At 44.5% G+C, this 288,358-nt stretch overlaps 3 protein-coding genes across 8 annotated transcripts; all 3 read right to left on the reverse strand.

Annotated features, from left to right (window-relative positions):
• Positions 1-200: 200 nt before the first annotated feature.
• CHST13 (carbohydrate sulfotransferase 13) lies at positions 201-69,165 on the reverse strand. 2 transcript variants are annotated; one of them, XM_005288417.4, is made up of 3 exons: positions 68,866-69,165; positions 12,168-12,250; positions 201-2,718 (listed from the first exon to the last, which is right to left on the reverse strand). In XM_005288417.4, exons 1-3 carry the CDS (start codon positions 68,957-68,959, stop codon positions 1,873-1,875), a joined length of 1,023 nt encoding a protein of 340 aa, XP_005288474.1. In that variant the 5' UTR covers positions 68,960-69,165; the 3' UTR covers positions 201-1,872. The 2 variants fall into 2 exon arrangements, with proteins under 2 accessions (XP_005288474.1, XP_065406982.1); XM_065550910.1 differs by lacking the exon at positions 68,866-69,165 and adding an exon at positions 37,436-37,585.
• Positions 69,166-95,143: 25,978 nt separating this feature from the next.
• Positions 95,144-178,273, reverse strand: LOC101953297 (uncharacterized). 4 transcript variants are annotated; one of them, XM_008168020.4, is made up of 33 exons: positions 178,081-178,273; positions 177,335-177,400; positions 176,699-176,799; positions 175,860-175,979; positions 173,726-173,835; positions 172,410-172,532; positions 171,491-171,567; positions 169,412-169,629; positions 167,876-168,041; positions 165,730-165,936; positions 164,888-165,049; positions 156,731-156,811; positions 153,351-153,513; positions 150,969-151,043; positions 149,123-149,275; positions 148,669-148,774; positions 134,626-134,731; positions 133,155-133,360; positions 132,265-132,353; positions 129,550-129,624; positions 128,854-128,986; positions 127,824-127,972; positions 125,030-125,198; positions 124,221-124,282; positions 123,407-123,499; positions 122,715-122,775; positions 117,599-117,636; positions 114,302-114,324; positions 108,793-108,867; positions 107,691-107,833; positions 99,815-99,959; positions 98,510-98,656; positions 95,144-96,323 (listed from the first exon to the last, which is right to left on the reverse strand). In XM_008168020.4, exons 1-33 carry the CDS (start codon positions 178,155-178,157, stop codon positions 96,134-96,136), a joined length of 3,909 nt encoding a protein of 1,302 aa, XP_008166242.3. In that variant the 5' UTR covers positions 178,158-178,273; the 3' UTR covers positions 95,144-96,133. The 4 variants fall into 4 exon arrangements, with proteins under 4 accessions (XP_008166242.3, XP_065406983.1, XP_065406984.1 ...); XM_065550911.1 differs by lacking the exon at positions 149,123-149,275; XM_065550912.1 differs by lacking the exons at positions 167,876-168,041; positions 169,412-169,629 and having other exon boundaries at positions 148,669-148,780.
• Positions 178,274-188,678: 10,405 nt separating this feature from the next.
• TXNRD3 (thioredoxin reductase 3) lies at positions 188,679-217,295 on the reverse strand. Of its 2 annotated transcripts, none has more exons than XM_005288415.5 (16): positions 216,955-217,295; positions 207,880-207,940; positions 206,298-206,407; positions 205,515-205,631; positions 203,330-203,402; positions 201,939-202,058; positions 200,900-201,042; positions 198,905-199,020; positions 198,563-198,788; positions 198,182-198,274; positions 197,578-197,654; positions 195,944-196,100; positions 195,590-195,697; positions 192,031-192,126; positions 190,409-190,543; positions 188,679-190,032 (listed from the first exon to the last, which is right to left on the reverse strand). In XM_005288415.5, exons 1-16 carry the CDS (start codon positions 217,075-217,077, stop codon positions 189,970-189,972), a joined length of 1,818 nt encoding a protein of 605 aa, XP_005288472.1. In that variant the 5' UTR covers positions 217,078-217,295; the 3' UTR covers positions 188,679-189,969. The 2 variants fall into 2 exon arrangements, with proteins under 2 accessions (XP_005288472.1, XP_065406986.1); XM_065550914.1 differs by lacking the exon at positions 216,955-217,295 and adding an exon at positions 211,628-211,801.
• Between the last annotated feature and the right edge of the window lie 71,063 nt (positions 217,296-288,358).

The following is a 288,358-nucleotide window of genomic DNA, read 5'->3' on the forward strand; positions in this document are numbered from 1 at the left end:
AGTTCCGAGACTTCAGATGATCATGAGAACTTTTCCAGTGCTCATCCAAACCCAACTACCAAACTTGATGAGAGTGTCCCAGAGTTGGATTTCACTTTGGCCTTACAGAGTGTGATAACCAAGGACGGGACGTCAGCATTTTAGGAACAGTTCAAAGGCAGAGGGCAAAAGAAGTTGAGAAATAACAAGCTGAAAAATACTCAGTGAAAATATTTGTTTTAAAATGACTAAGTCTGAGCACAATGGAGTTTTATAAAAACCTTGCCACTGTATTGCACTAAATCAAGTATTCACAATAGAATCAGCAGACACACTGTACAGTAATTCTGCTATCAGCACGTTTACTTACAGAGGAGATGCTCTATATGCAGAACCAAAGCTGAATTTAACAGAGTAAAGACTGAAGTGCTGTTTTGTCTAAGGAAATCCATCTATCTGGACTGGTTGGAATTTAAAATCCTAGGTTTTCTTATTTCTTCTTCAAGTAATGAATTGTCCAAAGCCAGCCAGCCAACAACTTTCCAGAGGTGACCCTGTTTCTGTTTTGTTCTCATACACACAAACACAGACTCTCTCTCTCTTCCCCCCACACTTTCCAGAAGTCTGCGTCATCTTTTCATAACTATAGTTATCTCCCATTTCTATAGTGCATCCCCTCCCAAAGTGCTTTACAAACAAACTGATACACAAACTATGCCTGGGAATTGTTTGATCCAGCAGTGAAATGCAGCCACCTCTGGAGTGAGAAGCAGCAGCTGTTTAACAGCATACAGCTACACCGTATGGCAGGAGGTGAAGAAGCATATTCGGTAGGCCACATTTAAGCAGCCAAACTGGAATTTGGCCAAGACACAAGGATTATTACTATTGAACATTTATATTGTGGTAGTCCTTAGAGGGCAACCAGACTATACAGCACCTAACACAATGGGACCTCAAACAGATGGAAAATAAAACAGTCTCTGCCCCAAAGAGCAGTTGACACCTACTCTCACACACAAGGGTCATGGGGTCTTTAATTACCATATTTGATCAGGACACACACACACACACACACACACACACACACACACACACACACACAATCTAGGCCAAATCTTCTGCTGGTGGCAATCAGTGCAGTTCCACTGAAATCAATACAGCTTCATCGATTTACAATTATGAATCTGTCCTTCTCTTTCTATACATACATAAAACAAAGTATTTAAAATCCCAACTGAGCGCGAGTGGAGAAGCGATAAAAACAGGCTTTGCCACAGAGAAATACTAGATCACAAGAAGACATCGATGGCTCACATTCCCCCTTCCTCAATCAATGGGAAAGGGGGCAGCTTGGGGGAAGGGAGAAGAACAAAGAAAACAATACACATTAAATTATTGCTTTTCTCATCATCCTCTGCAAAATTCTGACAGTCCTCTTCCCCGTGCCCATCAAAGGTTGAGATCCCTCTTGTGATAGGGCTGCAAACAACCCAGTTAATGGGACAGGCCGTGAAGGGAGCCTACCCCAATAAGCAGCCTTCCCGAGATTCAGATCTGCAGTGAATTCTCTTAGCATCTAAAGGAAACACAAAAGTTGAACGTTTAAACAATAGCAGCCTGCTTCTGTGAACAATCAACTGCAGGCACTGGAATGGGCTAAGGGTGCTTCGGCCCAAGCGTTCCACGTGCTAATCAACAAGGCAGCCTCTCGCCACATGGTCAGTCCCAATGAGGGCGTCAGCATGTGATGCACGTGCTTGAGGTGGAATGGAGAGGCAGAGAGGAAAGGAATTAACCAAACAGCGAGGATGTGGGGGAAGGTGGGAGGTGCCTTGAGTAGCTAAGAACGGGTGAGGCCCCCAGTTCTCTAGGGCCCCCCTACCACCACCCTCATCGGAGGCGCAGGTATGATGGGATGGAGTAGTTGAAGAGCAAGTAATCCATTTTGTATAAATTAAAGAGTTTCCTTTGGTAGAAGGGGCTGATGTCCTCAAAAAACTGGGCTGTCATGTCGTCTGTGGTCCTGGTGGTCTTGGAGGAAGAGGGGAACTTGACACTGGCGTCGGCCCCTACCAGCTGCAGGACATAGTTGGCGTCCTCGGCCAGTGTCTCGTACTTGCCCACCACATCGTAGTGAATGATACAGGGGTGGCACAGCGAGTGCACCCGCTCCCAGTGCTCGTTGAAGGGCTCCTCGTGTTGTGTGCGCGGGTCCAGCAGGTAGTAGACGAACTCCTCGAAGCGCACGTCATCACCACGCTCCAGGGCTTCGTTGCTGGGCTCCTGCCGGTGCCGACGGATGATCTTAGTGCCGTAGCGCTTGTGGAAGGCCGTGTTGTAGTGGCGGGTGAACTTGTTGCGGTAGGCCGAGACCAGGCGCTCGAAGGGTTCCCGCACAAAGATGAACTTGAGGTAGTTGCGCAGGCGATGGTTGATCTCGGGAGTGCTGTACTCGGAGAGGGTGCGCAGGTTGGACGAGACATGGGCCTCATTGGCTGGGATTTCCAGAGGGTCCCGATACTTGCCCTGTCCAGTCAGAACCATCATGACTCGCTTCCAGTTGGTGCAGGCCACCTTGGGCACGTAGCAGTAGAGCAGCCCATGCACATCATCCACCACCAGGTGGCGCAAGTCATCAGGCGTCAGGAGGCGCCGCTTGCGGGTGTAGCGGCTGCAAACGCTGCTCAGCAGGTCCCGCCTCTGCTGGTGAGTGGCCTGCAGTGATGACTGCTCGAACTGGGGAGAGATAAGAGGGAAATCGTCATTGCCCGACTGAACTTAACATGGAGTTGGGCTCCAGCCAGACACACTGAGTTCAGACACGGGAATCAGGGCATGAAGTCCATGTTCCCTCCCTGCTGTGGTGTAACATGCGTTCCCCTTCCCAGCATTGGGTGCTGCTTCTAGGCTATGGAGTTAACCTGTGTGGGCTTTTTGCCTTAGTTCTGAGCTTCGATTGCTGTGAGGCACTTGACACTTAGATCCAGTGGGGAAAAGGGAGGAGGGTGGAAGCAAATAGAGAGTGAGAGAACGCACGGGCTTGTAAAAAATGGAGCAAAGTGAAATTCTAATTTTAAAATTGCTATAATATATACATACTGAGTATAGTCTGGCCACTTGTGCTAGCACAGATTAAGGGGTCAGGAGGGAGGTTCCTAGTACAAGGAATTGGCTTCCCTTTGGCTAGGGGAAAATTAAATTGAACTGAGTCACCCATAAAGGAAAAAGCATGAATGTAGAGGGGAGATCTGTAAAGGCCCAAGGGGCAGCCAGGTAGACGTCCATTGAAAGTCAAAGGGAACTGGACACACAACCCTCACTCGTGTCCTTGGAAATCTCTCCTTGAAATTTGGGGGCAGGGGAGTTTGGAGGAAGCTTCATGGACTCAACCACCAGCCTTGCTTAGGAGCCTGCCTACGCAGCCTCCTGTGGGATGGGGTCTGGGGATATTCTCAGGGCTGGGGGCAGGCTGGGTGAAGGTGAGCAGCTGGGGTTCCCAGGGGAGTCTCCAACACATGGCTTAGCTCCCATGTTAGGGGCAGTTCTGGAGTCAGATTCAAGGGCGTGTTTTCGGAGAGGTGTTGGGAGCAGCAGGGAACTGGGAGGGAGAATGAGCTGTTTCCAAGTCCCATGCTCTCTGGATGGCAGAGTCAGGAGCCCTGCATCACCCAGCTTTGTCAGCACTCCTTAGGCTGGAGCCTGTAGGGTCAGAACATCGTTGGGTTTCGTGGGAGGGGCAATTATGGCTCCGGGAGCGGAAGAACATTCGGTCTCTAGCACCCCTGGGATTGAACGTGCACGCCTTGCAGGGACGAGGGCCTGCATGGGCTGTGGCTGGAAGGGAGCGTGACCCGTAGAGCGGCTCGGACTGAAGGCACAAACCATTCTGAGGCCTGCCCTATGCCTAATACAGGAAGCGAAGAGGGGGCCTTTGGCACTTGCCCTGCAGAGGGGATAGGCAAAGGAACAGCCCCCTTGAGGGCCTCCTGCAGTGCAGAGGGGAGCGAAGAAACTCCATACAGAGATGGGAAGGCAGGGGGTGATGAGAGGCTGTTGTCGCAGAGCCAGACAGCATCAACCTTGCTGCTAAAGCCATTTGCTGGGCTGCCTGCTGAGATATTGGCTTGGCAACACCCACGGCTCCCCCTGACCAGAGGGGTGGGGGTGGGGGGGTTAGACCTGCATTGGCCTCAGTTCTCCCCTCTCACAATTATTCTCCTGGGGTCAGCAGACAAGGAGAGCAGATGCCCCTGAGTCGTTTCAACGCCCCCATCCCTTTTCTATGAGGCCAGCTCAGCATCTGTAACTGGAGTGGTCCCATCGGCAGCATGACATGATTGTGATCACACCTGTCTTGAGATGCCTCCAGGAACCCAAACACCCTCCCCCATTCCCCTCACTTTGCATTCCTTTCTGCCTGAGCTGTCTGCAGAGCCAAGGCTTGGCAGCGGTCAGCTACGTGGCCCCAGGCTGGGCTGGGCAGGGCAAGTTCATTAACGGGAGGCTCAGGTTCCTATTCGAGTTCTTCCCCCACCATTGCACAAAGCAGCTGCCATGCATGGTAGGGACGTGTCTCTCCTCCTCCTCCAGTGCCACATTCCCCAACACAGCCCCGCTCTGCAGCAGGATGCAGGCAGAAGGCTCAGGTTTCAACCCAGGAGTGCTTCATTTACATTTTCTCTCATATCCCTCAAGTCTTTGTATCCTCCTCTCCTCCCCCACCAGCTCTACTGCTTTGCTAAAAGCCAAACAGAGATGTCTCTGGACCGAAATCCCAGCTACAGACCCCCCCAAAACTTTGGGTAAGATCAGATCCAACTGTAAACCCTAGAGCTGGGGAAGTTTGGATCGCTGAGCTCTGTAGCAGGAATTCACTTCTCACACTGTAATGTCTCAAACCACTAGAACCATGCGATTTCAAAGGGAAACCACTGCCAGGAAGCTATCAGGAGGAGATCCCCGTCCCTCTCCTGCCCACCCGCTCCCATCAATGCTGGCCGAGAGGCAGAAGACAACTGCTGTGGCTTTTCCATACCACTCAGGGCTGGCCTTATAAGGGAAACTTCCAGGCTGGTCCCAGAGTGTTACCAACCCAGACTACGATGACAGTTAAGTAACTACCACTCCCACCGCTAAAAGAAAAGAAACCTGCTTTTGTGCAGCTGTCGCTTTACCACGATGATGGCTCCCATGTTGCAAGCCGAGGGGGTCTTCCACTTCAGACTCTGCTCCTCCAGACAGGCACCCCGCTGTCCGGGAAAATAGCTGCTCACTGTCCTATTTCTGGAGCCTGGGATTCACTTTGTTTCCCTTCACATCCCTCTGTTCCTGCACCTTTCACCACCCAAACCACAGAGGGATGGATCTTCCGCAGGACTGGGAACAACCCCCATGGCTTGGCATTTGAATTGGCCTCCCTCTGAGCATCCCTTACAGTTTAAACTGCTCAGCCTTGTCTACAAGGCCCTACAGAGCTCCTTGCTGGCCTACTTCTCTGACCTGATTGCTTATCGCACCACCTGCCTCCCCTCCTCCTCCCCACCAATAATGCCTCAGAGTCTTAGTTTTTTTCTCCCACAACCATCTCCTGCCCTTTTCTCCATGCCACCCCCACGCAAGGAATACCCTTCCAGTTACTGCTCTCCAAGCCACCACAGGGGTCGACCTGCACAGGTGTGACAGTGCTCTGGCAAACTGATCCTTTTCTCCTGCGGGTGTCCCACGGGGAGAGCAGGGGATGCGGCAGGCCAGGCCTGAGGTGCAGGGGAGCTGGATGGGGACCCCAGACTACAATAACAGGAACAACTGGAAGTCAGGCTTGAGGTGCTTCAGCTAAGATGGGGGGAACAACCCCTGGACTGGACTAGGAGGGTGCTGTAGGTCAGGACGGAGGTGCATTGGCAAAGTTGTGCAGGGAAAGCTTACACAATGACCCTTCCATTTGATAAACACATGCCCCGTATTCTTTCTGGGTCTCCAGGTGTTTTCCCCAATATTTGTGGACCTTAAAAACTCAATAATAATAATAATAAAAAAGGTTGCCCTAAAAACATTCCCATCCCTGTAATCAGGTTCTGGCTGGATGCTCCTTCAGTAGCCAGCAAGACTGGGATCATTATTCTGTCAGCCCGGCTCACCACGCATGGAGAGAGTTCCCGCCTCATGAGGTAAGGTGCAACCAGACCTTTGCCTTCCTCACATTCTTGCTCCTGAAGCTTCCTGACAGCTGTCGGCCATTGTTACATCACCCTCCCTCCCCCAGGAGCCCGTTTGCTTAGCCCAGGCTGCCTGCATGGACCCCAGCCAGCCTGTCAGTCCCTGTAAGGCTCACCTCAAGCTCCTTCTTAGACTGGACAGGCAAAGCTGTGGGTGCTTTGCTAGCTGGGAGCTTTCTAAACACAGCACTTGGGACCCTGGGACCCAATACAAACCTTCCATCCCGTTGACGCTTTGCATTCAGGCTCCTACATTGAAACCCACTGATTCATCGCTACAAGTTGCACTGTGCGGGAGGAAGCTTTCACTGGAAAGAGCTCACCCCCACAGCAGGCCCATAACCTTTGTAGATGTTTATGTGGGTACCATATAGGCAACTGAAACCACATTGTGCAGTCTATATGGTTTTATAAAAATATGCTAATGGGTGAATATAATGTAACTGGAATATGCTTCATGCAAAAGGTCTCTTGTAAGGTATCATTACAAAGCTTATAATCTACTGAGTGTGATCATCCTATTTGTATAAATGTACCACTCTTGTATCTAGGACTAGAGATATGAAATATAACTCTGAGGGCCTATTGTAATTATGCAAAGTGTGGGCCATTAATGGTGGTTTGGAATCTTAATGGCTCCCATCAACCAGGACAATTGACTGGGGCTCTGTTTGCAAGCAAGCCTTCCTGTGAGTCAGGCTGGGAGGAACGAAGGGGCCTCCTGCCGGTCCCTGCGAGGGCAGCAGTCAGGCAGCCTTCGGCGGCATGCCTGAGGGAGGTCCACCGGTCCCGCGGATTTGGCAGCAATTCAGCGGTAGGTACACCAAAGCCACAGGACTGGCAGACCTCCCGCAGGCATGCCGCCGAAGGCTGCCTGCCTGCTTGCCGTGCTTGGGGAGGCAAAAAAGCCGCCCCTGACAGTGACATGTGATCATGTCACATGAACTGGAATCCATCTTTAACCTGGTGCTTTTCCAGTGGGGGAGGGGGGGTGGAAACCCAGAGAGAGACAAAGGATTCCCGTCTTATGCAAAAGATATATAAAGGGGTGGAAGAGAACAAAGAGGGAGAGAAGCTATCATGAAGAATCCCCTAGCTACCACCTGAGCTGGAACAAGAGCTGTACCAGGGGAAAGAATTGTGTCCAGGCCTGGAAGGTGTCCAGTCTGAGAAAAAACTTACTGAAGCATCTCTGAGGGTGAGATTATCTGTATTCAGTTTGATTAGACATAGATTTGCACATTTTATTTTATTTTGCTTGGTGACTTACTTTGTTCTGTCTGTTACTACTTGGAACCACTTAAATCCTACTTTCTGTATTTAATAATATCACTTTTTACTTATTAATTAACTCAGAGTATGTATTAATACCTAGGGGAGCAAACAACTGTGCATATCTTTCTATCAGTGTTATAGAGGGCGAACAATTTATGAGTAAAACGGATTTATTTGGGTTTAAACCCAATTGGGAGTTGGGCATCCGAGTGCTAAAGACAAGCACACTTTTGCGAGCTGTTTTCAGGTAAACCTGCAGCTTTGGGGCAAGTAATTCAGACCCTGGGTCTGTGTTGAGGCAGACGGGAGTGTCTGGCTCAGCAAGACAGGGTGCTGGAGTCCTGAGCTGGCAGGGAAAACAGGAGCAGGGGTAGTCTTGGCACATCAGGTAGCAGCTCCCAAGAGGGTTTCTGTGATCCAACCCGTCACACACACGCAACATCTCTGTTCAAAAACATAGTCAGCAGGACCCATACTCATTGTAAATGGAAGCAGGGCTAAAATAAAATATCCGTTCTCTGCTATTAACTCATTTTTTTCTCCCAACAGGGAAATACCCCAGATCCTGAGCGGGTATAAACTGTCATAGCTCCTCTGACACCAATGGAGCTATGACAATTTACACCAACTGAGGTTCTGCCCCATTGTACCTGGCTGGCTACGTGGAAGTCACGCCATTAGCATCTTGTTTGTGGTGTTACAGATATGGCCAAAGAGGCATTTTTATTCTTAGGCCTGGATTTCAGATACTTCCTGAAAACAATCACCCTCTGGTTTGAAATTTCTCTTGTGTGGTCTCAGCTCAGAGGGTTGTTTTTTTTTTGTTGTTTTTTCCTTCATCCGTAGCCATTTCTGTGAGTGAAAACAGTACAGAGTGTTTCATGCTATAAGACAGTTAGTCAAGTGGGTTTTTTTGTACTTGCTCAAAACCATGGGGGATGGAGGGATGGCTAAAAGTATGCATGCACAGCCCCAAAGAAATGCAGCTGCATTTCACCAGTTACCCAATGGAGAAAGTGCACGTCTTGTATTTCTCTCAGTGCAAAACTGCTCCCTTCATTTCCTTCTTTTTAAAAACCAATGACATTAAGTATCAGTTTTTCAAAACCCCAACTACATTCCTGGAGCAGTAGGTCTGAGACTTTGAATGCACCAGAGCCAAGACATTCCACATTTACCACTTCTCCAGAGCAAATGTAATGCAGCCACATTAAGGCATAAAAGCCATTACATGGGCATAAGAGGGACTCATTACAGTTGTCATGGGAACCATTAACTGCCTTTCCTGGAGTTGTGTTCATGTTCATTCTCAACAATAATGCTGCACAATGAGGTTGTGGGGGGTGAATTTGATTTCAGAGGGATGAGTTTTAGGCTGGCCCCGCACACACCTCAGAGATCAACATGGTGAGGATAACATGGATAGTTCTTTCTAGATCTCTGATGCCTCCAGGCCTCTGGTCCCTCCATGGCTGCTAGCAGTTTGCCAGCCACGTGACAGAGTATAACCTGTAGAGTATAACCAGGAACTCTGGCCCGGAGCAGACTTGTGAGTAGGGGCTGATACCTATGATATCCCGAGTGGCACTACTGCCCCGTTACAATGCGTTTATGGCATGTTTGGGAGTTGGTGAGGTGAGCTGGTGTCATGCCATCACGACCCAGTGTCATGGTGATGCAGAGTCACTGCACCATAAACCCAGTTGGGGGCATGTTAATGGGCTAGTTGGCTGGGCGGTTGGCAAACCAGGACTCTCCTAGAGAACAGGGGGGCTGAGTGGAGACCCCTGCTGGGGATTATGACATTCAGGGGAAATTGACATGTCATTGCCCCTCTCTGACACTCAGAATGCTATGCCTGGGCATTATGGGGAGGAAGGTCAATGGAAAAACACCACAGCGAGCAGCAGATCTCTGCTCAGCAGTGCTGATGCAGAAGTTGGTCCCTCAGTTTCTGGGTCAGCGGTGGCTAACAGCATCTCCACGGACCCCCAAGTGACACCCCCAAAAGTCAACGGCTGGGTAGCTGTGTCAGGCTCTGGAGAGAACTGGGGCCAGCCCTCCTCATTTGTGGAAAAGTTCAGGGAACCCTTGAGGGTGCGGTAGATCCCACAGGATTCCCCCCCAAGGCCTTCCCTCAGCCCCCTCATCAAAACACTGTCCCTCTCTGCTCTGTGCTGTTGCTCCTGGCTCATGGGGGGAGGGGAGGGGCGTACTGTCCTCTCATTCTTGAGCCTTTTACCTGGATTGCTAACAAAAGATGAAAACGCCTCAAAGCATGCAAGCCCCTGACAGTAACCATCAAGCACCCAAACTTGGGAGAATGGAGAAGCCTGTGCTTACCACCCCTGCTATCTTGGGCCACTGGGATTCTGTGCTGGCTGCAGGAGCATGTCAGAAGCCTGCCTGTGTCCTCTCCCTCCCCTTGCCGGCAGCCAGGAAACCTGGGCTGTGCAGTGAAAGGACCGCGCTCCATTCATTCTCCCCCTCTGCGAACCATCTGTAAAGTCAACAGTGCTCAGACAGGAACCCAAAGGGGAGGCATGTGCTGAATGCTGAGCTGGTCTCTGGCAGCGTCTGCTACTGATGTGCTTGCCAGCCACTCAGAAGGCTGGGAGCCCAGAGCCCATGTCCAAGAGGGCAAGAAGCAGACCAAGAGCTCTGGTGAGGAAGAGGCTGAGAGTGGCCCTGCGTTTTCTGGGATTGTTGGGGAGATGGGTCCCGTCAAGGTTTCAGAAACGGCAGTTGGTGTCCGCACGTCTTCTGTCATGATACATGGGTCTGGCCTTCCAGCCACACGGTTAAAGGCGACAGCACATGCCTGGTTTCCAGTGAGATGCTGGCCATCTGAATGGGAGGTCAGGTGGGCGCTTTCTTTTAAAGAATGCTTTGACTGCAACAGACATAGTGTTAAGCAAGACAAGGCTGTTATCCTGCATTTATTTTTCCCTGTTCTAACTCGTGAGGCTCTCATAGCACTTTACAAGAGTGAAAGAATTAAGGGCTGGAGCACCCACGGGGAAAAAATGGTGGGTGCTGAGCACCCACCGGCAACCCCCCAGCAGCTCTCACCTACCAGCAGGCCCCGCAAATCAGTGCCTCCCTCTCCCTCCCTGCGCCTCCCACCCACCATGATCAGCTGTTTTGCGGCATTCAGGAGGCTCTCGGACGGAGGGGGCAGGAATAAGGACACAGCCCTCTCTGGGGAGGGGGTTGGACTAGGCAGGAAGAGACGGGGCGGGGTGGAGCGGGCACAGGGCTTTAGGGGAAAGGGTGGAGTGGGGGCGGGGCCTGGGGCAGAGCCGGAGGTCGAGCACTCCTCATCACTTTGGAAAGTCGGCGTCTGTGAGGCGTGGTATAGTTGATCATCTAATCTGGTGTCTTGCTGGGACTAGGGCTTGGGTGGAGATGAGACAGCTACAACACAATCCACAGATGACTGTGGTTTACTAAGGGCGTGTCTACACGTACAGTGCTGCAGCTGCGCCACTGCAGCATATCTGGTGAAGATGCTCTATGCCTCCAGGAGAGAGCTCTCCCGTTGGCATAATAAAACCACCCCCGTGAGCGACAGAAGCTGCGTCGGAAGGAGAAGCTCTCCCACTGACATAGGGCTATCCACACCGGCGCTTATGTCAGTGTAACTTATATCATTCAGGGGGATGGTTTATTCACACCCCTGAGGGATATAAATTCTGCTGACATAAGCTGTAGTGTAGACGTAGCCTGAGGGTATGTCTATACTACCCGCCGGATCGGCAGGTAGCGATCAATCCAACGGGGGTCGATTTATCGCGTCTAGTCTAGACGCGATAAATCGATCCCCGAGCGCTCTCCCATCGACCCCTCTACTCCACCGCCCCGAGAGGCACAGGCAGAGTCGACGAGGGAGTGGCAGCAGTCGACTCACTGCAGTGAAGACACCGCGGTGAGTAAGTCTAAGTACATCGACTTCAGCTACATTATTCATGTAGCTGAAGTTGCGTGACTTAGGTCGATCCCGCCCCCCAGTGTAGACCAGGCCTTAGACTGTAGACTCTGTTCTGTCTGTACAGCACCTAGCACAATGGTGCCCTGTTCAGTTATTATCTTGGAAAACATGGCTGGGGTGATCTCAAGATGGTCAGGAACACAACCCCATACTTGGGGTGTCCAACTGCCAGAAACTGGGAGTGGACAACTGGGGATGGATCACTCAAAACTGCCTTGTCCTGTTCATTCCCTCTGATGCACCTGGCACTGCACGCTGTCAGAGACGGGATACTGGGCTAGATGGACCATTGGTCTGACCCAGTATAGCCATTCACATGTTCAGCTGGGGAAGATTTTACCCATCTTCTGTGCTGTAGAATTTGCTTTGAAATCCTCAGTTAGAGCACCATTGTTGGATCCTCAACTACTGTACCTCAGCCTGGCTGTGCCAGGCCAAAGGCTAATGAAACTGCTTGACACAAGTAGCAGCAGGGGTCTGGAGTACTTTTTATCACTGATAATTATCTAGAAGGTTGTGACCTTTTTCAGACGCCACCCTTGACACCTCAAGGTCAGGTCATTACTGCAAAGCAGCCTGTGTGAGGCTGCAATTTTAGGATACACAAAAATGTCATTAAATAATGGGTCAATTCCCACCAAACCCCGCCAGATTCCCCACCACCACTTTTCAGATCCTTCATTTTCCTCTTCACGTTCACCCACCTGGTCACTGTCGTAAAGTGCCTGGAGTGGACTTCGGCCTGACTTCCCGTGCCAGCTGGTCCCCAGGATCCTATCCTCTGCAGCTGGAGAAGAAAGCAGAGCATTTTACTTCCCTTGCTACTACCTCTCGGGTGCTCTCTTGAGATGTTATGACGGAGAGAAAAGAGCTCCCAGGACGAGAGTCTAGGTTAAATAGGAGTTGGTGTCACCTTCTATTTAGACCCACTCAGCTTCTTACACTGAACTAGCAACTTGTCCCCTTCCACCACTTGCCAAGCTATCTGTCACCCTGGGTGTGACGCCTTGAGAAAGGTGGTCACCTCTGGGTTAAGATTTACTGGATTCAAGTCCCACATCACATACTCAAAGGTGTCAATGCGCTTCTTGCTGCTGCCCACATGTGAGATTTCTAAATGCAGATCATAGAATATCAGAGTTGGAAGGGACCTCAAGAGGTCATCTAGTCCAACCCCCTGCTCAAAGCAGGACCAATTCCCAGCTAAATCATCCCAGCCAGGGCTTTGTCAAGCCGGGCCTTAAAAAAGATCCGGGTCTGTATATGGCCCTACACACCACATAAAAGTTCTGGAGCCAGCGGATGGTTAAATACATTATACATGACATCATAACAGCCCTAGGGTGTCTTGGAAAAGTGTACTGAGCACCCCATTGTACTAGACATCTTGCAGGCATTCATAAAATTCAGACCGATATGTGATTTTTAAATTGTTGGTGTCCCATATAACACATCGGGAAACTGAGGCAATAGGTGCTCGGGATTTAGGAAAATCAAGCCGTAAGTGACATGCCCACATTGAATCAGTGAGAGAGTAAGGAATAGACCTAGAAGTCTGAGTTCAAACTCATGGCCTTATAAACACGAATCACTCTCTCTCACACACGCATACACCCTGCTCTTTCTCTGAGATTTAAAAGAGCCTGGTCAGGTTAATAAGTGTATTTTGTATTACAACTTTCCTTATCCCTGTTCTTTGTAACATCTGAATTCCTGAAAGTTTTCAGAACTAACATTCTTAAATTTACTTGTCAGGACTAATGCTGTGTTTGTTTGTTTTAATTTTCTGTATTTCACTACCTTTGGACTGCAAGCCTAATCAGTTTCATTTTATTTTGTTTCTTCTCGTCAGTTTCATTTTCTGGCTCTCCATACTAGCAAACTGTGGCAATGTTTGAACTGCAAACGCTTCATGGGTCATGTTTAAAATCAAAGAAAATACTATTTACATGGAATGCAAGAAAATGCATCTATCTTCAAAATATTTCTGCCAATAAAACAAAACCGAAGTTCGGGGTACAAACATTTCATGCATGTCCTTTTAAAATAATAAAACCACAAATAAAAGGCAACTGCATTTCACAACTTCAATTGCAACTGCCGAGTAACTTGACCCACGTGGACATGAGAAATGCCACTGCCTACTGGGCTGGATCAATGAGGGAAATTACTCAACAGGAGGTAACAGAGAGCAATCCCAACCGTTTTATCTGACAAAAGGGTGTAATAGCATTTGTGCTAGGCAGTAACAAGGGGAAAGACTAAGGTATACATTTCCAGGCTCAGGTCACTTGCTAATTAATAGGGAAGTTGTCAAGATACTTAACCGTTATAAATTTGTTGTCTTACTTGCTGTTTTTAAAAAACTGCTCTAGTGTTTGAAACAAAAGAACCTCCTGATCAGTTTTTATTTCTCTCTGTACTACATAGATACACTCCTTTTGTACTGGAGGGGTGTTTAAACTGGTGTCAGACTCCAGGATAGATCCTACTCGTCTGCTGTGTTATTCCAGTTTCCAAGGCAAGTGGAGATACTGAGGAAAAGTTTTCATTTACGAGAACAATGATGTTTCTAGCCCTTAGAGTTTTTCACAACATTCCAAATGTGACTTGATGCAGTGCTGTCTGCCTGAGTCTGCTGACAGCCTGAAGCAATAGCTATCAAGGAAGAGTGAGATACCTTGTATATGTCGGATTATGTTAACTCTGGAACCTAATGGCAACAATTTAAACATGCACATGGTTAACCATTTAAACTGCTGGTTGGTCTAGCAGAAACATCCAGCTCATGCATTTATCCACAGCCGCTGGATGCAGGGCAGCTATGAGCTGCGCTCCTTCAGGCCCCGTCAGTTTAAAAAACTGCCCTGCTGTAAGTGGTGGCACCCCAGAGCGCGGCCCTATTTCCCCCTCCCTCATCTGGCTTCTAGGCTGCCCCACTCCCTGCCTGGGTGACAAAGATTAAACGTGGGGAGCAGGGAAAGCTTCCCTTGGGTGTTCTCCTCTCTGGTCACTAGGGGACATGGTAATTGTTGCTCATCCTCCCCCTCTCTGATCCCTGCTCAGTGCAGTAGGGAGGCAGAGATAGCGTTCAGGGAGAGGGGGAGCAAGATGGAGCTGATCAGGAGACTGGAGAGAAAGGAGAAAGTCTGCTCCGCACAACAACGTCCCTGCTCAGGCCTGGGAAGGAAAAAAGGAAGAAGGCGGATCAGGAGTAGTGGGGGAGGTCTAGGAGATCTATCCTCTTAAATTCAAGTCACCCCCACCCCGGGACAGAAGAGAGGAGGAGGGAGAAAGGCAGGGGAGACCAAAAGGCAGATAAAAAGAGAGAGAAGCAGAAAAAGGAAGGAGGGGGGGAAGGTAGCAAGAGGTGCCTCTGGGGCAGGGGGTGTCCTGCATCACTGTATTCCTAACACAGGAGCATATCTGGCCCTGGGTAACCCCAGTGATGTCAAGGGGAGTTGCTCTGGCTTACGTTGGGACTGAAAGTGGCCTTTAAAACATTTAGTTACTGATAGAGATGGATTCAAACCAGAATCTTGATTCCAAATCCCCTCAGATGTTTTGGTGGGGAGGGGAGATAAATGAGAGGTAACAGTTCAGATTAGAATCCCACCCCTACCTCCTGCACACAAAAAAACCCACACACACAACCCCAAACTGTCAGGGGCCTGCTTTCCAGTTCTGGACGAGACATGTGAAAATCTCCCTGGCTCACCTGATGTGATGAGATTTCTGCCTCTTTTGGTCAAAATCTCCCAAGATTTGGATGCCACTGAATAAATACCCCGTGTTGATTCAGCCTGAATCCCAAACAGCCTGATACCAACTCTTGATGCAAGCCCAGTAAATGGGGCTGCTCATGTGAAAACGGGTGACAGGATCGAGCCTGAAAGGACATCACTGCGCACTCCGCTATGCACTAAGTCCTGCACCTGGGCTAGCCCTAGCTTTGTGACCTCCCACCACATAGCCCTTGGTAATACTGCAAGTTGGTCCTCTCCATAAGATGAGGACACCCCAAAAAGTTCAGCAGCCCAACATTGCAGGATGCAGGTTATAATTGCTGCAGGGACATTTTAAAATGCAAAGAGAACATGTCACATGGAGGTTAAAGCATGAAAAGAATTCTGCTAATATTAGGGTTTGTAAATATACCTGTTTTCAGCAAGCTAATCTGGGGTCTAAGACACGCATCTGTAGTCCTTTTGAAACATAGCATTAAAAAAAAAAAAAAAAAAAGACCACACTTTAAGATCTGAGCACAAACCACTGCTAAATCCACATACACATAGGAAATGACACTTCCGGCAGCATTAGATGATCAAGGGGTTACTCAACAGGAGATAACAGGCAGTGGTGCTAGGTTCCTCCATCCAATGTAACCGTTACCCCGCAAGTGGGTGTAACAACATCTGTGGTGAGGAGAGCCGAGGGACGGGCCTGAGGCATGCAGTGCCATGCTGCGACACTTGCCCAAGGGGCTAAGAGTTTGCATTGCCAGGCTGAGTCGAAAGGCAAATGGTCCTGGTCCTTTTAAAAATCCATTATTTAAAACCTTGTTGTTACAACAAAGAAATAATAATTTTTAAAAAGTGAAAATCTGAAACTGCAAGTCTGTTTCCCAATGAGAGTTTTAAATCCCTTGTTATTGTAGGGCTGCTTTGAGTACTAAGCCACTCACACTGGCTTGTTGTTAGCTGTGTTGCCAACTCTCATGATTTTGTCAAGAGCCTCATGATAACTGTTTTCCTTAAAGTCCCAGCTCCTGGAATCAAGTGGCTATGTGATGATGTCAGTCTTCATTCTTAAAGAGAAAGTACGTTTCTAGCCTCATGACTGTGGAGAAAGCTTCAAAATGTGACCCCAGTGCACCCTAAAGGCTCAAAAAGCAGTAGGCAAAGAAAAAAACACACCAAATCTATTATTTGTCTATAATCTCCTGATTTTAAAGCCAACCTCATGATTTTAGTTGAGCCTGACTCATGATTTTTGAACATTTGGGGTTGGCAATACTGTTGTCGGGGTCCCCGGCGATTGTGATTGTGCGGGATGCACGGTGGTTGCTTGTGAGCACTGGGATGGCCAGCACTGCCTTTAATTCAAAACAGCATGGAGGGATTTGCTTTGGAAAAGAACGTGCTCACAAACAGTCACATGTCTAGCTGCAGGAAATAACTGTACCACCAAAGACTGACTGCTGAGGTTGACCTGGGGCCCTCGAGTACACAGGGCTCAGTTTAGTAAGCTGGAGGCAAGGGGGCTTTAGCAGCGGTATAAGGACCCCAGTGAATAGCATTGGTACAGGGTCCTGTGGGTCATATGAAGAGCCGGCTCTGGGGGCTATGTGCTCAGCCGGTAAGAGCCCCCGCCCCGGCACAGGAGGCACTTTTGAGCAGAACAGCAGCATGTTGCAGGCCAGCCAGAGGGGTGCGTGGGGAGTGGAAGGAGTTGCGGGCAGGGCAGATCCAGCAATTCGGTGCTCCCGCGGCCGGGCCATTGGAGCCTGAGAGGGGTTGGTTTTAAGTGCTACGGGTAAGTTTGAAGGCAACAGCAGCAAAGCCATGGAAGCAGAGCTGCAACTTAGACCAAGGACTTCCCTATCCTGCACTGTGTGCCGCAGTGCCCCCCGGAAAGCCCCTGAATAGAGCAGCTGCAAGCTGTCTCCCCTTTGTCCCTGCACCAGAGCAAGATCTGGCCCAGAATACCCCCCTTCCATAGATATCGATACCTGCAACAGCCCGGTCAGCTTGGCCACGGGGCACGCACTGTGTACACTTAAAAACGGCTGTTGCAATGCTGATGGAGGGGCCTTAGAGCTCTGAGCTGCCAACGGGCAGCAGCCAGGTTGCAACATTTCGTAGCTCTCGGCTGGTTTAGTTTTCACAAGCGATTACGCCATCCCCTGGACTAGTCCCTTGCCAAACTTTCACGGTTGACATCCGAGCCAATTCAGGTTTTACAAGCACACGCACCACAGGAAGCATCCTACCCCAGAAAACTTTTGTTTGCTTTACACTAATTCCCTAGAAGAAAAGTAGATGAGCGTCCCGGCTGGGACAGTAACGCATCTGAGTCCCAGCTCGCAGCCATGTTTAAAGCAGAGTTTGAAACCCGCGCCCAATGGGGCCGAAGCACCGACACAACCGCAAGTGACCTCGCTCGCTGGCCCAGCAGTCCCCAGCAGGACAGGAGCTTTGAAGTAATATGGCTGCTGAACAGTAATGAGGGGGTGCGTTCTCTTGGAGGCGGGATCGGAGCTGCAAAATCAGAGGCAGGTGGCAATGTTTAACAACTCACACAGTAGCAGATGAAGATGTGCTCAACGGGACATAGGCCTCGTAGTCGGAAGGAGCCTCGGTGCAGCAGCAAGGCAGAGCATAGGTGATGGCACCATGCATTGAAACTTCATGGAACACTCATTCTACTTGACAACAGAGGTCACTGAATCTAGTTTACTCTACATGGGTTCCACAGTGTATTTGTGTAACAAAGAACCCCCTGCTCCTCTGGCCTTGGGTCTGCCACCCGCACTCCCAACTACAGCTCTGATGAAGCCCCTTGCTCCTGAGCTGCAGCACCCCCCCGCTATCCTATTCTTGGAACCAACTCCCTCCAACAGCTCTGTTCATGTACTTCACTCTCACCCTATGGCCCCCAGTCCTGAACCTCCCTACAGACAGCTCCTCCCACACAAGCCAAAGCAGACAATGGCTCAGACTGCAAAAGCAGAGCTATAAAGTGGCTTCCTATTGAACGCTGGCTAAACTGCACGGACTGAGCCTTGAACTGGAAACCAAGTATATGGCTGGAGGGGGAGAAAGTCTCAGGTTTTTATTCAAACCTGTTTCTTCCATTAGGTTGGGAATGAACCATGAATTAGAGGAGGGGGCCGGTGGGGAATTATATTTCTGAACATTTATTGTTACCTTGGCTTCACTTCAAGAGACGGAGTGGAAGAAAACGCCCCCATGGTTCTGCTGGGTATCTTATAGTGGCTAAGTTGCCAGGCAGGAGGTACCCTTGCTATGGGCTCTGGGCTCTAAGAGGTTGAGGAAGGGGACAGAACCAACAGGTAATGGAATAGCCGACAGTGGGGGAAACAGGGTAGGTTCATGGATCCCTCTCCATTTTGGGATCACAGCCACAAGTACAGCGGATGCTCCATCACGCAGGCTGTTCCAAGATCATAACGTTTTGGCTCCAGTTCTGACTTTAGAGCCCGTTAGTGACTTTCCCAGAGTCCACATCCAGCCCCCTCCACACATGGAAATCCCAGAAAGGTTTTGCACAGCCACAGTTGTTTCCATACACCGGAATACAGTTTAGCCAGCTAGATCCAGTTCCTGTAGGGAAGAAACCTCATACTTCTGCACTGCCCCACCCCATTTCTCAGACCACTAAGAAAACAATGAGGGTGACCAGTGAGGATGAGACCAAGATGCAAAGTTGGAATCCAGTGCCAAACTTTAAGGGCCAGGGGCAGGAGGGGGCGTGTTTGGATTGGTTACAAAGTTCAAAGGCTTATCTTTGCCATAGACTGGGAAAGGGGGACAGAAGAGACACAGCGGGTGTGTGATTGGGAGAGATGGGAAGGGGCAGAGAAAACACTTGTCAAGAAACCAGAGGTAATCAGTACCCATCACGTGATCAGAGACAAGAAGGAAACAGGTACTTTTTATATATGCATCCGAAGAAGTGGGCTGTAGTCCACGAAAGCTTATGCTCTAATAAATTTGTTAGTCTCTAAGGTGCCACAAGTACTCCTGTTCTTCTTTTTGCAGGTACTTTTTAGAGTTTTCTGTGCTGCTGTTGCTTTCAATCTTCCCTGTGGAGCTTGAAAAACAAATCAACCAACCAACCCACACTCCAAATTCTACTAATATTCCATCGAACACAGAAGCTATTATCCTGCAGCAGCTTGATAGCAATAACTGTTCTCGGTCTGGGGTTCAGCTGTTTCACTTCACTCTTTTTGGAAAAGTAGAAGGAAATCAATTTAACAGGGAAGTTCTAGGCTTATTAGGCAATAAAGTGGGCAGAAGTATTACAGGACGCAGATGTCCCAGGGAATGCTTTGAAAAACAAGATGTTTAGAAAACAGGGGTGGCTGCTATCAAATCCTATTTTCTGCACTGCAGAAGAGTGTGTGAGAGGGAAAGCCCTGTTTCAGGCATCCTGTCTTGATTCTATTCCTCCACACGCAGGAGAACCATGGGAGGTTTGTTGAGTCAAACAGTACAATGAGACAAAACAGAAATTGTGGTACCCAAACTGCAGTGAACTGGTCAGATTCTGCTCTGAGTTACGCTGGTGTCAATTTGGAGCAGCTCTGATTAGCATGTTTATTGTGGTAGCGCGTAGGGGCCCCACCAAGATAAGGGCCCCATTGTGCTTGGGACTATATGAACACAGTAACAGAGAAGCCCTGCCCCAGAGAGCTTACAATCTCGGCAGACAAGATAAATCTTTTCCTCCACCCTGTGTCTAAATACACAAGCAGATAACTTCAGGGGAGTTATTCTGGGTTTACCTCAGTGTCACTCAGAGCGGAATTTGGCCCAATGTCCCCTAGAGATTCCCAGGAGACATCTGAAGTCCTTCCATATTGCATTGAAACACCCGATCCTGTTCACTGTCCGAGAGTGCATACTGGAGTCGACAGACCACTGGTCTGATCCACTATGGCAATCCCTATGCTATTCTGATAAACTGGAGAGCACTCTGTGTTTCTTAATAAGGCAAGTCACAGAAAAGGCTGGCCCCTCCACAGCTGCTGAACAGAGCCCAGTATAGCATAAAGCCTTGTTGACATCATTGTGAAATATTCCCAGTGCAAGAATGAGAGGACCCTGGATCAATTTAAATGACAAGTTTAAAGATGAATCAAGAGGAGAACTTATTTTTGTGGCATATAATTAACCTGTGGAACTCACTGGTGCAGGATGTAATGGTGTGAAATAATTCAGTAAGTTAAAAAAAGAATTAAGTATTTATGTGAATAAGAACAGCTTCCACAGTGAGACTAGCCAAGGAAAAAGATATTAAGAGTGTTATCAACCCCCATGCTTCAGGGCAGAAGCTGATCACTAGCTTGGTCAGGAAGAAATCTTCCACCCCACCCTCCTTGTTGCCCAGTCACATCATGGGAGCTGTACAACATCCTTTTGAAGCAGCAAGGGATTTTTTCTTCCTGCTGATCATGCTTGTTGACCACAGAGGGGGCGTTACATACGCTTTTATCTATGTATTTTGCCTCCTCCATCTAGCAGTACAGAGGGCAGTCACTGCAGAGTGGGCAAACTCTTCCAAACACCAAGGGTCTGTGGGGCTCTGATACCACCCTGTAACTAGGTAACGATACCAGCAGCAGGATACCAGACTAGATAGATTATTAGATAAGTGCCCTGGTCTGGCAATTCTTGCTCTGTGGAATATGTAGGAAGCATTGCAGCCATATTCCATAGGCATTCTGAAACCGCCACATGAGGCAGTGACAAGGTTCCAGGAGCACACAAGGAATTCGGCCCTTGCACAGGAGAGAATGAATTGGCGTGAGGGGCTGGGCTGTACACGAAGCATGAACTGCAGTCTGGAGCCAAGCGGCGGGAATTTAAACAGCGAGTGCAATGCTAAAATGAACACACGAACTGGGGCAGCTGTCCCCCACGTAGGAGCTGGAACCCCCTACTGCTCAGGGCAGGCCAGGGGCACCCACAGGAAATACTGGGCCACAGTCAAGAGAAGAACATCTGCACCCTCTGTCCGATGTCAACGGGCAGCCGACACAGAGCGAGCAGGGAAAAGCTGCTCCATGCGTCGATTGAGGGCCTGCAGCCAGGGCCTACTGTTCAGCTGGAGGAGGAGCTAGGAGCTTTCAGTGCTGAAACAAAAGGCATGGCAAGCAGCCCTCCAATGGCGCCATTTCCCCCTGCTCCCTCAGCATCTGTTTTACAGAGTGAGTCCATGTGCTCCAGGGAAACGATCCAAGGAGAGGGAAAGAGGTTGATGATTCTCCAGAATCCCAGGCCAAGACCATTGAGAGCAGCAGATGACATCATGGCCGTCGGCAGCAACAGGCTTTCCCTGCACTGCGGTGACGCTGCAGAGACAAACCACTACTCGCATCAGGGAGACAGATTCTAAGGGTCCATGGGAAGCGGAGTAATAATATCTAATGGGGGCACTGTGAGGATTTGCTAGCTAGTACTTTGAAGAGGAAGGGCTAGATAAGTATTATTGTAATGAACTGGCTGGTGACCCACTACCTTGTACGAGACAGAATGAGAACTGCTCAGAACTCCCTAGGTACTATCTGTATCATCAATGAGAACAAGAGCTTAGTACAATTCAGAAGAAAGACTGGCCATTTACATGGGTAATGACAACATGCAGTTGTACTAGTGAGGATAAAAACACAAGGGATGTACATTTTCAGGCTTCAGGGCAAGAGCTATCCATTGATGAGGGTTAAGAGAAAACCAATAGGAGGGAGGCACCATTGTCCACCATGGGGTTTCTTGCACCTCTCTGAAGCATTGGGCACTGACCTCTATTAAAGACAGGGAAGTGGGCTAGACAGAGCACTTGTCTGAGGCAGCAAGACCATGTCTAGGTGGTACCCAAGCTACGTGTGTACATGGTACCTCCTCTATAACCAGCTGAATTCTTATAGTTGCTTCTATGAGTCTGTTGTCTATGGTGAAGTTTGAGTAAAGAATATTGTAACCTGCACAGTTTACATGGGGCCATTCTATTAACTGAAAAACAGGAACAAGACACCTAGCTTTCTGGTGACTGTATCTTCAATACCTATCCACACCCTACTGGTTTCCAGTCTATCTGCCTTTTCTATAGCATTGTTAACATCTCTGCCAGTCTCAGACACCCATTTCCTACCCTTTCCTCTTCAGTCCACTGAAGTCCCAGTCTATTTAACAGCACGAAAAGGCCAGGGAATCGACCTACTTCTGCTTGCACCCAACCCAACTTAATTTACCCCCACTTGGCCTGCTACCACAATTCACTAACCCCTTTGCACTCCTACAGTGCCAGGCCACTGAGGAGAAAGTAGGAAAAGACACAGGACAGAAAACACAGAAAAGACTTTTTCCACAGCAAACCCAGGACCAAGCCACACCACAAAAGAGGGCTGTCAGAGTTCTGAAGATGCAGATGGCGTTTTTGGAAACACAGATTGGAATCGTACCTAAATAAAGCTAGACGTTGGCAGACGAGGCTGATATGGGCTGTGCAGAACCAACACCAGTGGTGATTCAGACCCAGATTCTGTTTTATCTCAGCAGCCAACGTTCAGATTAAAGGTTTCATTTTGGCTCCCAGGGGAGGAGATATAGGCTTGTGGTTAACAGAGGGGATGTGTGACTCAGAGGCCAGCAAACCGGCTTAGGACCCAGGAGACCTGGGTTCTATTCATGGCTCTGACCCTGGCTTACTGGGTGACCTTAGACAAGTCACTTCTCCCCCTGTGCCCCAGTTTCCCCATCTGTAAACTTGCCTCCTTTGAAGAGCACTTAGCGGCCTACAGGCGAAAAACACTATATCAGACCTAGGGGGTATTAATTATTATTATGCACAGTAGTAAGAATCTGGAAAACTGGGTTCTCTTCCCAGCACTGCCACTGACATCTCTGGGCAGGTCACTGAAGACCTGATTCTCAAAGGTGCTGAGCACCCGCCGTCCCCATAGAACTTGTGAGCCCTCAGCACCTTCAATGTCTGTTTGCCTCGGTTTCCCCATTAGTAAAATGGGAATAAACGATATTTACCTCCTATCCAGGGGTGTGCAGACTGGTTAATGTCTGAACAGTGCTAAGTGTTCTGCCACAGGAACCAATGCCTTCAGTGCTTAGAAAACGGGCATTCTCTCTCTCTCTCTCTCTCTCTCTCTCACACACACACACACACACACTCTCTCTCTCTAAAGGGTTAATCCTGGTAGAAGCACTGATCTCCATATTGTTGCCTAATACACACCCCCTTTATCCCTCATTTCCTGTTGTGTCTATGCAAGACCTAAAACGAGAAGAAATGATAGCTCTTCCTGGAAGTCAGAAATTATGGCCTTGGGCATTAATTACGGTCTGTGACTCCTGGAGGCGGAGAGTCTGAAAGGTGATTGGGAGGAACTGCTTGTATTGTAGGAAGACACCACTTTTATGGCAAGCCTCAAGTCACCCTTTCTGGGGACAGCTTCTCTCTTTTCTTTGTCAACATTTTGAACAAGATTCAAAAAAGAGACAAAAGGAAAAACCACTGAAGAAAACCCACAGCAGGCCAGCCTTCATTCTGGAGACCTGCATTCCGAAGCATGTTTGGGTACCAAGTAAAATGAATTTAACTTCTCTGTGCCTGGCCCTAACATGCAAATAAAAGCTACTACCTAGAGTGATCAATGTTGGTCCAAGACTGGAACAGGAAGGGTCTGAAGGTCAGGATTGAGGTGCATCAGCAGAGCTGCGCTGGACAGGAACAGCAATGTGACACAGCTGTTTCCAAAGCAGCCCTCAAATTTTGTGACATACACAAGAATTCTTCGCACTTTCCATTCACAGCTCTCAATGTGCGTTATCAAGGTGAGCGAGCATTTTCACTTCATTTTTCAGACAGGAAAACTGAGGTACAAGGATTAATTGACTTGCCTGAAACCACACAGCATGTCAGGGGCACAACTGGGACTAGAACCTAGATCTCTTTGTCATCCTTGATGGCCATTGGTTTCTCCAAATTTTGCTGCTACTCCCCCCACCCCCCCCGAAATATGAGCAAGTTTGGGGGGGGCGTGGTTTTGGTGGATAAGTGACTTCCAAATAGAAACCAGCCCTGATTACAAGAATAAAAGCACCAGCCCACTAAAGCAACTTCCTTGTTAACAAAGTAACCGCAACAATAAAATGGAAACATAGAACCCTGTGATCCAATTTAAGAAAGGAGACGGGACCATAGTATTCAATGGGGAGAGGGGGGAGAGATCTGCAGCTGTTGCTTAGTGATTGTCCCATTTTCAATTCTAAGATCCAAGAGGAATTAAAACTGGAAAAATATTTCTGCACAGCAGAGTGAAAAATCCAGACATTTTGCAGTTTGAGCTCAGTTTTCCTTCTCGGTTTTTGAATGATGGCTGGAATGATGATGATGTTCCAGTTGATGTCTGGAAGCTGTGACGCTGTATGGAAAGAGCATGGCAGCAACAGCATCCTCCCAGGGCGATGGTCCGTGCATGCATAATGGATATTCTATACAGCCATGATCTGCCTAGAGGGGTGGAGCATAGGCACTGGGGTGAGGGTGGGGTGTAATAGACAATAGACAAATAGACAAAACAGGTCACCCAGGGGGAGGGATAGCTCAGTGGTTTGAGCATTGGCCTGCTAAACCCAGGGTTGTGAGTTCAATCCTTGAGGGGGCCATTTAGGGATCTGAGGCAAAAATCTGTCTGGGGATTAGTCCTGCTTTGAGCAGGCGGTTAGACTAGATGACCTCCTGAGGTCCCTTCCAACCCTGATATTCTAGGAAAAACATTACACAGAGCGAGGACTAAAAACTTAAGAGGTCCTGGCCCCAGCTCTGCGCTCTAATCAGTAGCTCTATATCTATCTATACCCAAAATCTTTTTGTTTGTTTAGAGATACTCTTAAGCAGCAGATAAATTGGGGAAGTGGAAGAGTAGCATTCACTGAAGCGCCACCTACAAGCCGAGCTCCTCCCCACTCAATGCACCCAAACAAGCCACCAATCACAGTACATTGTGCTGATCTTCATAATATAATTGACCCTTTCCTTTCTTGTGTGCTTTGATCAGCAGTGAAAAAGGGTAACATTTCTGGCATTTAAATTGCCATCGTTAGTCTTCAGAGTTTAGACCTCATTGGGATTAATAAAAGCCGTTCACATCTCTCAGAAATATTGTTTCAGGCTGTCTGCAAACTTGTTCACACTTCACTGCATAGGTTCATAGCGGGTTCACTCTTGGGAAGATTATCTCCACAACCACAAGGACTAGAGCCCTGGGCCCGGATTCTCAGAAGTGCTGAGCGCCCTCAGTCACACCTGTAGTCAATGGGAGATGCACCTCAGCTGCATTTTTAATTTCTAAATGAAAATGTAGATTTTGGAACACAAGCTAGCCACCTCCTGAAAACTGATGTGCTCGCCCACTTTGACTCTTGCTATTAAACTTCAGGTTGATAATTTAGTGATTCTAAAGAGCCGGTAATATAAAAAGGCATTTGCTTATTAAATTAAAAATTTCCATAAATCCACTGTCTCATTTGCTTGGGTTGTTAAATTCACACAGTCTTTGCAGCTTTGTAAACACAAACACAACAGTCTCTCTCTGGTGCAGGAGACCCAGGAAGTGAAACTGACTGGAAATAGGAAGTGAAATTGACTGGGTTTCATTGAAGGTTTTCCTGTAACACTGAGTCCACTGGCTCAGAGCCTCCTCCTAGGAAATGCATTTTCCCCCACATTAAACTGCAGGATTTCACCGACATGCAAGTGCTCATGTGCAACAGTCTGAAATTAGCCACTCTTCCTTCTTGCACAATCCTGATTTGCATCCTTCCAAACAGGCTTCTCTGTTCTCCAAGCAAGGGCTTGGGACAAAATGCATTGAAGCTCCTCACAGCTGTGGCTCACCACCCAGATGTCTGAGTACTGATAAGAGTTTGCAAACTTTGTTTACCTCCAAACCAGAACAGTTTAGTTCTTGCCATTAACATGTCTGGCGTCACTAAGTAGCCTCATGACAAGATGCACTTGAGATAAGAGTCGTACGTTGCAGCTGGATTTTATACACAGAGGAATCATTTTATGGCCAATGACACGTCAACATTTGTACTTGCACATGCTAAGGTAGGAGTAATCAACCCTCAGTCTTCAGGGTATAACTTAACACCCACAGGGAGCCCCCACGGAAAGCACTGCTCAGCTGGCCAAGTGTGTTACTGAAGGGGGACTGGACACTGCTGCAGATGGGATACGCATGACTGTGAATGGACTTTGTAGAAATAAATCCCCGCTCACCAACTGGGGAAAAGACCCAGTGCAATATCAGCCGGATTTTCCTCTCTCTAGAGCTGAGCACAAAGCCTCACAATACAGCAAAACCCCAGATCCAGACATTCCTCAACACAGGGGAAGCACGGATCTGGACCCAAACTTTCCAGCTGGTCCCCATCTCAATAATGGGCTACGCCAAAATGCCAGATCCAAAACCCCCAAAACTTTAGGGGAGTTGGGAACAAAGTACAAACTCTGGCTCTGACACATCTCTAATATTTACAGTATGCATGTTAGTTGCTCCAAACTGACAACCTCCGTGGCTATAGCTGGCAGTCCGGAAATGCCAAGGTTTTAACTACTAATGGAACTCCCCGCCCTCTTCTCCCAGCAGCCCCTCTGTACTGTGTTTTCCCAAACTATGGCTGGATCAATCTGTCCCAAATGGGATCAGTTCATTGGAACATCAAAGCCCTGTCACAGAGACTCAAGGCAAAACCTGAGTGTGATGAGCTGTCCGCCCCACACAAAGGCCTGAATAGGTTAAAACAGGCTGATTAACCTATAGGTTGCACCTGGAGGGGAGCCAAGGGTAAGGCCTAAAAGCTGATGAAGCCCAGCTCAGGGAGGAGCGGGGATAGGCTTATAGATAGGAAGTTGGTGGTACGAGAGGGGCTGCAGTGAGGAGCTCTGCACTCACTCTCTAGAGAGGAAGGAGAAGTTCTAGGACAGCAAACCCAGGAATCCTGCCTGGGACTACAGACTCAGGCAAGAAGCCGAGAGGGGGCAGTAGCCACGGGAGCAGTGATAAATGCAGAGGTGGGCCGAAGATAGTGAAAAAAGGTAGGAAAGAGCCGAGGGAAACAGCAACAAGGTGGGAGCTTGAGCAGACTGGTTGCTGGGCATAAGGTCCCTGGGCTGTAACCTGAAGTAGTGGGTGGGTAGTGGGTTCCCCAACTGGGAAAGTGGCACAGGCTGGGCAGAGGATCAGAAGACTGCCTGAGACAGTTTGTCCAATGGGGCTTTGTTACCCTGCATAGTAATCCCTGTGATGCTGAGGATGGGGCCTCTCCCTCCTCACTCAGCTGACAGAGAATTTGCATACTGCGGTATCCTGCCTGGGAGGTGCCTTGGGTTGGGATATCATACTGATCAGCAACAGGCTACGGTAAACTGCAGGGAGACAGGGATGCGGTGCCAGTTTGCTGTGGCTACAGGCAGCTCCTCAACGATCATCATCAGATATTCCGTCCACTGACAACCAGGCCAGCAATATATACATTGCTTTTACTTATTCCTTCACTCCGCAGACCATGATTCGTTAAAGGGAGGTCGCTCTGCATTTCTGTCCACTGAGGTATATGTAGAAGCACCAGCTGCCTTCAAGAGGAGACTTTCCCAATGCTCCAAGTATTGGCTCACAAGCTCGGGGTAGGAGAATAACCCTCTGTTCGTCATGAGCCTGACTGGCAATCCTGCCATTTCCTGCAATGAGTGTGAAGGGACAAACCAGAGAGCGATGTGGAGCCAAATGCAGCCCTGGTGCAAACAGATGCATTTCCCATTGACTTTAATGCAAGTTGCTCCTGTTTACTCCAGGGCACAGTTTGGTCCTAGGTTACCAGGCTAACCTGTGCAGAGACTTCCAAAGGAATGAAATATCCCTCCAGTATATCACACATTATAATAAGCCAGCCCAACAGAGTAGGATGCCAGAAGTGCATTGCTACAGACATGCACCACGGGATAGACTGGGCACAACTGAGGCTATGAAACCCAGAACCACAGGAAGCACTTCAGGGCTTGGATTTCGTCCCAGTCTTGGTTCCATGAGCCATCTGTATAGAGACAAACCCAGCTAGAGGCATAGACCAGTGCACTCTTAAATGAGGGAAGGGGGAACAGAATGGTTTGGAATCTGAACCCAGATATGGATCCAAATTCTGCAGCTGGCCCGATCTCTACAATGGACCAGATGGAAAACTCTATACACAACTCCTCTCCCCCCACCCCCAAAGCACCCCTCCAAATTCTGGGGCTGGTTTCCCTCTCTACTTCGGGGTGCTCTGAGGTCCACTGTTGGCTTTGATGCAAATCCAGGTGAAAGCACATTCATTTTGACTGATATTTGCTGTGAGAACCTAACTCTCAAATTGAAGCTCAGGGTGGGTGGACATAGACAGTAGGACCTCCTCTCCATATAAACAAACAAATGTGATTTTAATGGATCCCTCTGAAGTGACCAGTTGAGTCATGAATCCCAGGTTTTGGCACGGAACCTAAAACCCTCAGACCTGACCTTCATCTTGTTCCTAGGTGCATGAAGTCCACCCCCCGCCCCATCTCATTCTCTCTCTGCATCAAACTCCTTTCTAATAAACATGGGTTCATGCCACAAAATTCCAAGTGGGTTTTAAACACATCCAGAGTCCATCAACGCTTGGATATGGGGGGCCTGGTTCAGCACGATGGGGAGAAAAGGCCATTTGCAAAATTCAGATTTGCTTTGCAAACACTCCCAAATTCCCAGGTATTTGGGCCATTTGAGGCCAGCAGACCTCTGGTTTCTGCTGCTTAAAGCACAGGAAATCCAGCAACTCCCCAGCCAGCCAGGCACTGACCTACATCACCCTTGAATACAATCTTTCTACTTAATCTCTGCTGTTCCCTTCCTCCAGATGTATTTCTCTCCTTCTACCACAGGCTGTTTTCTTTGCTGCTAGTGAACTAGACGGCCCTGCGTGTTTGTGGCCTGACAAAGCATGGAACAGACGCTCTGTTCTGAGCAGAGTCTGGAATGGGGGATCTGACACATTCACGCCCCAGACCGAACACCTAGCCTCAGCCATCCAATGGGAGCCTGTCAGCTGGCATGGGCCTCATCTGGCACTGCTTTCCCAAGGGGCCCTCCCAATTGCATTGACAAGGGGAAAAAAACCAGTGACACTGCAAGGCAGTGCTTTAGTTCTGTGAGCAGGACACGGGCGGTAGGGAAATCTATTGGTTTGACTTTGTCAAGTGTTTTCAGGTGAGTTTGGCTTTCAGATTTCTCTGTGAATAGGCCAGGCAGTGCTGCCAAGTCAGGCACTAGATGAGTTTCCCCACCTGTAGCAATACCAGAGCAGCTCAATCCTGGCCTAAAGTCCTCCCCTCATCTCCTCCCTTGTCCTGGAGCTCCTTACCAGCTCTACTGATGGATCTCAATTCTGACCTGCAGCAAGCCTTGCTATCCCAAGTCTACTCCCTTGAGCCCCAGCTCTGCCACTCATTCCAGTCCCGGAATGCTTGTCCTGTGTAGCAGGAAGGCTAGGAAGTTGGTAAGGGATGGTGTCTGTTGCTAGGGCGTGGCAGGAGGTTTAGGCAGACTGAAGAAGGCTCAGGATTGGGCAGCGGGAAATCAGGATACAGCTTAGAAAGGGAAGTTCATAGAATCATAGAAGATTAGGGTTGGAAGAAGCCTCAGGAGATCATCTACTCCAACCCCCTGCTCAAAGCAGGACCAACACCAACTGAATCATCCCAGCCAGGGCTTTGTCAAGCTGGGCCTTAAAAACCTCTAAGGATGGAGATTCCACTACCTCCCGAGATAACCCAGTCCAGTGAAATAGTTCTTCCTAATATCTAACCAAGATCTCCCCCCACTGCAACTTGAGACCATTGCTCCTTGTTCTGTCATCTGCCACCACTGAGAACAGCCGAGCTCCATCCTCTTTGGAACCCCCTTTCAGGTAGTTGAAGGCTGCTATCAAATCCCCCCTCATTCTTCTCTTCTGCAGACTAAACAAGCCCAGTTCCCTCAGCCTCTCCTCATAAGTCATGTGCCCCAGCCCCCTGATCATTTTCATTGCCCTCCGCTGGACTCTCTCCAATTTGTCCACATCCTTTCTGTAGTAGGGGGCCCAAAACTGGACACAATATTCCAGATGTGGCCTCATCAATGCTGAATAGAGGAGAATAATCACTTCCCTCAAACTGCTGGCAATGTTCCTACTAATGCAGCCCACTATGCCGTTAGCCTTCTTGGCAACAAGGGCACACTGCTGACTCATATCCAGCTTCTCGTCCACTGTAATCCCCAGGTCCTTTTCTGCAGAACTGCTGAAGTTGCCTATCTATGTACGTAATCATGTTTTTTGAAGCCCTGCGGTAATCAGAAATTAGAGGATTTTTTTAAAGCATCCTCTCAAAAATAACGTAACCTGATCATTTATAGCCTTACAAAAAGGGGGCACAGTGGGAAAGCCCAGGTGATAATTTACATTAGCTGATAACAGGCAGTCTTGCAACCAGTATCCCGAGGCACCTCTTTCCACAAAGTATTCACCACCAGATGGAGCAGAAGGAGCCTAGCCATTCACCACTAAAGGCTTTAAGGACATCCAGGCTGCCCAGAGAGGATAGCAGAGTTCTCGGGCACAGGACCAGAGGCCTCACCAGAGGCAGCAAAACAGTGCCAAGGAGAATGGAGGGTGATGAGCAGAGGAGTCCAAGAGAAACCAAGAGGCACTTAGGCATTTCAGATGGTGGTGCTGTGGGGGACACAAACACGGGCACTAGACTGAGAAACCCACGAATCCCATTCCCTGCTGTAATCCAGATTGGGAGCTGAACCCAGGGCTCTGGAGCTGAAAGGCCCCACTGCACCTCCCCAGCCCCCCTCCTAACTGGCCCTTTAGAGTACCAATGAATTAGACACGTGCCATTCAAGCCTCCTGCCCTAAATCACACCAGAGGGGGTCCAGCAGCCTGGTCTAATTCTCACCATCTTGCCTCTTCCACAGGAAAATGTGAGCAAGAGTCAAAGTGGCCTTGTCATCCAAACCACTGAGCTCTGCCCTGATACAGCCTTCTGAGTAGCAGCTTCCAGCAACACTTCAGACGAAGCCCCTGCCAACCCTGGCTAGGGAACAGAGCTGGCACCTACCACCACCATGGACACAAACACTCTTCTGAAAAAAATAAGGAGCCAGCGTCCCCGTCTGACAGCATGTCTTGTCTGAACACTTCCCCGCCCCGTTAATCCATAGGCTGAGCCATCTCACCTCAGCCCTGGGCTCCCATTTCCCTCCCTCAGCCTAGCGTGAGTCTGGAGTGACTCCATGGACTGGGAGCGTAACCATGGCATCAAACTAGTGAGGTCTGAATCCAGCCCCCTCTCGTCACCTTTCTGGGAGATGTCTTTCTCCAAGGCCTGGCAGTCTAGGCTGCTCAGCATCTTGGAAAAATCAAGCTATTATTGTTCTGTGGTCCATTGGTTAGAGGAAAGTGGGGGTTAGGAGATCCCGAGTTTATTCCCGGGGAGTCTGCCGCTGACTCCCTAGGAGACCTCAGACAAGTCACTTCCCTTCTCTGGGAGTTAGTTTGCTGACTTCTAAAAACCAGGGATCCTGGTCTTCACTCACCAACCGGAGATTTAAGGATGAAAGCTCTGTATAAATGCAAAGCATTATTCTTTTTTTACAGCATGTCAATCCACTTGGAAATGTTTTTGATGAAAATTGAAGTATGCCCTGGGCTTTGGTTATCTGCCATATACTCCAGTGTGCTAAAACCATCTATCTAAAACCAGCCTTCACTCTGGAGTCTAGTCACTAGTAAAGCCTTGTCTGGACACTCAAGGTGTACTGGTTTCACCCGAATGTGGACAGTTATACCCGTATAAAGGGAATAAGCTATTCTGGTATGAAGCACTTTTATACCACTATAACGGCATCCACACAAGGAGGTAGTAACGGCTTATACTGGCCTAGCATTTCCCCCTTTCCAGCATAGCTCTGTTGGTTAGGGCTGTGAAGAGGTGTGATCCTTGACTGACAGAGCTGTGCTGACAAAAGTACCTAGAGTAAACAACTGTACCAGCAAAACTGTGCTTTTACCGGACTGGCTTGTTTCATTTGTGGCGGGTGGCTTTACGAGAGTGGTACAAAGTGCAGCTTCGCAAGCCCAGCTGGGTCCGCACTAGTGTAGTACATCTGTCAGTATCGAACACTAGTGTTGCTACACTGGTAAAGCGCTCCTAGCAGAGACAGAGCCTCGTATTGCTATTTCCACAGGGGAAGGGGAATAAGCATGGTACAAGGCACTTTTATACGGACACACTGCGTCCACGGTAGGGGTTGTACTGGTATAACTATGTTGGGAAAAGAAAATCATCCCCCTATCTGACGTAGTTCTACGCGTACAACCATCTGTCTGTAGACCAGGCCTCAATCACACAGGCCTCAGTCTTCACCAAAGGGGAAACGTTGATAATGCTCCAGCCAGAGGCTTGTGTGTTCCTAGGGTGACCAGATTGCAAGAGTGAAATATCAGGACACCCTGGGGAAAGGGGTGGGGAGATAAGAGCCACAGGTGACCGGAGCCATGGGAGACGGGGGGCGCACAGCCCTAGGAAGCTGCAAGAGGGGTGTATAACCCCTGCTGCAGCCTGTGCCAGAAGCTACCAGGCAAGGACTCATGGCCCCAGCTCCAGCCCCCAGGAGAAGCCACGGGGCCGGGGCACAGGGTCCCGGCTCCAGCCCCCAGCTGAAGCCGCAGGACAGGGGTGCAGGATCCTGGTTGCAAAGTCAGACCCAGTTGCAGGGCAGGGGAGCGAAGGGTCCCAGTTCTAGCTCCAGCCGCAGTCACAGTAGGGAGGCCCCCAGTCCTTCCTTCAGCCCCAGCTTCAGCCACTGACAGCTGAAACAAAGTAGCACTTAACAGCCTGCCACATATTTACAGCCAGTGGGTCGGAACGTGGCGCAGTAAAGTGGCATACTCCATATCCACAAAGTCAAACATATCCTTCGGTGCTGCTACTCTCTTAGCAGAACTGCTGAAATGACTGAATGTCTTCATCACCAGAGTCTCAATGTCAACTTGCAGGGTATTGCTAGCACGTTTTGTTTGTTTAAATTCTGGTACACTGATTGTCGCTTTCCATAATTCACGTTTGCATTATCAGTGCAGTAGGAAGACACTTTGTTCAGGTCTAGTTTGTGTGTCGCAAGTTTTTCAAGTAATGTGTTGCTTATTGCCTCTGCAGTCTCTTCACTTCGCTCATAGAAGTCGAACAGTTTAGCTTGGACCCCATGTTCGGGTGTCCAGTATCTCAGCGATAAGGGGAAAGTTTTCACATTGCCCTTGTCAGATGCACCTGTGGCAACTGAGAAATAGGGATCGTCTGGCTTGCTGGGGTCTTTGGAAAATTCTGTTGAGAGCGGGTTTGAATCTGGTGCAATGCTAAGCCTGGTCACAAAGAGCTGGCAGGTGACAGGTGAAGTGTGACTTTTGTTCCCAGCCTCAAGGAAAGGGCAGCTCTTTCCAGTACCGGGTTTACAATGGTGACTCAGTGGCACCAGACCCACACTCAGAAGGTGCCCTGGCATGGCCCGCTCCACTTCTGCTGCGCCCCCAGACCCCACCAAGCCCGCTGGCTCCTCTCCACCCCCTCCCCCCTCCGCTTGATGCGCAGGGGCCGGGACACTCCGTGCAGAGCCCACTCCTGTCCCTGCAGCAGCAGCAGCCGGAGCATGCTCCACGACATTCCCAATGCGTGGGCACTCCCAGGTGCTGGCATGAGGCCCCTGGCGGCAGTGTGGGGGCGAGCACCAAGGATGGGGCAAGGTTCAAATGTGCACACAGCAGGCAGCCTCCCCCGTCCTGGAGCAAGTGAGACAGGCAGCAGTGGCACGAGCCTGGAAGCTTTGCACCCAGCAGCAGTCCATGTTTGGGGGAGGGCTGTCCCTCTCCCCCAGCTGCCTCACACAGCCTGCCCCCCCATGGGCTCTGTCCCCTGCTTCATGGGCTCCAGTGACCCCCACACCAATGGGCCCTGTCCCCCCAGGCAGCGCCCTCTGTAGGCCCCACATTTTCGCAGGCTCCAGCCCCCTACATTCATGGGCTCCAACGGTCCCCTCCCAGGGCTCCTCCCTTCCTGAGTTCCATTCCCCGCTTGCTGGGCCCCTGGGAATCCCCGCCCCGGTTGAGGAGGTCTGTGCTTTTCACACTGTCCCCTCTTGGAGCTCTCTCCCCGTCCCCCTCCCTCAGCTTTATTCCTCCCGGACCTATTTCTTCCCTTGGACATCGGCTGGTGTCATTGTGAGGCCAGTGGAGTGGGCTGGGGCTCCTTTCCGGAGCTGTCCATCCGTCCCAGCACGTCAGGGCGTTCGGGTGTGAGTCAGTCAGGTGTGGTGGTCGCCATGTGTGTCCCCAGAGAGGTGGTGAATCCGGATCCATACAGAACAACTTGCCTCCTGCATGGCATGCAGTGTGTGGTGGTTTTGTTTGGCTCCTCTCTGCCCCCTGCTCTGGCCAGATCCCAGTGCAGCTCTAGCTCCGGACAGTCTCGTGCCCGCCACCTCTAGGGCCCCGCCTGTCTTCTCAGAGCCAAGCCGCCTGGAACCGGTGCAGGCCAGTGGGGGGAAGGGAGTGTGTGGGGCGGCTTGGCTGGGCCCCTCCAGGCAAGTGGGTCCTGAAGAAGCCAGGCAGGGGCAGGCCCTGGCCTGGCTGATCACGCTGCTCCCAAGAGTGATTCCCTGCCCCGGGCCATACTGCTTGCTCAGCCCAGCTGATACTCACATTGGGGACCTGCCGGCCGCTTCTCAGGTAAGCATTGCCGGGACCCACCCCTGAACCCCCTCCCCCACCCTCAGTTGAGGAGGTGAGCAACAGGCTGGGCTGGGCCGGCCAGGGGCAATGAGGCATGCATGACATGGCATGGCCAGAGGCACACTGGTCCGCCTGGCCCTGTGCTACCAGCAGTCCCCTTCCTGTTGGGGGTGGGCCCATGCCACGCCACACAGCTCCCTTGCCCAGCGCCCCCTGGATCCACTATGCCCAGAGGGCCCCCCACACACAACTGTTCCACCACAAGTGCACACCACCACTTCTACCCAGCGCGCTCCTGCCCACAGCTCCACCACAGCTCCCCAGCACCCCACACAGAACCCCCCACTTGCTGGTTTCCCAATACACACAGATTTCTCCTCCCTCCCTACTGGTGCCCTTCCCCACAGCCCCACCACCACAACTACACAATGCCCCACACAGACCTCCCCCACTGCCCAGCACCCACCACAGATCTCCAAGACACTCACTCCATCATGCCCTCCCCCCTTCCCTGGCCACACTCACCGCCCTGCTGTGAGTCTCTGGCTCCTAGGGTCAGAGCAATGGGGGGGCGGGAGGTCTCCGACTCTCCACGTGCTGCGCCCGCCACAAGCGCGAGTTCCATGGCTCCCATTGGCCGGGAAAAGTGCCAATGGGAGCTGCCGGAGTGGGGCTTGCAGTTGGGAGCAGCGTGCAGAGCCTCCTGCCCCCCCAGCCCTAAGAGCCAGAGGGACCTCCCAGGGCTGGAGGTGGGAGGTCCCAGTGGTGCAGTTCCTAGGGTAGGGTTGGGGGGGCGGAGGGGGAGGGAAGGCGCAGCAGCTGTCTGCACGCAGCATACGCCTGCAAGCCCCACCCCCGCAGCACCCATTGGCCACGATGGAGCGCTCATGGCGGGTGCAGCATGCGGAGATCCCCCTCGCCACCTCTGTGCCTAGGGGCCGCAGGCTCCTGCTAGCTGCTTCCCCAGTTGGAGCTGCCCCATGTAAGCGCCGCCAGCCCGGGACCCCAGGTACATGCAAGCCAGTACACAGAGGGGCCCGCACCGAAATGTCGGGACAAATGGCGTCCTGACTGATGTACGGTCGGGACGCGGGACAAATAACTTAATATCAGGACGCCTGGTCACCCTACGTGTCCTGATTTAAAGTTGTTCTGTGTGGTTAAAATAAAATAAACGCAGAAATTAAACCAACAGAGTGAGTTGGACTTGGCAGAGTCAGACACAGCCAATAGCACACGGGTGCTGGAAGGGCTAGATCGGATACATTTTCCACGGCTACATAACCCAGTGCCTTTCCCTAGCTCAGTTGAAAAGGCCAAGCAAAACAACAACACCCCTTCTCAGTATTTACATACCGTTCAGTTGACAAAAGAAAGGCAATTTCAGGGAAGTCGCCCACACAAGTGAAGATAAGGCAGCCTGTGCGATCAGACCCAAGCTTGGAGGATAACAGAACGGTGCACAATGGGGCTTCCGCTTGAGTGATCTACCCCAGTAAGGTACACTGCACCTGTGTGAGCTCTGTACTACACTGTCGCAGCACATCTCTAATGGGCACAGTCTAGCCACAATGGTGTAAAACCTCCCGGATACAGACAGGACACACACGCACACTTTAACACCAGAGACATTGATGGTTTTTACCATCTGTTTCCTGACTAAGCTTCTACAGGCTTCTAGCCTTTCCCAATCTCTGCACCCCTGTGACACCACAGCAGGAAGCCCCAGATACAGAGGCAGATTAAGGTTTTGTGGGGCCCCAGGCAAATGGGGGCCCCTCCTCACCCCTTCCACCTGCAGTCCCCACAGCGCTCTTGCCAGGGAAATGGGGTCAGGGTATGGGGGCCTGCCCCGCTCTGCCCGGCGCTCCTGTCAGGGAGAGGGATCGGGCATGGGCAGACGGAGTGGGTCAGGGTGTGGGGGTGCCCTTTTTCCAGGGCCCCTGGGCATGGGCCCCATTGGCCCAGTGGCTAATCCGCCACTGCCCAGATACATAGTTTTGTCTAAAAGAGCATTTAAAACATCTTTTGCCACAATCACAGCATATGGTTTCTTTCTCCCCCCCCCCCCTTCAAAAGACCCTCAGGAAGTTTTTTTAGTCACAAGGTGGCCAACGACATTGGAGATGCTCTTCAGAGGAGAACTCTCTAAGCCCTGGAATCACAGGTGCTGGAACTAGGGGTGCTGGCTCCTGCACCCCCTGGCTTGAAGTGGTTTCCATGATATCCAGGGTTTACAGTTTTGTTCAATGGCTCCCAGCACCCCCACTGTACAAACTGTTCCAGCGCCCCTGCCTGGAACTCCAGCAATACTCACACTGCCACCCACATTCAGCTGCTGCTACCCTGGACCTCTTACCAAGAGGAATCCCAGAATATCCTTCCTCACTCATTAGCATGGGCTTGTCAGAAGAACTGCCATGGGAACTGGTTTATAGTTTGACCCCTCCAGCATCTGAGAAGGACCTGGTTGCACACAGCTGGGTGAACCTGCTTCCCCCTGGAAGAAAGGAAAGGGAGCAATTTTCTGACCCCTCCCATCACATACAATTGTTGACATCCCCCCGGGACAGGCCCATCTGTAGCATCTTGGTCCTGCTAGTGAAGGCAGGGGGCTGGACTCTATGACCTTTCAAGGTCCCTTCCAATTCTAGGAGATGGGATATCTCCATTTATTTTTTATTTATTTATTTTGGGCTGGGCCTGTGTAACAAACGTTCACTCCTCTAAGCTTAAACAATTCTTAAGACACTGTAGCTGCAATGCCCACCTTGACTGCTCCATTACAGATAGGACCTGCCTTAGAATCCTGGGCAGGGCTCATGAGATGAACTTTAGGGGGACTTGGGAGTTGCCATTCCACCCTGAACACCGCTGATCACTGGAGTGGGGAGAACAGCAGAGCAATCTTCCTATGGGTTTCTAGAAGGGGCCTCTCCAGCCACTTAGTCCATCCGCCTGCACGGCGCAGGATTTTCCACTGCACTAGAAACCAAACAGGGGGATTTCACATCAGACTTCGAGTCTTCCCACCATGGCTTGGCTGCACAAGAGATTCACAACTGATTGGATCTTGTGTGTCTGCCATTTGCATGCTATCTTGTGTCCCAACAGCAGCGTCTCTCTCAGGTGAGAGAGGCCAGAGAGCCTCCCCTCTCCGAGAACTGACCCTAGCAGTTCTCAGCTGGAAGTTGCTCCCTGCAGTTTTTACAAGATCTTTATTTACTGCATCAAGGCAGAAAGGGCACGTGAAGCCTCTGATTATGTTTGATTTTAAAGCCAAAGCAAACATCACCTCGGCTGCCCCCTGGAACCCACGGTAAAATAAGACAGTTACCTTGAAACTCGTTGTGACACTGCACTTTATATAATTTTATAAAAATATGCTAATAAGTGTAAATATAATGTAACTGAAATGTGCTTTATGCAAAAGGTTTTTTGTAAGGTATTACAAAGTTTATAATTTACTAAGTGTGGTTATTTTATTTGTATAAATGTATTACTTTTGTATTAAAAACTAAAAATATAACTTTAAGGGCCTATTGTAATTATGCAAAGTGTGGGCCATTAATGGTGGTTTAAAATTTTGATGACTTTTGTTAATCAGAACAGTTAATTGTAGATGGCTTTGTTTTACTGCAAGTTTTTTTTGTAGGTGTGTGTGCTGGCAAGTGGGTAATGAAGTTTTACAGTGACATGTGATTATGTTACCTAAACTAAAATTTATTTTTAACCTAGTGCTTTTTTATTGAGAAGGAGGTGGGAACCCAGAGAGGGACAACAAATTTTTGCCTGATGCAAAAAATATATAAGTGGGTAAAACAAAACAATGAAAGCAGCCATTATTAAAAATTCCCTAGCTACCACCTAAGCTAAAACAAGGGCTGTACCAGGGGAAAGGATTGTGCCCAGACTAGAAAGGCATTTAGTCTGTGTAAAAAAAAAAAAAAAAAACTTATTAAAACATTTTTAAGGGTAAGATTTTATCTGTATTTAGTTTTATTACTGTATTAGGCTTAAACTGGCGTGTTTTATTTTATTTGGTAATTTACTTTGTTTTGTTTGTTACTACTTGAAACCACTTTAATAAGTAAAAAGTAATTTTGTTAAATACAAAAAGTAAAATTAATTAAACCAAACTATGCATTAATACCTGGGGGGGGAGGGAGGAGGGGGACGACAAACAGCAGTGCATCTCTCTCTATCAGTGTTAGAGAGGGCAAACAATTTATAAGTTTACCCTGTATAAGCTTTATCCAGGGTAAAATGGATTTATTTGGGGTTTGGACCCCATTGGGAGTTGGGCATCTAAGTGTTAAAAACAAAACACTTCTTAAGTTGCTTTCAGTTAAGGCTGCAGCTTTGGGGTATGTGGTTCAGACCCTGGGTCTGTGCTGAAGCAGACTGGCGTGTCTGGCTCAACAAAACGAGGTGTTAAAATCCCAAACTGGCAAGGAAAAAGATGCAGGGGCAGAAGTAGTCTTGGCACATCAGTTGGCAGTCCCCCTGGGGGCTTCTGTAATCCAACCCGTCACACTCATGTTCTTGGGCCAGAGAGCAGAAAGAGATTTGTGGTAGTTTGCAATGGTTTTCTTTCCCTTTAAGTCATATTAAGGGCACAGTTATGCACACGCCCTGCTAAAGCAGCAGCACTCGCCTCTGCGTATCTCCCAAATACTAATTACCATACCGAGGCTTCTCTTGAGTTCCAGGGCTGGGTGAAGTGCCTGGGTTCCCCTGTGGATAATGAAAGTCTTTCTAGCCAAAAAGCACACTTTGAAGGTTTGGATGAGTCATAGTTTTACATGGGATTATCCAACCAATTGCACTGAGTTAATCAGGAAAAAGCACTAACTCCTCCAGGGATGTGCAGAAGAGGAGAAAGCAGCAGTTCTAGGAGAGCAGGGCTGCCTAGGAGGATGGGGAGAAAAGGGAATATGCATAGGACAGGCTACTCTACAACAGGTTAATCTACAACCTCCTAAGGGCTTGTCTAGGAAACACTGATGGGAACCGCTGCCTGCATGGTTGCGTGCACATTAGGGTGACTTGACAGCAAGTGTGAAAAATCGGGATGGGGGTGGGGTGTAATAGGCATCTATACAAGACAAAGCCCCGAATATCCGGACTGTCCCTATAAAATCGGGACATCTGGTCACCGTAGCACAAATCCTGGTACTGGCTGGATTCCAGCCAGACAGGCAGCGGATTCTGCCAGAAGCAGCAGCATTACCGGCGAACATCCGGGGAGGGAAGTGCAAAACTTTTGGAGATTGAAATTATCTACCCCAAAATACCAGCATCCACCTGCACCTGGGATGCTGAACCCATGACTTCAACCAGCCTTTTGGATGGAATGTAAAAGTTACCGAAGACTTGCCTTGCCACAGTTAATGGTCCCAACGCATTGTTTGAAAGAGCCAGAGTCCGGGCCAAACTCCTGTAGGAGTCATTATGTCTGTTTAACTTAACTTCCCCTGCAGATGCAGTAGGAGAAGATATTCTTCACTTCCCCTCCCCTAAATCCCTGGTGCACATAGATACACAGCTGCCACTTTCCACCCAAGAGATAGCTGCATTCCAGCAGTGAACAAACGAACTCTATACACACAGTGGTCTCGATTTACCCCTGAATCCCGAGAGGGGACGGCTGAGCTTTAGGGAAGATTCACAGGAGGGAGGCCAGGGAGTGTATGCTCCACTGTGCTTCCTTGGGATGGGAGGAGGGTGGGGGATTGCCAGCTTTTAACTGAGTTTGGGCTCCAAAGGCATTTGCAATCATAAATCAGCACATCTCTCAGAGACTCTGGCTATACACCATTTCCAGGCAGCACCACCCACTTCTGTGGATCTGGACATAATCATGGCACTGTACACTTTGCAGGCTGGCGCATATGAAAGGTTCACGCCAGGGAATTGCTGTGAGCTATACAGTCAGAAATCAGACACTGAGACAGAAGGACATTAAATACCCAAGCCCACACTTAAGTCACCTCAGGGTTGTGGGTTAAAGTGGAAAAAAAACAAAACGTAAACCCAAGCCAGTTAAGGAAGCTGCTCCATCCTTCTCTTGCTCTGCTATAAGGAAGAGAAAATAAGAGTGGATGAGGCAGGTTGCACCACAAAGCGTCTGCCCTTGCCTGTGAATCTCTTTCCCATCTGGGTGCATTTTTGGAATCTGCCTCTATTCTATTTTACAGGGGCACCACCAATTTTAAAAACATCACTGCTGTCTGAAGGTTAATGCCCATCTATGTTAAAAAGTATCACCAAAGGAGAAGCGGAATGGATAGAGACCAAAGGATTACAAAGGTGTTTGTCTCCATATATTCCAGTTAGTTTACTCTGGGCCGGATCCAACACCCTTCAAAGCCCCCCATTGACTTCAATGGGCATTGGATCAAGCCTACTGTGCATCTGGCAGCGCTCTGGGAATGAACGGTCAGTTTCAGTGTGTCCCTTGCAGAGACAGTTTGCTCACTTCTCCCTGAGTGAAGGGGGGAATGGACTGGTATTTGGGGCCTAAGGAGAGGGTGCCGAGGATCTGCAACTCTCATTGGTAACAATAAAAACTGCTGCTCCTGTTTGGATCAGGCCCCTCCTGAACACAGTTTGCATTAGGCACCAGGTAAATGCCCCAGAGTTTAAGAGCGCAATCTTAAAAGCACAAAGCCCAGGGCCTGTCTGGGAAGTGTGGCCCTTTAAGCCTGATACTTGATCTGAAGGTTCCCCTCCCCTCCACCCTGATGGAAACACCCTGGTTAATACCCTTGTCACTCAGACTGGGAATTTTCCAGCTAATGCCAGACAATAAAACTGCAGACAAGGTGCATTCACTCCCACACTCATTGCCACCAGCTCTGGGTTTCTTTGCCCGAAGTCGGCTCAATACAAACAGATAGACTTGAACAGGAAAATGCCTTCCCCAGGCGCCCAGATGCTGTGGCAACCTTTGTGAGGGAGGGACAGCGGCCCTGCCCAGCCAGGACACAGTGACGGGAGCCTGCTGAACAGCACAGATGTGAAAGGCTAATGGAGGATGCCGCTGTGAATGCAGGGCCTGTGGGCCCCCCCAGCCGCCCGACACTTTGGACAGGCCTCTCCTCTCCCTCCCACTACTCCCGCAGGCAGAACGCTTCAGCTGGAGGTCAGTTCAGATCCTTCACCCTCATTATCTCACATTGTGTCCAATACAACTGCCTTCTCTATCTTCCTGACACCCACCTCACCCCCGCAGCTCCACTCCAAATGCTGCAACTAAGATGCCTGTCACTGCCTCCTGTACTTGCCTCTCCCTAGCTTGTCAGATTCAGACTTCTGAGCCTCACCTTTCAGGCTCGTCACAACTTCCCTGTGTGCCGTTGTATCTGATCACATCGCCTCTGTCCCCTTCCCTCCACCCCAAGGCCAGCCTCTAATCCCAGTTTGCCTGCTTCTTCCACGAGCGCCTCCAGGCTTCCTTTCCATGCTGCCCCTCATGTCTCCCAAACGAAGTCACTGCCCTGTCTTTCTTCATATCCCTCCTCCGGGCTCATTTCTACCACAATGGTGCCGACCGATAAGATCGCTGCTAGGGATTGTCTAATATTTCTCTGACCTATGTAAGAACACGGCCTCTCTTTCCCCTCCTCCTGATTGTTTGTTATGTTCACTTTGCAGCATCTTGTCTTAATTAGACTGCAAGATCTTTGGAGCACATTTATTCTGTGTCTGTGCCATGGAGGTCCCCACTGATCGGGGCCTCTAGTTGCGAATATAAATAAATCTAGTAATATTGAAATAACGAGATAGCTGTGTGTACGTGTTGGGTGGGGCTAATGAACCGCAATTGCCAACTCTGGGCTGGCCACCCTCCCTTCATCGTGAATTAGTGTGAGCGCTCCATATTGTTCCACAGCAGTGCAACGGCCAGAGGACGCCGAGAGCTTGGTGGGAATCAAAACAGAACTGGACATTTACATGGATAAAGAATACCGCCAGAGTTGCAATAATATATATATATATATATATATATATATATATATATATATATGTATATGTATATATATATGTATATGTATATGTATATGTATATGTATATGTATATGTATATGTATATGTATATGTATATGTATATGTATATGTATATGTATATGTATATGTATGTATGTATATATCTTTCATGCTTCAGGGCATGACCCTAAGAGCAAGGGGCTCACTGGTCTGCAGTAATGAGTTTCAGCTGGCCTGACCAGTTCAGACCAGTACTCCAATTCACTGATGTCACGATCTGCAGGTAAAAGGTGTCATTAATTTTCCAATGACACACTGGATATTAATATCATTGTGAGAGGCATGTATTAATGCTCTACGTGGCCTTATGGATGTTCTCTGATATTATGTTTTAAAGTCTGCATTTGAGCAAAGAAGAAAACAGATCTGCCCAGAGCTTGAATACAAATAAGTAGGGATGACCAGTGACAACGGGATTGCAATTTACATATGTAGTAAACAGAACCATCAAAGCTCCCAAGGGAAGTCAGCATTTCCAGATCTGAAGGACTGTGTATTTGCTTGACTGGCCTGCCTGGATGTCAGGCAAAGACAAAGAAAAGGACATTTACACCCAAGGTGAACAAAGCCACCAGGAGAGCAAGTGTGGAAAGAGGACCACTTAATCTCGATGGGGGTTGGAGAGGAGACCCCACGAAACCTTCCTGCTTCTTGAAGCAAGGTCAATGAACTTTGAGATATGCTTTTCAAAGGTTCACTGGACTATAAAGGGAAGGGCAGAGAATGCCTAAGTTATCCATCTCTAGAGACACACAAGGGACCAGAGCTCTTGCAAACTGAGAAAGATGGGTCTTTCAACCAAGAAGGGGCTGAAGTCTCTGGAAACTGAACATAGGTGAGAAACCTGCTGAAACAAAGATATTTCACCTAGGAAGGCAAGGGACATCAGCACCGTGTCCTTCTGTGGAAGGTCCTGAATGAGGAAAAGTCAGCCATGGCTGGAAAGAAGAATGACCGAGGAGAGAAACCATCTTGAACAAAGCCTGTCTCTTGCTAGATAAAGTTTTAGACTTCTAGATGAGTGTTTTGCCTTTTATTTGCTTGTAACCCTTCCAAACTTTATCCTTTAACTTGACATCACTTACCCTATGTCCTGTTGAGAAATGTGTTTTATTTTTACTATAAACCAACTAAGTGCTGTGTTTGCACGGAAGGGTGTGTTTACCCCAGTTAAGTTAATAACTGTGAGGTGCTTTTGTCTCTTTAAATGAACAAATGAACTTTATTGTTTCTCTGAAATGTCCAGCAGAGGGCTGGACACTTCAGGGCACATGGTTTGGGGAAAATTGGGAACGGGAACTGTGTTGGGCTAACCCTGCTGGTTGTAACCAAGGCTGGTGGAAGCCAGAGTTGGTCTGTAGAGAGGCTGCTGGCGTCAGAGCTGCTGAACCAGGGCTGGCTGCATATCCCACAGACTTGCATGCTTGTTGCTGATTGAGAGTATCCCAGGCTGGGAGCTACAGTAGCAAAGCACTGAGAGGCACCCAGGGTTGCAGGGCAAGCAGTGACAACCCTTTAATGGTCTGGATTGCACCCCTCGAACTCCATGACACTGTCCTCTTGGGATTTCCTGGATTTTCCACTGAGGCATGTGAGACAGCATGCTGGAGTAGCTGGAACACTAGTCGGAATTGGTCAGGCTGCTCCTAATTCTCCTTACAGTGAAAACTCTACTTCAAGTAAAGTTCTGGAGGGTGGGAAGGGATAAAATGACTTCACCAGAAGAGAGTCCCAACCTTCACAGTTATTTGAGTTTTTATTCCAAATCAAAACACTAACAAACTAGGGGAAAGTCTGTCTGAACCAGAGATGGCCTTGTTCCAAAAAAACACGCACACCTGAAAACTAGGCATCATTTCGGCTGACAGGCCTTAGGCATCATACAATAGAGGAAGAGGTGCCTCACCAGCCCAAGTTCCTACCTTTTGCTTGCACCTTTTAGTGGGAACCTGTGGTAGCATGTCCTCATCTCATGAGCGCCTCCTGGTCTCTAGTCACAGCATTGCACAGGGTTCTTTTCTCTAGTGCCCCCCTACGAGGCTCTCCCTGTCCTGCATCTTCTCCCAACTCCCCTTGTGGGTGTTCTGTGGCTTGGCCCTCCAGCCAACCACCCAGAAGTCTAAACCCCTTCCAGGGTAGCACAAACAAGTCCAAATAAAATAGGGTTACCATATTTAACAAATAAAAAAAGAGGACCCTCCACGGGGCCCTGGCCCCGCCCATTTCCCACCCCACAGCCCTGCCCCAACTCCGCCCCTTCCCCGCCCTAACTCCGCCCCCTCCTCCCTCCCACTCCCAGCCATGCGAAAAGGGCTGCCCGAGCGCTACCAGCTTCACGGTTTGCCGGGCAGCCTCCAGACCCTGCGCCCCCGGCTGGCGCTTCCCCAGCGCAGCTGGAGCCCGGGAGGGGAAGCGCCCAGCCGGGGGCGCAGGGTCTGGAGGCTGCCCGGCAAACCATGAAGCCGGTAGCGCTTGGGCTTCGGGCAGCCCCTATGCCTCCGGACCCTGCGCCCCCGGCCGGGCACTTCCCCTCCCGGGCTCCAGCGGTGCAGGGTCCGGAGGCATGGGGGCTGCCTGAAGCCCATAGCGCTCGGGCAGCTCAGCTCTTAAACAGAGACGAAGAGTCAGGGGAGGAGCAGAGCCACCGCGGGAGAGGAAGTGCCCGGCCGGCATTTTCCCGGACATGTTCGGCTTTTTGGCAATTCCCCCCGGATGGGGGTTTGATTGCCGAAAAGCCGGACATGTCCGGGAAAAACCAGACGTATGGTAACCCTAAATAAAGGTAGAAACAAATTTTCAAACTAACAGCCCCTCCCCTCCTCAGGCTTCACTGCCCTTCCCTGGTTAGCCCTATCTCAGGACTCCACTACAGTTTCTCTCCAACTGAGCGCCCTCAGGTCTACTTCGCTCCAGCTCCTCCAGTTAATCACCCCCAGCTGTGAAGCCTGATTAACTGGGGTTCAGTCCATTGCCTTGCAGGTGCTGGGGGTTAAGCCCCATCACAGAGCCAGAAATACAGACCATGTTTTTTAGACAAGTTAGTTGTGCAACTGCTCATATGGTGACCACCATGAGCCATCTGACCATGCAATTACCAGGCATGCAGTTGTAATAGTGGTGTGTGCAAATCAGGTATCTGTCTGTGTGTGCATTTTGCCCACCAAACTGATATCAACATCTGGCTTGCAGCTCCTTGTGCATTCTCTGCTGGCTTGGCAGCTAATAGTTAACACTGGAGCAAATGCTATTCCCAAAGCTGGGACGCTATCTATCGCTGATAGTTTTGCAGCCAATTCTTTCCCACACATACCATATACAATCACTAACCCTCAGACTGCCTGCTAAGGCTCCACTGACTTGAACTGCTCTGAGTTTTAGAGGGCTGCCATTAAGATTTTTTCAAAATGTGGTGTTACTAATATACAACTTTAGATTCTTGATACTGAATGAGGTTTGTACCTTTAAATGTGCTTGTTTATTTCTGCTGCTTGTTTACAGTTTGCAGGTCATTCACCTTGGGCAATGAAACTGGCCTTACTTTTGTGTTGGTCAATTTCACTCCTCAGCCTTCCCTCCTGCCCAACCTCCGACAGAGTGACCTGACCTCTGAGAGCCCCAATCAAACCAGCCAGTTTTCAGGCTTTAACCAGATTTCTAAGGGTTAAGCAATAAGGACCCCTGAGTCAGTCCAGCTACTAGCAGCCACTAGCCCCAGAAGGAGCTGAGACTTATGAAGATCTGGCTGCCAGAAGACATTACATAACAACATTGAAATTCTACGCTGCCGGAGATCCCATGGTCTTTTTTAGCCTTTCCATTAACAAGGAGAAGAGGAGATTAAAGCCAGGAACCAAGAACTTCCACATGTTCTAAAAACCTCCTCAAGAAAGGTTTATCCTACCTTAACTCCTACCTGTTTGCAAACCTTAGCTTGGGTTTATTTTCCTACTGGTAACTTATATTCAGATTCCAACTTGTCAACTCTCGCACCATCTCAGTGCTGTATGCATCAGGTGCTGGGATCTGGAGCACATGGCCCCAGTTTGGTGGCCCTCTCCCTTCCTAAGGATGAGCAGCAGTGAGTCAGGGTTTTTAAGGTGAGAACATTTTTTCCTCCATTTTCTCAAGCCAATTCAAGAATCAGCCAAAGAATCTCCAGCCAAATGGCCTAATAGGGCCACAGCTTGAGCTTTAGCTCACAATAAATTGGGCAAAGAAGGAGAATGGGTCCTTGTCAGGGAAGCTGGATCTTATTTGCCAACAGCCCAGGATCATTCCTGTGGCTGAAGACAGGAACCAAAGCTAACGGAGACTGATGTGGACAGAGGCAAGTGCTAGCTGGCTCTTTCACCTACCCAATACTTAGCATGCAGCGTCAGAAGCTTGGATCCCTTAGTGCCGTGTTGAAGAAGGATTTAACACTGAACCCGGGCATCTGGGTGAGCTGTGCTCCATTAGGGTCCCCACCCCCATTCTGTCACATGGATCTGACTTGGTTCACAGGACACAGATTACCCTGGGAATACCACACTTGCCAAATGGTTAATTTCTCCTGCAAACCCAGAAAGAGGCCTTCCAAGCATGGTGTCCCAACACTACCACCCCAGTCAGTCATTCTCCTGGCCCTGGATCGCCGCAGCAGCATATGGATGAGCGCTGTGATGCAAGTCTAAACTACGAGCGTTCCCATTCAATTGTCAATAAACCCTTTCCAGGCCACTGCTTTGCAGGAACTGTACTGGCAGTGCTCAGCCGGTCAATGCTGAGGGTGAGACAGGCTGGCAGATCGAGATCTGTCTAGCAGCACCCAGCCTGGAGGCCAGAGAGCAGATTTTCAAATGAGGAGGCTGGCATCCCACTCACAGTCACAGGCCAAGATTCTTCTGTGCACATGCAGAATGTTTAGGCGATCCATAATCATATGGACTCCCAATCGCTGGGGCTTGTGTATGCAGGCACACAGCTGCACTAAGCCCTTGGGCCCAGACTTTCCAGGCAACTGTGCCAACCTGTCAGATTAAGAGCCCAGCTGTACCAGCCAGTGGCCGCTGCCTCCTGTTCCACTGTGCTCCAAGCCCTAGCCTTGGGATTGCTGTGTGGGAACCCAGGATAGTGGAGGGTGCTGAGGGTTGGGATTGGGCATTCTTGCGGAACGCTGGCCAGGGAGCTTGCACAGTGCCGGCTTGTCCTTAGATTTGGCTCAGACCAGTGCTTTTGGTCGCTCATTTTCAGGCACACTACACTAACGCTCAAAAAATGCAAGCAAGAAAGAAACATCCCAGATGATGTATTGCTCACAGACCCCAGCCTCCCTCAGAGGGATGTATATGCCTGGCTGGTATGTTTCTAGCAGCCGGGCCAGCTCCACATCTGGGACTGATAAAATCACAACGCAGGATATAGGAACCAGATCATGGAAAAGGTAGACTCAGCAAATCCTTTCTGATAGCACTAGTTTACTAGTAGTTACTCCTGTTTTCCCTTTGTTCATCTCTGGGATTCTCAGTGCTTCATCAGCTAGAAGCCCAGTTCAGCTCTCTGATTAGGTTATTTCCTTTTAACATACGATGTAGTTAACCTGTGGAACCCATTGCCACTAGATACAGAGTTAAAGAGCTTAGATTTAAAAAAGGATTGAAGATTTATATGACTAGCCACAGTTGTATTAGCTGGGATAAAAATTTAAGAATATTAGGGCATAAACAAATCATGAACTGCCTGGTGAAAGTAGGAATTCCCCCTCGTGAGAAAGTTATTGCATAATTATCCATCATGGAGTTTCATGTGCCTTCCTCTTAAGGAGGTGGCACGAGATGCTGTCTGAGACAAGGTACCAGGCGAGATGGAGCACTGGTCTGATCCAGTATGACCAAGTTCCCCTTCACTTATGAAGCAGCACAGATATCCCAGACTTCCCAGCCAGCATTTCCTCGGAGTATCGGAGAATGGGTCTGGGCAGAGTTCAAGCATTTCCAAGGTGCCTATCAATGAGACACCATGTACGCAAGTATCCATCCCACTTGGCGGTCTGAACAGCTGCAATATTTGCCTCCACAGCTACTGCACTATCAGCATTAAGCATACTATCCTGTTTAGCTCTCTGGGACACTTGGTCTACAGGAGGCGCTACAAAAGGTCAGTTTCCTTTTGCAGGGAGGGAGAGCAGGTTAATGGCTAGTTCAGGGGCCTGGGAGTCAGGAACCATGGATTCTCTTCCCAGTTGACTCTGGGTATCTAGACCTGCACCTGTTGAAGTTGTTGGCAAGACTCCTACCAACGCCTGACTTCCAAGTATCCTCTGTCACAGATCTAGTCAAGCTCCCCACGCCCAACTCTATTCACCAGAGTGCTATGAGGAGATTCAAATACTGAATCCCAAGTGCCCTTCGCCTGCTGGGGCGAGGCAGAATTTAGGCCCTGTTCCTGGCTTTGAGTCTCTAGGCATTCACTCCAGGCATGGGCCTCTTGTCTGACACCCTTCATGGCAGAGGGAACTCCAGGGTCCATTTGCCTAGGCCCTGAAACTAGTGCCGTCTCCCCACAAGCCTCCCAGCAGTTCTTGCACGTTCCCCAGAATCCGACTGAAGGTGTGCACCTTCTGGTTTACAGTTCACCTCTTCGGGGGTATGTGATAGTGAAAGCCAACAGACTCACTGACAGACTTTTCACAGGATTCTAAACACCTTTCTTCTTTACTCAGTAGCCTGAGAAATACACCTAACAATACACATACCTATACACATTTCCCTGTCTCAGGTTCCTCACCATTCCGGAGAGTTCTTTGGGATTGGGCAGAGGCCTCTGGGGTATCTAGGATCCTTCCTCTACAGCTCATGACTTCTCTTCCAAATCATGGAGTCTTTCCAGCTCTGCTAGTTTTCTCTGACTGGCCCGCATTTAAATAGGATCCCCTGCTGCAAAAGCATGCCCATTTCTTTCCTTCTCCTGCCCCAAGCTTCCTGTCCTGTCTCCATGAGACTCTCAGTTTAAATGTCCCCCTGCCAGAACCCGGTTCCTTTGTTCTGCTGCTGCTGTTTTTCTACTCTTTACTTCATCAGCATCCCGCAGACAAGCGGGAGGACCGAGCTTCTTCCAGCTCTAGCCAACCTCCTTATCATACCAATTGTTCAACGACTGTGCTCTGGACCAGAGTTGGCAACTCTCCATTGTATTTGGTCGGGGGGAAACTACTTTCAGCCTTGACAGCAAATGGCGGAGACCACATCCACCTAGATGCATTCCATGAGGTAACAATTTTCATAACATCAACCAGAGTCCCTAAATAGTACAGTCGGATCCCCCAAATTGTCACACCCTTCAACCTCCCTGAAGTCCAAGGGAGATAAGTATGTTCAGTACCTCCCAGAGCCAGGAGTGATCAGGCCCTAGTCTTCAAGATGCTACTACCATGCATAGTTGCTTACTACCATAAATAGACCCATTAGCTTCTATAGGACTCTACCTAGCAAGTACTATGCTTGGGAGCAAGTATGTGCAAGACTGGGTCCTTAATCTTTTTGTGCCTCTATTTTCTCATCTGCAGCAGGGGCATACTATGCAGGTGTCACTGCTACCCATGGAGAGGTGTTCACAATTTCATGCACTTCAGCTGCTGATTTAGAGGAAAGGACAATGAGCATGGGGGAGAGGGGTGTTATTGAAAATCTGCTGAGCACTAATTAGTTCAAGCTAATTTCCCGAATCCCCACCTCGCAGGAAGTCCACCTTGACACAGGACCTAGACACAGAAACACCCACCGTGAACAGTTCCAAATAAATATCATCTTTGACCCTCATGTCAGTGTCACCCTGCTTCCTGCAGGGTCAATAATTCATTAAATAGGGAAGCTAAGTAACATCTGGTCAGAGATCAGAGCTGGATCCTGTTTCATACTTGTGGTGGGGCTGAAAATCCATGCAGTTTGCAGAGCGTCTGGAGAGAGACAACTCACGTGGAGCTGCCTGCAAGGGACAGGCACGGAGACAAGGGAACGCAGCAATCCCTTTCAGCCCAAGTCCCTCTGCAAGAGCAGAACTAGGAAAGAGCCCAGGAAGCATCCAGAAGATGCAGGCAAATTAGTCAGGTGGCGCCATTCACAACGTGAGGAACAAGCCGCAAAGACTGTACGGCCAACAGCCAGTGCCTGAATCTCGGTCACTTTGCAGTTACTTCTGCGATTATTTACACTAGTGCAAAGGGCCTGTAAAATGCTACCAAATCAAACCGGTAACATTTCACACACGCTTTGCACTCACCTTGCCCTGGAGCAGGTGACCACACAAGGGACAGGACAATAGAGATTCAGACCTTCAAAAGAGGAGGAGGAGGATCTTTAGATTTTTAACTCTACCAAACCATCTATCCCGGACTGTCCAGGGAAAAGAATTCCAGCATAAAAGAACAAGGGATGCGTGAAAGCACCTTAGTGTGGAACGTGTGTATGACTGGGATGGATACAGGACTAACAGATCCTGGCTAAGAATACACAGATCGTAAGGAGTCTGTGAATATCAGGTCCCATCAGTAGGAGCGTACCAAGCATTTTAGTATGTCATATCAGCCCCAAAACGTTGAACACAATTTGCATTTCCAAGCACAGTCAGAACATAGAGTAACTAATGTTGCCCCTTTTTAACCAGAGCAGCTTGTCAAAATTCAGCACCCTGGGGACATCCCAGTTGAGAGTAAAAAAATTGATGGAGATGGAGTCTAGTATCGTCTTTGATGCAGCCTTCTTTATTTACAGATTTATTTGGGCATAAGCTTTCGTGGGTTAAAAAAAAAACCCACTTCTTCAGATGCATGGGGTGAAAATTACAGATACAGGCATAAATATACTGACACATGAAGAGAAGGGAGTTACCTTACAAGTGGAGAACCAATGTTGACAAGGCCAATTCAATCAGGTAACTCCCTTCTCTTCATGCATCCGAAGAAGTGGGCTGTAGTCAACGAAAGCTTATGCTCTAATAAATTTGTTAGTCTCTAAGGTGCCACAAGTACTCCTGTTCTTCCCTTCTCTTCATGTGTCAGTATATTTATGCCTGCATCTGTAATTTTCACCCCATGCATCTGAAGAAGTGGGTGGGGTTTTTTTTTTTAAACCCACGAAAGCTTATGCCCAAATAAATCTGTTAGTCTTTAAGGTGGCACCGGACTCCTCGTTGTTTTTGTGGATACAGACTAACACGGCTACCCCTCGGAATCTCAAAGAGGTCTGTGATGGATGCAGTCTCCAGTATCTCTCAGCTTATCATAATTTATGCATGTGAGCACAACACCGGAACCTGTCGTTGGCAGCATGGTTTTCGGTGGTTTCAAAAGGTAGCTTGAGGAAGCAGCTACGCAAAGCACAAAACAACTAACATAGCGAGTGATCTCCAAGCTCACTGTGCGCTACAGCACAGCTGTGCTAGGTACAGAAAAGCATCTCCAGGACATGCCAAAAGGTCTTGCGCGAAGCTATATTAAACAGGTGCAATGAAACTAAAAAATAATAGCACAGGGGGAGTGATCAAAGGGCGGAGAGCTACGTCTTCAGTGGAGATCTGTCAAATTGATGAGTCAAAGAGATTCAAGAGAGATGGATCAGCTAGTAAGAAAGAGAGGCGATTCCAGATCATCAGAGCCTAAGACAGCAAGGTTCTTGCATTGAGGGGCAACATTGTGTGAAAAGGCTGGTATTAGGGGAGGGGTAGGAGGAGTAGGGGAGCAGAGAGACACACACAAGGGAGCACACAGCTGGAAACTAGAACTGTTTTAAAAACCAAGCAGGAAGGCCGCACTTTATCTTAGATTTGACCTGAGCCGGGGAACCAACGTAGCTATGTCAAGATGTGGGTGTTGTGGTTGTGCTTTTTTGCACGGATAAGGTGGCGGCAGTAGTATATTCCAGGTCAGCAGTAAATGCAGTGGTAAAAGCTCTCTTCTTATTCAAGACAAATTAACCATATAACCATATAAAATGCCAAAGCACTGGAGAGCTATAGGACAGCGATCGGCAACCTTTGGCCCTTGGCCCACGCCGCTTCCCGCAGCCCCTATTGGCCTGGAGCGGCAAACCGCGGCCAGTGGGAACCACGATCGACCGAACCTGCGCACGCGGCAGGTAAACAAACTGGCCTGGCCCACCAGGGTGCTTACCCTGGCAGGTCACACGCCAAAGGCTGCCGATCCCTGCTATAGGAAATACAAGTGGCTTCCAGGCCAATGACGGGCAGTCAATACCACACTTCAGGAACTGCCTTTATGGCTTAGGCTGTCAGTGGTTTTCCTACATAAACAAAAATCCCAAAGGTTTCATGTACACTCTAGGGCCTCCTGTAACAAGCCTGTGGGCCACAAACAGGAGACACCAACCAGTCTCCGACATCAGTTCTTTTGGCTCCACATATACAGGCCTTCATCCTTTGAGCTAAGAGCGAATCTCTGTTCCCTATAGTAACCATTAGGGGTATTTTATCCTCAGTGAAACCCCAGTAACTAGAGGGCAACAGAGCTGCATAACTTGAGCAGGGCTGGCATTCTATTCAATGGAGGGAAAGCAAGGCAGTTCTTAAGCACATAGATCCAAGTTCAGAATTCAGCAGATCTTAGACATATTCCAAGAGTCAGTTGGCCAGCAAGCCTTCAAAATGCCTGAGTTGTAAATGATTGCCAGAGCAGCGTGAGCAAAGAAAAGCTTTAATCTTCCCCCAAACCTTACACCAAAGCATAGGTCTAAAAGCCACGGGCAACAGAACCTGTGGCAAGAGCACTGGTGGAGTGAAAACAAACTACAGTATTTGCAACACTAAGAAAGAAACGGTGACAGAAAACTGAGGGTTCACTCTACTCAACGTACTGGTCAGCAAGTACAAAGACATACCCTGTCCCTCAGGCTGTGGTTCTGTCAGTCTGCACTAGTTAAGGAGAGATGGCTGTTGATGTAGGTAGACTGGAGCCCCCCAAGGAAAAGGCAAGTTGCTGGTGATTCAACAGAGCGACAGTGCTCTAGCACATTGCTAGATGGTGCTGTGCTTCTGGAGCTTCCAGCCTGCAGAGGAGTGTAAAACAGAGGCCCCTCTCGTTTGTGGTCTACCTCAAAGTGTCTTGACTAAACTCCACTGGGGTAAAGGTGTCAACCTCAGTGTCTTGACTAAACTCCACTTTGGATAATCACATACTGTCAGTCAGAACTCCCCCTGCCTGCATGCAGTATTCTTCAGCACTTCCTCTACTGTTCAAATGGCTGCTGCTCCCTTGCCCAGAAGCGGCTGCATTCCAGGGGTAGATGATACGAGTTGAGCTGCTTATGTAAAGTCTGTAAATACCTCAATGCTTGCAAAAGGGGCCACTTCACTCATTAAGTTATGATCATATTCATACCAACTCTTAATGGTGGTCTCCAAGGAATGGGAGATTCAGCACATGTAATTTATGACACAAAATGAACTGAAGTTTTGAGTCAGGGGTTTCTTCAGAGTTCTTATTTCACTAAACACCTTTAGATGTGGCCCTGACTCTTCTCAGACATGCTAGACAACCTCCTCATTGCATTCATCTGCCTTCCCAAAATCATATTAAAGTTGCATTAGCTTTGTTCCCTAGGTTGTTAATATTTTTTTTTAGAGCAATGCATCAACATTATTCCACAGCCTGGCAGATTTCCAATAAATCACAGGGAAGGAGATGAGTTCAGCTGACCAATGGCCACCCAGGACTTTCATTAGCTCCCAACTAGGGAGACCGGACATCTCAATAAAATCAGGACCGTCCCAATATTTGGTGTTTGTCCCGCGTCCTGACCGATCTTTGGTTGGGATGCAATTTGTCCCGATATTTCGCTCCGCCGGCAGCACTGTTTTTTGTTGTTGCTCCGCTGGTAACACTCGGCTTTTTTTTTTGCTCTGTCGGCAGACCCTCCCCCATGCCCCCCATGTGTCCCGATATTTTCCTCTCATCTGGTCACCCTACTCCCAACAGACAGGCTCTCAGCTCTCTTGCATATCTGCCTAACCTCAGGCTTTACGCCCGAGACTTGCCTGAATGGAGGGTATTTCATTGGAGGCTACAGGATCACTACCAGGAAAGTGATATTAGACAGAAGACAGGGAGTCCAGGCAGGCCATAAAGGAGACAATGCTAGAGGTCTTGATTCCCACCACTGGCCTTTTTCCTCTAGAGCACAACGTTGGCTATTCTCCCCATTCAAAATAGATTTGATGGGTATTTGCTCTTTCAAGTGGGACAGAGAAAACTGGGCAGGCAAGAAGCAAATGTCAAGAAAATGTGGTCCATTTTAGGCAGCTCCGTGCTGTACCTCCAAGGACTTCGGTGAAAGCAGGTATTTAGAAGGAGGTGAATAAACAAGAATCCACAACAGGCTCGCCGTGGGATCATCTCCAGCTTAGCGAGAGTTCTACACAGAGTGTTCCACAAGCAGAGCCGACAGGGCATGCACAAACCAGCCAATCTAAAGAATGGAGGTGTGAGAAGTAAACAGTTTAAAACCCTGCAGCTTTCCCAAGATACTCCCTCCCAAGAGGCAGCGGGGATATTGACCGTCAAAGGGTTAGCTGTACTTAATACACGGGGACTTGGAAAGGGGGGAACATTGCAGAATGGAGGGGAAAATACATCAGTATCAAGTTATCCTAACTAAACATGGGATCAAACCAAAGCCTCTGAGACAGACAGGTATCTGGACCTCACTTTCATAGCAATATACTCTCTAAAGATAACAGATTATGATGCCCACAGTCAGCCTCCCTTTCCAGGGTGGGAGTGTGCACTAGTGGCTAGATCAGAGGCTTGGGAGTCAAGAACCCTGGTTTCAGAGTAGCAGCCGTGTTAGTCTGTGTCCGCAAAAAGAAGAACAGGAGTACTTGTGGCACCTTAGAGACTAACAAATTTATTAGAGCATAAGCTTTCGTGGACTACAGCCCACTTCTTCGGATGCGTGGGCTGTAGTCCACGAAAGATTATGCTCTAATAAATTTGTTAGTCTCTAAGAACCCTGGGTTTTATTTCCAGCTGACTCCAAGCCCTCTCCTGTACCCACTGAAGTCAATGGCAATGATTTCAATGCAAGTGGAATTGGCCTTGATTCTGCAAAGTGTTGAATGCCCTCAACTCCTAAGGAAGTCAGTGGGAAATAAATTGGGCAAATCCCTCCATGGCTTGTGGGGATAATACTTCCCTATCTGCAGGGTCGTTGTAACAATGAACATTGGCACAGTGCTTTGATATCCGCCATCAAAAGGCCCTTTCCAAAAGAAGTTAAATTATTATTACTAGCTAGTTTCTGGTTCTGTGCCATAGTACAGCAAACTGAAACCAAGGTTCACCTCTCCAGGGTGAACTGCAAATGAGAGAGACTGGTTAAGGGACCCTCCAGGTACCATATAAATGTATGATTAAGCTGCAATATATCAAATAAGAAGTTATAGACTCTCCCTTCCCACACACAAGAGCACATTACCTGTGTTCTGTGTTGCCAACCTTTGCACTGCCGATCTCCTACAGCCCTGTCTGTGCCAGGTCTCATGCCTCCTGGGTTAAATGTGTGTATTGTCCCCATACAGAGTAGACTGTAAGATCCTTAGGAGAGGGACCACATCATAGAGTGTGCATGTCACTTTGCAAACACAGGAAGGAGCAGCAGAAGTAATAAAATGAATCTGGCACTAAACTGCATTTTAAAGAGAGAATTTTTTTCACATCTACAAGTGTGTGTGCGCCCAACTTGCTGATACACGTGTGCAGGCTGGGGCTGCAAATCTCAATTCACACATGCATCCAGGGTTGGGTACACACAAAATCTCTCCCATTGGTGTGCCATGACTATTATTGTGCACACCACCCAAACCAATTTTGTACGTCGGCCCTTTCTATGTGCAAACCATGGCAATTGCATGCACAAATCACACCAATAACTGTTCACCTATATTATCTGAAAATCTGGTCTAATATTTTATTTTAATTTTGTAAAAATTCCAACAGCAAGAAGAATGTCAGCCCTGCCTTGGTGTGTGTTTAAAATGCACAAGCTGATGGCTGTCAGGGGACAACTTAAGAACAGCTACTGTAGTTCACAGCATGTGGCATCTTTTGCATGCTATGAATGGAACAAGAGTTGGACCCCAGACATAAAGTTCAAGGGCCTGGTTTTTCCTGTCTTGCTTGGTATGCAGTCATCTACACCTGGGCAAAATGAGAGGCTAACCCTGCCATTCTGATCTGTAAGAATTTCTCACCCACTTTCCACCAGTGAATATGCTTACACAGAGTGCAAAGCATGGGCGAACAGGCTGCCAGGCTGCCGGTGCAAATCTGAATTTCAGCTCTGGTCTTGTCTAGACTAAGGAACAAATAACACGTGACAGATGTGTAGCCCTGTTGCTCAATGCAGTACCGGAAGGCACTCAGAATATGACCTAAACTGCAATAAAAAACCCACAGCAGCAAGGCTGAGAGTCTGGGTAACTGCTCAGGCTGGAACCGGGGCTTCAAGAACCTCCCCCCTCACCAGGTTACAGAGCCCAGGCTCCAGCCCAAGCCTGAACAGCTACACTGCTATTTTTTGCCCTGTAGCACAAGCCCCGTGAGCCTGCAACAGTTGCCCCAGACTCTCTGTCGTGGGTCTTTTTTGCCGTGGAGACATAACCTCAGATACTACAGTGACGAGCACAGTATAAGAACCTACATAGAATAGAAATTTGCACTGATGTAACTACATTGATCTATTTCAGAGTAGCAGCCGTGTTAGTCTGTATCCACAAAAAGAACAGGAGTACTTGTGGCACCCTAGAGACTAACAAATTTATTAGAGCATAAGCTTTCGTGGGCTACAGCCCACTTCGTCCACGAACGCTTATGCTCTAATAAATTTGTTAGTCTCTAAGGTGCCACAAGTACTCCTGTTCTTTACATTGATCTAGTTACACTGGTGCAAATCCCAAATATAGACACTGCACCAGTGACTTACCCCGGCATTTGGGTAAGTATGTCAGTGCAAACCCGGTCCTACACTGCTGCAGCACATCTAAATAGCGTAGCTCTGACGGTGCAAAAGCTTCAGCGTACACAAGGACCCATGTTTAGTGGTGGTTCACAGCTGACCTTGTGATTTGGGCCGATCTCTAACTGCAGATGTTCAGTGAGACCTGCCATCAGATTGGCTGATGGTCCGTAAGCGCATTTTAATGAGAGGAATATGGGCATCTGTCCAGATGGGTCTAAAACAGAGTCAAGCAAATAAAAGCCCCCATTATAAAAAGCTTGATAACAAGTTCTGGGGAGTGTTGTGCTTGCAGTGGGATTAAAACAGAGTTGTAATGCTTAAAATATTCATGGCAAATAGCAGCCAGGTAAGACAATTCATCACATGATAAATTCCAGCTCCCGTAACAGGTTCTGGGACTTCCTTCAGGGGAATTCTCCAAGCAGCAGCTGATGGAAAAGTGGTTTTAGTAATTTGGTTTTACAAACGAGACTCAGATTATTTGTCCATCAAGAGAGTATTCAGTTGCCAGCCTCAGACTGGCTGGCAGGACTGTGTTCTGGACTAGTGCGTGGTTCTGCCTGAACTGGCCCAGCCTGTTGTCCTCACTGGATTATTCAGAAGCTCTTCCAAAAGCTGCGTTCAGTGCTGCCCCTGCTTGGGGTGTATTTCAGAGTCTGGTCTTTGTCAAATGAAAGTGATGGGGGCGGGAGGAAGGGAACCATGAAGCTCAGCCTTCTCTGCAGGGAGGGTGGCTTGAAAATTTTCCATCACACCTGGTTTTTGACAGAAAATTGGTTGTTTTACTAAATGAAACTTTTCACTAGAGTCTCCGCCTGCTGCGGAAAATGTGGACTTTTCATCAAAAAAACAAAAAATCAAAAAAAACCTTTTCAGTTTCGGGGTTTTCTTTCTTATGTCACATGAATGATTTTTTCCCCCCTTCTTTTGAAAAAAATTGTTTTTTAATCAAAAATGCTGAAGTTGAAAAAGTTTCCACTAAAACAACTCCATTTTCCAAGCAGCTCTGCTCTTAGGGCCTATCGTCTACCTTGCATGCTACAAACTCCCATTGACTTCATGGGTGGCATTGAACCCATCCTGCTACCAAGACATAAGCAGGAATTACAGAATCAGTGCCCAGATCTGTCCCCCAAGAGGGTTCCTTTTCTCTGGTTGAGCTTCCCGCTGTGTGGCTGGTAAGACAGCCATTTTCTCAAGACTCCCCAACTATGTGAAACTCCATAGATTTAAAGGTGAGCAGGGACCATTTGTGGTCACTTAGTCTGGCCTCCGGCAACGTTTCACTTGTGTTAGAAGTGAAGGCTAGAAGTGGTATGCCAGGGAGGGTTCTGCCTTCCTGTTTGTTTCATGTACTTCACTCATCAGCATAGCCTTGGGGAACGTCATCAGATTAAAGACACACGTTGACAAATTTTCCATACTGGCTCCATAGAGTGGCCAAATGACGACTGGTGCCCAGAGGGTATATCGATTGCGTGGCACAGCTCTCCTCACGACAACTCATACCATTTAGCCCAAAGACTACTTCAATCGTTGTGATCTCGGCACATGTCCCAGCTATCGGAGCTGCATCATCACACACACGACTACACCATCCAAAATAGGACTCTCCTACTTTGCTGCCCCAAATATAGAGCTCTCTCCCAAACCACCTCCTCACTCTCCCTTACTCTAACCCTTGCCCTCATCAGAAAACAGCTGGGAGAAGGTACTGTGTGATTTGAAAGTCAGTAAATTTGGGCTCTGGCCAATCAATACCAGAAGTGAAACAGTCATAGACCCCCTCGCTGGGAATGCCCTGCCTCCAGCCCCCCTCACCATTAGGCATGAAGGCTGCTACCTTGCTGGACCTCCACAGATGCAGTAATACAAGAGGGATGAGGCTGTTTCATAGAGACCCAGGGGCCCAACCTAAGTAAAAAGCGTGAACTAGCCAGCAGACATCATTAATGGGATGTAGCCCAACGCAGGGTGCACTGCATGAACCAAACCCTGGGATGAAAAAGGCCTGGATCAATACGGCAAAGTCCCCAGGATCACCATCTTCGGTCTCTTTTCTGCAGATTCAGAATAAACTTCCAGACAAGCTAAATCCCACTCTTGCCTTCTCTCAAATCTCTTGCAATCATCAGAGACCATCAGGAACTGCACAAACCCAGGAGGGACTAGAAAGCATTCCACATGAAAGGACTGTCCCTCAGGAACATATGGACTTCATTACAGATCCATGTTCGAGTGCAGAGCCAGCCAGTGAGTCCACAAGAGTAGGTCACAGATTCTACGTTACACGCCTTCCTTTCAACACAATCAAATGCAAGCGGTGTGTGGGAATTGGCATTCCAGACGGTGCTATCTAATGCCTCTGCTGACATACTGGCCTATTGTTTTAACACAGTGCACTAGTATATTGCCTCTTACAGCTCCGTTACTGCCTCTCAGATTTCGTACAGCTGAAAACCAGAAAGTGAGCTGAAAAAACTCACACAGCTCATCTGTAATGAAAGCAAATGGATAAAAGCCCTGGAGGGTCCCTTATATTTTCACACCAGTGCCTGTCACGTCGCACAAACTAGAAGGAAGTCAGATCAGCACCGTTATCTGGAAAGATTTAGAATTGGGTCCGTCAGCTGCTAACAAGCTCTGATCAAGCAAGCCCTCTGTGCACAGAATCCCAATTGGCTCCAACGGGACTTCCAAGCACAGAGAGTTTGCAGGACCAGGTTCAATACATAGGTGAGTACCCAACCAGGTAAGAGAAGGCACAGCATGCGTCTCTTGATGCTACTTGGGATTTCACTCGCATTCATTTGCTAGTGGATAGCAAAGACAAGAAAAGGTCAGCACTGCATTGTTTTAAAACATAAGACAATGATGCAATCCCAAGTCTACATTTGAGGTAACTACAACACAATTCATTTCCCTGAATTATTATAATTAAAAACTAGGAAGGAAACTCGGATCTTATTGAAGTCAATGGGAGTTTTACCATTATTTCAACAGCATCAGGATTTTATCCTAAATCTTTGAATGAAAAATAAACTTTTTTTAAAAAATGCAGAGGAACTGTTGTCTAGGTAGGGTTGCCAATAGTCGCTTATTAGCAGGGACAACCCTTATTTCTTCATCTCTGTACAATAAGATCGGGAGTTGTAGAGTTCTGCAAAAAGCAATAAGAAATACCCCAGGAGAATGTAGGTGAGTACTGCTCATTATTTTTAATAAAACAAATAAAATAAAATAATAATAATATCGGGAGGCGGGTGAGGTGGGGTGCTAAGAAAACAGTCCTTTATTTTTGAAATACAATGTTGGCAACCCTTGTCTAGTGGTTTGAGCAGACTTGGGAGGGGTGGGGGTTGGGAATGGGATCCATAAATCCTATTCTTAGCTCTGCTAAGGCTCCACTCCTGCAAATACTTACACACATGCTTAACTTTAAGTACATGAGTAGCCCCATTTAAACCTAATCCCAGATGCAGTTGCAGATTTTGGGCCCAACTCTGCGTGGTCTTGGACAAGTCACTTAACAGCTCCGTGCCTCAGTTTCCCCCAGCTGCAAGACTGGTGTAATAATATTTACTTATGTCACAGGGATGATGTAAAATATTATTTAAATAATTATCATGAAGCACTTTGAGCACCTCACCTGAAAAGCACTGGGGAAGAGCACAGTATTAATTTGTCATCAAGACATTTTTAAAAATATGAATTAAAACATTTTCCCCACTCCCGCAGTCTTAGTGGCCAGGCCTGCAGTAGGGAATTTTAGGGCGGGAAATTCCCACTGGTGCTACCACTAGTACAGCTGCACTGCTGGGCATTTTCCCACTGGGGACAAATCCAGAGTTGACTATGACAGCTCACTCTGGTCAAGTTTTTCAAAAGTTACTACCAATTTTGGGTGCCTAACTTGAGACACCTTACAATGGCCTGGTTTTCAGAGGGCAGCTGCTCAGTACTCTTTAAAAATTAGCCCCCTTTAAGGCACCTCAAGTTGGGGACACAAAAATGGCTGCCCCCAACATCATAGTCACCTTTGAAAATCTTGGCTTGAGTGACCTAGCGAGCGTACTGTCCTTTAGAGCCACTTTGCTCAAAGGAGATCGTGGGTTTATTAACTATGTACAAGGTAGAGGTGGGCCTGGATCCAAACTCTCCTGAATTTTGGGATCCTCCACATCGAGATCCAAATTTGGTGGCTTGGGCTGATATCTCACACAGCATAAACGCCACACTCACAAGGAGTCACAGCTGGGGTGAACAGCACTGGGAATTAGTTCTAAAGTCACACCGCTCCCATGCCTTGAAAGCAGAAAACAAAAACTGAGTTCTTCTGTGACGAAAAGCACAACAGGTACGAGCAGGAAATAGGCTCATCTTATAGCTCCTGTGTCTTGATGAATCACTCAAATGAATGGCTGTTCTGTAGGATTTCAATATTTTCCAGAATGGAATTCCTCTCCAGCCTCTTTTCCCACAAAATCTGCTTCCCATCAAGCTAGGATGCCTCTTACAGTTGGTAATACAGGAAGGAAAAAGTGGTTGCATCTTCCTGACACTGAGCTGGAGTGGGGATTGTGATCAACTCTGCCACACCTGGGCTGCTTCTGCAGGTCTAACATGAGAAAAAAGTTTTAATGGCTGCAATGTCAACAGCTGGGGCCAGGTGCATGCGGGGAGCAAGACAGGGCCCTTTTTCATGGGCACGTTTCAGAACAGAAGTTTTAAAGGAATGTCAGCTACCCTGCAAGTTGAACTTTCCGTTTCTTTTCTTAGGCATTTATTTCACAACCAGCTGCAAATGTTCATGGCCTATACAGTGTCAGAGCGTGTGCAACATCAGGGCCCCTTCTGCCATTCCTTTTATTAACATTCAGGTCATTAGGGGATGTAATTGTGAATGCAATTCAAGGCTTTATAGGAGATGCAGTACCTAGGACACCAGACATTAGGGTTACCATCCGTCCGGGTTTCCCCGGACATGTCCGGCTTTTTTAGCTTTAAATGGCCGTCCGGGGGGGATTTCTAATAAGGTAGAAATGTCCGGGATTTCCCCTTTCCCCTCATGCAGAGTGCAGCGCGGCTGATTGGACGTCTGGGCCTGATTGAAAGCCGCTCGCAGCCACTGGGGCCTCTAGCAGCCAGAGTCCCTCCCTCTCCCCCGCTCCCTCCTCCCCCGCAGAGCAGCGCCTTATTTGTTTGGCTGCACGTGGAGCCTGCAGCTCTCCCTCGGCCTGGTGGGGGGGGGCAGGCAAGGGACGGGGTTAGATTGGTCGGGGGTTCTGGGGGGGCTGTCAGGAGAAGGGGGTGTAGAGAGCGGTTGGGGCAGTCAGGGAGCAGGGAGACTTAGATAGGGGGTGAGGTCCTGGGGGCAATTGGGGGGGGGCAGGTAGGGGGATTCTGAGGGGGGCGGGAAGTCGGAGGGGGCGGGGCTAGGGTGGCACCCCGTGTCCTCTTTTTTGATTGTTGAAATATGGTAACCCTACCAGACATAGAACTTAGTTGCTATTCTAGTGGAAAGAAATAGCTTTCCCTGAGCTTGCTGGGTGCCAAAAAAGTCATGAGCTATATGCTGTTGTGCACAGGCAGCAAGTCCTAGTAAGGTCAGCAGGACCTGTGTGCATGGATCAAGGGTGGTATAAGGCCCTGGTGTTGGCACTCAAAGGCACCTTTGGAGGTTCAACAACTCACACCAACAGCTGGACTGAAAAGAACGCTAGAAAATGCAGGTTCCTCTGCAGTTTTGGGTACTGAAGGGCTGTTTAACCTAGGGCAGAAAGACATAACAAGAACCAATGGCAAATTCAAATTAGAACTAAGGCCCCAATTTTGCAACAGCAAGGGAGATTAACCACGGGAACAAACTCCCAAGGGAAGTGGTTGATTCTCTACCTCTGGATGTCTTCAGATCAAGACTGGATGCCTTTCTAGAACAGCGGTTTAATCAGACAAAGGTATTGGTCTCAATACAAGGGAAAGTGGATGAAGTTTAGTGGCCTATGACATACAGGAGCTCGGAATAGATGCTAACACTCCCTTCTGGCATTAAATGCTATGACTGTATGAATACAGCACTTTGAATACATTAGCTGAAGCAAACCCCAATCCTGCAAGGCACCGAACACCCTGAACCGCCACTGGAGTCAAGTAAACAAGCGTGCAAGAGTCAAATGCACAGAGGAAAATCCTGACTGTTTTGCAGCCAGAGGGGGTTGGTAGTAGTTACATATGCATTTCACTACGACTCCATAGCCCAGTGGACCTTCACCACTCGACAGACACCAAAGGCAGAAATTGAAATGTCTTATGCACAAGGGGCCTGTTGGTTTCTCCACTCACTTATACCAGTGTAACCGCGTTGGCTTCAATGGAGCTATTCCTGATGTACAACAATTAGAGGAGAATCAGGCCCCGCAGAGTCATATGTCCCTTACAAAGCTTTCTTCAGAGACTTGTCTCTTTTACATAGGAAATATTCAAATTCATGTGGGATGGAGCAGGCATTTGTTTAACCACTTTGGAGACTGCAGATGTCACACAAAACCTAAAACATTCCTCAGCCTGGCAGTGCGGAAAATGCCAGCATGGTGAAGGTTAATACAAATTTTAAAGTTATATCCTCAAATTCACAGATTCCCCTGCAGGACTGTTCGATCAGCTAGCCTCACTCCTCCCCTGGTTTTGCTGACGTTTCAGTCCTCACAGAGACAGAGGCCACCACAGTGCGTCATTCACTCCCCGTTTCTTCCTCTGTTCAAGCAGTCCTAGCTCTCTGTACCGCATTCAACGGCCTGGTATAGTCTAGTATTCCCTTCCTCCCACGTCCCCAAATTTCCCAGTGGTGGTAGCAATGGCTGGATGTTCAGTGTACACAAGGTGCCTGTGGCCACCAGCGTTTCAGCACTGTGTCCTCTAGACTTGTTCTGAGTGGGGTTAAATGGCACAATGGTAAAAACCCAAGCACCCACTGGAGCCTACTCCACACTAGCACTCCCACTGTTGCTACCACAGGGGAAGCTGCAGCAGGGTTAGCTCTGATGGGAAATGTTGGGTGGACAAAGCTCATGGAGACACAGCCAATGAGGCACAAGCTCAGCAAAAGCTGGAGGAGAAAAATAGAGGATCAGATTCTGATGTTGGTTATACCAGGGTCAATCCAAGACCTCACTGGACAGACACCAACGTAACTGAGATCAGAGTCTAGCTCAGAGAGTGTGTTATATTCCCACGATAATCGTTTATTTAAAGAGGTTTTACAAAGAGTTACATCTGCAATTTTGTAATTCTGGCTAAAATCAAATGTGTTACCAAGTTTAATATCAGATGCATCCTCTCTCCATGACAAAGACTAAGGCCTAGATCCTGCCCTCAGTCAGACACATGTAAATCTGGAGTGACTCCGCCAAAGTCAGTGAGTTACGCTGGCTTTACACTGATGTAACTGCAAGTAGGATTCGGCCATACAAGCCTGATTCTGCTTCCACTGAGCACAACGGGGATTTTGCCTTTGCCTTCTACAGAAACAAGTTTGATCCCTGTGTCCTGCACTAGCAAGGGGGATGGATTGTGGTCAGAGGCCTTGTCTACATGGAAACTGGAAATGAAATAACCAAATGCAGCAGGAGAGACAAAAAAGCAAATACAGTACAGGACAGTACTGTGTTAAACGTAAACTATGAAAAAAAATAAAGGGAAAACAACATTTTTCTTCTGCATAGTAAAGTTTCAAAGCTGTGGTAATTCAATGTTCAGTTGTAAAACTTTTGAAAGAACCATAATGTTTTGTTCAGAGTTACGGACATTTCAGAGTTACGAACAACCTCTATTCCCGAGGTGTTGGTAACTCTGAGGTTCTACTATATTTTAGTATAAGTCTGTGCATCACACTAACTTTGAAATAAGAGTGCCCTATTTCTATATGACTTGTTATTTCAGTGCAAACTGCTCCACACAGAGGTATATTTAAAGGTGGGAATTTTACTGATTTAGTTATTTCTCTTCCATGCAGATCAAGCCCTTTAAGGGCTTTTCTACATCCAATAAGATGATCATTTGTCTCCCTCAGCCTCTCACAATTTTAAGCCTTGATTCCGGCTCAAATGATGGCAGAATCTATATGTGCCTTGAGCACTGATCCATCAGTTACAATTTACACACTTTAGGTTTCATGTGAAATACAATCTGAAGAACCTAGTTTAGCAACAATGGAAAAAGCAGTTGATTGCTCTAAGGTGACTTGTGGGACTACTTGCTCTGCAATGCTTTTTTGTAATACTAGAATACTTACTCTGTAATACTTTTTTGTAATAATAGAAACACACAACTTAAAGAAGAACAGGAGTACTTGTGGCACCTTAGAGACTAACAAATTTATTAGAGCATAAGCTTTCGTGGACTACAGCCCACTTAAAGAGCCACTAAAAAAATAAAAGACAATCACACTTCTGTCTGAAATTGTTTACCTACTATTGCTACAAATAACACCTAAAATCTAGGTGATAAATCTCAATTTTATCTCAACTAAGAGAAAACAGTATTTTTCAGCTTGTTTGCTTTCTCCATTTGACAGCACTCAATCTACATAGGGAAAGGGAGCTGCAAAACCACAACTGAGGAAAGACACTGAGGGGCAGCTGTAATGCTGGAAACTACCCTTAACTCATGATTTCAGATGACGCGTGTGTCCCTGTGATTCATTCAATAGTCAGGAGCGATGATCATTTATACCAGCTGAGGATTTGCCCCTAAATCTTTACCTGCAAAGAAACTTCATTTTATATGAAATATGCTCATCTAGGAGACCTCTCAAAAATGATACCTTTTCTGAATTAAGGGCATGTTCCTTGCATTGAGGGTACTTAATTTCCAACAAACTCAGCAGGAGGCACTCAGCATCTCACCAGCATGGGTTCCTGATATGCAATTTAATTATCTCATTCCAATGCAGTTGTAGTGATTCTGTCACTGAGTTTGATTGCCTGAACCAGCAAACGCTTTTGCTCATGTTTAACTTTAACCCTGTGAGCAATCCCGTTCAGATCAAGACTGGGACTACTCATAGGATTAAAGTTAAGCATGTGCATAAGTGTCTTCAGGATCAGGGCCCATGAAGGCATCCTCCTATTTTAAAACTACAGTAAAATCATATAACAGACCAGATTCTCCTCTCAATTACACCAGTGAAATTCCAGTGAAGTTAATATAAAATTTGGCCCTCTCTCTGTTGGATGCATAGATACTTAACGGATCCATTGCAGCATTTTTCTACTGAATGTTCCAAATCTCAAAAACATACCGCAGATATTAGTTTTAAAATATACATTATTAATAGAAAACTGAATGTAATTTTCTAGGACTGCACAGCTCATTTAGTAAACTTCTAAAAGTAAGCATAACAAACACACACAAACCTAATACATTTTCAAATCAGACATTATTTGGCTAACAAGTTCTGTATTTTTATTTTCAAGAAAAGAGTATTCATGTGATGGATTAACTACTATAAAATGGAGATTACATCTCATTTAGTCCAGAGTGGTAAAACTCTCCTAACTTCTTTCCAACAAGTATTTTGAATTTGAGGATATAACTTTAAAAAGCACCACTGATTAATCTCCGCTGTTATCAGAAGACATCCGTGCATTGTTAAACTATGGGAATTACCGAATAATATCTCTTTGGAAATAGGAAGCAATTCCTTTTTCAAGAAAAGAGCAGAAAGCAGGCAGTGAAACTTCTCACCCTTTTAGTACAACACTGTTTATTTTCTAGTTCTGCCAGTATAGAATCTTCTCCCCAAGCACAATGTATTACTGACAGCAGACATTAAAGATATTCCTTTCCATAGTGGGACAACAATTTAACTGGATTTTTTGATACACTTCAATGGGTCTGGATGTGACATATGACATCTGTCTGAGACCTGTTCCATTCTTTCACCTTTGTTAGTCTGTTTCACAGCATTAAAGACATTTTAATTCCAATACCGAGTGCAGACTTTAGATTGGTGTGTTCCTTGACTTCATCAAATCTACTCTACTACAGGCAACCATCTGGGGACAGATGCAAAAAAAGTTGTTTTTTTAAAATGGACATTTGACTCTGTGAAATTCTTATATAACAACACTCATTGCATTTTATTTCCCCTTACAAACAAGATACAAAGTGACGGTAAATGATTTCAGCTGAAAAATACGTAAACGCCAAGTCTATTCCCCAGGGAGTTTTCACTGCTTCAACATAAGCAGGACTTTCTGGTAAGCTGGCATTTGCTAACCGCACATACGGTCTCTATACATCTGGCCCTCAGCACACAACGAAGTGCATAAACCTAACCGCACCTAGCTGAACGTCTGAAACAAAGGGCTCAATTCCGATTTCAGAGCCAGCGAGTAGTTTCGCTGATTTCGAGGCAGTTACTCCGGATTTAGGGTCCGACTCTCCTTGAAGTCGGGGGAGTCTTTCCATTGATTTCAGCGAGAGTCGGATCCCCCAAACCTGCCTATGGCCCCGAGCCGGGCATTTTGCTCTCTTTAATACGCAGATGGCTCTTTGCTACAGAGCCGCTGAAACTTGGGCAAATGCAGCAGCGCGCACACACCTTTGCAGGGCACAGGTCCGATCATTCCCCGGGCGAGGGAAAGGGGGGGACGGGACTCCCGCAGAAGTGGCAGCGCCGGGAGAACGGGCAGAGAGCGGGCAGGCTGGGGTCTGTGCCCGTGTCACTCACCTGGGTTCAGGCTGCTTTGGAAGTAGAAAATCACCAGGAGGAAAGAGCCCAGACAAGTGGCCAGGACCATCCGCTGCACGCGGCTTTTCCTCATCCTCGCGCCGGGCAAAGCCCGCTACGGGGGGTCCCCTCGGGGCAGCGGGCGGCCAGCGAGCTGCTCTTGCTGCCGCGGCTGCAGCAGGGCATGGCCCGGGGTGCGCTGGAGCCCGAGCCCGATCCCCGCCTGACTCTCCGCAGCGACCGCCGCTGCCCCAGGGCAAAGGGGAACCTCTCTCCACACACACACACACACACACACACACCGGGCTCTACTAACCCGCCCCCGGCGGGGGGGGGGGCAGGCGCACACATCTGGGAAAGCCCTGCTCCTTGCAAGCCCCCGCCCCGCTCCCTTCTCACCAGCCGCTTTTGGCAAGGGGCCTGCCCGCAGTCGGGGGTTTCCCAGCCCGGGAGGCGCGCTCGCCCGGCTCGGTTAGGGAAGCCGCTGGCAGCGCCCCCCCCGCGTGCTGCATGGACCCGTCCGACTGAGTTACAGACTCGCCCGAAGTTGCTGGGCTGGGACTGGCCGCGCTCCAGCTGGAGGCTCTGCGGGGAAGCGGCACGTGGAAGGGACAGAACCGCTGGCCCACGCCCGTCGCCGGCCTGACGCTGTGCAGTGATTGCCCCGGCTGGGGGATGAATTTGGCCCCACGCGTGTTTTGTTCAAAGAGATCCGTTTGGCAGAACCTCAGTGTCCCTGCGCGGCTGCAGCTCTCAGAGCGGGGTCCTGGCACAGACCTCACCTCGCTCTCCACCTTTGGCGTCGGTTCAGCGTTTCATTCAGCTCAGAAATCTCACCCGTTTGCCGGGCTGGTCTCACTGGGTTGTACAACTCCAGCAGCAGGGCCAAACGCCCCCGGTGCTTTCCTATAGCATCTAGTGCAATGGGCCCCGAATCTCAGTTCGGGCCTAAAAGTGCCATTGTAACACAAATAACAACAATCAGACAATTGAAGGCTGGTCAGTTTTACCTACTAGTCACCTGGGAGTGGAAACAAGGCTGTAGTTTCTGAGCTGCAAACAATGCAGAGGAAAGTCCTGATGAACCTCCAGCCCCTTCCCTCCCTCCCCCCCCCCCCCCAGAATTGCTGTTGTCATTAAATCACAATTGTTTCCAATAATATTAAACATTTAAACCATTCCCCCCCCCCATACATGGGCCTAAAATACCTGGGGGGCCAACAAAGAGCTATAAATAAGTCCAGTGGCTTAAGAGTTTTCTAATTGCATTCCTCAACCTGTGAAATACCCATAAGAATGGACATACTGCGTCAGACCAAAGGTCCCTCTAGCCCAGTATCCTGTCTTCCGACAGTGGCCCATGCCAGGTACCCCAGAGGGAATGAACAGAGCAGGCAATCAAGTGATCCATCCCCTGTCGCCCACAAGCGGCTTTCAGATTTTGTGTCTTCATATTTCCTAGTTTAAAGTTAGCCTTATGGAAATATCCTGTAGAATTTAACAGAGAATGAGACTCTTTTCTGTGGAGTCACTAAATCAACTTATGGAGTTCTATAGAAGAGATATAATTCTCTATTAAATTCGATAAGTTTTTAGAAAAATTTCTATAATAGTCTATTGCTTTCATCTGTATTAGAGGGGAATACACAGAGAACTTTTTCCTTTCTCCTTTTCCTTAAGATTGTTGATCAAAGTAATATTACAAACACGGATAGATGCAGTGATGTTGTAGCCTTGTCAGTACCAGGATATTAGAGAGACAAGGTGAGTGAGGTAATATCTTTTATTGAACCAACTTCTGCTGGTGAGAGAGATAAGCTTTTGAGCTTACGCAGAGCTCAAAAGCTTGTCTCTCTCACCAACAGAAGTTGGTCCAATAAAAGATATTACCTCACCCCTATTGTCTCTCTAAACATGGATACAGAAATAAAACACAGGATTTTTCTTTCCAAACAAGGGGCAAATGAGAACAAATTAAAGAGTGAAAGGCTTAGAATAATTTATTTTTCTGTTGGGAAGCATGAAAAACAGCAGTTACTGGCCTTGAGCAGGCATTTGTTAGGAATAATAATAGGTGATTTCAGTACCAGGCAAACTGGTTGGAACTATAGTAAAGAACAAAATTGTCAGACACATAGATGAACATAATTTGTTGGGGAAGAGTCAACATGGTTTTTGTAAAGGGAAATCATGCCTCACCAATCTACTAGAATTCTTTGAAGGGGTCAACAAGCATGTGGACAAAGGGGATTCAGTACTTAGATTTTCAGAAAGACTTTGACAAGGTCCCTCACCAAAGGCTCTTAAGCAAAGTAAGCTGTCATGGGATAAGAGGGAAGGTCCTCTCATGGACTGGTAACAGGTTAAAAGACAGGAAACAAAGGGTAGGAATAAATGGTCAGTTTTCAGAATGGAGAGAGGTAAATAGTGGTGTCCCTCAGGGGTCTGTACTGGGACCAGTCCTATTCAACATATTCATAAATGATCTGGGGAAAGGGGTAAACAGTGAGGTGGCAAAATTTGCAGATGATACAAAATTGCTCAAGATAGTTAAGTCCCAGGCAGACTGCAAAGAGCTACAAAAGGATCTCTCAAAACTGGGTGACTGGGCAACAAAATGGCACATGAAATTCAATGTTGATAAATGCAAAGTAATGCACAGTGGAAAACATAATCCCAATAAAAGACATGGTACACCCACATCTTGAATACTACGTGCAGATGTGGTCACCCCATCTCAAAAAAGATATATTGGAGTTGGAAAAGGTTCAGAAAAGGGCAACAAAAATGATTAGGGGTATGGAATGGCTGCCATATGAGGAGAGATTAATAAGACTGGGACTTTTCAGCTTGGAAAAAAGATGACTAAGAGGTATGAATTATATGATATGATATGATATGATATGATATGATATGATATAACAGAGGTCTATAAAATCTTGACTGGTGTGGAGACAGTAAATAAGGAAGTGTAATTTACTCCTCATAACACAAGAATAGGGGTCACCAAATGAAATTAATAGGCACCAGGTTTAAAACAAACAAAAGGAAGTATTTTTTTCACACAACACACTGTGGAACTCCTTGCCAGAGGATGTTGTGAAGGCCAAGACTATAACAGCGTTCAAAAAAGAACTAGATAAGTTCATGAAGGATAGAGCCATCAATGGCTATTAGCCAGGATGGACAGGGATGGTGTCCCTAGCATCTATTTGCCAGAACCTGGGAATGGGCAACAGATCACTTGATGATTACCTGTTCTGTTCATTCCCCGGGGCACCTGGCATTGGCCACTGTCAGAAGACAGGATACTGGGCTAGATGGACCTTTGGTCTGACCCAGTATGGCCATTCTTATGTTCTTATGAGTTTTTTCATATTTATTAAGGCTAATACAGTAGTCATTGTGATCCCAATCCTGCACTATCCATTAAAATTTTGCCCCAATAAGGAATGATTTGGCCCACTTATTACTAATCATTTTATATAGTGCTGTGGTTTAAATAAATGTTAATCTTTGAAGCAAAATTAAGAAGAGTAGATACATCCTCTAGTCCAGTTCCCTTTGAGTAAAATTCTCCTCTTAGTTACAGCAGTGTACATCTGGAGCAATTCTACTTACTTCATTAGAGTTATTCCAGATTTGCTGAGGTTGGACTGGGATCAGAATCTGACCCTGCATTTACATTTATATCAAAGTGTGATCACTCAGTTTACATATTTCATGAGAACAAATCACACACCACAGTCTAGATCGCAAATGTATTACAGCTAACAGTAGACTATGCAGAATTTGCTGTGAAATTGAGTACAATCAGCTACACAAGAAGTCATGAGTAACTATCTTGAACTCAATGGTGTGAAAGTGATGCAGGATTGTACCTTGCAGCACAATACAGTGGAGGCAGCACTCTTAGCCCCTGCATTGGGGTGGGTTGAGCATTCTTTAAAGCAACCAAACAGCAACCTTACTTCTCCATTTCATTAAAGAGATGTACTGACAAGCTCTGAATGGGAGGCTTGTCCAGTTCTTGGGCTGAAGGAAGATGCAGAATCCATGGAATCAGGGCAAGAGAGAAAATTACTAAACAGCTGATCATGATTTATTACCTGAAGAACACTTACCTATGACAGACTGAAATTCTAGATTCTAATTGAAAAGCCCCATTATACACCCTGGAGTCAGTGGGCCAAATCTTGTTCACTCTTTTCACCTGACTGCACTCATTGGGATCAATGGGATTACTCATGTGAGTAAACAGAGCAGGATTCGGTCGATCATCAAAGTTCAAAGCTCCAATACCATCATCAATCAAATGTTCTGAGTGGTTTATTTTTAAACTCTGCTAGTTCATTTTGGGGCATTCCTTTGAAATATGTCATTGCAATATGAATGACCAGCTAGATAGACTGAAAAAGTGTTAAACACACATTTTTTCTTAAGATTATTTTTCTGCTCCCCTGCAAGAATATAAATCCTTTCATGTGTCTCTGGTTATTAAATACTTACTATTAAAAACTAGGGTACAGCTATAACATCTGTCAAACTAACGCTGGTTTGTAAACTGACGTGTGTACACAGTGGGTCTGATTCTGCTTTCACTTATATCACCGTAATTCAGGAGTAACATCACTAAGTAAATGGGTTTACATTGGCACAAAACTGGGGTAAAGCAGAGCAGAATCTGGCTCCAGAACTGAACTTGTTACATGGTGACTTGTGCTAGCACTTTTCAGTGCTAGTGTCAGGCAGGCGAGAGAGGCACAACACAAATAATATGATGATTGTGACCCTGATGTGCTTTCACTGCGTTCAGTGGCACTGTCTTGTCCCCAGTGAACAAGGCGTTAACCTCAGCTAATCTTAACAGCTAACCTAATAGATTAGGCTTCTGGTGTCCTGAGAGCAATGCCTACCAATACTCTCTCACTGTGTCCTTGAATTCCCCCATCAGTCTGTATCCATTTTTTGTCTTATCTTATACTTAGATTGCAACCCCCTTGGGGCAAGGACCATCTCTTTGTTCATTGTTTGTACAGTGCCTAGCACAATGGGGTCCTGGTCCATGACTGGGCACTACAACAATACAAATAATAATCATCAGCTCTAGGAGGGGCTCAAGGATCCACTCTCCTTGCACAGGAGCTCCCGGAAAGGACTATAAACCAGCTAATTGGGGAGAGTGGCTGAGGCACCATCCCAGGCCAATAGGAATTGGTTGGGGAAGGGTTTGGGGGTTTATGTTAATGTGTTCTGATTTCTGTTTCTTTTAGGAAAACCCCTTGCTTACTGCACTGTTTTTGTTTCTGCAGAGTCTTTCCACCATCTTAGGGTTCCATAGATGGGGGAGAGGCTAAGGACACTTGTTAGTTATTAAAAGGCAGTTAGTTGGTCACTGAGTATAAAGTTACAGAAAAATGAACATTTGAAGCAATCAAACCAAACTCCTCAAGATCCTTAAACTTTGCAAGGGAAAAGAGGTGGGGTTTGAAAATTCAGTCCATATCCAACATTTTTAGCCTGAGCCCTAGTTTTAAGTACAAAGGACCAGCTTTTCAAAGCTGTTTAGGCTGTCTCATGGAATTTTCAGAAGCATCTCAGACTTTTGAAAATGCCATGAGGCGGCTACTTGCATCTTGAGTAGTGGTAAGCAAAGTGTTTTGGCCTCAACTCTTTTTTTTTGCTGAAAAATGAAAATTCTGGTTACTGAAACATTTTGTGGATTTGTGTCTAATTTGCTGTGTTGTTTTGGTAACCCCATCCCAGCCTCCCCATAAAAAAAAACAACATAAATCAACCCACCAAAACCACACACCCAAAAATTCCACACCCAAAAATGTTTTGGTTTAGACATTTTTGAAAAAAAAAATTAATTTTCAGAATCAAAATTATTTTTCTTAGATTTTATTTCAGTTTTAAGAAGGTTAAAAAACCTCAATAATTAAACAAAATGTTTTGCTCAATCCACAACTTTAAAAAAAAATTCAGTTTGCAAAAAAAAAAAAAAATCAGGTTGTGTGACCTGAAATGAAATTTTGTTTTCTTTTTGATTTTTTGGTTCAGCCACTGTACTGGAAAAATCAATTATTTGCAAGTGGGAATCTTCAAGTGCCTAAATACCTTTGAAAATCTGGCCCTAAGCTCACAGGAGTTAATGAAACAATCAAACCCTTAGCACTTACTAGATTTTTAAAAAGTTGCAAAGCTAAAAATCAGGCTAGGTAGGATCTGTTGGCTTATGCTATATTTCATGCCCAAAAGGTTGGGCAATGGAATATTTGTGGTCATATCATATATTTATGATTGCACTTTACATGTCTTGAGGTCAATACGCTGTTAAGAGCCTAAGGGTTAGATGAGATAAGGGTAAGAAAGCTGTTAAGATGTGATATGCTAGGTACTTAGATTTAATTGTAAACGAACTCTGCACCCACTGTAAAGTCATTCGGTCCATCTGCCCTAGGAGCATGTTTGTCACTTCCTGAGTGCCTTGATCCTGAAAAATGCTCAGTCCCCCACTGATCCAAGGGAAGTGTGTATGCTCAGCACCCCTTGAAAGGAAAAGTGTGCTCCAAGGAAAGATAATAAATGTATAACACGGGGTCTCGCACAGGTGTCCGTACCTTGCTGTCTCCATGTTTCTATCAATCTTCTATCTACAGCTCCCATTGCCACAATATCTGAGCACCTCACAATCTTTAATATATTTATCCTCCTGTGATGAAGGGTGGTGCTATTATTCCCATTGTACCAATGGGGAACTGATGTGCAGAGAGGCTAAGAGACTTGCCCAAGGTCACACAGGAAGTCTGTGGCAGAACAAGAAACTGAACCTGGGTTTTTCAATCCCTAAACTACCGCCATAACCACTGAGCCATCCCTCCTTTTCCAAATGGGATTGGAAGTCCCAGCTAGATTGGCCCCTGTGTGGAAAGGACAGGGAATTATTGACCTATGATCTATAGACATATATTACATATTAATACAAAATCTATCTGATGGCTGTTCAGTGTCCTATGTGAAATGAGTTTACTGGTCTCAGCCCAGCTCTTAATGGATGTATGTCTGCACCACAAAACCCACCACTGCATTAGGCACTAATTCATTGTTGCCAGGCTCATCAGAGGCACCGAACACTGAATATGGCCAGGTGATTAGAGGTGATCTCTCTAGTTCAGGGCTGAGGCCCAGTGGCCAAGTAATGCAGAAGGAAGCTTGCGCTGCTCCTTGCCTGGGTTGGGTCTGTTCTATGGCTGAGCAAGCAGGTCCTCATGTCTGCCGAAAATGCAGTGCCTGCAGTCCATTGCCTGCTGGAGATGCTTCATGTGAATTATAGAAACTCATCACTAACCCTTCCTCTGCGTGCTCCTTTGAAAAGGCTCCTTCAGTCCCTTATCACAGAGTGAAATGAAGTCTAAACCCTGGGTTCAAGGATGAGCTGACTGCAGATTAAATAATCATTCATTTTATTTGAAATTGGTTAGGGATCTGCAATTGATGCGTCCACAATGTCCCTCAGGACCCCGTCCCCCTGCTGTCGTGGAAAGCAACCTTTCAGGACCATGTTTTGATTTCACACCAAGTTGCTTGATTCTTGCTCAGCTAGGGCAATGTAAACGGCTTTCACTACGCATTGGCAACAGCGCCACCTGCTGAAATCCAAGCATCAATGCACTCTGTGCCTGTCTTAAGATGAGGGAGTCTTATAAATAGCTATTAAATGGCTTGATGTGATACCCACTGTGTTATACTGATACAGTTCAGGCTTTATTCTCAGCCTAGTACCTGGGGAACTACTCATTGTGTGTCTGTACATATCCGAATTAAGAGCACTTGCTTTGGATTTTAGGCTTATTTTTCTTATTGACTTGAATGAATCACATGACTAAAAGCTGGGCATCTGCTTGTCTCTTAATATGTTGCATTTACCTAGAGATCTTCAGCCAGAAGTGCTTCAGGTACTGGCAACTGCAGGAACCACTTCATCCATTTCTGAAATTCTGCCACTTCTGGGGTGGGATGTGGCAGCCATCTCACACGGAACTGCAGGGCGGCACAACAGCGTAGGGGGGAAGTGAAGTAGAGTCTTATATCCACATCAAAGTGCTGGGAGGATTTAATAAGGCAGAATGTAATTACCAAGAAAGGCACACTTCTACTGACAGTGGGGAATCACGTGGAATGTAAGTTCAAATGGCAAAAATGTGGGGGTTTGAGGGAAGAACTGAAATATGTTCTTTCTGCAAAGTTTAAAGTTAACTAGGGTCCTCTACCTGTGAATAAATGAATGCAGACACCTGAATTTGACTTCAGCAATGAATTACTTTCCTCCCCAACCTCACTTTGTGCACATTCCCATAACTAAAGGCAATCAGAACCCCAGTTACCTACACCCTAAATACAATGATTTATTAAAAAAAAATACACGGTGTATGTCCTGTGAAAAAAAAGCCCCAATTCTGCCACATGTACAAATTTAGGGTGGGCCTGATTCTGCAAACTCTATCAGGTGTAGCGCAATCATGAACAGATGTAGTACTCAGTGTCTGGAGTAGTTCCACTGAAATCAATGGGCCTGATTCTCCATTTTCTAGCACTTGCTATAATCACTTTCACCAGTGCAGAGTGGGTATAAACATGACCATTCTGCTATGATTAGGGTTACCATTCGTCCGGATTTACCCGGACATGTCCTCCTTTTTGTGCTAAAAATAGCGTCCGGGGGGAATTTGTAAAGCACTCACAATGTCCGGGATTTCCCCCCGGCAGAGCAGAGCGAGCGGCTGGGAGGGCTGCAGGGAAGTCCCGGGCTGGACTCAGGAGCAGCTGTAGAGGAGCTGGATCCGCCCTGCATTCTGAGCTGGCAGCTCCCTTGCAGCCCAGTCCGGCAGCACTGTGCAGGGCCAGGGACCGGGTTTTGTTGTGCAGGGCCAGGGACCGGGTTTTGTTGTGCTGGGGAGCTCAGCCACGGCTCGGCTGCACAGAGCCCAACACTCTGTTCTGAGCAGCAGGGTAAGGAGGTCAGGGGGCAGGAAGGTTCTGGAGGTGGCAGTCAAGAAACGGGGGGGCTTTTTGGGGGGAGTGGAGAAAGTTTTGGGCAGTCAGGGTACAGGTAGGGGGTAGGGTCCTGGGGGGCAGTTGGGGGGGGTCTTAGGAGGGGGCAGTTAGGGGACAAGGAACAGGGAGTCTTAGGTAGGGGGTGGGGTTCTGGAGGGCAGTTAGGAGCAGGGGTCCCAGGAGGGGGCAGTCAGGGGACAAGGAGCAGGGGGGGAGTGTTTGGGAGTTCTGGGGGGGGCTGTCAGGTGGCAGGGGTGGGGAGATGGATCGGAGCAGTCAGGGGACAGGGAGCAGAGGGGTTTAGATGGGTTGGGAGTTCTGGGGGGGGGCTGTCAGGGGGTGGGGAGTGGTTGGATGGGGCGTGGGAGTGCCAGGGGTCTGTCTGGGGGTGGGGGGGTGGATAAGGGTTGGGGCAGTCAGGGGACAAGAGGCAGGGAGGCTTAGATAGGGAGTGGAGTCCTGGGGGGCAGTTAGGGGCAGGGGTCCCAGGAGGGGGCAGTCAGGGGACAAGGAACGGGGGGAGGGTTGGGGGTTCTGGGGGGGGCGGGAAGTGGGAGGGGCAGGGGCGGGGCTAGGGCGGGGCTCCTCCCGTCCTCTTTTTTTCTTGCTGAAATATGGTAACCCTAGCTATGATAGTATTTTAAAACCTACTTTGCACTGATGTAAATGACTTCACAAAGTTCGGGGCAATGGAGAATCAAGCCCAATAAGGAGTGGTAAGTGTTATAGGATTGGGCCCTATGGCAGGACTAGGAAGGATCAAGAGTTAAGGTTACCAAGGCCCGGCTTTCCTCTGGAAAGATAACCCACTAATTATAAACATAAACAAGGCAATGGGATGCTGCATGTGTGTCTTCTAAATCTAGGGCCAAATTCTGCAACCTTTACTCACACTGAGTAGCCCCTTACTCATTGAGTAATCCCATTGACCTCAGTCAGACAATTTATGAAGTAAGATGCCAATCCAGCAAAGACCGACCAATGTGCTTATCCTTACATCATGTGCATAGTCCTGTTAGCTTTGATTGTGGGATGACACAAAATGCATAAGGTTAAGCAGGTGCATACGTCTTTGCAGGTTTGAGGCCTAAGGTAGTAATGCTTGGTAGGGCTAAGAGAATCTGGTGCTTCAGTGAAGAGAGATTGCACCCTTGCCATTTTCAAGTCTTGCTGCCATTTCAGTTTAGGACTACAAAATCCTAAATATATACCACTAATGAGGGCTCCCAGAGATCCCTTTACAATTAGCTCTTGGAAAATACCTGTGGAGACAGTTTGTCATAAGGAGACTGAAAGTTTGGGCTCATTCTTCCCATCAGGGACATGCTGGACTTTTCAAAACTAGATTTCAGGAATTCATTCCTTCAGTCATATCTGCCTCTGAACTTCTTTACTGAAGCAATTTAAAAATACTGTAAAAATAAAACCCAGCAGCTGCCTTCTTTTAAAAGCAGGGGCAGTGGGGGAGCCAATCCAAACGGCAGGCTCTGGGAACCTCTTGCTGCCTGCAGTGCTCAGTCTGCTGGAAATACAGCGGCTATGTTGAAAACAATAGCGAAACCATTTTGTTCAGCTGATGGCAACTGGGGATTGTGTTTGCTTTTTGTAGTGGGGATTTATATTTGTATAGGGTTCCACGGTATCATAGGGAAGAAGCTGATGACATCTGATTTACAGATTTACGTACAGAAGGACATGACAGATGCATAACGGAAAACTAATTGCCCTGGCCAGGGCCGGCTCTAACTTTTTTGCCGCCCCAGGCCAAAAAGAAGAGAGCCGCCCTGCCGTACACCCCCCCCACGAGCGCCGCCGAAATCCCCGCTCCCCCAGCGCCACGCCGCCTGAAGCCCCCGCCCCTCCTCTGAGCGCCGCACCGCGCCAGCCCCCGCCCCCCCCAAGTCCCCGCCTCCCCGAGCACCACGCCGCCCAAAGCCCTGCCCCCCTCCGAGTACCACGCCGCCCGAAGCCCCGCCCCCCCTCCGAGCACCGCGCTACCCGAAGCCCCGCCCCCCTCTGAGCACCGCGCCGCCCGAAGCCCCTGCCCCCCCTCCGAGCACCATGCCGCCCGAAGCCCCCGCCCCCCTCTGAGCACCGAGTCGCCCGAAGCCTCGCCCCCCCAGCACCACGCCGCCTGAAGCCCCCACCCCCCTCCGAGCACTGCACCGCCCGAAGCCCCCGCCCCCCCTCAGAGCACCACGCCGCCCGAAGCCCCCGCCCCCACTCCGAGCGCCGCGCCGCCGAATCCAAAAAAAAAAATAAAATCGAGCGCCGCCCTACCCCAAAGTGTCGCCCCAAGCACTTGCTTGGTCGACTGGTGCCTGGAGCTGGCCCTGGCCCTGGCTCTCAGAGCACACTGGCAAAACCGGGACATACAGATATGCAGCTGCAACAGTGGGAACTCTGGCAGAGAAAGACATCAGGAGTTTTTACATCTGTGTCACATAGGCCTGCATTGAGCTGAGCTAGATGACACAGTGGCCATTATGCCCAAGCTCCTGTTTCCACTACACTTTCCCCGGCTGCTACCATTGCCTGCCCCAGTGGTGAATTACAGGTCTGATTGTTCCATGCACATAAACAAGGCTTGGGAGAAAAACAGCCCCCCTATTTTTTTTAAAAATTCTCTCTGGTGGTGGGAATTACTAGCCCAATTTTCCCAGTAATTCTCATATCCCCCAATGGTCTTGTCTACACTAGGAAAGGCGGTCCCCATATTCCCGCACCACTGCAGCTCCACTGGGAGTAACAATGGGGTAAGCCCTTGTGAGACAGGGCTCAAGAGCTTTACCACTATGTCATGAACACTCACTCAGAGCAGGTAAAACGCCTGACCTCTGTAGCAAGTGTCTAACTGGTAGTTTCACTCTGTTGCAGCTGCGCCATGACTGGCTGTTGCTGGAATATGAGTACTATTAGTTTTTACTAAAAACAACTCTTACCCGTCCTGTCCCTTTCAAATTCTTCCTGTCTTGCAGTGCAAATTCCAATGACCAACACAGTGTTCCTACATGGGTGGGTGAGTGGGGGTTGGTACATCTATATGCATACACTCCAATCCACACACCTCTACACTTCATGGCAGGAGGAATATTAAAGGCCCAGATCTGTAAATTGTAGGACAGATAAAATGACCTGAATTTATTTGAAGCTTTGCAACATCATCTCACAACGCAATGCAGAGCCAGCTCCATCACCACACACTGAGGCAGCATTGAAAAGCTGGAGTCACAATGTGATAATTCAGGACATGGGACAAATTTTAAAAGTTTTGGCAGCCCTGGAAGAGGGAGGGGAGGGTCCTTCTTGTCTTTGTAGGACCTGGGAGAGATTGCCCTTCTCCCCTTGACGCTCCTGAATCTCAGGGATCCCCAAAAGAGAAGGATATCACTGCCCTCCATTGGGAAGCCCATCAGCATGGGTTTGGGATTAAAATAATTGTCTCCATTTGTCAAGGCTGGATCCCCACTTTGAACTTTAGGGTACAAATGTAGGGGCCTGCATGAAAAACTTCTAAGCTTAACTACCAGCTTAGCTCTGGTTCGGCTGCCACCATTTCAATGGATTCCCTTCCTGGGAAGCCTTGAAAAACCTTCACCAAATCCCTGGTGAAAACAAATCCAAACCCCTTGGATCTTAAAACAAGGAGAAATTAACCATTCCCCCTCCTTCCTCCCACCAACTCCTGGTGAATCAAGATCCAAAACCCTTGGATCTTAAAACAAGGAAAAATCAATCAGGTTCTTAAAAAGAAGGCTTTTAATTAAAGAAAAAGGTAAAAATCATCTCTGTAAAATCAGTATGGAAATTAACCTTACAGGGTAATCAAACTTAAAGAGCTCAGAGGACTCCCCTCTAGTCTCAGGTTCAAAGTACAGCAAACAAAGATAAACACTCTAGTAAAAGGTACATTTACAAGTTGAGAAAAACAAAGGAAAACTAACACGCCTTGCCTGGCTATTTACTTACAAGTTTGAAATAGGAGAGACTTGTTTAGAAAGATGTGGAGAACCTGTATTGATGTCTGGTCCCTCTCAGTCCCGAGAACGAACACACTCCCAAACAAAGAACACAAACAACAGCCTTCCCCCCCCAAGATTTGAAAGTATCTTGTCCCCTTATTGGTCCTTTAGGTCAGATGTCAGCCAGGTTACCTGAGCTTCTTAACCCTTTACAGGGAAAAGGATTTTGGAGTCTCTGGCCAGGAGGGATTTTTATAGTACTGTACACAGGACAGCTATTACCCTTCCCTTTATAGTTATGACACCATTTTCCAAAGAAAAATAGCCACCTCCCCATCTCAACAACCAGGGCCCCAGTACACTCATCACTGTGATACACACCAGGACCAGAACGCATGTCACCATGACAACCACACAGGCAATAGCACATCCAGCACCATGGTACCCACCATGGCCACAGCAGGCCTGTCAGCCTCAGTGCCTGCCAGCCCCAGACTATCTAGGTTCTTATACTGTGCCCATCACTGTGGTATCTGATGCTATCCAACTGGACCAGAGCACATGTAGCATGAGGCCAAACCTTCATGTATCAGACCAGCTGTTGTTTTTGTAATGCAAATGGTGTACTTGTATTTAGTTGCTTTGGTGGAGCGGGAAGCAGGAAGTGGTGGGCCCTATCCAGATACCACAGACTGCATCCATAAGGACACACGTGGATATTGGTGAATGAACTGACCATGCTCATCTATAACCAAGAAGGAGGGGTCTGGAGCGCCTCCCTACACATGCTCCCTTAACTGCTGGAGCAAGGCTCCACTTTTGTCTCTGACCACGTGGAAGCCACCATGTTCCAGAGAGCCATTCAAGTGGATGTTACGCTGGTCACATAACTATGTCCATAACATCGTGGAAGCTAAACTTTGTTTCGTTGCAAACTGAGGAACACATTATGTTGAGAAATGCACAAACAGACAAAACACAATGTGCGGGCAAGCATTAGTCAAAACAGAAGAGGAAAAAGCACATGACACACGCACAGCCAGGAACATGCATGTGTGTCCCATGCTACACAGAACACCCTCCCCCACATGCTTACTCAGATCAGGATGGGTTTGACACTAGAACTGCATTAAAATGCCATTCCTGTTCTATTCCATCTAACTTCTCAGACAGTGTCCATCACTGACAGCGGCCCCCCTATGCTTCCATTTTCAGTGGCAGACCCAGTTCCTCGTGCTCCTGTATTACATTCCAGATCACAGCTCCCCGCCTCCCACAAAGATCATGTCTCAAATTGCTTTTGAATAAGCCTCTCTACTGGCAACACGCCAGCAGAGACATCCTTAACTGTACGCGTGTGATTTAATAAGTTACACGGTCAAAGCAATTTTCCCCCAACAGAATCCAGCTGGCTCAGGAAGTAGAGATGCCATGTGTGCTGTAGTATGGGGTATTCTAGTGATGCGAGTGTTGGATAGCAGTAGTGTGAACAAAAGCCAGCCTGCCTCTTGGATACACGGTTAGCTTCTAGGAAATCAGCACATGCACAGATAGATCTTTGTTTTCTGCAAAATAGCATAACAGACAAGATGTCCCCAGGTACGAAAGCCAAGGCACAGGCAGGACAGAAGCAGCCAACATGTGTCATCTTGACATGTATCCTTAAGAACCCCAGTAAAGGGGTTTTATTCTAGTCTAGTTAGGTTTTTACACTGCACTTAGCACCGTAGTTACTCAACTCCTTCCAGTGATGCATTAAGTAATGTGACTAAATCTGTCACATGTTAGTGCTCTCATCCTCTCCCCAGGGGGAGAGGTGTGGGCAGTAGAGTGTCTCATTTGAGGTCCATGTCAAAAAAAGGCATCTTGTACATGGAGAGGAAGGTGGTGAGGTTTGTCATGGTCCCTAGTTCCTGGAGGAATTCATTCCCCCATAGTCTTGGGCCAGACCCTGAGAAAGCTCCTGAAAGATGGGAATCGCTAAGGAACAGTGAGCAAACCCAAACCAGGTCAGAGGTTTGAGCTGGTTTGGGTGCCTATCTGAAGCTTAGGCACTCTTTGTGAGGGGCCTAGGCCCAACCAGTTGAATCTCGCTACCTGCCTCCCTACCTTTGCTCTGGAGAATTCCTCCTCTAGCCTAGCACCCTCTTTTCATCAGCGGGAGTCTATACCAGGAAGGATCCCAATGCCTCCTCACCCTACTCTCTGCTGGCAGCAGGAGTCTTCCCTCAGTGATCTTTCCTAGGTCCAGATCCTGAAGTCTTTGCTCCATTTATCTTCAGTCCTTGCTCTCCTTGACCTTTCAATAGGACTTTTGTCTGACAAAGGCTTTGGACCATAATTATTTTAGAAATAGTTACTCTGACCTACGGCCATTTAACCTATTATCTCCTATCAGAGCACTTCACAAATAATGAATGTACAGACATGTTATACCCCATTTTCAGGGAACTGAGTTACAAAGAGATTACATGCCTTGCCCAAGATTACACAGGAAATCTGTGGCAGAGCCTATTACTTGAACACAGATCTTCTGCAACTACATCAGTACATTAAACACAAGAGCATCCTTTCTCCTTTAGCACCTGTCAACCAGGAATGACACTTAATAAGCAAGTCCATGGTGCCACTCAGTACCATGGGGAATGGGATGCTACTGTAGCAAATAGCAAAAAGGCATGATTGCATCTGAATTCAGGGTCACTGACAACAAACTTTCATCACCTACCTGATGGGCAGTGACTGGATCCTGGAGAGTATCATTAATAGTAACACATTTAGTGAATTAATGCCTCTTTGCTGGGACCCTTCTGTGGGAATTACTGGGACTTCATCTGCAGGTCCTGATCTTGAAATTGCTAGAGCTGCAGTTAGGTCCATACACAGATTCCCAACATTCTGGGAACATTTTGCTATCACTAAGCACGTCCGAGGTCTCCTTAACTAATGATCATCTGATGTGACAGCTACTTGCCTCTTTTCCTTTGACCACAGCCATTCTGGGGGGGTCAAAGGACAGTGTAGAAATATGGATTATGTGCAAAGCCAGGTCCTGCGGTGCAAACAAGTGATCTACTGCACATTGCCAGAAGAACGGCTGGTGTGCGCTACAGCACCACAGCAACCCCCTAGGGGGCAACAATGACAGCTCTGAGGAGACCACAACCAAAGCACGCCGGTGTGGGGTTGTCTGCTGCCTCTTCTGCACCTACTATACAGATACATTCAAATCTCCAAGGCTTCCAGTCTAGTTTAGTGTGACTAGACAGCAAGTGTGAAAAATCAGGATGGGGGTGGGGGGGTAATAGGCACCTATATAAGACAAAGTTCCAAATATCGGGACTGTCCCTATAAAATCGGGACATCTGGTCATCCTTTTGTATTCATATGGCAGCCAGAATCAGAAGAAGGCAGTTGGCACCTTGCAGGATCCCAATATAGGGACAGCACAGAAAGGGAGTTGAAACATTTTGGTCCTGCCCAATGCTAGCAGGTAACATCTGCACAGCTGCTTTGCCAGTGCTGACACAGCTAACAGGATTCCAGCATGTTTGGACAAGGGAATTCTCTCTTTCAAGCCCAGAATAGTGGTTTGAGTTAAAAGAGTCCATAGAAGGGAAAGAGGCCTCTGAGGTGAAACCGTAAGCTTTGTCTAAATGATACATGACTTAAGCACACTGCTTTGAAATGATTTGGCTCCAGCTGGATATGACTAAAAGAGAGAGAGCGTTTGCCCCCCAAAGTGCGACTCCTTCATTCATTCATGTGCAAGCTCAGAATTGTTAGTTTAGAACATACAATTTAAGAGCCAGATATTCAGCTGGTGTAAATTGCTGCATGACTACGCCCATTTACACAGCTGAGAGTCTGGCCAGGGAAATCTATCTATACACACACATTTGCTGAAAAGGAAATCTGTTAATAACATGTCTGAAGGGAGTTCTCCTCATGGAAAACAAGCAGCAGATTATTCTAAACTGTATTTTGTTTCTTTGTACATTTATAGAGCAATAAAGAAGAGCCTAGTATCTCTTAGGAGGAGTTGGTAGAACCACATATAGTTAAGGTTGACCAAACCTTTGCAACCGTGTTTTCAGTTGTTTATAACTTTGCCAAAACTGTAATGATCTAGGCTGAAATTTTCCAAGCCAGGTGTTTGCCTCGGGCTTTTTTTTTTTTCTGAAAAGTTTCAGCTAAAATGTTTCGTGTTTCTGAAAACAAAAGCGGGGGGTGGGAGGGAGGAAGTTGTTTTGCCCATATTAAAAAGTTTTTACAACCATTTCAATTAGAAGCTCTAGTGTCTCCTTGCTTTGGAGCAAGGTCTTGAAAACTGGCAGGGAAGTGGGCTGTGTGTTAGGTATTCACCTTTTGCTGTATCCATGAGAAACCATCCAATTTTTTTTTTAAAGCATGCCATCATGTAATTAAAGACCTCTAATACATATACACAAAGGGGATGAATTAAGCTTGCTCAAGCAACCTTAATTCTGGCATTCCCTAACTCCTGAGTGTTTGACTTTGCAACCTTTTAATCTAGATTTTGTATACAATTTTCCACTTACACACACACACACACACACACACACACACACACACACACACACACACACACACACACACAGTAAACTGTAATATTCAAGAACAATATGGAGAGCTAAGAAAGACATTCAGACAACCTTGAATGTCTCTGATGTTTTGCTAGTTTGTGTCACTACCTGGAGATTGTGTCTACAAGCCTTTTGAGACTGCTAAGAAGGAGTTAACTCGCACCTCAGATATTTGTCTAGCTAGGATGTGGGTCAGGGGAAGGAGCTAACTACAAAGACCCTCTCCTGGGATGCAGGAAAGGAATCTCAGTGGCTATTCTGGGTGATTACACACTGATCTCAAGGCCCACCGTGGCCAGGCACAATGGAGGACTGGCACTGACTGCTCATCGCCCACTGGAATAGCCTGGTAATAGCATGAAATTATGTTCTGGCTTCATGTAGCATGACTGGATAGATTCCATCAGCTCTAGCTCCTATACAGGCTTGGACATTAGAAAGCATTTTATCTAGAGAAGGCATGCTGGCCCAGCTCTTAGCAAAAATTGTCCTTGTGCTCTTTAACTTCCACCAGAGATGCGGAGTTGGAATAGCTCAGCCAGAGGACAGCGCTTCTCATGATTCAGCTGTTTAGAACTGCAATGTTGGGAATAGGTATAAGGTTCTTGATCTCAGGTCCTGTCAGGGATTTAATCTCACAGCATTCTAGCAATGAGCAAGGGAAAATTACCCCTTGACGGGATGTATACATGTCTCTGTGTGGAGGGGGTGGGGGGAGTTTGTGATATGTAAAATAGGTGTAAAGAGATAGTAATTGATTAGGTTGATCATGACTAAGTCTACCAGTGTATTGTGTTTTCCAAACTGCTCCATTCCCTGAAGCTCTCTTCGCTGTCATGTGCGTATCCATCTGCAGTGGTTCTGGATACAAAAGGGAGAGACTGAAACAACCGATTTAACAGATGAAAGCCCCACCCAAACCGTCTGATCCTGAGAATGGCCGCTCAAGTCATCTCCACCCCCTGCCTCCCCTGCATTAAGTGGATAAGTAGAGGAGTGCTGTGGAAATCCCACTGAGGGTAGTATGAGTGCAGAGAGACAGGGGTGAGTCAGCAGCTCCAGAGCCCTCTCTTAATCAGGGTAAAGATCCAGAATGATCTTTGCTCCACTGTCATGGTCACTGACCCCCAGCCACAGAGACTTCGGTTGGGCTTTTCATGGGGATGGAAAACACATTCATAGAACCTACCCAGTACTTTTGTGGGAGAGGGTGAATCCTCCCCCATTGCTCCATATTCTACTCCTCAAAGCTACCAGCAGACTGACCCATCTTCCACAGCATATCTCCCTTGCTTGTGGGTCAACTACAGAACAATTCAAGGTGCTGCCCCATCTCTTTTCAGAGCCTGTGAGCGCCTTGTCTCCTTAGCAGGCTAAGCCACTGGCAGTGTAACAAACCCATCCTTTAAATATGGAGATTGCAATGGTACATGCAAGAGGAAGCCACTGAACGACCGAGGTGCTAAAGGAGCACTCACGGAAGATAAGGCCATTGCAGAGAAGCTAAGTGGACTCTTTGCATCTGTCTTCAGTGCAGAGGATGTGAGGGAGATTCCCACAACTGAGCCATTCTTTTTGGTGACACATCTGGTGAACTGGCCCAGATTGAGGTATCAGTAGAGGAGGTTTTGGAACAAATTGATAAATTTAACAGTAATAAGTCACCAGGACCAGATGGTATTCACTCAAGAGTTCTGGAGGAACTCCTAGCTGAAATCACAAAACTACTAAGTGTGGTATGTAACCTATTGCTTTGATTTTAATAGGGCTGGCATTAGATTTGCTGGGCCTGGGGCCAAAGCTGAAGCCCATGTCCCACCGCCTAGGTGGCTTCAGCCCTGGATAGCAGGGCTCAGGTTACATGCCCCTGCCTGGGGCTGAAGCCCTTTGGCTTTGCCCTCCCCCCCCCCACGTCTGGAGAGGTGTGGCTTGGGCTTTAGGCCCCTCAACTCAGAGCGGCTGGCAAGCTCAGGCTTCAGTCCCACTCCTGGGGTCGTGTTGTAATTTTTGTTGCCAGAAGGAAGTCGTGGTGCAATGAAGTTTGAGAACCGCTGGTTTAGATTAAGGCCCAAGAGGCAATCCTGGTTAGAGGCTGATAAGCCTAACTACAGTACCCGGCAAATTGGTTGAAACTATAGCAAGGAACAGGATTATCAGCCACCTAGATAAACATGATATGTTGGGGAAGAATCAACACGGCTTCTGTAAAGAGAAATCAATTAGAATTCTTTGAGGGTGTCAACAAGCATGTGGACAAGGATGATCCGGTGGATATAGTGTACTTGGACGTTCACAAAGCCTTTGACAAGGTCCCTCATCTAATACTCTTAAGCAGTCATGGGATAAAAGGGACGGACCCCTCATGGATCAGTAACTGGTTAAAAGATAGGAAACAAAGGGAAGGAATAAATGGTCAGTTTTCACAGTGAAGAGAGGTAAATAGGGGGTCCTCCAAGGATCTGCACTGGGGCCAGTGCTGTTCAACACATTAATAGGAGCTGGGAAAAGGGGGTAAACAGTGAGGTGACAAAGGTTGCAGATGATACAAAATTACTCAAGTTAGGTAAATCCAAAGTAGACTGCAAAGAGTTACGAAGGGATCTCACAAAACTGGATGACTGGGCGACAAAATGACAGATGAAATTCAGTGTTGATAAATGCAAAGTAATGCGCATTGGAAAACATAATTCCAGCTATGCATACAAAATGATGAGGTTTAAATTAGCTGTTACCACTCAAGAGAAAGATCTTGGAGTCATCATGGCTAGTTCTCTGAAAACATCTGATCAGCATGCAATGGCAGTCAAAAGAGTGAACAGAATGTTAGGAACCATTAGGAAAGGGATAGAAAATAAGACAAAAAGTATCTTAATGCCACTATATACATCCATGGTACGCCCGCACCTTGAATACTGTGTGAAGTTCTGGTCACCCGATCTCAAAAAAATATATATTGGGGGGAAAAGTACAGAGAAGGGCAACAAAAATGATTAAGGGTATGGAATGGCTGCCATATGAGGAGAGATTAATAAGACTGGGACTTTTCAGCTTGGAAAAGAGACGACTAAGAGGTATGATATGATTATGATATGATAGAGGTCTATTAAATCATGACTGGTGTGGAGAAAGTAAATAAGGAAGTGTTATTTACTCCTTCTCATAACACAAGAGCTAGGGGTCACCAAATTAAATTAATAGGAAAATCAGTAATATTTGGGTACAAATCAGGCTGCAAAAGAAGCATGGCACTTTGCAAAATGTTTTCGTTTTGCTGCAGAGTTAAGCGGGCCTGGCTGCACTCAGGCAGGGCTGCCCAGAGTGGGGGGCAAGTGGGGCAAATTGTCCCAGGCCCCGGGCCCTGCAGGGACCCAGCGAGCCCTGGCCGAGAATCCCTTTCCTGGCTAGAGGTGGCGGGGGGCCCTTCAGTGGCACTTCGGTGGCGGAGGGCCCTTCAGTCGCTCCGGGTCTTCGGTGGCAGGCGGCCCTTCAGTGCCGCTGAAGACACGGAGCGAATGAAGGACCCGCCGCCGCCGAAGACTCAGAGCGCCGCCCGGTGAGTACAAGCGCTGCTCCCCCGCTTTGCCCCAGGCCCCCTGAATCCTCTGGGCGGCCCTGCACTCAGGCCTAGCTAGAAAAGCTTTCTGTCCACTCCAGTTGCAGAGACAATTAGTATGGTAGAAACCAGATAGATAGGGGAATCCTGATGGAGACCTGAAATACTTTAAAAACAACACACCTTTTGGAGATCCCATATCAATAAAAGAAAAATGCAGCTAAGCCTGCAGACTGCAGGCAGGGAAAGCTCCCATTGGCTCCCATAACAGGTTTGAATTCCCACATTGATGATTTTAAATTACATTAAACAAAATATTTGAAAAAAAATAACCATTTCCTCCTTTACTTACCCACCAGAGTTTTGGGTTCCCCCTCAATGGGCGAAACTCTTGCACAGACGTGCCCACAAGAACGCCTCTGGCAGCAAAATGGCTCAACAACTTTTCGCTGGAAGAAAACCACCCAGAGTGACCAGCCCCTGAAAAGCAGCTTCAAGCAAAGGAAGAAAGAGAGTCTGAACCTTCTCCAGACACAAAAGATGTCATTCTGATGCTCTGGTGATTGGTGCCATAGAAATACCCTGGATGGAGAGAGATGCTATAGTGATATTCTGAATTATAGGTGAAGCTTGCGATAGAGCTTGTAAAAGGGAGATCATTGACAGCACAGGAGACAGAGTCTCCCTACTCTCAGTTCTGTTGCCCAGCATCACTGCAGCTGACAGCAGCAATTGCAGGGAAAGTCCTGCCCAGCCTTTGCAGCTCCGGGATGGAAGTTGCCCAGTGTAAATGGAACCTTAATTTAATTTGGCTGCCAAACTCTAATAAGTCTCTACTGAGCATGTGCAAACTGTGATTTTTCAGAGGCCAAATTTGGGCACTTTTTCATGGGAACAGCAAAAGGCGCAACCCTAACACCAGGAAGACCCCCACCCCTGCCACGTTTCAAGTCCCTGATCCAAAGCATGGAGGCACTAGAGCTTCTAAAACAATTTCTTACAACTAATTCATTAACATGGGCAAAGCAACATATTTCCCCCTAATCTTGTTCTCAGAAATGGCTGAACCATTTTTGCTGAAATTTTCCAAAAATTTCAGCCAGAGGTAGACACTCAGCATGGAAAATTTCAGCCCAAATGATTAAAGTTTGGCAGAGTTATAAGCAACTGAAGCTGGATTCTTATAATGGGAAGTGTTGGAAAACTTCACCTATAGATAGAGCTACCCGTGCCACCTATAATACACATGATGCCGAGGCACTCTGGTGGGCACGTTAGAAAGGCAGCCAGACAGACGTTACTAACATGCAAAGCAGCGTATGAAATTCAGGAAATGCATCGCCGCACATGGATTTAGATGTTAGTGATCTATCCTCTCCTGCATAAACATAGATCTCTGAATTGAAGTTTTAACCCTTCTGATAGCTTTTACTCTGTGATTTTTAGCTATACATATGCATTCTGCGACACCCCCCCTCAGATAGAGAGAATATAATTGTAAAGCATTTCATAATGCTTAATAAAGGTTCAATGAATGGTGTCCTGATACTCAGTCTCAGCAAAGACAGCAGGACTGAATAGCAGGGGGCTGGTAGGTCAGAAGAGAGGTGCTTTGGCAGAGCTGTGTGTGGAGGCAGAGGGCACAGGAACGGAGTAGTAGGGGACGCTGAGGTGGATTGGTAGAGCTGTTTAGGGCCTGGGACTGGAACCGAAGGTAATGCACAGATAGGGATAGGGAAACACAGCAGAGATGGTGGTGCCCAAAAATGAATATGAACGTATGCTGCAGTCTCCAGTTCATTGGCAGAGCGGTGCAGCAGCTTGCACTTGGAAAAGCAGGGGGTGGAGCAAGTCAAGAACATGGTGCATTACAATAGCCGCATAGGGGTACACACCCTGCCCACATTGCAGCTGGCTTTAGCCATAGGGGTACACACCCTGCCCACACTGCAGCTGGCTTTAGCCATAGGGGTACACACCCTGCCCACACTGCAGCTGGCTTTAGCCATAGGGGTACACACCCTGCCCACATTGCAGCTGGCTTTAGCCATAGGGGTACACACCCTGCCCACACTGCAGCTGGCTTTAGCCATAGGTCTCGGGCCTTCCGTTTTATGAGCAAGAAATACACTCACAATATAAAATCTAAAATAAATTAAGCAGTGAGAATTTCCGACTGCTCTCTGGGTTAAATGGTTTTGCTGTCCTGAAGGGTCATGGTCTTGAACTGCCAGCCAAGCACCTCCCACATGCAAAACAACTGCCCCAAAGGAAGAAGTGCTTTACCAAAGCAATGGCGATTCAGAAATCCACATGCCTTTATCAGGCTCGGGGTCCCATTTTCACATTATGCTCATCGTCAGTGAAAGCAAAAGAAAACCAGACATGAAAATGGAACTCTGATCACACGTGCAGCAGAACTTCCTGCAGCCAACTCTGTGCATGAGCAGAGAGATGAAGCAATCCAAACGGAGAAAAAGGTCTGCAGTGGCCAGCGGCGGCTCCAGGCACCAGTGCTCCAAGCGCGTGCCTGGGGCGGCAAGCCCCAGGCAGGAGGTCCGCCGGTCCCACGGATTCGGTGGCAATTCAGCGGCGGGTACGCCAAAGCCGCGGGACTGACGGACCTCCCGCTGGCATGCTGCCGAATCCGCGGGACCAGGGACCTCCCACAGGCATGCCGCCAAAGGCAGCCTGCCTGCCATGCTTGGGGTGGCAAAAAAGCTAGAGTCGCTCCTGGCAGTGGCGATTGTCATTTTCGCTTAGTAAAGGGAATATTTGATGCTGCATAGATAAAAACCAAAAGGGTTTTAATGACCCGGTATAAGAAGACTGGATTCAGAGAAGAGGCACTGTTGCCAGGCAACCTAATACCATAGAGACTGGAAGTTTATGGGGCTTGTTATGGCAAGACAGGTGCAGCCAAGTATGGATTGAATCTTGAGAGATGTGAGAACCTGCCACTCAATGCCCTGTGGGTAGCCATGGATTAATTTTCACTATAGTCCCTTGCAGGGCCGGCTCCAGCCCAAATGGCGAAGAAAAATAAAAAATAAAAAATAAAGCTGCGATCGGTGGCACTTCGGCGACGCTGCTTCATTCTTCAGTGGCAATTTGGCGCCCGGTCCCTCCCTCCAAGAGGGACTGAGGAACCCCCTGCTGAATTGCCGCCGAAGACCCGGATGTGCCGCCCCTTTCCATTGGCCGCCCCAAGCACCTGCTTCCTTTGCTGGTGCCTGGAGCTGGCCCTGGTTCCTTGCTTAGAATAAGTTTCTTTTTGAAAAACCCTCTATCACAGGGGTAGTTATCGTAACCTTGGCTCATAGCCTCATTAAACCACATTCTAATCATCCTCTTTCAAACACCGAGGCCCTGTCCATAACACTGCTGAATCTGTTGTAGACGCAACTGTATGTAAACATAGCTGGGTTCTAGATAGATTTTCTTCTGAGAAGCATCCTATAACCATATTGGAAAATCACATTATACCTTACCTACTGTGATGAAGTGAGCATTTTTGGTAAGATTTTTTCTGAAGCCTATGAGTGCCTCAGTTTCCCCTATACTTTGAACGGTTACCCAGTTGGGGAAAGGACTAAGTTTGGTCTCAGGGCAGGCTGAGGGCTTGGCTACACTTACAGCGCTGCAGTGTCACTGGTGCAACTGCCCCTTTGCAGTGCTTCAGTCAAGGTGTTGAAGGAAGAAGCCCTCTCATCGACACAGGGTTGTCTGCACTCAGGGTCAGGTTGGTATGACTGCATTGCTCAGAGGTGTGGATTTTTCACAGCCCTGAGCAATGCAGTTATACCGATGTACATTTGTAAGGTAGACCAGGTCTAAGAGATAGTTGTGTGTGCATTGCCTAGCTGTCTCAGTAATCTGAATGGGTCATTAAAAAGGACCAGCCTTGGCTGACTTATATCAATGGAAAATCCAAGAAGACAATGGCAAACCCAAGCACCAGGACATTGACACCAACAATGCTGAGGGCAGAGGATGTCCCTGCCTCTCAGCAAGGAAGCTGAGCAGATACTCCCAGCTCGAGAATGAAGGACTGAGAGGTCTGAGGTGGAGGGATAAGAGTTGGCTTCTGGAAGAAGCTGGGGGCTTTCTCACCTGGGAACCGACTAAGGAAGGAAGTCAAAGAGAGAGACACAGTGCCAGAAAAAGGAGTTCACTACAGCTTGGCAGGTGGCTTGCTCTGGAATGAACAGAATGGCCTGTGCTTTACCCTTCATGTCTCTGTTAACTTAAGGACTTCCTATGCTGTGTTCCAGTTGACTAACAACCCCTACCTACTATTCTGGAAACACTGTTTGAGTGTCCCTGCAAATACTGCGTGAAGAGCATTAACCCCTGAATAGTCTCCACCAGTCTATCTCAGTTGGACTCGCTGAACAGAGCTCAGGGTGTGAAGCAAGAGTTCTGAAGCCCCAGAGGTTCAATCTTGGGAGGCGGTGTGGTCTATGCTGAAGGGAAAGTGAGACCCCTTGGGGGTCTGGAAAATCAAAGGGGTTCCTCCAAGACACTGTTTGAAGTTGGGGACATAGCACTGATCCTGTGGATCTCCGACACCTACCACATGGACTAATCTATGGTCCTATCCTATAGCAATTCATTTGTTTGTTCCCTGACACGGGGGACTGTACTGGCTTGTAGAGTATACAGTACCAAACCATGTTTTAAACATGTTTCTGCACTGTGCTACAGCCCTGCTAATGTCCAGTGCTACAGCATGACTTGGACACACAAGTAAAACAGTTTGATCGTGGCTACACTGCAAGATCAAACCACGTTTTAACTCTGTCAGGGATCCCAAATGCTATGTCGTGGATCCCAATTACAACACATTGGGATCCACGACATAGCAGAATAGATGGGAACTGGTGGAAATAATTGAACTTGTAATCCCCTTTTGCAAGAGCCTTGATTTAGCAGGACTCTTGGAGAGTAACAGACATAACATGGTTAGCTTAGCCTAATGATGAGAACCAATCCTGCTTGTCTGTTCACTACTGTAGCATAATTAGCTGGTATGAAAAGGCTGATATTGTAAAGAAATAAAAGCTGGGTGTGAAAATGAAAGACAAAACCAGGGTGAAACCTTTGATATTTTCTATTCTCTTAATTTATTACTTTTACACAGTTTACTGGAGTGATTGGACCTCTGACTTGGGTAGTTTCTGGCAACTAATGGGTGGTTGGACTGAGGGCTTGAGTTCTCGGGCAGGACTACATAAAACCTGTTGGCTTCAGTGAACAAAAAACAATTTGGGGTTGGGGGTGAATTTCAGTTCATCTGTTTTGCAGCCCTCAGTGTTGGGTTCACCCTGGCTCTCCACACTAAAATTTTACTTCAGATGTCTTCAAGGAGGGGGCAAGAGCTAGTGGACGTTACCAGCCTTCCAGAGTCTCCACATGGTGGGTTCTGGGCCATTCTCCCCTTCCCAAGATCTTTAGATGGAGGCAAACCCTGTCAAGTAGTTCTGGGCCAACTGAGTCACCTCAGGTCTCAGATGGTGAGTAGTGTAGGGCTACCTGGCATCCTTCAGAAGCCTTTTTGGTATTGGGAAGCACAGCAAGCCTGCTTGCCGGCTCCTCAGATGACATCTGGTGGGAAGAGAGGACCATCTAGCTCCTCCTCAAAGATGTTTGTTGGGGGAGTAAAGGCCCACTCCCTCAGAAAGATGGCTGCAGGTTAAGGGAGAGTGGTATGCAGTTGTTGGAAGGCCCAGCCCAGTCCCAGGTTCACATGAAATGGTCTCGAGGTCAGTGCACACCCTTGAGAGCTTTGCTCTGGTAATGAAACCAGAAAAGTTGGATTTTGGCATAAACATTTTCCATGACCCTGCTCCCTGGTTCTCAGCCTACCTGGTAATTAACAACTAGGAAATGCTATCCCCTTTGGCTATTATTGCTCATTGAATATTCACTTTGGTACTAACAAATATCAACTATGAAGTATTAATACAAGATTAAAGAGAGTAAACAGATAACAATATAGCTTGAAAAAAAATATCACATTACATAATGTGATCTGCAGGACTAGAAAAGTGGTCTTGTTATGGTGTTAGCCAACCCTGGAAATGCCTTCATAAAGCGAGAGGGTGTCGCATTGCTGCAGGAGGCTGAGACTGCTTGTGCACACTGTGGGGCAGAGTTTGAAGCATCCTTTCTTTTTGTTTGGGGAATCGGACACTCAGTAACCTGTCTTCCAGTGGGCTGCTTACAGGCGGGGTAGAGGATATTGAAGGAGTCTCAGCATTCACCAAGATGTACCTCCTTAAAAGAAAAACAGAAGACAGAGTCATCTCCAAGTGATTGATATTAAGGTAAAGGTACATGTCAATCTTTCTAAATGCTAATACTGTAGGTACTATGCTTGGAGGAGGTGGGCACTCTATATTCATTTATTCATGCTCTATGATCGTCCAGTTGCGGAAAGGGCAGTTGTTGTTAACTATATGAAGCTAAGTCAAAAGGGGCTGTTAGGAAAACAAGCAGGAAATCAGATAATGACTAGAGGTAAGATACCTCTGAGGAAAATGTGGGGGATGCAGGGCAGAAGGCTAGGTGTGTGGGGGGGTTCAGGGGTCAGGGCAGAGGGCTGGGGTGTGTGGGGGTGCAGGGCAGAAGGGTGGGTGGGAGGGGAGGTCAGGGCAGAGGGCTGGGGTGTGTGGGGGTGCAGGGCAGAAGGCTGGGTATGTGTGTGGGAGGTTCAGGGGTCAGGGCAGAGGGCTGGGGTGCTCGGCTCATGGGGGTGCTCCCAGCCCCCTGCCCTGAGCGGCTCAGGGCAGGGGGCTGGAAGGGATATGCCCTGTTCCACCCCCTTCCCCAAAGCCCCGACCCTACCTCTTCTCTGCCTCCTCTATGGAGCAGGGAGCACACTGCCACTCCTCCCCCTCCCCCTCGCAAGGGCCATCAGCTGATCAGTGCAGGGAAGGAGAGGAGGAAGGGCATGAAAGCAGCACGCTGGGGGAAGAAGCAGGGGTGAGGGGGAAGCTTGGCTGCCGCAGGACCAAGCTTCTGCCTCCTGCCCCCGCAGGGGAGAGCGGTGGGCGGGGGGTTGAGTGGGGCTGGGGGCCGGGACCGCAGCAGGCAGCAGCGTGCCACTCAAAATCGGCTTGCGTGCCGCGTTTGGCACGCGTGCTGTAGGTTGCCGAGCCCTGTCCTATGCTATGTGGTTTTCCTACTGTTAAGAATAAACGATACTTTATTTTGAAGAGGCTGACTGGTCACAGGATACCACTGCTCACAGCTCCCGAGAAGCAGAACTGCAGATACTGAAACTAACTCTGGCCTGTGGGGGTAATCATGGTTAGCACACAGAGGTCTGCAGCTGAGGTCCTGGTGTAAGAAAGGGAGAATCACAGGGTTTCACCCCTCAAAAGGTGACAGCTTGAGGCTCATCACTTGTGGAGGTGCATTCAGAGAGATGCAGCTAGCCCTGTAATCATGACACTATGCATGCTCTTCAAGGGCTCTTGAATAAGCCAGGCAGTCGTATCAGAATTATACTAATAGCTTGACATAGTTATCAAACAACAGCTTCCTTTACTACACCAGAGTGAGCTTCTCAAATATCTCTGGAGGATCAAGACAAAGCAGACTCTCTCCTTTTAGGCAACCTTCCGCATCACTGCTTTACAAACAGCCACAACAAAGTGTTGGGCAGGAGGAGACACCAACCTGGTGTCTATACAACACACACATTCTGAAAATATCTTGATCAGAGTTGTCTTTGTTGGGCACTTCTCGGCCACCTTTGTTCTGTGCCCACTGCAACATTCATAAGTGCAGGCAGCCACCACCTGTATGTCCAACAGTTTGGGCTGCTGTCTACTTACCATAAAGGCCTGTTCTCTGCTCTGAGAGTCACTGTTCAAAGGGGTGGGATTTCCAAACTTGGGCTCTGCATGTCTCTGCTCCAGGATTGGTCCTGCTTTGAGCAGAGGGTTGGACTAGATGACCTCCTGAGGTCCCTTCCAACCCGGATATTCTATGATTCTATGATATGTATAGTGCTGGCTGAAATGACCTATTCTCACTTCATGACACCTGGTAACTTAGCAGATAATTCCCTGGATTGCTTTGTAAACACTGGTCATTTCTGCTAGGAAGTGCAGCTTTCTGTGCTGCTGTTATTATACCTTAGATAAAATTGTGAATTTGCCCCAAATAAATTCCTTTTTTTTGCTGAGAAATCTGACTCTTACTTTTGAAATAAAATAAAATAAAATTCAGGGTGAACATGAGAACCCTTTTACTATTTTACACATTTATTAAATGCAATTTTTGCCTTTCCTGGGTTTTTGCCAGCAGTGAGACTGCTGTACGCATCTTTACCGAGGGAACAATGGGATCAGACTGTAGCCAGTGAGTGAAGCTTGATGGGAGTAGGAAAAGCTGGGGGAACAAGAGTGATTATTCATCATGGGTTGGCAGACACAGAGGGCTTCTCTACTTACCCTTTGCTAGGGATTGATTTTGTTGGCTGCAGATTTCTCTCTACAAGGAGGCTGCTTGCTTTGCCTTCTTTAAACAAGTCCAGCATCGTCCTTGGGTAACGCAGTTTTCCCTCCAAGTCATGGGTGGTCACAGGTCCCCAGGCTAGTCTATAACATCACATTAGATTAATTTCAAATAATGGGAGTAAAAGAAGATTAAAAAACAAGATGAAAACACGAGTTATGAAGGCATACTTAAGAACCAAAAAATACAGGGTCTAGATGGAAATCTCAGTTCAGGGGAGGCCATCACTCCCCTAAGAAACCAATCTCAAATGGAAAACTGTTGGCTTAGGATTTAAACTTCTCCAAAAATCAGAGTCTGTGGCTGCCTGATATTGTGCAGTGACACTGCTCTGCCCTGGAAGTGCCACTGGAAGAGGCAGCCTTTGCTTCCAGCCCAGGGCTGGAACGCAACGTTCGGAATCTTCCTCCTCTGGCAGAAAGGAACGGAAACATTGTCCCTAAATTGCACACGGAGCAGCTAATGCACAGAGGTGAAGTGACTTGCCCATGACCACATGGTGAGTCGCTGGTAGACCAAGGAACAGAACCCAGGTGTCCTGATTCCCAGTCCCCTCTTTAGCAGCTAGCCCATGTTCCTTCCCCTTCCTATAGAAAAAAAAACTCCCAGTGAAACTTTTGTGCCATAAAAGGCAGTGCGCTGCAAGAGCTCCTGGATCACTTGTCAAACTGCGGAATCTCTCCTACAACCAGCAAGAGGCGAAAAGTGCTGCAGAGGCAGCAAGCTCGGCTCTTGAACAGCGTTGGGAGAGAGAGTTTCATGATGCACCGCGGTTACTCCTTTCTTGATCAAAGTGCAGTGTTGCTGAGTTCTAAAGGGATTCCTGCCCAGTTCCCCTCAGCGGGGAGGCTGCCTGTTGGAGGCTTGAGTGTGGGGAGAGGGTTTAAAGGAATCACTCATAAAAACCAGAGACTTTATTGGAAGAGGGAAATGCAGAGGGGGGAAAAAAACAGTCCTCCAGTGCTTGCACTGTCCCATTCAAACCCTTGGCTTGCATCCAGAACTCATCTCATTGGTCTTCTGAAAAACAAAAAATCACTGAATGCTGAGAGGATGGTGCTGCTGCTCCCCACATGTTCAAATCAATCTACTACAAAGCTAATGAGACTCAGAAAAGGCCTTTACTTTTTACATTTGGCCTGTGAAGCATTAATGTTTCCCGCTGAGTAGTTCACTTGCAAAGGAAGAGTGAGTTGGCTCAGAACTCGGATTTCTCGGCGTGTACTGAATGTTCTGTTTACCTGTAAGGAAACTCCCTGGAAAAGTTGATGGGGGCCTCCTGCATCACAGCGCACGGATGGGAAAGGACATGGGACTTCTTGTGAGGCTGCATCCAAGCAGCAAGCTCTGTTTCAAAGAGGTTTTCAGAAATCTGCAAATTCTGATCTAGAGAATGGGAAGAGAAAGCTAGAAGGCTCTTAATGTATTTTTATATACAGAAATGAACTCAGACAGATATCTAAACAACTGCATCTCACTTGCATGGGTCTGTATGACTGGGAGTGATAGAGACACTAAACTCCAAGCATTTGGGGAAACTTTAAATCACTCAGCATTTTATTGCATTCTTTTCACTTAACACATTTTTTATTTAGTTTATTAAGCCCCTCTCTAGCACTCTATACCCTTATGTATAGAAAGGCTCATTGCATTTATTAAAAAATACTGCTTACATGCAGTGTTTTACATAGAGGGCCAGATTCCGAGGTGATGCATAAAGGAGCATACATTACATGTCAGGAAGAAGGTGTAATTGAATTTAAGGGAGCCCAGGTTGGTGTCACATTCCAAGGGGCCAGAAGACAGGAGTGTAATAGAAGCATCTTCCCGAGGGTGTAATAAAGGTGAGAATTAAAATAACTACCCTGTATTTTAACTTACAGCCTCTTCTGGCTCCTTACTATTTACGTTAAGCCAATTTAGACTCCTTTGGACTCACTTCCTGATATGTAACTTGGGTGACCAGATGTCCCAATTTTATAGGGACAGTCCCGATTTTTGGGCCTTTTTCTTATATAGGCTCCTACTACCCCCCACCCCTGTCCCGATTTTTCTCATTTGCTGTCTGGTTACCCTATATATAACAGGTTTCAGAGTAGCAGCCGTGTTAGTCTGTATCCGCAAAAAGAAGAACAGGACTACTGGTGGCACCTTAGAGACTAACAAATTTATTAGAGCATAAGCTTTCGTGGACTACAGCATCCGAAGAAGTGGGCTGTAGTCCACGAAAGCTTATGCTCTAATAAATTTGTTAGTCTCTAAGGTGCCACAAGTACTCCTGTTCTTCTTTTTGCCTATATATAACCTAAACTACCTATTCTAGTCTCTCTCTAGTCTGTTCCATATAGATTCTCAGGCAAAGCACATTAGCAGGTATCTGAGCTCCCTTCCAGAGTAAAGGGTAAATCTTACCCAGCACCTCTGAATTTGGCCTATTCTTTTGCGGGAATCACTGCAGCAACACAGTATCTATGGGAGTATGGATTACATGATTTTGGCAGTGTATTCTTTTATTCAAACACATCCCTAACCGAAACACCTGCCTCGACGGCTCTCTTCTCCATACTTTAATATTATCTTAATTAAGGAAGAGTGTGACGCTTGTTTGATAAATCTTCTTTATCTGGCATTCATAAACTGAATTATTTGGAGATTGAAACTATTTCCTTTAAATTTGCAAACAGCAATAGGCTGAGCTAAAGGAAATTGTGGGACAGTGGTATTCTGTCTTCTATGAAAGAAGTCCACTTACCTGCCTGTTAGGGCTAAGAGAGAATTTAAAGTGGAGGATCTTACAGTGAAAGACACATTGAGTTCTCTCTCACACAGGTCTTGCCTGCAGTAGAAATGCTGTTACCCGTTCCGGGCTGCTGGAACAATTTTTATAGTGGGGGTGCTGAGAGGCATTGAACCAAACTGTAATGGATATACATGGACACCACTTCAAGCCAGGGAGTGTGGCAGCACCCCCAGCACCAGCATCTATGTACCCATTATTCCCAAAAGGTAGCACTTCCCCACAGGTGCTAGCACAAATAGACAAGAGCTCGTGTAGGCTGTTTTTATCACAGTGTCCTGTAACCCTGCCCAGAGCATTGCCTCTTGGGAATAGTCAGTAAGGACATTTCTAGCAGAGATGCTGCCATGGGCACTTTACATTAGTTTAGATTAAGGAAAATATTATTTTGCACTGAAAGAATGTGCTTTTCTCTTTGCCAATAGTCATTGAATATAAGAGGTAAAACCAGCAACCTAAAGAGCTACAAACCAAGTCTAAAATGTGCCCCAAAATCCAAACAAACCTACACTGCTTCAGCCTTTTATTTGCCCATGTGAAAGAGCTGCCACCCCCACAGCACTGATGGTTTGGCCAAAGTAATAGTTACAGCTAATCCATCTAAAGGCCTATTCAATAGATGGCAGCCAATCAGTCAAGAGCCTGAGAAATGACATCAGAAGATATACACTTGAGGTCACAATCAGAATTAAATCTTCAGTGCAGGGTATATTTTTTCTCTTGATGTCATTAGGCTGCTGATTGGTTAGCCTGCTTTCAATGATCTTTCGATATAGAACTGTTCGGATTGGTTATTAAGGATTACTCTCAGCTGGCTTTAGACCCAAGAAGGGATTTATAGAATCTAATATTAGTAGTATGTATTTAAAGATGGATTTTTGTAAAATCTCAGTAAATATACTTTTAATTTTTCTGATTAATTATATCCCCTGTGGTGCTGTGGCTAGAACTGAGTGAATGATTCCTTGGGAATAATTTACTTGATACATGTAACTTCTTTTTCTGCTTGAGGACAATTTACAAGCAGACCATGATTCCCTCAGATTTGTTTTTAACTTAAATTTACCGCACAACGTTTATTTGTTTTTTCTCTATGGACTGATCAAAAACAGTTCGCTGCAAGTATTGGCTACTCAATATTCCACTGAGCCGTGATTGGTCACAAAAGTCCCATAGTCACAGAAGTCCCATTGCTTTGTTTCTGTTCCTTGGTTATAACTCCTATATGCAAAAGAAAGAGTGAGGAAGCCACTGGAGCTTTGGAGTAGATAAATAGGACCAGGGAATGTTTTGAAACATTAAACCTTTCCCTTCCGGATCAGCCAGACCTTGCCCAAGGCATCATTCCTAGAAAAAACAGGCTACTGTAAAATTTATCGGATGGCTTCTGAGGTGACAATTTTTTTTTCTTATCACATTCACACAAAGCCATTGAGTCTGTGATTCTAGCTGTGAAGGAGGCAGTTCGCTGACAGTATGGCTCATGTGCCAGGAATCTGGCCATGAGTTTGGGGAACACTAACTGTTGTGTCAAACAGTAAGACATCCAAAATAAAATATACTAGGCATATTGCATTTATTGATTTGTAATTTTCACCACAATGTTTACCCAGACTAACTGCAGATGCTTGCACTGCACTACATGCAAAGGGTGAAGTCAGATCTTTTAATTGTCTCTGCACCAGGGCTCTGGTGAAGGGTTTTGCCAGTTTAAAACAATCTGCAATTATTTTAGTGTGAAAATCACTTTCTTTGAGTATTCATGCAAATAATACTCAATCGTGTGTGTGCTCACAGAATCACAGAACTGTAGGGCTGGAGGGATCATTGGCCTGCTAAACCCAGGGTTGTGAGTTCAATCCTTGAGGGGGCCACTTAGGGATCTGGGGCAAAATCAGTACTTGGTCCTGCTAGTGAAGGCAGGGGGCTGGACTCGATGACCTTCCAAGGTCCCTTCCAGTTCTAGGAGAAGGGATATCTCTATTAATTATTATTATTAAATCATCAAGTCCAGCTGCTTGCGCTGCAGCAGGACCAAGTAAATCTAGACCGTCCCTGACAGGTGTTTGTCCAATCTGTTTTTAAAAACCTTCAATGATGGAGATTCCACAACCTCCTTTGGAAGTCTATTCCAGATCCTAACTACCCTTATAGTTAAAAAGTGTTTCCTAAAATCTACCTATATCGCCTTTGCTTCAGATTAAGCCCATAACTTTTTGTCATACCTTCACTGGGCATGAAGAACAATTGATCACTATCCTTTATAACAGTCCTTAAAATATTTGAAGGCTTATCAGGTCCTCCCTTCAGTCTTCTTTTCTTAAGACTAAGCATCCCCAGGTTTTTTTTTAACCTTTCCTCATAAGTCAGGTTTTCTAAACGTTTGATCATTTTGGTTGCTCTTCTCTGGACTCTATCCAGTTTGTCCACATCTTTGCTGAAATATGGCACCCAGAACTGGACACAGTACTCCGTCTGAGGCCTTACCAGTCCTGAGTAGAGTGGGACAATTGCCCATGTCTTACACATGACACCCCTTTTAATACAGAGTTAATGGAAAGCAAAGACAAAAGGGCAGAGGTAAAAGCAAAGGTGAAGTGAATTTTTTTTAAAGGCTGAGCATCTACACAGAAAAGAAAAACAATGTGCTATTGCTTGAGAACCAGAAAATGAGACTGAGTAGAAATGAGAATGAAACAGACCAACCTAGTTTCACACTTCAAACTGAACTGAATGCAAAGTAGTAAACAGCATAAACGGTGCAAAGCAAATTTGAGTTTTAAAGTTCCTTCCATTTTAATAATCTAAGATGTTGTTATTTAACATAGGTAAGGAATTCAAATAAGTGAGTTTTAAGTTGACCGGGTCCCTTTAATTATATTACATTCTGACACAGCCAAAGGGTGTCTGTGGGCCAAAACATCTGTGGTGTTGAAAGTCTGACTGTTCTTTCCCTTTGGGAATAAAACCTTTTTATTGTTACATAATCTTATTTGGATTATTTTTGGACATGCATCAGACAGGTACTGTAATTATGTTATTAAGGGTGAGTCAGTCAATGTTTTGTTGATTTTAAAAATCCATAATTTACAGTCTTTGATCCTACAAAAGCTCACTCTGGTTAGTTGTCCTTATGACCCAGATTTTTCAAAGGTATTCAGGCATTGCTGCACTCAGTCTTGCAATGCCTAACTGATTTAGGAGCCTAAGTCTTATTTTCAAAAGGGATTTTAGGCACTTCAGAGCCTAAACTGCTTCATTTAACTGTAAAGCACCAGGCACAGCTATGGCAGAACTAAAACATCATTATAAAAGAGCAATACTGTAGAAATAACAGATCATTATATCTATAAAGTAACAAACCAAGGTTTTTCCCGTCCCCCAACAGTTAATCTAGGAAATTTATTCTACTGATTCATCCACCAGTGGTAACTTGAAAAGTGCTGTGACACGCAAGCAATAAAAGATCCAAACCCGCGCTCTGTACAGTAATTACAGAACTAGAGACAGATCCTCAGCTCTGCCAGGATTTGCTCCATTCTAAAAGCAGAACTTGTGCATAACCCACATACTTAAGGCTACCCTGGGAAGAGACGCCCTTACCAAATAAACCAAGTCGGCGAGTTTTTGGGCAGTAGTGGATATTTACTTCTGACTCCGTGATTTGGCTTTTATACAGCACAGATTAGGTAAGAAAGAGGAGCACAAACAGTAGAGCCAGTAAAACTCGGCTGTTTCATTCTGCAAAAACTCACTCAACATTTTCTTGGGTTTTAATCCATGTGGGTTAACAATTGCTCCCACTCCCCAGATTTAGAGCTGAGTGTGGGGTTCAAAGAAAGCCAAAAGCTTACAGTAAAGCTCAGCTTCGCCTATTCCCATATCGAAACCAGGCAAAATTGCAAATTTCACCTAGTTTTGATGTCAAACCATAAATCAATCCCGGTTTGTTCACAAGGTTTGTGAATTCTAAATTAAACTTTTTTTTTTTTTGCATGATGCTGGCCTGAATTTTGAGCAGGCAACAGAACCAGGCAAGTTTAATGCGGTTTTGCATGTCATTTGGGAAGATTTATTACATTCCTACTAGTACTATTTCCATGCCAAAACCACATGGGATGAAGAGAAGGGAGAGAATGAGTGAAACTGTTCTGGAACAAGGTGACATGAGCCTCGCATACAGAAGATTTAGCTTATCCTTTAAAGTGGCAGCACAAAGGCTGGTAGGCTTCAAATGAGATATACACGTTGTGTTTTGGTTGGCCAACACATTGCTCGGCCAACACATTGCTCTCTGCTCTGCCTGCTGCTGGATGTCTTCATGTGGATAGGTAGATTATTAAAATACAGTACTCAACAGTCCTGTCCTTGGAGCACTTGACAGAGCAGAATTCTTTTGTATGTTTCAATACACTGATTGAGCCTAATAACAAAGCAGAGTGGAAGGATAATGCTATGTGCCTGTGACGAGAGACCCAGTAAACGCAAAATGCCTGGGATAAGGAATCCAGTACTCTAGACTGGCAATTGTACGTTGTTGTCTTTGTTTCAGGACAACTGAAATCATTTGCAGACTCAGAAGTGTATATTATTTATTTTTAAGGTATCTTTCTGGTAGGGAAGTTTGTGCCAATTATTTGCTACTACAGTGCTGGTTTAAATGACATGTTTTAGAGCAGTATAGACAATACATCAGCTGGACAAGGCAGGAGTTGCGGCACAGAATGTCTGAATCAGAAGCTCCAAAAAAAATTATTTTAGAACTTACTATTCACCACAAAAGGAGAGAAACTACTTATTTTCCTTAGTAATAAGCTGTGTTGTCAGCCTGGACAGTAGTAAAAATAACTAAAATACTACAAAAAAGGAAAGGGTGTGTGTCTAAGTGTAACTATCACTGCCCCACCCAGTACAATGGAAAAGAAATTAACTGGGCGGACCTACTTTTCAGTAGCAACTCAGAATGACTACAGCTTTATATCTGTGCCTCGGGATATACATATTTTTTGTAGGTGATCACAAGAACGGCGGGAGAATCAGATGCCACATGAAAGAAGTAAGATGAGACAATGCACACAGAAAAAAATAGAAACATTTTTTTGTATAAGAAATTTATCTTCATGTCTTTCTAGAAAAGATTCAGCATGATTTCTGAACCGGAAGGGCACAGTGTAAATAGCAGAGATGGGTTCAGACAGGAACTTCTGATCTAAGGCACCACCCAAACTTTGGGGAAGTTGGGGAATCAGAGATGAATGTTGCAACTTGGGCTTTTCTCTGAATTGTGAGGATGTTTGGATTTGGATCAGATGACTCTGCTCCATCTCTAATAATATGGGGAATGAACATCCCACTTTTATAGGGGCGTCCTGATGTCCTGGCCTATTGAAACCATTGTTTCATTTGAATTCACAATGCAGCCTGTCTGCTACCCGAGTCTCCAAAGCAACTCCCTTCTCTTGCACTGTTGTCCTTCCATAAAAAAGGAACTCAGGGCCCTCTTGCCTCTGTATGTGGCCTACATGATATCTTTCCCTGTTAAAATTTGCTTTCTTAGATCTTCAGTGGAGATTGTTGGGTTGCTTCAAATCACCCGAGAATCAAATATACGGTTCCCAGACTCCACTGCACACCAGTGCATGGGCTATACACTAGAGAAGAGCTGTGCTTGGGCCTAGCACAGAGGCCGTTGGGTTTCAAGTTCTTCTTTAAGGTAGGAAGTGGATTCTGAGACTTTTCAGAGTGGAAAGGAGAAGGTCAATGGTGGAGAAAGGGAAAAGCTGGTAGACTACAAAAAAACGAGATCTGGAGAAGCACAGTGGGAGGTTACATCTGAGTATCTACCACCACAATAAAGCACCCCAACACTATCTTTTCCTGTCAAGCCCCCTTTATATGCTCCTTAGCAACAAGTGTCCCAGAACGGACTCCCCTCCTACATTTCAAACCTTCCCACTCATCCAGATGACTGTCAGAAAAGTGAATGTAGGGCTGGCTGTGTACAGTAACTCTGGTGACTTCACCCTTATTGGAGAACTTGGTGCTAGTTCCAGGCAGTCGTTTTACAAATTCCAGGGGTTTGCTTTGCTCCACACTTGAAATTAAGATTTTCAAAAAGTTAGTGCAGGCTTAGAAAAATGTCACCCATCATTTGATCAAGCCATAAACATGATGCCTAACACTATCTGTTTCAATTAGAGACATACCTATGAAAAGAGGCATATTTTGGGTGCTGATTTCTCCTTATTCACAAGTCCTTTCCCTACCTACGCTTGTCCCATGTGTAAATATTACATGTTATTGGGAATAAAAAGGCTTACATTGCTGGGAAGTGGCTGGGCGAGCACAGAACCAGTGGCTTGTTGGAAAGTGGAGATGCTGCAATTTCTGGAGCTCCAGTATTGCTCGCTTCTTCTTTGCATGCTCAGTCCTTTCATTTTCTTTTCTTCTCCAAGTCTCCAATCTGGAGATAAGACAGAGACACATGCTGTTTTCAGCTAGGATGCTTGTACACCTGATCTTATCTTCTCAATTCTCCCAGCCTGTTCATAATAACAAGGGGCTAGGATTAGATTAGTGAATTTCAGTCTCCTTACAGACACTATGACAGGACCACATGCTGAGAGAGCCATTGCCTTTTCTGCTTCTGCTACACCTACATCACAAAAATGAGGTGTTAGAATCTGGATGTTCCTCTGTCTACAGGCTATGATCAGGAAGGATGGGTCTTGTTGTTCGAGTACAGGACTAGAAGTTAGAAGAGCTGGGGTCTATTTCCATCTCTGCCACCAACTCTCTATGCGATCTTGGGCAAATCACATAGGGCGCAATTTTCAAAAGCAGAGTCTAATTTGTTCCAAGCAAGACAACTGCAGCCCTCATTGACTTCAGCTGAAGTTGTAGGTGCTCAGCATCTCTGAAAGTCCGGCCCCAGTTGGCTAAAGTTGGGCATCCAAGATTAAAGGTCACGTTTGAAAATTTGAGACCTAACTCATCCGTACTACCTCAGGTCCCCAAACAGCGAAAATAATGCTGGCCTATCTCACAGGGGTGCTGCAATGCCAATGGTATGGTTTGAGATCCTCAGATGCTAGAGTAAAACAAGGTATTTTCACCCCTGGAGGATTCTGTTTAATGACTGGCCCAGTATCCTGAAAAGGATGAATTTTGGTAGCTATGAAAATAAATTTGGTCACAAAGGGACAAATTATTTTACTAAACATCACTACTGGCCTCAGAGTTCTCCAGTATTCAGCAAAAACCTGTTCCTCTTAGCATTAACTTTAGGCAGAAGTTCTCTGAGGTAGGGACTATATGTTTTGTTATGTGTTTGTACAGCACCTAGCACATTCTGGGTATTACAACAAAAAACAGAAGCAGCATTAGATACTGTAACATGGCTTAAGGTTCAAAATACTGCACCTCACTAGGGCTTTATCACTCCAGCTCACGTTGTTACTATCTTTCTGTTGATACATTTTCTTCCTCAGAAAGGTCCTAGGGAGAAAAATTCAGCATGACTCAACTGAGAGTTATAATCAAGACACCGACAATTATTTTTAATATAGAAACGTAGAGAGTATATTTGAGTCATTTTGTTTGTTTAAGCAATTGACAGAATTAGGATGCACTAAGAGAAATGTTCTTTTAAAAAAGTTTTTATTTTTTACTTCTCAAATAAAACAAACCTAATTTTCTCTCTCTCATAAGGATCCCTCTCTCTTTATTTATGTTCATTTTGGAATGGCAGCCTTATTAAGTTAGTGAAAAAGACAGCATATGATGTTTTATAAAAAACCCCATAGCCACTCACTCACCTTTTTACTTCGTTAATTTCCAAAGTTGCTTCTTCTTCCTGGTTGCACGATGTCACTTGAGGCAGTACTACTATAAGCTCATGACGTGGACAGGCCATTCTAGGTCTCTTTACAACCCTGCTCCCCCAATCTGACCCGAATCATCATTAATGTTTTACCTTACCCGGGGCTCTCAAACTATTAATAGCTCAGCAGAGACAGTGTGCGCCGACAGGTTTTGAGAATGAAAATTGGGTGTTCAAGTGATTAAAATAAAATCTGATCATCTAACAAGGTCTTGTTGAAAGGTGGCACAGTAGCTTGTGCAAGCAGCAATTCAATGGCCGAGCTGGCAGATCAAACCTTTACAAAGGTTCAACAAAAGCCGTTTTCATCTCCAGCTCCCCTGCACTCAAAGGCAGGGTAGAGCTGCCCTGTATTATTTGTCAACTTTATATACACATAGTCACCACTGTTACCATTTGATTCAAGCAGAGGGAACAAAGTGTGAAGACCTTGTCTCTCAGGAAACTGTTCAGGTTTGTGAGGAGATAAGCATGCTCAGTAAGAGCATTTTGGAATTGAAGGTAACAGAGTAAATGGCACTAAACAGAACTGGTTCTTTAAAGTGTGAGTGCTCCTTTTAGCGGTACAGAGCCTATGGAGCTAGGGAAGCTAGTTTTTATCTTGCTTTACAGATTATCTGCTAAATGATCAGCTATATGTTGATGGCAAGATTTTTATACCAAGAGATGATATAAGAGGCAGATAAAAGCTTGGTTTTCAGATCCTCAGAGTTTGGAGTAATGCCTGTTAGAAAGGTTTCAGAGTAGCAGCTGTGTTAGTCTGTATCCGCAAAAAGAACAGGAGTACTTGTGGCACCTTACAGACTAACAAATTTATTTGAGCATAAGCTTTCGTGGGCTACAGCCCACTTCTTCAGATGCATAGAATGGGACATATATTGAGGAGATATATATATATACATACAGAGAGCATGAAAAGGTGGGAGTTGTCTTACCAACTCTGAGAGGCCAATTAGTAAGAGCTCTGCACATAAATGGTTAGAAAGGAGCATAAACACTGCCAAATTAAGTGCAAGAATGTAATAAGAAAAGCCAAAGAGGAGTATGAAGAACGGCTAGTCCAAAACTCCAAAGGTAATAACAAAATGTTTTTTAAGTACATCAGAAGCAGGAAGCCTGCTAAACAACCAGTGGGGCCCCTTGATGATCGAGATACAAAAGGAGCGCTTAAAGACGATGAAGTCATTGCAGAGAAACTAAATGGATTCTTTGCTTCAGTCTTCACGGCTGAGGATGTTAGGGAGATTCCCAAACCTGAGCTGGCTTTTGTAGGTGACAAATCTGAGGAACTGTCATGGACTGAAGTGTCATGAGAAGAGGTTTTGGAATTAATTGATAAACTTAACATTAACAAGTCACCGGGACCAGATGGCATTCACCCAAGAATTCTGAAAGAACTCAAATGTGAAGTTGCAGAACTGTTAACTAAGGTTTGTAACCTGTCCCTTAAATCAGCTTCTGTACCCAATGACTGGAAGTTAGCTAATGTAACGCCAATATTTAAAAAGGGCTCTAGAGGTGATCCCGGCAATTACAGACCGGTAAGTCTAACGTCTGTACTGGGCAAATCAGTCGAAACAATAGTTAAGAATAAAATTGTCAGACACATAGAAAAACATAAACTGTTGAGCAATAGTCAACATGGTTTCTGTAAAGGGAAATCGTGTCTTACTAATCTATTAGAATTCTTTGAAGGGGTCAACAAACATGTGGACAAGGGGGATCCAGTGGACATAGTGTACTTAGATTTCCAGAAAGCCTTTGACAAGGTCCCTCACCAAAGGCTCTTATGTAAATTAAGCTGCCATGGGATAAAAGGGAAGGTCCTTTCATGGATTGAGAACTGGTTAAAAGACAGGGAACAAAGTGTAGGAATTAATGGTAAATTCTCAGAATGGAGAGGGGTAACTAGTGGTGTTCCCCCAGGGTCAGTCCTCGGACCGATCCTATTCAACTTATTCATAAATGATCTAGAGAAAGGGGTAAACAGTGAGGTGGCAAAGTTTGCAGATGATACTAAACTGCTAAATATCAGAGGGGTAGCCGTGTTAGTCTGAATCTGTAAAAAGCAACAGAGGGTCCTGTGGCACCTTTAAGACTAACAGAAGTCTTGGGAGCATAAGCTTTCGTGGGTAAGAACCTCACTTCACTTGCATCTGATGAAGTGAGGTTCTTACCCACGAAAGCTTATGCTCCCAAGACTTCTGTTAGTCTTAAAGGTGCCACAGGACCTAAACTGCTAAAGATAGTTATGACCAAAGCAGACTGTGAAGAACTTCAAAAAGATCTCACAAAACTAAGTGATTGGGCAACAAAATGGCAAATGAAATTTAATGTGGATAAATGTAAAGTAATGCACATTGGAAAAAATAACCCCAACTATACATACAATATGATGGGGGCTAATTTAGCTACAACAAGTCAGGAAAAAGATCTTGGAGTCATCGTGGATAGTTCTCTGAAAATGTCCACGCAGTGTGCAGAGGCGGTCAAAAAAGCAAACAGGATGTTAGGAATCATTAAAAAGGGGATAGAGAATAAGACTGAGAATATATTATTGCCCTTATATAAATCAATGGTACGCCCTCATCTCGAATACTGCGTACAGATGTGGTCTCCTCATCTCAAAAAAGATATACTGGCACTAGAAAAGATTCAGAAAAGGGCAATTAAAATGATTAGGGGTTTGGAATGGGTCCCATATGAGGAGAGAGTAAAGAGGCTAGGACTCTTCAGCTTGGAAAAGAGGAGATTAAGGGGGGATATGATAGAGGTATATAAAATCATGAGTGATGTGGAGAAAGTGGAAAAGGAAAAGTTATTTACTTATTCCCATAATACAAGAACTAGGGGTCATCAAATGAAATTAATAGGCAGCAGGTTTAAAACAAATAAAAGGAAGTTCTTCTTCACGCAGCGCACAGTCAACTTGTGGAACTCCTTACTTGAGGAGGTTGTGAAGGCTAGGACTATAACAGAGTTTAAAAGAGAACTGGATAAATTCATGGTGGTTAAGTCCATTAATGGCTATTAGCCAGGACGGGTAAGGAATGGTGTCCCTAGCCTCTGTCTGTCAGAGGGTGGAGATGGATGGCAGGAGAGAGATCACTTGATCATTGCCTGTTAGGTTCACTCCCTCTGGGGCACCTGGCATTGGCCACTGTCGCTAGACAGGATACTGGGCTAGATGGACCTTTGGTCTGACCCGGTACGGCCTTTCTTATGTTCTTAGTCACTGGCACAGGGCATAGATGCTGACTCTGGAAAAAAATCATAGGTGATCACCCCGCCAAACAGCTGTTTGGCCGTGCCCCAAACAGCTAATTGGCAGCTGCTGCCAAACAGCTCAGGGAGGTGCTTGGAGGAGGGCAGAGAGCGGCAGCAGAGGGGCAGGGCCTCGGGAGGAGGGGCGGAAGCCTCGGGGCAGAGCACCCCCAGGGAAAACTAGAAGTCGGTGTCTGTGGCACAGGGTTTCAAAGTTGGGTCTCCTACTTTCTAAGTGAGTTCCCTAGTCACCAGGCCAGAGAGTCAATTTCACTCTATGGCCTATGACCATGGCAGTCTCTGAGCTACCCCTCCATATGAAAAATGAGGCTGGTTGTGACTGGTTCCTTTACAGCAAATCAGGTGTGCCCCTATGACTCTTTTGACCAAAGTTAAGCACCATGCTATGGTTAAAAGTACAATCCCTCTGTTTGAAAGACAGTATTTGACCTTTCAATCCTCACAAGAAATTCTCTGCGCCCTTAGGTTGGCTACTAAGAGCAACATTGTTCCCCAGTTTTATAAGTATGATGCTCTAAGGGAAGGCTGTTGTTCTTCATCATTCTTTCTCCTGAGGCTGTATCTTGGAGCTGCAAAATCAGGTCATGCTGTGGTGCTGCTGCCCAAATTTGCTATTCCGTCCCCTTTCTATAAATACATCCTTTTTGGCACAAGGAGCACACTAGCCTCAATTAACTCACTATCTCTGTGTCATTTAAATGACCTGAGAAGGAAAAGTAGACATCCTCAAGAATAGGATTCCTGTGCATTTCAATACAATGCTGGCTCATAAGAACAAAGCCTAAAAGCAGGGATCGCAACCAGCACATGCATGCCCATGAACCAAGACAAAACTAGTATGTTCACAGAAAGAGGGGAGAACATGACCCATAAGGACCAGGCTGTGTCTAGCCCAACAGGGCAGTGTAAGACCCAGGCCCAATCACAGCCCTTCCTACACTACTGGGAGTGCAAATATTGGAGGCATGTGATCTCCTGGGGTTCCCCCCAGATGCTGTAGCTCTGCTCGATCCAAACATGGGCCAGTCCCTAAATGGCACCATTTGGCCCTAATTCAGCAAGGTATTTAAGCACTGGCCTAACTTTAAGCACATGAGTAGTCCCATTGGCTTCAATGTTTGTAAGAGTACAGTGAAGTGAAGGGGAGACACCCCAAGCTGGAGGCACTTACTGAGTTAGGAATTCATTACACGGTGAAGAGGGAAGAGAATGGTTTTGAACAAAAAAAAAATGAATACACTCTTTGGGGCAAGACTGTCTTTTTCTTCTGTGTTCGTACAGTGCCTGGTGCACTGGGGCCCTGGGCCTTGACAGAGCCTCCTGGGCACTATGATAATAGAAAAATAGTAACAATGAATAATCTGTCTCCCTCCCCGCCTGTTTCACTGAAGTGTCTTTCTTGCGCTGCAGTCATAGCCAGAAACATACACAGAATAGGGATGTTGGTTGAAATGCTTTGAAACACTGTCACAATAGGAACAATTTTCTCTAGGGAATGAAATCAGATTGCAAAGTTATTTTCTGTCTGCTGAAACATGAAAAGAATATGAATGAGATTACATCTGGCCCTGGGTATATAAGAAAGCAGAAACAGCCTTAACCAGATTCAGTTTTCCTTCAGTGTCCTTCTAAGAAATTTAAAATCCCAAAGAAATCCTGAATCTGGCTAGATGTCTTATAAAAGAAACTACATTCTTGCCTAGCAGAAACAGCGTGCCTTTGATGATTTGGAAACGCATGATTTAATCATTCCATTATGCATACCTTTTCTCAGCTGGGGCCAGAGCCTGAAACAGACAGAGACAAGCATTAGATAAAACAACATGATGTCTAGCTAAGGAGATTGGAGTCAAAGGGTCCAACCCTGCATGGAACTGAGCATCCTCAATGCCATTGACTTCTCTGGGAGGTGCGCAGTACTTAGCAACATTGGGCCTAAAGGGAGCCCTCTCCTCTGAACTGATACCAGGCTAGATGACTAAAAATCTTTATCTTTTTAAGTAACTTCCCTCCCCCAAACAAAGATCCACAACATGCAAAAAGACCCATGGGCAAAATGACTGGTGCTAACAGGTTACTGTTCACTCACTTTGCCTTGGCTGTAGCCCATCCCCCTGAATTTATGAGATCTTCCAGGAAGGGACCTGGTCTTCAAACCCTTCTGTAAAACACCGAGTGCACTGTTTCCGCCATACAAATCATAAATAAATTAAAGAATAACTCCCCTTTCTCGACTCACAGCCTGCTAGACAGTGACAACCCACAACACGGTGCTTTGATTAACAGCAGGCAGTTCATCAGATGCGGTTAACTCACAGAGCTACAATTTTTCCTGCTTGGAATACTTGGAATATGCTCCCATCTGCAATGCCAGATCCTTTCCCTTGCTAACTTTAGTGGTAGAGCACAGCTGAGACACAACCAGGGCACAGGTAGGCTTATACCAGGAGAAAAAGTTTGCTATATCCTTTAACCTCATTGCTGCTAAGAACACTTGAGCTTCCTGGTCTCTGTGGCAATATGCTCTTTAGCACACATGACACATCCATGTTTATAATGCTATGTTATTGCATGAATGGGGAACTAGCAACTGGAACACGTGGCTACAAATCCCCGCTTCCTAATTCTTCTGCTCTATGCCATTATGTTTTGGCAGCCATTTTAACCAAACGACCTTAATTGCTAATGAAAAGAAATAATCACTTTTTAAAATCCAGTTGGGAATATCCACATGAGCATGAGCTCATGAAAGATGCCAGTTTGACAACACTGGAAACCTTATAATCTCTGCAAAGGGTAAATACAACATAAGAAGCAGCAGGACAAACTTCTCATACAATACCCCTAGCTAAGGTGCCTCAACCAGCAATCTGGCGATCGAAAAGGGAAAGGCTCTGTATCTCATTCCCAAGCTCCTACATTCAACCCTTAGATGGTGTCTAAAGGCAACAGAATATCAAGGAGGGCTTAGTTCCCTGACATGTCAGCCAGATGTAAAACGTGCAGAGTATGCCTAGTACTCAGGTGTTTATTGCAGATATCATTAACAGTCCTTGCACACTGGGCACAGGAAGAAACCTGTCCATTTACTGACAGAAGCAGCAATTGCTCAGAAGCTGCAGAGAACAGAAATAATCGCTCCCTTTCCAAAATAAAAAAAAAAAAAAAGAAAGCAAAGCTTCACAGCAGCATGGTTCTGAAAATGAATTGAATGACTTAACTAGACCTGAGATCAGAGTTCTGTGTCTTTCATGAAGGAATCAATAGCACTCAATGCAGAGCAACCAGCTGCCTTTCTGACACTCATTTAGGTTTTGGTAACATTACCAGTTTTAACTCCGCACATGCAGAATCCTGAACTCAGAGCTGGCAGTTTTCAACAAGAGTATTTTGTTTTTTAAATGAATGTATGTATCACTTTGAAGCCCACACATGCCTCCAGCCCAGGATTTTGGATCTCAAATCATTTTGATATTTAAAATGAAAAGCATTTCAGTTCAACTTTAAATTACAATGTGGTAGGGCTGCAGAAAAGCCTCTCTCTGCAAGCACTGCTGAAACCAGAACAGGTCCTCTTGCTAACAGGCCACAGCCGCTGGACTTGAACACATAGGAGTCTGGGGAAAGCAGCTTTAGTTCTGGAACTCTTTCTCCTCTTGGTCTGAAAGCAGGGCTTTCCCCAGCAGGGCAGGGGAGGGCGCCGAGCTCGGCCTCAGGCCCACAATCCCCAACCGGACAGAGCGCTGGGAGCAGGGCGGAGAGCCCAGCCGGGGCTCTCCGCTCTCCCTGGCGGCCAGAGCTCCGGGGGGAGGGCGGCGAGCCCGGCCGGGGCTCTCCACTCTCCCCGGCGGCCAGAGCGCTGGGAGCAGGGCGGAGAGCCCCCGGGCTCTCCGCTCTCCCCGGCGGCCACAGCGCCGCGGGGAGGGCGGCGAGCCCAGTCACGGCCCCGCTCTCGGGCCGGAGCGCCCCGCCGCGCCGCCTCCCTCCAGGCGCCGCCCCAAGCACATGCTTGGTGGGCTGGTGCCTGGAACCGGCCCTGTCTGAAAGAACCCAAATCTGTTGATCCTCTCCACACAATGTAAATCCCCTTTATTTGAGCAGACTATCTCTCGAAAGTAGTTACATGGTACCCATTACTGCAGTATCTAAACACCTCATCTGTTTAATGTATTTCTTCTCACAACAACCTTGTGAGGTAGGGCAGGGCTATATTATCCCTGTTTTATAGGTGAGGAAAGGAAGCACAGACATATTAAGTACCAAGTATCTTGCCAAGGATTACACTGCTCCTGTATTTTCCACTCCATGCATCTGATGAAGTGGGTTCTAGCCCACAAAAGCTTATGCCCAAATAAATTTGTTAGTCTCTAAGGTGCCACAAGGACTCCTCATTGTTTTTGCTGATACAGACTAACATGGCTACCACTCTGACACAGGTAGTTTGTGGCACAGCAAAGAATTAAACCCTGTTCTTTTGAGTGCTAGGTTAGAATCCTAACCACTGCTCCATCACTCCCACATAAGTACATTTGTTATTTTTAACAACTCATGTTGAGGTTGAATCAGTTTCTCTTTGATTGATATTGGCTCCCCAGTTCTTGCATGTTTCCAGTAAACATGCCCAGATAGATTATTACAGATAAACAGCAAGAGTGCTATTAATCAAATGAATTACTGACTCCAGGACCAGTAAACATCCACTACAATCAGAATGATCCTGCAAATAGGTGCCAAGCCAATTCATACCACCTCAACAGCAACCCCTATAACCAGTGAAGCTGGAGCTCTGGCGGACTCCAAAGTGAATCTGTCCAATCTATGTCAGCAGGGACCAGGGTCGGATTGCATGGATCCTGTCTAAGGGAACTGGGTTTTCAATTGGAGAAACACAATTTTCAGGGAGTCAGACAGGAAACACTCTGGGGTTCTTAAAAAATCTGAACATACATATCAGCAATACCATGAGTCATATTTCCAAAACATGAAATTCTGGTCATGAAAGCCCTTGGAACATATTCCCAGTGATAAATGCAACTTTCCCCCCCCTTGTTTATCACATACCTCAGGTGGAGGAGTAGGAATCATTTTCTCTCCTGGCACTGAGAGGGGAAAAAAATAGAAAAATAAGTAGGAGCCAACATGACAAAAGATTTTATAATCTCCAGCTACTAATGTTACTTGCACGTTTCTTCTGCCTTAGCATTTGTGCCCTGTCTCATGTTCCCCAGCATATCACTCACAACAGTGCATAAACACTGGCCTGACTTTTTAGAAACATAAAGCACTGAGTGTGTTACTCTCCATATAGAACAAATGGCATTTTTGCTCATGTTAACACAAAAATAGGGTTGGGCCCAAAAAACCTCAATTTAGGATTGAAATCCAGACATAGAGATGAATTTTGCAGCTGGTCCATATTTTTATAATGGACTGAAATAAACACCCGGAATGAAACACCCCTGAACTTTGGTGTGCTTGAAAATCCTGATCCAAATTTTTCATCTTGGGACCACCTCTGCTCTGACCCCCTCTAATACAAAATGTCTGATTCTACATGTACAAATGCATTTGAATCTCTCCAAACATGAGATGCTAGCCAGCCAACTGGCCTATCCAGGAAAATAAGTAGTTTGCTGCTTGCAACAGAACACACAAAAATGGGGTGTGGGATGAAGAGTGGGGGACCTCATGCCCTTTGGGGGCTATTATGGGAAGCTCTACTTTCAGGAGATAAAAGGGGATTAACCCAGGGAAGACACAGGTAGACAACGTTTAAGCACTTGAACAACTCAATACAACATTAGTCCAGGCAGGAGTCTATTAACAGTGTCTGATGGAAGCAATTGTATTATTTATTAAACTGACAAGATCAATTGGCTGCTTTATACCAGTATAAAGAGAGCTATTGTACTTTCATGTCCTTTTAAACACAGAGAATAAAGTGTTCCCTGGGGTGCTTTCATGAGCTGCCTTCGATTAAGAGTTCTTAGAACATTTGATATTGTCAGAGATCAACTTGCCAGAACCCCAACTGGATTTGCAGCTTTCACAAAAGAAATGAAGATGACAGCAATTATAATTAAAAGTAGGCTGGAGAATGAAGGACCTTTCCTGATGAGTACTTTACTTACTGTACCTAAAGGCTAGGCTGTCAAACCTGGGGGAACTGACCTGCTTTTACATCGTTGGCAAAAATGTCAGAATTGGCATCATACTATCAGTGACTGATGCCAAGATGTTATTTCTCTTCTCAAAGTGCTAATTTTGGGGAGATGTTTGTGCTGCTTTATAGAATGTCAGCAATACAAAGGAACAGAGTACTGCCTAACTCTGAGAAGTAGACAGTCCATGACATATGTCAGAGTTTACATGGAGGTGTAAATTATCAGAATAAGACTAAGTATTTCACATCCCATGTTTAAAATACAAAAGGCAATGCCTTTGCACAATATCTCCGATCTACAAAGCACTATGCAATTTGGATCCTGGCTCCTTAGCCACTGTCTTTTTCATCATGTTTTATCCCAATGGTTGAGATCAGCAACGGTGCATCAGCTAGCAAACCCTAGGTTAAAAGGTCTGGGAGCTGGTGCAACAGGGTTCTCAGTAACGGGCTTTTGACTCTGGAGTTTGTTTTCCTCCTTGGCCTGACAGAGCCTGAGTTGGCTGATATCAAGGGCATGCTGTTAAGTCTGTTATCAAACCTTTGTCAGAAGGGGTGAGATGGGAAGGGCTGAGTCTCTGTAGTATTTGGGGGGATAATTTTCTTTTCAGTTTTCATTTTGTGTCCAATCCTGCCCCCCCATGGAAGCCATTGGTAACTTTCCCAGTGACTTTAGTGGGACTAGGACTGACTTCCTTATGTCATTTTAGATCCTGATGTATGTGATGTGATACTTTTGTGCACACACCAAGAGGTGTGTTTTATAAACTGTAAAATAATAACTAGTTATTTGGGGTGGATAAAGGCTGTTAGTTCCAACAGCATTTGCGCTGAATTTTGACAGTGCAAAAAAAAGGAACATCATTCTGGGATGTATTAGCAGGAGTGTTGTAAGCAAGACACGAGAAGTAATTCTTCTGTTCTACTCCGTGCTGATTAGGCCTCAACTGGAGTATTGTGTTCAGTTCTGGGTGCCACATTTCAGGAAAGATGTGGACAAATTGGAGAAAGTCCAGAGAAGAGCGACAAAAATGATTAAAGGTCTAGAAAACATGACCTATGAAAGAAGATTGAAAAAATTGAGTTTGTTTAGTCTGGAAAAGAAAAGACTGAGAGGGGACATGATAACAGTTTTCAAGTACATAACAGGTTGTTACAAGGAGGAGGGAGAAAAATTGTTCTTCTTACCCTCTGAGGACAGGACAAGAAGCAATGGGCTTAAATTGCAGCAAGAGAAGTTTAGGTTGGACATTAGGAAAAACTTCCTAACTGTCAGGGTGGTTAAGCGCTGGAATAAATTGCCTAGAGAGGTTGTGGAATCTTCATCATTGGAGATTTTTAAGAGCAGGTTAGACAAACACCTGTCAGAAATGGTCTAGATAATACTTAGTCCCGCCATGAGTGCAGGGGACTGAATTAGATGACCTCTAGAGGTCCCTTCCAGTCCTATGATTCTATGAAAAGAAATTTCTGTGCTGTCATGGAACTTTCTGAAAATCTGAATACCACCGTTATCCCATACTTCTAGATAACAGATCACCAGAAACGTATACCATCTACTTTGAAGCCAGAAAACTAACTTTAGGAAGCACCAAATCTATTGGGGCATAGAGACACAGGTCCCCTTCATAAAGGCCTTATTTTTCTCTATAATATCATAACTCTCAGTATACAGACCTAGCAGAATCAGAGCTTTCTTTGCAGCTCCATTCATCTCACTCCAGCTTGGCCAGCAGTTGCTGAGCTCTGGAAGATTAGACTGCTACTTTTGCAACACACCCTAAGAAGAGGCTGATGGCCAGACTCTGATCTCAGGTAGAGCTGAGTAAATCCAGAGTAACTCTGTTAAGCTCAAATCCATGGAGCTACTCTGAATTTATCCTGTTAATAAGCTCTTTATTTTGCCCCACATCAAACCCAGTTCTCTTGTTTGCTGCTGCCAGGCTCTTACTGATAACAGAGAAAAATAAGGCCTTTTATGATGGGGCCTATTCAGCCAGGAGGTTTGACTTTCATGACCTGACTACTTTCCCCCACCCCAATCTCAGGAACAAAGGCAAACAGAGATGAATGGGAGGCTTTGCCTCTGTTCAATTATATTCCCCTTTAACCTTCTATTTCCCCTCTAATTCAAACCCTTGTGGAATACAATGGCCTGTTTTTTTGAAAGAGAAGGTACAATCAATTCATGCATGGGCCGTAGCCAATAGGGGTGGTCACAGAAGGATCCCCTGCTCCAAGCTTCATTTCTGAATGGGCAATAGGCTGTTGCCAAATAACTGAATTTTTCTGTAATATAAATATTTGTAAATGTAATCTCCAGTCTGCCTCTGCTGTATCCCCACTGAATCTAATGGGCCTCATGGTCAGTGTTCAACATCAGTGAGCCTCTGGGGTCAGTTAATATAGAAAGGTTTGTGCTTTAGAACAAAGTTTAAAAAAAAGCAGGGCCTGTGCTCCACCTTCAGGTCAGTGAAGGACATTTCATGGTAACAATGTTTCAACAAATGTTTGGCTGAAGAATTAATACAGTGCTTGGGAGGGAAAAGGCATTTGTTAGAAACTTCTAAAACACTAATCATTCTTGGTCAATGGAACAGACCATTCCTGGTTCAAAAATAGAGTGGCAAATTTACTAAACACTAGTCGTTAACTTCTGCCCCATTTATGCACCAGGCAATCGCATTGGAGACAACAGATTGTAAACCAAGAGAATTTTAGAAAGAATACATCATATTTCAACAAATCTGAGGTCCTTTAGAATTTCATAGTTGCCACATGTCCACTTCATGGCTGTCACTAGATTACACTGTGGTCATTCAGAACATCCCAGCAACAGTGGAGAAAATACAGATTTTCCTGCTCCAAAGCACAGGATCCTGCCGCCTGAGCTCGTAGAGACCCTTCTTTAGCTGTTAGCACTATAGGGTCTGACTGTAACACTGAACGATCCTATTTCCATTGTGGCAATGACTTGGGATAGAGAGCCATTAAATCGTCTAGATTTTTCAGGAATCTGCTGATATTGGGCACCTGCTCCTATCTCTTGCTTTCACTGGGAGAGCAGGAGAGCTATGTGGAGAAGGTGCTCTGGCTGCATCACTCTGGTTAGAGTTCTTGAAGGATTGCCCTAGGGCTCGAAAGGCTTGTCTATATGGGGCCTATTGTGTAATAAGAATTCCAGGTTAACTCCCTGTCTGGACATTCTTATTCTGGAATAAGTGTGTTTTATTCTGAATGAGATTAGATTCCAAAGTGGATTAAGAGTGCCTTATTCATAAATGGATGAAACCAATTCAGAATAAGGCACTCTTATTCTGCAATAAGAGCATTCACACATGTAGGAAATCAAGAATAGTTAATCCACACCCTATTTATTCCAGATTATTCCAGATTAATTTTCATGTGTAGCTAAACACTTAATCAGAGAGACTCCAAGGAGTCCTCCTAAGAGTCTAACTGCCTACAGCATATTTTCCAGCTCATCCAAAACTATAGATATGTGGCTAGGCAATTTGATATATAGAGTGGAGCTATGTAGGCATTCACTCTAGCCATATGTCTATGACTGTCGGCAGTTGAGGACCATGCTTTAGGCATGTTTGCTATTGTCAGGAAGTACATTGTGGGGGAGATGAGGAAAATCAAGGAGGGGAAAAGGTTAGTGAGGAAACCCTGGGGAGCCAAAGAAAAGCAGGAGGAGGATACTTGGTAGGGGGGCAAAAGAGAAAGTGTGCAAATAAGTCACTGTATGTTCAAACATCCAAATTACATCACTGCATGATGTATAAGGCTCCAGATTTCTGGGCCTGCAGTCTTATCAGGTATGATGATATTCAACCATTTATACTATTTATTTAATTATAAAAGAATTTTAGTTCCTATAAGGTTTATCACGAGTTATTTGAGTCGTTACTGCAAAATGTCTATTGGGATGACATTGTGAAAAAGAGAATGTTAATGCCTACCATTTCAAGTGCAAACTTATAATAGAGTTGGAATATCTGACCTCACCTAGCGGAATAGCCGAATGGGCCCGGGAGGCAGTCTTGGGGTCTCTAGCCATCATGGCATTCTGATTTAAAAAAAAGAAATCAACATTTTTCATTTTTTTATAAACAAACAGGGAGATACAATACAGTAGGTTGGCCAAACTTTACTCAGCACAGGTCACAAGAGCCTCAGCACAGTAATTAATGTGTATTAAATGGGGCAGATTGTAGCTGTCTGACAATTAATACAGAGGAGATGAGATCTGTGGAGACTACAGGTTCAAGCATGTAATACTCCATCTTGAATATAGGGACACTGCACGGTTAATATGCCAAGTTTGTTAATACTAGCTACAGAATTTCTCTCTCTCCCCCAATTCTGTTGGCATGGGCAATTCTGGAAAAATCTGCGAGATAGCCTGATTCACATGAAAACGTGAATCATTTGTTTAATGAATCTGAGTTAAGATTTGTATTTAGGTCCTTCAGAAGCAAAACTTGATTCTCGTCTGAGTTATCATCTTATAGAATCACCGATTTAAAGGAGCCTTCTGTGTATTATTAATATTCATTAGTTTTCTGAATGAATACAAATATTCCGCTGTGAAACTGGAATCTAAATGTATCACTGAGCTCTCTCTCCTGCCATCCAACAGCAGTTGAGGTAAATTGGTAACATTTTTGGGAGAGCACCTATGTTTGCACAACAGGTACCTGCGTCTCTGAGGAAAATCTTTTATGTTTTGGTGTGTGTGTCTTTCTCAGACCTGCACCGTCTGAACTGGATAATTTCCCGGGCACAAGCTTCTGAATCATAATTAAAATAAGGCAAGTTTAAGAACATACTATATAAGAGCAAACTCCACAAGTAGTAGCAAGGAATATATTTAAAAAATCATATTAAATTGTTATGGGTTTTTATTAGAGATGGGCCCAATCAGAACCTGAGATCTGAACCCCTCAGTTTTGGGGACGCTCAAAATCCAGATCTGCATTTGGATTTTTGTGAGTTGAGCCCATCTGTAGTCTATTACACAACCAACTATGTTAAAAGATCATTAAGGTTGCAAAGGCAAGCACTCAAAGTTAGAATATATCGAAATTAAGGTTGTCTGTGTGACCCAATCTGGCTTCCTTGTACATTTGCATTATAATATAGTCTTCAACTGCATGATCACATACTATGGTATTTTTTCCACAGGGCCCCTGCCTCATTCAGTGCACAGAATTCATGGTGCTCATGAAGATGAGCAGTTATTTAATATTTTATGTTCTCCATAATGTTTAAAGTGTGACACTAGGGCTTATTTATTGCACACTGTTCATACCCTATTTTGAGTACAGCATTATTAATTTCCTCTTGGACTTTTCTATGGCACTTATCATTAATGTATCTTAGCTACCAATTTTAGGATTGTTGTATGAACTTAATAAAAACCCTTCAGAAATAGTAATCAATGTTTATGACATGAGTCATTGTGAATGCCCCACTAATACCAACTGTAGCACTTATGGTGATGGAGAATACCTTTTCTTTGCCAGACGGAAATCTGTCGCTCTTTGAAGCTTTTTTCTTCCTTTTTTCAGAACCTTCAGAACAGGGACAACAAGAACCTGTAATGTGACTCGTTTCTGTGAGGACTGTCTGTGTGGGCATGAGTGCGTGGATCAGGAAAGAGAAAGCAGAGCTGAACTGTGCACTGAGAGCCGAAGAAGCGCTCTGTGTAAGCTCGAAAGTTTCTCTCTCACCAACAGAAGTTGGTCCAATAAAAAAGATATTACTTCACCTCACCCTCCTATCTCTCTCATATCCTGGAACCAACAAGGCTACAACAACACTGCTGAGTGAATAACAGATCTAGAAGGCATTTTTCAAATATGGGGCAAATCCTGCTCTTTACTCGTGTACGTCCTCCCACTGAAATCAGGTCTTGCATGAGTAAAGCAAGCAGAATTTGAACAATGATCATGCTCCATCTCTAATCAAGTAATTACATGTTAGTATAATAATAATTTTCCCTTTTGTTGCATCTTCCATCAGATCTCAAAACACTACCAACATGAATTAATTAATCCTCATAACACTTCATGTAAGCATTATGTATCCATTTTACAGACAGAAAAGTTGAGGCGCAGACAGTTTAAATGACTTGGCCATGGCTATCAGGGAAGTCAGTGGCAGACCCAGGAGTAGAGCTCAAGACCCTGGTCCTGCACTATTAAAGTCAATGTAAGTTTTGCCACTGATTTCAACGAGCGTAGGCTCATGCCTGGGGAGAATATCTGTAGAACTATGATATACAATAAAAGCCAACAGTAAAAGAAGACTTTTAATACCTGTTTTTTTCTTCATCTGTAAAGTCTGAGTTTTGTCTAAACAGAAATCTCTTTCTGTTAGAAGATTTGTTCTCTCCTTGTCTGCTTCTTCATTGACTTGCTGCGGTTCAGTGCTTGGGATTTGCTGTAGCGATTCTGTATCGGGGGATTCACTCTCAGTTTCAGCAACCTGAACAAAAATAAAGCAGGCAAGTGTTGGTTGTTAGGGGGAGGAAAATGCCCAATTAAAAAAACCCCTCTCTTATCCCTTATTTTTGAAACTATCAGCTTGCAACATGGCAAATCCAGTCAGTACTGATTAAGGGCAAAATCTTCCTCTCAGAACCACATTGTGGATCTTGCCTTCAGTATTCTGTGGTCTCTACCACTGTAGATCTCACTGTCAGGAGTTCCTATGCATAAGGAAAGCCCAATAAGCAAACTGAGATCTGTTATATGGAGATTAAATAAAAACATTTGCCCTAAATCCAGGCAATTAGAACAATATTCCATTAAAACAGCCTTTGGCTGCCTTTCCATAACTCTCTGCAATGCTGCTTGTAAAACCCACTGCTGTGTCATAGACTCATGCCCTTTAAGGTCAGAAGGGACCATTGTGATGATCTAGTCTGACCTCCTGCACATTGCAGGCCACAGAACCTCACCCACCCACTCCTGTAATAGACCACGAACCTCTGGCTGAGTTACTGACATCCTCAAAACATAGTTTAAATACTTCTAATTACAGGTTATTCACCATTTACATTAGTTTAAACCTGCAAGTGACCCATGCCCCATGCTGCAGAGGAAGGCAGCCCACCCCCATCCCCAGGGTCTCTGCCAATCTGACCCGGGGAAAAATTCCTTCCTGACCCCAAATATGGCGATCAGTTAGACCGTGAGCATGTGGGCAAGACCCACCAGGCAGATACCTGGGAAAGAATTCTCTGGATAACTCAGAACCCTCCCCATATAGCTTCCTATCTCCAGCCATCATGGATTTTTGCTACTGGCAGTCGCCGATGGGCCACATGCCATCATAGGCAGTCCCATCATACCATCTCCTCCATAAACTTATCAAGCTCAGTCTTAAAGCCGGTTAGGTTTTTTTTCCCCACTGCTCCCCTTGGAAAGCTGTTCCAGAACTTCTCCTCTGATGATTAGAAACCTTCATTTAATTTTGAGCCTAAACTTGTTGATGGACAGTTTACAGCCATTTGTTCTTGTGTCCACATTGGCACTTAACTTAAATAACTCCTCTCCCTCCCTGGCATTTATCCCTCGGATGTGTTTATAAAGAGCAATCATATTTCCTCTCAGCCTTCTTTTCATTAGGTTAAACAAGCCAAGCTCTTTGAGTCTCCTCTCAAAAGGTAGGTTTTCCATTCCTCGGATCATCCTAATAGCCCTTTTTTGCACCTGTTGCAGTTTGAATTCATCTTTCCTAAACATGGGAGACCAAAACTGCACACAGTATTCTGGATGAGGTTTCACCAGTGCCTTCTATAATGGTACAAACACTTCCCTGTCTCTACTGGAAATACCTCACCTGATGCATCCTAGCTCTACATTAGCCTTTTTCATGGCCACATCACATTGATGGCTCATAGCCATCCTGCGATCAACCAATACACCCAGGTCTTTCTCCTCCTCTGTCACTTCCAACTGGTAAGTCTCCAGCTTATAGCAAAAATTCTTGTTAGTCCCTAAATGCATGACCTTGCACTTTGCTCTATTTAATTTCATCCCATTTCTATTACTCCAGTTCACAAGATCATCTAGATCTTCTTGTGTGATATTCTGGTCCTCCTCCGCACTGGCAATACTTCACAATTTTGTGTCATCTGCAAATTTTATTAGCACACTTCCACTTTTTGTGCCAAGGTCAGAAATATAATAAGATTGGTCCCAAGACCGATCCCTGAGGAACTACACCCATAACCTCCCTCCAGCCTGACAGTTCACCTTTCAGTATGGCCTGTTGTAGTCTCCCCTTTAACCAATTTCTTATCCACCATTCAATTCTCATATTAAACCCCATCTTCTCCAATTTAACTAATAATTTCCCATGTGGAACTGTATCAAATGCCTTACTGAAATCCAGGTACATTAGATCTATCTACTGCATTTTCTTGTCTAAAAATTCAATTATCTTCTCAAAGAAGGAGATCAGGTTTGTCTGGCATGATCTACCTTTTGTAAAACCACGTTGTATTTTATACCAATTACCATTCACCTCTATGTCCTTAACTACTTTCTCTTTCAAAATTTGTTCCAATTTTTGTTCAAATTTTGAACAGTATTAACTGCATTGACTTTTATTCAGTGAAAGGGTTAGTATTTGTGGTTTTATTCCAGTGCTGTGAAGAAAAAAACCCTAAAAAACATTTATATTATTAAACTCTACCCTGCATTTGAAATGTAATCCCAGGGATTAAAATAGAAACATTCCAAATTACTTTCTGTGATAGTAAATGTACAAGGCAGTAACAGGCATTCTTGATGAGAGGCAAGTCAGGCTAAATTCCCAGGCTTAGAATTTACTTGTGCTCTGAGTTCTTCCAGCAGGTGTCCCCATAACAAGACAGAATTATGATGAATTTATTATGAACTCTAAGTATGCTAGCTGCGTGTCAGAAGGCCTGAGTTTAATCAGTGCATTTGAGAACAAACCTCAAAATGATGTTGCCAAAATAACTTGAGTCATCAGCATTTCTGCTTTCCACCTTGATAAAGGCAGGTGTTGTGTTGAAGGAAGTCACACATGACATACTGTTCGACTCTGTACAGCAGTGTGAAATGGTTTCATACAAACCTCTTCCTCAGGCTGGGCCTCTGAACATACACTGAGTGGAGAAGAACATGGGGAGATTCCAAACTCAGGTATTTCCAAATCCACAGCCCTTGCAGGTCTGGGGCCAGGCAAGTATTTCATATCATCAGTCAGGATCATTCTTTCAGAGACTGGGAGAAAAGAGCAAAGACTGCTTTAGTTATACCTTTTGTTACTACATCCTATACACGTTAAGATAATGTTATAGGGAAGCTTTCTGACAGGCAGGAAAACAGGCCTTATTAGAGTAAGAAGGGATTTCAGGATGTTGAGAATCAGTATTTCAAAAGACAGGATGCTTAATAAATGCACCTGAGAGCATCTGGTGCTCCCCACATATTCCCTCCCTGGCACACACAACAAACATTTTTTCCTTTTAAAGGACTTCACACACACACCCCAGCTCAGTGGCAGCTACATGGGGGGAGGGAGAGGAGGGAAGAGGAGAGGAGGCTCTTAGCCAGCTAACCTTCTCCAAACATCTACATTCCTATTTAAGGGATGACTTGCTGCCCACTCCCCTCCATTCTGGTGCTTTACAGGAGGAGAGGGCAGTCAGAAAGCCCACTCCCCCATGAACTACCATTTGTGGGCATGTGAAAGTCAATGGGACTTGGGCTCTTAAGTGCCTAAATCACTGTTGAAAATGAGTCTTTTGAAAAATTTACCATTGGTCTAATAACAGGCAGATGTTCAGGAGGTGATGACAGCGGGATTTTATTTCCCCCCGGACCATTTTCAGAGGTGATGAGCATCTGCAGCTCCCTTTGACTTCAACTGGAGTTTTGGGTGTACAGCAGAACCCTTGTGTGCAGGGAATTGTGAAAATCTGACCTATAGGGCCAGATCCTCAGCTGGTATAAATCAGCTTAGCTCCACTGAAGTCAACAGAGCTACATCAATTTATACCAGCCGAGGATCTGGTTCAAGGTTTAGGATGCTACCAGATTTACTTTAGTTATTGAATAAACAGAAGTAAACAAAAGGTAGAATTGTAGAAAGAATCCTTTACGTTCCGCCTTCTCTCGCTCATCTATGCGGAGAGGTCCAGGTTGAAACAGGAAGTCAAATATCTTCAATGAAGTCGCTGAGATACTGGGAGAACAATATATCCGGGAAGGGGCCAGCGGCAACTTCCAGGACAGCTGGTGGATGATAGAGGAGTATACACATATAGCGATGTTTCTTTGATGTACAGGTAATAAAATGTTAAATGAACACAATACTTGCAGGTTCACATTGTACTAATGAATTTCCCAACCAACGCAGTAGAACATGCTCCTTGGTCCTACCTACGTTGATCGAGTCCCTTTTGGAATGACAGATGCTCTGCTTTTAGGGCTAGTCTACACTAGAAGCACTACAGTGGTGCTGCTGGAGCACATCTGATGTAGATGCTCTATGCTGACAGGAGAGAGCTCTCCCATCAGCATAATAAAACCACCTCCATAGGAAGCAGTAGCTATGTCGGTGGGAGACATAGTGTTGTCCACATAGTGCGGTGGCACTCAGGTTGGTGTAACTTATCTCACTCGTGGAGATGGCTTATTCACACCCCTGAGCAACATAAGTTATACCAACATAATAGTGTGTACAAGCCCTTAGAGATGCTTACATTTCCTAAGGGGATCAAAATGGCCCAACACGTCTTTACTTCCAACACCATTCTCAGATTTCAAAGAAACGTAACTATTCAACTGAGTCTAACCTTTTCTCCGTCCATTGGTGAAACCAGCAATTCTGTTGTGAAGTCACTGGTGAAATTAAATCCCATGTAAGGCACCTAGAGAAATGAGAAAAGGTTGAGGCCCAGTAATCATAAATCTGTGAGGAAAATGTTTCCCTTATACACATACACACAGCTTGGTGAGGCGTTCTTTTTGGTGCCACTCGTATGCATGTGTTTCTAGCCATCAAGTCATCAGCCACGTCACATAAAAACACTGTATATGGTCCATATATGCAAAGTCTCATTGGAAGAAGAATTTATTCTCAGTGGGTGAATTTACCCCTAATCAGAGAAGAATATTGGCACAAGACCTATATGCCACTCATGGGTTTAAGTGAAGTTCAAGTGGGGCATAGACCTAAATGCCTTCAGGAAAGTGATGTTTGTCTCTCTATTACTCCTGAGGGAATTCTGCATTACTGCACATGTGTATAATTAATGAGCCCCACATTTGTTTTTGCACAGAAAAAAAGCTTGTCGAAATATTGCTGCACGTCTGCCTTTTGCCCACCAGAGGGCACTGTGGCACAAGAACAGCAGCAGCTCCTGGCAAAAAATAATTTCTGCAGTTCTGCTTTTTGCTCACCAGAGGGCACTGTGGCACTAGAACAAGCAGCAGCTCCCCGCCAATGAGGGAAGAGAAAGAGCTGCCTTCTTCGCAGTGGGCCAGGTCAGGAGACAGGGGCTATGGGGGAACAGACAGTGTGGGGTGCTGGGGCGGGGGCAGTCAGACAGGGGCTCATAAGGGCTTGTGTGGGAGGACAGACTGGGGTAGGGGCTGAATGGGAGTGGAGGCACAGGGCCACAGGGGGGAGGGGGTGCAGAGCTACATAAGGACAGGGGTGGTGGGTGGGGGTACAGACACACATGGGGATAAGGGGAGGCGGAAAAGAGCCACATAGGGACAGGTGGAGGGGGTACAGGGCCACATGGGGATGGGAGGAGTGGGTGTCTAAGTGAGGATGAAGGGACAGGTGGATGGGGGGTGCAAGGACATATGGGGGTTCAGGAATACATAGGGACGGGGCAGATGTGCCTGACTGAATGGCAGAGGCTAGGGGTCAGCCAGGATCTGTATGGGGGAAGATCCCTAACAATCCCTCCATGTCCCCCCAAAAATCCTGTTCCATTCTCTTCCCACTCATACCCTACAACCCTCCAAGTTCACACCCAGGCTCCTTCCCAGCAATTTCCTTCCCTCTCCCTCCTCTCCTCCGTAACCCCTGACTCCCCCAAGCCTTTCGGCTGCTTCTGAGGGGTGCGGAAAATACGGTTCTGTATTGTAGTTTAAATGAATTATTACTCAGAGTTCTATATTAATATGCCTAGTAAGGAATCTATTTGTCAAAAAAACATTTCATGAATCTTTTTTGTTGTCTGTATTCTTACAGACATACTTACTGACAGGTATTTTGAAATAAATGAACAAAAAAAATTGAAACTGGTGTGATTCTATTGTGTTATTTTGACAAATAACATATGCAGAATTTAGCAGAATTTGAAAATATTCTTTGCAGAAGTTTTAATTTTTTCGTGCAGAATTCCCCCAGGAGTACTCTATGCCATTTGTATTAGGAAGAGGCACCAACTATGCCATATTAACTAAGAATGTAGAGGAAAAACTCAATGCTTGCTACCTGATTCAATTGCAGGAAATGTGGCTATGTTATCTTCCATACCACTATGATCCAGAATGTTTTTTTGGACAAGTGTTTTTAAATTTACAATGTGTAAGGTCCTAGTCACCAGTATATAGTGCTGTGAAAATGTACTTATAAGAATTTTCCTCCACAGTTTTCAGAATAAAATCTTAGTAGATGAATAAAGAAACTGTTATAAGTGTATAACTCTGTATTAGATCTGGTAAAAAACAACAACAACAACACTTTTCCCCCCTAAAGTTTTCATGAAAATTTCACTTTTATTTTTCCTCAAAATTCCAAATGTCAATGAAAAAATGATAAACATTTCATAACTGGATTTTTTTAAAATCAGTTTTGTAGCAAGTTGAAAAAAGAAATGAAAAATCTTGGAAAACATTTCATTTAATATTGAAATTTTGTATTCTATATTTAATAGGTAGAGCACGTCAGTTTGGAGTACTTGCAGGTTAACTGTAAATAACAGCTGCATTAAATAATGATAAATGCAGATAGGTGAACAAGTTATTGAGTGATACTAAATCTGGTACATATAAAGGGAGTTCTGTTCAGAAATACAAACTCCATCAAATGGAGAAAGATCACAGTCAAGTGCTAACTCATTCACCCAGTCTAACTTACACACATTTTCTTTCCCATGTAATAGGAATAGTTCACTTTTCCAGAGTATGCAACCAACTCTACTTTTTGAGGTAATGCTTATTAGTAAAATAAAGTGGGACAATCAATCTGCTAACTGAACAGGTTTTCTTATTAGGAAATCCATATCCCAGCTCTGGGTTTTACATAATATTTTTTCCACCACCCACTTCCTACTACAGAAGGTCAGAGAAGAATCTGCCTTAATCCTGGAACTGGGGCAGGAATTATTGTTCTTCAGTGTATCTAGCACCCGGTGGCAGATTTAGCTGATAGTATCAGATGTTCTTCTGTGGAGCTGGTTTATGCTGTGTCTGTGAGTGCTATGGCTCATTTAGAATTGTTTTCCCTTGTTTATTTGATAGCAGTATGGGTTCAAGCAACTAGAACATACCAGATAAGAGTCCATGTCAGTGACTTTGGAGACATCAGTTTTTCCTTCCTTTTGGTAATTTAAAGCTTGGTTTTCATAAATGAAGGACTCTGGTGAAGATATCACAATATCACAAGAGTGGTATTTGTATAAATATACTTAAAAGGGACATTGCCAAGACAAAAAGTTATATCTATAATATAATATCCTTATCTGTGTTACTACACTTAGGTAACTTAAAAATGAAAAAAATTACAAATGTGATGTATTTTTTACAATTGATGGTACGTGTGTTTTGGGGTTTTTTTTTTACTTTTGCATTCACTCATTCTTTGAGTTCATTCAGCTCAAATAGTGAACATAGACTGAACTGTTTCTGGATTCATTTCTGGATTCTGTGCACAACTAGAACAATGCTGTTATATTTTGAAAAGCGAATTTTGCAGGAAAAAGTTTAAAGGGAAAAAAAGGCATTTTCTTTTAAATGTGGAAAAAAATCAAGAAAACATTTCAAATAATATTAAGATTTGTAAAATTATTGGTTTTACAAAAGTCAAATCTAGGTCTAAATGACCCAAGATTGTTTGCCTTTTAGAAGAATGAGCTCTTTATAATTTTCTTTTTAAAAGAAGTCAGGCATTCAACTCTGACTTGCAGATATTATATGTCATTGTGAAATAAGGACTCATGTAGGAAAACAACACCCAGTAAAGTGACCAAAGTTCGATTTGAATCTAACTGTGACCCAAATTACCATCAATTTATGACTATCCCTTTTGAGAAAGCACTGTTCACAGCTAATATGGTGCAATATATTTTGCAGACACTGAAAATCATAGCAAACAGTTAAAAAAAATCTGATTCCTAACAAGAGAGTAAATGTATCCATGTAAGACTGTCTGATGTCATACCTGTTGCTGAGATTCCAGAGACATCTGTATCTGTCGCTGAGATACCCAGTGCCTTACTGTGAGGCAAGATGTAAAGATCATTTTTGAAAGCCACTAAAATATCTCCAGAACCATTCAGGAAACAAGCAGAGCTGAGAGTGTTATCAAGACAAATTTCGGCCAGCAAATTCTTGTGAATATCCCAGAGTTTCACCATGTAGTCCGCACTGGAAAATAAAGGAATCAGAATTATCTTGTGAAATAGTCTTAACATTGATTTTAATTCTCTGTGGGTGAAATTTTCCCTTGTACAGAGGGCCAGTATGAGTTCTATGCACCACTTAATCCCACTAAATCATGAAAATAGGGTTTAAATGGGACATAAGTGGTGCACAGATTACATGTGGATTTCTGCCCAGGGAGAATTTTACCCTGTAGGATCAGTGAGAACCCATAAGGAGAGGGATTAATCTGGGTTACCTCGTCATTTTATTCCAGTCACAAACAAGTGGCTTTCTTTAACCAATAATAACCAAATTAACACTACAAAAGCAAAGACATTAGAGTTCAGGAAGGAGCAGCATTTTATCATAGGGACTTTCACACAGTGAAAGAGTTTACCTAATATAGCACCTACAACATCAAAGACAATGTAATAAATTACTGAGGAAATAAGCCCTTCCTCCATTTCTGAGAATGGGTTTAATTCCAACAGATTTTTTGAAAGGAAAAATTTATTCCAGAAGACTGAAGGCATCTGTATAATCATACAATTACTGTGTCACAGGCAGCTGCCAGGCAAACTCCTCCAACTATGCCCCATCTAGTAAACCTCATTCCTGTTCTGAAGAATTTGCCTCTAAGAGAAAGAGGAGTGTTCAGTCTCTGCATTCATTGTCAGCCTTTGATGTCTCTTCTAAAATTGCCAACAAAGATTCCAATTAATTGCTAATTGTGAAGGCAGGATTTATGTTGGCCAATAGGAACTGAACTGAAACCCATCAATACTGGTGCAATTTCTTTATATTTTATTTCCTTTAAACAACAGCTTAGCTTGCAAATGGAATTTCCATTGACAATGTATATGTAATTATTCGGATGCTTCCCTGGACTGCTTTGATTATCTCTGAAATCCCACCACCACATTGTTCCCATCCTCCTGTTCTGCTTAGACTGATATTTCCTAGATACTTGCTAGATTGAAAGTGGGGATGAATTTGGTCCCTTATGTCCATAAGTGGTATTCCCAGCATCTCTCCTGGGAGGGTTCTAATAATGCATAATTTTACAGTGGTACCAATACCAAAATGATGTTACCAAGCTTCAGTTTATTGTGTGGAAAACCTATTGCACCAGCTGTAAGAGTATGAAACATGTTATCAGCCAAATGATAGGTTTTATATGTTTCACATGAATGTACTTGAGCTTCCATCCTGCACAAACCCTTCTGATTACTGTATAAATAAGGAGACGATGTTCAATCTTCACCTACCCACAGCTTAGAAAGAGCGAGAGGGTCTTGCAGGCATCCACTGCTACCACAGGGCCCTTGTGAGCATTTTCAGAATCATGAGTGATATCTGGTTCTTCATTTCCCCCTTAGAGACAGAAAAAGCACAGGCATAATTTGGACATTCTGAATACCTGACTTTGAATTCCTCTCCCTTGACTGTATTGATGGTCACTTCACATGTCATTGGATAAGTAGTTTCCCCTAGATTTGCAATGGAGACTCGGATTTCACTTATAACCATAAGTTTCAGAGTAACAGCCGTGTTAGTCTGTATCCGCAAAAAGAAGAACAGGAGTACTTGTGGCACCTTAGAGACTAACAAATTTATTAGAGCATAAGCTTTCGTGGACTACAGCCCACTTCTTCGGATGCATATAGAATGGAACATATAATGAGGAGATATATATACACACATACAGAGAGCATAAACAGGTGGGAGTTGTCTTACCAACTCTGAGAGGCCAATTAATTAAGAGAAAAAAACTTTTGAAGTGATAATCAAGCTAGCCCAGTACAGACAGTGTGATAAGAAGTGTGAGAGTACTTACAAGTGGAGATAGTCAATGTTTGTAATGGCTGAGCCATTCCCAGTCCTTATTCAAACCGGAGTTGATTGTGTCTAGTTTGCATATCAATTCTAGCTCTGCAGTCTCTCTTTGGAGTCTGTTTTTGAAGTTTTTCTGTTGTAATATAGCCACCCGCAGGTCTGTCACTGAATGACCAGACAGGTTAAAGTGTTCTCCCACTGGTTTTTGAGTATTTTGATTCCTGATGTCAGATTTGTGTCCATTAATTCTTTTGCGTAGAGACTGTCCGGTTTGGCCAATGTACATGGCAGAGGGGCATTGCTGGCACATGATGGCATATATCACATTGGTAGATGTGCAGGTGAACGAGCCCCTGATGGTATGGCTGATGTGATTAGGTCCTATGATGATGTCACTTGAATAGATATGTGGACAGAGTTGGCATCGGGGTTTGTTACAAGGATAGGTTCCTGGGTTAGTGGTTTTGTTCAGTGATGTGTGGTTGCTGGTGAGTATTTGCTTTAGGTTGGGGGGTTGTCTGTAAGCGAGGACAGGTCTGTCTCCCAAGATCTGTGAGAGTAAAGGATCATCTTTCAGGATAGGTTGTAGATCTCTGATGATGCGCTGGAGAGGTTTTAGTTGGGGGCTGAAGGTGACAGCTAGTGGTGTTCTGTTATTTTCTTTGTTGGGCCTATCTTGTAGGAGGTGACTTCTGGGTACTCGTCTGGCTCTGTCAATCTGTTTTTTCACTTCAGCAGGTGGGTATTGTAGTTTTAAGAATGCTTGATAGAGATCTTGTAGGTGCTTGTCTCTATCCGAGGGATTGGAGCAAATGCGGTTATATCTTAGAGCTTGGCTGTAGACAATGGATCGTGTGGTGTGTCCTGGATGGAAGCTGGAGGCATGTAGGTAAGTGTAGCGGTCAGTAGGTTTCCGGTATAGGGTGGTATTGATGTGACCATCGCTTATTAGCACGGTAGTGTCCAGGAAATGGACCGCTTGTGTGGATTGATCTAGGCTGAGGTTGATGGTGGGATGGAAATTATTGAAATCATGGTGAAATTCCTCAAGGGCTTCTTTTCCATGGGTCCAGATGATGAAGATGTCATCAATGTAGCGCAAGTAGAGTAGGGGCGTTAGGGGACGAGAGCTAAGGAAGCGTTGTTCTAAGTCAGCCATAAAAATGTTGGCATATTGTGGGGCCATGCGGGTACCCATAGCAGTGCCGCTGACTTGAAGGTATATATTGTCCCCAAATGTGAAATAGTTGTGGGTGAGGACAAAATCACAAAGTTCAGCCACCAGGTTAGCTGTGACATTATCAGGGATACTGTTCCTGATAGCTTGTAGTCCATCTTTGTGTGGAATATTGGTGTAGAGGGCTTCTACGTCCATAGTGGCCAGGATGGTGTTTTCTGGAAGATCACCGATGGATTGTAGTTTCCTCAGGAAGTCAGTGGTGTCTCGAAGATAGCTGGGAGTGCTGGTAGCGTAGGGTCTTAGGACAGAGTCTACATAACCAGACAAGCCTGATGTTAGGGTGCCAATGCCTGAGATGATGGGGCGTCCAGGATATCCAGGTTTATGGATCTTGGGTAGCAAATAGAATACCCCTGGTCGGGGTTCTAGGCATGTGTCTGTACGGATTTGTTCCTGTGCTTTGTCAGGGAGTTTTTTTAGCAGATGGTGTAGTTTCTTTAGGTAATCCTCAGTGGGATCAGAGGATAATGGCCTGTAGAATGTGGTGTTAGAGAGCTGTCTAGCAGCCTCCTGGTCATATTCCAATTTATTCATGATGACGACAGCACCTCCTTTGTCAGCCTTTTTGATTATGATGTCAGGGTTGTTTCTGAGGCTGTAGATGGCGTTGTGTTCAGCATGGCTGAGGTTATGTGGCAAGTGATGTTGCTTTTCCACAATTTCAGCCTTTGCACGTCGACGGAAGCAATCTATGTAGAAATCCAGTCTGTTGTTTCGACCGTCCGGAGGAGTCCATGCAGAATCCTTTTTTTTGTAGTGCTGGTAGGGAGGATTCTGTGGGTTAGTATGCTGTTCAGAGGTATGTTGGAAATATTCTTTGAGTCGGAGACGTCGAAAGTAGGATTCTAGGTCACCGCAGAACTGTATCATATTCATGGGTCTGGAGGGACAAAAGGAGAGGCCCCGAGATAGGACAGACTCTTCTGCTGGGCTAAGAGTATAGCTGGAAAGATTAACAATATTGCTGGGTGGGTTAAGGGAAGAAGTACTGTTGTGGCTGCTTGTGGCATGTAGCAGTTTAGATAGTTTACAAAAACTAGACAAGCCATTTACAAGACAAACTTTGCCTCTCTACAAAGGAAAAAGGACACTAAACTATCTAAACTGCTACATGCCACATGGCCGTGGTGTTGTCGATGAGAACTAACACACAGCGGCCACGTAGGAGGTTGAGAAATGCCTGGCACGCCAGGCGCACCGCCATCAGTTCCCGAACATTGATGTGCAGGGCTAGCTGGGATGCAGTCCACAGGCCCTGGGTATGGTGTTCGTTGAGATGGGCGCCCCAACCCAGAGATGAAAGCGTCCGTGACTAGGTGCAGAGAGGGTTGTGGGGTGTGAAATGGCATCCCCTCGCAGACCACACTGTGATCTAGCCACCAGGTGAGGGAGGTCAGGACCGAGTTCGGGACCGTGACCACCATGTTCAGGCTGTCCCGATGTGGGCGGTATATTGATGACACCCAGGTTTGAAGTGGGCGAAGCCGAATTCTGGCATGCCTGGTTACGTACGTGCAGGAAGCCATGTGACCCAGCAGGGTAAGGCACGACCTCACCGTGGTAGTTGGGAAGGCCTTGAGCCCTTGAATGAGGCTCGTGATGGTGCAAAAGCGGTTGTCTGGCAGGATAGCTTGTGCACGTCTGGAGTCTAGGACTGCGCCGATGAATTCTATTCTCTGGGTAGGTTCTAGAGTGGATTTGTCCTTGTTGAGTAGGATGCCCAACTTGTTGAATGTGTGCACTATTATGTGGATGTGAGCTCGAACTTGCTCTTTGGTGCGACCGCGTACCAGCCAGTCGTCCAGGTACGGGAACACCTGTATCCCTTGCCGACGAAGGTACGCTGCCACGACAGCCATACATTTCGTGAACACCCTTGGGGCCGAGGATAGGCCGAAGGGAAGGACTGCAAATTGGTAGTGCACCTTGCTTACCACAAACCGCAGGAAGCGTCTGTGAGGCGGGTAAATTGCGATGTGAAAGTATGCATCTTTCATGTCGAGGGCGGCGAACCAGTCTCCAGGATCGAGGGAAGGGATAATGGTCCCCAAAGAGACCATGCGGAACTTCAACTTTACTACGAATTTGTTGAGTCCGCGCAAGTCCAAGATGGGTCGCAGACCTCCTTTGGACTTGGGAATGAGGAAGTAACGGGAATAGAATCCCCTGCCCCTTAACTCCACTGGAACCTCCTCTATGGCCCCCATAGCAAGGAGCGTGGAAACTTCCTGTATAAGAAGTTGCTCGTGAGAAGGGTCCCTGAAGAGGGACGGGGAAGGGGGGGAGGAGGGGGGGATTGAAGAAAACTGGATAGCATATCCCCTGTCCACCGTGCGAAGGACCCAACGGTCCGAAGTTATAAGGGACCAGGCACGGTGGAAATGGGAAAGGCGATCCCGAAAGGAGGGGGCTGGATCCTGGGGGATGACTGGGGCGCCGTCCTCGACCGCACCTTCAAAAGTTCTGCCTGGGGCCTGAAGGTGGTCTAGGTGGCCCCTGGTTCTGACCAGGTTGAGGGCCGGTCCACCTTCGTCTACCACCTCGCCCTCGCCTCCGGGCCGAGTCCTGTCTCTGACGAGGCGGGGGGGGGGGTAGAAGCGCTGAGGCTGCCGCCTAAATGGCCTGCGCTGAGTGCCCACAACATGCATCCCCAGGGAACGCATGATTGTCCTGGAGTCCTTGAGGCTCTGCAGGCGAGAGTCCGTCTTTTCTGAAAACAACCCTTGTCCTTCGAAGGGCAGATCCTGCAGGGTTTGCTGCAGTTCCTGAGGCAGGCCCGAAACCTGGAGCCAGGAGATCCTCCGCATAGCGATACCTGAGGCCAGGGTTCTCGCAGCAGAGTCCGCTATGTCTAAGGAGGCCTGTAAGGAGGTCCGAGCCACCTTCTTACCCTCCTCTACCAGGGCTCCAAACTCCTCCCTGGACTCTTGGGGAACCAACTCCTTGAACTTCCCCATAGAGTTCCAGGAGTTAAAGTTATAGCGGCTCAAGAGCGCCTGCTGGTTAGCCGCTCTAAGTTGCAGCCCTCCGGCTGAGTAAACTTTACGGCCGAACAAATCGAGGCGCTTAGCCTCCTTCGATTTGGGCGCTGCGGCCTGCTGACCGTGGCGCTCCCTTGCGTTCACTGATGCCACCACCAGTGAACACGGCTGGGGGTGGGTATACAAGTACCCGTAGTCCTTGGATGGAACAAAGTATTTCCTTTCCACCCCTCTCGCTGTGGGTGTGATAGAGGCAGGAGTTTGCCATATCGTAGTTGCATTGGCTTGTATCGTGCGGATCAGGGGTAACGCCACCCTCGATGGGGCATCCGCTCCGAGGATATTCACGATGGGGTCCTGCACCTCCACTATCTCCTCCGCCTGCAGGTCCATATTACGGGCCATCCTACGCAGGAGATCCTGGTGAGCCCGAAGATCTATTGGAGGTGGACCTGTGCACGATGTGCCCGCCACTGCCTCATCCGGAGAGGAAGAGGAAGATGCCTCCGGTGGTACAGGATCCAAGGGAGGGTCCTGGTCTCCCTGCTCCTGGGCCGGAGCGTCACCTGCGCTTGGGTCCAGGGCGTCAGGTGGTGCGGACACGGAAGCCTCCATGCCCCCTGGCGGAGGCCGAGAGATGGTGGACTCCGGGGCCCTTCTAACGGAGTGACCCGAGCGAGAGGTCGAAGCTATTGGAGCCCCTTGCGCCTGATGGTACGCCCACGGGGTCCAAAACGACCAGTGAGATGGGCCATGAGAATGGTCCTCTGTTATCTCCTGCCAATGGCCCAAGTCCTGTTCCTCGGCTTGCCCCTGAGGGGGGTATGCCGATCTCGATAGGTCCTCCGAGGAGCGAGACACCGATCTCGATGGCCATGGCGGTGCCGAGAGAGTCGAGACGATTCCCGTGGGCTGCGGTGCCGCACGGTGCCGGTCCAAAGATGATCTATCTCTACGCGGTGCCGGCGAACGGTGCCGGGACCGCGATCGATGCCGATGACCTCGTCGGTGCCGGGAGTCAGATCTGGACCTCGACGAGGACCTGGAGTATGCCCGGTGCCGGGAGCGGCCTCTCGACGTCGAGCGTCGACCGTAGCGGTGCCGAGAACTACGTCTCGACGTTGATCGGTGCCGACGATCATAGCGGTGCCGAGACGTAGAGCGGTGCCGCGAAGAAGATCTTGGCCGCGAGTACGACCGGTGCCGAGGTGATATTCGGCGCCGGGACTGCGAGCGGCGTGGGGACCTGCTTCGGGACCTGGATCGGTGCCGAGGTTCCAGCCCTTGCGATGGAGGGCGCATCAAGGCAGGTTTCCCCCTCGACTGGACCGGGCGAGTCAACGGTGCCGTCGGTGCCGGTGGTTGGGGCGGTGCCGCCTCCGTGAGAGCTATTAAGTCTCTCGCCGCCGCGAAAGTCTCTGGAGTCGACGGGAGGCACTGTATCACCGCCGGTCTTGGTGGAGACGCTATCTGCACCGGACTCAACGGCCTCGGCGCCGGAGTCGACGGTGCTGGAGGCACCTGTTTCCGGTGCTCCACCGGCGGACGCGGCTCTACCCCCGGCACTGGGGGAGCCGGCGTCTTCGGCACGGAGGTCCCCGTCTTATGGGCTTTTTTATGCCCCGGGGATAATGACCGGCGCCGAGGCACTTGCTGTGCTTGCGGTGCCGACGAGGTCCGGTGCCGGGGAGGCTTGTCCGACGCCACTCACGTGGTCGGCATGGCCGGTGCCGCCGGGGCACTGCGCACCGAGGCGCTAGGTGACTTGTAGATGGAGCGTCCGGACTAAGTGCCGCCTCCATCAGGAGTTGCCGGAGCCGAAAGTCCCGCTCCTTCTTGGTCCTTGGTCTGAAGGCCTTGCAGATCTTGCACTTATCTGTTTGATGGGACTCTCCCAGGCACTTCAGACAGGAGTCGTGCGGGTCACTCGTGGGCATAGGCTTAGCGCAGGAGGCGCACTGCTTGAAGCCGGGAGCGTTGGGCATGAGCCCGGCCCCGCGGCCGGGGGAGAAAGGGGGAGACAACCCCCTTAATCCCCTGAACTACTATAACAACTAGGACAACTTTTAAAAACTATTTTAACTATTTAACTATTTAACTATAAACACTATAACTATAACTATAACTATAACTGCGAATAACTAACTAAGCTAGGGAGAGTGGAGAACAGCTATGCCGCGCTCCACAGTTCCAACGACCGTCAGGGGCGGTAAGAAGGAACTGAGGGGGCGCCGGGTCGGCTGGGGTATATATTCAGCGCCATGAAGGCGCCACTCTAGGGGGCTCCACAGCCGACCCGCCGGTGTTGCTAGGGTAGAAAATCTTCCGACGATCGTGCACGCGGCGCGCGCACACCTAATGGAATGGATATGAGCAAGCACTCGAAGAAGAATATGGTATTGCTCCTATGTGAAGAGCACTGTCTAATTACGTCAGTCTAACCAGGTTTGTCAATCCTCCTAACGTAACTCCAACTTCCTTCTACAGGAGGACATCAAAACAGTCATTACAGGGCTGTCAATCTGGCACCTTTCACCATCATAAAATTCTCTAAACTATATTTGTAAAATTATTAATATAAAAAGAAGACTGAATAGAGATAATCCCATTACATGCAGAGGCCGTTGCCAACTCTACTCCCACAGCCTTCAATTTGCATAGTATTATTCATAACACATTCAAAATAAACAATCCTTTGCCCCTGGCACCTGCAGCTGAAACAGTATGGAAGAGTTACTCAGCCTTCCCAGAACGCACTGTTAAAATTATGATTCCAGGCAGTGTGATGGGTGTGGGTGGGCCAACAGTGTGCACAATACAACCTCATTGCTTTTTCTTATATCCTATTCCCATGTCCCAGCCTTTCATTTCTATGTTACTTATTTAGATAAGCTCTTTGAGGCAAGGCCTTTACCTTCTTATATGTCTATGAAGCATTTAGCATGCTGTTATACAAATAACAGTAGATCCACAGACTACTAGACCACCAATACTACAATGACAGTCGGTCCGGAGGAGCAGTTACATGCTAAAGCCTTGGACACATCAATATAATGATGCCCTTGGAGATGTCCAAGCTTGGTTCAGGGACAGAGTTAAATCTCATCTACACTAAAAATATAACTATGCTGCACTAGGATAGAGGAGAGCAGGGTTCTAACCAGGTCCCGCAACTCAAGTGTAAGTGGAATGATGAAAGGCCCTACCCACCTACAAAGTCTATGTCATGGTTTTGAATAGGACTAAAGAACACAGTTCTCAGAAAAAGAATCCTGGTACAAACCAGTGAGGGAAACTATTAGTACCTTAGTAAGCAATATACTGTTTACATGTGTTTTTTGCTTGCATGATTTTAACTACAGCATGATTTCAACTACAGCATGGGTAGGGTCAACCAATTTTAGAGCCAATTAAAAAACAGATGAGATAAAATTTACCTTTGTAACTCATGTATAATACAGAGGCGATTCAGTGAGAAAAAACGAAGACTTCTACTAATCAAAGTGTGTGGGAATGGCATTTACGTAGGCAGCAGGCCATTTATGTGCAGAAATCAGGTTAGACCCAGAAGAAACTCCATTTTGCCAATCATGTGGATGTTACTCAATGTTTCGAGAGAGCCCCAGGCTCAGCCCAGCCCTTGATGATGAGAAGGCAATATAAATGTGAATGTGAAACTTCTTTTATTAAACTATCAATGTTTACTTTATGAAAAGTGCATGCGCTCAGTTCTGATGAAACCACAGGACTGTCAGTTCACAGGACATCATGAGAATTGTAAACAAGGTCCAGGTCCCCTGGAGAAGGTGAAATTAGGGGCTAGTCTATACAGAGAGTTAGTGCACCTCAAGCTAGGGTGTCAATCTATGGCACTCTTGCCTGCCATACACTAACTGGCCATGTGGACCTTACTACTACATACTGTTTCAAGCAGCAGTAGATCAAATCTCACTATGGAACTTCTAGTGTGTGGTAGCACAGTAGTGTAGTTGGGGATAAACGCTGGTATAAAATGAGTTTACCCACTTCTCATCTGGGGAATATAGAGGTTAGTACAGTCAGGGCCGGCTCTAGGATTTTTGCCTGGGAGGGAGGGGGAGCAGCGGCGCACGAAACGGCCACTCGGGATCTCCCCCTCCCTCCCAGGTTTGAGAGCCTGGAAGGGAGGGGGAGACCCCGAGCCGCCGTGGCGCGTGAAACAGCTGATTCGCGCGCCGCTACTCGCCCTCCCTCCCAGGCTCTCAAGCTTGAGAGCCTGGGAGGGAGGGCGAGTAGCGGCCTGCGAATCAGCTGTTTCGCGCGCCGTGGCAGCAGCAGCGGAGGTGAGCTAGGGCGGCCGGGGCACATTTTTAGGGGCGGCATTCTGGCGCCGGCCATGCCGCCCCTAAAAATGTGCCGCCCCAAGCACCAGCTTGTTTTGCTGGTGCCTAAAGCCGGCCCTGAGTACAGTTAGTTTATCCACTTTTTTTGGTACCACTACACCACTGCAGTAGCCGGGTCCACATGAGAAACTTGCATCATGTGATGCTGTACCTACCCCATGAGGCATTGCACACCCTTCCCAAAGCACCCTGCAGCCAGTTGCGCAATGGCATAGCTACCCACAGTGCACTGCTCTCTGTGTCGATGCAAGAGCTGCCAGCGTGGCTGCACTCTGCTGATACAAGGAGAACAGTGTGGACATGCAACAGCCATTTAATTAACGCACTTTAATTAAAGCGGCATTACCTTTGTCAACAAAACTCTGTAGTGCGGACATAGCCTTAGTACTGGGTAGACTAGAGCTAGATTTACCTCTCACTAAATCGCTGTATAGACAAGCCGTATCTCAGCTGCCATGAAAATCTGTGTTGTTAACCTTTTGGATTAGCGTTGCTATCGATTATTTACATATCAGGAGTTCTCATAGAGACCTGTCTGGTTTTGGCCTCCATTTGATCTTCTCTTCGTGCTGTTACCACAGCAACTAATACTTGAATGAAAATCTCTTAGCAAGCTAGTTCTTCAGATTGTCTCATCCGGTAGGGATACAATGGAAGTGGGGGCTCGAGGCAGATCTGAGAACCACTTATCTACATCTTTCTTAAAGAAGGTTTCAGTGTTGTTGTTCTGTTTCTTCTTTTGACAAGATAAGCATCAGCACTTCACTTTTCTTTACTAAACAATACTCCCTAGGTCTATGTCTCAGTAATGATCTTGTTGTTAAGCCTGCCGTGTAGACTAAATAGCTCTAAAAAGTTTGCTTTCTACATTAAATTTCTAAATCACATACAATTTGGATATTTTGTTGTAAACATTACTCCAGAAAGTGATGGAATAGTGGCAAAATACCTTTGTGGAAACAAAAGATATTACAAACAGAGATAGCTCTGAGCTGTGAAAATCAAATACTGACTTCCTCAAAGTTGAAAAGGGTTCATATCCATCTTACAAAGCTTGACCCAAGTTGGGAAGTTGAATCAGGAATGAAGTTCTCCAAAGTCTGAGGGGATTCAGGCATGGTGTTCCAGTTCTTTACAAGATATTTCAATACTGTGTAGGACTAGGTACAGGATCTAAGTATCAAGTTGTTTTGAGAAGGAAAAACATCTCAGTGTTTGTAGCAGAGAATATTAAATGGGCTAATTAAGCATGTGGTCTTCTCACTGCCAGTTGGCTGAACCGATGTGGGGTTTTACTTTTGTCTAGGGCCCTAACCAAATTCACGGTCCATTTTGGTCAATTTCACCGTCATAGGATTTTTAAAATCATACATGTAATGATTTCTGCTATTTAAATCTGAAATTTCACGGCATTGTAATTGTAGGGGTCCTGACCCAAAAAGGAGTTGGGGGGGGGGGTCACAAGGTTATTATAGGGGGGGGTTGCGGTACTGCTACCCTTACTTCTGCGCTGCTGCTGGTGGTGGTGTTGCCTTCAGAGCTGCACAGCTGGAGAGAGGCAGCTGCTGGCCAGGAGCCCGTTCTGAAGGCAGAGCTGCCACCAGCAACAGTGCAGAAGTAAGGATGGCATGGTATGGTATTGCCACCCTTACTTCTGTGCTGCTGCTGGTAGGGTGCTGCCTTCAGAGCTGGGCACCCAGCCAATAGCTGCCGCTCTCCAGCCACACAGCTCTGAAGGCAGCACAAGAAGTAAGGGTGGCAATACTGCAACCCCCCTAAAATAACCTTGCAACTGTCCTGTAACGCCCTTTTGGGTCAGGACCCCCAATTTGAGAAACACTGGTCTCCCCTGTGAAATCTGTATAGTATAGGTAAAAGCACACAAAAGACAAGATTTCATGGTCCGTGATGCATTTTTCATGGCCATAAATTTGGTAGGGTCCTATCTATACAACATAATAAGACTGCAGGTGCTAAATTCTAGCTTTTTGTTTTTGCCTGAACACTAGTGTTATTTTGCATCTCTATTCAGGCTGGCTGCATGCCCTTACACACCTGCACAGATTAATTGTGCCAGGATCATGAGTAATTCAAGCAGGGAAGGGTGAGTTAGTGACTGCAGGCAAATGAGGTACGGAGGTGGTGGGGTCTGCACCAGCATATGCCAACCACACCCTTAGTCCCCTCAGCCAAACCTGGTTGTTTTGAGTGGGTCCAGGATCAGGGTGCCACAGCTGAGCCCCTGTTTGTCTTTCTGGGGAATCATTATCCATAGCTCAATATCCTGTATTTGGCCTATTGTAGTATAGTTTAGAATATTGGGTGTCACATGAGTTATATGAGCAAGAAAGAAGGGTGCTAATGGGTACTATCCAGAGAGGTGGGGAGCATAGAACATAACCCCAAAACCAAAAACATGGACCAATATAGGTTTCAGCAAAACTTTTCCCCCTCTGTAGAACATGTATATGCTCTTTGGTACAAGAGCATGAATAAAACTAGGTGAAGCATTTGTAGCAAAAAAAAAATATATCTTATTTGATTACATAAGACCTTTTTTCTACTTTTGAATAATTCATGAACGCACTTCAATTTCTAAGAATTTGTTATTCAAAATTAGCTAATGAATGTTTTATGCAAATATATTTCCACCTCAGGATTCTCCTCACAACTCTTCACTGAGGCTTTTGGTTTGAGTATTTGTAATTCAAGCTGTGTGACTGGTCACCTATCTCATGTGTTATTTTTTCTGCTCCCTTCCTGGATGACTGAACTTTTAAAAACAAGAATAGGGTTCAAATAAATCACTCAGGCTGTTCAATTAATGTCAAAATAACTACCCATAAACATTTCTGGGATGAACCTTTATTGTGAAAACTTTCACAAACTTATCAGATAATTTTTTGCCTTCTTCAAATATTCCTGTGAATAACAAAAAAAATCACCACTACAAATGCTGCAGAAAGCAACTTTAAAAGGGCCCAAGATGCTGAAGTGAATTGGAGGCTTTTATTTCAGTGACTGTTCAAGGATAATTTTTGCAGTACTGGACCTGCCTGAAGCACAAACACCACAGAGTGTACAAGGTCCAACTTCTGATTACACACACAAAGCCCTGCTAGCTGGACATTTGCCAGGCTTTTGTGTTTGGGGCCCACCTCAGTGGGCCAGTGTGCTCTTTAAGCCCCTTGAGTCTGAACAGAGTCCAGGCATTGCCTCTGGCTGAGGTTTCTAGGAAGAGGCTGCTCAAGAGAATCTGCTACCCAGCGGCGGCTCCAGGCACCAGCGCTCCAAGTGCATGCGTGAGGCAGCAAGCCGCAGGGGGCGCCCTGCCAGTCTCTGTGAGGGCAGCAGTCAGGCAGCCTTCGGCGGCATGCCTGTGGGAGGTCCGCTGGTCCTGCGGATTCGGCAGCAATTTGGCAGCGGGTACGCCGAAGCCGCGGGACCAGCGGACCTCCTGCAGGCATGCCGCCGAATCCGAGGGACCGGGGACCTCCCACAGGCAAGCCACCGAAGGTGGCCTGCCTGCCGTGCCTGGGGCGGCAAAAAAGCTAGAGCCGCCCCTGCTGCTACCATAGGCAAAACTTCAGTTTGCTGACACCCTCTTCATAAACTAGGGAGGCAGATTTGGCCTGGCCCCACCTCAGTCATGAGTGGTGGTGGGGCAGCCAGGCCAAAGTTGAGTGGCATTGCAACCTGGCATTTGGGGTCACAACACAACTCAACTTTGGCTCGTCTATCCCTCCATCATGAAAGGGGGTGGCCAAGCCAAATTGGAGTGAATGGCATTGTGACCTGGCAAACTAGGTTATAACCTCACTTAAATTGAGTCCAGCCACCCTTCTGTCACGATGGAGGGCTGTCTGGGACAAATCCTAGGCAGCTTCCCAGAAATCTGCCACCCTAGGCAGCTGCCTGTGTTTCTAAGCAGATCCTCTGTCTAGCACCCCCTCCTGAGAGCTGAGACCCCACAGTCCAACTGCCTAGATGCTGGGACTAATGTGACTCCTCAGACTTCCCATAGCTTAAACACATCCCCTCTCAGAATTGCAGGCTTGTGGGCAATCTGGGTTTACAATTTAACTCTTCAGGGGGATGTGATAGCGAAGCCAACAGACACACTGACTTTGCACAGAATTCTAAACAAAATTACTTCTTACTTAGCACAGATTGACAAAATAATAAAACACAACCATACACATTTCCCCACCTCAGGATCCGCATCCCTCTCTGGAGAGTTCTTTGGGCTTGGACAGGGTTCTCTGGGGTGTCCAGGATCCTTCTCTTGCGGCTCGTGGTTTCTCTTCAGAACCATGGAGCCTCTCTCTCTGTCTTGGTCAGCTAGCTTTCTCTGACCTTGGTTGATTCCCCCACTTAAAAGGGACACCCCTGTAACAAAAGCAAGCTCCTTTCTTCTGCCCAAAGCTTCCCCTAACAAAACCTGGTTTCTTTGTTCTACTGCTGGAGATTTTCCACTAACCTCACTATTTAATAGCTAGGTATGATTATGATTATTAAAGTCTGAGTAAGATCTTCAGAATTTGGCTCAAATTCTAAAAGAAGAGAATAGCAAAATCCTAATTCCACTCCCTCTGTCAGGTGGAAAAATACTCCAAATAAATAGGAAAACATTATTAAGGAATAAATACAGCAAAAAACTACTGAGTTAAAGTTAAGCAAGTATTTTAGGATACGACCCTTCACTTATAGTGATTCACTTAATAATAGACATAGTACGAGTCCCATTATGAATAATACCATCAGATACCATCTCATGTTTATATCTTTTCATCAGCAATGAAACCATCACCCACAACTTCCAATCTGTGATGACAGAGAACTATTATTCCTTTGTTTTTTAATGAATCTTACCTGGCTTTTTCTCATTTTTCTCCAACAGCTCCACTGGGCCTTCTTCAATATGAACATCAAAGACATTTACAGCTCCAGAATGCAGGCCAAGGAACAGTGAACTGTTCTGAAACTCCAAAAATCTAAAATTATTTTAATTGTTGGCATTTACAGGTTCCCTGCCCTCATTTACTAATGGGCTTGTTTTTAACTCTTCCAGCTGGGTGACTGAAGACACGTGCCTTGTAGAAATAAACAGGGAACATGGGATTTGTTATACCGAATCAGAGCAACAGTCTCTCTAGTGCAATAGCCTATCATCAACAGTGGCCAGTACCAGAAGCCTCGAAGGAGGTGCCAGAAACCTAGCAATAAGCAGTTAAATAATAAATAATAAAGTAACAACAACAATCCCCTCAACGATGTATTATATATTTATACCCGCTGATAATCCACAGTTATTCTTGATACTCACAATCCTGGTGAAAACCATGGTTTCATTCGAGATATTGATCTGGTGAAGCAACTGCAGGGCAGGTAAACTCCAGATCTGCACCAATTTGTATTCCAATTCCTGGCACATATTTATCAGTTGATGGTGATCTATATCATGTTTTAATTCAATTACCTAAAACAGTGATTGCTGGTCTTTAATAGGGGCTATTCCTCCGAAGACACATACTTGATAGATAAACCAATCAATACACAAGTCTGGACCAGAGCCCTGCAGTGGGACTGGGATCCCATGGGTCCCTCAGGACCGGCTGCCATAATAGCTGGAGCGGGTAAAATTTACTTTGTTGCAAGTGGGGGGTGGGGTGGGGAGAAGGGGGAACAGACTGGTAATTTGCAGGAAAATACTAAATCTTTTTTAATAAAGGTTTTAATATGTACGTGTAAGCAAGAGATAGAAAGAGATTTGATGTCTATTATAACAGGCGTTAAAGTATTTTTACATGGGGTAAGCAAGTTTTGTTTTATTCTTTTAGTGGTATAAATTATGTCCGAATTCCATTTATATATATCAACTAACCATTTGTTTTTTTAGTAGCACTGGGAAATCGGTATCTCTTGCGGGATTTGCGGATCTAAGGTTTTTGCAGGTGGGAGAGGGATAAAAGTGCAAGAAACAATGCGGGAGAGGGTGGGAGTGTGATAATGGGGGGCTGGACGGGAGTAGGATTAAAAAAATAGTCCCGCGCAGGCTCTAGTCTGGACCATATTACCATATAAAGTAAAGCAATGTTAATTTGCATTTGTTACTACTTCCCATCTCATCCCTTTGCTCTGCCAATGAACCCTGCCTCACTACTTCCTTTCTATCCTCCCTCTCATCTTCATTTCTGCCTCAGAGTCCCCTATTCCTGGAATTCTCTTCCTATCCTAATGCAAAAGGCTCAGCCTCCCTCTCTTTTTTTTAAATTGCTCCTCAAAACTTGCTTTTTCCACAAAGGCTACAAACACTAATTCCTCCTACCCACTATATATTCAATACATATCTACTTACACTGTAAGTTCCTAAGGCCAGGAACCTTTCTTCTGTGCCTTATACAGTGTTTGTCATTTCATATGCTGGCACTGTTGGCCAGATTGGGGTGACACATCTACAGCATTACTCTGCTATAATTACCAGTTAAGTATGCCAGCAGGGGACTGGGTATCTGCTTAAACCCTTCTTGACAAGGGAAAAACAGAGGGATGGAAGAATTAGTATAGAATTTGTGTACAGGACTCAATGACGCATCTAGAAATCCTAGCTGAAACTACAACAATTTGTAATAATGACTCAATTTGTGAAGTTTGTAATAATGACTCAATTTACCCACGAAAGCTTATGCCCAAATAAATCTGTTAGTCTTTAAGGTGCCACCAGACTCCTTGTTCAATTTGTGAGTGATATATTGAAATGTATGTAAGTAACGTAGCTCCCTTGAGAAGATTCCAAACTGTGAAAAGCTCTTGAACTCCTTTGTATTTGAGAGTGAAGTTGCTCTGCCTTTGGAAATAGTGGACCAAATTCAGCACACTTACTTCACTGAGGTTAATGGAGCTACTTTGCATTTACACCAATATTTCTGAGTCAGAATCTGGTGAATTACCTGTGCAAGAATAGCCAGAATTATTCTATAAGGCTGTGTGTGTGGTAGGTTACATTTCTGAAGCAAGACAACTGATTGGTCTGTACATTCGATACTAAGGACAGTCATCGTACAAGAGAAGAGATAGTTTCTTACTTTGATATCTAGCCTTATCCAGCTATGTATGTTTTGTTATGAAACTCTTTTAATAAAAGAAAGGCTGTAAATCCAAAGTACACTTACAGGATCTTTATAGGCCTTCATCTCATAATATACTAGATTTTGTATTGAGGTGTGCAGAAACAGGATTCTTCCATCCTATTCAAAGAGAATTGCATTATACTCGCACAGATGAAAAAACAGACCATACTATCAAAGTAACACATTGCACATGTAAATCTGAAAAACTAGACCAAGGCCATGTTGGCAAAACTAACACAACTGGAAAAAACAGTGAACAGAAAACACTTCATTCTGCATGCTCATTTCCTAATGACTGTTAATATAATATAACCAATCTTTTACAATGCAGCTTTTCAATGGGTCACATCTTGTCAATCAGTGATGTAACACCTGCATGTAATGATCTTCCATTACTAAAAAACAGGCCACAGAATCTAAATTGTATCACACATCAGCAGTTGCAGACATTCCACCTATTCCCCTTCCACTGGCCACCTTGCTTAATATACACCTTTACCCCGATATAATGCGACCTGATATAACGTGGGTTCGCATATAGTGCAGTAACCCTGGGGCTCCAGCAGCGGGACTTGGGCGGCGCTTTAAAGGGCCCACGGCTCCGGCTGCTGCGGGGAGCCCCGGGCCCTTTAAATCACCGCTGGAGCCCTGCCGCCGCTACCCTGGAGCTGCAGCAGTGGGGCTTGGCCGGCGATTTAAAGGGTCCGGGCTCCCAGCAGTGGCTGGAGCCTGGGGCTCTTTAAATCACCGATGGAGCCCTGCCCCCACTACCCTGATATAACGAGGTTTCACCTATAACGCGGTAAGGATTTTTGGCTCCTGAGGACCGCGTTATATCGGGGTAGAGGTGTATTTGGAAGAACACAATGCCATTTATAAACAATTAACATTTTTGGAAGTACATTTCACAAGGTTACTTTTCCTTACTTAGGAAAAGAGATCTAGAGGAAGATATAGAAGATTGATCATGTATATAAGAATGCCTCTGGTCGGGAGATACTGATTCCATGATTTTAACTGTTTTTTAAAAAGATGGTATCTCTGGCTTCTGAGATATAGGGGATTTTGCATGCCGGTAGGTGGATGAGATACTGAAAAATTAAAGCACATTCACTGGGAACCTTGAAAGCTGCCAAGTTACAATCATCATTGGAGGCTAAAAGAGAACAGGAACTCTCAATTAGGAAGAGTTTGTCACAAAGTCATTTGATGGGGCACACAGATTCTGTAATTTCCCTGGGTTGTTAGTCTTTGCCCACGTTGGGAATCTGCCTCAATTCAAGCCATCGGTGGCTGGAATTGAAGCAAATTCCTGATGTAGACAAGTGCTTAGAAACAGTAATAAAGCTTATTTAAGTCAGTGCTGCTGCTGCTGTTGCCTTTGGCAAGGCTGAAAGCTGACAAAAAGGCAGTATTGGCCTTTGCCTGCACACTTACTATGGAGTTGACCTGACAGGCACAAGGATAGTAATTTTAAATGCCTTAAAACTACTAATTATATTTTATTAAATGGGTTAGAACAATTTTTGTTGAAAAATGAAGGCTACAGCGATAAAAGTAACAAGCCTCATGACTTCGACATTTTACTATAAATTCATTCTTTTTGCCGTTTTTTTCCTTACTATCAAGTTGATTTTTTTTACAGCTTATGACCAGGAGACAGTAACAAGATTTCATATAAGATTATTAATGTTAATCTTTGGGGGTTGCCATGAATACAAGCTGAACACATTATTTCAATGGAGTTAGGTGCCCAGATGTTTTGAAAACTTCAGTAGGTGCCTATCTGCATCTTTAGATGCCTAAATACCTTTGAAAATCTGGCCCTTGGTGACCATCAGTTTGTAGGAAGCGTATTCAGCACTCACTGACCAAATGTTCAAACTTGGGTACCTAATGATAGACTTCTAAATCCATATTTAAATATTTAATGCCAAAGAACCTGTTTTTCAGATCACCTGCAGATTCTACTGATTGCAAAGTCTTTTATTCTGCATATTACTGTGGGTTTGGATGGCATGACATAGTGTTTCCTGAGGGCCTTTATTACAACCTCTAATTTATACACTCACACCCACTTTTTCGTATGCCATCCAGCTTCAGGAAAATTCATCAAGCACGGAAACAGTCGGCACAGAGTATTCTCATACACATTTTCAAGGTAGTTAGTTTATTAAGCCCATAATCCACATGCAAAGCCGTGGACTGACCTGACCCAAATTTAGGTACCTCCCTTTAGGCACTCAAATTTAATCACAATGTTTACATCACCTCTAAAGGTTTCTAGTGGGTTTTACATAATGAGCGCCTCTCCCTGATGGAATAGCTTGCACACCTCACTGTATCTTCAGGTAATTGTCAAGTCAGTTAATTTTAATATCTGCATATCTCTGATTAATCAGAAATACTTGTTGTGCTTTTTACCTGCATACCAAGAACCAGAAATTCCTGGGTATCTGCATACACCAGCCCTTCATCTATCCAGTAGCATATTGGGGAGGACAGGCTGCAGAGACATTTGCATCTCACTGGATCTCTTACACTCTCCTTTCGAGTATGCTGAAAATATTCATTCTTCTCTACACAACTAGGAAAACAATGTATTAGCACAAAGAGAGTTTGTAAAAGATGTTTGCAGGTGGGCAGACCCACACATTAGAGGGTAACTAATGAATTATTTAATGACCTTTAACTTAGCAGCAGATCACACCAACCCAATTTTTTTTTTAAATATAGAGACATGCAATATTTTTAGAAATCTTTATATATACACATGCGCTAGAGCAGGGGACGGCAACCTTTCAGAAGTGGTGTGCCGAGTCTTCATTTATTCACTCTAATTTAAGGTTTCGCATGCCAGTAATACATTTTAATATTTTTAGAAGGTCTCTTTCTATAAGTCTATAATAAATAACTAAACTATTGTTGTATGTAAAGTAAATAAGGTTTTTAAAATGTTTAAGAAGCTTCATTTAACATTAAATTAAAATGCAGAGCCCCCCAGACCGGTGGCCAGGACCCAGGCAGTGTGAGTGCCACTGAAAATCAGCTCGTGTGCTGCCTTCGGCACGCGTGTCATAGGTTGCTCACCCCTGCTCTAGAGACTGCATGCTCAGCTACTGCATTCTGGGCATCTAATTTGCTGTTTATGCACGATGTAACAAGGACGAGCACCCTTTAGGTCATTTGGCATTCCTAGGTCCACAATGGACATTGTCAGCTTCCTCGTGGCAATATTCAGTACGAGGAGTCTCAATTCCCTTTGTTCTTGACTTGGTGCAGAAACTGCTAATTCACTCCTGACCAACCTCCTCAGCAATCAGAATCCATTACCCTCTGAGGTGGGCTGACAGCAATTAGCCCCAATTTAACAATCCCTGCTACATCCATTCCAGGCCATATTATAAAAGGCAAATTTTATTTTTTAAGTTCGCCTATTTTTAAAAATTTTATTAGCATATTATTAAAACACAAGAAAACAATTTAGTAAAAGTTAGCTAGTAGTTAAGCTCAGCCACACCTTAGACAGACATTGCTAAGTGGGCATTAAGCTGAAGTTACAATATATGGCAATATTAGCCATGGCAAGGCAGAAAAAGTATTTTAACTATTCCACAACTCTGGGGTGCTCTCAGGTCAGTGTTGCAGGAGTGTATGTATACAAAGCAGAAGCCCTTTATTTAGTCATAAATTTCAAGTTATTTCTGTGGCATATATCATAGTAGTATGTATTCTCTTTAGAAATGCTCTTCTATCCTTTGAAGGAGAGATGAAAGTTCTAGCCAGCCAACACACCATCGTGGGGTGATATCACTAGTGTGACAATAACACAATTATTTTTTCCTATTCGATAGCCCATTTGATTAAGTTAACTTTCAGTTCTAAACATAAAAACTCTTTTATATTGGCCTGTGTCAAAGTCCCATTTCCTTCCCAGTTTAAACAGATACTGGACGTACATTTAATTATGAAAAGAGATTCCTGCTGCTGAATTTCATGGATTACATGTCTCTGTGTTAAAAACAAATTTAGGGTTGGTGTGATCTGATGCTAAATTGAAGACTATTAGAAATTAATATTCCTAACACTGTGATGAATATAAACAATTAGTGTGGATCTGACCACCTGTGAACATCTTGTACAAACTCTTGCTTTCTATCACTGGGGCCTAATTCAGACAATAACAGCTGAAATGTGGGATCACTGTTTTTTTTAAACTGACACCATTTGTGCTTTATGTCAGATGTTGTATCTAGAAATATGAGGAAAGTACATTAATGTACAATAAAATGCCATTGCCTAGTACCGACAAACAAATAATTTACAGAACATTTGGCTCAAGTCATTCAGAAATTGCATTATATGACACTGATCCATTTATTAGATTCACTATCAATCTAGATCTGGGATGTACTCAAGACAGACTCATTTGACAACATTATATTTTATTACTTTCAGTGTTACAATGAAAGCTGGTCAAAAAGTGGAATTTCTGTCCTGTGGGAAATTCTAATCTTTTGACATTTGTTTGCATTCCAAATTGGAACAAAAATTTGAAATTCCCCCCAAAATGTATTTGGAAACATTGAAAGATATCATTCTGACAAAGTATAAAATAATATTAAACATTAAATATAATATATAAATTAAATATATATAAATATACATATAAATCAATAATAAAATTGAATCAATTCATTTAAATATGGTAAAAATGTTAAGTCAAAACAATTCATTTAAACACTTTTCCATCAAAAATGTGGCCAAAATCAACATTCCCACAAAAAGTTTCCATTTCAACAAAACTCCATTTTCAGATGGAAAACTGTTCCACTGAAAAATTTTCAACCAGTTCTAGTGATGACTGTTATCTCATATTGCAAAAAGCCTTTGAAAATAATGATTTAAAAATTCAGCATTAGCAACCTGACTCTCTTGAGAGTATTTCTAACTAAAGTAGCAGTGTGCTTACTGAGGAAAAGAAAATAGGAATAATAATAGTCAATGCTACTTAATGGCACATATCCACCATTAGTTTAGGTGACTCCCATGCAAGGCAACCTTTAATGTAATTACTAACATGAACAAAGCCAGATGAAGTTAAATTTGGGCTCTTCTTTCTCTTTAATAATCCCAAGATATGCAGTTTCCTTACTGAACCAAGGCTAATACCTTTGTCAGTGTCCTGATCATTTCCTGCCTTAACTGTTGTAACTTTCTCTTCTCTGGTTTCACTGTCTCTCACTGGCTCCAATCTGTCCAAAATGTCACTGTTAAACCAACCTTCCGCTCCTGCCATTGTGACCATTTCATCTCCCTCCCTCAATTCTTCCACTGACTTCCCATCTCTTACCACTACAAATTCAAATTCCTTGGCCTTACCTTGAAGGTCCCACTTATCATCTTGCTCCCTCCTTTATTACTGCTCTCATTTTCCCTAGCTCCATCCCACTCCCTATACTCATCCCAATCTTTTCACTTTATTCCTCAGATGCTCTCTTTTTCCCATTCTTGTTTTCGTACTCTCTTACAGACTACTCCATTCTCTTTCCTTGTTCTTATCCACCAGACAACACCTCTTGTTGCCTTATTAATTTTCTTCTGAACTATGTGTCATTTTATTTTGACTGTAAGCTGTATGGGGCAGGAAGCATGTATTATCTACCTTTATAAATTAGTGATGCTATCTAATTTTTAAAAATTCATTAATATACAACTAGTTCAGAAAATAAAGAATGAATCAGAAAATAACCTTTTCTGCTGCTAAAGCAACAAAAACCCATCAGCAAATTAAGGAAACTCACGAGGCTAAGGGGTGTTTTCTGTTTAAGTGCTGGTGTATTTCTTCAATAGTCCACACTGCTGCCCTACATGCAGGATCAGTTCTGAAATAAAAAATACCCCGGTGTGAAAATTTTAATGGGAGAATACATCTGGGGTGTGAATGTTCTTATGAGTTAATTGCAACAGTAACATATCTTTATTCCAGGGAAATGATTGAAAAGCCAATATTCCGGAATTGTAAATGAGCAATGAAGAAGATGAGAGAGAGTTAGAGAAACCAGTGTAATGTACTTGTTTCCCATAAATCTTTGAATATGCCTTTTGTGCCAAAAAGTTGGGCTGAGATCCAAAGCAGACCTAGTTATAAATATTGAAGTTCTCTCTTAGTTTGTAAGGAGGTAAAACTCTCTTTCGAGCCAAAGGAAGTTTTGTGTTAGTAATACATCTGGTCAGAAAATATCACACAGGTTGAAATTTCAATGAAAAAATTGGTATTTCCCATTTTCCCACCATTTCTACTGAGGAAGATCTGAGGATCTGGTCCACAGAAGTTAGAGACTATGACTCCAATGCATAAATGGGATCTTAAATTCTTTCCTGAACGGGAGTTAATCTAATCCACCTCCTGTCAATGCAGGATTGTTCCTTATATGTGGGTGTATACAATTGGAGGCTTTACCCCCCCCCCAAATGTAGGGACTGCATTAATAAAGGAAACACTTAGTCTGGAACAGGAACTACATCTTCTTCCCTCCCCACTTCACCCCATAATAAAAGTTGTCTACACCCCTGTGGTATATTCTTTAGTACTCTGCCCAAATATCTCAAAATTTAAAAGGTCCTGCTACAAGGAAGTTTCTCCTCCTTAATTTCCTTTTATTACTCCTAGTGACCCCTCCCTTATGCCACCCTAAATAATTCCTCTTCTTCCTTGGTGTTTGTATACTACAATTGTCAACATTTATCACTGTTAATGGTTTGGGAAATCATGTGATTTGGCTAGTACAACATGGATGATGAGAATACCTAACCCATACATCGCTCTTTATATTTTCAAAGCGCTACACCTGGGTTTGTCAGCCATCCCAGAACCGTCCCTGGCGTCTCAAGTAATCTGCAAATGGGAAGATTATTAGGTAATGTTTTCAGAGCCCAGGAAGCAAATTAGCTATTGCTGCACCAGAACAATCTCTGAGTATTAGTATTTAATAGGGTTGTTGATTAATCATAGTTAACTCACGCTCGTTAAAAAAATAATGTGTTAATTAAATTTGTGACTGAACTCGTTGGGGGAGAATTGTATGTCTCCTGCTCTGTTTTACCCACATTCTGCCATATATTTCATGTTATAGCAGTCTCGGATGATGACCCCGTTCATTTAAAGAACATTTTCACTGCAAATTTGACAAAATGCAAAGAAGGTACGAATGTGAAATTTCTAAAGATAGCTACAGCACTCAACCCAAGACTTAAGAATCTGAAGTTCCTTCCAAAATCTGAGAGGGATGAGGTATGGAGCTTGCTTTCAGAAGTCTTAAAAGAGCAACACTCTGATGAGGAAACTACAGAACCCAAACCAACAAAAAAGAAAATCAACCTTCTGCTGGTGACATCTGACTCAGATGATTAAAATGAACATGCGTCAGTTTGCACTGCTTTAGATCGTTATCAAGCAGAACCCATCATCGGCATGGATGCATGTCCTCTGGAATGGTGGTTGAAGCATCAAGGGACATATGAATCTTTAGCACATCTGGCATGTAAATAGCTTGTGATGTTGGCTACAACAATGCCATGCAAGTGCTGGTTTTCACTTTCAGGTGACATTATAAACAAGAAGCAGGCAGCATTATCTTCTGCAAATGTAAACAAACTTGCTTGCCTGAGCGATTGGCTGAACAAGAAGTAGGCCTGATTAGACTTATAGGCTCTAAAGTTTTACATTGTTTTATTTTTGAATGCAGGGGGGTTTTGTACATAATTCTACATTTGTAAATTGCACTTTCATGATAAAGAGATTGCATTATAGTACTTGTATTAGGTGAATGTTTTCCCACAGCACAATCCCCTTCCACCACAAGTCTAGTTTAAGTATCACTCCAGATAGGTTCAGGAATGGAGTGGCAGTACTATAGGTCACAACTGAAATGGACAGACAGAGGACTAAGCAGAGCGGTTTATGTGTTGGGGATAGGAACAGGGTAAGGAGAGCTGCAGGTCACAGCATTCTCACAGTTTTAAAACAGCACACCAAGACGGTAAAAAAAAAAAGCACAGAAAAAAATAAAAGGTTGGGTAAAACCCCACAAACCCTATTTGGGCTGATGTGTTGTCCTGAGCTCCACTCTCAGGGAGGCGATGGCCTCTTGCCATCCCTGGCCGACATGGAATCCATACCCTATGCCTTGAACACTTATTCCAGCACAAAAAAGAAAAAGGACACAAATTATATATTGATGCACAAAGTCATCGACCTGCTACGTAACAGGACGCAAGGCTAGATCTGCACCGTTTTGTGTGCGATCCCGTTGATTCAAAAATAAAACCCAAACTCTCTTATAGGAGTTTTCATTCTACTGGAATCATTCAGCCAAGTTAATTTCTCTGTGCCGCAGTTCCCCATCTATAAAATGGCAATATTAAACTTCCTTTCCACCCCCCTCCTTTGTCTGTTTTCTCTGTTTGGATTGTAAACTCTTCAGGGCATGGAATGGCAAACTACATATGTACAGAACCTAGCACAATAAGGTGCTAAGCTCCACTGGGGCCTCTAGCTGCTACTGTAATACAAACAATACATAAGAAAAAGTATCTTGTACTAAAAACTACTGAAGGGGAAATGTCATGATGCCCGGAAGTATCAGACCTATTCTGTGTATATAGTTCTTGGTTTTAAATATTATGGAAATGCAGCTTTTAAAATGCAAAGAGACTGATGATTGCACAATGAGACACCCTGTATCTCTATAATCAGTAGTATGCAACACCTAGTCACTGAGCTGTGGGGAGAGCTGCAAAATAACAAGCTATCTCCCACTCATCTAATCACAAAGATAGAGAAAGGAGCAGAATAGTCAGGTTTGGCCAAGTGTGCTAGAATCTCAGGCATAAGCAAATTAATGTCTGCAATGAAGGAACAATGATTAATGTCCATATCTCTGTCCTTGCTCATCTATTAAATCAGGATAATGTGCCAGTTCTTACCGAACATACAGTGCTATGAATCGCAAAATTAACATGTCATTTAGTCACATAAATCTATGATGGGACTCCTTTATTGGGTCTGGATTTCATAACCTTCAGCAGCAAAGGGATTATTATAAAAGCCCTCCCACTGATGCTGGAAATGCAGGGAGGGAGAATAACTCTAATTCTTCTATTGCCCACATGGAGCACTGTCCCACCATTGTGATGCTGTATGGATTCCGGGGAACGCTTGAAGATATTATGAATATTAATATTGTAAAATTGCAATGAGTTGTGGCAGATATGCCATGTAAGATATCTGCAAAAATGTTATAGTTTGCCAAATATGATAATCTCATTTATGTGTTTGTAGCACATTTGTATATTGGGTTATAGATACGTATCTATGTACATATTACAAAACTTGTGCTAAGCTTCTGGGTGACACCCGCAAACAGTTTGGCATCACCTCTGCCTCGCCTGCTTGACGGCCCATTAAGGACCATCAGCTATTCAATTGACCCATTGAGAGAAGGCAGAGGATACAGACTCAGCAAGGCATGCCTGGGCATGCCTATGGACAGAAAAGGCTTCCAAGCCATGTGCTGGGTAGCTTGTGTTGGAAACAAAGGAAGCACAGGTCGCGTGGCAAAAGACTATATAAGGCAGCTGCATCTTCTCCATTTTGTCTTCAATCCTGCTTCTTACCTCTGGAGAACTTTGCTACAAACTAAAGCTCTGAATAAAGGACTGAATGACCCATCCAAACTGTGGATGTATTCCAGAGGGACTTTCAAGCCAGCAAACCACCAGTACAGCTAGGAACCTGATATATGGACTTTGAAGTTTTTGTATGTATGTGACTGTGTTACCACATAACATTTCTCTTCTTGTTATTTCTTTTCCTTGATAATAAACCTTTAGTTTTAGACACTAAAGGATTGGCTACAGCGCGGCTGGTACTTCACCTCGGCGAGTGGAATAACATTTGTTGCACCTTGGCTACAACGCCCGGGCGTCAGTGTGAACAAGGTGTTGCGTTACTGTGCTCTGATTGGCCTCTGGAAACGTCCCATAATCCCCTTAAGTCAAATGGCCACTCTTGTAATTGTTTTGAACTCCTGTAGGCATGCGGAAATGCCCTTTCAAAGCTTCGTTTCTGACAGCCGGCATGCAAGCATGGGAATGCTGTGTGTGAGAGAGAGAGGCGGGGGGAGGGGGAGGTCTGCTGCTGTCTGAACTTACAAGACAGCATGCTGACATGCTCTCAGCCCCCCCAAAACCCACTCTCTCTCCCCCCCCCAAACACAACACACTTCCTGTCACACTCCACCCACCCCTCCCATTTTAAAAGCACTTTGCAGTCATTTGCATGCTGGGATAGCTGCCCATAATGCACCACTCCCAATGCTGCTGCAAGTGCCGCAAAGGTGACCACGCCAGTGCACTTGAAGCTGTCAGTGTGGACAGATTGCAGTGCTTTCCCTACTGCGCTCTACGAAGGCTGGTTTAACTCAAAGCGCTCTACATCTGCAAATGTAGCCATGGCCTCTGTCAAGGGCAGCCTACTTAACAAGTATTTAGGATAGCTACCTGGGTATCCTCAATCACCAATTAAAACTGTGACAAATTCCTTAAACTGGTTCTAGCTAGCAGGGAAATTACCTTGGTGACTGTTTTTTTAAAAAAAGTTTAATTTGTCTCCTTTTATAATGCACCCAATGTTTATAGTTAAAAACCTCCAGACTATATATAAATTGTAATTACAAGATACCAACAATAAACTTAGCATCATAGGCTTCTTTTGGTCCTGTTGTTATTAAAGATCACATTGCACTGTTCTCAAGAATAGGATTGTTAATCTTGGTGTCCTAACCACATTCTGGCTAAGGTTCTACTGACCTAAATTCCCTTCAGAGTTTCAGCTGAATATATTATCCTTTTTCATTTCCTGCCCTAAATTACCACACAATGTTGTTTTTGAGGTTATAGGGTTCTGCTCTTCACGTTAGATCAGGGGTTCTCAAACGGGGGGTCGGGACCCCTCAGGGGGTCACGAGATTATTACATGGGGGGTTGCAAACTGTTAGGCTCCACCCCAAACCCCGCTTTGCCTCCAGCATTTATAATGGTATTAAATATATTTAAAAGTGTTTTTAATTTATAAGAGGCAGTCGCACTCAGAGGCTTGCTGTGTGAAAGGGGTCACCAGTACAAAAGTTTGAGAACCACTGCCTTAAATGGTGGATGAAATGATGTCTGTGTGTTTTTAAGCTTATAAAACCCTTTGCATCTTTCATGCCCAAAGATCCCAATAGAAATGTCAGACTGTTATAATTTATCTTGTAGGAGACCGGCAAATTTGTTTTCAGTTGAGAGTGTCCATTCCTTAAAACCCCCCACTTCATCACAAAATCAGAGACCTGGTCTCCTGTATGCTTCAAAATGCCTGCATGCCAGTTGTTCAACTCACCCAATTGGCAGGGATAAACATTTCCAAAGTATTAATCCAAACTGATCATTGGGCATTAAGGGCGGATAAACCTATAAATCGCTTGGCTGATATTTTAATTGAAATTTTGCAACTGGCTGAGCACATTGTTGGAAGCAATGATTTCTTGGCCAGAGTTAAGATGCCACAACAATAGGCCTCAGAGTTGAAAGGGGAGCGAGGGCTTAATGTGGTGGGGAAAGAAAGCACAAACAACAGCTCCATTCTATATTGTGATAATAAGTCAGGCCTACAGTTTCTGCCTTAAGTGTGGTCTCTTCCACGTTTTGCTCATTGGAGATTTAAAGTAGATGATGGATTTGTCTGTCTCTGTCTCCAGGGTTTGCCTGGCCTCAGATTATTATGGTCTGCTATTTAGTCAGCTCCAAATACAAAGTGAAAAGTAGCAGAAAAATCACTTTATTAATTAAAATTACATAGGAAACAAATTTATGGAGACGTTTATTAATTGAAATCCATAGGCTATCTGGTAATGCTGCCTGTTTTGTCCCTTCAAATGACGAAAATGGAGTACAGTCACTAGTAATGAAAAGACCAAATTTTGAGGGAGATAAGAATGGGGTAAATGGGGAGGCAAAAGCAAACAAGCCAACTTTTTAGCTTGCCTCAAGCCAGCTTCAGGTTTTGCAAGACATTAATTGAAACAATTTATATTTAAAAACGCTCACACAAGTATTTGCACCTGGTCAGGCTGGTTATGCAAATGAATCTCTCTTTACTGTTCCCTTCTCCCTCACACGGCTCCAACACTGTTTTGCTGTTTATTTGCCTATGGCATCTTGACACAATCCTTGATTATAAGAAGAACAGGAGTACTTGTGGTACCTTAGAGACTAACAAATTTATTTGAGCATAAGCTTTTGTGGGCTACAGCCCACTTCTTCGGATGCATAGAATGGAACACACAGAAAGAAGATATTTATACATACAGAGAACTTGAAAAGGTGGAAGTGGACTTCTGTAGGTATAAATATCTTCTTTCCACCTGTTCTATGCTGGCGGGAGAGAGCTCTCCTTACGGCATAATTAAACCACCCCTAACGAGCGGCGGTAGCTATACTGTCAGGAGAGTGTCTCCCACCGACACAGAGCTGTTCACACGAGTTTTGTCGGTGAAACTTATGTCAATCAAGGGTATGCTTTTTCACCCCCTGACCGACAAAAAGTTTGCTGACAAAAGTGCTAGTGTGGTCATAGCCTAAGTTATAATCAAGGCAGGCAGAGGAAGCAGCATCATTAGAAAGGAGGAAAACGTATATTACACATAAATGCCTTAGTTTTCAAGCAGTGGTAGGAAGGGAAACACAGGGATAGTGCACTACATCCCCTTTATAGTGAAATCATGGCTTTTACAGAATAATTTCTCTGTAAAATGAGGTTCACACTAACAGGAATTACAACACATTTAAAGAAGTTGAGGCTTTCATACTAATTCACCAGAAACAGGTTTTGCTGATAAGGAAATGGGTCTGTGGGAGAAAAAGAATTCTTGCAAACTTTTTCAGGGTACATCTACACTACAGGGGGGAGTCGATTTAAGATACGCAAATTCAGCTACGTGAATAGCGTAGCTGAATTCGACATATCGCAGCCAACTTACCCCGCTGTGAGGACGGCGGCAAAATCGACTTCTGCGGCTTTCTGTCGACAGCGCTTACTCCCACCTCCGCTGGTGGAGTAAGAGCGTCGATTCGGGGATCGATTGTCGCGTCCCGACGGGACGCGATAAATCGATCCCCGAGAGGTCGATTTCTACCCGCCGATTCAGGCGGGTAGTGTAGACCTAGCCTCAGAGATGAAGCAGCAGTGTGGACAAGACTTGAAGCCAGGAACTCCCATATTACAATCCCAACACTGATAATTATGCCCCGTTGCAGGCTACATCTAGACCATGCCGCCACTTGCTGCTACCTGTGCTTCCCCAGCTAGACTGCTATTTTTAGTGCACTAGCTTGAGCAGTGCTAGAGTAAGTACGTCTACACAGGCTGGGAATCTCATCCCCAGGTCCAAATGTAGGTGTAGCCTCAGTGTCTCCCTCTGTGGGGGTGTTTCTAGTTACCTATCTCACAGGGGACTGTCAGGATTAAGTAGTTGTTGTAAGTACAGTGCTTCAAATATTAAGAAAGGCTATTTTTATGATTAATGGATGGGGAGTTGGGAAATCTGGGTTCTATAAGCAGCTCTGCCAGACTTTCTGTGTGACCTGTCTAGTCACTTCGCCTCCTTGGGCCTCACTTTTGCCATCTGGAAAACGGGCAGTAATAATACCTACCCAATATTCATTAATATTAAGATTTGTAAAACACTTTGAACATTTTCCAGAATACATTCTCTGTCTTCACCTAATACCAAAACATCCTACCCATCCATTGTAATGAAAAGAAAACAAACAAAAAAACCAAATACAACAGAGTGAGAAAAGTAGGCAATGAAGACAGGCTAGAAAGCAGTAAATGCTTAGCAAAATGGATGTAGTACCTTGCTGTGTAGACCCATATATCCCAAGAAGTCAGGAGGAAGTAAATTGTTCCACTGGTTCGATTATAGGCAAAGCTGAGAACTGACTGGAGTGGAGAGGGATAGGGAGGCGGCAGCACGGTACATAACTTTGTCCCATTATGCAGAGAGAAAATTCGTAAACTTAGGAAAGAAAAACAGAAGAAAGTAGTAAAGGGAAAAGGTTGATGCAGCGTTGTTGTTTAATCAAGACACAGGGATGACACTTCAATTCATCCTCCCACAGTAACTTTAATGTTCCATGCAAACATCCCCTTTTAAATGGATGGGCCCTGTTATTTTAAAGTGAAAAATACAATGATTTTTCCACTCACTCTATGTTAAAAGCTCTCATAAGGTAATGCACTTCAATGGAGTTAAAAGTTGTGGTGCTATTTTTTCCAGTAATGCCAAAATTTGAACGTTATAAACATGGGCAGGTATGCTGTTCTGCTCAGTTTGCACAATCTGGAGGTCTAAACAGGACACTGATACTTTTTTTTCTGTGTGCGCAATTTTCATTAAGAATGTCGCACAGGTATTTATTTTGACTAATATAACCTAAATCTCAGAAATACTGAAAATTTGTAACTCATATTGAGTCAAGCAAGCAGATATCTTCTCTATTTGATTAGTTTGTTACTTTACAGTTTTAACAGATGGCAGCTAAAACCCTTTCATATGGCTGAATGTGGTGTTTATTAATACACACACCTTACCGTTTTTCTATTGCAAGTTTATTACTACCAGTAGAAATGCAATCCAACCAAAAACCCGGACCTGAACCACCTCAAACTTTCATTAGCACATGTAGTCACACATACCTGTTATCAGAGCCCATAGCTATCACCCTGCTGGATTTCCCATTGGCACCACAGAGGGACAGAGCCTTAATCTGACTGCTGACACGAGTCCAGAATTTGGTAAAATTGTTCAAGTCATACACATGAAGATTGCGGGCAGAAGAGCAGTACAGCAACTTATCCTCAGTCAGGCCCATCCAAACAATTCCTTCAGTGAACAATGATAAACTAAACAAAAGATAAAATCCCCACAAGCCAAAGAAAATCATGAATTAAAGTAAATCAGCAGCAAGTTACATCAATTACATTAGAGTCCAAGTTAAATTATATCGGACATTTTCCAATGTTGACCATGTTCAGCTAAAAAGAATTCTTCATGCCATTCACTCAAATTCTGACAATTCCCTGGGGAACTCAGGGGGAAAAAAACCCTGTAACCAGTTCCAATCAACAGTGACTGGATTAGTGATCTTGGTGAATCTGTTTGCAAGCCACAAAGATATAGAACGACCATATACTTGTATGATAAGTAAATACTGTGCTAATTCCTGTAGGTTACATAAAAATGTTACTGGAAATTGTAATACTCAAGAGGAAACAACCTCGATTTCTAGATCTTATGATAGCCCTTTAGAAGTTAGTAAAAATGATGTATCTTATTGAATTACTTACCACAGGGATCGGCAACCTTTGGCACACGGCCCATCAGGGAAATCCACTGACAGGCCGGGCCGGTTTGTTTACCTGCTGCGTCCGCAGGTTCGGCCGATCGCTGTTCCAACTGGCTGCGGTTCACCGTTCCAGGCCAATGGGAGCTGCGGGAAGCGGCGCGGGCCGAGGGATGTGCTGGCCACCGCTTCCTGCAGCCCCCATTGGCCTGGAATGGCGAACTGCGGCCAGTGGGAGCTGCGATCAGCCAAACTTGCGGACGCAGCAGGTAAACAAACCGTCCCGGCCCGCCAGCAGATTTCCCTGATGGGCCGCATGCCAAAGGTTGCCGATCCCTGACTTCAAGTCATTGATGTGAAGGTCTCCTTAAAAATCAGTTATATGGTATGGGGCCATGCAATTACAGGGCCAGTACCTCAAAGCAGATTCAGAGCTGTATAAATTATTTATGCCTTGGGAAAAGCCACACTTCTAACATTTTTTAAGAGGTAAAGATTTATTTATTCATAACCGTACAACAAAATAGAAGCCCATGAACTGTACACCTTATTTTTTCTTTATAAATTAAACACTTCTTGCACACCGTAGCTCTTGTATAAATACTTATAGAATTTTAGTAGAACTCACTATTAAAGGGGAACTGTCCCTTTAATGAATAAGGCCCTGCGCTGCAAATTCTTATGCATGTGTTTAACTTTACTCACCAAATGACTTTTTGTTTTGAATTTTCCATCAATTGTATTTTAAAAAATTCAAAAGTATTAAACGCTCGAAATCTAAACAAAACATTTTGGTTTGGGTTTCACGCAAATTGCTAGTGAACTGAAAAATCCATTATTTGCACAGCTCTAAACAGAAGCTGTGCTGAAGAAATCTTCACAATCTAATGAGATGAGAATAGCTGAGATACATAACTTTCTATTTAGCAGGGTTTCTTGGCTTATGGTCAGAGCACCTGGTCTTAGATCCTCAAAGATCTTTAAGGTGCTTAACTCCCACTGAAATCAAATCCATTAGAGTTAACTGCTTAAATACCTTTGAGGATCTGGGCCCTGATGCTATGAGATGATGAGCACCTCCTGCAAGTTGTTGAGTACCCTCAACTCCTCACAGGTTCAGCCCGAAAAGAATTGGAGAATAGAGACAAACTACGGCAATATCCTTAGAGGCATATAATCTACAAAGATATTTATCTTACTCCTTAAAGATTCACTATTTATCCTTTAAAAAGAACAGGAGTACTTGTGGCACCTTAGAGACTAACAAATTTATTAGAGAATAATTTGTTAGTCTCTAAGGTGCCACAAGTACTCCTGTTCTTTTTGCGGATACAGACTAACACGGCTGCTACTCTGAAACCTGTATTTATCCTTTGAAATTCATCCAACATACCATAAAATGCTGCAAATTCTAATGCTAGAAATGCATTTTAACTTGATTATATTTCATTATTTGTAAGCAGTGAAACTTACATAAATGGTATGGCCTTTTTAAGTACCTGTAAAACAGCTCCATTGTATCCAGGGACCAGAGTTTCACTGTCCCATCCAAAGATCCAGAGATAAATAAAGACAAAGTGTTTGGGTGGAGGAGGATGTGTGTGACAGACCTGGTATGGCCATGAAACACATGCAACAAACAGCCCTGGTCATTCCAAGATTTTACTGGTTAAAATAAAACAATAACCATCAATCAGTAAATAAATGAGAATTAAATTATGAAGACGACAAAATAAACTACACTTCTTTGTCTCTGGTTATTTTACCGAGGACATCACCAAAAACCTGATTATTCTTAAAAAACAAAAACAAAAACAAAAAAAAAAAACCCCACCAAACACTAAAACTGTAACTTTGCTTTTGATCTAATACTGTATTTTCTCTCCCAAGCGCTAATGATATACTGTACTGTGAAGAAATGCACTTAGTTAACAAAGGAAGTCAATTCATGGGAGTCATGAACACTATGATTTCAGTGTTTTTGAAAAAAACATCGATTACTTTAGTCCTTTTCATCATGAGCATCCCTGATTTTCCTAATAATTATCATGAGAAAATCAAAACAGAGTGGTTGGGCATTTTCTCATGCTTTAGCCAGGGTACTGAAAAGGAGGCCAGATGCTTCTTTACTTGGAAAAGACTATAAAGTCTGGAAAGTAACATTATCAATTACCATTCAGAATGTGCCTGCTTATTCCCTTGAGGGAATAACATATTCTCCAACATATGTTTCAAAAGAAAGAATGATTCCTGATAGAAAATAGTCAAATCAAAAACTGTATCATATAGAGTTGGTAAGATGATGAATGAAAACCACTACTGCTTAGAGGAATTGCTACTTCAAAATTTAGGTTGACAGGACGTACAGTTGGGCCCAATCCTTCAAAGGACCACGTCCTTCCATACCATGAAGCTGAAGGCATTTTGCATCTTTTAGGATGTGCTCAGCACCTTGCTATTATCCCAGAAAGTGATTCCTGGATTCAGTGGAGGATAATGGGAAGATATTTTTGGGAGATTAAATATTAATAAATAATGGATAAGACATTCATCTGCTGAACTTTTTTGAAATGTCTAGCAGATCTACATTCATAAAGAAGTCACACTTTATATGTTAAGATTTATGGTTGGGTTCAAATGTTAACAGATAACATTTCTGTTTATGAAAATTCAGAGAAACACAGAAGATGATGACAGGTAAGACTGAGGTCCATTAATTTCTAGGCCCACCGGTTACTGCAAGAAATCGATTATGTGACACAACACGTGACCCAGACTTTCTGTGCCCCAGAGAGGCAATAACTACTAGACTCTCTGCCAATATGGCCTACGGAAAATTTCCTTCATGACTTCAAATGTGGGAGCAAGAATTGCTGTAGTTAAGTTTAGAATTAGAATGTCATTTATACACTGAAGCACTACTGCTGTTTTAAAATACTAGCACTGCTGTCTCATTAAAAACATAGGGTAAAGTATGAAGAAACAAAGAAGTGTGATCATAGGCTCAGATGCTTTGTTCCTGTGTGCCACCTTACTTTCAGAGTCCCTGGAGGAGGTAAGCAAAGCATTGGAGTATGATGAATAGACGCAGGAGAGAATGGTACTTTGGTGGGCACTGGTTAGCTGAAACAGTATATTCCCTTTGGTATCATAGCAGAAGAGATCGCAATTAGAAAAGCAATAAAGTCTTTGCATATTGACATCAAACTCCATATTTGTACACCAGATTTGCCTCATGTGTGGGAATTCTGCACTATATTTAAAAAAAAACATGATTAAGACTACGGCAACACTACTGTACACATTTAAATAAAATGATAGAGTCATTTGGTTTGTGAAGTTTTTTGCATACTATAAGACTACACAGTTCATTTTATGAAAGCTGCTGGAAATATTTTATTTTTTTTAAAATCATGGTTTCCTAGAAGCTGGTAATGAGCACGTTTCAATTGATTATAGTGTTCAAACAATTGTCTAATCATCACACACACTATGTTGGAAATATATAATGGTGTGTTTTAAAGGTTTTATTCACACGTTTGGCATGGCACATAACTAACTCATGGATTTACTACTGGTAAGCAAATCTGATTATCCCAAACAAATGCCAATAAAACTTTTATAGTATACCACCCCAGGCTAAATATGTTTACATAAAAACTATTTTAGGAATGTTTGAAGTTTTTAAAAAGGTCACAGGGGTTATTTTTGTATTACTCTGCATGTAAAGCAGTGGTGGGCAACCTGCGGCCCGTCAGGGCAAGCCGCTGGTGGGCCGCCAGACCGTTTGTTTACATTTGCACAGCTGCCCACAGCTCCCAGTGGCCGTGGTTCGCCGTTCCCGGCCAATGGGAGCTGCGGGAAGTGGCGCGGTCCTGGCTGCGGCCATTAGGAGCTGTGGGCAGCCATGAAAATGTAAACAAATGGTTTGGCGGCCTGCCAGCGGCTTGCCCTGACGGGCTGCGTATGGCCCGCGAGACGCATGTTGCCCACCACTGCTGTAAAGCCAAGAGCCTTACTTATTATAAGTCCAAGTCTACTGGGTTCAGAAAGAGCCATGAAACCATCCTAAATACCTTCTTCTACATAAAAATTACACAAATTGAAAGCACAAGATCTCAGTTTCCCAGGACTAGAAGCTAGTCCTTGATCCCATCGAGAACCTGTGAATATCTACTTTCAAAAGATATAAAGCTACTGTTTCTAGTTCTCAGTGCTATATGTAAATGGATTGTAAAATTAGATGTTTATATATATAGAAAAGCTGACACTGGCCCAGGACAGAATTTACTTGTCCTGGGCCTCAGACCATTATAATTTTTGGAAGCACACAGAGAGGGGTGAGGAGTTTCACACTTGGGAGGAGAAGGGGAAATATTTTTCTGGCAAGGTGATTTGATTAAAAAAAAAAATCTGCTGGTTGAAGCTACTTAGAGTTTCAGAATGTTAGAATAAATACAGGGGAGATGGATTAGTGGGCAGAGTGCAGGTGAGGCATTCAAAGGTGCATGATAAACTCACTTAGCACAAGGTTTTGAATAGAAATCGCATAGTTATTACTTCCAGATATGCAGTGTATGTGTCTATGAATATTCACAATGTACAATCATTCATAATAAGTTACATTAACATTATAAAAGCTTTCACAACAAAGATATACAGTAGTTTGTCCTGGGGCTTGCTGAGAAAAGTGATATTAACAAACATGCAAGTGTCACTTTTCACAGCAGACTTACTAGTTAGCTGGGAGGCTGTGAAAAGTGATTCTTGTATGTTTGTTAATATCACTTTTCACAGCCTCCCAGCTAGCTAGTAAGTCTTCTGTGAAAAATTATATTAACAAACATACAAATATCACTTTTCACAGCATTATTTTTATTATTGAGTCAGAAAAAAAAACAAACACACAAAAAAATCCTACATAAATTAATTATAATGATCTGGATGTGCATATTTATTTGTTTTTCCTAAAGTTAACTAAGTATTTTAGGAAAAAGTGTCAGTGTGGCCACCAGCAAAAATTGGTGGCTGCAGTCTGAGGCCACCAAAAAATTTGTTGTGAGAACCCATGTACATAGTCACTTTCTAAACTCAAATAATTAACATATGTTTACCTGGGGAAAAGCTTGTAATTGGACATGTGAACTGCATCAGAGTAATCTGTATTCTCTGTTTCTTTAAACTTCCAGAACTAAAAGAAAAAAAGAATACAAAGACAATTTTGCAAACTTGATTTGGTACTTGAGTCTAGAACTGGAAATCTGAATGTCAACTATCAAAACCTTTTCAAGAAGCCATTAAGCTCTCCCATTACTTCCATACCGACAGACCTGAATGCTTCAAAAGACATAAGCCTAAAGTAAAAGCAGCTTTAATGAGAAAACATTTATGAAACGTTTAATTTGTTTTGACAGAAAAAAATTTAATGATGATCACGAGATAATTTCATCACCTAAGAAATGCTTCTTAGCTGCACTGACTATTCTCTTTGTTCATCACGCCAACCCAGCTATTAGTGAAACTAAATAAACCAGCCAATCGACAATATTTTCTCCTCATTTTATTTTCAAAGTAAATAGTGTTGGTGAAAGGTGCTGAATTGACAAGTCTATAGGCCTGTACTTATATATACATAACAAGGGCGGTGGCGATGCAAATTTCAGCCCCAGTAATCTAATTGATCTCTATCCTGGAAGAAATCAACTCTAGTGAAGTGAGAAAGGTTTAGTTACCATAATGCAATCAGACCCTTGATTTCTCTGCTGAGACTGCCACGAAGTTATGATAGTGTTTTTGTGATCTGGTTATCTGACATCTAGAGAATTAATTGGCACAACCAAGCAGTCATCAGATGGTAACATCCTTCAGTCACTATTGACCAATGTTGGGCTCAAACCAGTGAATTAAGTGTGAAAGTTCCCCTGATCAATCCACCAAGGCATACAGTCTCCCTTTGCCCTACATTAAATTCATGCCTGTGCTTCCAGAATGTTGCAAAAGACAACTCAAACCTCATCTGAGGTATTCCCTTACCTTTACGCCTTTGATTCCTCCTGTAATGAGTTCATCACTCACAGGATTGAATACCATAAGTGTCAACAGACGTGTCTCCACATTCTCTACTGAGCAGATCTCTTCATAATCCTTATTATACACCTTATGAAAAGAAAAGTAATGTTCACAAAGCATGCCAAAAAGGCTGTGGGTAATTAAGGCCCTGATCCAGCAAAGCATTGAAGTCGTCTCTTTCTAGACTTAGGCCTTTGAGAGCAAGGATATAATTCCCTAAAAGATATGGTACAAAACTTTTCAGAAACTTTGTCCTCATTGACAGACTATTTATTTGAATTTTTAAAATTAAATTATAAATTCACAAATGGTAGGAATTATAATTTTTAACTCTTTGTAAACTTTACTGTAGCGATGGAGACAGAGACATACAATTAATGGAGATAGGCACTTATGGGGTAATTTGGGCTGTATTTCTATCAATATGTGGCTCCTCCATTGGTTTTCAGCTACTATGATGACATGAATCCTAAAATACCTAAAATAGATTAGATAGACAGATTAATCTAAGCTAAACAGATTCATCACACAAAGTGATAAAAACCATATTTCTCTCACCGTAGTTCTACTAAACTTGTACTGCTTTCCATGCCAATAGTGGATGCAAAATTCAGCCACTCTTTCTCCTTCAAGAGTCTGTTGTTTTCTTGCGATGTGTAACGTCATACTAAACGTCAATGGAACTAGTTTAATAAACTATGATGAGAGAAACAACTGGGTCAATCTGTTGGCACAGTGATAATGCTGAGCTTTGCTACACAGATGAACTGAGTTTGTACCTTGAACACAGGCTCTTGATTTTAAAATGGCAGAGGTGCAAATACTGCAGAGCAGAAATAAACAGCTCAAGAGATGGAGAAAGTGGGGGCAGAATGAATTTGTATTACTCCAACAGCAACTATTGGACAGTCAGAGGAGGGTATCCTGAACGGTCTGTAATTACTCTGCCCTATCCCCTTGCTGCCTGAATCCTGGATACTATGGTCCCAAATAAGGGATTTGAGACCTCCTCCTTCATGTATGAATAAGTTTAAATTGCCAACAGAGCTCACAAATAATCTCAAAATCACCTCTACCCCGATATAACGCAACCCGATATAACACAAATTCGGATATAACGTGGTAAAGCAGCGCTCCAGGGGGGCGGGGCTGCGCACTCCGGCGGATCAAAGCAAGTTCGATATAACACAGTAAGATTTTTTGGCTCCTGAGGACAGCGCTATATCGGGGTAGAGGTGTAGCTGAAAAAAATAAACACAGCAGATAGTAGGTGCTTTTACCTTAAGTGCATAGTCTCGTCTCAGTACAAAGTAAACATTGAATTTTTCACAATAAGTGATGCTTCTCACTATGTTGAATTGGTACTTGTGAAAATCCATTTCCCTTTTAACTAGAAAAACAAAACAAAACCCAAAAATACAAAATCAAAACACAAACTGAAACAATGTCTAATAAATCACTCATGTTCTTTTTCAGCACAGAATATCTTATAAAGTATAACGTTTTGGTGCAGGTGAAAAATTGCCTACTATTTTTTTAAAATGTATATATATATTTATATATATATAAATCCTACTTATCTTAGCAAATTTACTTAAAATAGCAAAAAAAAAAAAAAGTAATTTACATTTCATCAGTATTTTTCAAGGCTTCTCCTACTGTTTTTCAGACACTGGACTACACTTTAAAAAAACTACCTCCCTACCTTCTCCCTATCTGATTGGAACTATGGTGTCTAAGATACCATTATATGGTAACCTGGAACTGAGGATGTTTAAAGGTGACCACTGAAAAAACACATGCAAAATACAAGTTTGCTCATGCATTTCAGTCTTTGCACATACAATCTCCATTTCTGTGCATGCAAATGTGTGTTTCTAAAAAACATATACATTTTGCAGGCACAGTTAGCATGGACATTTAAAAACATGGATCTTTTGTTTTGAATAAGATTATTCCTCCCAAATGGTATCCCGTGGCAAATTCTTGCAGTGAAGTAACAATCTCTTGTAACAGGACAGTCTGATAACCACTGTTGTCACACAAATTCTTATGAAGGCTTGATTTCTTTCTGAGCCATGCTGTAGTTTTGATTGCTTATTCTGCACTAATTACATTGGCAAAGCTCCCATAAACACCATGAAAGTTCCATGCACTGAATGAATAAAGAATATGCAGTCAAGATTTACATTGTAATTCTGAGGTCTGAGTTGTAGACTGCATAGAAGAATTCTGCCCTGTCAGTTTATTGTTGGATCCATGGGGAAGAGGACATAGCTTGGGAGGAAAGAAGTCACATCCAAAAAAAGAACAGAAAATGAAAAGCATGACTTAGGTTTGGGGCAGAAACCGTAAATTACTCTGTGTCTGTAAAGTATCAAGCATACTAGCATCCTGATCCTAACTGGGGCCCTCTAGGCAATACAAAAACTACTGCAATACAAATAAATAAATAAATAAGTAATAGTAGACTATCATTGAACACTTCCCCAATAGGCAAGAAACTCTTCAAATTCAGGGTTATAATAATGTGTTTTATGTTATAATATTAATATTGATATATTTTAAGAGTTATTACTATAATCATAATAAAGGATGAATAACTGTATGAGCCACAAGCGACACTAAATTGTTTTTCAGTGGAAATTATATTGAAATTTTAATGACATTTATTTTGAAAATCATTTTTAATAAGCTTTTTACATTGTCATTTTTTTTAGTGCTGATGGAAGGTGATAGATTAAAAAAACCTAGAGACTGAAGTCTTCTTTCTACAAAATAGGTGCAACATGAACAACACAGCAATGGAAGCTTTCTACACACTGCCCCAAGAATGCACCTCAACAACAAAGGGACAACGTCTATGGGCGACAGAAGAATTCAGTGTCCGTGGCCCATTCAATCTGTGGTGCCTCTATTGAAATTACTGTCAAAAGAGCCAATTAATGACAATTGAAGTAGCTGGTGACAGATGGACACCTGTCCCCTGCAAACTTAACTGAGTCTCCCAATTCATTTCAATGAAGAGTCATCATATGGTAACAATTTCAGGCCATTTGCTATCAACCTGGGCTGAACTGTTAATTTAATAAGTAAAATATTCTGTTATCCTATTTCTAATTTCCTGATCGCATCCAGTCCCCTCAATAAATGTTTAAAAAAAACCAGTTATGATATTCTGATGTGCAAACAAAACCAAGAGGAACCAAAGCCTACTCATATATGCTACTTGTAGATCATGAATGTACAATAGTATACTGCAACCCAAGGGTTTTTTCATGGAGGCAAGTGCATGTAAATCAAAATGAATTGAACAGGAAGATGATCACACCAGGAAAATATGTCCTAACTACAAAACAGAGTTTGGACATTTGCTACATCTTTAATCTTTTGTGGAGTTCAAGGTAGACTGACCTCTTGAGCCTGACAGATAAAGATCTCTCTCACCTACAGTCTTAGAAGCAAGTAAATCCAAGCTGAACCACCCTTTGCCATCCACGAGGATCAGTCTTCTAGTCCTGCTGTTGTAGGTCACTAAACAGAATTGTGAAGAGGACAATTTCACTGCTTGATTGTGGCTAAATGTCCTAGGAATGTTGGAGCAAAACATACCCATTGTGTTACTGAACTAACAACTTTTCCCTAACATTATTTATGAACAGCTGCAGCATTTGAGGTAAGATAGAAAAGCAAATTTATCTTTAAGATGTTCAGAACTGTTGGACTAATACACCTCAGTTTTATACCTTAAAATGTTTCACTGAACTTGGCATTTACTTTAAACCAGCAATTAAAAGTAAGCAAAACCAAAAAGTCTTTTGAATATATGGCATTTTTGTCATCACTACTATGCATAATGCTTATAAAGAGAAATGCTCTCATTGGCACGTATTGAACCAAGGCCTCAAACTAGATAACAGTGGGTAGCTTGTTTTTATCTTGCACAGGCACCTTATAGAGATTTAATTTAAACTTGGATTATATCTTTAGGTCTATTTTCAAGAGGTTATGCCAAGTGCTAGCAATGTTGCATTTATAGGGAGTTGCATGGCTAAACACCCCAGCAAAACACTTTGTTAATACAGGAGTAAAATTCTCCCTTTTCCATATTTCTGTGGCCTCTCCCTCCTGTCGGATTCACTCCCCCCCACACCAAATGCTTCAGTATATTTTTCCATCACCATATTGTCAGACTTTCGTTTTCCTTTTTATTTAAATGTTCCTCTATTTGACTAGAATTTGCTGCCTCTTACCTCCTACTATATCTAAGCGTTGCTGAGTAAAGCTTTTAACCAAGTAGAGGCCAAAGGTAAGAAAGCAAATGGCCTTTGCAGTTACTTCTTTTCCTGCAATTCTGCAATAGGGAGAATGATTATTATTTCATTATTTAGAATTGTACAGGATATCAAAGGGTAACTGAAAAGATGGCAACAAAATGTGGCAGTCAGTAATGGAGTACATTTTAACCAAGGGTTGTGGTAGATTCTCCATCACTGACCATTTTAAAACCAAGATTGGATGTTTTTCTAAAAGATGTGCTCTAGTTCAAATAATAATTAATTTAGGAAAGTTCTATGGTCTGTGTTATGCAGGATGTCACCTTAGAGGACCACAGTGGTCCCTTCTGGCCTTAAATCTACAAATATCCATTCTCATTTCTCTTTGGGTGGAGCTGGTCTCTGGTTCTTAGTTAGAGCCCTGAAAAGCCTTCTGTTTTCCCTCCCTTTAGTTTTCCTATCCTGGAACCCACAATCCTTCTAAACAGAGCAGGATGAGACTGGACTTTGTAGCTCATAATTCATTTCAGTGGATGTTCAAGTCCTCTAAAAAGGCCTTATATCTCATCAGGGAACTGGACCAGCCCATCCCTCATCTCTATGCATACGTACACTTTCACTGTCTCTTTTAATTTCTGGTCATCTTCGGATACATTTATATCATCTAGAAAAGATAATCTTCACAACAACAAAGTAGAATTAGGATATAACAGTGGGTAATTTAAATAATACATTTCAATTTATTTACACCCAAAGTCCCTCCAGGAACTCCAGAGAATTCCCCCCTGTCAATGGATTTTTTGCCTTAGGTTTTTGTCATTAATTTTTCAGCTCTATTAACTGTTAATGATTCCCATAAGAACCCCACATTTATTATATCACCCCAATCCTCTAACACTTCTGACCCAGGAGAGCTGGATGGAGATCATTAGGAGCTGAAGCTACTTTTTAAGCAGCCAAAAGGGTCATTGCAGAGAAATAAGCTTCCTTCCTTTCAGTGGTTTAATAGCTTCTACAGTGCTCTCAACCACTGCTTCCCTGCAGAATCCAAGGCCAGAAAAAGGAACCAAACTGAGGTTGCATGAAGACAACAAACTAAGCTGTTACTGTTTCAGCCAGTTTGATATCTAAGTGATTACTGTATTTAAATACAGTATTTAAAAGATCATCATCATCAGGATAAAATATGTTCACTCACTGTTACACAAAGTTAGCAGTTTTATACGGATCTCAGAAATATGTTAGATTCATTGTTAAATCATACTCATTCAAGGTAAATTCAAAGCAATCCAAAAAGGACAATGGGAATTTGTTACCATGTTCTTAATTTGCATGTTGATTCTAGCGATCAAATTCACCTTTTCCTGCAACTCTCTGCAGCATCTTCATTAGGCTTTTTAGTAACAGCACTATTGATTGATTTGTCTAGTTCCATCTGGGAAAGTTGTTAGCCAGTAAATGTGGAACTAATCAGATCATTGGGAAGTTTCTGTCTGATTTCTGGTAGTTTTCTCTCTATCATTAACCCACAGAAGGTTAATCTGAAATTTAAAAGTAAAAATGTTAGCTTACATAGAGAAAACAGGATTTTCTGCCGAATGAAATAGTTGTGTATATTCAACCTGAGTCCAATTTTCAGAAGTTATGTTATTATTTGTATTGCAGTAGCAAGTGCATGACAGCTAGAGGTGCTCAGCACCTTTGAAAAATCAGGCCCAAGGTGTCTCAGGCACTCAAACTCAATGGCCTATTTAAAAAGTGAGGCTGCAAGTCTTGCCCAATGTCACATAAGAAGTCTGTGCCAGAGCTAAACACAAAAACAAGGTATCCTGACCTGAGTCCTGTGCCTTAACCAGACCATTCTCCTCTCCCCAACTCCTCATCTTGCAGTCTGACCACATGGGTCAACCTCTCTGCCCAGGTGGAACTCTCTTGACCTGAATGGACACACTGCAAAGATCAGCTAGCGGGCCTAGAGCTTTAGTCATCCCTGTTTAAGATTCTTTCACTCCTTTTAAATTCTCTTTGTCATTTTAAAAGAAAAATCCAGGAAAAAGGTACTCTAATTTCTCAACAGCCTTTAAACAGGATCTCACATAATGCTAATGTAGATTAGTTTCTGGCTATCACCAAGCAATTGTTTTCAATTACATAGGGCTCTTAACACTTATATACCATTTTATATCTTAGGAGTCCTGTGCACACATTAAATAATCATCTCAACACTCGTATGAGTTAGGAAAGTATCATTATCTCCAGAGAGGTGAAATGACTTCTGTAAAGTCACCCAGCCAATCGGTGGCAAATTCAGGCACAGAGCAATCCCAGGCTTATTGGTCTTGAGCATTTTATTCCACTGCTAAAGACTGGGGGTGGGATGGGGGAGAGAGAGGGTAGACTGTAATCCAACTTTCATTTTCCAGTCTCCTGCTCCCCAGGCCAGCAGGGATCTGGAATGCAAAGAAGCTGCCACTCTAAGCAATCAAGGAGTGACAATCCTTCTCCTTCCAACTGGGAGGGGGATCATCAACCATCAATTAAATTAAACTTGAAAAGAGTGATAAAAATATAATAGAGCAATAGTGGCTGTAATGAGAGGCCTGGAAGTGGCAGTGGAAAAGTGGGAAGGAAACAGAGATGTGTTTGAAGAAGATGGAGGTGCTTGCTCTGGTATTGGCAGTGGGGATTAGGTAGATGGGAGGAAGGGCTGTCCTTCCTGGGGGACTCTGCTAAAATGGACAGAAAACTGGAGAAAAAGGAAGGCTCTTCAGGATGGACAGGGAGAAGAGAAGCTGGGGGCTCTTGCTCTGGAGGAATGGGGGAAGGTAGATAGGATGCTGGAACTGGAAGGGTAGGGACATTCTAGCTCTGGAGGGAGTGAGGATCGCTCGGGCAGCTGGAGGGGCATGGAGCTCTTGCTCTGGAGGGGGATGAGGGTGAGTAGATGGGAAGCAGGAGGGGCTCCGGAGGAGGATGGGGATAGGTAGGAGGAAGTCTGGAGAGGCAATAAGCTCTGGAGGGGATGGGGGTAGGTAGGTGGGAGGCCAGAGGGCAATGGGCTCTGGAGGGGGATGGGGGTAGGTAGGTGGGAGGCCGGAGGTGGATGGGGGTAGGTAGGTGGGAGGCCAGAGGGCAATGGGCTCTGGAGGGGGATGGGGGTAGGTAGGTGGGAGGCCGGAGGTGGATGGGGGCAGGTAGGTGGGAGGCCAGAGGGCAATGGGCTCTGGAGGGGGATGGGGGTAGGTAGGTGGGAGGCCGGAGGTGGATGGGGGCAGGTAGGTGGGAGGCTGGAGGGCAATGGGCTCTGGAGGTGGATGGGGGCAGGTAGGTGGGAGGCTGGAGGGCAATGGGCTCTGGAGGGGGATGGGGGTAGGTAGGTGGGAGGCCAGAGGGCAATGGGCTCTGGAGGGGGATGGGGGTAGGTAGGTGGGAGGCCAGAGGTGGATGGGGGCAGGTAGGTGGGAGGCCAGAGGGCAATGGGCTCTGGAGGGGGATGGGGGTAGGTAGGTGGGAGGCCAGAGGTGGATGGGGGCAGGTAGGTGGGAGGCTGGAGGGCAATGGGCTCTGGAGGGGGATGGGGGTAGGTAGGTGGGAGGCCAGAGGGGGAATAGGTTCCGGATGGGGAGGGGGTAGGTAGGTGGGAGGCCGGAGGGCAATGGGCTCTGGAGGGGGATGGGGGTATGTAGGTGGGAGGCTGGAGGTGGATGGGGGCAGGTAGGTGGGAGGCCGGAGGGCAATGGGCTCTGGAGGGGGATGGGGGTAGGGAGGTGGGAGGCTGGAGGGGGATGGGGGTAGGTAGGTGGGAGGCCGGAGGGCAATGGGCTCTGGAGGGGGTAGGGAGGTGGGAGGCTGGAGGGGGATGGGGGTAGGTAGGTGGGAGGCTGGAGGGCAATGGGCTCTGGAGGGGGATGTTGGTAGGGAGGTGGGAGGCTGGAGGGGGATGGGGGTAGGTAGGTGGGAGGCTGGAGGGCAATGGGCTCTGGAGGGGGATGGGGGTATGTAGGGGGGAGGCTGGAGGGGGATGGGGGTAGGTAGGTGGGAGGCTGGAGGGCAATGGGCTCTGGAGGGGGATGGGGGTAGGGAGGTGGGAGGCCAGAGGTGGATGGGAGGCCAGAGGTGGATGGGGGCAGGTAGGTGGGAGGCCGGAGGTGGATGGGGGTAGGGAGGTGGGAGGGGCTGGGGTGGGGAGGGAACTAGGGTGGAGGGGTTAGACAGGTGGGTGGCTCAGGCTGGGGATCTCTTACGGGGGAGGGGGACGCTAATTTTGGTCCGGAGCAGGTGGTGGGAGACGCGCTGTATTTGGGGGGCTGGGTCCTGCTCCTGGAGGGAGCCAGCGGTTGCGCCCCGTCCCTCTCGCCCGCGGACGCTGCTGCAGCAGGGTGCGAGCGGCGCCCCCGGTCTCCGCGTCCGTGCCAAGAACGGGGTCTCCCCGCGGCAGCCTGGCCCCGGAGGGGCAGCTGCGTTACCTGGCAACGAGCCCACGCCGGCCTGCGGCCCTGGGCGCTTCCCCGCCCCACAGCGGGGGGGCCGCAGGGGCTGATGGGGAAGCGCCCCAGCGACCCTCAAGATCCCTCTTCCTCCAACAGACCAACGGTCAAGCCTCCCCCACCAGCACAGATCCCCCCCCCCAAACCTCCCATCCCCCACACAGATCCCTCAAACGCCCCCCATTCCTCCAGCACAGATCCCCCAAACCTCCCATCCCCCACAAATCCCCCAAACTTCCCCGCATTCCCCAGCCCTGATCTCCCCCACCTCCTCCAGCACAGATCCCCCCCAACCTCTCCCACCTCCTCCAGCACAGATCCCCCAAACCTCCCATCCCCCCACAAATCCCCCAAACTTCCCCCCATTCTCTCAGCACAGATACCAGCTCAGATATTCCACTCCCCTTCAGCACAGATCCCCCCAACCTCTCCCACCTCCTCCAGCACAGATCCCCCCAACCTCTCCCACCTCCTCCAGCACAGATCCCCCAAACCTCCCATCCCTCCCCCCCACAGCTGCCCCAAACTTCCCCCCATTCCCCCAGCTCTGATTTCCCCCACCTCCTCCAGCACAGATCCCCCCCAACCTCTCCCACCTCCTCCAGCACAGATCCCCCAAACCTCCCATCCCCCCCCAAATCCCCCAAACTTCCCCCCATTCTCTCAGCACAGATACCAGCTCAGATACTCCACTCCCCTTCAGCACAGATCCCCCCAACCTCTCCAGCACAGATCCCCCAAACCTCCCATCCCTTCCCCCCACAGCTGCCCCAAACTTCCCCCCGTTCCCCCAGCTCTGATCTCCCCCACCTCCTCCAGCACAGATCCCCCCAACCTCTCCCACCTCCTCCAGCACAGATCCCCCAAATCTCCCATCCCTCCCCCCCACAGATCCCCCAAACTTCCCCCCATTCCCGCAGCACAGATCTCCCCCACCTCCTCCAGCACAGATTCCCTAAATTTACTCCCACCCCCTCCATCACAGATCCCGCCCAAAACCTCCCCTCACTCTCTCCAGCAGATTCCCCCCCCCGAAACCTTCCCCATCAGAATCCCTCACCATCATGAGACCCCCTCATCCCTCCTCTCCTCAGAAACCCCACTGGCCTACACAGGGAGTGATACTGACACACCAGATTTATGTAAAGGTTAGGTGTGAATTTAAGAGCCACAAGGCAACAAATAGATTGATTAGACTGTTTCTAAGGCAGTGAGGACTCTCCAGCCAATGAGTTTGCTGGATGCTCATTGTAAGCCAGTGGTTTTCAACCTGTGGTCCACAGACCCCTGGGGGTCTGCAGACTGTCTAAGATTTCCAAAAGGGCCTGCACCTCCATTTGAAAATGTTTAGGGGTCTGCAAATTGAAAAAAAAAAAAAAAAAAAAAAAAAAAAGGCTGAAAACCCCTGCTGTAAGCTATTTCCACCCAATCCAGACAACATCCCTGCTACCCCTCTCCTCCTGAGGACCCTAGGGCAACATGCCACTTTCAGAATCCTATTTAAACTTTTTTTTAAGGAGGGTTTTCAATTTATTTTAAACATATTTTATTTGTTAACAGGGGACCCTAAAAGCAAGTACAGGATCCTTCTTCATCTCACCAACTTTGTATTTTAAGAGCTCAGTCCTGCCAAAATACAGTGTCCATTAGTTTTATAATATTTTTAACATAGGGAAATTATGCCAAATAAGAAAATATTGCAGACTAAGACAATTGTGGCAAAATACAAAGTATTCCTAAACTGAAGCCATCACAAGTAAGTTACCAAGGATCAGGTCGCAAATATGTACAGATGACTCTTCTATTTTATCCTCTTAAATTAACATATGTAGGAGTAAACTTTTCAAAAGGGTTGAGTCTTATTGAAAGTCAGTGTGACAAATAATTTTGTTGCCTAGGTACTTTTGGAAAAAAATAGTAATTGTTTCTAGTTAAATGGACAAAATCTAATCAGATTGCCAAACTGATTTATGGGCAGTTTAGTTCATTAAAACTGTAAACTTTAAAAATCTAGTTCCTTTTTTCTTGGCTCCTTGTTTACTTTTCCCATCTGGTCATTCAGAATCAAGGACGCTGGTTTCCAGGTTCTCATGGCCATGAAGTTTGGACTGCAAACCCTGCAGCGGAGTGTTTGTTTAAAAATCTGCTGTTTCAATTGGAAGCTTTAAGTGATTTATTTTTTCTGTGAAACGTTTTTACAAGTCTTCTTTATAAAAATCTAAATTTAGGGCCAGATTTATTTACTTTTATTTAAGTGTTCCTTTAAATAGAAGCATTAATTGACTAATTTACAAAAATATTTTCTAATGAATTCCTTTTAAGTAACATATTGTGGGTGATTTGTTGGATGGTTTTTAATTTTTCTAAAGTCTATGAAACAAGATTCAGAAGACTTTCTTCTCTTTCACTAACGTTTAAGGACCTTTTGGGCAGGCCACTAATAAAAAGGCTCAGGCCCACCTCTCAACTTCCTTTCCTCCCTCTCTACATAAGTCTGCTTCATGCCTGTTCATGTTTAGCTTTAGTGCTGTTGGAAAACAGTATCTAGCAGAGAGAGTCTGATGAGGAATTTACATATCATGTTATGCTAGTTGATGAAACAGGAAGTACAAGTGACCACCGACAGTATTTTGCACCACCGTCATATCGAATGCCCAAACAATATTGTCCCCATCCACTCTCAGCGTACTCATAGTTGTTATAAACAATAGACATTTTCAAGTACCTTTTTAAAATAACTTTTTAAAAAGATGACATGTAAAGGTTCTGTAGAAACTGGAATTGTGTCCTTGGCCATGTATAAAAGTGACCTTAATTTTTTTTTCTCAGAAGTGCTTCTTTTTTTCTTTAAGTCTGGACTCCATGGCTTTTCTGGAAGAGTTCTTGCTAGTTAGTCTCAGATCTGTAAATTATAAATGCTCATGACTTGTTTGAAGGGGTACAGATTATCATATTTTCTCTTAGGTGTTCATTAGGCATTGCAGTTTTGAACAGTGACTGGAAATTCACCTCATTTATCTTCTCTCTTGCTGTGTAAAAGACCCACAACCATAAAACCAACTACCCACAATGTTATCCAATTCACAAAGATATATTGAGAATTTTATTCTCTACACTTAGTTGGATTATCTTGTATGTGTAGCAACACTAAGGAAAAAGTACATCTAGTCAGGAAGTGTGTCCCTTCCCCCAAGTAGAACACTGACAAAATGAAAAATCCAGTTTTTATCAATCTTCTGTTGGAATTTTTTTGGGTTTTGCAGAGAAAGAAAAAACAGAATTTTGAATGAAAACATTTCCTTTCCAGTTGCCAAGTTTTTTTTTTTAAACAAACAAAAATAAAAATCAAGTGGTCAAGGAAAGTAAACTTTCCATGAACTTGCAACTTGTCAAAACAAAAGGTTTTCCATTTAAAAATTTGACTGAAATTTTTCAGGCAGCCCCACTTAACTATCAGACAATATTTTTTTTAAACAGTTGTCCTTTTAAAGTCACAGTAAGATACTTCAAATTTCATCTGTTTGAAAAATGTTGGCCTTTTCCTCCTGACTCAAATACAGATTAGCTTGTGAAACTATGACAGAGGTAACTATCTGTTCAGGTGTTACTAATGACAAATTACAATACTCAAGCTGTAATTACAGTCAGTCAAACACTATGTAGCACAAACTAATTTAATATTTTCATATTTACATTAGCTATAATTACTACCATTCCTGCATTTGGAGACATTTCTTCCAGTTATTAGTAAAATGTGCAGCTTTGGTGTTTATTCACTGCTTTAAGAGATATGATGCACATACCGACTCAACCTTAATTATGAGTTTCAGAGGGGTAGCCATCTTAGTCTGTTTCAGCAAAAACAAGGAGTCGTCTTGTGGCACCTTAAAGGCTAACAAATTTGTTAAAGCATAAGGTTGTGTGGGCTATGACCCATTTCTTCAGATGTATGGAGTGAAAATTACAGTAGGCAGGCATAAATATACAGCACAAGAAAAGATGGGAGTTGCCTTACCAAGTGTGTGTGGGGGGTGATTCAATCAGGGTGGATGTGTCCCATTCCCAACAGTTGACACGAAGGTGTGAATGTCAACAGAGTAAAAATTACTTTTTGTAGTGCTAACCATGCCAATTCCATCAGGGTGGATAGCCCATACTCAACAGTTGATGGGAGATTACTTCTTGTAGTGACCCAGCCATTCCCAGTCTTTATTCAGGCCTAATTTGATGGTGTCAGTGTCAAGTTTGCAAATAGAAGAACAGGAGTACTTGTGGCACCTTAGAGACTAACAAATTTATTAGAGCATAAGCTTTCGTGGACTATACCCACAAGTACTCCTGTTCTTCTATTTGCGGATACAGACTAACACGGCTGCTACTCTGAAACCTGTCATTATTCAAGTTTGCAAATGAATTCCAGTTCTGCAGTTTCTCCTTGAAGTTTGTTCATTGAAGAACGGCCACTTTTAAGTCTGAAATTGAGTGCCCTGGACTTATTTTTTGCTTAGATTAGTTTACCAAAACAGGCTTGGACTTCTATGCTATACTCCAACTACAGAACATTTTCTAATGGAATAAAAGTAAAGATTGTAAATTTCACTTTTCTTGTTAAGGGTTTTTATCCCTCAATTAGTAGACTGCTCTGTTAAGAGTTTTTTGTTCCAGTAGACATTAACTGTAGAAACTAAGCAGCATAAAATGCTAAATACTAGTATTTTCTTTACAAATAGGGAATGGGAAGAATTCATCTCACTCCATCCATTTTGCAGAATGGGCCTAAAAATGTCATTTCTATTTTGATAATGGTGAGATCACAATCTAGAACAAGGTTCATTCAGCCATTTACCATATAAAAATACTATATTTTGCTATAGCCTCTTAGAAATGCAGGTATAGAGATAGTAGTTGCAGTGACCAGGGTAGAGACAATCAGGAGCTCAGAGGGAAGCTTAAATCCACATTACAGGAACTAAGTTTTCAGACTGTCACTGAAATGTTTCAGAGGATGTTTAGCAGGGCTTAGTACCAGAGAGAATTTGATGCCCTAGCTAGTGTTTCATGTCCTCTGAAGGACATTGTATGGCCCCTGATCAGAACACAGGATACTAGGCTAGATGGACCATTGGTTTGACACAGTATGGCCTTACATGTTGGATGAATGCTGACACTGCAACTGAGCTGGAACATAAGTATGCTTTCTCAGGTAAGTTTCAGGCTGAGGTGCCTAGTACATTCATCAATTAAAATATTTCAATTTTTTGCCATTACATTGAGACTATCACATACATTTTTTTAAAAATCAGACTCCAACTTACCAAAGTAAACTCAAGACAAACATGAATAGAGGTGCATCTGGACAGGCTTTTCTGCCATCAAAACAAAGAAAAAAGACTTGCCCCTGGCTTTAAACAGTCTTTTTAGCTCCTGTACTTAGAGAATATGATGAGAAAGTACCTAGTACTTAGAATCCTGTTTACCTGGCATGAGAAGGGACAGGCCTATCTGACCCACATTCCCGGACTATGCTGAAATCTTTGCTTGCTCACATTTAATGCAGTCATGTCTGTAATATGCTTCAGCAATGAAGTGCAGCATTCTGTTGTAGGATACCTAGTACTTGAGAGGAAGAAGAGCTACAGCCATGTCAACAAAAGGGGAGGATTCAATTAACTGAGGGAATCAGGCTTCATCAAAGCCTTTACAGAACTGCACCACGAATGAGTTAATCTAGCAGAGCACAAGTGAAGCTCCCAAACCTGCCACTAGAGTATTTTGACAATCCCCACTTGCCATGTCTTTCATGATGCTTCCTAACATACAGCATGACTGAGAGATCCTGGTTATGAGGGATGAGGATCTTGATGCTGGAAAGAAGGGCCTGCTGAGGATATTATGCTGCTGCAGGTCTGATACCTCCTCTCTTGTGAGGCTCAGGAGCTGCCATGCAACAGCCAAACTCCAGGAAAGTAAAATGCAAAGCTGGTTAGAGGAAAATGCTGTTGCAGAGAATATCACCAGAACTGGTATGCAAGTTAAGTTGCAGACCAACAAGCCCATTAACACCACACTCAACAGAATGACTGAGTTTTTATTTCTCAACTCCTAATTCTTTTACATAATCACATTTGATGCAAACCTGATCTCTTTTGCTTACAATGCTGCCATTCTGATCTCTGCTTTGAAGATAAGTGCCACTGATGAATTGCTACAAGCAGAATGTTCCTTGTGAGCAGACTGATACCATTTTTAACATTCCTCTTTGTACAAACTATGTACTGTACACTTCAACCTCTTCAGTTAATATGTAGAGGGTAATACGTGACAGTATTGGCCATAGTTTATTAAGGCTCCAATTAAATAGTTTATAATGGATTGATATAAGCATGTTACAGACATGGGTAAGAGTTTATAAACAGTGTGCTTGTTTGTTAGATCTTAATAGGTTGCTTATGACTAGAGTCCAACAGGACAATGCATCATCTATTAATAATTTATTAACCTTTTATAAATTATAAATAAAATCATACTGTAACATGTGACCTGAGCAATTTGTGCTATGTCAGTTACTGCTCATCAAATCATGAGATGCAAGAGTAGTAACTTCTGGAATGTTTTTTTTCTGCTTGCTCCTCCATTCTTAGATCTTCTGCATGATTGTAAATTACAATTTATATTGCCACTCAATTCATCTAAGCACAAGCTCCACACAAAAGCAATGTATAATTTCATTGGTCTCCTTTTAAGCGGTTACAATGGAGTGATCCAAAGCACAGATAACCCTTGCACCTGTGGTATCCATGTAAGGCTGCCCGGACAAGACTCATGCTCAGTATGTTTCTAGTACATACTTTGCTGAAGTGATGATTGCAATGATCTAAACTCTCAAGTAGGGTTGGACTTGGGCAATATTGATATGGAAGAAATGAAAAAGAAAGGCCAGAGAGTTCCACAGGAAGATGGTACTGTCAAATTCAGCAGACCATCCTATTTTTGAATTAATAATGGCTAATACTTTATGGCATTTGTGGGCACTGTAGTGTGCTTCCCACCCCCACAGTCAATCCCAAGTGATATGAAAACCAAGAACTGTTAGTATTCTAGCACCTTTTGCAACAAAACGATGATGCTAACAATCTAGTCAAATTCCTTAGGCATATATTTCTAACATTTCTGCAGTTTTCAATTGCTAAAGTTATGCTTAGTTCTTCCTCCTGAAGTGCATACAGTTCCTGGTACCGAATTGATGTCCTGTTCTTCTCCACTAAAATCTAGTATGCAGAGAGTGGTCCTTCCATGTACACAGACTGAGTAATAAGTATGATTGTAACTGCTTGAGAAAAATCTTCCAGAAGTGTCAAGAGATCTAGTTCACTGGCTCCTAAATAAGTCAAAGATACACAGCCCTTTCTGCCCACAGCAGGTGCTATATAAATGTAACGTATCTTGATCAAAGTATTTGACACATCATATGCAATTGTTAGTTTATTGAACTTTAAATGTCATGATACACCATAGATTGAATAGTTAAAAACTATATAAGACAGTGTTCAAAATAGTCTTTCAAAACATCTCTTTGGACAAAACTGAAGCACCAAACTTAAGGACGCCTTCCCCAAAATAACATGAGAACAAGGAGGAACAGTTTCGAGCTGCTGACTATACAGGAACTACACAGGGCACAAGTCACTGTTCACTGCTGCAACATACAATTTAAAATAGTAGTAAGTTGTTCATTAAAGTCCATAAAGTGGATTCTAGTGCCTAGTGGTGTAGCCATTTCTCTAGCTACTGTATTAACGGAACGGATAACATGGGGAGAGAAGATGGTAATATAGACTCCAATTTTATTAGATAGTCCAGAACTGTAGATTAGATTACTTTTACATGATGTAGTATTTTACACTGTGTGGAAACGAAACTTGACACTGTCAGCACTGATTAGGCTCATGGATTGCAAGGACAAATATCAACAAGTTTTAGGAGCTTTTTCAATGTACTTCAGCTCTGAGCCACAAGATTCCTACTATTAAAATCCTGTGACTCAGGAAGATATTACTAGTTATGGTGGCAAAGCAACTATTAAGTTACAGGTGAGAGAATTTGTGATCTTGTCTTACTTATTTGGTACTTGAGCCAGGTCTTTAGAGGTTAAATGCAAGTGCATTAGCTGCACTGCCTAGCATCTGTATTTGATTTATGACCATTTTTTGAAATTAAGTCAAGAACAGCATTAAAATCCATGTTAGTCACTGCAAACACACAAGTGACCCAATATGAATTGTAAAATGAGCTGCTGGCAAGAGTAATACAATTAGACATTCATCCTTATGTCCAACACACACACACACACACACAGGAACCTAATGAGTTAACTTTAAATTATTTATGCAACTCAAAAGCTCCTTCAGAAGGAAGCTCAGTTTTCTGACCGGACAAAGAGGTTTCCTAAGTTTGCAAGATAAGTCATCAGTCGTAGCTCACCTCAGAATGGGGTTCTGAGCCAAAACTTCAAAAAAGCACTTACGTGCCACTTCCAAGCAAGTCAGGATTTATAGTTAGCATTTCCCCTGCTGTTGTATTCTTTCCATTGCCAACATTATCTACTGAGGAAGCTTAAGAAATGCATCGTTTCTAGTTGTAATAGATTTGATGCTACTGCTGTTTTCATTTATTTTACTCAAGTGTATTTCACACTTCTTAAGCCTTCCAAAGAGATAAGAGTACATGACAAGAAACAGATAAAAACAGCAGGGTTTAACCTCAGCAGCCTGCCTGAGTGATATCTTTTCCGGAAGATTTTGTAATTTCCATTGTAGTGAACACCTGTAAAAACAAAAACAAAAAACCAATGACTTTTGGGATTTATTAACGCTTTGTGCAGTAGTCTAAATGGCTGTTGGTTGCCCCTTATAGTATACCACAAGCTAGGCTTCTACAAATGTAAGTAAGTACAAATGTAGAAATAGGAAGACAAGATGCAGACTGCATAATTAGTTATTTACAAGAAATGTCACACTTCGTATATTAAAAAGCCAAAGTAACATTGGACTGCCATCAAAATACAAAATAAAATGTTTAATGTGATGACATTTTAGATTTAAGTCACCCTGAGTCTATTCTCTTCCTGCACATGTGTAACTTCCCTCAATATTACGTATTAACTAACTCTTGGTTTGAAAAAGTTGAAGTTCCCTCTTACCTCTGCACATGTTGGATGTATACCTATTGTTTCATCAAGTAATTCTTTCGTGAGACCACATTTTATTGCTGCACCAAAACCTTGGGTAATTTCTCCAGCATTGGGTCCAAGAACATGAAATCCTATCACACGGTTCTTTAAAGAAAAAAATTAGGTCAGAGCAAAATAGGTTTTGTATTGGTAAAGTTTTATATTCACATTTGAAGAGCGACTTCCAGTTCACTTAAGATTTGTCTTGAAATGAATGGAGTCAATAGTACACTTGGCACAGATGCTCGGAGGCAGCTTTTAGCACCATGGCCATGTTGCTACAGCTGTACCGTTAAAAGGTGCACAGTGTAGCTGCTATTTGTAGACAGGAGAGCTCTCCTGCCTACAAAAAACTTCTACCCTCAACGAGTGGTGTTAGTATTGTTCACACTGGCACTTGTCGTCGATAAAACTTGTGTCTTTCGGGAGGGTGTTTTACTAACACCTCTGAATGACAAAAATTGTGTCTTTCACTTGCCAGTATAGACAAAGCCTAATTCTATGCCAGCTGGCTTTCATTATTTTAGAGACACACAGTACATTCAGATTGTTGCTGATCTGTGAAGTATTACTATGTTTCTTTATATGAAGGCAGAATTTAAATACCTACTCATGATGCCTGCAAAAGGTTCTCTTTAGAGAACTTTACCTAGTTGGCTATTTCTCTTCCCCTCTCATTACTGATGTGAGGCATATTACTCATAATACAGTATTAATTACTTATGTGCAAACATCCATTTACGCCGTGTTTGTTTCAGCTTTTCTTGTTCAATAGAGGGGTCTGAAATTCACACTAGATACTCCCCTTCCTCAGGTGTTTTTATATAGTTTCTGCAGTGAAGTTCTAATGCTCAGTGATACATCGGTCTTATAAACAGACCCGATCTTCACTGTATTTTATATTTCTCAAATTAGGTCTTCTTCAGGGTTGGGTCTGTTCTGTATTAGAAGGTACCAAGAATTGTTGCAGCTAAAAGCATATTGGGCATACAACAAAATCCTGTTTTTCCTATTAAAAATGTACAGCGCAGAGTTTTATAACCAGCAGCAAGTTTTCTATCCTCAAAAAGAGATAGAAACTGAACAGAAAGGGGTATACTTCCTTAAGAAAGTTAGAGACTTAAGAATATGCAAGTTTAAACTCTATGAAAAAGGCATGCAACACAAGGTCACTTAACTGGAACCCAATGAAACATTTGAATTTCTGAAGTACCAGAAATAAGGCACAACCACCTCCCAAAACTCACTGTAGAGAAAAATCCGAACACAACTATAACAATCCACCCCCAAATGAATGTTATGAAATTGACACACAAAGCTTCATAAGGCATTAATCTGGTACCAACTACCAATTGCTCAATCTGCTAGACACAACCAAATGTTACCTGGTGGATCAAAAGAACAAAGTTTAAGTTTTTAATAAAATGTACTTGGATACTGCATTAAGAGAACAAGTGTCTGGAATTGGCCATAAACTGAGACCCTGGCCTCAAGTCAATCCCTAAATATGTTCTTGAGTCTGTAGCCTAGAAATTTTACTTCTGAGGTTAACATGCTCACAGTGGAGACAAATTCCAATTTATAATACATACATTGTCATGCTTATTGCAGATTATCTTTGCATAGCAAGTATTGTTGTCTCTGCTGGGTACTGTCCATTCAAGAGGCCAAAACAAAGTGTGATACACCTGCAGGAAGCAAGAGGAAGTAGTGTTAAGACTAAATTAAAATATTTTAAATTTACTCTATTTATAAGCTTCCTAGTTTGTAGCCAAACCTCTAACCTACTAGCTACCCATTTCTCTTTAATATTTGATGGCATTACTCCCCAATTTCTAACTGGATTTAGTGATCTGCTCCACCCACTCCCCATCTTCCAAATCAAAGTTTATATGCAGGGCTGGTAGCATTACCCTATTGAGTTTGCCTGACACAAGTGGGCAACCAGAGGCTCTGGGGGAGCAAGACACAATGACAGATCAGGGGTGTGGGAGAACTGGGACAGGCAATCTGGAGCAGCGGGATTAGGATTTACTGGGCAAGGAGACTAACAACAGAAGCCAGTGGTAGGGAAGAGAAGACTAGAACAGGTTGATGGACCTATCCTCTATGAATTTATCTAGTTCTTTTTTGAACCCTGTTATATTCTTGGCCTTCACAACATCCTCCGGCAAAGAGTTCCACAGGTTGACTGTGCGTTGTGTGAAGAAATACTTCCTTTTGTTTGTTTTAATTTCATTTGGTGATCCCCAATTCTTGTGTTATGAGATGGAGTAAATAGCACTTCCTTATTTACTTTCTCCACACCAATCATGATTTTATAGACCTCAATCATATCCCCCCTTAATTGTCTCTTTTCCAAGCGGAAGAGTCCCAGTCTTATTAATCTCTCCTAATACGAAAGCTGTTCCATGCCCCTAATAATTTTTGTTGTCCTTTTCTGAACTTTTTCCAATATATCTTTTTTGAGATGGGGCGACCACATCTGCATGCAGTATTCAAGATGTGGGCGTCAGATGGATTTATATAGAGGCAATATCATATTTTCTGTCTTATTATCTACCCCTTTCTTAAGGATTCCCAACATTGTTAGCTTTTTTGACTGCCGCTGCAGATGGAGTGGATGTTTTCAGAGAACTATCCCCAATGACTCCAAGATCTCTTTCCTGAGTGGTAATAGCTAATTTAGACCGCATCATTTTCTATGTATAGTTGGGATTATGTTTTCCAATGTACATTACTTTGCATTTATCAACACTGAATTTCATCTGCCATTTTGTTGCCCAGTCACCCAGTTTTGAGAGATTATTTTGTAGCTCTTTGCAGACTGCCTGGGACTGAACTATCTTGAGTAGCTTTGTATCTTCTTTTTTGGGGTGTGTGCGTGTGGAAACGATAATGGAAATTTAACACTGATTCCCTACCTGGGGTCTCAGATATATTTTGTGTGCTTCAGAATGCCGAAGTACCATTGCCTGAATTGTGCTAGCCCCCAGCCCCAACTGGGCTGCTGCTGTTGCTGCCCCAATCCTGAGTGAGTGGGAACCAAATTCATGTGCTAGGAGCTGCAACCTCATCGGTCCCAATCTTAAAACTGTAACAAACTGGTATATTGTGAGGGCACTTCCATCACTGTGAATAAAGAGGGGCCCATCCCTGCCTGGTCTTATTGCCATGTATGCCCTTACAGCCTCCATCAAGTAGATCCTAGGCTTGGGGTGTGTGTGTGCGCATGCGCGCACACCCCCCCCCCCCAACCTCTAACTTGAATTGCATACGCAGCATCCAGAGTATTTTAGGCCGCTGGCACTAAAATTATAATAACTTCCAAGTCAGTGCTGAATTGTAAACAAACTAGTGAAAATAGAGAGTACCACATACCCTCTGTTTGGAGTTACTATAAGGTGGGTGCAAAGCTGGCTGGAAAACTGTTACCAGAGAGTAATTATCAGTGGTTCGGTCATGCTGGAAGGGCATAATGAGTGGGACCTGGCAGGGATTAGTTCTGGGTCTGGTTCTGTTCAATATCTTCATCAATGATTTAGATAATGGCATACTGAGTACACTTATAAAGTTTGTGGATGATACCAAGCTGGGAGGGGTTGCAAGTGCTTTGGAGGATAGGATTAAAATTCAAAATGATATTGACAAACTGGAGAAATGGTCTGAAGTAAATAGGATGACATTCAATAAGGACAAATGCAAAGTACTCCATTTAGGAAGAAACAATCAGTTGCACACATACAAAATTGGAAATGACTGCTTAGGAAGGAGTACTGTAGAAAGGGATCTGGGGGATAATAGTGGACCACAAGCTAAATGAGTCAGTGTAATGCTGTTGCAAAAAAAGCAAACATCATTCTGGGAGGTATTAGCAGGAGTGTTGTAAGCAAGACAAGTAGTAATTCTTCTGCTCTACTCAGGCCTCAACTGGAGTATTATGTCCAATTCTGGGTACCACATTTCAGGAAAGATGTGGATAAATTGGAGAGAATCCAGGGAAGAGCAACAAAAAGTGATTAAAGGTCTAGAAAGCATGACCTATGAGGGAAGATTGAAAAAACTGGGTTTGGTTAGTCTGGAAAAGAGAAGACTGAGAGGGGACATACTTGAAAACTTCTGTAAAAGGTTGCTACAAGGAGGAGGAAGAAAAATGGTCTCTCAACCTCTGAGGATAGGACAAGAAGCAATGGGCTTAAATTGCAGCAAGGGAGGTTTAGGTTGGGCATTAGGAAAAAACTTCTTATCAGGGTGGTTAAGCACTGGAATAAAATTGTCTAGGGAGGCAGTAGAATCTCTATCATTGGAGATTTTTAAGAGCAGGTTAGACAAACACCTGTCAGGCATGGTCTAGATAATTAGCCCTGCCGTGAGTGCAGGAGACTGGACTAGATGACCTCTTGAGGTCCCTTCCTGTTTTAAGATTATATATATATATATATATAAATAAAAATATGAGAGAAACATTTGGCATTACAAGCATAAATTCCAGAGTTGAGTCTACAAAAACAATTCTATTGCAAATACATTTGTGAAAACCTTGCCAGAAGGAGGGAGACATAAGGAACTGGAATAAAGATTAAATCAGAGTCTAAAGCAGGTGTGTCAGCCCATGCCAGTAGCAAAAGAATTGGTCAGGGAGAAGTGAAACAGTTCACAAAGGAACAGGGCAAATACGAGTGAACAAAAACAGAAAACAGGGGAAGTCTCAGGACCTCATCACCTAAAGTGAGCATGCAAAGGATTGTGGTACAAAATGGGAAGAACAACTTTTTGGAGCATTGGTTTAAAGAACTTTACAGTCACTGTTTCACTTCACTGGAATTACCTTCCCTCATCCAGTCTGGATTTCCCAGCACTCCAAGAGCCACATGGAACTATATACCTAAAGACAAATGCTTCTGGATTTTTGACACACCAGGTGTGAGAGAAAAATCTTTGAATTGGCCCAACTTCTGTTGGTGAGAGACAAGCTTTGGAAATAATCAGCTGTCAGAGAAAATCCTTGAATAATGCTGTAAGATTACACTGAAGTGTTTAAATAGGGATCTCCTCAATACTTGTAATGTTCATTTAGACTAGTAGCTTCTTGAGAAGATACAATAGCACATTTAAACAGGCAGCTTTGAAATGAAGACTTCAGCTTCTCACCTCTATGTTTTCCTTTCCATATTCTTCAATGGCTCTCTCTTCAGGTAATCCACAACATCCATACTCCAAAGGAGTAAACACTGTAGTTGGTACATTGACATAGTCACACTAAAATTAAAAGAATTCAGTTTTCTTTATATTTACATGTTCATATGACCTGCGTAGACACAAAAAGCTTCCCTTAAAAAAAAAAAAAAAAAAAAAAGCAAGCTGCACCACCAAGTCTTATTTGGTTACAAACACTCATTGTCATAGTAGCACAAGACCCAAGACTCTCAGCCAGCACCTGCTAATCTCCTGAGGTAAATACCATGGTGAAACTAAAATTCATATTTTCATAGAATATGATCTTACCTTTATAAAGCTACCCCCAAAAAGCCTGCGAGCTAGAAGCCTGCCTGCCTGAATTGCAACTGGGGTAAGTTCAAGTTTTCCATCCAAGATATCTCCAATAGCATAAACATGAGGCACATTGGTTTGTTCCTCGTCAGTTACAGGTATTTTTCCATTCCTTTTGAAAAAAAAAAAAAAACAAAACAAACAAACAACGTAGATCAGTAGTCTAACTGAATTGAGAAAGTAAGGTTAAAGACCTATTCTGCTACACGGAGACACTAGAATACTTTCAGGCATTGCTCATAAGGAGAGAAGAAAAAAAAAAAAAAGTATTATGCCCACTCTAGTTAGAATGTAAACTCCTTGGGCCACAGACTACTGCCTTTTCCTCCCATACAATGCCAAACAGTCAGTACTTAATGGGCCAGATTTTCACCTCTGCACACAAGTGTAAATCTGAATAACACCACTGACATTTGAGAGAAATCAGGCTCTGTCCTACTATTTGAATGTTATATAGCTTGCTGAAATAACACACATCTCCCTCCTAAGCAAAAGTCTAATCTATCAGCACAGATGAAAAGTGAAGTATTAAGAGCTATTTAGTCAAGGGGCACTGTTGCTTTTGTTCATAATGCTAACTTAATCTGGTTAAACCAGAAGACTGAACTCAAGGAGGTTCATCAATCAGAAAAATGAAACACAAGTCAGCCTTATACAAGCAGATTATTAAACCATTTTAGCATTGTAAGGGCCCTTTCTAAGAAATGCAAGTGTAAAGCCTCAGTTTAATGGGTATTCCTTCTAAAATAACTCATATGCAGGCTAAGATTTTTTTTTAAATCAGTAAATGTCCGTAAACAGCAATCAACTGTACACACACAAATGGATGAAAAATATACTTCTATTGACAATGATCAAAGTTTACAGACAGGCAAAGTAAGAAAAGCTGCCTGAGAACTTAGTCTGATTTATGGATATTTATTCTGTATATTTTAACATGTGATGTTGACATCTTTTAATGGTCAGAAGTCTAAATTTTTGAATCTCAACTTCTACTGTCATTAAACCTCCCCACAGTCTGACCCCTGGTAATTTCCCCACAGCTGAAAATCAAAACAAAAACTCGAAAACCCAAACATTAAAAAATGCTCAAAAACCAAACATTGATATTATCTGACAAAATTATAAAATATATATATATATATATATATATATCAAGCTTGGCAAGCCTACTTATAGATCAGTGAAGCAGAAACATTACTGACTACATCAGAGTAACTGAACTGAAAGTAGTTGCCTGTAGTACTACCACCATTTAAAAACAAAACAAAACGACACCCCACCACACAACCACCTCATAATATGTGCTTCAAAGTCCAGTTTTGCGGGTAGGTAGGTAGGTGTGTCCACACACACACACACACACACACACACACACACACACACACACACACACACAAGTTTCTTAGAAGGATATCACATTAAAGGTAACACTCATGCTCCCTTTCTTGGGACAAAAAGCTATTGAACGTCTCCATGCTCAACTGACAAGTATCATAAGCAGGAATTTCAAAAATCAGTATCAGTTACTGATGGGTTAAGAAGCTGAGAGCAGTCCTGAAGTGAACATGTCAGACAAAGATACTCACTTTTCATTGATTTTGACACCAATCTTATCTAAACCAATGTTTCTGGTACAGGCATCACGACCAATAGCTATCAAAATCTACAAAAAAACAACAAAAAAGCTATCAATGTTATTCTGAGTATTCTGTTGCTTAGTTTTCATTGAAAAATTGAAAGTGAACAATTGAAGCCACATTTCCTAAAGTTGCTTAAATGTGAAGGTGTCAGTAGTAAGCCTAATTAGTTCTAAAAAGGCGGTAACAGCAAAAAGGTTACTTTGACACTAGAATAATAGTGAGAACAGACAACTGATCGCATATGACACCGTCTACAAGACAGTCAACCCCCTACTAGCACAGTTAAAGTTTCAGCAATTCTGTGGATGGGGTCGCAACAAGACTGAATATTGAAGTCTTATTTTTCTATGGAATGTTGACAAGTCTGTCAGGTTGCCAAAATTATTCAAATTTCTTATTATACTTCCTTCTCTTTCTTTCCAAATAGTATAAATGGTTTAAGAGCTTTAATGATCATTAACAAATAACATTGTACTTTGATACAAATACATATTTGTGGGCATCATTTAGTGCCAGATAACAGGGATATTTTTAGTACAAAATCGCTTACAGTATTATATTCTCCTTCAACCATTTCTGGTCCCTCAGTAGACTGTGCTACCACTTTTAGTCTTCCAGGCATGCCTTCCTCCAACCTTTCAATCTGTAGGGAAGAATTGATAATCCTAGTCAAGTTACCTTAACCAGCAGAGCCTTATTGCATTGTCACACTACACACACACACACCCACCCACCCCTCTCGCGGAATGTTCAGCAATAAAATGCTTTTAACATAAAAGCTTGGCCATACAGAATTTTCAGCTTATCTGCTATAGAGCTGAACTCTTTTCCCGGAAGACATTTTATCACAAGACACTTGTATTCTGCATGATCCTTTCCTTACAGGCTGGTTATTTAGCAAGAAAGAAGAGAAACAAGCAAAAATACTTGCCTGAGTAGGTACAAATTTCCTGATGAATTTAACACCATGAGTTTCCATGTAGGCACCTGCTCTCTCTGCCATTTCTTGGTCAAAGCCTCGAAGAAGGATGGAGCGCACCATAACTGTGACATCCAAACCAATGCCTGCAAGAAATCCTGCACACTCCAGAGCCACATAGGAGGCACCCACAATTAGAGTTTTGCCAGGGCAGTAAGGCAGGGAGAAGAGATCATCGCTGAGAAGAATCACAGAAAACACTAATTGTTTTACAATTCAGCTCTGATTTAATTTGCATGTGCAAAAGTAGACAGAAGATAAGTCTTATTAACTGAGACTAACATCTCATCTCACCTAGTAATGCAGTATTCCTTATCTCCAGGGATACCCAAATATCGGGGCCTTTCCCCTGTTGCTAGGACAAATGTCTGTGCTGTGTGAAAGGTTTCCTGTCCTTTCCTGTTGGTTGCCTGAGATACAGGGGAAAAAAAACCAAAACAAAACAAAAACACAGAATTACAGAACTACTGTATTCATAGATGCCAAGAATAACTTGTTGGCAGTAGGCCTTATGACACAATAAAACCCTCAACTTTATCAAGGAGCTGATAAATGCAGTAGTATTTAGAAATGAGTTAATTACAGATGGATCTAAGCGAAAAGCCATTATATTGTAGAGGTACCACGTAGATCAGTAAAAGGATTTCTTAAGAGTAACATCCATTGTTAATGGGTTTACATGGGGAAAATACACTAGAGACTACTCCCCCCACACTAGTTGCATTGAATAACAAAGTGATTAGCTGACTTGGGCAGGGCTCAGAAGGTTCAAGCTAATAACTTAGATTTTACAACTAAGTTTTACATTAGTTATTTAATAAGGAGAAAAAGCTTCTTAAAGAACTTGAAATAAGAGTTCAATGTTGATGCTAGCGGCAAAACAGATTGGATAACAATCTGTTAGTAATTTTGAGGCTTGTGTAGGAGTAGACTAGAAAAGTGCTTTAAGACAGGCTGATACCTCAGGTGGGAAGAAAAAGGCTGGTTTATTTTAAAGTTTCCCTCAACTTCAAAGGCAGTCAGTCTTTGGGACTTCATATTGCAAAATGCCTCTTTCTGAAAGGGGTTTGAGAAGCTATGAGTCAAACCTGAGGGAGAAGGAATGTCAGATTTGTCCTCTTGCATGTAGCAGCTTAAAAAAAGTCTGCTCTACTTTCCTGTATTGATGGCCCAGCTCAGTACCAAATTTATATTAAATGAACAGCTGGAAACTGAATTTCTTCTATAATATAACACTGGTAAAAAATAAGCCAAGTAGTTTTACTCCTCGTTCAGTGTAACCTTCTGGATTTAAATTGATTTAGTCCAGCCTACACACAAACTACCTACATCAGGGTCAGGCAGCTGTACCCAGTGAACCTACATGATATAAAATTTTGTTCACTGCTGCATCCCTGACCTGGGTAAACCCTGGTCCAATCTGATGGTCAGCTATAATACATGCTGTGCAGTACAAATTAAGTGTATACTTGTCTTGTGGCTTCATTCCTATGGCAATACATAGAATACTATTCCAACTCCATTATATCATGAGAATGCTGGGATCCGAACTTGAGGAACAAGCAAGGTTTTGGATATGGCTCTTTATGTAGAGAATTCCCCTATCCTCCTCCATGCTTTAACAAAAAAAAGCTTCTGATTGGTAGGCCATTATTTATGTGTTTTTCTAAAATTAACATTCCTCTTCCAAACTAATTTTAAATGCTTTCTTGGCTCAGTATGCATTATTATTTATAGTTACTCACTGAGATTATGATCCAATTTTCAGTGACGTTATGAGGCAAGAGGCAAGTTACAAGTAGAAAGTAAGTTTTAACTTGAATCAACACTATCCAGGAATTTTGAATGCAAGACAAAGTAAACTCCTGATTCTTAATTGCTATAGATTTACGTTAACACCAATTATATACAAACATTAAGGCAATTTAATCGTTTTGTTTCACAGCTTCTCATTTAAAATTTTGGAATCAAGTCACAGTTTGTTACACACTCAAGCTCTACCTCTCTACTTATGCAAGATTCTCTATTTGCAAATCCCCACATTATTTCTACATAACTGGTATTAGTATGCAAGTATTATGACAGTGGTTACTGGAGTATAAGTCTACTTAAATCAGTAAATTATTCCTGTAAATTTAATTCTTTAAGTGAGATAAGTAAAGTATCATATTAAGCTGAAACCTTTTACATACTAGGTTTCAACTAAAGAGCAGTTTTAGGACATATATATGGTAAGTGATTCTTAACAGGTCAGAGAAAATAAGCCAAAGCTAAACACGCAGCAGGTACCTTTATTTTGTGTGGTTCGATAAATTCTGCATAGGCATTGACATATGTCACAGTCTTCTCTCTCAAGGACACCCTGTAACCCCAATTTAAAGAGCCAATGTAGTTCTGAATTGCTTCTACCATGGTCTCCCAGTTGTGTTTAACTAAAAGAGAAACAAGAAGCTTTACAGTTAAAAAGAAACTGAAGTATAAACACACTAACTTCATGAACATCTATAGAAGCTTGCAGTAAATTGTAAATAATTGCTAATTAGTCATAACTCAAATAAGTGGGCTGTAGCCCACGAAAGCTTATGCTCAAATAAATTTGTTAGTCTCTAAGGTGCCACAAGTACTCCTGTTCTTTTTGCGGATACAGACTAACACGGCTGCTACTCTGAAACAAATGGCAATACTACAAGTTAAGCAATACCTCACTAAATCAACAAGCCCAAGTACTATACAAATACACATTTCACGTAATAAGTCTCATATTAAAAGTTTTTCCAGGGATACTTCAAATCTATCAGACATAAAAATGGCTTGCCTCTCTTAGCACTATTTGCAAAGTTATCTGGGTTTATGAAACCCATCTGTAAGTAACCAAACAAGCTAGCAACAGAGGGTCCTGTGGCACCTTTGAGACTAACAGAAGTATTGGGAGCATAAGCTTTCGTGGGTAAGAACCTCACTTCTTCAGATGCAAGACATCTTGCATCTGAAGAAGTGAGGTTCTTACCCACGAAAGCTTATGCTCCCAATACTTCTGTTAGTCTCAAAGGTGCCACAGGACCCTCTGTTGCTTTTTACAGATTCAGACTAACACGGCTACCCCTCTGATACCAAACAAGCTAGCTTATGCAAATTATGGTGGAATGAAGCATCAAACAGGTTTAAGTGCCTTCATAAAAGAGATTTTGGGGGAGAGGGAGGGAAAAAGTTGTACAAGTGGCAAACTGAATTCTATTTAGTCACTTCTATACTAAAAGCATTCTTATGTAAGCTCAAACAAAAAAGTTCTGATCTGCATCCTCCCCCACCAGTGTTCAGTGTTATTGACCTTGCTCATCATACTCCCAGCCAAATTTCCTTGAATCTTGAAGTGCCTGTCCCAGAAGCGCAGCTTGATGCATCAGTTTCTTAGGAATACAACCTACATTTACACAAGTGCCACCAAGTCCTGTGATGGAAAGAAAGAAAGTTTATTTAAATATTACCACCAGCATTAACTTAATATGTGCACTTCTGCTTTTTATGACATGCTTTATGTATTCCACGGTCTATCCATCCATTAGTATTAATTTCTGTACATATGCAAGCAATGGATGGAGAACTTCCATTACAACTACATACCTTACGATGCAGTATGTAATTGGACACGGTTGACAAAGTAACAATTTTTACTTAAGCAATAACATTTTAACTAACTCCGATACCAAGAAGGCTACATAAGTAAAGCTTTAAGCATAGGCCCAACACATTCACATAGATAAAATAGTTTTGGACTAATAGAACAGAATGACACTTTCAGGATACCTAAGAAATGCAAGAGACCACAGTCTGCAGTGTTAACCACGCCTATTCTATGGAGTTAGAGACAGAGCTAAATTTTGAAAAAGAAATGAAGGCAAACATTCCTCTTACGAGTGATTGTAAGAAATTCAACACGTGCTTTCTTCAGAAAGAGAGAATAACACTTCTGAGTAATAGTATTGGAGCTCCTGGAGGACAAAAATGAGGGATGGTGTTGGCAGGTTGTCCCAGCTATCTGAACAAAGATTCTCCACACAACATAGTTTACTTATGGAAAGGATGAGCACTGATCTCTTCTATAGGAGCCAGGATCAAAAGTGTCAAAACAGCAAAAAGCAGGGTCAAGGGAAAGTGAATAATTCCTGAGACCACAGGAAAAAGCATCCATTTTTGAGGTGCTTGTAACTGTAGAAATATGGTCCCTTTGGGCCTATGAAATACTGAATGTATCACAGTGCTAAGTACTTCAGCTAAAATAATAAGAGATGATACTGTAATTCAGCTACTCTCTCACGTGTGAAGCCAATTCAAACTAACATTTTCATCTCAGGAGCTCAAAATGTGCTTTATAAAGATCAGCTTCCCTATAAGGGATTAAAATATTTAAGATTTAAATAGGGATGATTATGTAGCAAAGAATTTAGTGGGAATGTGAAATCCAAGAGTTGTTAAGAAATTGAAGTAAATAGTGAAATGCAGGCTTGGTAGAAAAATCTATCTAGAAGAACAGGCAGGTTGAGTGAGGTTTATTTCCTCCATCATTTATGTTGTAGAATCACAGCCTCATGTCCATACAACCAGCATACTATAAGAAGGCAAAACCTTGAAACGAAATAATTCAAGCAATGCTTGACACCAGCATTTTAATCTATGCATATATATTGTGATTTGAGGCTAGGACCATTAAAAGAACCTTACCCCATGAAGTACCCGAAGGTGTTGGTACAACATAGTCCAGCACCATGACCTTTTTTCCTAAGGCAGCAGCTTCCTGTATTAAAAAAAGGAAGTCAGATATGAACTGCTGAACTTCTCATTACTTTTTGATGCTAAAAGCTTTCCCTGTTCATTTAAGCATGTCCTCCAATGTGCTTGTCAGACGGAAGGCATTTCTGATGACAGTCTCAGTATCACTTATCCTTCTCTCAGTAATGCCATCAGTGCTTGTGATAAGTTTGGGAATTTTGGTAATACTTTTATGATGTTCATGTGCACCTCAGTTTCCCTGTGCTTTGTACTACTATGCAAAGGGAAGAAACTCTGTTAGACTCATGCGGCTGCCTGGTAGGAGACGAGAATAATTAATAAACTGAATACAGCCTATGCATGTGAACGAAAGATTTGGAAGAAACAGTGAAAACCTCAATGGCTGGGACAATCACACCTAGCAACCTACAGCCAAGAGGAGGAGATTTCCCCCCGCCCCCCCCTCCCACCTCTCTGCAGGTAAGCACAGCAAAGGCCCTGAGCTGAAGAATAAAGTGTGAAGGTATCAGATGTTTGATAGAGCAGGATACACAGACACAGAAGTACCTGGAGACTAACAATATGTCTACACTACAGTTTGTCAGCATAATTTAAGTCACTTAGGCCTTGGCTACACTTACCCGCTAGTTCGGCGGCTGGCAATCGAACTTCTGGGTTCGACTTATCGCGTCTAGTCTGGACGCGATAAGTCGAACCCGGAAGTGCTCGCCGTCGACTGCGGTACTCCAGCTCGGCGAGAGGAGTACCGCGGAGTCGACGGGGGAGCCTGCCTGCCGAGTGTGGACCAAGGTAAGTTCGAACTAAGGTACTTCGAACTTCAGCTACGTTATTCACGTAGCTGAAGTTGCGTACCTTAGTTCGAATTAGGGGGGTGGTGTAGACCTGGCCTTAGGGGTGCAAATAAACCACCCCTCTGAGCAACATAAGTTACAGCGACATAAGCGCTCATATGCACACCATTATGTTGATGGGAGAGCCATAGCTTCTGCTGTTCATGGAGGTGGTTTTATTATGCGGAAGGGAAAGCTCTCTCCTGTCAGCATAGAGTGTCTTCACTGCACTGCAGCAACGCGGCTGCATTGGCACAGCTGCACCGCTGTACATGTAGACATGCTCCAAGAACAAAAGGGGACAGAAGGTCAGGATAAGCTCAGGGGAGCAGGACCTGGCAGAGCCCTAGCTCCCACCAACAGGAATCATATCCTAAGCCTGCCTCTCACGCTAATCTAAAGTCTTTTAGATTCTGTATTCCAGGTTATTAAAATTGGTATCTTATTTTTAAAAGGCTTCTTACTGTTTCTGCAGATACTTTATGCTCTGAAGGGGTAGGAACAAGTCTCCCATAGGAGTCTGGCTTGGCTGGACTTCCTGCAGGGAGCCACAGGTAACTAGGCCTACAGGTACCAGCTTCGGAATCATGGAGGCTGTGGGCCTTTCCCTATGGAACTATGTGGATCCTTTGGGTCTGGCACACTAAAGGGCTACTTCCAAGAGACTGGTTACAGGCTAGGGCATAGACCAGACCCTGAAAATCTATGACAGCACCTAACTCGATCAAAAGCTGCAGAGGAGCAGAGCAGCCTGATTTTCACTTCCAACCATCTGAAGATATGCATCACACCTGGAGAAGAAATATCAACCCTATACAACAGCCTGCACTGTCAACAGTAATTATCTAAAGGGAATATTATGCACGTTTGTCATCCCCCCGTCCTCCACTGCCCGGCCAAAAGAGGTATCAATATTTTTAACCTTCAACCCTTCTGAACAAGCTACCAAAAACAAAGGCTGCTTTTTCCCTAGGTTCCTTACTCTTGCTGGTCCAGGAGCAAGTTGACAAAGCTGAAAAAGACTAATGCAAAAAGTGACTATACTATGGGAAAGATTCTGGCCCCAAGTTCTGAACTATGAGCTCATGAAGGAGTGCATGTTACACTACAATTACATCAGTGTTCAGCCCATTAAATTTCAAATGAATGGGAAGACTCATTGAAATGTAAATGATATTGCATTAGAATGACAGGTGCACAGAACAAGAGAGTTTCAGGAGAAATCTTACATATATAGTTGATATAGAGGCAAAATTCAGTGTACAAGTGCAAACCCGAGTGCATACCTTGGAACATGCAAGTCCGCCAGAGCCACCACCAACAACAATAAGATCGAAATCATAAACTTCTGCATCATCTATGCAATTCCCTAGCACTTTCTGCAGTGAGCCACTTTGGTAAGCCTGTAACGAACATATGGGTTACTCACATAGCTGTATGTTTAAGTGTGAATTACACAGCTTTTTCATGACCTAGGTCATCATGTCTGATGCTGCTACCCTAATTTTGGATTCCTTATTAAAGAGGATCACTAGCATACAGTTTTTCAAATCTGGGGGCTAGAAAGAGAGTCCTCACAGGATACTTAAAAGTTCACAATTATAGAACCTTTCACAGGACTATATTCTCATTTTCTGCTTCTAACGTTATGTTTAAGTCACACGGCAAAAGCTATGTAGCAAAAAAACCAAGTCAAGAAATCACTGATGACCCGTTGCTCACTCCATTCGTAATTCTACCCATTGTATACAACATCAAGAAGGCAGGAATTAAAAAAGGTTGTAGCAGGATGGAACAACTGTCTCTCCTTTTAATACTGAATTTTTTTTATTTTGTTTCCTTCTTGACATTATGGGACTGGAATAAGTATGCATTAAGTTAGTTCACTAGCATATTTTACAACCAGTGGCATATTAAAGGGCTACTTCCAAGAAACTGGTTACAGGTTGCAACCAGTGATTGCAACAGAGGTATCAAGTGATTAGACTGTATTTAAAAACTGAGATAAGTTACCTAATCAGTTCATTTCTAGCCACAGCTCATTTCAAACACAAGAAAAACAAGATTACCTGAAAAGTTTTATCATATCCACCTATGTGTGCTCCATTCACAAACACATTGGGCACAGTCCTCTGGCTAGTCACTTCTACTAATACTTGCTGAATATTGGGTCCATCATCTAAGGATAAAAAAAACCAAACCACTGCACATCACAAGCCCTCCATAAAATCAACGTATTTGTTTCAGACATGGCACGTTTGTAGACATTCTTCAAACGCACAAGCTTTGAAACAAAAGAAGAGTTTTCAAAAGTTGTACCTCCCCACAAGAGTATGTGTCTAGATAGCTGGAATGAATTGAAGCTTCACAAACCTAAATGTGAGATGGTTTGCAGGTGGTGTTTAAGTCAGAGTTTAGAAGGTAAAGCCATACATTGCTTGGACCTGCCTATCTGAGAGAGACTACCTCCCTGCCTATGTATATTGCCACAGTCAATATCAGTGGATGCATTTGAGCTAACTCAATTTAAAAAAAATACACAAACACCCCCCCCCCCCCCCCACTGCTGGCAGGGTGTTCTTCATTAGGCCCCCTGGGCTTTGGAACTTGTTCACCCCATTGGTGGTTTTATGAAATCTAAATATAGTCCAGTCAGTACAGAAGATGTGTGGCATTAACTGTGGGAATATTCAAATGCACTTTTTTAGTTTTATTTAACCCCACTCAGAGACAGTGCCAATACTCTCAGAAGGTGAAAATTAAGCAGTCTTAATTATTAGAGAGCCTTAACACACAATCACCATCCCAAAACGTAAGATGGACTCAGCAAATCCATATGCATGTTACAGTTCCCTATGTCAGATTAGGATCCCTTTACTGTGCAGGAATCTCTCTAGTATGGAAAGAATGCTAAACCAAAAAGGGAAACTTCAATGAAAGTCAGTTAGTACATACTTTCAAACTATTCAAACACAATGTTATTTTTGGAAGGTTATGAAGTATTAAATTGGTAAAAAGTATAAGTAGCAAAATTTTAAGATCAAAATATAGGACCACTGAAGTTTCTAAATATATTCCAGATGAGTCAGTCATCTTTACAACTAATTAATGCCCAGTAAAACCCCTTAACTGTTTTCTCAAGAATTTAAAAGTAATTTTAACATAAGACTGTAATGTAACCTCAGAACTCCTGGCTTTAATAAAAGTTGGCACTGGCTACAGCCTGAGTAATGGAGTTTAGTCTTTTTTCCCCCCCATCAATGACTCAGCAAGCTTCTTCATAAAGGTCACTTCTAACTCAAGTAAAACATTAACAATTCATCTGGGAACACACACACACACAAAAAAGTAACTTAGGGGAAAGATTGACTTTTCCTGCAAGACAGAACAGTGGGTAATTTCCTGACACCTCCATCAAACTTCTGATTAAATAAATCAGGTTTTTTGTTTTTGTTTTTAAATAAAAAGTGCCTTGTGATAAGAGTTTAGCATCTATTTTAAATGCTGTTGTAACTTTGCACCACACGAGGCATCATTCAAGACAGAATTAGTGTCTCTGATCAGTACAAGACAGTTTATAGGAAAAAGAGTGGATTAAGTTGGATGAAATATATATCATGTATCTCAACACAAGCTGTCATTTTTACTTACCAGTTAAATCAAGTTCCAAAGCATAGTAGTCTACTCCCATAGAATGAAAAAGTTCTTTCACCTGTAACAAAACAGAGTAGTTTCATTTGATATCTGCTATTGTGAACACAAGGGCACTGCATTTTCACAAGTCAAAGGTTTGATATTTAGATGTAGTTTAGGACCAAGATCTGCTATTGAACATGATTACAGAGATAGTGTCTTAAAACAGTTGTAAGTGATGCAGATACTAAGTCATTACTTCCAAGTTAATTTTCAGAAGCAGCCCCTTTGCAGTTGCATGTGACTCATCACAGGGGGTATATTCATACTACAAACGATGGTGTGACTAGTGCAAGTTGGCATGTCTGTCCTAGCTTCAATCTAGCTATTGTGGTTAACAATAGCAGCAAAGCCATGTCAGCCTGCACTTCACACTCAGGGTCCCTGGCAAGCTTCCTGAGATGGTTCGCCTACAATGAAGTTATGGCTGCACTACTAGATTAAAGCAATACCTGCGCTACAATCCCATCTTCATTTTCGGTGTAGAAGTATGTTTAGGTAATCAACAGGATTCAGACTTTGGTATCCAACCCCATGCTTCTCCTGAAGGAGATGGGAGAACTTCATCTACAAAAAGCTTAGTAGCAGATTGTCTTTTTACCCCCTTATATTGTGTCAGAAGTAACCAGACCAAGACATCAAAGCGGCTACCTCAAGAAGTAGATGTAGAGGTCAAGGATAGAAAACCCAATGGCCATTTATTTAGTAAACAGATCTACACATAAGGCCAAAGAGTCTTTGGAGATGGGATAGTTTATTGAGGAAGCTATTAAATAGCGAAATTAGGTTGAAATCTAAAGAAGTTGTACTTCCACCATTTAGCCGCATAGAAAATTACTAGATCCATGGGTGACAACCCACACCAGGATTAGGAACACAAGTTTACCATCTCTCTCAATCTTCAGACTTGGAAATGAACAATAGTGACCCTCAAAATGAGAGACATCAAATTTTCTTTACTGAACAGTTTTATTTTTAAAATATTTTTTAAAAATAGCATGCAATTAGCCAGGAACTTCTTATAATGAAACTAACCAGTGATTGTATACTAAAAAAAAAAATCATACTTTATGTAGAAAGCTATAGCTGTTTACTTTCATAAGTGGCCAGTGCTGCTAAACTTGCTTGCAAGTGGGAGACATGATGTCAAGCACTAAGATGTGCAGCTCGCAACCAGGAAGACTTGCTGAGCACTGAACAGGGACTTTGCAACGGCAAAGCGGGACAACTTTAAAAATCGGGGCCAGATGCGGCATGTCCTGCACAATGCAGGACACTTGAGAGGTATTTACCCTACTAGTCTCCCCACTCCTCTGGTCAAGGAATATTTGCCAATTAACCTGACACCAAAAATTAATATTATAGAGAAATTAAAATAGTTTGAGGAAATAATCAGCATTCCTAATGATCAGTTAAGATAACAGACTGTTTCTTCAGTTTTATAATTGAGAATAGTGGTAGTTTGCAAGGTTAAAATAGTGTTACTAATGCAAGGTACTTACATAACATTAATGCTACAAAGCAAGATGTTAGACTTTGAAGGGACAACTAGTGCAAACAAAATTAGATACTTAAGTTTACCAAGTTGCTAGATCAAGTATGGATACAACATAGCGCCTATTGGGTCATTTAAAATACAAAATAAGCTATTGAAAAGCTGATGCTTGTCACTTACTCATACTAAACAAAAGTTTGCCTTTTAGAGAATTCTGTGTACATTAATTTCAATAAAGCAATCAACAGGATTATACAAAAATAAAAGACCAAAGATCAAATTAGGTCAGCACCAGAGATTTTTATAGAACAAGGCTGTTCACAGCTTGTCTCTTCCACCAACAGAAGTTTGTCCAATAAAAGAGATATTACACACAAGGTGATTGAGATCTCATGAAAAATGTAAATTCTTGCAAAAGATGCATGACTCCCTCTGAATTTCCTCATAAGATTTGAGGCTCTCTTTTATGCAATTATATTGCAGTTGTTAAGCTCAAAACTTGCTCCTTTCACCAACAGAAGTCTGTCCAGTAAAAGTTATTACCTCACCTTCCTTGACTCTCTAATATCCTGGAACCAACACAACTACAACAACTCTCCAAAGAGCATTCTTAATGTCACTGACTGATCATCTTTCAGAGATAAAGACGAGGTACCCATACCAATACTGTAAGCTCTATCAGCTATTTTATATACAATTGCTTTGCCTGCAGCAGGACAGGATAGTGCTGTTCTTGGGTGGCTTAGTCCTTTCTTCACTGTGCATTCCTGGAAGGTGTTACAGAGTGGTTGCTCTTCCTTCCTGAAGGCACTGTTATTGGGGTTTTAGCTCTTTCCTCTTGTTCCAACTTGCACATGGGATTGTTAGGAAGGTTAGTGAGGAGGCATGGACTACAGTTCTTTCAGAAGGCTGATGACAACATGATCTCACCTAATCCTGCCAGTGCTACTGAATGCTTGATCTGGTCTTTGGGACAGATTGGAGCATGGTTGACAGCTATCTGACTGAAGCTCAAATCCAGATAAGATTAATATGATGCTGATGGGTTGGGGATTGCAAAAATCACTCCTACTGACCTTGAGGACCTATTCAGTCATTTATACTAGAATTTCCAAGCTGCGATTTACTGCTGGATCCCCAGCTATTATGGGATGACAACAGATTCAGGGATGAGGGACATTTTTTGCATGTGGTTAGAAAGTAAAAAACCTGTCTTTTAGATAAAGAAGCAACCAGTTTTAAGATGAGGCTCTTGCTACTATGATCCAGACCTTTATCATCTCCAGATACAACAACTGCAGTGTGCTCTACATGGGTCTCCAACTTAAGTCTACCCAGAAAACACAAGATAGTGCAAAACACCGCAGCCTCCTTTGTAAGTAATCTCTCACTTGGCTATGATCTCTGGCTGCACTTTTTAATTATTTTTCTTTTAAAAGAAGAACGGAAGATTCCTGTTTTTGGCCTATAAACTCCTACATGGCTAGGAAGCTACCTTATTGAGAGACCATAACAATGACAGTAGGGAACAAAGGAGAGGCAATTAAAAAAAAAATAGGCATCAGGTTTAATACAAACAAGGGGAAGTACTTTTGCCACACAATGGGAAGTTAAACTGTGGAACTCATTGCCATGGATGTTGATGGCCAAAAGTATAACTGGGTTCAGTGAATAAATGGCTATTAGCCAAGATGGTCAAGAATGCAATCCCATGCCCGTTGCAACCTTACACTTCTGACTGCCAGGAAGGGAAGATGGGGAGAGGCAATTAGGGAGCAGATACCCTTGATTTAAGAAAGAGTATGAGGGCAGATTTCTCTATGAGGAGCTCTCAATTTTGTTACATTGGTTCCAAAAGAGCATGAGTATTTGGGCACCCTGAAAGGGCTGTTTATATATACTTTTGGAAAAGTGGAGCTTGATGGGACTAATATTTATGGGGTAGAGGACTTTCGGGGAAGCCAGTGAGTTAGACAGACACCTTTTTCATGAAATAAACACAGTAGAACCTCAGCGTTACGATCACCTCAGGAATGGAGGTTGTTTGTAACTCTGAAATGTTCGTAACTTTGAACAAAATGTAATGGTTGTTCTTTAAAAAGTTTACAAGTGAACATTGAGTCAATACAGCCTTGAAACTTTACTATGCAGAAGAAAAATGCTGCTTTTTTTTTTTAAAGTAGTTTACATTTAACACAGTACTGTACTTGCTTTTTTTTGGTCTCTGCTGCTGCCTGATTGAGTACTACCAGTTCCGAATGAGGTATGTGGTTGACTGGTCAGTTCATAACTCTGAGGTTCTACTGTAGAACAAACACTTCAAGTGTGGCAGCAGCACAAGGCACCACGGAACTGCTCTACATCTAAAGCATAGCAAAAACAGTTCTTTAGGAGAGAGGCAAGAACATAAGAGTTTTAGAATAGGTACACTGGAGAAGGGAGGGTATATATTTGTCCTTTAACATTTTAGATTTTAAGACTTTCTAACCCTGCCATCTTTATTCTCAGCCATAGGGTACTTTTCCTTCAAGATCTAACTAAACTGTATAGAAAGAAGACATTTGCAGTCTGTATATTGATTTGTAGCACACAAATATGCATCACACTTGAATTCAACTGGTGCATTTGTACACAGACAAGAAATCCCTTACAGTTCTTACAAAGGAAGCAAACAGCTAGGGGACAAACATTACTAGTGAGTTACCTAACACTAAGTTTCCTATGGAAAGTAACTTGGTACAAAGGCACTATGACAATGCACTTTTAAAAACTTTTCCTGGCAGCATTTGCTCTCATTACTTCAACCTGTTTAGCTACTTTAAACCCCACAAGGTGGAGTTAGGTTAGCTACTAAGCAGCGTCCCAGGTCTGCTGTTTCATAAGTCAATTAGCATTCTGTAACAATCTAAATTGAGCTGACCTGACAGGTCATTATGCATTTTTATGGATGCATAATATACTATCTGAGGGCATATCATAAGACTAGTATAATCAGCAGTCATGTGAATTTGTGGTTATTCTGTGTATCAAGTTGCTTCTACATGTCAGTGTAGAGACTGCTAGCATTTATAAGTTTTTCCATCTCATCCAGAATCAATTTCTCCATGGTGGCAAGAATTTAAAATACATGCAAGTTATTCCTGACTGGCAGTACCTGCAAGAAAGTCAAATTCTAACAACTCCATTCATGCACTGTCTACCACAGGGGTCGGCAACCTTTCAGAAGTGGTGCGCCGAGTCTTCATTTATTCACTCTGATTTAAGGTTTTGTGTGGCCAGTAATACATTAATGTTTTTAGAAGGTCTCTTTCTATAAGTCTATAATATATAACTAAACTATTGTTGTATGTAAAGTAAATAAGGTTTTTTAAATGTTTAAGAAGCTTCATTTAAAATTAAATTAAAATGCAGAGCCCCCTGGACTGGTGGCCAGGACCCGGGCAGTGTGAGTGCCTCTGAAAAATCAGCTCGCGTGCCGCCTTTGGCACATGTGCCATAGGTTGCCTACCCCTGGTCTACCACCTTCCTTCTCATCTTACCATTAAGGATTTTCCCCTGCAAAGGGTCATGGTTTCTTATTCCTGCTCCTATCTAATCTCCTGTTTTCCCTTTGGCTTTTAGAAGATGCCTTTTCTTGACCTCATTTGTTCTCTTTTGACATACTCTCTCCACCCGCTTCCTCTTGGGCAGGGGAAGAAGGGGAAAGAGAGAGACAGACACACTAGGGACCCTTATTTCACTAAATAATTTCCTCAAGCATCTTTCCTTGCTCCAGATTTACCACCTGTCCCTTAATCCAGCTCCATCCAGTTCCTTCTCTTCCCCCACTAAGCTCAGAGTCAACATTGCTCCCCAGCCTACCTGCAGCAATACTTGCCCTTCCTCTCTCGGGGACAGTAAATATAGCGCTCCCAAGAGCTGGCTGTTTCCATGGAGCCAAAAGCCCTACCTACAAGAGAAGCTCTGCCTCAGCAGCAGCAGGAACGAACACTAATCAGCAACAGAGTTCTAGATGGACTCCACACAGATTTGTAGTAGGGCTGTCAAGCAATTAAAAAAATTAATCGCAATTAGTCATGTGCTTAGTTGTGCTGTTAAACAATGAGAGAATACCATTTATTTAAATATGTTTGGATGTCTTCTACATTTTCAAATATATTGATTTCAGTTACAACAATATTTGCACTGTAAAACACGAGATAGCATTTTTTCAATTCACCTCACACAAGTACTGTAGTGCAATCCCTTTATAATGAAAGTTGAATTATATATAAAAAAAGTAAACTGCACTCAAAAACAACAATGCAAAACTTTAGAGCCGACAAGTCCACTAAGTCTTACGTCTTCTTTAGCCAATCAAGTTTTGTTTCCAGAGGACATGCATCCATGCTGATGACAGGTTCTGCTCAAGAACAATTCAAAGCAGTGCAGACCGATGCATGTTCATTTTCATCATTTGAGTTGTATGCCACCAGCAGAAGCTTGATTTTCTTTTTTTGGTGGTTTGGGCTCTGTAGTTTTTTGCATCAGAGTGTTGCTCTTTTAAGACTTCTGAAAGCATGCTCCACACCTTGTTCCACTCAGATTTTGGAAGGCAGTTCAGGTTCTTAAACCTTGGGTCGAGTGCTGTAGCCATCTTTAGAAATCTCACATTGGAACCTTCTTTGTGTTTTGTCAAATCTGCAGTAGAAATGTTCTTAACAACATGTGCTGGGTCATCATCCGAGACGGCTATAACATGAAATATATGACAGAACATGGGTAAAACAGAGCAGGAGACAGTCACAAATTTAATTTTTTTTTTTTTTTTTTAAAATAAGCATCAGCATGGAAGCATGTCCTCTGGAATGTTGGCCAAAACATGAAGGGGCATACGAATGTTTAGCATATCTGGCACGTAAATACTTTGCAATGCCAGCTAAAAAAGTGCCATGCGAATGTCACCTGAAAATGAGAACAGGCATTGTAAATGAGAAGTGGGCAGCATTATCTCTTGCAAATGTAAACAAACTTGTTTGTCTGAGCAAGAAGTAGGACTGAGTGGACATGTAGGCGCTGAAGTTTTACGTTTTGTTTTTGAGTGCAGTTATGTAACAACAACAATCTACATTTGTAAATTGCATTTTCACGATAAAGAGATTGCGCTACAGAACTTGTATGAGGTGAATTGAAAAATACTATTTCTTTTGCTTATTTTTACAGTGCAAATATTTGTAATCAAAATAATATAAAGTAAGCACTCTACACTTTGTATCCTGTGTCGTAATTGAAATCGATATATTGGAAAATGTAGAAAAACTCCCAAAAATATGTAATAAATTTCAATTGGTATTCTATTGTTTAACAGTGCGATTAAAACTGCTTAATCACGATTAACTCAAAAAAGTTAATTGTGATTAATATTTTTAATCACATGAATTAAGTGTGATTAATCTCAGCCCTGATTTGTAACCATTTCCCCTCAACTGAAATAGTTCTTGCAGCACAAGCAACAGGTGAAGTGCTAAGATAGAAAAGAGAGTCTTAAAAAAAAAAAAAAAAAGATGACACCACCATCTAACTGGACTCCAATACATTGCTAAAAAAGGCTGCCAATACTGCATAACTAGTATTGCAACTGTTGATAGACCAAACAGAACTGCTAAGTAGTACGAAGCGAAGCAGATGAGCACCAATTGTTGGATTCCTCTCTTAGGGTACATCTACACTACCCGCCGGATTGGCAGGTAGCGATCGAACTATCAGGGATCGATTTATTGCGTCTAGTGTAGACACGATAAATCGATCCCCGATCGCTCTGCCGTGGACTCCTGTACTCCACCACGTGGAAGGCGAAAGTGGAGTTGACAGGGGAGCAGCGGTAGTCGACTCTGCCCCGTGAGGCAAGTCGAGCGAAGATACGTCGACTTCAGCTATGCTATTCTCGTAGCTGAAGCTGTGTATCTTAGGTCAATCCCCCCGCCCAGTGTAGAGCAGGCCTTAGTGGGTATTTCCAATACAGACTCACCAACAAAAAGAATCCTCTCTAGAACAACTTAGATAGAGAGAGAGAGAGAGAGAGAGAGAGAGAGAGATTTCATCTACCACCCTATTATCACTTCACTTTCTCAAAATTCTGTAAATAGACTATTAGAAATATTTTGTAAAGTCTAAATAAGGCTTAGCAACAGATGATATTTTCAGGACCCAAGATGATGTTTTTATCTGAAGTACCTATTACATTTCTGACATTTTTCCTTGGACCTGAATTATGGTCTAAACGTAATTTTATGTCAACTGGAACGAAAACATGATAATTGGGATTCTTTCTACAGTAATATTACAAGACTCCATTGTATCACCCCATTTACACGCATGGATCAGAGTTCAGAGTATGAAACCACAGGAACGACTACCAAGGAACCAATTTCAATGTAAAACACAGTTAGAAAAATGCCACTAGAAGTTACAGCCTAATATTCCAACTTTGCTTTTCCTCCATAGCTCCATCAACACATAAAAGTGAAACATTTTAAAAACTTAAGTGTCAATTCAATAAGTATTTGAGAATCAATCAAGATGTGCATAAATCTGCACCAAGTTTCTGCAGTTAGAATTTGACAGTTTACGATGCATAGGGAAGGCCTTGCAGTTTTGTTGTTTAAGCTACTTTGGTTATCCAGTTCAAGCTTAGCTTTGTCAGCTAGCTAAGCAGACTAGACCTAGAAAGACAGGGTAAGTATTACCATAATCAAAATCCTTTTCTGACCACTGCAATGCTCAGCAACTTTTTTGATTATTATAAACACGGATGACAGTATCGACATAATACAGAATTGCCATTCAACAACATAAAAGCAAGTCAGTGACAAGTCAGCCTTTCCAACAGCTCAAAGGTGATGGGAAGTTCAAGCTCGGTGCCAGAGGTGAGAGTTTAGCTTCACCCAGATTGGTTACTAAAGAGATGCCCTCTGCTTGAAAATCTGAGGAACACAACCAACCCCCCCCCCCCCCCAAACCCACAAACCTGATGGCCTTGAACAGTGGCTTTAAGATCGGCGTAACACACGAACTAGTGCATGGGGGGGCATTTGCTCACTTCCGCCCATTTGGGCTCAGCTAACGCAAGACGCGCGAACTCCCGTCTGGAGCTGGCGCGGCGCCGGTTCGCAGCGCTGGCTCGGCGCTCCGGACAGCGGGCGCTGTGTGAATGGCAGCCTGTGACGAATACCTGCCCTCAGAGATAGACATTTGCCGCCAATCTCCCGGCCACACTCCGGGAAAGGCGTGGGGAGCTCAGCGCAAACCCTCACCCCAGCCCGCTGCACCGGGCCTAGAACCCGCCTCAGGTCGCACGGAGGGACCCGCCCGCCCCCCGCGGCCGGCTCTGCCCGCCCCAGAACTGGCGGTTAGGGCCCCCCCGGGCCCGAGCGGCAGAGAGCGACCCCCCCTCAGGGGCAGCTGCCGGGCGCAGCCGGCGGGAGGCCTCCTGCCGCGGCTCGTGTGCGCGGGCTGGGCGGCAAGGCCCACCCCGGGCGCCCCCCCACCCCGGGCCATACCTTGTTGCAGTAGGGGCAGTAGCTCTTGCTGAAGATCGCGACCCGGTGGGAGCCGATCAGAGTCCGGACGCGGAGCCGCAGCGCATCCCAGTCCGGCAGCCGGACCTGGCCCGGGGGCGGCATGGCAGCAGGAGGGGGACTGAGAGGCAACAGCGCGCGCGCGCTCTACTCACACCAGGCGACCCGCGCAGAAGCCGGTGCTTAATTGCCCCTTAGCCCCGCCTCTTTCCTTCCGGAGAGGGCGGGGGGAGGAGGAGGCTGGACGAGTCTACTCGGGATGAGGCCGGGGAGTGCGTTAACCTACGCCTTCCATATACTGACCAATAGACTGAGCCTAGGAGGGAGAGTCCAACATCAGCCCCGCCTCTCCCGCTAGAAAAACTTGGGACAGCCCAAGAAGGGAGAGCATGCGCAGAAAGCTTCTCTAGGTTGGGTAGTGCCTTCACCTGAAAATATTGTAGCTTCTATCCTTAGGGCTTGTGAATTCTCTAGTCCCAGCTCTGCGAAGGGAATGGGCTCTAGTGGTTTGAACCAGAGAGGATGGACCCCTGGGCGCTTTTCCTGTCTGTGACACTTATTCCTTGTGCAAACTCATCACTGATCTTCTGTGTTCCTCTAGCTTCCCATCTGTAAAATAGGAATAATGGGGCTTTGGTTAAAAAAAGGAGATACATAAAAAAGAATAAAGAACAATAAGGGGTAAATGTTCAGGTGACTGGGCCTTTGCTTTTTAGGCACCATCTGTAGCTGCCTACTTTCCACCCAGGGAAGTGGCTACACATTTAACACCCACACCATTTCTGCTTTTTTTTCTTTTCTTTTTAGGAACCAACTGCAAAATTATCTCATTGCTGCTACAGATTGCCAAGCTGCAACGTTACCCCTAGATATCTAGATGCAGATGATGTCTAAAAGACCCTGTAAATAGTGAGCTGTAAAGATATCTCGTTTATGAATCCCATAGAGTGAGAAAATTGGGAGAAGCTGCCATCTACAGGACAGATTCTAACAGCGCAGTCTTTGTGTGTGGTCGCTGTGATTCATTAAAAAGATTGGGCCTGAGGGAGAGTGAAAGTAAGGGGAAATGGACAAATCCTGCATATGGATTGAAGAAAGTAGCTTGTATACAAGACGTGTGTTTGACCTCTTTACAGTCAAAGCCCCTTATATAAAAACAAATATTAAAACAGCCAAGTCCTGTAAAAAACACTCCTGTGGTCAGGCAAAACTTGTGAAATCATTTTTAAGTTGGTACATAATGGATAGGGAGTCTGATAGAAGGAGTAGGAGGCGTGGAGCCAGGAACTCTGTTACACTGTGGTATTAGTGAAGTTGCTTAAAGATGACCCATGGAGGGGAAAAATGGGTTTACTTAGGATGTGTAAAGAAGGCCTAAAAGGTTTTGGGGGAAAACAAGTTTTTGGTCTTCCCCTCCCCCGCTTGTTTTCTGTATAAGGAATTCAGGTCTTACCTACCCTGGAAGGCCTTGTTGTAAACTGGAAAACTAATGAAAGCAAGTGATAACTGAACATTGAGAGAGGAAGGTATTTGCCAACATTGTTTAAACATTTATAGTATTTGTTAGCACTCATTTGACTCTAATGCCTAATGAATACTTGGGATAAAGGACATCATTGTTAAAGATACATACCCCCACATGTCTCTGCAATTAAGATGTGAGAGCTCACAACATACATCTGAGACTTCTAAGAAGTCCTCCAGCAAATGCAGTAAAGACCAGACTTGACACTTAGTGAGGCAAATAGAAAGGAGCATAAACGCTGCCAGATTAAGTGCAAGAATGTAATAAGAAAAGCCAAAGAGGAGTATGAAGAACGGTTAGCCAAAAACTCCAAAGGTAATAACAAAATGTTTTTTAAGTATATCAGAAGCAGGGAGCCTGCTAAACAACCAGTGGGGCCCCTTGATGATCGAGATACAAAAGGAGCGCTTAAAGACGATAAAGTCATTTTGGAGAAACTAAATTCTTTGTTTCAGTCTTCACGGCTGAGGATGTGAGGGAGATTCCCAAACCTGAGCTGGCTTTTGTAGGTGACAAATCTGCGGAACTGTCACAGATTGAAGTGTCAGTAGAGGAGGTTTTGGAATTAGTTGATAAACTTAACATTAACAAGTCACCGGGACCAGATGGCATTCACCCAAGAGTTCTGAAAGAACTCAAATGTGAAGTTGCAGAACTATTAACTAAGGTTTGTAACCTGTCCTTTAAATCGGCTTCTGTACTCAATGACTGGAAGTTAGCTAATATAACACCAATATTTAAAAAGGGCTCTAGAGGTGATCCCGGCAGTTGCAGACCGGTAAGTCTAACGTCGGTACCGGTCAAATTAGTCGAAACAATAGTTAAGAATAAAATTGTCAGACACATACAAAAAACAAACTGTTGAGCAATAGTCAACATGGTTTCTGCAAAGGAAATCGTGTCTTACTAATCTATTAGAATTCTTTGAAGGGGTCAACAAACATGTGGACAAGGGGGATCCAGTGGACATAGTGTACTTAGCTTTCCAGAAAGCCTTTGACAAGGTCCCTAACCAAAGGCTCTTACATAAATTAAGTTGTCAAGGGATAAAAGGGAAGGTCCTTTCATGGATTGAGAACTGGTTAAAAGGCCGGGAACAAAGGATAGGAATTAATGGTAAATTCTCAGAATGGAGAGGGATAACTAGTGGTGTTCCCCAAGGGTCAGTCCTCGGACCGATCCTATTCAACTTATTTATAAATGATCTGGAGAAAGGGGTAAATGGTGAGGTGGCAAAGTTTGCAGATGATACTAAACTGCTCAAGATAGTTAAGACCAAAACAGACTGTGATGAACTTCAAAAAGCTCTCACAAAACTAAGTGATTGGGCAACAAAATGGCAAATGAAATTTAATGTGGATAAATGTAAAGTAATGCACATTGGAAAAAATAACCCCAACTATACATACAATATAATGGGGGCTAATTTAGCTACAACAAGTCAGGAAAAAGATCTTGGAGTCATTGTGGATAGTTCTCTGAAGATGTCTGCTCAGTGTGCAGAGGCGGTCAAAAAAACAAACAGGATGTTAGGGATCATTAAAAAGGGGATAGAGAATAAGACTGAGAATATATTATTGCCCTTATATAAATCGATGGTACGCCCACATCTCGAATACTGCGTACAGATGTGGTCTCCTCATCTAAAAAAAGATATACTGGCACTAGAAAAGGTTCAGAAAAGGGCAACTAAAATGATTAGGCGTTTGGAGAGGGTCCCATATGAGGAGAGATTAAAGAGGCTAGGACTCTTCAGCTTGGAAAAGAGGAGACTAAGGGGGGATATGACAGAGGTATATAAAATCATGAGTGATGTGGAGAAAGTGGATAAGGAAAAGTTATTTACTTATTCCCATAATACAAGAACTAGGGGTCACCAAATGAAATTAATAGGCAGCAGGTTTAAAACAAATATAAGGAAGTTCTTCTTCACGCAGCGCACAGTCAACTTGTGGAACTCCTTACCTGAGGAGGTTGTGAAGGCTAGCACTATAACAGCGTTTAAAAGAGAACTGGATAAATTCATGGTGGTTAAGTCCATTAATGGCTATTAGCTAGGATGGGTAAGGAATGGTGTCCCTAGCCTCTGTTTGTCAGAGGATGGAGATGGATGGCAGGAGAGAGATCACTTGATCATTGCCTGATTGGTCCACTCCCTCTGGGGCACCTGGCATTGGCCACTGTCGGTAGATAGGATACTGGGCTAGATGGACCTTTGGTCTGACCCGGTACGGCCGTTCTTATGACATTCTTGATAAAGTAAAAACAGTTTTGTTATGGCTGTGTTGGTCCTTGGAAAGTCATCAACTAGGTTCACCGGGGGAAGGAGACCAAAGCCCTGAGGTAAGTGGGGAAATGGGATCCTGGGAGGAAGCACAAGCAGGAGAGCACAAGAGGGGAGGACTCCTGGCTCATGCTGAGAAAGAGGGACGATCAATGAGTTATCTTAAGTGCCTATACACAAATGGAAGAAGCCTGGGAAACAAGCAGGGAGAAGTGGAAGTCCTGGCACAGTCAGGGAACTATGATGTGATTGGAATAACAGAGACTTGGTGGGATAACTCACATGACTGGAGTACTGTCATGGATGGATATAAACTGTTCAGGAAGGACAGGCAGGGCAGAAAAGGTGGGGGAGTTGCGTTGTATGTAAGAGAGCAGTATGACTGCTCAGAGCTCCGGTATGAAACTGCAGAAAAACCTGAGAGTCTCTGGATGAAGTTGAGAAGTGTGAGCAACAAGGGTGATGTCGTGGTTGGAGTCTGCTATAGACCACCAGACCAGGGGGATGAGGTGGATGAGGCTTTCTTCTGGCAACTAGCAGAAGTTGCTAGATCGCAGGCCCTGGTTCTCATGGGAGACTTTAATCACCCTGATATCTGCTGGGAGAGCAATACAGCAGTGCACAGACAATCCAGGAAGTTTTTGGAACGTGTAGGGGACAATTTCCTGGTGCAAGTGCTGGAGGAACCAACTAGGGGCAGAGCTTTTCTTGACCTGTTGCTCACAAACAGGGAAGAATTAGTAGGGGAGGCAAAAGTGGATGGAAACCTGGGAGGCAGTGACCATGAGATGGTTCAGTTCAGGATCCTTACACAAGGAAGAAAGGAGAGCAGCAGAATACAGACCCTGGACTTCAGAAAAGCAGACTTTGACTCCCTCAGGGAACAGATGGGCAGGATCCCCTGGGAGAATAACATGAAGGGGAAAGGGGTCCAGGAGAGCTGGCTGTATTTTAAAGAATCCTTATTGCGGTTGCAGGAACAAACCATCCCGATGTGTAGAAAGAATAGTAAATATGGCAGGCGACCAGCTTGGCTAAACAGTGAAATCCTTGCTGATCTTAAACGCAAAAAAGAAGCTTACAAGAAGTGGAAGATTGGACAAATGACCAGGGTGGAGTATAAAAATATTGCTCAGGCATGCAGGAGTGAAATCAGGAAGGCGAAATCACACTTGGAGTTGCAGTTAGCAAAAGATGTTAAGAGTAACAAGAAGGGTTTCTTCAGGTATGTTAGCAACAAGAAGAAAATCAAGGAAAGTGTGGGCCCCTTACTGAATGAGGGAGGCAACCTAGTGACCGAGGATGTGGAAAAAGCTAATGTACTCAATGATTTTTTTGCCTCTGTCTTCACGAACAAGGTCAGCTCCCAGATTGCTGCACTGGGCAGTACAGTATGGGGAGAAGGTGGCCAGCCCTCTGTGGAGAAAGAAGTGGTTCGGGACTATTTAGAAAAACTGGACGTGCACAAGTCCATGGGGCCGGATGCACTGCATCCGAGGGTGCTAAAGGAGTTGGCGGGTGAGATTGCAGAGCCATTAGCCATTATTTTTGAAAACTCATAGCAATCGGGGGAGGTCCCGGATGACTGGAAAAAGGCTAATGTAGTGCCCATCTTTAAAAAAGGGAAGAAGGAGGATCCGGGGAACTACAGGCCAGTCAGCCTCACCTCAGTCCCTGGAAAAATCATGGAGCAGGTCCTCAAGGAATCAATTATGAAACATTTAGAGGAGAGGAAAGTGATCAGGAACAGTCAGCATGGATTCACGAAGGGGAAGTCGTGCCTGACTAACCTAATTGCCTTCTATGATGAGATAACTGGCTCTGTGGATGAGGGGAAAGCAGTGGATGTGTTATTCCTTGACTTTAGCAAAGCTTTTGATACGGTCTCCCACAGTATTCTTGCCGCCAAGTTAAAGAAGTATGGGCTGGATGAATGGACTGTAAGGTGGATAGAAAGCTGGCTAGATCGTCGGGCTCAACGGGTAGTGATCAATGGCTCCATGTCTAGTTGGCAGCCAGTTTCAAGCGGAGTGCCCCAAGAGTCGGTCCTGGGGCCGGTTTTGTTTAATATCTTTATTAATGATCTGGAGGATGGTGTGGACTGCACTCTCAGCAAGTTTGTAGATGACACTAAACTAGGAGGCGTGGGAGATACACTAGAGGGTAGGGATCGGATACAGAGGGACCTAGACAAATTAGAGGATTGGGCCCAAAAAAACCTGATGAGGTTCAACAAGGACAAGTGCAGAGTCCTGCACTTAGGACAGAAGAATCCCATGCACTGCTACAGACTAGGGACCGAATGGCTAGGTAGCAGTTCTGCAGAAAAGGACCTAGGGGTCACAGTGGACGAGAAGCTGGATATGAGTCAACAGTGTGCTCTTGTTGCCAAGAAGGCTAACGGCATTTTGGGCTGTATAAGTAGGGGCATTGCCAGCAGATCGAGGAACGTGATCGTTCCCCTTTATTCGACATTGGTAAGGCCTCATCTGGAATACTGTGTCCAGTTTTGGGCCCCACACTACAAGAAGGATGTGGAAAAATTGGAAAGAGTCCAACGGAGGGCAACAAAAATGATTAGGGGTCTGGAGCACATGACTTATGAGGAGAGGCTTAGGGAACTGGGATTGTTTAGTCCAGAAGAGAAGAATGAGGGGGGATTTGATAGCAGCCTTCAATTACCTGAAGGGGGGTTCCAAAGAGGATGGAGCTCAGCTGTTCTCAGTGGTACCAGATGACAGAACAAGGAGCAATGGTCTCAAGTTGCAGTGGGGGAGGTCCAGGTTGGATATTAGGAAACACTATTTCACTAGGAGGGTGGTGAAACACTGGAATGCGTTACCTAGGGAGGTGGTGGAGTCTCCTTCCTTGGAGGTTTTTAAGGCCCGGCTTGACAAAGCCCTGGCTGGGATGATTTAGTTGGGAATTGGTCCTGCTTTGAGCAGGGGGTTGGACTAGATGACCTCTTGAGGTCCCTTCCAACCCTGTTATTCTATGATTCTATGATCAAGTCCAGCTCCCTGCCTTCACTAGCAGGACTGATTTTGCCCCAGATCCCTCTAAGTGGCCCCCTCAATTCACAACCCTGGGTTTAGCAGGCCAATGCTCAAACCACTGAGCTATCCCTCCTGAAGGGATTAAATGTTGCTCTGAATAAGAATAGCAATTTGCAGATATATGAGTAAGCTAGGATATAATTACCAGTGCTATCAATATTCATTATTCAGGGAATAAATTGATTTCCAGCTGGACTCAAGAAGAAATTCCCCTTCTCTTTCATGATAGTATTGCATAATTAGGTGCACAAAGAGGCAGAGTAGTTACATCTTACCCTGAAGCATCTAGCCTTGGCCACTGTTGGGCACAGGATCCCAGACTCAACTAAGTTGACTATTGGTCTGTTCAAGAATCATAGCAATTCCTGTGTTGCTATCAGGGCTAGCTCCAGCATTTCTGCTGTTCGAAGCCAAAAAAAAAAAAAAAAAAAGCCGCGATCGCAATCGCGACCGGCGGCGGCAATTGGGGATAAAGAATAAAGCCGCGATCGGTGGCAGCAGTTCAGCAGCAGGTCCTTCGCTCCTACAGGGAGTGAGGGACCTGCCACCCCTGAATTGCCGCAGGTGCCGCCCCTCTCCCTTGGCTGCCCCAAGCACCTGCTTGTTAAGCTGGTGCCTGGAGCTGGCCCTGGTTGCTATGAATAAAAGCTGATGACCCTAGAACAGCAGGATGCACCCAATGCAGGGTCTGGTTATTTCCTTCCCTTTGGTGGATAGTTTTCTGATAAGTGGCAATGCCCCAATATAATCCCAAGAACCCACAGACAGGCAAAGAGTTCAGGAAATGGAAAGGTGACTTGTGTTTTGGTGGGGAGATCCCCATGACCTGGATTTCTTTATTGATGACTCTCTTGGTTCTCATTCATGTTTAAAGAGAATGACAATTTAACTCGAAGTCAAAGTTGGAAAATGAGAAGGAGCAAGCCTCACCACTGTCTTCATCCCACCACCTTAAATAATAGTTTCCTTCCAAACTGCTTACACCCCTATCTGCAGTCTCTTCTGGAGTAATGGAGGACACATCACTTGGCCAAGATGAAAAAGTAGGGGCTGTTTCCTCCCTCCAGACTGATCTGATGCCTCCGCATGCTCAGCCCAAAACTGCATTGGCATCTCTTGCTTGAATCTTGTTTGTATGTGGAGAGGTTTCCAATAATTCTCAGTTATTTTTCTTGGATCCTAGAAAAAAGATTCTTCTAGACCCTAGAGGGCTTCTTCTATTTCCAATATCTCTTCTGATCCTTATTTTCCATCCAGGATTGTCTTCTGACTCTTCCTTTTACCCACACATGCCTCTGAGCATCATTCATTCTACCCTTACACTTAGAACAGTCCCCAAGCAGTGTCTGCTAAGTGCCATCCCTCCTGTTCCTTGAAGCACCAAAGGTATAGAGCTCAGGGATCTTAGGAAATACACTGTCAGTCTGATTTTGCTCCCACAAGTAGTTTAGCTGTTGTCTTAATTTGAAGCAGGATTGGGCCTTCTGCATTTTTCTTTATTGTGCCCACTTGTGCTTTTAAGCTATAAGCTCTTTGGGGCAGTTACTATTATTTGCTCAGCACATTCACCAATTGCCCACCATTGTGTATGTTGACAGTTTTATATAAATATTGATAACACTTTGCAGCTATTAATGCATCAAGCCTCGTAACATCCCTGTGTGATAGATATTATCCCCATTTTGCAGATGGGGAAACTGAGGCACAGAGTGGGGGTGAAGTGACTTGCCCAAGGCCTCCCAGGAAGTTTGTAGCATAGTTGATAATACAGCCCAGCTGTCAGTCCCATGCTTTAAGCTTAAGACCATCATGACTCTTATTTAAGAATGTTAAAAAATAATCACAAGAGCAGTAATCCCACCAGTGATGAAAATGGACCTAATGGGAGACATCCAACAAGAGTGATTTTATTTCTCTTTGACCATAAGTATATATCATTGCTGTTCCAGGAGCCTTGAAAAATGGGATTTGTCTACTATTACTTTTATTTTAGTCTTAATAATGGAAGAGTCCTAGATTGAGAATGTTTCTAGCCACATCACAAAGAAAAAAATATCCCTTGGTTTAAGTTTTGCTGACTCTCATGGAGCCTCCATTTCAAGTTAGCTATGAACACAGACAGATACAGTCTCTGAAACCTGTGGGTTTTTGGTACAAGGTGCAGGTACTAAAACTATCCACCATACCCTTCTTCACAGCTATCCAGAATTGCCTGTTTGGTTCCTCTCTAAGTCCCCCCCCCCTTCTAAAAGAGACTAATATAACCTGATTTTACTAGCAGAGATTGTTACTAGATTGCCTGGCCCAGCAGATGGGAACAGGGAGTTCAAGCCAAGGGTCAGAGCTGGAGTGAGGAGACAAGCCAAGGGTCAGAGCTGGAGCCCTAGACCAAACAAGGGCTGGAGCAGTCTGGAACAAGGCAAATACAGGCTATAAGTACTGAGTAACCAGCAGCCCTCTGCTGTTGAGCTTAAATGCAGACTTGTAGGCACCTTGCAGCCAATTGGGCAGGCTGGCCGATTAGGTGATTCTGCCACAGCTCAGCTGGGCCTGGGCTCATTAATTGCCCTGAGGCTAGATAGCCCCAGGTTCAGCTGAGGGAACTCAGGCCCACAGCTCCTGACAGCCAGGGATTCCTGAAGACAACATTTTGTTCTGAGTTTGTATAGCACCTGATACAATGGGGTCCTGCTCCATGATTAGGGCTCCTAGGTGCTATGGTAATAAAAATGATAATTTCTGCTCCCTTCATGCTATCAGAGTGGTGTAACAGGGCTGGGACAGAACAGAGAGTTTCCCCAAAGACACTGAATAAGAAAGGGTTTTTGTAGCTGTGTTGATCCTGGGATATTAGAGAGACAAGGTGGGTGAGGTAATATCTTTTATTGGCACTCTGAGTAAGTTTTCCAGTCCTGAGGAAAAGCTCTCTGTATGCTTGAAAGCTTGTCTCTCTCACCAACAGGAGCTGGTCCAATAAAAGCTATTATCTCACCCACCTTGTCTCTCTAATATGAAAGAGAGTAAGACAGAGCAGTATAAAAGTCCTAAACTGCCACACAAGTGTGCCAATAACCCTCATTGACTTCTGTGGAAGTTGCCAGCCCTGTAGGAGGGGAATAGGGCACATGGGATTTTTAGCATTAACATTTCACAGGAAAACAAATTACATTTGCTGTTATGCGTGATCAGCCCCCCAGTCCCCTCAAATCACACTGTAGCTTCGGAGCTGAAGGTGGAAATAGAAAGTTGGTGCCTTCTTCAAAATGGATGATAACTGGCCAACCTTAGATTGCCACATCAATCAATCACATGTAAGGAAACAGCTCAGGTCCCTATCCAGGGACTTGGGCCCCCCCTTTGTCAAGATTAATGATGAAAGGAGAGCGCCATTCTGGAGCCTGTCAGAAGTCTAATTTGATATCTAGTCATTTGGGTGACATGCAAATTGCCTCCATCCCAGAATTTATTGACTAATGTTCGTGGCAAATGATGTCAAAAGCCTTTAGGCAAGTTCACAGATTTTGGCACCATTAAGTAAATTATCACTGGCTGTGACAGCGAGTGATTCGCATAATAACCGTGCACTCCAAGCTAGGGACTGGGCTGGGATTTAAAAGGCTTTCAGACTGTGAGGGCTTTTTCACACCCCTGAGCAACGTAACTTATATCAACTTAAGCAGTAGTGTAGAGAAGCCCTGAGAGACTTTGGCATAGGGCTGAACCTCCATATGCTGATGAGATGGGAAGAAAAGCTCTTCAGCTAAGAAGCAGAACTCCCCAGACAGGGACAGGCTTAGCTGGCTTTGGTATACAGGTACTTTAAAAGGATATATGTCAGATGGGACCTAGATTTCACTCTGGAGAGGCAAAGGGTCTGCCTGCTCCGCAGGCACTCTCCCCATCTCTCCGCAGGCCCAGGGATCTGTGTGTAGGGAAGGGTTAGGCTACTGACAGGACATGGCAGGGCTTGGAGAGAATGCATGTAATTAATGGTGATTACCAGACATGTCAGAGACTGAATAAATCACGGAGTCAGAACTCCCCCCTCTCACCACTAGAGAGGGACCCCTGAATGGGGTTGAGACACATCAGCAGGGCAACGTGGAAGAAATTTACTTACTGCTTCCAGTTCTGTACCTGTTTATGGATAAGGAGACTTGAGTCTCCCAGGCTGTCAATCCAGTTCCTGTCAACGGCACTGAACTCACCGAAAATGTCTTCAGGGCTGACATTCAAAGCTTCTGGTGCCCAAGTCAAGAAAGGCTACTAGGGTCCTATATGGAGTTAAACCCAGGGACATTCACTTCTTTGAGCATGTCGTCCACCTAGTTGAATATTTTGAGAGCTCTTAAGGTCAGCCCTAGTAGTACGAGTATATGCCAGTGTAGTATACTGTATTTGCACCAGTTACCTAGGGATAGAAGCATGGGAAGTTATATGCTGCCAGGACCAAATATAGCCACTAGTGTTTTAAAGGAGGTTAAAGAGCAGGAGGTAATTGCCAGATGGCCCCAGTGTCAGAACCTATACTTTCTCATTCTACCACCATTACAACAATATATAAAAGTGATGTATGTGCTTCCCAGTAAAGCACATCAAGTTCCACCTGAACATTTGAAGCAAGGCTGGATCCAAACACCCCTGAACCTTGGGAAAGTTTGAAACTGAAGGTTGCAGCTCAAGCCCATCTGTAATAAAAACACACAATTTAAAGACAGGCCAAGATATGCTCATCCCAGTCATCTGTAACTGTCACCTAGAGAGTAGACTGATCTAATAACATGGTGAGCATGATATTGATACTAGATAGATTGGATTAGATACAATATTCTTTACTTGGGGCTATTTTTAAAGACAACTCAAGAGGTTGATGATGTCCCAAGTCAAGCAACATTTGTTATCTCTATAGCCCCAAAATGGCCTGCAACCCAGGAGCCTTGGAAACCATCTGTCTCCCATGTCCCAGAGTGACAGTTATGATCAGCTGTCTGTCTGCAGAATGGACAAGTCATACTTTGCTCAAGTGTCCTGATTTCTGGAACTAGTCCCCATCTTCTGTTTCCTAAAATCAAAATTTGGTCACCTTTAGGATCCACTACAATATATATTTATTAATGCTCAATTTAACAGAACCTTATTGATGGTGTTTTGGGGTGGGAAACTGACTACCTAACTAGTATTTTTTGTAATGGCTGTTTTGTATTTCCAAGATGGATACATACAGGGATTGTGCATAGAGAGAGCAGTGTCTCGTGGATTTCATCTTGGAGTCGGAAGCCAGGAGCTCCCAAGTTCTGTCACCGACTTCTTATGTGGCCTTGTGAACATTTCTTAAACTCCACTTCTGTTTTGCTATCAGTGAAATGGAGATAATATTTACTTGGAGTGTTGCACTGATGAATTAGTTAATTTTTGCACTGGGCTTTATTAGTGAAATGTATTTTTACAGAAGTATAGAATTTTATAGAGACATCCATGGTATGATGAGCTAAGAAATAAATATTTACTGTCTGTACATTGTGCACAGTGCATACATACTATGCACTATTTTACCCAGTATAGCTTCAAGAAATATATGCATAGCTATATGATTTGGGCCATGAAATGAATTCTGTTTTACACTTTAGAGTTACATGCCAGGGATCTCACTATCACCTGACAAACTTTGGCTCCATGGAGTTACATGCAACACTCTGTACCTTAGCTCCACTAATGCACTGAGTGGGATTGCCAGAAGGGCAGTAACTTAGACATCAAGGCACAACATTGTTCTGTTGCCTAAAACTGCCAGCGCTTGCTGTGAATACGCATCATGAGGGCTGGGTTCAATCTTGCAACTGTACCCCACCCAGGAAACACAGACACTTGACACTAAGTCTTACCCAGGGAAGATGAGGTGCATTATGGAAAGTTCTGGGGGATGAGCACTATCTTTTGACTAATTTATTGAACAACACATTGCTGTTAGATTTGCCAGAAGGTAGTGGCTCAATCTAAAGAGTAAGAGCAAGAGTTACATGGGAGTGGCAGTGCATTGGTTCAGGGCTATAAGGGGAAAATATTTGCAGACCAAAAAGATTTGGGGGAAATACAGTGCCAATCTTTTACTCTGTGTTTGTGTAGCTGGCCCCAACTTGGCCAACACCAGGGTTTTGAGCCCAGAACTTTCAGCATTAAAAGCCTGAGCCTCTATCACTTGAGCAAAGGAACTAACCCCTTCCGATGGATGTTGTAGCAGACTCATAAACGTCAGCCACTAGAGGGGGCTATAGCATACATACTGTACAAATAAAAGAACAGGAGTACTTGTGGCACCTTAGAGACTAACAAATTTATTAGAGCATAAGCTTTCGTGGACTACAGCCCACTTCTGCGGATGCATCTTCGGATGACAACAATGGAACTACTTGCATGGATGAGTTGAGCAGGATTTGGCTGGATGTGTGTGGGTGAAGGGCCAGGCAGGTAGCTTAAAGTAGTTAGGTTCTGCACTGCCTTGCAGGTGCGTGACCTGAACAATAAACACATGCTGACTGAGTGGATCCCAGGCTCTGAAGCTCCAAATTGGCAGCTTCTTGGAAATACAAGAGCATTGGTGTGCAGTTAAACCACACTCAGCCATCTGACATTGCTTCTAGAATTCCCAGAACTTTGCCAACTGTAACTGGGTTGTTTGAAAACAAACATGGTTTTATTTTTTTTAAAGATACTGCCTCATTCCACTGGCATCATCACAAGATAATGTGTAGACTTTAGGGTCATAAGCAGAGAGAGAATTCAGGAGTTTGTGCTCCAAAATTATAGGCCCTTCCTACTGGAACTAAAGGAGGATCTGCTTCCATCTTCACTATTAATATACATTTATTTTAAAATGAGAAATTGACGAGAGAGGGATTTAACTAAGCATATCTCCTGAGTTTTTCCTGTGCAGTCACTGTTCTCTCTACTCCCTCTGTCACCCATTGTTCATTGCCATCTCTTGGTTTGGATTATATCTAATTTAAATTCTGTTCTATTCTGCATAAGTTCTTAACCCCCGCTATAGTATCTGAGTGCCTTCCAGAGTTTATTTAAACTTAGAAGATGATTTACACTAAGGCAGGAGCTAATCAGTATTCGCTTTCACCTCCACATACATCTGTGGTGCTCCGTAAATAATAGATATTAACAATAAACTCTCTAGCTGTAGTAGTACTAGGATTTATCAACTCTGTGAGTCTTTGACCACTAGATGGCAACATAATGATATACACAATTGAAAAAGTTCAACTTTCCATCTAGTAGAGCATGGACAGCATCACAGCTGTGGAGAGAGGGCTTGTGAGTTATAATTGTTACTGAGCAGGGTGTAGGGGAAGCTCTAGCGTTACCAAGCATTATTTTTGCAAGGTCACAGATGAACAATGAGATGCTGTTTGTTTGTTTTTAAGTGATGTGACAAAAGAGAAAAAAAAAAGATTTAGGGATCCTTTTCAAATGGCGGCACCTAAGCTGCATCTGTCAACAACACAAGTGCATGTATTGCACACACAAAACTTACCTTTGTGCAGTACATCCAGAATGGGTTCTGTGCACGCAGATGAGGAGTAGATGTACTTGCACTTTTCTGCAGACATAGTGACTCTGCCTGTGTTTCAATATTTGACCCTCAAAGTGGAATATGCCTCCCCAAATATTATAGTATGGAAACCGTTCACGTTGAAGGTCTAAATGATATGACTAGTGTCTCTTTAACAATGAAATCATACCATGCCAGAAGTGCGCATGGTGCTTTACAGATGCTCCGTGTTTTGATTGTTAGCTCTTTGGCACAGGGAATGCATCTCTTTCTGTGTGTGTAGGGCAGCTGTCATGAATCTGTGCTTGGCAGAGTGCCCCCTTCAGGAGCTATGTGGGGATCACAAGCATGCACATCTGATTGCCCCACTCCCATGGGTGCTTCAGGGCCTTTCAGTTTAGCAGGGCGGGTGCTCAATCCTCAGTCCAAGGCCTTCTGGCAGTTTCTTCCCCTCTCAGGGCCCCAAGTGAAAGAAACAAAACAGTCCCATCTCCAAATGAGATGAAATCAAAACATAAAGGAAAAGAAAGAAAACCTGTAAGTGGCGTCTGTGAAGATATTGGCCTTTTTTACTTCAGAGGGGCCTTGGCAGTATCATAGTGCACCCCAGAGTTCACTGGGTCTCCAGTATAAGTCTCAGTCTTTTTTCCCCCTGAGCCCCAGAGAGTCTGTGTTGTCCTTTCTGCAAGGGCAGGGGCTGTCTTTGCTGTCAGCTCTCCCTCTGGGAGCTGGGGAGCCAGTTCTCTTCTCGTGGTTGCCCTTGTCCCTCTTCTGAGTGGAGTTCCCTCCTTTTAACTCTTCCTCCAGTCCTGATATGAGATGCAGATGTGGCGGGGTGGGACCCCCCTAGCCCAAAGCAGCACCTAAGCCCCTTTCATGCCAGTGTGGGGTTTGTATGCCCCATTACAGCAGCATGTACATTTACAACTCTGCATATATTTTATAATTTTATCATAATAATTTACAACTTGTCAGGACCCCTCCCTTAGATGGTGATAGTCTAAGTGCCCAATCCTGCAAAGCAAAGGGATTGCCAGAAATCAAGGCATAAGGCAAAATGTGTGGACTCTTATGCCCATGGGAAGTTCCACTGAAGTCCACGGGATTCCATCTGGGTCTAAGAATCCACTCGCATGGATTCTTTTGCAGAATAAGGGGTTGGGACCTAGATCTTCAAAGGTATTTAGCGGCCTGGGGTTAGGTGCCTAGATAACTTTGAGGATCTGGGCCTTAGGGCTTAATCTTGATAGATGATGAAATCTACAATTCCCGCTGAAGTCAACAGAAGCTGTAGGTGTTCAGCACTTCTCAGGATTGGTCCCTGACTTATGTATGTTATAAAAACTATTGTGTCCATCTCCTACATCCCAAAGTCACCTTCCTATGCTAAGTTTCATACAAGGGCTTCTTAAAAAAAGAAAAGAAAAAAGAAAGAATAGAAAGGTCTTTAATCGTTTAGAAATATGGGAATTTGGCTATAGTTCTAAGCAATCCCAGTTCCCTTAAGAAGTCAGATTCTGCACATTTCCCAGGAGTGGGTTTTTTTATTCCAGTCAGTCATGGTGAGGTAGCTCAGACACACTAGCAATGCAGCAGTCACGGCCCTGGGTTCTACTCCCAGTTGCATTCCTTGCTTTCAGTGAATTTCTTCATCTGTCCTCAGTGACTGTGCCACTCATCTTGAGGGAGAGAAGGTCAGTAGCATCAAAGGTCAATATTACAGGGAAGGGAATATTCACATGTTTCCTGCCGTTCCTATAGCTAGACCAATTTATTTTATCCTGCAGCAGCACAAGAATGCACAGCGGGGAGGGCTGGCTCATGAATTCAAAAGCACAGATTTATACATTGTCTTCTGTCACAGATTTATTAGCAGCTTGTCTCTTAAAGTGTATTTACATGGCTTTTCCTTTAGGCAATTAAATGCTATTCTGTACAGAGCAGGGGTTCTCCCAACTTTTCATCCTGAGGAAAACTGTATCAAAGAGCGATTGTCTCATGGATTTATATTCCCACCCAACTTCTCCACCCCCTGCAGCTTGGTTCTCTTGGAGTTCTGTGGATCAGCAGGCGGACTTCACAGACCCCTTGGGAAAGAGAGTGATATACATCCTTCTCCAGTTGCTACTTATTCACGCAGTGCTGGCTGCTAAGCAGGCCAAAGGTCCAGGAGTGCGAATCACAGACACCAAAGAAGGCCACCATTCTGTGACTTTCCCCAGTTGAGTTAAATGAATAGCTCAGTAGTGATGGGTAAAAGTTCAAAGGATCGGGGTTTGAATAAGCACCCCAAATTCTGCATGTTTTTCTGAATCTCTCAAGTCTACCAAGCGGGGTTGGATCTCCAGTAAGAACAGACTTGTTCACGAGGTTGCCAGTACCTCCTGCTTCAGGGTGGCAATTCCACAAGATCTTTTTTGTGGTTATTTGCCACTTCCAGGCCTGGTCAGAACTGAGAAATGCAGAAGAAGCACAAAAATGGGAAATGGTGGGAAATGACATTACTTTAACTTTCTCAAAACTCAGAAAGATTTCACAGTTCAAGTTTGAATGAAGGTTCAGGTAGATTCTCATTTATTCTGAACTGCTTTGACCGGCCCTGTTAATTATCACAGACCCCAGATACAAGTGTCACTAACTCTCACCATTTTATCGTGATGCTCACAGTATTTGTTTTTTTTTTTTTCCTTTCTCCAGCTTCTGGAGTCAGGAGATTATTTGAGAGTCTCAATTTCATTTTTTAGAAAAGTAAGTCTCTAGCCCTCCTGGTTGCAGAGAAAAACATGAAGACATGAACCCTTAAAGGCACAACACCCAAATGGCAAATACAGAGAATCCAACATTTTTAAAAATCTCATGATTTTCAGGCCTATCTCATGATTGTGTGGGAGCTGACATGATTTTTGTATGTTTGTGGTTGGCAATACTGAACCCTTGAAATTGTAGAGTTTGGGATCTGACCCTGGCTCTGATCCAGAGTTTGTACCCGGTCCCCCACTCCTCTAGTGGGCTAAACCAAAAATCCAAATCCAAACATCCCTGCATGTTGAGGTGTTTGCAATCCAGCTCAAGAGCTGAACCCTATTGCTTGGATGCAATTTGAATTAATTATCCTGATGCATCTCCAAAGCAAAGGGGGTGCTGCCTCCTGGTTACCGGCTGTACTTCTTGGGCCTGCATGTTCAGAAGCACATCCCATCTCCGTGAGGGTTTCTTATAATCTCTTTATTTTATTTTATTCATCATCTATCAAGATGAATCTAAGTGCTCTACAGTGAGACCAAATCTAAAAATCTAAATCTAAGCAAATGCACTTTCTGATTTCAGTCAAGCAGAATCAAATGCAAGCAGCCTGGGGCAAGGAGAGTCAAAGGGCAATTTGTGGGCCAAATGAAGCCCACAGCATTCTACAATGGGACCTTTTGTCCATCTTCTCTTTAACAATGGTCCAAAGGGACTACTGGTCCCAGCATGCCATGCTCTAGCACCTCAATCAGGAGGAAGCACTGAATGTTGTGACCTGAATTCTCCCCAGGCAGTACCTCTATCATAAGGTGAGGATGGCTGCCATCTACTCCATTTTATGCAAATTAGGCCTGGCCTGGGGGTCCGGGCAGGTAGCCAGTGTGGCCCTCAGGCAGACAAAGTTTAGAGTGCACTGCAAGTTCATGCAGTTTTGTCCCATGCTGGGTTTTGTGCACATGGCCCCTATGCAATGTTTTGTAGCCTTAAACTGCGGAGACACCCCCCCAAAAGGCACCATATAACTAGCTCTTTAAGTTACATAATTGGTTTTGAAACTCTGATAGGAGCTGAGACAGCAGGGCTGAAGCATAGGAACTCCTGGCACGTGGACACACGCTACTAGTTTTTGCAATTGCTTTTACTGTCCCTTGTACAGAATCCGTTTTGTTATTTTGACTCCTCTCCGGCAAGTGTTTTATCTTGGACGTTACTGAGTCATTGATGAGAGCTAACAAACCATCTGCTTATTTCAGTTGGAGCTCAAGGATAGGCAGCAAAGCAGGGGACTATTTTCTTTTCCTTTTCCTTTTCCTTTTTAACACGTCAGAGAAAAATGCAGTAGAGGGCAGTGTATTGTTAGGTTTTAGGGGAATGTTGTCTGAATTATGCTGCATGGATGGAAGCTGGGCTCATTCTAGTGCCCGTAGAACAAAATAATGGAAAATTAAAAGCACTTCCAACAAACATAAGGGTTTCAGAGTTTAAAAAGCAGTCTTTATGCTGTAATGACTTGGCTGCATTAATTTTTATAGTAATAGGAAAGTGCTACCATCAGTTTCCTTTTCTATTATGTATAGTTCTCAAAGGGAGCCTCATTAAAAGGGGAGCATAGAACACAGATGGCATAAAGCAGGCTGGCTACCTATACTAATGTAATGTTTTATCAATGACTGTATATAGCATTTTTAAACCTGAAGGATCCCATATTAGATATGTATGCATGGAAATGCAGCTGGCGCTGTGGTGGGAGAGCAACCTATTGGCACATTGTGCACTGCACAGTAATGGGGTGGGAGGTGACATTATGGTTGAGGACACTGCAGCAAATTCCTAGTAATAGAAAATGTGTTATGGGCTTTTTTAGTGTCTTTGTTCAACAAGCATAGTTGTGGTTTAAGATCTCATCAGAAGGACCTCCCCCACAAATAACCTAAGGTATTTATAACACACCAGTTGCCATAGTATCTATCACCAGACAGTAAGCTGCATGAAACCCAGTTTACTTTCCTTAAAAGAATGGATTTGCTGCTGCGGGGAACCAAACCTGTGGTTTTAGGAAGTCCATTAATTGAGACCTGAGGCTTAGACCACAAAGCCATCTCCCCTTGCTGTCCTTTACTGGTAGTAGAGCTTCATTAAAATGGTTAATGAAGGCCTCGGTACAGTGATGGGAGAATCTCAAATGGTTGGGAGGTCTGGTGAGATAAGCATCATGTATCTCTGAACCTTCTCTGAACAGTGGCCCCAGTCCAACAAAGCACTTAAACATGTATTTAACTTTAAACCCATGCAGGGTCTCATTGAAGTCAAGGGGCCTACTCAAAGCTGAGCGTGTGCTTAAGAGCTCTGCTGGATCGGGCCATGTATAAACTTGTAGAGTCTGTTAAACTGGTCTTGATTTGACAAGAAGAGAGAATTCCAGTTCTTCCTAGTTCTGGTCAAAGGTTGGATGTCCTACCAAGACTGTGCCCCTTGCTGTTTTCAACATAATTTCAGCACTTCTCCTTCTGGCCCCAGCTGGAAACAGGAAATGCAGAGTCAGTCTCAAAAACAAACAACGCTGAAGTCTCCAAAAAAGAAGGAAAGAGAGAGAGAGAATCTCTTCACCCCCCCCCCCGCCACCCTTTTCAAGTAAATGATGAGCTTATTCTAGTAACAGTGACCATGATTGTTGGTGGCATTATTTAGCTGAGTGACCTAGGCCCTGGGTCTCCCTCTGTGCTCACATACAGTTCAAAATGACCTTTAAAAAAATCCATTTCTAAAGATTCTCTTTGCTTGAGAAAGGTCCGACTTTAGTAGCTTAAATTTAATTTTGCTCTTGCAGGAACTGGTTGTGGGGGTGGGAGGTTGTGCTGAAGATGCTCACGGTAAACTAATAGCAGGTAAAATGTCATTTTAAAAAAGCGAGTGGAATGCACACACTCACTGCACAGCGGAAATTAATGAATTTTCTTCCCCTAATTCTTTCTCCCAGGTTTGAGTTCCCAACTCGTGTCTTTTGCTTTGACTGACAATGAAGCTGTCCCTGCTTATGTTAACACAAACATATTAGCTGTCTCAGTGGTTACAATGAATCCCAGGTCACAAGAACAGAGACACCATAGTGGTCAATTCCCTGCTCTGCACACATACATATGCATAGTGAAGCAAATACAGGAATCTCAGCTCCAGCAATAACACATAGGCTACCGGAGAATCTCCATTGCCTGTCAGTAGCAGTGTTAAGGCTTATTGTCTTTGCAAGTCCCCAGCCACTAGAGGGCAACGTGATCATACTTTGATAAGTTTTGATTGTGCCCAGTAGAGGCAGCAGATGACACATACACATCAGCTAGCATATTACATGGTGACAGTTAATCTGCCACCCAGTAGGGAACAGTAGCTAGACTCCAATTTTTGTGCATCTCCCATAATAATAAAAATAATTGGCCTCCAAGGTATGGTGGTGTGAGGGCCCAGGATGTCGTTGCAAAGGGAAACCTTTACACGACTGCAGTGGTGAAATGGTTAGGAGGTTAGCCTAGTACTGAGCTGTGGATTCAATTCCCTTCTCTACCACAGCCTCCCTGTGTGAGCTTGGGTAAGTCACCTAGTTTCTCTGTGCCTCAGTTCCCCATCTGTGCAATGGGGGATCATAGCACTGCCCTGTCTGACAATACATTGTGAGGTACCCAGATAGTACAGGAATGGGACCCATATAAATACATAAGGAAAGGAAGATGTTGCTAAACTGCCTTCACTGCAGCCATTAGCAGAAAGATGCTGTCTAATCCATCTGCTTTCATGCTGCCCCAAGCTAATGGCAAATAAGCCACATGTTATCATTATAGTCCTCAAAGAAAAAGCTAAAGCCGAAAGCCTGAGTGAAGCCCCCTCTTCCATGCAGTGCTATACAGCACTCCACCTTTCCCACTGGTTGCCACCCAGCGTTAGTAATTTACCTCAAATAGGATCTGGATCAAAACCATCCCTCACTTTAAAACAAAAACCCAGCAGCTCCCCCTGTGAACATTTCTAATGTTGACTGAAGGCTTTTGGATGCCAAGGTCCATGGAAGACATTTTCTCCCACTGATGCACCCAGCTGCTTGGCCAGGGAACACTGGAATGAGTTGTGCTGTAAGCTTTGGATTCACCTCTGGGTCTTGTCACTTGGTTAAACTGTTGACAGGCTAACTGAGGCTGCCTCACCCTCCCTGGACGCCTGAGCCATCTCTCTAGGTTCCCAGATGAGAATGAAAGAAACAGGGAAGGGGATTGGCAGGCAAGAGTGCCCATGTGTAAGACCAAATGTGCAGGCCAATAAAGTTGAGTCATGCGGGGCTGGCTGGGTCTATCACCGCTCTGGGATGGAAGGTGTAAACAGCGCATTGTGAGTTGATAACTACATGGTGCTTTGGATGAGTTTTTGCATATAGATGTCTCACTTCTTGGCTCTCCAGGGCAGGAAGCTGACTGATGCTTTGTATATATTGGCTAGGTAACAGGCTACCCATATTATTTCAGCCCCAGTGTGTCTCAGAGATAATGTCCAACAGGAGATCCCATTAGAAGCTTGATTGGCTGACCAGAAACAATAACTAGAGGCTGAGAATGGTATGTCTGACATGGCTAAAACAGAAAAATCTACTTGTGGTTCCATTCAAAGACTATTGGAAATAAGGTAAAGAGTTCCTGGGTTCTTTATTATTAAGGAGTAGTCCTCTTGTGTCCAGGCATTTAATGCATGATGTCAGCTTCCAATGCCCTTAATATTTACTTGGTCATAGGAGTCCTGAGATTCTTGATTTTCTTTCTTCTTCTACTACCAAACAACAGAACTGTCCTAACAGCAGCCTGCATTAGAGCTAATTCTCTGTTGAACCATTCTGCTAGCAAATGAGGAGTTTAATATAATCCCATCAGCCCTCTCTTAGGAGAGAACTTGGACCTCCACATTTTGCCTTCATGGATATGGCTGCAAGCTCAACTTTTGTGTTATATAGTTGGTAGTCTGGGCTGTCTAAGTGGCCCCAGGCAGAAAGTCAAAGACAGCTTTTAAGGCTGGATAAAGTATTTCACCCACTGTATAATCCCACAGTAGCCTGGAGGTTTCGAGTTGGTTTGTACTGTTTTTGATGTAGAGCTTATATGAGGCTTTATAAAGAGATGTTGCTTTCTCAGCTAACACTGCAATAGCTTATGAGCTGTTCTGCAGAGTACCCCTCTAGCTTTGGCTCTTTGCAAACAAACCAGTCCTCCTCAATGCCCTTTTTAATGTTTGGGATGTGTACAATCACAAATACAGACATGCTTGTGTAGTGACACGCAGGCCTAGGTACATGCATTCACACCCACACATACATTTGAACATAGATGCAAATCACATGAATACAGACACACACTCTCATGTGCAGATGCAAAACAAACAGACATAGACAAACACACATATATACACAGAAAAAATCATGCCCACAGACACACATGCGGAGAGATGTATGTACATACATACATGTGCATAGACATACACACCCCTATGTACTCATAGACATACTAGGAGATGCCTTCTAGGCATTGATCTTCAGATCTAATTATTAGACAATTTTGATCCATTTTTTTCTTCCAAAAACCTATCCTAGTCCAATGGACTTCAATAAGACTAAAAGGCACCTCCCTGTTTTCCTCCTCAAATGTCCCTACTGATAACTTTCAAACATTAACAGGTACGTTCAACGCTGGCTGTTGTGTTTAGGTACCTACTGCTCCATCTACTTTTCTAGTCAGAGCCAGTAGAGTGACTGTACAATGACCTCAAGGGAGTCCATATTGATCGTCTCTCAAGTGATCTGAACTTACAGGCATGTTCCGTCTGTTTCTAATAGCACCATTGTTAGTGAATGTTGTGGAATCGGAACATAGCTGATGATGCTGTTGATACGTGATCTGAAAAAGAATCTAGCTACCGCTCCTGTGACAGTATGGACTCTTCAGGGCAAACCGTAAGTGACCAAGCACAGGAGCAGGTAAATAGCATTAGAAGGGGTCACTTCAACATAAGCCCTTGTCTAATCTCTTGCCTCATGTAGCTCTTATCCTGACTAGTAAAAGCGGGGTCTGCAACCAGTTCCTTAGCTACCTGACAGCAAAGCTACCTCTTCCTCACTTCCTCTCTCTCTCCTGCAAGAGCATGGATTCTCCTCTGTCCATTTATTCTTTAGGTGCCAGCTGTGGGAATTTGTCTTGCAGGTCATGACACCATGTGTTGTTATACCATTGCGGATCACAAGGGAAGTGGCATGACGTAGGTAGGAGGTAAGTGAGGGCAAAGTTCTCTTCTCTGACCTTTGTTTTGGCTACGGCTTTCTGGAATATGAAGGGAGAATTCTGTGGCTCGGAGATCTGGGGACTGGGGAAAAGTATGTTGCAAATAAACTGGCTATGTAGCCCCACTGTGCTGCCAGAGCAGAGCAGAGAGGGCTTGGGGATCCACAAATCAGGCCTGTAGTTCCAGGTTCGATCCATCTCTCTTTCTAATAGAGGCAGACAGAGAGAGGGATGGTTTGAATCTGGGGAGAAACAAACAAGAAGTCAGGGTTTTGTTCTGTCAAATCCAAACTTGAGCTGGTTTGGCTTTAAGTCCCCTTTCATCCGAACCCCCAGCATCAATAGTTTCAGTTCGGGCCAGTTCCTATACACATGGCAACCCTGTGAGTCACCTTACGGGAAAGGACGAATGTCCCATCCCCTTTGGGATCCTGTCTCTAGCCGTTGCCAAGGTTGGATGCTTCAGCTGGATCTCTCCTCCAGTTTTGCGCATGGGCAATCGCGTAAGGCTGCATTCCTGGAGTGGGGTGGGGGTGGGGATTCCCTTGACCCATGTGCAATGTGCTTATGTCCTGAAGAATGAGGTCTGCTTCACCCTAAAGCAATTATAAAATGATAGATATTTTGCTATTCAAGGAGTGTGATTTCAACACTTGAGAGGTTAATGCACCAGGGAGGCGGCTGGTGCTTTCATGCTGCTGTGCTGTATCAAACAGCAGTTTCCAGGAAGATGAATATCCGTAACCGAGTAGCACAGCAGAGCCCAAAGCCTGTTCAAAAGAATTCTTTTTGATGATCTGGTTTTATTACTTTCAATGAACTGGAGTCTCCAAGGTGCTGGTGAATAAGGGATGCTGTAAAGCAGTGCCTTGTACACACGTTTCAAGCTGCGTCTGCTGATGCTAAAGGGGATGAAAGAGAAACTGCTTAGCAATGACCCTCGGGCCTAAACCCAGCTCGAGTGTTCCACAGGGCATTTGCTGAAACAAAAAGATCTGAACCATTTGCACTGGGACATGGTGGTGGGGACAAAGATTATGCATTTGTTTTCCCTACCGGGACAAATAATCTGTTTCCCAGATATAGCACATGGCTGGTGTTGTATGCTTCAGAAACATGCATTCCAATAAATAAAGAAATAAAAAAAAAGTCAAATCAGAAACAGGCTATTGTGAATTTGGGGCTGTATTTCCATCCAGAGGTTCCTGCTGATTTCATAATAAACCATGACAGAGGCTAAACTGGCCAGAATCCCTCAGCAGAATATAGTCCTTTAATTCACAATTGCCTTTTATGTCATCTGTACTTAACATAGGGATTAGAGTATAAAACTCATCACAAGCTACTGTGAAGGGTTTGACTCACTGTTAGTGCATCCTTGTGGCCAGGCATAGGATAGCCTGGCGGGTACCTCCTGCCCATGGTTGCTCTGGGCCTGCAGTGATCTGCGTCTTCCTCTGACTTGGCCCTCTGGCCAGGTCACTTTAAAGTCTCTCCCCTTCTGGTGTAGTCAACAAACAAAAACAAGGGGAACGAGCCCAAATAAACTGAAATCACCAGTAATTGTGGAGAATGGCCTCCTCTCGAGGTCAGTCAGTGTCTGGCACTCCCTTTCCTTGGCTGGGGAGCTCCTGCCTTCAGCCAGCCCTCTCTTCAGGAGCTGAGCGCTGAAAGTCTGCTCTCCAGTCCTCTCTGGTCTAACATCAGCTGAGCTGGGCTCTCCCTCTTAAGCTCCTCCCTCCAATCCTGGCATTTCTCACAGGTGCGACAGGGCAGAACCAGCTGAGCCCATATGAGCTCTTCAACCCCATGTTGTCCAGTGTGGGATTTGTATATCTCATCGCTCCATTCATAAATGGAGTCCCCCCACTGAGCTGTGCAGTGACTCAGTCTTATTGTCTTCATTGTACAGCTGGGGAGATGGGGACACAGAGCGATGAAACGACTTATCTTAGGTCATGCAGCAAGTCACTTGCAGAGCTGGAAATAGATTCCAGGTCTGCTATCTCTCAGGGCTGTGTCTTAACCACAACGCCCCCACTCTCTTTCCTTCACAGTGAACCACAGTACTGAAGAGTCTGTTGAGAGAGATTTTTTATTTGCAGACTCAAGGTTCAAGCTAGTTCACATCAGCTTCCAAACTTATGCATCACTGAACTGAACCTATGACCCTTTTGAAGTCCTCCCATTCTGAACTGACCTAGGCTCCAATCACTGCTTTCTAAGCTCTGGATGCACCATTATAATAATATTACCCTGCATATTGCTGCTCAGTGCTTTCAATTTGGAATTCAAATCATGTGTATGCTTTATAAAAGGCTCTCTACTGTGAACCTCCGAAATACATATGCACTTTCCAACTGTGTGGGTTTTCTTTTTCCTGCCGGGTGCACAAATTACTCATTGTAACTTGATAAATGAACGGAACTGTGTAACCCTCTTTATAGTTTACAGTTTTTATAGTGCCTTGCCGCCATATGTTATAAATTCATGAAGCAGTTGTAGTGTATAACAGGTTTGTTTGTTTGTTTGTTTGTAAATTTTAGTTAGATAAATTTTAGTTATAGTTCTTGCAGCTGTATGTGTGTGTATATATATATTTCTCGCTCTCTCTCTCTCTGTCTTCTCTGTGTGTGTGTCTCTCTGTATCTATATGTGGCCACATTCAAATTCTTTCTCAGCAGTTTTCCTGGAATTGCATTGTGTATCATGGTTTAACATAATCGGATGGGAAGTGTTTTCACTTAATAAATATCTGAACAAGTAACACTGCAAAGACAAGAGGATTTTAATCATCAATAACCACGGTAGTTACAAATTAAATATCTGAGCTCATTCATAATAAATATCCCACAACATCTGTAACAGAGAAATGAATGGCGTCACTGCCAGTGGTGAACAAGATACATTATTAAAGGGCCATAGTTACAGCAAGCAAGATGAGACAAACTGCATTATAATAATAATTAATAATACCTAGTTCTTATATAGCTTATATTACCTAATATAGCTCTTAAGCAAAGGGATAGGACAGGCACCCCATTCTATGAGGTTGTAATCCACTTGAGAGAGGAGAAAGGAGGAAACCAGGGAGGAATATGCACAGCAAAGCTGCGAGTTTGTCGTGGAGGTCATGGATTCTGGGACATTCCAGGACCTCTGTGACTTCTGCAGTGGCCGGTGTGGCTGGCTCAGGGGCCGCCTGAGCAGCTCGGGCAGCCCCTGGGCCAGCCGCACCAATTGCTGCTGGGGCAGTCTCAGGCCACTATGCCCCCCAACCACAGCAGCAGCAGGAATTTGGGTGTCAGAGGGGGCCCAGGGCAGGGGATGGGATGCGAGAGGAGGTGAGGGCTCTGGGTGGTGCTTAGCTTGGGGAGTTCCCCGGAAGCAGTGACATCCCCCTCCCTCAGCTCCTACCAGACAGCTCGGCATGCTGCCTCTGCCCACAGGCACAGCCCCTGCAGCTCCCATTGGCCACGGCTCCCAACCAATGGGAGTGCGGAGCTGGTGCTCAGGGCGGAGGCAGCACACGGAGCCAGATAGGGAGCCTGCCAGCCCCGGCAACCCCTCCCCCAGCACCAGCGGGGGTCCTGGGCCACACGCCACCGCTCGCCCCCCCAGCACCAGTGGGGGTCCTGGGCCACGTGCTGCTTCTAGCCTGCCCACCCAAGTACCAGTGGGGGCCCAGGCTGCTCCCCCCACGAGCACCCGTGGTACCCCAGGCTGCTCCCCCCACAAGCACCAGTGGCACCCTCGGGCTGCCCTGAGCACCCGCAGCACCCCCCAGGCTGACCCCCCAGCACTTGCAGCACCCCTGGGTTGCCCCCCACAAGTTTTAGTCCGGGGTATATAGTACAAATCATGGATAGGTCACGGGCTGTGAATTTTTGTTTACTGCCCATGACCTATTCATGACTTTTACTAAAAATACCCGTGACTAAAACGTAGCCTTAATCATAGGAGCTGCCATGTGGGAACATACCAATGTACAATACCCTGCCTCTGGCCACACCAGATCATACCACTGGTCCATCTTGTCTGGTAGTAACTTACAATATGCCTGATGATCCTGGGAAAGGAGAATAGGCCACCTACTAGTTTCACTTAGCCAATTGTTTAAAGTTTTAGATGAGGCGGGGTTCTCCCATTGGCATAGGTAATCTACCTCCCCAAGAGGCGGTAGCTAGGGCAATGGAAGAATTCTTCTGTCGACTTAGCACTGTCTACACAAGGACTTAGGTTGGCTTATCTACATTGCTTAGAGGTGTAGATTTTTCACATGCTTTAGTGACGTTGCAGAGTTGATCTAGTTTTCTAGTGAAGACCAGCCCTTAGCATAGGTCCCTATGCTGTGTTTGTGCATCTATATATTAGAGAAAGGCTCAACCAAAACTCTGGAAGTAACACCCTTAAACTTTGGTGGGTGGGAGTTTGGAATCTTAACCTGGATCTGGATTCAAATCTCACAGCTGCCCCTATTTCTGTGCTAAGCTGAACAAAGCTTCCAGGTCTGATCCCCTTCATACTTTAGCAGAGGGATGTGAAATCCAGTTCTCCATTTTGCATTGGAAATGCTGAGTGCTCAGCACTTTTGAAAATCAGGCAACTTATTTAAATGCCTAAAAAGGATTTAGGAGTAGAGCTGTGTGAAGAATGGATTATTTTGTTCACTGCAATGCTGAAAAAAATTGTTTGGGGTGAAACTGAAAATGCTTTTTAAATTTTTTTTTTTTGCTGATTTGAGAAGTAAAAACAAAATTCAACATGAACAATTTGGCATAACGGACATGAATTGGCACTATGTTTTGGTGGTCCTGAATCTGCATTTTTCACCCCAAAAAAACATTTTGAACAAAAAATATCCCCCAGCTCTACTGATGTCAGGCTCCTGGTTTTGAAGCTTTTTGGCACATGTAAATTCGATTATTTGCACACGCAAGTGATTGCATGCAGAAAACTGCAAACGTACCAGCCACATATTACAAGCCATAACATAAAATTTTGGGCCAATAATGCTTTGTTCACAGTAAACGCTTGTGAATGCTATTACAGTGGATAACAACTGCTCTCAGTTTACGACAAATCAACACCTTTGGAGGGGTAAGCACAGACATGAGTGCGGTGCAATAGGCCTCGAGCCGAGACGGATATCAATTCTTGGGACATCATAAAATGAAACATGCAAGGGTGCTATAGTCATCTGATTTAAGCACCCCTCGGTCGCTTCCTGCAAATACTTTGAAAATCTTCTAAGGGAAAAAAAAATTGCAGTTTATAAAGTTATCACAACATCTCATCAGCTCACATTTTGATCCTATCCAAAATAACAGCAAATGACTCATCTACTGAGTAAAGGATTTCATGCTCCCGGTTGCATTTCCCCATTGATGTCACACACTGAATGGTGATATAGCACCTGGTTGCACTTGATCAAGCAGAAATTGATGTACTCAAGTCCCATGCTATTGTGACTGTCGGGGATGGGGGTGGGAAGGAGAGAGAGGGACGACACCTACCAAATTAAAAGAGAAAAAATAAGTTGGCTGCCTCATTCCTTTCTTTATGAAGTGAGTAAGAAAGATTAAATAATTTAGTGAGTCATTGCCAAGCCAATGAAGCTTTCACAAGAGCAGCCCAAAGAGATCCTTGAAATAACAACAGACTCCTCCTGCCTAACGGGTCTTGAAAGAATTTGTGCTGTCATGAAATTTGGCCTTGAAAACAGATCTGAGTCTTCCACTGTATGGGTGTTGGTGGCCCAGCCTCATCCTTCATTACTAACTCAGTGCAGTCCCTTTCCAATGCTACAGATCTCATAGCTGCTTCCTACTCAGTGTGCCCTCTGCTGATGATGGTTGTTCTTTGGCCAGGGAGTTGGGCCATTGGTTTTGGTATGTTGGCAAACAGCACAGTACTGTGGAAGTCAGACAGTTCTGAATGGTTTCCAAGTACCTGCTGAGGAATTCTGCTAGCCAGAGTCATTTTGTGCATTAATTGGTCTTGCTTACTTTTAGCTCTCATGGGATTATTTTGTTCCCCTGGCAGGGCTGGGACTGGCCCTATGTACATTTGTGCTCTGAGCAAAGGAGGAATTTAGCAATCATGGCTCCCCATCCACTTACCCCAACAACATTCTTGGTTCTTTGTCTGTCTGCTCCTTCAAAAGGGAGCTCCTTGTTTCTACTCAGGAATGGACCCCCACATTCCTTTGTTCCCACATGTGCTTCCAGATTTTTTCCATCAGCTGGAGCAGTGTCTCAAAGAGGAGCCATGGAATGGGTCTGACCTGCAATATTCATAGATTTTGAGGCTAGACGGGCCCACTCTTATAATCAAATCTTACCTCCTGCATAGCATAGGCCATAGAATTTAATCCAGTAATTCCTGCAGTGAAGGGAATTCTTCTTCCCTGCTATGGATGTGAACAGTTTTGATTTAGATACATCAAGTGACAATGAGTTTACTACTTTCCTCGGTAAGCTGTTCCAGTGGACAATTACCCTCACTGTTAAGGATTTGCACCCTTATATCCAGTTTGAATGTTTTTAACTTTAGCTTCCAGCCCTTATGTCTTGTTATGCCTTTGTCTACTAGATTAAAGGGACCCTTGATCTCAGATAGCTTCCCCTTGTCCAGATACCCATAGATTGTTTTGAAGTTGCCTTGGATCTAGAACTGTTTTCTAACCCTCTGAAATTCATCATGTGAGGTGTAGGTGGGTGTTCAGAGTGCATTAGCTCATTATAGGGATCAGCTGCAAAGTTCAAATCTGGATCTGCCTTTGGATTCTTAAACTCTGCCCCCATCTCTAAAGTCCCTACCCAGAGAAGAGCAATTGAAGACTGGCCTGTTGGCAGGGCCGGCTCTGGCTTTTTTTTTTTTTGCCGGAGCGGCAAAGCAGGAAAAAAAAAAAAAACCTGCGGGGCGGCCGGAGCGCAGGTGCAGGGGGACTCCCTGCGCTGCAGACGTGCCCCGGCTAGCTGGGGGGAGGGGGAGGGAGCGGGGGGGAGAGAGAGCAGGAGGGCGCCCAGGGCTTCAGCAGGGCACTCGCCAAGCGGCTCCGACTGCTGCGCCACCTGCCGGGAGGGCTCCGCGCCGCTCCGGTTGGCGGGGAGGGAAGGACGCGGGCTGCCCTGCTGGACTTGATACAGACCTGGCACTGGCTGGGGCAGATGGAGTGCACAGCCCGCTCCCAGCAGGGTGCGCCTCTCCTCTGCGCTGCCGCCCCCTACAGGGTGGCCGGATCGGCGAACCAAAAAAAAAAAAAAAAAAGCGGCCGTGCCGCCCTAGGATTGGGCAGAATGCCGCCCCGTAGAATCTGCCGCCCCAAGCACCAGCTTGCTCGGCTGGTGCCTGGAGCCGGCCCTGCCTGTTCAGGAATGCCCATGGTGATCCAATGTCTATTCTAGTGAGGTTTCTTTAGATGCATCATGCCATATGGATTCTGGCTTTCTCTGATGGCCTCTGCTACTGTGTGCAGGGCCGGCTCCAGGCACCAGGCACCCAAGCACATGCTTGGGGCGGCACCTGGTAAGGGGCGGCGGGGGGAGCGCGGCACGGCCTTCCGCGAGGGCGCTCCGGTGGCGCGCGGCGGGGGGTTCCGGTGGGAGGCGGGGGCGGGCTCCGGCGGCGCGGCGCTCGGTGTGGGGGGGCAGCGCGGGGCTCGGTGCTCGGGGGGGGGGTTCCGGCGGCGCTCGGCACGGGGGGCGGCGCGTGGCGCTCGGCGGGGGGGGCGGCGCGGGCGCAGTGCTGGAGGGGGGTTCCGGCGGCGCTCGGCAGGGGGCGGGGGCAGGCTCCGGTGGCGCAGCGCTCGGTGGCGGGGGCGGCGCAGGGCGCGGGGCTCGGCGCTCTTGGGGGGGTTCCGGCGGTGCTCGGCGCGGGGGGGGGGCCTCCGGCGCTCGGCGGGGGGGCGGCGCTCGGCTGGGGGGGGCGGCGCTGCGCTCGGCGGGGGGGTCTCGGGGGGCGGTGCTTTTTTTTGCTGCTTGGGGCAGCAAAAAAGCTAGAGCCGGCCCTGACTGTGTGTATAGTTAACAGCAAATGTACTCCAATACCACAAAGTGGAATATGCTCAGCACTGCGGGTGTTAGAGGCAACATGGATTTCTTTTCCATTGGGATGTGGCTTTCTGGTTGTTCATCACTGCTACACTTCCCATAGGACTTCAGCATTACTTCTCTGCTGAGTATTACAGTCCCTGGAATGCCAAGCCTGCTCAGCCAATTTGGGACTAAAAAGTTCTACTCTTGCAAGGCATCAAAAAATATGTATATTTTGCTCCGTTACTTACACACTGCTCTCAATACGCTTGACCTATCCTTAGCCCTCCTCTCCAAGCTTCTGGACAGAGAGCCCAGCTCTTAGTGTGGTGTTTTTCTATGATGGTATATAGCAGTGATGGGTACCATGAACCTCATTACATGCACAGGCATTCCTGCCTATTACAATGTAATGAATTAATAGCAATATAAGGTGGGATTAAATCTCAGGTCTTTAGGTGATTGTTCGGCCTGTTCAGATAAAGAAACCACTGTGCTGGCACAGGGTCAAGTCTGTAGGTTACCCACCATTGTTTTGGCTGCTTTAATGTCATTTGCCTTGCCCTTTGGCTGAGCTGTAGTCTCTCATAGGGTTCAATCATCCAAACAGCTGAGCTCCCACAGTGAGGTGCTCAGTGCCTTACTCCCCCTGAAGTCTGCTGCATTGACAGTATTTAGCTCCATGCAGGATCAATCCCTTAATCCATCCCTTTGCATGCACATCCAGCTCCCCAATTTGGAACCTGGGAATTTCCCAATTGCTACATTGCAAGCGCTTAAGTGAATCACATTTATGTTGCTTATCAGATCCCCAAAGCCCAAAATATCAGAGTTACCAGGTGCTGAATATATACTTCTATCTGCGCCAGAGTCTGTGTCTGTGTTCAGTGATGTTATCTAGGACAGCAGTTACTGTACAGTAAAAATGTCTTATGAAGAGCGTTCTCTCAGCCATGGCATTTTAGAATCTGAACACTACTATCAGATAAAGCAGGACTGACGTGCAGTAGTGCATGCAAACTAAACACCAAAGCCACACTACAGGCATCCATGTAAAGCACACTCAGACATATGAAGTAACATGTCCCAGGGTTTGTGTATTTCACCCTCACACTGACCGCAGCTGAGAAGAGGATGATTTGCATGGATTTCTGGATCTGATTTACAGTGAAACGTTGCATCATTTTAGCACAGCCTCTCCCCCCCCCGCCCCCCCGCTCTGAACAAAAACATGTGGTTCCCTTTAAAATATTTCACAGCTTATGAAACACACATGCCCGTTACATTCCTGCCCCCAGCGAATCAACTGAACACATAGAATGAGTTGAGTTGTTTTAAATGACTCCCCCACGTCTGAGAGGTCTATATAGTTAACAATAAGTGTCGGAGTGCTCTAAAAGAACCAGTTGGGAGTTAGAGGTCAGGAAATCCCAGCTTCTCATCAGGGCTCTACTAGTGATTCAACGTATATCTATGAACAAATCCTGTCTTACAGCCTGTTGTTCAAACTACTAGAAAACGATGGATTCCCAGCATTAACCAGAAGCAACCAATTGAAATTAGTACACGGTGAGTCTCTATCTAAGGTATATAAGCCCCCCCCATGACTGTACTAACCAAGTGCCTCATGATCTCTAACATGTTTATCCTCACAACAGCCATGGGAGTAAGGGGAGTTCTATTATCCCCATTGTACGGATGGGGAACTGAGACAAAGAGAGGCTAAGTGACTTGCCTACGCTCTGAGGCAGAGTAGGGAATGGAGCCCCAGTCTCTCAGGCTAGTGCCCCAGCCACTGGTCTGTCCTTCCTCATGGTGGGACTAAATGATGGGTTCTATTTGCGCCTCTTGTGTGATATTGATGTCTATTATGCCCAGTGCTTTCACAGTGCTCCTTTTGCTAACTATGTGGGGTATGGCTGCTTTAATAGAGTGACACGTATCCAGTGCCAGATGTTCCATTGTTGAGCATCTTTTACTGGCAGAAGCAGGATGGGACTGCAGTGGTAGTGCAGTGGCTCCATGTTCTGAGACTGCAGGCCTGGATAAGCCTGAGACGCGAGAATGTCATTGGTGTTTCTGGACACCAGGGGTTAGGCACATTAAGGGTACGTCTACACTACCCACCGGATCGGTGGGTAGTGATCGATCTATCGGAGATCGATTTTATCACGTCTTATTGCATCTAGTGTAGACGTGATAAAATCGATCCCCGATCGCTCTGCTGTCGACTCTGGAACTCCACCGCGGCGAGAGGCGGAAGTGGAGTCGACGGGGGAGCGGCAGTGGTCGATTCGCCGCCATTCTCACGGCCAGGTAAATCGACCTAAGATACGCCAACTTCAGCTACACTATTCGTGTAGCTGAAGTTGCGTATCTTAGGTCGACCCCCCCGCCCCCAGTGTAGACCTAGCCTAATATTCAATGCCATATATTTCCACTGCAGAAGGTTTGCTTCAGTTTTACTGCATTCCCATTGGATAACCCTCATTTTACCAAAGGTTGTTATATTAGCTGACCTGCACTAGGGGTGTCACAGTGTTTTATATAAGGTTCCCACACTGGTACCCTAAACAGTATATTTGAAAAGATCTGGTCAGAGCTGAGCACATACAAGTCATTTATGTGATGAATTTAGCCTCTTTTTTCTGCTGGTGGATTAGCTGGCAGAAGATATTGCACGTTCTTCCAGTTCATTTGTTATTTGAGTTTGTTCAATGAAGCTCTTTTCTAATTTTTTACTCCAGGGATTAATTGCGAATATTTGAAATTCAAGTTGTTTAGTTGTGATTGGTTGGGTAAATAACATGCTATTGTTTCCGTTATCCGGTTGGACAAGTAAAAGCACTTGTGGTGTGAATACTTGGGCATGCGAATTTACATAAGAACGGCCATACTGGGTCAGACCAAAGGTCCATCCAGCCCATTATACAGTCTACCGACAGTGACCAATGCCAGGTGTCCCAGAGGGAGTGAACCTAACAGGTAATGATCAAGTGATCTCGCTCCTGCCATCCATCTCTACCCTTTGACAAACAGAGGTTAGGGACACCATTCCTTACCCATCCTGGCTAATAGTCATTAATGGACTTAACCACCATGAATTTATCTAGTTCTCTTTTAAACCCTGTTATAGTCCTAGGCTTCACAACCTCCTCAGGCAAGGAGTTCCACAGGTTGACTGTGCGCTGTGTGAAAAAGAACTTCCTTTTATTTGTTTTAAACCTGCTGCCTATTAATTTCATTTGGTGGCCCCTAGTTCTTATATTATGGGAACAAGTAAATAACTTTTCCTTATTCACTTTCTCCACACCACTCATGATTTTATATACCTCTATCATATCCCCCCTTAGTCTCCTCTTTTCCTAGCTGAAAAGTCCTAGCCTCTTTAATCTCTCCTCATATGGGACCCATTTCAAACCCTAATCATTTTAGTTGCCCTTCTCTGAACCTTTTCTAATGCCAGTATATCTTTTTTGAGATGAGGAGACCACATCTGTATGCAGTATTCAAAATGTGGGCATACCATGGATTTATATAAGGGCAATAAGGTATTCTCCGTCTTATTCTCTACCCCTTTTTGAATGATTCCTAACATCCTGTTTGCTTTTTTGACTGCTGCTGCACACTGCGTGGACGTCTTCAGAGAACTATCCACAATGACTCCAAGATCTCTTTCCTGATTAGTTGTAGCTAAATTAGCTCCCATCATATTGTATGTATAGTTGGGGTTATTTTTTCCAATGTGCATTACTTTATATTTATCCACTTTAAATTTCATTTGCCATTTTGTTGCCCAATCACTTAGTTTTGTGAGATCTTTTTGAAGTGCTTCACAGTCTGCTTTGATCTTAACTATTTTGAGCAGTTTAGTATCATCTGCAAACTTTGCCACCTCACTGCTTACCCCTTTCTCCAGATTATTTATTAATAAATTGAATAGGATTAGTCCTAGGACTGACCTTTGGGGAACACCACTAGTTACCCCTCTCTGAAAATTCTGAAAATTTACCATTTATTCCTACCCTTTGTTTCTTGTCTTTTAACCAGTTATCAATCCATGAAAGGAGCTTCCCTCTTATCCCATGACAACATAATTTACGTAAGAGCCTTTGGGAGGGACCTTGTCAAAGGCTTTCTGGAAATCTAAGTATACTATGTCCATTGGATCCCCCTTGTCCACATGTTTGTTGACCCCTTCAAAGAACTCTAATAGATTAGTAAGACATGATTTCCCTTTACAGAAACCATGTTGACTTTTCCCCCACAATTTATGTTCTTCCATGTGTCTGACAATTTTATTCTTTACTATTGTCTCAACTAATTTGCCCGGTACCGACGTTAGACTTACCGGTCTGTAATTGGCGGGATCACCTCTAGAGCTCTTTTTAAATATTGGCATTACATTAGCTATCTTCAAGTCATTGGGTAGAGAAGCTGATTTAAAGGACAGGTTACAAACCCTAGTTAATAATTCCGCAATTTCACATTTGAGTTCTTTCAGAACTCTTGGGTGAATGCCATCTGGTCCCAGTGACTTGTTACTGTTAAGTTTATCAATTAATTCCAAAACCTCCTCTAGTGACACTTCAGTCTGTGACAATTCCTCAGATTTGTCACCTACAAAGGACGGCTCAGGTTTGGGAATCTCCCTAACATCCTCAGTCGTGAAGATTGAAACAAAGAATTCATTTAGTTTCTCCGCAATGACTTTATCGTCTTTACGTGCTCCTTTTGTATCTCGATCATCCAGGGGCTCCACTGGTTGTTTAGCAGGCTTCCCGCTTCTGATGTACTTAAAAAACATTTTATTACCTTCTGAGTTTTTGGTTAGCTGTTCTTCAAACTCCTTTTTGGCATTTCTTATTACATTTTTACACTTAATTTGGCAGTGTTTATGCTCTGTTCTATTTACCTCACTAGGATTTGACTTCCACTTTTTAAAAGATGCCTTTTTATCTCTTACTGCTTCTTTCACATGGTTGTTAAGCCACGGTGGCTCTTTTTTAGTTCTTTTACTGTGTTTTTTAATTTGGGGTATACATTTAAGTTGGGCCTCTATTATGGTGTCTTTGAAAAGTGTCCATGCAGCTTGCAGGGATTTCACTCTAGTCACTGTACCTTTTAATTTCCGTTTAACTAACCTCCTCATTTTTGCATAGTTCCCCTTTCTGAAATTAAATGCCACAGTGTTGGGCTGTTGAGGTGTTCTTCCCACCACAGGAATGTTAAATGTTATTATGTTATGGTCACTGTTTCCAAGCAGTCCTGTTATAGTTACCTCTTGGACCAGATCCTGCGCTCCACTCAGGACTAAATCGAGAATTGCCTCTCTCTCCTTGTGGGTTCCTGTACCAGCTGCTCCAAGAAGCAGTTATTTAAAGTATCGAGAAATTTTGTCTCTGCATTTCGACTTGAAGTGACATGTACCCAATCAATATGGGGATAATTGAAATCCCCCACTATTATCGAGTTCTTTATTTTGATAGCCTCTCTAATCTCCCTTAGCATTTCATTGTCACTATCACTGTTCTGGTCAGGTGGTCGATAATAGATCCCTTCTGTTATATTCTTATTAGAGCATGGAATTACTATCCATAGAGATTCTATGGAACATGTGGATTCATTTAAGATTTTTACTTCATTTGATTCTACATTTCCTTTCACATATAGTGCCAATTCTCCTCCCCCCCACGACCTGTTCTGTCCTTCCAATATATTTTGTACCCCAGAATGATTGTGTCCCATTGATTGTCCTCACTCCACCAGGTTTCTGTGATGCCTATTATATCAATATCCTCCTTTAACACAAGGCTCTAGTTCATCCATCTTATTATTTAGACTTCTAGCATTTGTGTACAAGCACTTTAAAAAACTTGTCACTGTTTATCTGTCTGCCCTTTTCTGATGTGTCAGATTCTTTTTTATGTGAATGTTTCTCGTCTGGTCTGACCCATACTTTTTCCTCTTCCATCCTCTCCTCCTGACTAAAACCTAGAGAATCTCTATCAATAGGCTCTCCTCTAAGAGAAGTCTCTGTCCGATTCACATGCTCCTCTGCAGCACTCGGCTTTCCCCCATCTCTTAGTTTAAAAACTGCTCTGCAACCTTTTTAATGTTGCAATTTGATCTCTGTCAATCTCATACTCATCCACTCTCTGTATATGTTTATCAGCAAAATCTTGTTCAAAACTCAGATGCCTGTAGGAAGTAAATGCAAAAGGGACATGAACACATCCCAAACAAATTCATTTAAATGAGTATTTGTCCAAATCTTATTCTGAGCCCATCACTCAACTATCTGAAACACCTCAATGGTCCAGCTCTAGGGTTAGTAGCGATGGTGAACTAAATGCAGATAGAGATGTTGTGATTGTGTATATATTGGCCAAACTGTACCAGCAAGAAGTGCCTGGAGAGTTATTCTGTACCATGCCCAAGACTAGAAGAATGATGTGAAACTCTAACTCTGGTTTATGAAGCCTCTTATGGCCCCCCACTGCTAGATTCAACAAACCATTTTGCATATATTTACTGTCTTTCTAGCCCATAAAAGCTGGCTTTCCTTTATTAACTACAGTTTACTGCTGCTCTCAGCAGAAGCTGATAATAATGGCAGTGAAGCTGTACTCATTTTGAAGACCCAAGTACCTTTCCAGATGTTGGTCATGTGACCAGTCCTTGTCAAACAGTAATTGTATGTACAGTGATTGCGAAATTGGAGACAATAAATAACCCCCTCCAGATGTTTCTGCTATCACATGTGCTATTGTGGCAATGCGAAAATCCTTCCTGCATCCCTTGCCTGTCATTTCCTATTGCTGTAACTTAGCCAGCTAATATAAAGCTTTGTCTCTGAGTGGCCTCCAATCTTCGAAAGTGCTGAGCACCTTTAACCCAGAGGGAAGTGAACAGCAGAGGGCACTCAGCTCGTAGCAGGATCAGCCATCTATGAATATGTGGAGTAGTGGGAAGGCAGTAGAAAGGGGACATTTTTAGGATTGATCCAACAGTTTGCTGAGCTTCTTGGTGGCAACCTGAACTCGTAGAGAAACAACTGGCCCTAATACTGGGGGTTGTGGAAAAGGGCTGAACCAGTACTGCAAACATTTGTGTTCAGACTTTCTGAGCCCAGAAGCTTTCCTAGGGGAATTAGCACTTGTGAACTGGGTCTGTCTGAAGATTTCTGTGAATGGTTCTTCCCCTACGCTCTGTTAATTAGAAGTAGAGCTGGGCACATTTTTTTTTTTTTGGCAAGTAGGTTATTTGTTGAAAAAATGCAGCGATGGTCCACCCGAAACTGAGTTCGCCAAATAGTGTCAACCAAGCCAAAAAAATGTTTTCAATTTTCAGATTTGCTGGGGGGGGGGGGGGGGGGGGAGGGAGGATTTCAGTTTGACCAGAAACAAAGAGTTTTATTCAATTTTTCAACACTGCCAGAGAACCGGAAAATCCATTGTTCAGCCAGATGTAGTTGGAAGGGGAAATTCAGGATGGACGTCATTAAAGATCATTGCTAGAGGGTGGGATAGAGCCTTATGAGGAGGCACATTGGAGGAAGCATGCACTCTGCCATTGCACTTTTCTCTTCTGGCTCAGACATGAGGCCTTTTTCCACACAAGGGAAGCTATCGGATCTGCATTGCCTTCCCCATGTGAATATCTTAGTAAGTTCAGTGCCCTGGAATTTATCAATCATGTCAGATGATGGCTTTGCCTATGGAAATAAACATATAGTTATTGCCAATTGTTCTAAAAATCCATGCTTAGCCTGTTTTCTCCTTAAGATGCTATTTTTCACTCTTTTTTGCCAACAGGATATGTTCAGTGCTACTCAAAGGTATCGTGATGCCAGCAGAAGAAAGAGAGAGGGAGGGATTCTCCCCTTCAATAGGGCCACTGTATGCTGCTGCCTCAAACACGGGCTGCCTGGTGCGGGTGTGGGCTGTGAAGGAGGCTTAAAGGGACAGGCTGGGGGCAGGACCGCTGTGCATGCTCCGGTGGCCATTCTGGTTGGCTACGGGTTACAGAGCTGCTATAGTTTAGACCAACTGCCTGAATTATGCTGGCTGCCATTCTGAATCCTGACTGATCCAGAATCTGGAGGGTGCATAGATGGCTTAAAGCCGTCCCCTGGGCTGGGCCAGTGTGAGTTGCACTTCTTGGAGGCCCAGCACACAGTCCCAGCCAGCGAGTGTTGAGTAAATCCTACCGCATAGTTGATTCGTTTAATAATCTCTGTGCCTATGGTACCGTCCAGCCAAAATTCTCAGAACTCTTTACAAGCATGGAATTATTCTCAAATTAATCCTGTGAGGTAGGTAAGCATGTATCTGTTTTAGAGATGGGGAAATTGAGACAGATAGGGAGTGAGGGCCTAATTTTCATTAATTTGCATGCACAATTATGAACACAAATATCCAGGTGCACAGTGAGGCTAGTTTGCACTCACATACCCAACTGATACATTCCCATGGCTATTGGTGCACTCAAGCACAGTAGTTGTGCAAACTATTTACACAATTGTATGAACATTTTTTGTCCATCTAATTGCATGTCTGCAGTTATGAAAAATTAGGTCCTAATAGGCTCGCTGAAGGCTGCATAGCAAGTCGTCAGCAGAGCTGGGAATAGAACCTGTGCCTGGGCGTTCACCCCCTGCTCTGAACCATGTCACCTTCCTTTGCCTGAACCATCGCTATAAGAAGACAAGAAGACTCCCAGGAAAGTGCCATTTTTCGAAAGATGCTCACACCTGCTGTGTTGGAGCAGGAGTCTTGCCCTGCCTTGAGCTTTATCGCGTGGCTGGCAGGCATGATCCAAATTGGAGAAGAGAAAAGTCCTGAGTGTTGCATAGGAAAATCAAAGCAAATCTTTCCAATGTACCCACTGTACCATGCACATAGCCACTGTGGTGATGAGTTCTGACAGCATCAGCTTATTAAAGTTCATTCCTGACAAACAATATAGATATAGGTAATGGGGAAAAAATCACATACTGTTAGCTATGACAAGGTAACCTTTATCAGGGCATGGTGCTATTAATTGCTGTAAAATTCCAGCTTGAAATAGGTTCATTTGGCTTTGCATACACTGTCCCCCTCACTTTTGCTCTGGTTTGACTTTGGCAGTGTAATTAATTTCCCCTCCTCTCCTTCCCTGGAGGCCATTGTCTATGTCAATCTACAAACCATCAAGCAGGGATGTTTTAGGAGACTCATGAACAGCCCTACCTAGCTTTATCCTCCGAAGCCTGTGCCTGTTTTATTTCCCTCTGTGCTCTCAGCCTCCACCAGCCTGGGAAGTATAATCCTTCGCCTGAGTTTGTTTCTGGTTCCCCCTCTGAGCACAGTAGAACACAATTTATTTTCATGTAACGTCATTCGTTCAACAGTATCACAGAGGTTTCATAGCCAATCGCACGTGGCATGCACCGGTATGTATTTCTTGTGTGGAGTTTTTGTGATGTGTCTACTAGCAACTGGACCAAGACTCATCAGCTCATTTCACAGAAGCCACTAAACCAGGGGTTCTCAACCTTTTTCTTTCTGAAGTCCCCCCAAAAAGGCTATAAAAACTCCAGGGCCCACAACAACTGTTTTTCTGCATATAAAAGCCAGGGACGGCATTAGGGGGTAGCAATCAGGGCAATTGCCCAGGGCCCCATGCCACAGAGGCCCCTGCAAAGCTACATTGCTCAGGCTTCAGCTTCAGGCCGGGGTGGTGGGACTGAGGGCCCTGGGCTTCAGCCCCATGCAGTGGAGCTTTGGCTTTCTGCCCTGGGCTCCAGCGAGTCTAATGCTAGCCCTGATTGGCAGCCCCCCTGAAGCCAGCTCGCGGCCCCTCAGGGGCCCCCGGACTGCTGGTTGAGAACCACTGCACTGAACAACCATCTGATTGGAACAATGTTCAAGTCAGGAGCAGCTCAACCCAGATTGGAATGGGGCACTTAGAAGAGCTTTGGCCTTAATTTTCAGATTTAACTAGTGATTCTTGGGGCCCAGTTTGAGACACCTTGATGGCTGCTTCTCAGAAAGTGCGGAGGAGCTGCCCTTTCAAAATCAGGCCCCTTTAAGTTGTGTCAAGTTGAGCACCCAAAAATAGAGGCTCTCAAAATCACAAGTTTTTGAAAATGTAGTCCTTTGTCTCCAGCTACCAAACCCTGAGTCTTCCACGTCCACCACTTTAGTGCATAGAGGAGATTGAGGTCCCTTCGTGCTAGCTGTTGTCCAAGCACACAGTAAAAGACAGTCCCTGCCCCGAGAGCTTACACTTCAAATGACCAAGATAGACAAAGGAAGTATTATTATCCCATGTGATTTAGGAGTCTTAGTCCCATTTTCAAAAGTGACTGCATCTCAATGGCCTTTAGGCACTTCTGAAAGTTTTAGTGTAAGGGACTTGCCCAAGGTCATGCAGGTTGTTTCACGCAGAATCAGGAACAGCACCCAGGTTCCCTGTGTCCTCATCCAGCATCATGAGCACAGGATCATCTCCTCCACCAGAGCCCTCCCTTTCCTCACAAGCTGAGAAACAATGACTGAATGACTCAGAATAGATCTTGGCCATGGAGGAGTTAATATAATTACTCTGTATTTTGGAAAATAAGATAAAACAGATGACGATCTAGAAGGAAAAATATAATCCGTAAATCAGAAACTGACGATTTATGTGATGCCACCTGAGGAAAATTCTCTAGCTCTTCTATGCTTGGATCTTTCAGTGCTGCCTTCCAAGGCTGAGAGAACAAATCCAAATATGCATATGAGGCTGTGATAATGATTTTCTGCTGCATGGATTACAGAAATGTATTTTTGATGCATACGTATTTAAAACATCTTATCAGGGCTTTGAGTCCCCTGCATAATTTGATGAGCAATAAGTAAGACACGGGTACTCCACATGAACAGCAAAATGTTAAAAGGTTAAAGAACTGTATTACATCCAGTCATGTGATTGAGCAAATTAACAATGCTGTTCTTCTGCTAGAGATGCAGACCGCAGAGAAAAGATCATGAAGTGATCTTGCCGGGAGAATAAATCTCATTTTTTTTATGGACTTGTCAGCTCCTGCAATTCGACTGCAGGGACTGCTTTCCTTTGAGTTGGGTTTGAATGTACTTTGGAAGTTTTATTGATTTAAATGCTTTATATATACATATATATATAAAATGCCGTGACATTTCCTGTGCTTGTTTGATGCAGCAGTAAAAGAGACTTGGCACCAAAATCTGTCACTTTGGAATATTTTCCCATTAGTTCTCTTTGTCAGTAAAGTGCAAGGCGTGAGTCCCTGGCATACAATTCCTTCTGACATTCAATCAAAACAACTGACCTAACATTTTAGTCATGACACTCAAATTACGGGGCAACTTCTGAATAGCTAACCACTCCCTTTTCCCTCTCCCCTACCTCCTTTCCACTCCCCTCCCTATACCCTTCTTCCTTTAATGCAACGAGTGATCGCTCCTTGTCAGGCTGGAGCACGTAGCTGTCCCGTTAAGTGTCAACGTGTAGCTATCAGCATGCAGCAAATTGTGCTTACCCGGCACGGCGGCTGATGGGATGAATGGCAGTGTGCAGATAGTCCTGTCCTTCAGAACGTGGGGTGGGGGAGAAAGGCCAAGAGTTCCCACAATTACTTTTCCTTACAAGCGTATTACAGTGGCAGGTCGAGTCATTCATGGAGTGGAGGGGAGTGAGGGAGAATTTAAACAAAAAGTCTGAAACTGTGCTTAGTTAGGATTATAGTTAGGGCTGTCAAGCGATTAAAAAAATTAATTGTGATTAATCACACTGTTAAACAATAATAGAATACCATTTATATAAATATTTTTGGATGTTTCCCACATTTTAAAATATATTGATTTCAATTACAACACAGAATACAAAGGGTACAGTGCTCACTTTATTTTTGATTACAAGTATTTGCACTGTAAAAAACAAAAGAATAGTATTTTTCAATTAATTTAATACAAGTACTGTAGTGCAATCTCTTTATCATGAAAATTGAACTTACAGATGTAGAATTATGTACAAAAAATAACTGCATTCAAAAATAAAACAATGTAAAACTTTAGAGCCTACAAGTCCACTCAGTCCTACTCCTTCTTCAGCCAATCGCTCAGACAAACAAGTTTGTTTACATTTGCAGGAGATAATGCTGCCCGCTTCTTGTTTACAATGTCACCTGAAAGTGAGAACTGGCATTCAAATGGCACTTTTGTAGCCAGCATTGCAATGTATTTACGTGCCAGATATGCTAAACATTTGTATGCTCCTTCATGCTTAGGATGGAAGAATCCCATGCACTGTTACAGACTAGGGACCGAATGGCTAGGAAGCAGTTCTGCAGAAAAGGACATAGGGGTTACAGTGGATAAGAAGCTGGATATGAGTCAACAGTGTGCCCTTGTTGCCAAGAAGGCTAACGGCATTTTGGGCTGTATAAGTAGGGGCATTGCCAGCAGATCGAGGGACGTGATCATTCCCCTCTATTCGACATTGGTCTATTCCTCATCTGGAGTCCTGTGTCCAGTTTTGGGCCCCACACTACAAGAAGGATGTGGAAAAATTGGAAAGAGTCCAACAGAGGGCAACAAAAATGATTAGGGGGCTGGAGCACATGACTTATGAGGAGAAGCTTAGGGAACTGGGATTGTTTAGTCTGCAGAAGAGAAGAATGAGGGGGGATTTGATAGCTGCTTTCAACTACCTGAAAGGGGGTTCCAAAGAGGATGGATCTAGACTGTTCTCAGTGGTACCTGCTGACAGAACAAGGAGTAATGGTCTCAAGTTACAGTTGGGGAGGTTTAGGTTGGATATTAGGAAAAACTTTTTCACTAGGAGGGTGGTGAAGCACTGGAATGGGTTACCTAGGGAGGTGGTGGAATCTCCTTCCTTAGAGGTTTTTAAGGTCAGGCTTGGCAAAGCCCTGGCTGGGATGATTTAGTTGGGAATTGGTCCTGCTTTGAGCAGGGGGTTGGACTAGATGACCTCCTGAGGTCCCTTCCAACCCTGATATTCTATGATTCTATGCTTCGGCCACCGTTCTAGAGGACATGCTTCCATGCTGATGATGCTTATTTAAAAAATAATGCGTTAATTAAATTTGTGACTGTCTCCTGCTCTGTTTTACCCACGTTCTGCAATATATTTCTTGTTATAGCAGTCTCGGATGATGACCCAGCACATGTTTTTTATTTTAAGAACACTTTTACTGCAGATTTGACAAAACACAAAGAAGGTTCCAATGCGAGATTTCTAAAAAATAGCTACCGCACTTGACCCAAGGTTTAAGAAGCTGAAGTGCCTTCAAAAATCGGAGTGGAACAAGGTGTGGAGCATGCTTTCAGAAGTCTTAAAAAATCAACACTCTGATGCAAAAACTAGAGTCCAAACCATCAAAAAAGAAAATCAACCTTCTGCTGGTGGCATCTGACTCAGATGATGAAAATGAACATGTGTCGGTCCACACTGCTTTGGAACATTAGTGAGCAGAATCCATCATCAGCATAAGATGCATGTCCTCTGGAATGGTGGATGAAGCATGAAGGGACATATGAATCTTTAGTGCATCTGGCACGTAAATATCTTGCAACACCGGCTACAACAGCGCTATGCTGTTCTCACTTTCAGGTGACATTGTAAATAAGAAGCAGGCAGCATTATCTCCCGTAAATGTAAACAAACCTGTTTCTCTCAGCAATTGGCTGAACAAGAAGTAGGACTGAGTGGACTTGGAGGCTCTACAGTTTTACATTGCTTTATTTTTGAGTGCAGTTATGTAACAAAAGAAATCTACATTTGTAAGTTGCGCTTTCATGATAAAGAGATTGCACTGTGGTACCTGTATGAGGTGAATTGAAAAAAACTATTTCTTTTATCATTTTTACAGTGAAAATATTTATAACAAAAATAATATAAAGTGAGCACTGTACTCTTGGTATTCTATGTTGTAATTGAAATCAATATATTTGAAAATGTAGAAAAACACCCAAAATATTTAATAAATGTCAACTGGTATTCTATTGTTTAACAGTGTGATTAAAACTGCGATTAATCACGATTAATTTTTTTAGTCACGATTAATTTTTTGAGTTAATCGCGTGAGTTAACTGCGATTAATCAACAGCCCTAATTATAATGAGAAAGAAACAAATCAGTGAACGGAACCACTCCCCATCCCTCTAACAAAGTGTTCCTGTCAGCTGAAATCAACATGGAATCATATGGGTTAGGCTTGTAAACCCCAGGGCCCCGTTTTGCCTTTCTCCAACAAGCACTGTGGGGAGGGGCTACTCTTTGATGCATCTCCTCTATGGCTTCACACTTGTAGTCAGTAGTGGGATCACCTCTTTCACCCTTGTGGGCATTTTGTGCTGAAGGCTGCTCTGTGTAGTTTGTCTCAGCTCCCCAAGATTGAGGCTGAGGTTTTCAAAGGGACCTGTGGGAGTGAAGTCCCCAACCCCCATTGACTTCAGGCCCAGTGAAGTAATTTGGTTTTGATGCTGATGTTGTTTTGCAATCATGTTTTTATGGTGAAACTTAACAGGCCATAAGCTGTCGTGGATCATCCCATGCACCTGCTGTTGATGCTATAACAAATCTGTGCCCAGGACTTCATGGTTATCACTATACTGCACACCTTGGCCACTTGGGACTTCAAGAGGGCAAGTAGGATAGAACCCAGCTACTCTCACTCCAAAAGCACAGGCTCCTCCCACATCAGCTTCAGAATAATCTTTAGTAGCAACTTGCAGTATAGGGCACACGTAAGCAGTTCTGATTTGACTTCAGCAGGGGGCAGTGGTGCACCACACACTAGCCATTTCCTTACAATGAGACTGGGAGTTTCATACATGGCTCAAGGTCTGGATACCACCTTGAAAGTGAAGTTAAAACTGACTATGGAGAAATGTCCTGTACTTAGTTTACTCCCTGCATGGCTGAGAGTTATCACAGCTCACTCTACTGATGAAACCAAACTTAGCAGACTGTGTACAACTACGGTAGAATAAACTGGAATCTGTTCATCCTTAAGCCCTTTCTGTGCCTCAGTTTCCCTGTCTGTAAAATGGGATAGTTGCTGACTAGAGATTAGCCTGAGCTGTAAAGCAGTGGTCTCCATCTGGATTTCTCGCACCCTCCAAATTCAAGACTATTTGTTGGTTTGTTCCATTACACAACTAGGAGACAGCTGTAAAATTTGGAATCCCTCTCCCACCCAAGATAGAGAGTGTGTTAAGCAGTGGGGTTTTGGTTTGGGCCCTTTCTATTGCTTCCCTCACAGGGGTGGGGGTTCTAAGCTTTGGTTAATAAATGTTTGTAAAAATGTTTGGATTTGACAGCCAGAGAGAAAAGTTGCTGCAAAAATGATTATCATCATTATTTATTATGCCAAAATTTGATTGTTTCCAGAGTCTATTCCCTGCAGATCCTTTGGCCACTGCAATATAATACAGAATAGTCCAGGGCTCTGTCTCACAGGCTTTTGTTATGCTAATAATATAGAAGGCCTGCACTGTAACATACAAGAGCACAACCCGGGAGGAGCGCTGGGACATAGCTCTGGGGAGAGCCTTGCTGTTATTAAACTCTGCCAGACTGCCAAAGACATGGCGAGGCTTTCGTGAAGAGCTCTAAAGTGATAAGCACTGCTTTTGCCCTTATGCCACCTCTAACAGTAACAGCAGCTGTTACCAAGCCAACAGTAAAACAAATGAAGCACCAGCACTGAGGCTATGAGATTCTGCTAACGATAGGCACTAGCTCTAGGAGGCTCTTGTGGGAAAGCATTGGCAGGGAAATCATGGAGTGGCTTGTGTTGCTGGCTTCTTATGTACTATACATTTATCCGGAGGTGGGGGTCCTCAGGCTTCTCAGAGAGCCCTCCCTTCAGCCTCCTGGCTAAGTGAGCTGCAAAGTGAAGCTAACAGATTGTGCAAAAAAGACAGCACTGGTAGGGCACGATCCAACTGCTACTGAAATCAGTGGGAATCTCCATTGCCCCAAGGGGAGCTGAAGTGGGCTTTTAGCAAACAAAAGGATCTCATGATGGTCTAGGATAAACTTCCAAAAGTTCTGAGTACCTATTCAGGTCCTTATTTCCAGCAGCTTACCTTATCTGTGCCTTTCAGACTTAGCGGCATGATGTGCCAATATAGGTTCTAAGTACACTGAATAGATGTATTCCAAAATGTTGCCAATACAGCTAAGGAGTCCAGTTGAAAGTTTGACCTCAAGCTATCCACACTCCTTGAACCGTCCTAGCTGGCTTGGAAATTTGGCTTCACTGTGGAATTCTGGCCCTTCTGGGCTCAGGTGTAATATTGCGAAACAGTCTTTGTCATAGTATCAGTCCTGCTGGGAACTGAGATTTGCAAAGGCTTGTGCAAAAACCAACAGAAGGTCCAGACTTTGAATGACACTGAGCCCCTGCAGCTCCCACTCATTCCAGTGGGATGCTCCAAACTCCTGAAAAGCAGATCCTGAACAGTTCAGAACCTTGCACAAAGGTTTGGCTCAAGCTTGCTTCCAAACCTGTGTGAAGCCTCAGGAGGACTGTTCATTTATCTGACCCAATGGGGCCCTGCCCTAGTATGGAAGCATGTGACTGTGCATCTTCTTAATGTTAAACCAGCTTCATCTTTCCAGCTATAAACTACATACCTAACCCAGGCATTGAGGGCCAAATCCTAAGCATCAAATGTAGCTGGAAGGACTTTTCCATTACACGGCAGTGCCAGGCAGGGCAAATCTTGCTGAGGCACAAAGGCCCAGATCCTGCCGGGTGCTGAGTACCTCCAGCCTCCTCAATTCAAAGAGCAATAAAACAGAGCCAAGGAGATGTGTGCCAGTTGTCTCGTGTTTTGTAATTTTTCACCCCTTCCTGTTCCTTCACGTGACTGCTTCTGTCTTTCTACGTTGCAAGATCTTTGGGGCACTGGGATAGGTTTGTACTGCACCTGGATTTAAATAATAATAATAAAAAAATTCCTGATTCCAGCTGGTGATCAGTTTCTGAAAGGAAGTTGAAAATCACTTTTGTGATGTTATCTTAGCCAGTGACACTGCAGCTGATAGCTGCCTCAGAAGGGGGAAAAAAGGCATAACAGAGCCAATGGCTGGAAGTTGAAGCCTGACATTCAGATTAGAAATAAGGCTCACATTTTTAATGAGGAAGGTGATTAACCATTGAGACCATTGTGGATTGCCCATCTCTTCATGTTTTTAGATCGAGACTGATTGCCTTTTGGAAGATAGCCAGACACAAGCTACAGGTCTCAATAAAAAGATAACTGGGTGAAATTTAGTGGCCTCTTACGTAGTGGTCAGTGGTTTTCAACCTGTGGTCTGCAGATGGCTGGGGGTCTGCAGAGTATGTCTAAGATTTCCAAAGGGGTCCACACCTCTATTCAGAATTTTTTAGGGGTCTGTAAATGAAAAAAAAGGTTGAAAACCACTGAACTGGATGATCTAATGGTCCCTCCTGGCTTTAAACTCTATGAATAAGATTGAACTCACAACCTGGGTTTAAGCAGGCCAATGCTCAAACCACTGAGCTATCCCTCCCCCCCTAATATAAATATCATAATCTATTCTCTAAAGCCCCTATTCAGCAAGGTACTTAATCACGTGCCTAAGTTCAAGCATCGGAATATTCCCATTGACTTCAATGGGACAACGTACATACTTGAAGGCAAGCATGCATATAAGTCCCTTGCTGAATCATGTCCAAAGGCCCTGACCTAAAACCTGTTGAAGTTAAGTAATTTAATTGCTTTTAATGGACTGTGGATCTGGCCCGAAAAACAACTCCTCATGCTTTCAGAGAGTCATGAAGGGGTTAGTAAATTCAAGATTTTTTCATAGTAACAATATTTGGCATGTCTATTAACACCTGTCACCCGAGGATCTCAAAGCATTTTGCAAACATTGATTCATTACTTAATTAAACTTAAAACACAGTGATCTTTAGCAGACTGGCTTTGTATCTTCTTCAAGCACCATGTATCAAACAAGCAGGTTACACTTGTGACGCTGATAACAACTTTCCCACTCGAGTTGTGTTTCTAACTCCACTTTGAGTTGTTTTCCTTCAGTAGAAACAATTTTTGTAGCAGTTTTTAAAAGAAAAAAAAAAGCAATTCCAGCCCACTTCCTTATTTTGTAGAAATTAAAATACAAACACTTTATCTGCACTACAAATACTATTACAAAGTGTTGTGGTGCTTTAATCTGTCTTCCAGAACGGTTTTCTTTAAAACAAAACAAAAAAATCATGCTTGAAGTGCTTCATCTTAATGCTTGCACTAGTTACCATAGGCATGAGTGGCAAGCCTGGCCTCACTAGAGAAGGTTTCTATTTTCTTTTTCCTGATGCTCTTATTCCTTGTATGACATTAAAGTAGAAGCAAGATGACAGATGTACCCACAACCTGATAGCTCTCTGTGGAGGAAATGCTTGCTCTCTAGAAAGGTGTGTGTGTATATTATGGGGAAGTGTGCTGAGGGCCATTGAAGGCTGTTATCATATGAAGGTGGGTAGGAAGCTGACATACAAAAATTATCTAGGAGTCTATTTATAGTCACAGGAAAAGATCAGACTGTGTTTGATCCACATTAAGGGTAGCTTTTACCAATCCTGCCTACCGTGAGGCTGAACCGCAGTGCAACTGCCTGTCCTTTGCTGGTTGTAAGCAGAAGAGGACTAGGGTGGGGCACTTAGGAAGATGAAGCTGGATATGAGAGAGAGAGAGAGACCTTCTGGAATGCAAGTAGGGGCACCAGCAGGAGGCATCCACTTAGAAATCAAATGGAACATTAAAGAGGAGTACTATGTTTCCCAGAAAACAAGCTGAGAAATTAGATAAAAACATAAAATACCCTTGCTGGAAGGTTGCAATGTAATAATATTTTATTTCTTAGAATTCAAAACACCACAAGAACCCCAAAACAGAGAGAGACAAAGCAGGCTGCTCCCTAAGGCAGCAAGATGCAACTCATCCCACCTTGCTTGAAGCTGGCTCTTTTCAGACTGTCTGTCTGCTGACTGACTCAGATGACCCAGGTCACATGGCTTCCCTCAGAACCGCCTAGCCTGCAAGCAGAACCATAGGAAGACCCCATTTTTTTAAAAGACGGCATGTTAAATTTAGCTCTTCCTAAAAATATTTGCAAAGCCAAGGGGAAGCACATGACAATGATTGTGAGGAAACATGTGCAGTAGTGAGACTGACCATGTTAAAAGAAAATGGACTTTCCTAAAGGGTAATGTCCTAGAAAGATGTCCTATTCCCATTCCTTGCCAGTCCCTGAAAAGCCACCCTGCTATCTGCATGAGAACCAGCGCATGCCGGGACAAAGCACTTGGGGAAGTCACCATTCCAAATAGACCACCATGTACAATAAAGGCATTAGTTCTTTACACAATACTGTGTCTCGGGGCCAGAACCTCAGCTGGTGTAAATCAGCATAGTTTTATTGACTTCAAGGCAGCTGAGGATCTAGCCCAAAGTACCTAGTTCAATTAATTACAAGTCCACAAGGAGCTGGGTACCACACATATGGACAGAAAATGATGAATCGGAAAATCACTTTCTGGACAGTTTCAAAGCAACAGTGATAGGGGATCTCAGATTTCCCCTACCAAAATACACCCAAACCATCTGCTTTTTTTATGCCACCCCCCTATTTTTAACAAAAAACACTCAAAATTCAATGAGAAAGTGTTATTATTTTAAGTTCATTTGCTATGTGTAGACAAAGTTAGCATGTGCATCTAGTGCCTACAAATTAGACAATTTCACATTTTAACAAGGGATATCAAAAGTGTAAGTTAATACATTCTCATTGAAAATGTCATGAATTGCACATTCCCCAGCACTATATATTCAATAAACCTAATTATTGCAGCTAGTTACCTTTGGAAGGTTATGTTTACAACGAGAAGGGCTAGAAACAGTGTTTTTGTTTTGTTTTTAAACAAAGACTCCTCAGAAAACAAGGGCCTGACCCAAAGCCCTTTGGAAGGACAACATTGACTTCAACTGGTTTTGGATCAGGCTGTAAAATCATCACCCACCTTGGGGGCTGGATGGCTTGACTTCTGCTTAGGGCATTAGCTTGAAAAATTCCTGCCAGACCCAAATCCTTTGGGATTCCATGGTTGTTTAGGTGCTGCCTGCTTAAATTTGGTTGTGGGAGGAGGTTTAAGGACTTGACATTTCAGACATTCACATTTCTCCACGAGTAGTTTGTACAATGGTGAGTGAAGTCCTGGTGGCATGGTGAACATCAGGAGCAATTCAGACAAAGCTGGGGAGAGGGTAATCCAATGGATGTAGGGTTAGTGCCCATATTAGAAGGTCTGAAGAATGCCTGCAACTTTGGGCATGTATTTGAAACCAGTTCTGTATGTGTGTGTGTGGCTGTGTGTGCATCCAAAGTCTATTTTGGGCTGCCACTAGCAACAGGCCTAAAAATAAGACCTGCTGGGTCTACTGATTTTCCCTGCTGACTATAGATTTTTGGCAGGTACAAGTCAGCTTGAGCAATCTACTGTTTCTTTCCAATGCGGGGCTCAGTGCTTAGTAGAGGAGTTAGCAGTGGTTTGACATTAGGGTTTAGTGCAGAATAACTTTTTAATGGGAAGGCACATGCTGCTGAGGGCACATGCTTGAATGTATGCAAATATGTGCAAATGTATGCAAATTTGCAATCTTTTTTTCCCCTTGAGGATGTTGGCAGGTATGAAAAGATCTAAAATTATCCAATCAAGGGGAGCGATAGGAGAATGTCAGAAGGTTTAGAAACCCAAAGTTTGGATATTTATTTAAATGCAGCTGTGCTTTTGTGAGGTCTTCTCTCTCTCCACCCCACCCCGATCGCCTATCCAGAAATTAGTTGCTCTCCCTCCTACAGGAGGAAATGCTAAAATCACAGACATCTGATTGGGCTGTGGGCAGTGAATGAATGTGAAAACTGGTGGCCTGCTGCTGAAATTAAAGGAGTTGGCAAGGCTACAGTGGAGCTCATTGCACTAGCTTTTTCTGTCATTTGGAAATTCAGTGACAGAAGGATGATTTTCTAGCTAATTCCTCTCTGGATTGCTCAAATACAAGCACCCAGGCATTGACATCTTGCACAAAGCAATACTTGATCCAGACAAACAATACAGCTATTATATGATTGCAGAGAAGGGTTCGCCATCTTTTTTTTTTTTTTTTTTTTTAACCAAAGTATTCTTCCCCACCACCTGTGATAGCCATTCAAAATGTTTAACATATTGCATCCTCACAATTAAGCAGTGTCGGATTGGATGAACATGCAGAACACCGAGTTCATTTAATAACTTTAAACGTTAATGTACAAGGGATCTGAAATCATTATTCTAAAAGGCTCTCAGTCAAGGAGTTTAGACCCCAAGCTTGACCTACCCAAGAAATGTGAGTTTCTAATGGGAAGAAAGTCCTCAGGAGTCTAAAGAGCTGCATGGAAAGTAAAATTTTAATCCCCGGTCCCTGAGAAAGTTAAAAAACAAACTCACAATAACCAATGATGAGAGACCACGAAAAGGCTGGGCTAGGTTTGGGTCAGATTAGAAATGGACCCAAACCAAAATCTTGCATCCAAACCGTCCTGAACTTTGGGTGGGAGTGGTTTGGGATCCTAACCTGGATCCCATATCTTGCTGTTCTCAGCGTTTATAATGGGCCAAAGCATGCCCCTGGATCTGAGTTCTGGAGTGTTTGAAATTGGGATCTGGAACTGGATCCAAATGTGACTTGCTCCTCTTTGTAGCTTGGATTGACCTCCACAAGTTGAAGATGCTTCTGTAACCCTCATCCGAACTATCCCCATCCTGGGTCTGCAAAACATAACTGGAAATATCACATGCACAGATTTTCTTGAGGTGATATCCTGTACTTTTTGCTTTTGGCCAGGCCAGAGGTGTTGAAAGAACAGCTCCTCTCTCATGGCATTTTGGCCAGATCCAGTTAGTGATGAGGTGTGCAGTGAAAAGTAAAGGTAGTGTGTTGAGGGGAAGATAGGTAAACTGCATTGAATCTTAAAAAGGTGTGGTTTGAGTTCCGGATGAAGGTTCAGAGTGAGTTGTCATTTAATCTGAATCATCTTCCTGTCCTTCAAAACAACCACTGTTTTCGCAAAACCTGCTATAGAACTAGATTAGGCTGGGAAGTGAAATCAGTTGTCTCCCACTGGCTATTGTGAGCACTGAAGGACCAGGGAAGAACCCTGAGTGACAAAAAGACTTGGCCACTGGGTGTCGCTAGTGTTCCACAAGAAAACAACTGAACAGCACTGGTATGGCACTTCTAAAGACACCCTATGCCAGGGGGAATAGAAACAGCTGTAATATTTACACCCTGGAAAAGGAAAATTAAACCTTTGGGCCACTGTCGCATCGTTATTCAGGACTGTCCCAGATTTTTCAGACAGCACTTCCCCGTGTCCACTACAGTCAGACCTGTTGGAAAAACCTATAGTGGATTGACTACCATAGATCATTGCAGACAAAAGACGTTCTGGGGTAGTTTTAAAAAATGAATGGAGGTTTGTATCAACCCACAGCATGAATATATACTCGGCATTTTAAACACCTACTGGGTTCAATTTCTGAAGGTCCACTGCTGGAATGGGATTAAGACAGGATTGGACAGGGATGGTGTCCCTAGCTTTTGTTTGCCAGAAACTGGGAATGGGTGGCAGGGGATGGATCACTTGATGATTATGTGTTCTGTTCATTCTCTCTGGGGCACCTGGTATTGGCCACTGTCAGAAGACAGGATACTGGGCTAGATGGACCTTTGGTCTGGCCCAGTATGGCTGTTCTTATGTACTGGTTTTGGTCCAGATGAATTTTTGTACCAGATCTTCTTCTTAATAAGGTGCTATGTTCTATCTATTTTACACGTTCTATGTGCACACTGTCAAATGCCTAACGTTTTCTGTTAGGAAAACTTTACAATTGAAATTGACATCTCCTGGCATGCTAACCATGCGGGCCCAGTAACGTTGATTCAGCACCTGTCTTTTGGCAGTTCCTACAATCCACAGCCAGTGCACTTGGCCCAAGGAAGAATTTGTATCCTGCTGCAGCAATTGGTATTTCAAATGAGTTTTGCTTCTTGACCTTAGAAGGAGGGGCTGGGGAAGCTGAACCATTTCTCAAACCATTATTCATTCAGGAGACAGATCCCAACTGCATGAGACACAGTCCCACCAACTAGGATCTAAAGTCTGCTCACTTGGGTTAATTTACAGGACAAAAAGGGGTTCCAGCAATGATTGTGAGGGTGGTGGTGGTGGGGAAATGGTCAAATTGCTCTGATTGCATTTCCCACCAGGATGCTATCAACATTTTGGGATTTGGGCAAATGCAACACTTTCTTCCCAGTTTGCATTCCATTGGGATTTATTGTATCAACATTTGGTCTAATTATCTTCCTCCTCATTTGCTCCTGGGAGTTCTCTAAGTGTAAAGAGATGATAGCTTGTCTTCTTTTCATCTAGGAAGGCTCAGCATGATCCACTGGAAAAAAAAAAAAGGAAGAAGAAAAGCTTCTAATATGTAGGCTGACTCATCAGGAATTTGTACTGCATTTTTTTCCGAGGGCGTGTAAACCCCGATGGAAAAAAAGATGCTTTTTCAAAAAAATGGAAAATGCTGTTTATTTAATAGTAATAATTTTCCAGCAAAAGGCATTGATAACATCCTTGACAGTAATGATACTGTTCTGCTTCCAGGTGCTTTCCAGGCAGCCCCATATGAATAGTTACCAGCAGCTTTGTCAATGCAACACACTCAGAAGGGAGCAAAAATACGGCCACACTGTGCCTACCTTGCTGCTATTGCATTATGATCTGTTGGCTATTTTAATGCTCAGAGGGTCAGGTGAAGGAAGCCCAGGAGATGCATAAGCTTTTTGCACAACAAGATGTAGCTCTTAACAGGCATCTTTAAACTGTTCTGTATCATTACCAAGCAGTCATTGAGGGCAGCCACGTTGTCTGTTTTTCTTTGCCCTAGAGGAAATTCTACACTTCAGAGTCCTGTGCTCAAGGCCCCCACATCCAGCAAAGAGGAGGATTGAACTGGAGTCTCTTCAGAGCCCATTAATGGTGTTCCTTAATAAGCCAGAGCGATCACTCTTGAGTAGTTCTAGGCATTCCCACTGTGCCTGGTCCTTCAAGGATAAGATGTGCTGCTTCCACTGTTCCCCAGGTCCTACTAACCCAAGGGATGAGAGACCAGGGCTGGCAATCGCATATGGAATCATTCATCTTTAAGTCACTGATTCTAGTCTGAGATAGGTTGGTAGTGACTGAAAACTGTTACCATCTGCCGACTGTTTGGTGAGCTGCGTGAAATGTGCCATTGGACTTCTCAGTCCAGGCCTTAGTGGATGGGTGTCCGCATCACAAAACTCACTATTGCCATTGACACTCACTGGATCTTTCATCTTTCCTTGGTCTCTGGAGAGATGCCAAGGACTGAGCCGCTCTCGTCCCAAAAGGGAATCTCTCCAGGCGAGGGCCAACGCATGGCAGCAGAGCAGCTTCATGCAGGAAACTTGCACTCCCATTGCCTGTGCTTCACTTGTTCTGTGGACAAACAGAGGACTTAGTCTCCAGGATCTCCATGCTGTGTGCGAATGGATGGGACACAGTAGCACAGAGACATCCAAGCTGAGATGATGCTGACACATTCAAATACCCTCTCTACGGCTTTGGGGACAATAAGGGTCACATTTCTCAAAGATACTAAGCCTGGCTTCCAATTTTGTTCCTGCAACTTTGCACCCATCGTAGTCTCAGAGTGCACTGGCTGTGTAGTTACCTGGCCAGCAGGTGCAAACTCATAGTCAGTTGTCTAACTGTGCCCACTGTCAGTAGCGAATCAGCCAGGGGGGCACTTTTAAAAATGGGGAGGATCAATGCAGTGTCCTCTACTGGCTAGACCCCGAGAATGGCATTCAGGACTTCCAGGGCTCATTCTCAGCTCTCCTGCTGAGCCACGGTGTTGTAACTTCATGTCTCTGAGGCCTGGCAGTTGTTTTGAGATTAACTGATGGAAGGAGCTGCTAAAGTGCAAAGTGTCAGTTTAGCACATTCCATTAACTCACCTTTGAACTGTCCTCAGCTCAGGTCCTCACAGTCCCTGCTATTTTGTTTGGAAAGGGGTGGCCTAAGGATTTGCTGGGAGGCTTGAATTCAGCAAACTCCAACATCCAAAGAGAACCCACCCTCTCTACCCCTCCTGTCCTCTCAGAAGCTATGGCACCTTCGCTTTCTTAACATAGATGCCTTCATCGGCGCCAAGTGGATTGCCCCATTACTCCTTCAACCTGGGATTGAGTGAATCCCAACTGCAGTTCGTTGGGGCTATCAATCTTGTAGCTGTGCAAATGTCCACCATGTTCCCATGTCCACTGAACATTTCGAACCTCCAACCCAGATCTGTTGGGTGGATCAGAGATGAGCTGCACTGTGTACTTTACATGCCCTAAGCCCAATGGCTCCCCGCTTTGCTGCCTGCTTTCTGAAGACTCTGCCCTCTTCTAGTGTTTGTAAACGCTACAAACCCTCATAACACTACAAAACTCTCCCTGCTGAGCCAACAGAGAGAAAGCAGAACAGAAACAAGGGAAAATATGACACCCTCTGCTAATAGATGCAGAGCAATGGAAAACAATTTTGCCAACTAGGCAACTCAAATTAGATCTTCTCTCGGAGGAATAGTGTCGATCTGTAGCCCTTATTACAGTGTAATGCTATTTACCTAAAAGTTTGTGTGTGCATTTTAATGAATTCATAAAACCCGGACTGTAAAAGCCCCATGGGGGAAACCTGGCAGCTCTTTAATTCAGCATTAAAGCTCAACTGATGTCAATTGAATTGATTTCTGCGCATAGAAATTGCATTCGTTGAATGAAAACTTTAGCCCTTACCATTTCCCCTTTTAAAGCTCACTGTAATACAATTGGCTTCTTGAGTCAGGTTCAATTACATGTTGAAAGTTTATAATCTGGTGTGCTGAATGGAGGCTGTGAAATCGAGAGAGAAAACCTGGCTAACCTGATTAAACTTTATACCACAACTGGGGCTAGAGAAGTGGTGGGGAAACATCTCCTCTGAAGTGTTCACTGTGTCCTGATTATGGTTTCAGATTTTATTCTGGTAACAATAGCAATGACCTGAATGTCTCTACTAGGAGTTCAGAGCAATGACCTAATTTTAAAGTTTTCCTCTTGTAGCAGGGTGAAAGCTCCAAACTACAATGGGCCTTGAAGGGAAGGGAAAGATTTGGTGACTCAGTTTAATTCAGATAAACAGCCAGAAATTTGGAGTCTTATCTCACATTGGCAACATGTATCCGGGTTAGACACATCCATATCATCCTGGTTTTGGATCTAAGGATTGTGTATGGATCTGTGCAGTTTTGATTTATGTGGTGTAAGGGTACGGACTCACCCCTACAGCACCCCCTACTGGTTGCTTCAGGGAATCAGCTCGTCCAGCATCTGGAGCTCCCTCTACAAGCCGGTGATCCACCTTGTCCCTCGCACTGGCCCCCGTGTCCCTCCCAGGACCCCAGTGCCCCTTGCTCTGGGTGCTGCCCCCTGGCAGTACCCCACAGATCTGGGTCTCCCCTCCCTGGGGAACCCCCACCCACTATCCCCACCTTGCCTCAGTACTAGGCCACTGCCAGTCACCAACTAGCCCCCGCTCCCTGGGGCAGACTGCAGTATAGGCCACTCATCACTGGCAAAGGGGGTTTGGACCTGCTGCCTTGGCCTAGCCCTGGGCTGCCCTCTGCAACCCCCAGTACCCCTAAGCCTTCTCCTAGGCCACAGCCTGGGGCTTTCCAGGCTGGAGCTCCCCAGCCCTGCTCCACTCAGGCACCCTGTGTCTAGCTTCCTACAGCCAGGCCCTTCTCTCTCTAGGTGCAGAGAGAGAGACTCTGGCCTGAGCTCCTGGCTCCCTGCCTTTATAGGGCCTGCTGAGTCTGTTTGGGGTGTGGCCCCAGCTGCAGCCACTTCCCCCAATCAGCCCAGCCTTCACGCTGCCTGCTCCCTGGGCTATCTCAGGCCCTTCCAGGCAGGAGCAGGTGTCCATCCTGCTACATGTGGGTTCTTGCTACCTGAGTTTTGCTTTGAGTTTAGGACCCCCCCCAAACTCTAACCCAAATGGTGCCAAAACCAATGTACGTTTTATATGGTTTCCATCCAAAACCAAAACCAGGCTTTATATTCCCTCAAAACCCAACCCCAGTCCTGGAGAGGGTCCTTAACTTTTGCCAATGTTTCAGCAGATTGGGTTTATGACCAATCTCTAATTCTGGGGTTTATTTCCAGAATTGCTCCCAGCTCTCATATGAATTATTCATTCTGGAAATCTGAAGAGAACTGTCCGCTCTTTGTGCATCCTGGTTTGGGTCAGATTGACATTAGCTGGGCATATGTTTTTTTTTCAAGGCTTCCAGGCCTGGACAGAACCAAGAAACACATGGGATTAAAAAATAACACAACCTGTCCTCCAAAAAAGCAGTCAAACAGGCTTGATGTTTGTTCCAAGTTTAGGGAGAGAGCTTGGCTCAGGTTGTGTTTTACTGGAACCATTTGGCTCATCCTGAAATTTCCACTTAATGTACATTGCCTGGAGCTACCCTCCTGTAAATGCCAAAGCGAAATGCTCATTACAGTTTGTTGGTCATATGCAAAGAATGATTCTGTAATAATGATACGGAGCGCTTCCATGGCATATCGCAGCCAATGACTGCAAAACTCATCACAAACATTAACCCTCACAATATCCCCGTGAGGCATGTGTTATTGTCCTATTTACAGATGGGGAAAGTTAGAAAGAGAGAGATTCAGTGACCTGCCCTGAGTCAAAGACTGAGCCAGGGATAGAATGCAGATTTCCTGACATCTGCTCTGTGCTTTAGCCTCAAGGCTGTCCTTCCTCCGTGTTACAGCCTAGACATGTCTGAGTTCTCAGTATCCAAAACATCTTTTATGTGATGCCTGAGCCTTCATCTGAAATCCTGTGTCTCCACTGGAAGCCCCTTAACAACTTTGGGGCTCCCTGTGGTCACCATAACAACATCAGCCCAGTTACACTTTAATCCTTTAGTAACAGGTAATGGTGCCTTAGTGTACTGCAGGTCTCTTTGCTGTGATCAAGTCTGCTGATCCAGTAAAAAGCACATCCTATTAACTGCTGTTAAAGGCAGGTCAAGGGCATGAAATGCCACGTTTCAGGGGCCTCATTAGGCCTTTCTTGGAGAGAGCATTTAGAGATGCTAGAATATCATGTCACAAAAGCCATGGCCTTGGTGAAGTGACATCAGTGAGGTTGCCCTTAGAAGTCTCACCCATTAGAAAACATGGGGCAGTGATCTAACGGGTATCCGAACACCCAGTGCTACAGCAGTATTTGATAGTCATGGGTTCTTCATGGCAGGACCAGCCACTGCTCTCATTAATCAATGGTGTCCTTCTCCCACTCACATCTCCATACGTTTTCTCACATTGTCTCTTACCCATGAAATGACCTTCCAATCCCAATCCACCAAGCCATCACCCTGGTCTCATTCAAATCCCGCCCCCAAAATTCTCTTCTATGGTGCCCAGAATAAGTGAGTTAATAAGAAATAAATATGCTTCTTTCTCTCAGAGTCTCAGCATACCCTGACTTCTCGGTGTCTGTCTTTTAGACTGTAAGCTTCCTTCGGACACGAACTGTCTCTCTTTGGCGTGTCTTGAGCAGATCCAAACATTGTTGGTGCTTAGCAAATAGCAATTAGCAATAATAATATAAACAACATGAAAGTAAATATCAGGCTTTCTGGGCCCTCACAGACACATAGATGTTAGGGATGGGAAAGTACCATTCCATCACAGGCCAAGATTTTCTAAAGTGACTAGTGAGTTTGGGTGCCCCACTTGAGATGCCTTCTGGAGCCTGAATTTTGGAAGTTCTGAGTATCCACTCTCTGAAAACCTAGGTCCTTGAAGGTGTCTCAAATTGGCTTTTGTCCATTGCTCACCCCCATGATTTTTATTGTGCTTTGTCCAGTCTGCATTTACTTGAGTAGACAAATGAGGCTCTCTCAGCTTCTCTTGGGAGGCTGTTCCACATCTTAATCAATCTCACCCTGGGGAAACTTTTCCTGATATTCAGCACATAGTTTCCTTTGCTCAATCTCCCCTTGTTACTCCTAGTAATACTCTCCTTTGGACCACACTGATCAATGCTTAACAGCCGCCGCTTACACATTACTGACATTTTTGTGCGTGCTGCCTTACTGCCATTAATCATGTATCTCAGCCGAACGCAGCAGACATTAGAACAGACACTAATGGGTAAGAGGAGTACAGCAGGTGTAGAATTGCAGCCAGAGAAAGGGTTAATTGCGCTAAAGCTGATCTTCTCACATGAGGTCAGTAGGAGCCCTGCATGGAAACACACATCGATAATCAATGGCTCACAATCCCTCCGACCACCTTCTCCCTATTGATTCTAGCTGTCTTATGAGACCTGGTTAGGGTGCAGCAGGGTAGCAAAAGAGAAGAGGGGGTTTCAACTCCAGCTGAGAATAGATTTCTATTTTCCTTACTCAAATACTAAGGAGAGATATCCTTAGCACAGCCCTAATCCCTCTCATTTTACAGGCATAACCCACTTTGCTTTGTCGGGTTGGCTGAGCGACACAGTTGGGATGTAAACCGTTAGGAAGAAAGGAAAAGCAAAAGGGCTTTTATTTATTTATTTTTCATTCAGATTTTTTTTTTTTTTGCTGTATCATCAACTTTAGGCACCAGGCAAAAATAGCCGTGAAATATGGAAATGTCTCCTTCATAGCACAGTGATTTTTAAAGGCTTCTGCTGTGCAAATGCAGCTGAGATAGCCTTCTGTAGCCTCCTGTCATCTTCCACTGTAACAGCGCTTTCTTGCTATTTCACTGAATAAGCAGATACAACGGGAAACTATTCACCAAACTAAAACAACATCAAAAAGCCATTAAAGTTCTGATTTAAACTCTCCAAAAAGGATGGAAATTCACAGCAAAATAACAGGCACCCAGGATCTGCTCACAGCTGGCCATCACCCTTCACACTATCCAACTGTGACTGGATATTGGATGCCTGGAGCTTAGCAGTGAATTTCCAGACTTTAGTGTGTTTAAACCAAACCCTTGATGGTCTTTTCAGTGCACTCTTTTTTTCAACAAGCTGAAGATTCTTTATTTTTTCTCTCTTTTTCCTTTTTCTTTTCATGTCAGTTTAGTGCTAGATGGACAGGTCTGGAGGCTGAAATTGCCTCTTTGCAGTAACTGCAGAATCCTTTATTTGCAATATTCGATAAATGGGTCCTGCACAAAGGGCAGCAATGCAACCCTCTACACTGCTCTGCCCCTGGGGAAGGATCCCCCTGTATGGGGGGTCAGCAGTTCCTGCTCTTTGGCCCTATTCAGTGCTTGGCTGCTCTGCTGTGATGGCCAGTTAGTGCCAGTTCTGATGGCCACTTTGGTGATGTCATCATTAGGGATCCCCCTCCTCTCCCCTCCCGCAACTCCCTCCCCTGGACAGATATCACATGGAAGTTACTTTTGGTCATTGTGTGAGAACCAGCACTAAGACTATGTCTTCACTATAGACGCTACAGCGGTATACCTGTGGCACTGCAGCTGAGCTGCCATAGCACTGTAGTCTAAACCCCTTTGTCGCTGTAGTAAGCCCACTTCCTCAAGAGGGAGAATCCCTATTAGTAAGGGTGTAGGGCCTATGACACACAATTGAGGATTTCTGATTCTCTCCGGTAGAAGGCAGTGGCATTGTAAGCACACTAACCAGTGGACTGCAGGTTGCTTGCCAGTGTAGAACTGTGTTACATAGTTCAGTTAGTTAAAAGCAGATGGTGTGCTCTCAGGGATGCCATAGTCTCCAGGCATCGTCAGTCCTGCACTGCTAAAGCATTTGTGTGCACTGCTTGCTGTAAGATCATTAGGGTGCCTGGGCAGAAGGACCCCAGGATAGGAAGCTAGCAGGTGTGAGTAGTGGAGCACTCAGGCGTAAGCACACCCACAGACACACCCACACCCTCGAAGGGACAGGAAAGTTATACATCTGTGGGGTGAACTTATCCAAATAGCAGCCCTGCCACATACGATGGACATACATTTGTGTGTTCGCCCTACACAAACTGGGCCAAATTTGCTACCTGTGTAAGTTGGTGCAACTCTCCCAAAGCATGTACCAGTGGTGAAACTGGCCCATTATCTCAGCTGAGATTCAAACCAGGATCTGCATGATCCATTGAAAGTGGCTTTGCCAGGTCAGACACAAAGAATCTTCCCTTGGTTGAGCTGGTAGGAGCTTTGCTAAGCTCATCTGAGCTGGCATTCACTCCTGGCATATCTCACACCCTCTACTGCATGCTCTGCAATAGTGGATAAAGTGGGCTGACTATAATTAGGCATGTTTTATAGTTGGTATTACAGAAGATGAGGCATAATTCACGGTTTGGTTTTTATCCAACTCCCCTGAACTCTCCTGGGCCAGGTCTTTATTTGAAGAACACCCCCGCATTCCTCCCAGGGGCCCTCTCACATAGGCAACTCTTTAGCAGCCTTGGTTTGGTCCTGACGTGTGACCCTTTGGAGCAGACATGCTGCAAAACAAAGGATCCAAATCCTAAACTGTGGAAATAAGGAAACACAATGAGGAGGGGAACATGGTAGCTTGGGAGAAAAGCAAAGGGCATGAAAAGAAACTTGAATGATTTGAAGCAACTTGCAGGATTTTTTATTATTATTCATCTGACACTTGGGGATCATCATGGGCAAGTGTGCTTAGCTTGGCTTTGCTTTATGGGATTCTTTCTGTCTGGGCTGGTAACAGAGTCCACTCACCCCAGGCACCCCCTTCTGGCCAGGTTTGGCATTGCAGCTCTCACAGGGCAAGGACCCCCTGCTGCTGGTCACACTGACACAGTGGTGGTTTCTCTGTCAGTAACTCAGCCATCTGGCCAGGTCACCATCTCCAGCCCACCCCTTTTGGGATCACAACTGTCCAAAATAGAGTCCCCAAAATGTCTTAATGTAAACAATAATAAAAAAAATCCTTCTGCCCTCTCTGAGGCTGTTCCTCAGCCTGCAGCCCCCTGCTTGGGCTGGTAGTGGGATCCAGTCTTACCCTCTACCCTGGGTTCTGCCCAGGGCCCTATACTGCACAGCTAGATCAGCTCCTTTCCCCATAGGGCAGTTTTCCCTGGACCACTTCCTCCCTCCTCTCTTTACTTCTTTTCCCTGTTTGATCACGGTGTCTCTCAAGCCTCCCTGCTCTGACTCTCCTTCTGAGTTCTGTCTCAGGGCCCTGCAGGAGATTTCTTACTCCCTGCAATGTCTTCCCTCCAGCTCTGACACCAGCTGCACCCTGTCAGCCCTTAAACCTGGTGCCTTTTGTTCAGGAATCACCTGATTGTTCACATGCGGGGCTAATCCTGTAATCAGGGCTGGTTTAGCCCCAGGCTCTCTAGCCCCTGGGCAAGCCACCTTGTTATAGGGCTACACTGGAGATATCTGCTCCTTCTCCTTCAGCCTATATGCCTGGTGGCTGTGCTCTCTCTCTCTCTCTCATGTGATTTGTTTCCTTGATTTTTCCCTTCAGTTCTTGTTATTTGACAGCTGGCCTCCCCATGCCTTCCTGGGAACTCCCCTGATACCAGTATCACATTGTCCAAGCAAAGACAAACTGCCCTCAGCATGCACAGCTACATCTATTGCGGGTTCCTTAGCTGACTCTTTTTACCTTCTCCCCAACACCTTGTGTCCTGAGCACATGATATTTTCTCCCTCGCAGTATAAGGCCTCATGGAAGAAGGTGGTGCTATTTCCGGGAGTGTTCTAGTGAGTTTGGAACCCATCACCACCTCTGTGATTACTCTCTGGTGGACTTGCAGGCTGGAGGTTATACTTTGTAAGGATACCAATGGGTGCCTTGTTGTGCTGGGAATCTTGCAGAGGCAGCCTGCAATAGCACAGTCCCCAGCAACTGAATCTGCTTACCAACATCACTATTGCTGCAGCCACTTTGTGCTTCACCAAAAGGGGAACAGCTCAGGAGTCACTGAGACAGCTGGAGATAGATGGAGTCCTTGTGGGGATGGGACCTGAGACTTCTGGCTTTGAGCCTCTATTCCGCATGCCATTGATCCTGCTGCCAGAAATGGGTCTTCAAGACAGCGTAGACTGCAAGTTGTAAAGACACCAACAAGCACAGGTTCCCAATGAAATCAACGAGGGGCTCTGCCTACAAAAAAAAAAAAAAAAAAATCAGTGGCATACCATGGCCCTTACATTGTAAGCTCTTCCTGACATGCAGTCTGCCCTTATGTGTTCAGTAACGTGCCATGTGCAACTACATAAGTAATCAATACAATATTATTATTCATAATCATAACTAATTGAGGACAAATGGCGACAAACAGAATTGGAGTGTCTGTGGTATGTGCAATGTGAGAACAATAACTTTTGCATTTCCGAAATATTTTTAAGTTTGCCACCTTAACATGGTAGTGCCAATATGGCAGGCATTTAGTGACATTTCACATGTCTACATTTCTATCAAGGATCTCAGACATTAACTAATTGATTAGGTTTTACAATGCTCCTGAGAGGTAGTTAAGCATTATGATCCTCATTTTGCAGAAGGGAAAAATAACTTGTGAAAAGACACAAGACCCAATCCTGTTCCCACTGAATTCAATGCCACAGTTCTGATTGCTTTCAGTGGGAGGAGTAGTGGGTCCCAAGAGAGTGGCCTAATATCACACACCGGAAATCAATGGGAGACTCAGGGATAGAACTCAAAAAGTAGTACTGATGCCCAGTCCCCTGCTGTAACCACTAGACATCACTCCTTTCCAGAGTTTACAATAGAATTCAAGGGTCCTGACTCTGAGTCACCTGCTCTAACCAGAAGACAGAAAATGAAGACACAAAGCTTGCAAAGGCACTCACCTCCTCCTTCCTGAAGATTTTCAGAGAAACAATTAAGGCTGCTTCAGGCTCCCTTATCCCTGCTTATTATGTTTATAATCAGATAAATTAGAAAAACAATATAAAATATTCTTGCTGGGACATTACAGTGTAATACTATGCTCTGTATGTAATACTACTTTATTTCATACAATTCAGAATGATAACACACAAGATAACTAAAACAGAGAGAGACAAAACAGGCTGCTCCCTGAGATGCACAACTCAACTCACCTTACCCTGGGCTGTCTGTCTGCAGACTGACTGCTGCCAGGTCTAGGTCAGGCTTCCCTACAGAGCCTTCTGCCTACAACAGGACCAAGTAAACCCTTAAAAATTAAAGCGATGGACTACAATTTTAACAGTTTTCAATACACCACGCTGCTAGCAATCCAGACACTTCAGGTGAGCTCCGGCTCCCTTTTTGGGCAATGGAAAGGCTCCTGTTGACTCTAATGGGAGATGAAGCAGGCGATTATCATCTTCCATGGCAGAGTTCCTCTTTCCAGATCACCACTCAGGACAAGGAAAAGAACAAAGCTCTCTACAGAGAGTCACTTTTTATTGCAAAGCTGAATAACTGTTTCTTGATTAAACTGGAGTTTAAAATAAACCTTGCATAGCAAAAGGAGAAATTCGTCGGTGCAGGTGCTGAGTACAGAATGGTTAGTCTTTTGCCAGTCACACCCTAGTTGTTACTGCATCTTGCAGACTACCATTACCCTTCCCACACAGACTTACCCACCTCACATACTCATCACTAACCCCCCCCCCAACACACACACTCACCCCTTCACATCAATCAGCTAGTGCCTTCCACTGGCGTTTGCCCTCTGGCAGCTATTAATGTTGCTGGCCCCTTTCCATGTCCAAATGAGGCGGTTGGGTTTGCACAGTTGCCATGTTCCGCAGTGACTGAACTGGGAGGTAAGCATGCCAAGGCAGCAGAGAGAGAGAGAGAGAAGCACTGTTCCTCTCAGATGCTATCTGATCATGTGACTTCCCCTGAATTTTGCAGCACTGTGCAATCTCTTCTCCATGCAGTGACAGGAGGGCAACTCAACCCTTCCTCAGTACCTGGCTCCAGCACTTAAAATGGTCACAGCAAAGGCACAATTTATCCCTTCCCTTCCCCCACCCATGTCATTTAGATTCACATAAGCAAGCAACCCGCAGCTGAAATTGCTAAGAGAAAAATAATTTAAAATTGGTTCATTAATGCTCATTTACGCAGAATTCTTAAATATGATAAGAACATGAGAGCAGAAGAGAATAGATCTGAACGAGAGTAGGAGGATGTTGAAAGCAACTTTCGAGCACTAGTGAAGTCTTTTGTCTAAATATGTTTAGACAATGTGAAAAGTCAATTTAAGAAGCTAGGATACATACAGCAGCAGCAAGAGAAGAGAAGTCTAGGGAAAGCGGATAATCCTGGAGTGAGAGCTTCTTTAGAGATTCTGATCTTGTGTCAAGCCATAGTAACTCCACAGAAAGTCAACAGAGATGTTCTACAATTACATAAATAGGATGACAGGTTTCAGAGTAACAGCCGTGTTAGTCTGTATCCGCAAAAAGAAGAACAGGAGTACTTGTGGCATCTTAGAGACTAACAAATTTATTAGAGCATAAGCTTCGAAGAAGTGGGCTGTAGTCCACGAAAGCTTATGCTCTAATAAATTTGTTAGTCTCTAAGGTGCCACAAGTACTCCTGTTCTTCTTTTTATAAATAGGATGAGACTATTGCCTCCTACACCTACACATTATGTACAGTTCTGGCTCTCTCTGCTTACCATTAGAAAGGGGCAACATGACACAGGGCCAGATCTTCACCTGATGTATATCAACATAGCTCCGGGAAGTAAATGGCGCTATGATGATTTATATCATCTGATGATTTGGCCCTATAGAAATCAATGTACATCTGTTGAAGTCAGTGCAGCTCTGCTGATTTACATCAGCTGAGGAGCTGGCCTACAAATACAACTAAGAGAATGGACTAAAAAATTGCAGTTGATAAGAAGATAGGTGTTGCCATAGCAAAACAGACTAATGATCCATCTAGTCCAGTATTCTGCTATATCAGGATGAACCCATGATCCATTGAGTCCAATATTCTGTCTCTGACAATGGCCAATGCCTTATGCACAGAGGGAGGAGTTAAACTTCCATAACATACCTAATTGCGCAGAACCTTAGAAGGGAGTCCCAAGGCAATTACTTCCTGACCCAGCAACTGATCAATTTACACCCTGAAGCATGAGGATTGATAGCTCTTGTAATATTATTTAATAAAGATCAATTTAAATAGTCTGTCTCAAAACAAAAAGGAGGGTTAATAAATGCAGAATCTTAAATTATACAGCTCACAGCTCTGATTTTCATGCTAACAAAAAACAGATCAATGACAACTGTGAGGTATAATTGGAAATGTAAGAAAACTAAAAACAGCCCTACAGAGCAAAAGGTAATAAACACTCACTGCTGACATAGAAACTGCAGTAGTGGTATCAGAGGAGGAGGAAGCTACTGAATAGAGATTGGCTTGAACAGAATCCTTGGCTGTAAACAACTTTGCAGTGTTTGGGATGTAGATCCAATTTTGGGTCATGGACCTATTTGTATTACTTGCCGAGCCATGTTAGAAGTTCATATCTCCCAAGTTAGTGTATCATGCTCTACATTAGACCTGATTCAGCATTCAGGTGGTGTTCTCCTGACAATAAACACACCTCACTTCTATTAGTATCAGAGGGAGACTGGACTACTCAGTGTATCCAGTGGCAAAGAGTTGTGTGTGCATAAATAGAAGGACCTATGTTGCCAGAATGCCATGTGGTCTCAAAAGGACTTTGGAAGAAGGACAAGAAGCACACTCAGTACTCGGTAGTGAAGAGCTCAGACATGCTGCTTGTTGATGAGCTATGGGGTGACTGTCATTGGTATGTGGTGTAGAAGGAGAAGATACAGTTTAGTACCGCACTGTGATGAGATACCGCTGTTAACAGCACAACACTGAGAATCAAATTTACAAAGGTTAGAGGTCAGAGTGTGCCAAACTGCTGTTGTGATTGTGCATGCAGTTACCATAGTTGCTCAGGCACAGTGGGTCAGTGTGCATGTAAACCGCTAACGAGGTGCCTAATTAACAATTTCTAGATGCATTTACCAGATTTTCACACCCAATTATGGTACCCAGTCACACATTTTGACCTATACTTTAGGCTTCTGTCTTTTTGAAAATGTGGCCCTAAAAGAATAAGCTTCTCTGGCCTGAATTTTTTTTTTAATTGCCAAGTAATTGTTGCTAAAGTTAAGGGGAAGGGATAGCTCAGTGGTTTGAGCATTAGCCTCTTAAACCAAGGGCTATGAGCTCAATCCTTGAGGGGGCCACTTAGGGATCTGGGGCAAAATAAGTACTTGGTCCTGCTAGTGAAGGCAGAGGGCTGGACTCAATGACCTTTCAGGGTCCCTTCCAGTTCTATGAGATAGGTATATCTCCATATATTTTATTAACTTCCTTCTGTCTATGAAACTATACATTAATTGTTCACCTGGCTTGCTGGAGAAGGTTTATATTAAAATATACTGCTACATTCTTTTGTGCTATTATTTGTGATGTATTTTTAAGTCATGCCAAGGACACCTAGAGCATATGGATAGGTGCCCAGTCTTAGCATTTATATAAATCAAAATAAATACCTAAAATACAATATCTGGGGGTTAAATTCAATGAAGGGATCACTGGAGTGGGAAGATGTTGGGGCATGTTACTTACTTGTTGGGAGCTGAGAAATAAATCAGCACAGGTAAACTTCAAAAGGTTCAGGGCTTAGGAGGGCTGAGCATGCCGTTTGGATGGCTTCCAGACCTTGACAGAGGCAAGAAATCTCCTGGGATCAGACCCTCTTTTCAGCACTTCCAGCCACAACCCAGATGTGTGAAAATGAACAAAACAGAATCTAGAGCTTAACTATCTGTTTTCTGCCCATAGTAATTGTTCATAGTTCAGGTTCAAGTTTATGGATAATGTTTGGGCTGGTTCTTATTTTAGTCTGAACTGGATCTTCACGACTTCTTATCCCCCACCCAAACAACAGCCATCGGTCTGAAGACTTTGCTAGTGAACACTGGGGCTAGATTCTCATTACAGATACAGACCTGTGTGTTTTGGTTTTTTACAGTCTGTTTATTGATTGTCTCTGAGATTGTGTGACATGGAGAACACTGGGTTCTAATAGCTTTGAAGTCCCAAGCTATCCCCTGAATATTAACCATCTGTGACACCCACCATTACACTGTATGTGAAGCAGCCAAAATGTAAAATAAAATTAAATGGACATGAGTTACATCAAGCTATGGCAGTTGCAGCAAAATTGTATCTTGCCTTCACCGGTTATTGATGTGGATAAAGAACGCAGACATTTCCAAAGTACTGAGACAAGCTCAAAATACAGCTGTTGCCTGATTCTAACTTCACTATCACTTACTGTTCAGGGTCTGTCCAGAGTTCAGCCTCAGGATGTAAACTTCATCAGAACTTCCTAGCTCCTCATTTAATGAATACATAGCTTAGAGGTGGAAAAGCCTCTTCTCTTCTCTGCCTGTCCCTATGGTATATTTTCTAGTGCTCTGTCTAGGTTAGTTTTAAATGACTCACGCATTTAAATCATTTAAAACTAGAAGGTGGTTGCTTGAGTAGGGCCAGTTCTGCAAATCTTACTCCATTGCGTAGTGCTTATGAAAATAGCCCACTCAAGTCAATGGGACTACTCCTGTAAATAAAAACAGCTCAAGGGAGTAAGGCCCTTAGTGATCTGAGGCAAATGGAACATTTACCCCCTTGTTCTTTGTAGATTGCACCAGCTTCCAATCTGCTCCCAAATGTGATTCAAGGTGTTGACTTTGCTTTATGCAGCTCTGCGTGGTTTGGAACTTGGCTGCTAGAAATGCTCTCTCTCTCTATGGGCCGCCCCAAAGGGGGAGGCCAACTAGGCTTTTCTGCTGACCGCCACTAGATCTGAAGGTGAAAGGACTAGAGGCACCCGAGAGTCTTCAGCTCTGCAACTCACTTCTCCTGTAGGTCCAACTGAGCCCAACACCTCTGTTGAGTACAGGGCTTGGTGCAAGGTTTGTCTTTGTACTTGGGCTGGCATGGCTGGGTGATGTTCTGAGGGCGAAAGTTTATACTTGATACTGGTCATTTTGTTATGCAGTTAAGGATGGTTCTATGATTGTATGTGTTCTTAGAGCTCCAGTAATTTATAAATAAATTAAATAAACAAAAGCGAGGGGGATTCCACCTTCTTTTCTTTGGCGACATTGATGAAATAGTTCTATTTAAACATCACAGGCCTTCTTCTCCTCTCATCCACACCTGTGTAAACCAAACCGGAGTAATTCCACTGAAGTCAATGGAATTACAACTGTGTTAACCAGCAGAAGATCAGAATCAAGCCCCCTATACCTATCTCTGTGGTGTCTGGGCACCATCCAGACTCACCTGGTTAAAATAAGGTCTTTACTTTGTTCTAACTTAAGCAAACAGCAAACTCAGTTGGAGTTTGCCTGAATAAGGACCAAGTAACAGGTAAGGGCTATGAAGTCCTACTTTTAGGAAATGCTTCCAAATATTCAGCCTACATGTTCCTTATGTCATTACACTGCTGCTCATTGCCCCCTTAGATCATCCTAAACAGTTCCTGTTATCTCTCTTTGGTGTTTAATCTTTTCCAACATTGGCAGATGGTCACATTCCACTGCCCACCCCTCAGATTTGTAGCTTCGTACATTTCTGATTATTGGCA

This window comes from Chrysemys picta, chromosome 7 (genome assembly GCF_011386835.1).
Source record: "Chrysemys picta bellii isolate R12L10 chromosome 7, ASM1138683v2, whole genome shotgun sequence".
NCBI classification, from domain to species: domain Eukaryota; kingdom Metazoa; phylum Chordata; order Testudines; family Emydidae; genus Chrysemys; species Chrysemys picta.

Excerpts from the sequence above, each read along its gene's own strand:
- CHST13 (XM_005288417.4), bottom strand. The coding sequence starts at position 68,959 with ATGAGGAAAAGCCGCGTGCAGCGGATGGTCCTGGCCACTTGTCTGGGC. Across the intron at positions 12,251-68,865 it reads CCAAAGCAGCCTGAACCCAG|CTGCAGAGGATAGGATCCTG; the intron begins GTGAGTGACACG and ends TTTCTTCTCCAG. Across the intron at positions 2,719-12,167 it reads CACTTTACGACAGTGACCAG|TTCGAGCAGTCATCACTGCA; the intron begins GTGGGTGAACGT and ends ATCTCTCCCCAG.
- LOC101953297 (XM_008168020.4), bottom strand. The coding sequence starts at position 178,157 with ATGGAACTAGACAAATCAATCAATAGTGCTGTTACTAAAAAGCCTAAT. Across the intron at positions 173,836-175,859 it reads TTATCTGTCAGGCTCAAGAG|TTAAAAGGGAAATGGATTTT; the intron begins GTCAGTCTACCT and ends TTGTTTTTCTAG. Across the intron at positions 151,044-153,350 it reads TTCTGGTTCTTGGTATGCAG|GATGGAAGAATCCTGTTTCT; the intron begins GTAAAAAGCACA and ends CTCTTTGAATAG.
- TXNRD3 (XM_005288415.5), bottom strand. The coding sequence starts at position 217,077 with ATGCCGCCCCCGGGCCAGGTCCGGCTGCCGGACTGGGATGCGCTGCGG. Across the intron at positions 201,043-201,938 it reads CTGGGAGTATGATGAGCAAG|TTAAACACAACTGGGAGACC; the intron begins GTCAATAACACT and ends TTTCTCTTTTAG. Across the intron at positions 198,789-198,904 it reads AAGGAATACTGCATTACTAG|CGATGATCTCTTCTCCCTGC; the intron begins GTGAGATGAGAT and ends GATTCTTCTCAG.